Source organism: Heloderma suspectum, chromosome 2, assembly GCF_057233095.1.
Source record: "Heloderma suspectum isolate Gila_16-S chromosome 2, 16-S_ref, whole genome shotgun sequence".
Lineage (NCBI taxonomy): Eukaryota > Metazoa > Chordata > Lepidosauria > Squamata > Helodermatidae > Heloderma > Heloderma suspectum.
Genome location: NC_139459.1, coordinates 8,857,785 through 9,146,142, shown reverse-complemented (window position 1 = coordinate 9,146,142; position 288,358 = coordinate 8,857,785). Strand labels below are relative to the sequence as shown.

The following is a 288,358-nucleotide window of genomic DNA, read 5'->3' as shown; positions in this document are numbered from 1 at the left end:
ATTATCTAAATAACATGTCTGTTGAGGGTGTGACCCTTAATGGCTGTAATTAGGATGTATGAAAATTATGTTCTCATTTGCAAATCATGTGAACCTGTTGCATTTGCAACCTTGAACATGAGCAGGATGACAATTCTAGGATTTTTTTTTTTTTTTTTGCAATTTCCCAAACTTGTGTTCGTATTTGAAAGTGCAACTTTGTGCAAGTGCTTACTTCCAAAAATGCATTTGCACAAGTGCACATCCCCCCCTTCCAAATCTGTTTTTTTATGATTTAGCCTATGGGAAAGTATACATTTTGGGTGCACACTTTTAAAATGCACCTTTTTCCCAAATAGGGGTGGGGGGGGGAAAGACACTTGTGTTCAGGAATGCAAATGAGGTGAAAAGAGCTTTGAGGAGCAGCACCACATATCTGGCCATCTCTAGCGTTGATTTCCTGGCCTTTTGGGATTTGAGTAAGAAAGGAAAGCCCTTAATACAGCGTGTTTTGCCGAAAGGGTTTTTTGTTGCTGTAGTTTATTAAATATCCTCTATCTTCAACTTGGTTCTGGCCTGTGGTTAAAGCAAATAAAAACTAACTGAACAGAATTAGTTAATTAATTAATTAATCAATCAATCAATTAAATTCTCAAGCCCGGAAAATTAAATTTAAATAATAATAATAATAATAATAGCAGCCATATTCAGCTGTGCTTCTCTGTAGCTTTTGTCTTGAATGTGGCTGACTCTCTTATCTTCCAATATGTTAGGCTGGTTCTGGGTCTCTTTCCCCTTCCGAATGAGTGGTGCAATAGTCTGACACTTGTATCTTTCATTCCAGATTCCTTGGTTTTGTTGCTGTCTGGATTGAGCTGTTCACTTTGGAATTGATATATTATTTGTTCTTTTCTGAAAGAAAAGAAAAGAAATTGGAACAGGGTGTAAATAAAGCACACATTTGTACACATAAATGTGCAATCTCTCTCTCTCTCTCTCTCTCTCTCTCTGTCTCTCTCTCTCTCATACTTGCAAATGCACACCTAGAAATCATTATACAAAATGGCCAAGGCAAATAGAGGAAAATAATTATTGCAGTTGATGGAGCAGAAACCCCATTACAGCTAAATTCTACTTCACAATACACAGTCCTGCCAGTTCAGAAGTAAATGCATTTTTCAGCATCTGTAACACACTTTATTAAATTAAGTTTTAAAATAATTCATTCCCCCTCCCCTTTCTATCTCTTCTTGAGTTTTGTGGTCATTATTTCTATTTTTTTTAATGCTTTCTCATGACTTTGTGTTGCAGTTAATTTTGAATGGGGAAAAGAAAAGAAAAAATAGCCATGTTTGGCTGCAGCCTAACAATTCCTTAATCTGAAGTAGTGTGGTATGTTTCCCCAGGAAGGCAAAGTTTCAGTTCTAAGAATGTGCAAAACCTCTTCCTTTCCCCCCACATTTTTTTATCTCATGCTCTTTGGATACCAACAGAAACTCTGCACGGTGTCTCAAATACCCTTGCTTTTAGCAGAAGCCACTGTGGTGTAATAGTTAGAGGGCTGGAATCTGACTGGGGAGACACAGAGGTACAAACCCCCACTTAGTCATGAAGCTCACTAGGTGACCTTGGACCAGTTACTATTTCTCCACATAATCTGCCACACAGGGTTGTTGTTACATGTGGTTAGAACCATATGGGAGAAACATATTTCCTCCCATGACTCCTTTGGGGGAAAGGTATGAGATAAAACTAACCAATACATAAAAATAGGGAGGGGCACCATAACCCCCCCCCCACTGGAATGGTGCAATATCTGGGGAACTGTGGGGAAATAAAATGGTGGCTGCCAAGAAACAAGAGATGACCACTGAAATCAGCTCTGCTTTTGCTGTCACCACCAACTTGCTAAAAGCAAGTAAAAGAAAGGTCTGAAAAACAATGATAATTTGAGTAAGGAAACACATGCAATCCCAAAACTGAATAGTAAAATTAATGTAATTTTGCTAAGTGATTAACAACATCTATGTTAAAAAAAAAAATACAATGAAAATATGGGTGGGTTGAAATTGTTTGGTATTAACCATTTCATCCCTGAAACAATGCATTTTTGGTGGCCAAAATAGAGCTGTGTTTGCAGGAGGGATCAAGAAATACCCTGAAACATTGGAGTAGATAGCTTAATTTTCCTTGTTGCTTGTCATGCCTTCTAACATTCAAGATTTAAAAGTACTCTTTCGGGGGGGTGTCCTTTTAAAGCTTGGGTTTTTAATTTTATTTTAAAGACCCAGCAGGCAGTAAAACAAGGTAAGACCCTTCAAAAGATCTCAGTGAATTTATCTGACCCCCAGATAAATAGTCAAAAGTGCCACCTGTTTGCTCTACCCCTAAGTAAGGCAACAGAACAGGGAGGACATTTCCAGATGATCTCTACCTTATGATAACAAATGGAATAATAAAATGATGCATTTTTCTCTTACACATCTACAACATTTTGTTTCAAATAGGGATGGGCAAATCTGTTGGATTTGCTTTCTCCTGCATTCAGTTAAAAAAACACACACAACACAAATACCAAAATTTTCGTAAATTCTTATCAAAACCCACACTGAAACAAAATCCTCACCCATCTGTCCTGGCCAAATTCAATAGGGGCAACTTCTCTCAGAATGGAGAGGATCAGCTTGCAGTTAAGAGGAGTTTGTCAGAAAAAAGAGGTGGCAACACTAATTCAGCATTAATACGGTCAAACACAAAGGTAATTTGCAACTTATTACCATCCCCATAGACATAGCTTCAAGAAGAGTCCAAAAGTGCAGGCAGCCATGTCAGTCCTAGGGATGTGCAAATCAGAAATAATTGAGCTCACCAACGTTCTCCAAATTCCATCTTGAAACTAATTCCAGCTTGACTTGAGTCCATATCAGATTACAAGATATTTTTCCTCTGCACAAAAATCTGTGCATATTTTCATGTGTATTTTTTCCCAATGTACCCATCAATTGTGCAGATGTCTGAAGTGTGCACAATCTTCTCCCATTGATTAAAGCGTATTTGTGTGCATTTTTCAAATGCATGCATACTGTCAAATGCATTTCTTTTGCAAGCTCAGAACTAGGGATGTGCAAACTCAACCCCGTCTGGGTTCTCTGGATGCCCACGCAGCCCCTGCCCCCACTTGCCAGTCCCCGGACCACACTCCAGCCCCTCCCATGCTTGGTGAGCAGCCTGCACTCACCTCAGCAACGTCAAGCTCTGCAGTCACCTTTTTTTAAAAAAATGGCCATCGCAAAAATGCACATGCTTTTGTATACTCGAAAATGTGGATGTTAGCTGATAAAGTTTGGCATGAGATACTTCCTATTCCATCAGATTATTTACTTGATATTGAGCAAGCATTTCGTGTGCCAAATGCTAAAGGGACTGATTACACGATCATAGCTCAATTTGCAAAAGTCTCCACAAAGAACTATATCCTGCATTTGGCAAGGGAGGCTGGAAGCTTTTCCTGGAAACAAGATAAAGTTATGTTATTTCCAGGCTACATCAAAGAGGTGATGAATAAAAGATAGGGGTGCATGAAAGTCACTTACCTGGTCTCGCAGCTTGCTTCGCGGTGGGGGGAGGCGCTTCGCTGCTCCCCCCGAAGTTCAGGCCGGGGGGGGAGGCTTCCCACCTCCCCGGCCGAAATTCAGGCCAGGGAGAAGCGCCCCGTCTCCCCGGCCACGAACTTCAAAAGAAAAAAAAAGAAAAAAACGCCCCTGTGATAGGCTACGTAACGATTAACGTAGCCTATCACGGCTAGATCTGCAAAGTCAGCCGCGATAGGCTACGTTAATCGTCACGTAGCCTCTCACGGGTGACTTTGAAAAAAAAAAAAAAAGCACGTACGCAAATGGCGGCCCCCATGGGGAGCTGCCATTCGCGTTCCTTATTTGGTCCCTGTAGTCTACGTAAAGATTTACGTAGACTACGGCAAAAATAAGGGCAACACTATTTGTGTTGTCCTTATTTTCGCCATAGTCTACATAAATCTTTACATAGACTACAGGGACCAAATAAGGAACGTGAATGGCGGCTCCCTATGGGGGCCACCATTTGCGTACGTGCTTTTTTTTTTTTTTTTCAAAGTCACCCGTGAGAGGCTACGTGACGATTAACGTAGCCTATCACGGCTGACTTTGCAAATCTAGCTGTGATAGGCTACGTTAATCATTACGTAGCCTATCACAGGGGCGTGTTTGTTTGTTTTTTTACTTTGTTTGTAATGGCGGCGGCAGCAGCCGGTCGAAAGACCGGCTGCCGCCCCCGCCCCTGACGAAGACCTGCCGAACCGCCACTGGGACCCGCCGCTGGGAGGGACATTTGTGACAGGTAAGTCCCATCCCGGGGGGGGCGGGGGGCAGGGGGGCGGAGAAGTTCTCCCCGAACAACCTTCGGAGGACCGAATGCGTTGGCGCTCGGCCCCCCGAAGTTTCGGGGAGAAATTCTCCTCCATCCCTAAAAAAGGCAATTTATCAAAGCAAAGAATATGGCAAAACAAATGAACTTACAATATTACTTAAAATATCCTGCTACACTTTGTATTGTGTCTGAAGGTCAGATGAAGAAGTTTCTAAATCATGAAATGGTGGAGGCTTGGCTTAATGTAAAAATGCATGAGAATTCTGTTACAACCCCATGAACTGGAATCTTTAAACAAGCTTTGTTAACTGTTTGTGTTTAATCTACATGATCCAGGCTAATTCAGAAGATAAGTGATTATATTTATATTGGTTTACTCTCTTTCATCTTTTATTTTTTCTTGCTTTTCTGTATATATATTTTATTTTAAAATAGATAATATATCTACTATAAAATATATTACTGACTGTTGAAGGTATATATTAAGTTTTATTATTATATAATACTATATTATTATTATTATTATTATTATTATTATTACTAATAATACAGGCTTTGGGGAATGAATTGTAGATCTGTTTGATATTAGGGATGTACGAAAGTCACCTTTTCACGGAATTGATTCGTGGTGGGGTAGAGGCGCTCCGTCCCTCCCCCCGGAGTCCTCAACAGGGGGGGAGGTGATCCAGTCCTCCCCCCTGGAATCCTGTCTGGCCGGCTCCGCTCCATGGCAGCTCCGTGGAGCTGCAGGCCAGGCCCGTCTGCAGCCAGAGTTCCGGCCACGGACGGGCTGCTGCAGACACAAATGGCGGCCGCCATAGCGGCCGCCATTAGCATCCAGCCAGGCTGCCATGATAGGCTACGTAAGTATTTACGTAGCCTATCACAGCTGGGCAAAAAGAACAAAAACAAAACACCAGCGTACGCAAATGGCAGCGGCTATGGCGGCCACCATTTTCATTCCCTATTTTTTGCTGTTTTAGCTTACGTAAATATTTACGTAGGCTAAAGTGGCAGGGGAAAAAAGGAACGCAAATAGCATGCGCTACGCTATTTGCTTTCCCCATTTTTTCACTGTAATAGCCTACGTAAATATTTACGTAGACTAAAATGGCGAAAAATAGGGAACACAAATGGCGGCCGCCGTAGCCGCCGCCATTTGCGTACGCCATTTTTTTTTGGCTTGGCTTGCTGTGATAGGCTACGTAAATACTTACGTAGCCTATCACGGCAAAGACCAGGATGCAAATGGCAGCCATGGCAGCCAGTCAAAAGACCAGCCACTTCTGCTGCCGCCGCCGAAGCCACCGCCGTCCAGAAAATCCAGTCCAGGTAAGCCTCGTCCTGGGGGGAATCCGCGGGGGAGGTGGGGGGGCAGGCCATTCCATCACAGACCTTGGGGGGCCGAATTCCAGTGCATTCGGCCTCACTGAAATCCGTGGTGGAATTCTCCGCCATCCCTATTTGATATAAGATTGATGATAGGATATAGAAATGTAAGGTTGTATGTTTATTAAACTGTAAGATTGTTAAGGTTATAACTTATAGGTATAGTTTTTAAAATAGAATGGCATCGGAGGCCGGGGGTGTTGGGGTTTAAACTCAATTCTTTAAGGGGGGCGGGAGAGGGAGAGGAGGAGGAAAGGGGAGGGAATTTCCTTTTTTCTTCACTTCCTTTCCTCCTCCCTTTTCCTTCCCCCCTTTTTTTCCTCTTTTTTTCTTCTCTCTTTGTTACTGTGGTGTCCTCATCAGAACATTGTACTGTTGGGAAATTGAAGTATTGATTAGGTTGTTGGTAATGTTTGTTTATTTCATTATAAAAATAAAGTAAATAAAAATATATTCAAAAAAAGAAAAGAAACTATGGATGTTGGTGAACGTGCATATTCTTTTGTGTGAAATGCACATTTTTGCAAAGGCGCACATTAGTGTGTCTGTGTGAAAATGTGCTTTTTCAGAAAATGCGCATTTTCCCGCATACACAAGATGCGCATTTGCAAAATGTACACTTTTGCAATCGCTATTTTATTTCTCAAAAAATGGTGACCATGAAGCTCGATGAGGCTGCCAGGGTGAGTGCAGGCCATTCACCGAGCATGGACAAGGTGGGGGGAGCGTGGACGGGGCGGGGGGCAGGGGCTCGGTGAGTGGGGCTTTTGGTGCAGGAAGGAGTGGGACCACTGGATTCCTGGATTGAATCAGGCACCTGTGCCATCCCTACTCAGAACTGTACGGACTTTTACTGCAGAGTCTATCTGAATCTGTGTTCAGTCCAGATCAAAAGCAAACCAAAACAATTTTTTTCATACATCCCCACACACAGGGATACACATCCAGACATTTAAGAGCTAAACACTGAGGACCTGCTCCTGGATTTGGTCCGATCCACATGAAATTTAAAAATAAATAAATAAATCTCAAGTTCTTTCCATCCCAAATAGGAAGAAATTTGCTAATGTGGGTAAATCTTTATAAAAAACAAATTGAAATAAAGTTCTCACCCATCCCTAGTTTCAAACAGCTGTCAGTCAGATGCTTGTGGGTGATTGTAAGGAGACATGATTTCCTGTTGTTCACTCTCAGTTTCTAGTACTTAAAGGTATACTGCTTTTGAAGATGGAAGTTCTATTTCATTCACGTATTTTCACCATTAAATATATACCACTTTGGCAACTGATATGAGAAGGAAATTTGGGAAATATATTACACATTTTCATCAAGGGCACATATATTTCCTTTTTTGTAAAAGTCACCATCCCTTACTTAAATAATTATTTAGAGAGAAAATCAAAGGGGAAAGTGGCAGGATCTTTCTTCTTCTTTTTTGCCTTGATTAGAAGGGATCTATTTATACAGATCCCTTTCTAAATTATGAATTCAATCATGAACCCCGAGACAAAGTTTGAGTTATAAAAGCCCATGTTGATTTAATATCTGAGGATGAGACTTTGAGTCAAAAGGCTGAATTACATTAGAAATGCTGGGCTTGAAACCGGAAGGCTTTGAAACTAAATAGTACAGCAAATAAATCTGATAATGCATTTTAAAACTGAGATGGGAAAGAAGGGAAAAGGAGGAGGTGGAGAGGGAGGGATGATAGATAAACACTATCTATCCATGAAAGCATTATCATCCCAGTATTTTCGATCAAAACTGCTGCTTCTTTCAAAGGAATTGCATCAAGGAACTTTACTCTTTCAGGGTTAAATGAATAATTTTGATCTCCTTCAGTATGATAAATGAGCTGTGCCCATCCTTTCCTTTTTAACTCTCGGAATTGGTCCTGCCGTTAATGTTAGGCAAACTTCTCCTAGTCTGGCTCAGGACAACAACTGAACTGCTTTTGCCACATTTGAAAAATGGCTCATTTCTTTGGAACTCGGATTCAAGCCTATATTGGACCCTGTGACACTGCTGATGATATCAGTGGGAACATTTGAAAGCCGGTGTGGTGTAGTGGATAGAGTGTTGGACTGGTATCCAGGAGATCTGGGTTCTAGTCCCCGCTTGGCCATGAAGCTCACAGGGTGATTTTGGGCCAGTCACTAACTCTCAGCCTAACCTACCTCATGGGGTTGTTGTGAGGATAACTTGAGGAGGAGGAGGATCATGTATGCTGCCTCAGGTTCCTTTGAGGAAAAGGCAGGATATAAATTTAATACATACACACATAATACATAAATGCCAGTGTTTGATTGCATGTTCATCCCTCACCCAATCCTCCTACCTGCCTCCTACCTGCCTGTCTGCCTCCCAGCCATCCACCCACTTTTCCCCTTCATTTACAACAGGGGTGGGCAACACGCCTTAACTATTGCGGCAAGCTGTTTTCAAGCTAAATGAGTCCATTCTAAGCCTCTGTAGTACCTATGGAGGCTTCGAAGGGCCAAATTTAGCTTGCTTGCTCCCCTTTTTTTGGAATCAGTGCGTGTGGGGGTTGGGGTCAGTGGGTCTGGCGGGGATTGGTTCCTGGACAGCCTGAAGTTGCCCACCCCTGATTTTCATGTTCTACTGCTCCAGTGGTGGCAGCAAGATTTCTTGTCCCCCTCGCCTCTCTGATACCCAAAATACTGCTGGGGCTGCATGCCAGACACAAGGTGTGCTGGGAAATTTGGGTAAGAATTTTCATTTCAACTTGTTTTTGGTGAGAATGTACTTTCTTTTCCTTTCTTTTGTTTAAGAAGATGATGTTTCAAAGAATGTGGGATAAAACAAAACTGACAAGTTCATCTACCCCTAATTAACCTCTACATCTACGGGTGGGTGAAGCTCTGAAGTTCAGTCTTGTCGAAGTTCAACCCGACCATATATTCCACCATCCCTAACTACATCTATGATTTAGGGAACTGTTTGGGGGTGGGGGTGGATAACCCCCCACCAACCCTCCATGGCTGAATGATGCCAGTGGGTGGAGCTGTGCCCCTGATATCCAGGGCAAGGCCACCTCCACCGCCCGGAGCTTTTCATTGGGGAGGACACAGGGTGGTGAAGCACTTAGCACATGGCTCACCCTTCCAACTCGGAGGGCAACTGGTGTGCAAAGGGGTTCCCAGAATCCTCACTCCTATCTCAAATCAGCAATTAGAGAGAACAGCAGGGGTTCCCCCCAGAATGCTGCTTCCCCTCTCAGTAGGAGAGCTTGTGCTGGCACTGAAGTAATATATCACAGTACTGAAGTACTCTGGGAAAGCACAAGTGCCACCGTTGGTCACCACTGCCACCCTCCTCCCTCATATCTATCTCCCTTCCACCCATCCCTCATCCCCTTGTCCTCCACGTCTGTCTCCCCCTGCCCTGGTCCACCATGTATATCTCCTTCCCACCTGCCACATCTGTTTTCCTCCTGCCAACCGTATTTGTCTCCCTTCTCACCCCCCTGCCTGCCCACCAGAAACATCTGCATCCTTCTTGCTCCCTGCCAGGCAGATTTGTCTCCTCCCCACCAAACAACCCAGTCTGTCTCCCTACACCCCTTGCCCACTCTGTCAATCTCCCTACAACCCCCCCCCTCCTGCCCAGTCTGTATCCCTCCACCCCTGCCCACTCACCTGCCCACCCAGTCTGTCTGGCTACTCTCTCCCTCCCACCCCCTCTCGTCTCTCTCCCTATTCCCCTTCTGTCTGCCCATCCACAACATCTGTCTACCTCCCTCCATCTCTACTGCCCTACCTACTACCACACTACCTACCTACCAACCACACAGCCATTACCGCCACCTGCCTGTACCACAGACAATCTCCAGGGACTCACCCTCCTCCACAATACCTGGCTCTAAGGAAGCACCCCTTAAAGCCAGGCATTTGGGTGTGGCTGCCCCTTGGAAGAGCACCCATTCTTAGACTCAGTCTAAGAAGTTCTGGAGTGGGCAGTGGCAATGGGATGGGTACGCAGATAGTGGGGTGGGAAACATGGCAGTAGCGGCAGTGATGATGGCAAAGGGAGCAGGTCCTCCTGGCTGGGGTGTGTGTATGTGTGCAATTCACTGCTTCTCCCACTCCACCACCTGAGGCAGGGGACTCACCCTGCCTCATGAAAGGGCCAACCCTGTCAATGGCCTTCTCCCAAAGCATTTTGGGAATCAAAGAGCCCTGGTAAAAACATTGGAAGCTACGGTTGCCAGTGACCAAGTTACGCCCCCTCCTCTCTCCCCTCCCTCTACCCACCACAGTGGAGTTTTCTGTGTATTGAAAGCTTGGGGAGAAAGGTATCACGTTTTGGAGCTATGTTCTTTCTCTCTCTCTCTCTCCCCCTGAATGCCAAATTCTCAAAAGTGCTCAGGTTCAGATTCGGTCCACATTGGTGTAGCCTTGCTTTGATTTGAACATCTCCTGAATCTCCCTGAATCAGCCTGCTTCAGTCAGTTCTGGATTTGGCATTCAGACAAACCCAATGCACAACCCTATTTTCATAGAATCATAGAATAGTAGGGTTGGAAGGGGCCTACAAGGCCATCGAGTCCAACCCCCTGCTCAGTACAGGCCAAGTCAGAGCATCCCTGCCCTGACAGATGGCTGTCCAGCCTCGTCTTGAATGCCTCCAGTGTGGGAGAGCCCACCAGCTCCCTAGGTCATTGGCTCCATTGTCGTATTGCTCTAACAGTCATAGGGGTGCACGAAAGTCACTTACCTGGTCTCGCAGCTTTTCGTGGTGGGGGGGAGGCGCTTCGCTGCTCTCCCCGCAAAGTTCAGGCGAGGGGGGGAGGCTTCCCACCTCGCCCGGCTGAAATTCAGGCCAGGGAGGAGGCGCCTCGCCTCGCCAGGCCGCAAAATTAAAAGTTAAACAAAAAACAAAAAAAACGCCCCCATGATAGGCTACGTGACGATTAACGTAGCCTATCACGGCTAGATCTGCAAAGTCAGCCGTGATAGGCTACGTAAATCGTCACGTAGCCTATCACGGGTGACTTTAAAAAAAAAGTGCGTACACAAATGGCGGCCCCCATAGGGAGCCGCCATTCGCGTTCCTTATTTGGTCGCTGTAGTCTACGTAAATCTTTACGTAGACTACGGCGAAAATAAGGGCAACGCAAATAGCGTTGCCCTTATTTTCGCCGTAGTCTACGTAAAGATTTACGTAGACTACAGTGACCAAATAAGAAACGTGAATGGCGGCTCCCTATGGGGGCCGCCATTATCCGTACGCGCTTTTTTTTTTTTTTAAGTCACCCGTGATAGGCTACGTTAATCGTCACGTAGCCTTAGGTTTGGTGGAGAATTTCTCCCCGAAACTTCGGGGGGCCAAGTGCCAATGTGTTTGGCCCCCCGAATAAGTTTCGGGGAGAAATTCTCTGCACCCCCCCGCCCCCCGCACCCCCCTGGGACGGGACTTACCTTTGGCGAATGTCCAAAGCCTCCCCCCCCAGCCTGTTTAGAAGCCTCCCCCCCCAGCCTGAACTTCGCGGGGGGAGCAGCGAAGCGCCTCCCCCCACCGCGAAAAGCTTCGAGGACAGGTAAGTCACTTTCGTCCATCCCTACGCAGCCTATCACGAGGGCATTTTTTTTTTCTTTTATTGGAATGGTGGCAGCGGCAGCCAGTCGAAAGACCGGCTGCCGCTCCCGCCCCGGACGAAGACCCGACGAACCGCCGGCCGGACCCGCCGCCGGGAGGGACATTCGCCAAAGGTAAGTCCCGTCCCGGGAGGGGTGCGGGGGGCGGGGGTGTGTGGAGAATTTCTCCTCAAAACTTGTTCGGGGGGCCGAACACGTTGGCACTCGGCCCCCCGAAGTTTCAGGGAGAAATTCTCCGCCATCCCTAAACAGTCAGGAAGTTTTTCCTGATGTTCAGCCGAAACCTGGCTTCCTGTCCAGTGTGGGAGAACCCATTATTCCATGTCCTGTAGTCTGGGATGATGGAGAAGAGATCCTGGCCTTCCTCTCTGTGTAGGGATTTCAGAGAATTCCGCCACGGAGAATCCCGCCTGCCACCCCTCGTCCCCCACGTATCCCCCCCTGGACGAGACTTACCTGGGGTGGATGTTCCAGACAGCAGCAGCTCCAGTGGCAGCTGCGGCAGCGGCAGTGGCAGCAGCGGCTGATCTTCTGACCGGCTGCTGTCGCCACCGCCACCATTTGCTGTCTCCCCCCCCCCATTCGTGATAGGCTACGTAAAGACTTACATAGCCTATCACGTCTGGGTTAAAAAAAAAACACACACATACGCAAATGGCGGCAGCTATGGTTTTGTTTTTGTACACATTTGACCCTAAATACACATTTTTATATGCACTTTATCCTAAAATACACACAATTTTTTATACATTTTGGGGTGTTGTTTGAGCTAAGAATTCCTGCAAAATTCAGAGAAATTGGTAATCTAAAGCATAGCTGTCTTCTTATCTGTGTATTGTTCTGGGAAGTGTGAATTGGCTTGGTTCACCTCCCTATTCTCACCCCAAATCTTCTCTTGAGGAACCTTGGTGTTGTGTTTATGATTCTGCAAACTGACTTGACAGGGACTCTGTTTCTTCTATAGTTAATACTCTGCTGAAGCTTGATAAATGTCAAATCGTGGCAGATCAAGGAAGGAAAGTAATTATGAACAAAAAACATGAGATGGAGGTCTGATCCTCAATGAACAGACACATTCTCCTCATTGCTGACTGCCAGATCTGAGGAAATATCCTGCCTTTGGTGTTTTAGTCAGTGCTTTGGGTAAGTCCATATAAAATGGATACTAAGTAAAACCCTCGCATTTGCTTTTCAAGGAACATTAGATATTGTGCACGAAAGGGCCTATTAGTTCTGCTTTTCCAATTTTCAACAGGGTGACATTATGAACAACGGTAGGTTTTACAGACTTACTAAAACATCTTATTGTCCTCTTTGACAGGCCCTGCCATACTGCCGCACATGGTCTCCCTGTAAGCAGTGCTGGCATCGAGCAAGAAGGAGAGCTTGCATGAGATGCAGCACAAGGAAGAGGAGATTAGCACTTGCCCACCTTAGCGGGTTAAAGATTCAGTGTTGTGCATCAGCTCACAAGGGTGTTGTGCCTAGATTTGGAGCATCCATCAATCACAAGCGTCTCCATTCTTGTTAGCAACAAGTCTGTTTGCCACCTGCTCCGGCCTCTGTAGTAGCAAGGCATTCACCAGCCTATAAATGAATCCACTTTCCAGGCCCCAGCACTGAGCTGGATGGGATTAAATGACCTTGGACATGACAGTATTTTGATGCCAAGAAGTAAGCCCCTGTTCTTTATTGAACAGAATCCATGCTCTCAACTTGACTGACAAAACCCAAAGCCATTCAAAAGGAGAAGGGGGGGGGGATGACTTTATTCTAATATTTCCTTTCCAACTCTCAAAGCTCCCCCCCCACACACCTCTTTTCTTCTTTTGCTTCCCTGGTAAATTGCATGACACAAATATTTATGAATGTCAGATGGTAGAATCCTATAGCATTTGCTTAGTGGATGTGCTTCTTAATGAATTCTGCTATGCACAAAGGACTGGGGCTTTAATGAATAGGTCACTGTGAATTCTCGAGATGGCTGTCACTTTGAGATATGAGAATCATTTTTCTTCAGCAAAGAAGAGCTTGGATATGTGAATATTTAGGGAGCTCCATTTCCCAGTAGTTTAGAGCTTGCTGGAATGATTTGGCAAGCATAGGCAAAAGTCAAGTGATTCCAGGTCACACTTCCAAAATCTTGAAAGAACAAGCTAGCTTTTGAGGAGCACTTTGTTTGGCATCATGAGTTTCTGCTGCAAGGGAACTGACTTGGGGCAAGCAGCGATGGCATGATTTCAGGGGGTGCGGGTGAAAGAGAAATGTCCAGGGCTGGTGTAGCGTTGTTGCTGTTGTTAAAAAGAAAAGAAAATCTAAGATGCTGTCAGAGTCCTCCACCACCACAACTACGGGCACTTAGTCAGAGAGTCATCTATTTTGGAAATCCAAGGTGGTGCCCAGACATGGACTGGGTACAGTTCCTGGAGCAATTGCTCTTAGACACAATCACTGCATATGGAATGCATATAGATGCTGCTATGCTGAATAACAGTTAATAACATGGGGCTTCACAGAGGTGGTACAGCTGGGGGGATCAGAATGCTGGGCTAGATGGACCTTCACTCTGATTTCAGCAGGACTCTTCTAATATTCTTATGATTTTTCACTACCACTACTGCCATGAAAGACTGAAACTGGTGAAGGCAGAAAAGAAGAAACTGGTTCCTGAAACTGATCCTTAAAGAATAAGGTACCCATTTATGAACTGATTTTGAACACCCACTCTGGCGTTCCTGCTTTAAACACCCATCCTCTTCTGGGGGCCAATGTCCATATGGCCACAGCATTCTTTTTGGGCAGGTCTTCCATAACCTTATCTCATACCTTTGATTTGCAAGGTAAGTGAGATATGAAAATATCACACCTCCTAAGAAGTGATGCCCTCCAACAGGGACGGGCAAAATCCACAGGGAAATTTTGCTAACTGCACTGAATTCTATTTTGCTTTCCATGGAAGTTCTTCAGAGTTCCTTCCTGAACAAGGCCCTCAAAATTTGCCATGAATTTATTTTGCTTTTGGTAAAATGATGGGAAATTTTGCCCACTAATTTCAAAGGCCTTACAGATAGTCGGGATTAGGGTTGGCATGGGCATCCGGTTGAGGCGCAAAGCTGAGTGATTTCTCACTGGCTCGGCCCCCCCAGATGCCAGTCCACAGATCCCCATGCTTGCCTGACTCAGTACATGGTGAATTGGGCTAGCATGAGGCTGCCTGCTCCCTCGCTGAGCCACCATTTTCCGTAAAAATGGTGGCTCGGCCTTTTCCATCAATAAACATTTACAAAAATGGTGGCCATAAAGGGGGGAATTATGCAACGTTACAGGGGTACTGTTGCGTAAATGGCCATTTACAGCTGCCATTTGTGTAAATGGCAGGCCTGCTCAGCAGCTTGCTGCACATGGCAAGTGGGGTCGTGCAGTTGCTGGGGTCTCGCAAGCAATGTGTGGCACAGGATGGGGTGAGTTCACCCATCCCTAGTGAGGACAGGTGATTCCAAAGTGAAGGAAATATGTGTGTGCATGTGTGTATACATATACAAATGTATTTTCATTTTTGTTAAGACCTCACTTGGATGAAGAACAAAAACAGATTCCAGGGATAAGCTGAGCTGATGTATGTCTCACTAAATTAGACCTCATTTTAGGTCTGCTCACAGGTTTCTGTAGGCCCCAGGCAAAGAGGAAGCAGATTGGGTGCCTCTCCACCCTCCAATGGACTGCTGGGAACCGTAACAGGACTGCACTAGAGCATCCAATGCTGCTGTGATTAGGGATGTATGAACTCCCAATGTCTTGTCTGGGGGTGGGGGTGGGGATCCACTGTGGGGCAATTCAGGCCACTTGGGGACCTGTGGATTCCTCCAGAGTCCTGCCACATCTGCTGGAGTGGCTCTCCAGCTTTATGAAAAAATTGAATATGGTAACGGTAGCTGATATTAGCTTATCGCAGGAAAATTACAGCAGCAAATGGCATACGTTGTGCCATTTGCGGACATAAAGCACTTACTTTCACCAAAACTGTAGCTGTTTATGGCTGTATTTAGGTAAAAGTAAGTGCTTTATGGCTGCAAATGGCATACAATTAGGGATGGCGGAGAATTTCTCCCTGAAACTTTGGGGGGCTGAGCGCCAACGTGTTTGGCCCCCCGAACAAGTTTCGGGGAGAAATTCTCCGCACCCCCCGCACCCCGCACCCCCCCGGGACGGGACTTACCTTTGGCGAATGTCCCTCCCGGCGGCAGGTCTGGCCGGCGGTTCAGCGGGTGTTCGTCCGGGGCAGGAGCGGCAGCCGGTCTTTTGACCGGCTGCAGCCGCTGCCATTCCAATCAAAGAAAAAAAAACAAAAACGCCCCCATGATAGGCTACGTGATGATTAACGTAGCCTATCACGGCTAGAATTGCAAAGTCAGCCATGATAGGCTACATAAATCGTCACATAGCCTATCACGCGTGACTTTAAAAAAAAAAAAAGCGCGTACGGATAATGGCGGACCCCATAGGGAGCCGCCATTCCCGTTCCTTATTTGGTCGCTGTAGTCTACGTAAATCTTTACGTAGACTACAGCGACCAAATAAGGAATGTGAATGGCGGCTCCCTATGGGGGCCGCCATTTGCGTACGCGCTTTTTTTTTTTTTAAAGTCACCCGTGATAGGCTACGTGACGATTATCGTAGCCTATCACGGCTGACTTTGCAGATCTAGCCGTGATAGGCTACGTTAATCGTCACGTAGCCTATCACAGGGGCGTTTTTTTTTTTAAAAAAAACTTTTGAGTTCGCGGCCGGGCGAGGCGAGGCACCTCCTCCCCGGCCTGAATTTCGGCCGGGCGAGGCGGGAAGCCTCCCCCCCGGCCCGATGTTCAGCCGGGCGAGGCGGGAAGCCTCCCCCCCTGGCCTGAACTTCGTGGGGGGAGCAGCGAAGTGCCTCCCCCCCACCACGAACAAGCTTCGAGGACAGGTAAGTGACTTTCGTCCACCCCTACATACAATATGCCATTGACGGCTGTAATTTTCCTGCGATAAGCTAATATCAGCCACCATTTAGCGCAGCACATTTTTTAGGAAGCTGGAGAGCCTCCCCATGGGAACTATTCTGGATGTGGAGGTGAGTGCTGCCAGTCCACTGTGGACTGTGGAGGTTGGATTCTTTGGAATCCAGCCTCATTTGAGTCCATGGCAGATTTCTCTAGCATGCCTAGCTGTGACCCTCTTCATCACTGACTTCCCCTTCCTTCTCACTGGCAATTGTTCCAGAGTATTCTACTCCTTCACCTTCTTCTCCTTCCCCAGCTCTTCCCAACTCCACTGAGTGCTAAGCATGTAAATCCCATCCACCAAAGCATACCCACCAGTTAGTGTCTGAGCTAGGGATGTACGGATTCCCCACCGTCCATTCTGGTGGGGAATCCACTCAGGGGGGAGGCAATCCATTCCTCCTCCCACAAGAATCCTCCGGAGTGGCTCCGCCCATGAGGATTCTGTGGAGCTGCCCGGCTTGAGGGCCGCCTACCTCGATGGCCGGAGCTGTTCTCCTCTGCACCAATCACCTTTAAAAAAAAAATGGTGATTGGCAGGATGTGCCCATAGACTTATACACAAAATAGAGCTGTGAATCTTGCATATAAGTCTATGTGTCCATAGAGGAGGAGAATGGCTCTGATGGAACAAGCAGCCGAGTGCCGTCCCAAGCGGAATCCTCCTGGAGCAGAGGTGAGTGGGGTCGATCTGGAGGCCAGTTCCCAAAGAATCTGGCCTCATTTGAATCCGCGGCAGATTTCTCTAACATCCCTAGTCTGAGCTGATCAGAGCAGGGTGATACCATATGGCAAGCAACAGCTAATGCCCTGAAGGGTAAGCTCCTAGGAGCAGGAGCAACTCAGATGCTCAAGATCTATTGTGGGTGGGCAAGGAAAGGGAAAGGAAGGGAGGGAGGGAAGAGGAGATGAGTGGTTGGCAGTGGGATCCTTACTGGGGCATAGGTAGGGATGTATGGTTTGGGTGAAATCCATTCCAGCTGCATTTCATGGATTGTAAGGTGCCTTACGTTCTGTCTTCCGCTCTGCGATGGAATCAGATATTTTTTAGTTTCCAAATTTCCACAAATTCGCATGTGCAAAAATTCCTGCTTGTACAAATTTGTACTTGCGAAAATGAGCAACACCCCCCCCCCGGGCATTTTCACACTTTAGCCTACTGAGGAAATGCACAGTTTCAACCATTTTTTAAAAAGTGTGTATTTTCTATTTTTAAATTTGCACAAAATCCTGCAGAATTAGAAGAACCATCCACAAGTCCGTAGAATCCACCTGACTGGGGAAAAGCTGGTCTGCTGAGGAATCCACAGCCTGGATTCATAAAAATCCAAACTCATTTGATTCCATTGCAGATTTCTCTGACATCCCCAGGCATAGGCCTTGGCACATAGCTGGCAATGAAAACTCTGAGCCTAACTCATTTTCTTTGGATTTGCTCTAGGATGGACTGCTGTTTAGCCCTGTCTCAGACTGCAACTTTTATTTTATTTCATTTCATTTCATTTTAAAGGATCTTTTTTTGATTCAAAAGAGAGGGGCAGGGGAGGACGCTTTCTAAAAATAACCATGACATTCTGTCCTTTAATCCACTCCCATGACTGTGGCAATAAAATGAGAAATGAAATCAGGGAAGGTTACAAAGTAACATGTGCATATCTCATCTAGATACATGCACACACTTATGTGGAAGAAATCTATTCCTTCGGAGTGCAGGTCTTGAAAGCAGCACGACTACAACAAAGCAATTTCCTTGTTTCAAGAACAGCAAAGTAGGAACTCAGTAAACATGACAAGAGGAGACAGTACAAGATTCTTAGCTAATGCAGAAATCTACAGAAGTAGAAGCCCATGTTGTTGCCTCACTTCACAAAAAGGAGGGGTGTTGTGAGCGATCTAATAGGGGTGCTCCCAGAAGTGAGCATCCCTGTTTGCCTGTTCAGACAGAGGTCCGACTGACGCAAGGAGGGCCCTGCTCATATTCTGCTGTGACCAGGGGAGATACGGCTGAGGGGAGATATGATAGTGCTCTTCAAGTACTTGAAAGGCTGTCACAGAGAGGAAGGCCAGGATCTCTTCTAGGGATGTACGAAATTGACTCACTGTTTCATCCAGGGTCATTCACGGTGGGGGGGGAGGCGCTTTGTTCCTCCCCCCAAAATTCTCCCCAGCTGGGGAGACGCAGCCACCATTCGAGGAGCACCGGAACGACTGACAAAGGTAGGCTCCGTTCCGGGCCATTTCGCGGGGTGTTGGGTGGGTGGCTTTGTTCCGCCATGGATTCCGGGGGGGGGGGGTGAATGTGCTGGCATTAGGCCTCCCTGGAATCCATGGCGAAATTCTCCAACATCCCTAATTTCTTCTCGATCATCCCAGAATGAAGGACATGGAATAATGGCCCCCTTCCAACCCTAGTATTCTATGATTCTATGCTCTGACTTAGATTCCTGCATTGAGCAGGGGGTTGGACTCAATGGTCTTGTAGGCCCTTTCCAACCCTACTATTCTATGATTCTATGAAGCTGCAAGCCTGCACTGCTCAATTTGAAGCTTGAGATCCAGCCTCTGCTGCCCAGAGATGGTTGAGAATTATGTTTGGTTTGTTCTTTCATAAGAACTTACCAAAATGTAGGAATGGCATGGGTATACAGTTGGGGATGAAGCCAAGCGGTTTTTAATTGGCTCAGCTCCCCAGACTGAGGAGCTACAGCAGTGGTGACAGGGACAGGCGGTTCATTTTGGGGCAGGTGGTAGCGGTGACGGGGACAGGCCCTGGTCATTTTAGGTGTCTGCCACTTACATAACATGGCTGGCTTGTCCCCATTGCTACCACCACCATCACGGTGCTTCCCTTCTCCTCCTCCCATCCCCACTACCATAGTGGGGGCAGCAGTGGGGACAGGCCTCAGATGTTTTTCATATGTGTCTCCTTCAGACACTTATGTAAAATGACTGGGGCCTGTCCCCACTGCTGTGGTAGCAGGGATGGGAGGAGGAGAGGGGAGCAGCCCTCCCTTTCCCCCCATTTGTCCCCACTGCTACAGCCAATTGAATACTGGTCATTTGGCACAAGTGTTTCCTTTTCCTTGATGGGGCCCCTTCAGGGAGAAGGAAACATTGCACTAAATGGCCAGCACTCAGTTGGCCATCCCCAGTTGTTTTGCAGAATTGTTTCCTTCTCCCTGAAGGACCCCTTTCAGGAAGAAGGAAACATTTCCGCAAAACAGCTGGAGCTGGGAAATCACAAGGGTTGGGCCAGTGGCAGGAGCTTGGTGAGTGGCAGCCAAACAGTGTGGGGGGGGAGGGTTGCACATCCCTACCAAAATTCACTTTTTTCTCATGCACATGTTGAAAATAACAAGATTTTTATGTATTTTTTAAAGAATAATTAAATATCGGAGAGACTGAAACTGGCAGGTTTGGCCATCCAGGTCCAGGGCTTTGAATGCTTAGCTCTTTTGAGTTTGGGTTTGGCTATCTGTGTATTTTAATTATTGTGAACTGCCCAGAGAGCTTCGGTTATCGGGTGGTATAGAAATGCAATAAATAAATAAATAAATAAATACTCAGCTGTGTTTGTCATGCTGGATTAAGGTTGTCACCTCTTTCTTCTGACAGGCTTGTCATCTTTAACTGCTATATGGCAGGAAGGTACAACATGTTATTCTCCGTGCCGAGAATAGCTGTAACTATTGAATCTGGCCAGTGTAGATGGGTGAAAAAATCAGTTTAGTTCATTTTCAATAAGAACTTACCAAAATTTGCAAAGTTCTTCATAAGCAGGACGGAACGAACTTGACTTTTATTTGTTTGTTTGTTTTAAATGAATGTGGGAAGGAACAAAAGAATGTGGATAGGGAGACATTTTCCTGCCTTTCTCAACATACTAGAACCCGGGGTCATCCAATGAAGCTGATTGGTGGGAGATTCATGACAGATAAAGGAAGGACTTCTTCATACAGTGCATAGTTAAACTATGGAACTCGCTACCACAGGATGTAGTAATGGCCACCAATTTGGATGGCTTTAAAAGGGAGTTGGTTGGACAAATTCCTGGAGGAAAAGGCTATCAATGGCTACTGGTCTTCTTCATGGCTCTGTGCTACCTCCAGTACCAGAAGCAGTAAGCCTATGTACATGAGTTGCCGAGGAACATGGGTGGGAGGGTGCTGTTACACTCATGCCCTGCTTGTGGGTTGCTGGTCAATTGCTGGTTGGCCACTGTGTGAACAGAATGCTGTACTAGATGGACCCTTGGTCTGATCCAGCATGGCTCTTCTTATGTTCTCATGCTCCCGTCATACCAATACTGCTCAATACTATCCTGTTGCCTCAATTACATACAATGTTGGAGGAGGCAAAAGAGGTAGTGTTGGGCCCTCGAGTTCCCAGGTGGAGCACCCATTTCTGTTGGGGAGGGGACTGGAACTATAAGTCCCTACATCCCAGCAGGAAGATTATGCTATCCACATCTATTCACATCCAATTCAGCTGAGGTGGGGGAGCAAAGTGATGGAGGTGGTGTGGGTGAGGGACACAGTGAGGTTTTTGCAAAAGGTTTGAGCTTTTGTTAGTATCCGATTGAGGCATTTGCAAAAGCGAAAGCCTTTTTGGAAGACAGGAACATGGGAAGCTGCAGGTGCAGCAAAGCAACACAGGAAGCTGTCTTATACTGAGTCAGACAACTGTGAACATGGTTCATTTCTCTGGGAGGACTTGCTGATTCCATAAGAAAGACCTATGTGATCAGACCCACCCACATGGTAGGATCATTTGAATTTCACCCCAGCCTTGCAGACACTGCTCATGATCAGCAACTCTAACGCAGCTGAAAATACAATGTCTTCCAGAACACCATAGAACCAGTTATCAAGTTTGACTTAAACAGTAATATTCTTACAGCAGTGGCCATATGCAGATATAATGGTCAGCCATTGTTTTTCCTTACCACTTGTTACATTTGAGTACATGAACATTGGTTAAGGATTGGCTGCAAATCAGAAGGTGAAGCCATGATTTGAAGAGGGTTTGCAGACCATGCTTTGTGTTAACCATGGTGTTACAGCTACACTGAGCAAATCATTGATAAGGCTTATGCTTTGCCTCTTCACAAGGTGACAAGCTGCTTGCACACTGGAATGGGGAGGGGGGACACATAGTTCATCAAGCTGTACCATAGGTTCATTCTGCGTTTCCTGTCTTAACCAGGATTAAGGGACCAAACCATGGTGGTCATTTTATTTTATAATGTATGTATCCCATCCTGGCTGAGTGGGAATTTAAAGCTGGGTCTCCGCAGCTTAAGAATGGGCAGTCAATGTCATACAAAGCCAAGGGAACAGAAAAGTGAACAATACTGATTATCATTTTAATAATCACAGTCCTTCATATTTAAACCCATATGCATTAGAAATCCATGACATTATTCCATCATGGAGATGTGCAAAACATCACTGAGGAATTATGCTTATCATTTCAGAAATATTTTGGTTTCATGCAAAATTCCTCAGACATATTGCTTGAGAGGAACCTCCAAATGTGCAACAAATTTTGCCCTGAGTGAAATGTGGTGGTGACCTAGGGGTTTGAGAGAATCCCCCACACACAATTATTGTGCTTTTCATAAGCTACCAACACATTTGCTGGCTGTTCCAACATCTGAGATATTCCCACAGAGTCACACATACCACTTTTTTCTTGTCCTTTGATTTAACTGGTACTTGAAATCTGGTTGTTCATCACACACTGTAAAAAACAAATGCCAGGCGGAGGGGATTAAGATTATGCCTATTTTTCCTGCTCCTGACCTCAAGATATTCAAGGTCCATTGCTGTGCATCCTCCTTCGTTCATACAGGGATGAAACTTGTGTGTATACGCATGTAATGACCAACAGAAGTCTAAGGAGACCTAGGAATGTATGAGCATTTCATTTCAGGTTGCAATTCAATTCATTCAAAAATGCCCCATTTGTAATCCTGAACATGAAAATGAGCAGGACAGCACATTCTCCTAAAATGTTGGCACATTCCCGAACTTACATTCACATTAGCAAAATGTGTACTTGAAAAATGCACAACTTTAAAAGAAAAACACAACTTTTGACAATGTGCAAATTTTGAAAAATGAATAATTTCCTCAAGATGCACAACTTTCCAAAAATACACAGCTTTTCCCCATTTGAACAAACCAAAAAATACATTGCAAATGAGAATGGGAGCAAGCTGAACTGAGCTTTGAAGTACAGTTTGGAGTATTTCAGTGAGCTTGACCATCCTTGGTTCTCCCATGCCTAAGTGGACCATTAACCTGAGTTCTGGTGCCCACACAGTGCCCACACATTTTCACAAATGGTGAAATTACCTCGAACACTTACTCAAAGCCTCAAAACATGAACTTTATTTTTTACAGATTTTTGTTCTCAGAAACACAGATATGTGCATTCCTTACTGAGGAGAAAACTGGCTTGATCAGTATACTGTGGGATAGACCAGGCAAGGCATGTTCCCTTATCTGAAATCTTACATGTCTCCATGGAAATCTAAGCAGATTCCAAACTTCTTGATCCTTACCAAAAATGGGAGATAGGGTTTCTTCTACATCAAGGGTGGGAAACTTGTGGCCCTCTAGCTGCTTTGGCCTTTAACTCCCATCATGGCCTTTAACTCCCATGCCTTATCATTGGCTAAGCTAGCTAGGGCTGATGGGAGCTGTAGGCCAAAACATCCGGAGGGCCACATGTTGCCCATCCCTATTGTACATAGATAGATATCTGAACTGTCACTGTTTCACCCTGACTGATCAAGGAAAGGAGAGACTATGAGGGAATCAGTTTCCATGAAGTGGAGACTCTTAAATCTACATTACAATGACCTGATGCGAGAAATTAAACAGACGCTGATAACAAGATAAAAGGGGAAAGGGGATTATTGATCTCTATTTTTCAGGGAGGAAACTCCAGCTGCCTGTACCAGATAGGACACCTCATAATGGCAGCTGTGCTGTGGCCACGAAAATAGAAATTTGCACAAATCACAGCCACAATTTCTGTAAATTTGCACAAATTTTGGCTCTGCTTTGCTTAATTGGTACAAGTGCAGCTGCAATTTGCACACATTACACAAATTACAGACACAAGCTGCACAACATAAGCAAATTACAGCCAGAATTTGCACAAGTTACTTAAATTGCACCTGCAATTCATGCACATTTCTACTAGGGATGGTGGAGAAATCCACCACAGACTCCAATGAGGCCAGATTCTGGCCCCCCAGAGTCCGTACAGAATGGACTGCTCCCCCCCATCCCACAAAGTCCAGTGGGGATGGACCCTACCTGGTGCGGCCAGTCTGGGTCTGTTGTCTTCGGTCCGCAGCCATCTGCTGCCGGGCTGTGGATGCAAATGGCGTCCGGCGTAGCGGACACCATTTGCATCCCTGCTCTTTGCCATCATAGGCTATATAAATATTTACGTAGCCTACCATGGCCAAGCGCAGGGATGCAAATGGCGTCCACTACACCGGACGCCATTTGCGTGGCAGCGGACAGAAGTCCAGCTGTGGACGTGCTCTGCTGGCGGCTCCGCAAACTCGCCGCGAAGTGGAGCCGGCTGGGAAGGATTCCAGGGAGAGGGACGGATCATCTCCCCCCCCCGCAGACCCCTTCAGCGGACTGGTAAGTGGGTTTTGTACACCCCTAATTTCTATTTACCAAATAAATGAATGAATGAATGTTCCTGGAATTGGGGAAAATCCACAGCTCGGCTCATGAATGCAAGCCAACTGGGCCAGCAGTGGGAATCCATCAGGCCCAAAAAAGGGCTGGATTTGCAAACAACAGACATCCTTAACTTCATCGCAATTTTCTTTTCCCCAGAACACTCATTCTCAGAAATGTCTTTACTTGCAAACAAACAAAGAAAATGTGCATGAGTTACCAGAATACCATGGCTTTGGGCCATGAGGTTGCAAGTCAAGTAACTAGTACTATGGTTCTAAAATCATATCTATCCATCTTTTGTTGCATATGTGATGTGCAAGAAGCCCTCCCCCCTCCCCCCAAAAAAACTTGTGTGGCAATGTGCACTACTCATAGAGCTGAAGACACAGGTGGCCACAAATTGTTCACAATGTGTTGCTGACACCTTTAATCTACCCCTCCGCCTCTTCCCCTCCTCCTATTTTGACCTGTAACTCTACTTTTAATTGTTCTCTCTCCAAACAAAAGCTTTCTGCAATTCTGACTTTTCCCCAGACCGCACACACCTAGGGGATGCTGAGGTTCATGAGTCATTTTTTAAAGCATTGATCATTCAGTTCACTTTGAACTTTCAGGCTTCTTCTCCTTCTTTTTCTTTTCTTTAAGAGTTAAGATAACACGATCTACAGCGTGAGATCAAGCTTAGGAATCACAGCTTGAAATGCCCATCCAGGTGAAGTCATGCAGAAAATGAAACGTATCTGGCAGAACAAGACTGTGGCCAGAGTGACAAGGCGATGTCAAGGAAAAGGGCAAAGAGGGATGTCCACAAGACAGGAAAGGGCTCCCTGAGGTGCCAGGGAGGGAAAGGGCAGGCAGGAGTGAAGAGAAGGAAGAGTTAAAAGTTCATCCACTGAGCTGGAAACAGCAGCAGATGTACAATCTCCAGGACAAGTCCGTAGCCTAATAGGGATATTTCTCTGCCTCTGTATATTCACTTTGTTTGTAACAGGAGCAGTTTTACTTAATGGAAAATGCATTCTTCTTCAAGCCCATTCACACAATGGCTCAGAAGGTAGGATGACCAACCAGTGGGATGCAGGAACAAGTGTGGAGCTTTTTTCCTCTTCATCCCACTGTGAGTAGAACTGCCGGGAACCTGGTTCAGCCCAAGGGCTGAATTCCAATCCTGAAAGGGCCTTGGGGGCTGCATTCCATCTGTGGGTGGGGCCAGAGGCAAACTGAGTGTGGGCACTAGATTCTAGCCCATTGTTAGCTGACTGAAAACAGATTTCCAGGGTCTCCAGTGAAGTCACCCTGCGTGCACCAACCGCCAGCTCCTTTTAGGTGGAGATGCCAGTGATCAAGCCTGCATGCAAAGCATGTGTTCTACTGATGGGCTATGGCCTTTCCGAAGAACTAGGAGGCTGGTCTTTTCACCTTTCCTGGTTGTCAGAGCTAGGGATTCCAGAAAATTCTGCCACAGACTCAAATGACGCTGGATTCCGAAGAATCTGACCTCCAGAGTCCATGGTGGAGGAGCTGTGCTTACCTCCGGGTAGGGATGTCAGAGAATTCCTTTGCCACAGAGCAGAGCCATCCGAAGAGGATTCCGGGGAGAGGGACAGATTGCCTCCCCCCAAGGGTGGATTTCCCCAGCAGAGCAGCAGGTAGGGAATCTGCCCATCCCTACCTCCGGGTCTGGAGGAGTTCCTGCAGAGCAGCTCTCTGGCTCCCTATATGACACAATGTACTAATGGTGGCTGCCAGCCATTAGCCTATCGCAGGAAAAAAAATATAGCCATAAATGGCTCATTGTACGCCATTTGCAGCCATAAAGCACTGACTTTGACCTAAATTTGACTGTTTACAGCTGTATTTAGCTCAAAGTTAGTGCTTTACAGCCACAGATGGTGTACAATATGTCATTTACAGCTGTATTTTTTCCCCTGTGATTGGCTAACGGCAGCCGCCATTAGCATACTGTGTCATATAGGGAGCCAGAGAACTGCTCCAGCAACTCCAGTTGACATGGCTAGGCTCTGCAGGGCCCAGAGTGGCCTGAATTGCCACTCCATGGACCCCCCCCCGACCAGACAGGTGGTGGGGGGTTGTACATCCCTAGTCAGAGCAGATCATCCAGCCTGGTGCACTTAAGGACATAGGAATCAACTTTATACTGACTCTTGGTCCACCTAGCCCAGAATTGTCAGCACTGACTGGCACCAGCTCTCCAGCAGGGTTTCAGGCTGGTGTCTTTCCCAGTCCTACCTGGAGATGCTGGGGACTTAACTTGAGGCCTTCTGCATGCAGAGCGTGTGCTCTGCCACTGAGCTGTGGCCCCTCCTCATCTCCACCTTGGTTCCATTTCCAATTTGGCTTCAAGTCCTGTTCCAGAAAGAGAGTGCAGAAACCCCTGGGTTGGAAAACACCCATCTGAATTCAGCAGGGCTGGCGTCCAAGGCTGGCATAGCTGGGCCTACAGCCCAGCAGGGGCCCACTGACAAGAGCCGCCTGGACTTGCTGCTCCCCTTCACCATTGCTACCTGCTTGTTCACATCTTCCTCTGGCCCAGGCAACAGTGGTGGTGAGAAGGAGGTGCAGTAGATGCCCCTCCATCTCCCTGGCTCTCTGCCTGTCAAGTATGCAAGGGGCATTTCTCATCAATGATGAGAAAGAGGATGAGGCGCATTGGCAGCTGTTTACAATGCTGGTGAGCATGCAGAGTCATTGAGGGAGGGGGGCCACTGAGGGTGTCTTCAGGGCCTTCAAAACTCTGCAGCAGGCACTGCTTCTGACTACCTTCCCCCTGATAGTAGCGTGACAAGTCAAACCCAAGGTCTTCCAATACAAGGAGCTACTGTAAGGGTCAAAATAATGAGAACAAAGTGGCATTGTTGTTGTTTTTCTTAAACCGAACTTCAAAATAGCATGTTCTTTGCAGGTTTGATTAATATATGTTGCTGTCTTTCCTTGCATTGCCATTTATAAATAAGAAGAGAGGAACTGGGGGTGGGCATCTTCTACTGAAGATACCTCTTAAGAAAAGGAGTGGGAGACCGATCTAGGACATCATGCTTATTTGGGCTCAATTTTTTTCATTAAAAAACCCAACAACATAATTTAAAATGACATTGTCCTCTCTTCTTTTTCTGTGCAGCATCTGCCATTGTCAAGCTGTTAAGGTTTTTTTGGTATGTGATGCTAGGAAACGGTGTTTTCGTCTTCTTTTCTTTCTTTTCTTTTTTTAATGACAGCTTGCTTTTATTTGGAAACAGATCTTAATGGACAAATTACACTCTTAAGCTCTCCTTTTTTTCTCCCCCCACCCCACCCCAGAAAAACACATGGCCTTTGCAAATATGCTTACAAAAGATCAGCTTCCTACAGACATCCACTGTTCTCTTGCCAAATGGCAGGTTGTTTGGTCTGCATGTAAACAGAATGACTTGCTAACAAGTTAAACTATGGAATTCAACTAATTTTAACAGTGTTTATTTAATATAGAGCCCTTTCCAGTAAATACTATCAGTTATAGGGATGTACGAAAATCACTTACCTTTCGGGGATTATGCTGATGGTGGGGGGGAGGCGCTCCGTCCCACCCCCCGGAATCCTGGACAGGGGGGGAGGTGCTCCATTCCTCCCCCCCCCGGAATCCTGGCCAGATGGCTGTGCTCCGCAGCGATTCTGCGGAGCCGCTGGCCAGCTCCACCAGCAGCCAGACATCCAGCCGCTGGCTAGCAGGGACGCAAATGCGGCAGCCATAGCCGCCGCCGTTTGCGTCCCTGCAGTCAGCCGTGATAGGCTACGTAAATGTTTACGTAGCCTATCATGGCTGACTTACAACAAAAAACAAAAAACGTGCATACGCAAATGGCGGCGGCCATGGCCGCCGCCATTTCCGTTCCTTATTTTGGCACGTCTTAGTGTACGTAAACATTTACGTAGGCTAAGACGGCGAAAATAAGGGGAACACAAATAGCGTAGCGTCTACACTATTTGCATTCCCCTTATTTTCGCCGTCTTAGTCTATGTAAATGTTTACATAGACTAAGACGTGCCAAAATAAGGAACGCAAATGGCGGCGGCCATGGCCGCCGCCATTTGCGTATGCGCGTTTTGTTTTTAAGTCAGCCGTGATAGGCTACATAAACATTTACGTAGCCTATCACGGTGTTTTTTTAAAACCTAGCCGTGATAGGCTACGTAAATCTTTACGTAGCCTATCACTTTTTTTCTTTTTAACTGGAAATGGCGGCAGCAGCAGCCGGTTGGACGACCGGCTGCCGCCACCGCCGCCGCCGAACCACCGCTGGAGCCGCTGCCGCCCAGAAGATCCGCTCCAGGTAAGTCTCGTCCTGGGGGGGGGGTGGCGGGCCGTTCTGCCACCGATTTCGGGGGACCAAATGCGCTGGCATTCGGCCTCCCCGAGATCTGTGGCAGAACTTTCGTAGTTAACAGTTAACAGTGGAATTCACTAGCACATGATGTTGTGATAGCCACCAACTTGGATGGCTTTAAAAGACACATTTATAGAAGATAACTCTATCAGTGGCTACTAGTCATGATGGCTGTCTTAACTCCAGTACTGAAGGCAGTTGCTGGGGATAATAGTATTGGAATAATAATACTAGTTGGCAAGCAAGAACAGGAAGGTGCTATTGAGCTCATGTCCTGCTTGTAGTTCTAGGACTTTGGTCTGATGCAGCATTGCTTTTCATACATACATACATACACATATACATATACATATGTATGAGGAGAGAAAATAGAAGATTGCATCCATCTAAACTAGGATAGCCATGAGGGACAGCAGGCATGGCTGAAGTGACAACTGGATGAAGCCAGAAACTGCTGAAGACCATGGCATCTATGCTTTTCCAAGGGACTTTCTTGAAGGGGCATGATTTATGGTGGTCTTAAGAGAGTAAGTTGAGGAGGTTCATGAGGAAGTTTAATGTTCTCCCCACCAGCCCCCACAAGTGTGATGAGCAAAATTGAAGAATTCTAAGACAACCCGACAAGCAGTCCCAACTAGGTCTGCCAGCAAATCCCTCCTGGACCAGGTTTTGAAAAAGAATGGTGTAAAAACGTGATTCATAGGAGTGAGTTAAAAGCCTGCAGATTTTTCTCTCACTTGGCAGGGGCTGAGCAAAGGCTCTGACAGCCAGGACAAAGTCTTGGCCAGACTGAGCCTCTTAGACCTAGCTGTCTGGGTCACTCCATTAAAGATCATAGGACTAATTTCACGGGGTGGGGCTGGAGTGCTCTGTCTCCTCGCGTATTTGCTCTGTGTGGGGCTGCAGGAAGGGACAAAGCAGAAGTGAGGAAAAGCCGCATGGAGAATCTATGGGGTTTATCTTCCCCGCACCTTTAGATTTGGCTCCCAAAGCAACTAATGGAACCATTTGGTACTTCCTATAATGTGGAGAAAAGTGTCCCAAGATGGGACTAATTTTTCTGAGCCCTGTGACTGGAAGGCTCTCCCATTTCTATTCCAAGAATTTAATCTATCAACCCAGTCCCCAAAGTCTAATACCTCAGTCTATCAGCTCATTTTGTGTATTGTATAAATTCTCTCTCAGCATGCAGCCAATGGTTAACTAGGATACTGAAGTGGCACACAATAAATTTTGTTACCCCCCCCTTTCCCCTGCATTTTGAAAAGAAAAGATACAGTATAATGAGATGTAACTAACCCAAATTAAATAGAAACACTGAAGTAGATAATGGTGCGGTATATCAAGCAAAAGCCACCTATTTTTTGTAGTCAAAGCCTGCCCTTATGGAAGCAAAAGGTGCTGAAAGCCACTCTGGCTGTAAGTAGTATGTTTACATATTATTCACAGTGGCAAATAACCACAGAATGCCAGCATTTCAATTTCCCCTGAAGGATCCCCTTCAGTTACAAATCTCATTACCTGTTATGAAGGAGAGGGGACGACGTTGCACCTCCATGTGAGAGTACAGAAACACAGAGCATGTTGTAGTGTAGTACTAAACTAACAAAGCCAAAGTACCATCATGCACTGCTGTGTCAACACACATTGGGCACTGGTCCAAAATTCAGAGAGACACACACACACACACACACACACACACACAGAGGCAAAATGTTCCCAGTGCATAGTTAAACTATGGAATTTGCTACCACAGGATGTAGTGAATTAGGGATGTACGAAAGTGACTTACCTTTCACGGATTATGTTGATGGTGGTGGGGGAGGCGTTCCGTCCCTTCCCCCGGAATCCTCAACGGGGGGGAAGGCGATCCGTTCCTCCCCCTTGGAATCCCCGATGGCCAGCTGTGCTCCGCGGCAGCTCCGCGGAGCAGCCGGCCAGGCCCAGCCCAGCCCAGAGCCATCCGCAGCCGGATTTCCGGCCGCGGAGGGCTCTGGGAAAACAACAACAACAACCGCGTATGCAAATGGCGGCGGCTATGGCCGCCGCCATTTGTGTTCCTTCTTTTTCACCATCTTAATCTACGTAAATATTTACGTAGACTATGACGGAGAAAATCAAGGGGAACGCAAATAGCGTAGTGGGCGCTATTTGCATCCCTTTTTGATTCACCATTTTAGCCTACGTAAAACTTTACATAGGCTAAAACGGCGAATCAAAAAGGGACGCAAATAGCGCCCGCTACGCTATTCGTGTTCCCCTTGATTTTCGCCATCATAGTCTACGTAAATATTTAGGTAGACTAAGATAGCCAAAAATAAGGAAAGCAAATGGCGGCGGCCGTAGCTGCCGCCATTTATGTACATGGTTTTTGTTTTTTGTTTTTAAACCCACCCAGCCATGATAGGCTACGTAAAGATTCACGTAGCCTATCACATCTTTTTTTTTTTAAACAAGACTGGAAATGGCGGTGGTGACAGCCGGTCGGAAGACCAGCCGCCGGAGCCGCTGCTGCCGCCGCCAGAGCCGCCTCCACCCGGAAGATCCGCCCCAGGTAAGTCCCATCCTGGGGGTGATCTGCGGGGGGGCAGGGGGGCAGGCCGTTCCGCCATGGAGTTCGGGGGCTGAATGCACTGGCATTCGGCCTCACCGAGATCTGTGGTGGAATTCTCTGCCATCCCTAGTAGTGATGGTCACTAATTTGGATGACTTTAAAAGGGGGTTGGGCAAATTCCTGGAGGAAAAGGCTATCAGTGGCTACTGGTCTTGATTCTTGATGGCTATGTGCTACCCCCAGTACCAGGGGCAGTGAGCCTATCTACACCCATTGCTGGGGAACATGGGCAGGAGGGTGCTGTTGCACTCATGTTGTGCTTGTGGGTTCCCAGTCGACAGCTGGTTGGCCACTGTGTGAACGGAATGCAGGACTCGATGGACCCTTGGTCTGATCCAGCATGGCTCTTCTTATGTTCTCATGCTCCCGTCATACTAGTACTGCTCAATACTATCCTGTTGCCTCACTTACATACAATGTTGGAGGAGGCAAAAGAGGTAGTGTTGGGCCCTCGAGTACCCAGGTGGAGCACCCATTTCTGTTGGGGAGGGGACTGGAACTATAAGTCCCTACATCCCAGCAGGAAGATTATGCTATCCACCTCTATTCACATCCAATCCAGCTGAGGCAGGGAGAGCGAAGTGATGGAGGTGGTGTGGGTGAGATACACAGGTGTTCTACAAATGTCCTCAAGCTTTTTGGATGTTTTTGCAAAGGGTCTGAACTTCTGTTAGCATCCAATTGAGACCTTTGCACAAATTAATGGCATTCAGGCCACTGTGTGAACGGAATGCTGGACTAGATGGGCCCATCATGACTCTTCTTATGTTCATATTTTCTTAGCTGAATAAACACCAGTCATTTGCATAAATTATCCTGCAGGGCCTGGAAAGCAAGGTTTCAAGAGAAGAGATTCAGATGGACTGCAAACATTGGTTGCTCCACTAGTGTGATAGGGCAATACTGTTTTCAAGGTTACTGATTGTTGAAATTGTGATAATAAGCAAACATAGGTGAGCATGTTCCCTAATAATAAGCAAACTTGGGTGAGAATTTTCTTGGGGTGGACTCAGCTGGCTCTGGCAGAGGTCATGAACCACCTGCATCACCCATCTGTGAAGGGCAATTAGAGTGGAATTTCTCAGGGGAGGGGCTCCTTGGAGGCCAAGCCCACCTCCTAGAGGAATACAAGGGAGTTCCACAGGATGTATGGGGATCTGGGGAACCTCTGTAGGCTGGATTATGCCTGCGGGCTGGAGGTACCCCATCCCTGATAGATGTTACTTCAATACATTTTAAATTAGCCCTGTAACAGAGTGCGGGTAGGATTATCTCCATATTTCAGGTGGTGGCAGGGGAAGTTGAGGGTCAGTTAAAAGTCTGCTTAAGGTCAGCTATGTACTTTTTGGTTGGTGCAAAATTTGAACTGGGATCTTCCAAACGTGTAGTCTCCACCACTGTGCTACACCAGAAACAACAAATAGTCTTGTGGAGCCTTATGCAAACCGGGTCCCTAATACAAGAAGGTCTCTCTGCAGAACAAATTGGGATTCATCTTCTCAGGTTTGTTTAGCACCGTCAGTTCTATGCAATTGTGTCTAATGAGTTAACTTCAATATATGTTAAGGAGTTGTGCCTTGGGTCATTTATGTTAACAATGTTAATGTGTTCCCTTTATCATAATTACCTTAATTAGTGTTCAAGCCATTACTAAATGCCCAATTCACATATAGGAATCTCTTCAAGCTCACTTGGCTCTTAAATAAATGCAAAAGATAGGGGACCCAATCCACCAGGATGTAGTGTTGTGTCAAAAAAAATTATCTCACATTCTCCCTCCCATCCCCCTGCCTGGCCATTCTCATTCAATTTGATAGAAAAGACATTGCTTTTGAAAATGATGTCGACGGAGAAGCCAATTTCAGGGAAATTCTCAGGGGTTGGGTTTGGGGTTCATCTGCTTCCCTTACTTATGAGGTGGCTGAGGAGGAGTGTGCACAAGTGTCCTGTCTTTCGTTGTGCAATCATTTCTCTGGCAGCCTGTAGCCTCATTTGCTTCCCACAATTCTATTCAAGCCCAAGGGAAGAAATTGTGAGGTAACAACTCCCACAGGGCTTTTTCAGATCAGGAACTGCAAGCCATGCCCCCTTCCCCTGGTCCCACCCTCTTTCCCCCACCCACCAGTCATTGCTGGTTTGCTTTATGCATGTATGTATGTACTGCATTTATATCCCACCCTTTTTCCTCCATAAGAAACCCAAGGCGGCACACATAATCCTCCTCCTCTCCGTTTTATCCTCACGACAACAACCCTGTGAGGTAGGTTGGGCTCAGAGTCTGTGATGGGCCCAAAGTCACCCACTGAGCTTCCATGGCTGAGTGGGGACTAGAACCCAGATCTCCCGGCTCCCGGTCCATCACTCTCACCACTACAACACACTGGCTTGCTTTTGACCATTTGTCCCCATTCTAAAGAGCTGAAATGCCTCTCCTAAGGCTTAGTTACTAATAGTAAGAGCTGTACAATACAATAGGTTGGGGGGGATTATGGGGTTGGCCCCCACTCCTTTTACATTTGGCCCTGTCCCCTTTACCTTTGGCCTCACTCAGCCCTGGAATTCACCCTCCCCCGAGCTTCTCCTGAACCTGAATTCAGGCTGAAAGAGGTTCCCCACACTGATTTATATGTTATTTATTAAAACATTTTGATCGTGCCATTCAGTCCAAGGACCAACAAGGCAGCTAACAGCGTCCAGGTAAAATCAGTCATAGCATAAAGATGAAAATGTAATCAGCTACAGGTTAAGATATGATTAACTTAAGTCCTGTCTATTTTAATGGGTCTGTTCTAAGTAGGATTATCATTGAATAAAACACATAGACAGGACACCTGATGCTATTCTATGATTCTATATGACAGTGGAATCAATGACCTAGGGAGGTAGTGGGCTCTCTCACATTGGAGGCATTCAAGATGAGGCTGGACAGCCATCTGTCAGGGATGTTCTGACTTGGATTCCTGCATTGAGCAGGGGGTTGGACTCGAGGGTCTTGTAGGTGCCTTCCAACCCTACTATTCTATGAGTCTATGGGTCTATGGGTCTATGGTTCCAGGGCATAGTCTGAAGGTACATGAGGCAGCCACCTTGCTGAAGCTAAGCAGGTTTGGGTCTCATCAGTGCTTGGAGGAAAGACCACCTTGGAATAGGGATGACAGAGAAATCCTCCACGGACTCCAATAAGGCCAGATTCCAAAGAATCCAGCCTCTGGAATCTGCAGTGGAGTGGCTCCACTGCAGCGGAGTGGCTCCCAGAGTGGGCTGGTCCATGAAGTCACGAAGAGTCGGAAGCAACTGAACGAATAAACAACAACAAAGCAATCTGTGTCTTCTTTTGCACTCATTTTTGACAATGCCTTTTCCTCTCTTTTTTTGGCAACTCATGAGTGGCCACAACCTATCAAGCTCCCCTATTTTGCAGGTTGATATGAAAAGGGGCAGTCATTAAGATGACTTGCTTCGAGACCACTTCAGCCCTTAAAGGTTAAGGCTAGCCCATTAAATGTGGCTCAGAAATGAATCTGTAGCCAGTGAAGTTGACATAGTGAGGGAGTAATGACTAGTGTTGTGTCAAATCCTGCCCCCTCCAGGATTTCTTTCTGAATGCCTTTTGGTGAGGGTGAGGTCAAGTAGTCTCCTGGGAGTTCAGAAAGAACTGCCAGGGTGGAAAAGAGTCCTGGGCTCTTGCATGTGCGGGGGACTTTTTTTTAATAAAAAAGTAGAAAATGGAAAGAAGAGCTCTCAAGAATCACCTACACTTAAAAAGGTATATGGAAACCCTGTCCCCCTCCCCAAAGAGAAAATTATCCAAAATCCCCCCCACAAAAAAGGCAGAAAAACAACAACAACAACAACAACAACAACGCCTCTTTCTCAGGGAGAGAAGAAGTTCCCGAAAATAGGGGGCGGGATTTAGCACATCACTAGTAATAGTAGTAGCAGCCTAATTCAGTTCAAGATTTGGCTGTACTTCACATGCCTGAAAACCCATCCTCATTGGGTGGCTCAGGTGGTATTCCTCTATCTAACACAGTGCCATCCCTGCATACTTTTTTCTTTCCCCCCCACCCAGCCTGTTCTCAAACAAGGTGGTGTTGAGAATGGGTATCCCTTCTATGGCTACTGTGGCAAGCTCTTTTCCTTTTCTTTTGCTTAGCCGGAAAAGTTGCTGTTTCTAGACATATTTATGAGTTTTAAAGCTTGAGAATTTGATGTGGCTTGAAAATGGAGGAAGTCTTGAAGATGGTGGTACATACCATGAGCACATTGAGTATTCCTTTGGCTGTAGAGTGATAACAAAATGAGGATGATCGCCTACACTTAAAAAGGTATGTGGAAATCCTGTCCCCATCTCTAAGGAGAAAATTCTCCAAAATGCTCACCTCTCCCAGTCTCTTCTGCCAGAGTCCCCCTGCTGCCCATGCCAAAAATGGAAGGATCCAAATTTTCAGGCCACCACTAGTAATAAGCTCCTATAATCTCTCATCAGACTAACTGAAGTTTTTGACACTTTATTACATAAGCCTCATATAAGCTAAGACACAGACCTGACTGAGCCATGTATATAGCCTTGAAAATCCAGAACATAGGAACCTTTGGGCTGCCTGGTGAGTGGAGCTATGCAGAAACCCAGGAGGACAGGACAAGCCTTTTGGTGTTGTCATTGCACCCCAGAGTGGCTCACTACTAAGCTCCTGTGTCTGGGCTGGGTTATTAATAGAGTGGCGCTCCCCCCCTCTGAAGTACACATGACTTTGGAGGCCCACAGAGCTGGACCGCAGCCAAAGAACTCTTGTGATTTCTAAGAGAGCAGCTCAAAGTCAAGGCAAAGAAAAGGTATGAGCCTCCTGAAGAGCAATTAAAACAAAACAAAGACATGATTGCCATGTTTATTAAAATGCAAATTCAATTTTCAAAAGGTGGGGGTGAACTGAAGATTATTCACTTCTGATGCTTAACCACATTAGAGCATCTCTAGGCAAATATGATGAGTGCATGTTTGCCCTTCCTGGACTCCCTATACTTTAGGGAAAGGTGGGGTTTGGGGGATGATGATGATGTAACCATAGGTAGAATTCCTATTGCGAGTGTAAAGGTGGAAATGAAGAGATGAGACACAAGTAGGGATGTCAGAGAATTCTGCCACGGATCTCGAGGAGGCCGAATGCCAGCGCATTCAGCCCCCCGAAATCGGTGGTGGAATGGTCTGCCCCCCCGCCCCCCACAGGATGAGATTTACCTGGGGCGGATCTTCCTGGTGGCGGTGGCTGCGGTGGTGGTGGCGGTTTGGTGGCTGCGGCTGCGGGGGCCGGTCTTCCAACTGGCTGCCACCGTCACCATTTCCAGTTAAAAAAAAAAAAAGTGATAGGCTACGTAAAGATTTACGTGGCCTATCACGGCTAAGTTAAAAAAAAACCGTGGTAGGCTATGTAAATGTTTACGTAGCCTATCACGGCTGACTTAAAACAAAAACAAAAATGCGCGTACGCAAATGGCTACGCTATTTGCATTCCCCTTATTTTCACCATCTTAGTCCACGTAAATCTTGATGTAGACTAAGACGTGCCAAAATAAGGAAAGCAAATGGCGTACGTGTGGTTTTTCTTTTTTTTTAAGTCAGCCGTGATAGGCTACATAAACATTTACGTAGCCTATCACGGCTGACTGCAGGGACGCAAACGGCGGCGGTTACGTTCGCCGCCATTTGCATCCCTGCTAGCCAGTGGCCGGATGTCTGGCTGCTGGCGGAGCCGGCCGGTGGCTCCACAGAATCCGTGCGGAGCAGAGCCGGCCGGCCAGGATTCCGGGGGGAGGGACGGAGCACCTCCCCCCCACCATCAACATAATCCACGAAAGGTAAGTGCATTTCGTACATCCCTAGACACAAGTGATTGGTATCAAATTGGGCCACACTTTACTGATCGACCTGCAAAGGGGGAGACCTGGATGGGCAACTAATCTAACCAGCTAGGCACCAGATTGGGTGAAACATTCAAAACCTGCTGTGCGGCGTCAAAGAGATCACCACCCCCAGTTCTACCCCTTTGGGGGGAGGTAGGCCTTCCCTGTTGTGCCCTCCTAGGCCACAAAACACTAGGTGGGCAAGGTGAGTTGGCCTCACAGGCCTTACCCCACTGATGGGCCACAAAACCCAGAGTAGGAGGCCTCAGGCATCAACTGTCACAATAACAGTGCCCCTGAATGCTCACTATCCCTGTTCTCCTCCCATTGCCCATCCCTGACAGACACAGATGGTTGACAAGCCTAAAGATTAGCCGATCCTGCCAGCTGAATTAATTCCCGCAGCCCCCCTTGCTGTTCGAACAAGAACAGGTCAGTACCCATATTGGACAGGTGAACTCCATCCTGTCTGTAAAGCGCCCCCCTTGTCTGTAAATCTCAGGATGAGGGATACACACAACCCCATGCAGATATAGCCCCATGGCTATTTCCTTGTTGGCCTTCCTGCAGGGCCCGCTCCAAGGCCCGCTGGCCCCAGCTGTTCTTCCATTCCAGCCTGGGCAGCAAACTGGGCCAAAGATTCTTCCACCACATGCCGCATCTGCCCAACACTTGACTGTTGGCACACCAGCAAATTCAAAGCTGTCTCCACAGCTTGACCTGGAAGCCCTCTGTCCGGCCTTACTGTGTGTTTGCCCAGCAACTGAATGTTGGCACTATCTGTGTCCTCAATGGCTCCTCAGCTTAACCTGGGAGCCCTCTGTCTGGCCAATTCTGATTCTGCCTAGGGATGGCGGAGAATTCTGCCATGGACTCCAGTGAGGTCGGATTCTTTAGAATCTGCCCCCCCGAGTCCATGGCGGAATGGCCTCCCCCCCCCGCCACCCCGCAGAATCCCCCCAGAATGGACCTACCTGGTGGCAGATGCGGCGGTGGCAGATCTGGAGGCTGCTCTGGTGGTGAATGAAGCGGCGGCAGCAGCTCCGGCAGCTGCCGGGCTTCTGCGGCCACACATGGCAGCTGTCGTACCAGTCGCCATTTGCATTCCCACTTTAGCCATGATAGGCTATATATATATTTACATAGCCTATCATGGCTAAAGCAGGGATGCAAATGGCGTAGGGGACGCCATTTACATCCCTGCTTTAGCCATGATAGGCTACGTAAATATTTATGTAGCCTATCATGGGCTAGCGTAGGGACGCAAATGGTGTCCCTTATGCAGGACGCCATTTGCGTCCGCAGCAGCCCGGCAGCAGGTGGAGACCCCACTGCTGGTTGGCCTGGCCGGTGGCTCTGCAGACTGGCCATGGAGCAGAGCTGGCCGGGCAGGATTCCAGGGGGGGGGAGGAACGGATCGCCTCCCCTCCGTCGAGGATTCTGGGGGGAGGAACGGATCGCCTCCCCCCACCTGTGGACCACAATGGAGCCAGGTAAGTGGGGTTTTGTACACCCCTACTTCTGCTTAACAATGAAACGTTGGCACACCGGCTGAGTCAAAGCTGGCTCCACAGTAGGGATGTACGAAAGGGACTTACCTTGTCCCGCAGCTTTTTTTGCGGTGGGGGGGAGGCGCTTCGCTTCTCCCCCTGAAGTTCATGCGAGTGGGGGGTGTCTTCCCGCCTTGCCCGGCTGAAATTCAGGCCGGGGGGGAGGCTTCCCGCCTCCCCCCCGGCCGAAATTCAGGCCGGGGAGAAGCGCCCCGTCTCCCCAGCCGCGAACTTCAACAGAAAAGTAAAAAAAAAAAAAGAAAAAGGCCCCGTGATAGGCTACGTGATGATTTACGTAGCCTGTCACGGCTGACATTGCAAATCTAGCCATGATAGGCTACGTTAATTGTCACGTAGCCTATCAGGGGGCGTTTTTTTTTTTTTACTTTTCTTGGAATGGAGGTGGCGGCAGCCGGTCAAAAGACCGGCTTCCGCCCCCACCCCTGTCGAAGCCCTGCCGAACCGCCGCTGCGACCTGCCACCGGGAGCGACATTCGGGAAAGGTAAGTCCCATCCCGGGGGGGGGGGGCGGGGGGGGAGAATTTCTCCCCGAAACTACTTTGGGGGGCCGAATACGTTGGCACTCGGCCCCCCGAAGTTTCGGCGAGAAATTCTCTGACACCCCTGCTCCACAGCTTGACCTGGAAACCCCCTGTCTGGAGATGGCCGAGGAAGCGGTCCAGGTATGGAAAGAATGCCAGTGCTCCAAGGCGTCCCACCTCCCAGACCACCATCTTCATCACTGAAATGAATACTTCAGTTAAGGGCGGAACTGTGATGAGGAGAAAAAGGGGGGGTGGTCCCCACCCCATACACAAACAAAAGCCACCACAGCCTCCACTGAGCACAATTCTATGACCTGGATGGGAAATAAAGACAGTCTTACACCTGTACCCCACAGGTTGGTCCTTGGCTGACAGAGCCAGATATATATGACCTGTTGAGAGAACTGAATATTCTAGGGATGTCGGAGAATTTCTCCACGAATCTTGGGGAGGCCGAATGCCCATGCATTCGGCCCCCTGAAATTGGTGGTGAAATTCTCCGTTCCCCCGCCCCCCCTTGGATGGGACTTACCTCCCTCGAATGTCCCTCTCGGCGGCGGGTTCCGGTGGCATTTGGGCGGCGTTTCGGCGGGGGCAGGGGCGGCGGCCGGTCTTCCGACCAGCTGCCGCCGCCATTACAAAGTAAATGTAAAAAAAACAACAACACACACATGTGATAGGCTGCGGGACCAGGTAAGGGACTTTTGTCCATCCTTAGAACATTCCAACCAAAAAGCCCATTCGGACACATTGTCCATAGCTGCCCCTGCTAATTAGGAAAGATAGACCATCCCAAAGAAAACTGTCAATTCCGTAGCAGGGAATAAAATCACTTCAAAAGGGGGTTGCGCTGAGGGCTGCTGACCCCACAGACATGGTAATTACTGTGGGTGTGGGTGGGACCATGTGTATCTTGAATAACATCTGGGGGCCACACACCAGCCAAAACTCTGCACCGGTGCACCGGATCCTAAACTCTGTGGTGTATGTCAAGCTGCCCTCAGACTCGACCAGAAGACAAATGCAGCCAGCTCACCACCAACAGTCCCAGCCAGGGGTCCTACACTCTCGCAATGCACAAGGGATTATAATGGTAAACTACCAACCACTGCAGATGAATGTCAGAGCTAAAAGCCAAGGGGTCCGTATCTACCCAGGTATAGGAGGCCTTTGGACTGTGAGTAGGGATTGACGGAAGTCCCTTACCTGTTCTCGAAGCTTGCTTCGCGGTGGGGGGGAGGCGCTTCGGTTCTCCCCCCGAAGTTCAGGCAAGGGGGGGGAGGCGCCCCATCCCTCGCTGGCGAAATTCAGGCTGGGTAGGAGCGCCCCATCTACCCGGCCGTGAAAAAAAAAGTAAAACACACACACACACACACACACCCGTGATAGGCTACGTAATGATTTACATAGCCTATCACGGCTAGATTTCCAAAGTCAGCCATGATAGGCTACGTAAATCATCACGTAGTCTATCACGAGTGACTTTGGGAAAAAAAAAAGCGCGTACGCAAATGGCCGCTCCCATGGGGATGGCCATTTGCATTCCTTATTTTGACATGTCTAGTCTACGTAAAGATTGACGTAGACTACGGAGAAAATAAGGGCAACGCAAATAGTGTTCCCTTATTTTTGCCGCAGTCTATGTAAATCTTTACGTAGAATAGACGTGCCAAAATAAGGAACGCAAATGGCGGCGCCCATGGGCCACCGCCATTTGCGTACATGCTTTTTTTTTTTCAAAGTCACCCATGATAGGCTACGTGACGATTTACGTAGCCTATCACGGCTGACTTTGGAAATCTAGCCGTGATAGGCTACATAAATCATTACGTAGCCTATCACGGGTGTGGTTTTTTTTTTTTTACTTTACTTTTTTTTTTGCAGTGGCGGTGGTGGCAGCCGGTCAGGAGACCGGCCACCGCCCCCACCCCCGACGAAACGCCACCGAAACGCCACTGGGACCCACCGCCGAGAGGGACATTCGGCCACGGTAAGTCCCATCCTGGGGGGGGGGCAGAGGGCCGGCGGAGAATTTCCCCACCAATTTCAGGGGGCCGAATGCGTTGGCATTTGGCCTCCTGAAGATTCATGGAGAAATTCTCCTCCATCCCTAACTGTGAGCTATGGGGTGCACCATGGCTTGCCCAGCTTGAATTCACCACTCTCCACGAGAACCTCTGGCATGGCCTCTGGAAGTGCCAGCACACAGGGAACCCCCTTTGCCATAACATTAGCATCTGGCCATGCAACCAAACACCAGCACCAGCATTGTCCCGATCAGTTATATGCTTCATGAGAAACCAGCTATTGTGCAGGAGTCAGTGCAAACTAAATGCTACAACCAGAGCCATAACTTTTGGATTGAGGGAGAACTGTGTTATAAAGACAAGAATGGAGGCCTTCTCTTCACACGCAAAAGATTGTAAGGATTAGGCATTAGGCATTGAATCGGCCGGTACAAGTGCTGCCATGTATAGGAGAAGTTCCAGTAAATGGGATCCAGAAAGATAAGAGGGCCAACCCTTTGGCCTGCTACTCCGCACACAACGATCCTGCTAATTGACCCTCAGGCTCAGCCCACTAGTGGCATCAGAGTACATCTGCAACTCCATGTCGATGAGGAACTCCTGTTTCCAGAAAGGAAACACTGGCAAGCTCTGGAAAAATTGAGGCCCAAACAGAAATCATCTCCCAGAGTGGGGAAGAAAGCCCTAACTCAATGGTGCAGGAGCCAAAGGCCTTGTGTGGCACAGCACAGCCTCCATCGAGAGGCCGGCATGGGACAACAGCCCTGCCGGCAAAATAAGGAGTCCACCACTTCCTAAAGGGCATGAAGTGAGACATTGTGAGAGTGCCTGATCACCAAGATCTCTCTCAATGCCAGGACCTCATCCCTTTGGATTTTATGGCACTGATTAATGGAGTCCACAATTAACAATCATCCTGGGACATTAAGATGGTTGGTGAGCCTTTGGTCATCTGATCAGGAAGGGTATTCCAGTTCCTTGCTCACCATTCTGAACATTTAGACTAAATGAGAGGACTGGGCAGCAACCCCCAGGGCCTGTAACAGAAAACTCACCTGGATTATGGACCATACTCTGGAAGCCCATCCTGTCTCTCCCTGCCATTCAAAAAGGTGCCCACTGCTGAATAGGGTTGGCAGAGAATTTCTCCCCGAAACTTCGGGGGGCCGAGCGCCAACATGTTCGGCCCCCCGAACAAGTTTTGGGGAGAAATCCTCCGAACCCCCCTGCCCCCCGCACCCCCCCCGGGATGGGACTTACCTTCACCGAATGTCCTTCCCGGTGGCTGGTCCAGCCAGCGGTTCGGCGGGTGTTCGAGCGAGGCGGGAGCGGCAGCCGGTCTTTTGACCGGCTGCCGCCGCCGCCATTGCAATGAAAGAAAAAAAAAACACGCCCCCTGATAGGCTACGTAATGATTAACGTAGCCTATCACGGCTAGATTTGCAAAGTCAGCCGTGATAGGCTACGTGAATCGTCACATAGCCTATCACGGGTGACTTAAAAAAAAAAAAAGTGTGTACGGATAATGGCGGCCCCCATAGGGAGCCGCCATTCCCGTTCCTTATTTGGTCGCTGTAGTCTATGTAAAGATTTACGTAGACTACGGCGAAAATAAGGGCAACGCTATTTGCGTTGCCCTTATTTTCGCCGTAGTCTACGTAAACATTTACGTAGACTACAGTGACTAAATAAGGAACGCGAATGGCGGATCCCTATGGGGGCCGCCATTCGCGTACGCACTTTTTTTTTTTAAAGTCACCCGTGATAGGCTATGTGACGATTCACGTAGCCTATCATGGCTGACTTTGCTAATCTAGCCATGATAGGCTACGTGAATCGTCACGTAGCCTATCAGGGGGCGTTTTTTTTTTTCCCCTTAACTTTCGCGTTCGCGGCCGGGCCGAGGCAGGAAGCCTCCCCCCCAGCCTGAATTTCGGCCGGGCCGAGGCGGGAAGCCTCCCCCCCCGGACGGAACTTCACGGGGGGACCAGCGAAGCGCCTCCCCCCAACCTGAACGTCCTTCGAGGAAAGGTAAGTGACTTTCGTCCACCCCTACTGCTGAATCAAAAGGATCATAGGTCAATCTGCATCCCCATGGGCGCCCTTCAGGCACTATCGTGTAGGAAGATACTCTGGGATCCAGAACCGCCAAGGCTGCAAACAAGCCTAGAATCCTGCATGCTGCACCTCCTTATCAAAATCAATTTAACCAAATGCACCTGCTGTGGGTAAATTTCTGATTCGGAAAAAAGTGGGCCTTGAAATGAATCTCAGAACCCTACTAAAATGCCCGTTTCAAGCACACTGCATCCTTATTTATTTATTTATTTATTTATTATTAACTTTATTAATCGCCCATCTGGCTGGTCACCCAGCCACTCTGGGCGATGTACAACATACAATAAAAACAGTTTAAAACAATAAAATTCTACAATAAAAACATTTTCTAAAATACCCTAACCCACCCCAAATGCCTGCCTGAACAACCACGTTTTTAATGCATTACGGAAGCTCATTAAAGAGGGGGCATGACGAAGTTCCCTAGGGAGGGAGTTCCACAGAGTGGGGGCCACCACAGAAAAGGCCCTCTCCCTCGTCCCCACCAGTCTAGCTGTCCTGGCTGATGGGACAGAGAGAAGGCCATCCGAGGCTGATCTTGTTAAGCGGCCTGTCTGGTGCTGCTGGAGGCACTCCTTAAGATAGGCTGGGTTTTAAAGGTCAAAACCAACACCTTGAATTTGGCCCAGAAAACAACTGGTAACCAGTGCAACTCCTTCAGCACTGGAGTGATGAGATCTTGCCAGCGGCTGCCTTTAATCAGGCAAGCCGCCGCATTCTGTACCAGCTGCAGCTTCCGAACCGTCTTCAAGGGTAACCCCACGTAGAGCACATTACAGTAGTCTAAACGAGAGGAGATCAGGGCATGTACTACCGATGGGAGCAGATGGTCGGGAAGGAAGGGGCGCAGCCGCCGTATCAGATGGAGTTGATACAGCGCTGTCCGGCTCACAGCTGACACCTGAGACTCCATGGACAGCTGGGAGTCCAAAATGACCCCCAGGCTGCAGAACTGGTCTTTCAAGGGTAGCCGTACCCCATTCAACACCAGGTCAACATCCCCCAGCCTCCTCTTGTCTCCCACCAAAAGTACCTCGGTCTTGTCAGGGTTCAGCTTCAGCTTATTCCTCCCCATCCATCCACTCACCGTCTCCAGACATTTGGACAGGGATTCTACGGCCAACCTTGGTGAAGATTTAAACGAGAGGTAGAGCTGCGTGTCATCCGCATATTGATGACACTGCACCCGAAACCTCCTGATGATAGCCCCCAGCGGCTTCACATAGATGTTAAATAGCATCGGGGGAGAGGATGGAACCCTGTGTCACCCCACAAGTATGTAGCCACGGGTCCAAAACCTCCTCTCCCAGTGCTACCCTCTGATACCTGCCGGAGAGGAAGGACCAGAACCACCACAATACGGTGTCCCCAATGCCCAACCCCTCCAGGCGGTTCAGGAGGATACCGTGGTCAACGGTATCGAAAGCCGCTGAGAGGTCGAGGAGAACAAGGAAGGAGCATTCACCCCTATCCAGAGCCCTCCTCATATCATCTACCAAGGCGACCAAGGCCGTTTCTGTCCCATGCCCAGGCCTGAAGCCCGACTGAAATGGGTCTAGATAATCAGTTTCTTCCAAGTGTGCCTTCAACTGCACCGCCACCACCCGCTCAATCACCTTGCCCAAAAATGGCAGATTTGAGACTGGGCGAAAGTTGTTCAAAACTTGAGGATCCAAGGAGGGCTTCTTTAAGAGCGTTCTTATCACTGCCTCCTTGAGGGCTGATGGCATCACTCCCTCCTCAAGGGAGGCATTCACCACCACCTTGATCCCCTCACCCAGTCTTTCTCTGCAGCTCATAATGAGCCAAGATGGGCAAGGATCAAGTATGCAGGTGGTCGGCCGTACCGATGAAAGCACCTTGTCCACTTCATCAGGAGGAAGAAGCTGGAGCCGATCCCACAAAACTGGTTTGCCACAGGCCGCCTCTTGCTCACTAACTGCAGTCCAACGTCACCAGATAGTGATCTGACCATGACAAGGGGGTGGTGGATATACCCCCGACTTCCAGATCACTCCCCACTTCTCCAGAAACAAACACAAGGTCTAGTCCATGACCGGCTACATGGGTGGGCCCAGTTAGAATATGGTGCTAGTAAGCGCTATAGTAAGTTAGGGGACTGTACACGCACATCAGAGACCACCTCAAGCACCTCGGCCAGGGACTCAGTCGTGCAGCGGTGTGGACGGTACACGAGCAGAATCCCCAGACTGCCCTTCGGGCCCAACCTCCAGTACATGCACTCAGCAACCTTGGTCTCCCAGAAAGGGGGTCTGGTGAAGACCAAGGACTCTCGGTAGATAACAGCCACTCCCCCTCCCCGATCCCCAGCCCTCGGCTGCTGTGCATACAAAAATCCAGCTGGACACATGGCTGCAAGGGTTGGAGCAGCAGCCTCGGCCAGCCAGGTCTCCGTAATACATTCCAGGTCTGCACCCTCATCCAGGATCATGTCATGGATGAGGGAGGTTTTCTGGGTAACAGACCTGGCATTGCAGAGCAGCAAACAAAGGCCAGAAGATGGGTCATGCCTCCCCCAGCCATCCTTTGGCTCTGGACAGTCCCGGAGCAGGGGACAGATACTACACATCTCTCCCTTGTTCCCCTACCTGGCATGGCCTGCCCCTAGTGCTCCGCCAGCACCTGCCGCCCAGCCTCGGTATCTTCTGGCCCCCAACACTCCCCCCACTGCCTCCATCAGGTGGACACATGCCCCCTTGCTCCCGCCTATCAGGAAGGCTACCCACCCCTAAAACCACAACAAAATCCCCCAGGAAAAACACACACACACACACACAAAACAATTAAAAATCCCCTTAAAAGTAATGCCAGGCCGGAGTCCACAGGGAAGGCCAGGTGGTGGTGGTGGTGGCGGTGGCGGTGGCAGCAGCAGCAGCAGCAGCAGCAGGCCCAGCAGCAGCAGGCCCGCCTCTTCTCTGGTGGTGGTGGTGGTGGTGGTGGTGGTGGTGGCATCTCCTGCAGGCCCTGGCTCTCCCAGGCCACCTCAGCCAGCCAGCTTATGTAGCCCCTCCAGGGAGGGCAGGTGGAGCAGCATAGCTGGCTCGGTACCTGGGGGCCTGGTCCTGCAGGGACTGGCAGTCTGCCAGGCAGAAGTCTCCAGGGAAGGCCTGGTGGTGGTGGTGGTGGTGGCGGCGGCGGCGGCGGCGGCGGCAGGCCCAGCAGCAGGCCTGCCTCTTCCCCGGTGGTGGCCTCTCCTGCAGGCCCTGGCTCTCCCAGGCCACCTCAGCCAGCCAGCTTATGTAGCCCCTCCAGGGAGGGCAGGTGGAGCAGCATAGCTGGCTCAGTACCTGGGGGCCTGGTCCTGCAGGGACTGGCAGTCTGCCAGGAAGAAGTCTCCAGGGAAGGGCTGGTGGTGGTGGCAGCGGCAGTGGCGGCGGCAGCAGCAGCAGCAGGCCCAGCAACAGAAGGCCCAGCAGCAGCAGGCCCGCCTCTTCCCCGGTGGTGGTGGTGGCCTCTCCTGCAGGCCCTGTCTCTCCTCCTGCCACAGGACCACCACAACAGTCGGGGGGGGGCTTGGTTCAAACTGGGGAGGAATTGGAGAATACCAAATAGCCCGTGTGACACCATCTTGTGACTCCCCCTGTCCTGTCCACCATCCTCTGGCCTGTGTTATCTTTCAATTACGGGTGTACAAACCCCAGTCACCAGTCTGCCTGGGTGTCTGCGGGGGGGGGGAGGCAATCCGTTCCTCCCCCCAGAATCCTCCCTGGCCAGCTCCACTCTGTGGCGAGTCCGTGGAGCCACTGGCCGGGTCTGCCCACAGCTGGACTTCCACACACTGCCGGTCTGTGGACGCAAATGGCATCCGGCGTAGTGGACGCCATTCGCGTCCCCGCTTTTTTTGTGATAGGCTAGTAAATCTTTATGTAATCTATCATGGCAAACAGCAGGGATGCAAATGGCATAGCAGATACTATTTGCATCCCTGCTGTTTGCCATGATGGGCTATGTAAAGATTTACATAGCCTATCATGAAAAGAGCAGGGACGCAAATGACGTCTGCTAAGCCGGACACCATTTGCATCCACAGACCGACAGTGGATGGCTGCAGACTCAGCGGATGGACCTGGACCCGGCCAGGGTCAGGTAGGGTCTGTCCGGGTGAACTTCGTGGGGTGGCAGATGGGGGTTGGTCAGTTCCACCAAGGACTCCGTGTGGGGAGGTGGATTCTAAAGAATCCTGCCTCATTGGAGTCTGTGATGGAATTCTCCGTCATCCCTACTTTCAATATCTCTTCACAGAAAGGGGGAGAGGTACATGTACCAACTCACCCCTCCATAACTTCTCTGGTAGCTGGCAGTAGATAGCATCACATAGGTGGTAGTCCCTACAGTTAGAATTGCATTTGTGTCAACCTTAACATACAAGATGTCCCTCCCGCCTAAGGTTGAGTCGGAGTGTGCCACTGGGCCAGGGCACTCCCGCCCCTGCTATACTGCCCCATGATATGTGCCCTGCTGGAGCACAGGCTGCATCAGTCTCAGGGCATGTAAGAACGTGACCATTCTCACCTCAATCCCGAATTACTGTGGCAATGGCATAAATAGCCTGGCATGGGTCTGCCACTGCAGACACCTGGGAGATGGCTGGTGTAGTGGGGGGAGAGTTGATCCTGCAGGTACTAACACTGAAGTTGACAATACTAGGTGAGTATATAAGTATTTTAAAAAAATTAATAGCACCACGGTGTGCTGAGTGTGTAATTACTGACATAGAGGGCTACAAAACTGGTGCAGGTATCTCTGACCCAGATATTATACCTAATGACACAGGATGGCTTGATCCTTCAAGAGCTGCAGAAGGAACTGGGCCCAAGACTAGTGGTGTACGAAACTCCCTTACTTTGGATCCACTGGGTTTTTTTTGGGGGGGAGGTGATCCGGTCTTCCCCCCCGGAATCCTCTCCGGCCAGCTCCGCTCTGCCGTGAGTCCACGGAGCTGCTGGCTGGGGCTAAGAATTCTAAGAATCTGCCCCCTCGGAGTCCGTGGTGGAATGGACCACCCCACCCTGCCACCCTGCCAAGTCTGACCCGGCCGGATCCTACCTGGCAGGCTGGCACCACTGGCTCCGGATCCGGCCAGGTCCATCCGCAGCCGGTCTTCAGACGCGAATGGCATCCGGACTAACAGACGCCATTTGCATCCCTTCCCCTTCCATGATAGGCTACATGGAAAAAGCTTAGTAAAGCTTAGAATCCCCCCCCCCCAGAATCTGTGGCGGAATTCTCTGCCATCCCTACCCAAGACTAGGGATGTACGTAAGTCACTTACCTGTTCACGGATTATGTTAAGGCACTCCATTCCTCCCCCCCGGAATCCTCCAATGTGCTCCACGGCAGCTCCGCGGAGCAGCCAGCCAGGCCCGGCCAGGCCAGAGCCGTCTGCAGCTGGATTTCCGGCTGAGGAGGGCTCTGGGTAAAACAAAACAAAACAAAACTGCGTACGCAAATGGCGGCGGCTATGGCCGCCACCATTTGCGTTCCTTATTTTTGCCCTCTTAATCTAGGTAAATATTTACATAGACTATCATGGCAAAAATCAAGGGCAATGCAATAGCGTAGTGGGTGCTATTTGCGTCCCTTTTTGATTCCCCGTTTTAGCCTACATGAATATTTACGTAGGCTAAAACAGGGAATCAAAAAGGGACGCAAATAGCACCCGCTACGCTATTTATGTTGCCCTTGATTTTCGCTGTCATAGTCTACGTAAATATTTACCTAGATTAAGAGGGCAAAAATAAGGAACACAAATGGCGGTGGCCATAGCCGCCGCCATTTGCGTCCACGGTTTGTTTGTTTTTTTAACCCACCCAGCCATGATAGGCTACGTAAACATTTACTTAGCCTATCACGTCGTGTGTGTGTGTTTTAAACCTAGTCATGATAGGCTACGTAAATCTTTACGTAGCCTATCACATCTTTCTTTTTCTTCTTTCTTTTTTTTTTACCAGAGTGGAAATGGCGGCAGCGGCAGTCGGTCAAAAGACCGGCCGCTGCTGCTGCCGAAGCCGCTGCCGGAGCCGCCGCCCAGAAGATCCACCCCAGGTGAGTCTCATCCCAGGGGGGATCCGCAGGGGGTGGGGGGGTGGCAGACCGTTCCGCCACGGAGTTCGGGGGGCCGAATGCACTGGCATTCAGCCTCACCATGATCCGTGGCGGAATTCTCTGCCATCCCTACCCAAGACCCAAGGCAGAGCCGTGCTGGAAGAAGCTTCAAACACGTTCCGTGCACTGTCTGTGATTGCAAACATAGAGGACTCTGAAGCGGGTGCAGATGTTGCTGACCCAGACACTTGATGTGATGACACAGAATGGCTTGATCCTTCAACAACAGCAGAAGGAACTGGGCCCATCATCTATGGCGGAGCTGTGCTGGAGGAAGCTTTGATCATGTCCCAGCATGCTGCCTGCAACAGAAAGTAATAAACTACACGGGGTCTGTCTCCATGTTTGTTTGGGCCAGGAGCCCCCCACTGCATTCAAAATGGACAGAGGGGTGGCACAATCCCTTTATCTTTCTCTACCACCTCCAATCTAGCCAAGATTAATGATAAATCTGGCTGGGCCTCATCTTCAGAGGAAGAATGATGCCTCCTCCAAGGCCGTTTGGCCAGTGGGCAGGATGCTTTGCCCTTCCCCTTCTTGGCCCCTTGCCCTTTCTTGGAAGGGCATCCTGTACAAACGATTGGTGACTTAGCCCTATAGGACAGCCACCCACCACAAAGGTAATGGAATACACAAACAAAAAGGAGGAGGGGGTCTCAATTCAGGCCTTGCTGCCTGATACCCCCACAAATCAAAACAGAAAATGGAAATTCATATGTATCTATATGGAATTCTCAGGAGGTCACCCCTCCAAACCCTGACTAGACCCGTCCCTGCTTAGCTTCGGCAAAGTAGAAGCCTCACATTCCCTCAGACCATGCACTTGGAGCAAATGTTAAAGCCTCTGCCCAGCGAAATGAATAGAGGGACTGCCCAGGAGGTGTGCCACCAAAAGACCCCCCCACAAACATACACACGCAGGGCTACCAGGGTTTCAAGCAGGATTCTTTCTTCGCCCTACCTGGGGAAGCTGGGGATTGAACCCGGGACCTTCTGCATGCAAAGCAGGTGCACCATCACACCAAGCTACGGCCCTTCCTCAAAGGCGCCAGGACCCAGTTTCCAAACCTTAGGCCACCAGTCCCCAGCAAAACTCGGCTCAGGCTTAGACTCGTCTTCTCAGGGGGCAACCAAGAATGCTAAAGAAGCCGAGGTGAGAAGTAGCCACCCAGCTGGGAGGCGCTCGCCAGCAGAAACACCGCCTCCGCCGCTCAAGCAGCCATTGCGCAGGCCGACGCCTACTGCTTGTCAGGCCACAGGAGCTGCTGAAGCCACTCCTTCCCACCAACAGGCCGCCTACTCCTCTCTGTCAGCTGCGGGAGCGCATGCCAACCTCTTCTGCAGGAGCGCATGCCACCACGCTGCAAACAGGCATTCAGGAGGGGCTCCAGAGAGCTAAGAGTGCCTCACGGCCCCCTCCCACACCTGGTGGTGCCACTAGAGTCTGCCAAAGGCAGCCACCCACGTCCCCTCACCCCACCATCACCCACAACGCCTGCCCCCCATGGCCAGGCAAGCCGGCCATAGGGGAGGGCATTTGCAGAAGGGTTTTAATTATAGCAACCCCTCCTTCTGCATTGCACTTCCCACCCCCCTATGCCTAGCAAATGCAATGCTGCTGTTGCATAGCTGCAAACCTTTTGCAAATCCAAATTCAGGCTCTTCTAACCTCAAGTGCTGGTAAAAGGGGGCAGAGGGTTGTGTATGTGTGAACTGACAGGGAGTGTTTTTATGGAGATGTTGAACAGAGATGCTGCAAATATGTATAGGTTTGCCTTTGTTGTTGTTGTTTTTTGCTCCAAAACACCAATATCTTTCTGTGGATAAGGGTCCCTATCAGGAAGCAGGACTGAGAATGTATAATCTGAATCATACAGATACCTGGCATAAGGATGGCATGGGCACCCGATTCAGTCTGGGAATCCAGCGGACCTGCCCCTGTTTGCCCCGTGGCCGTGCTTGGCAAATGGCCTTCACTCACCCCGGCAGCCTTGTAGAGCTTCATGGTCACCATTTTCTGAGAAATAAAATAGTGATTGCAAAAATGCACAAATTTGCACACAAGCGAAAATGCGCATTTTTACGAGTGCACATATTTGTGTATGCACGAAAATACTATTTTATGAAAAATGCACATTTTCACACACACAGAAATGTGTCCCTTTGCAAAAATGCACATCTTTGCGCATACAAAAGCATGGCCATTTTTGCAATCGCCATTCTATTTTTTTTTAGAAATAGCAACCGTGGAGCATTACGAGGCCGCTGGGATGAGTGCAGGTTGCTCGCCGAGAGTGGGAGGGTCTTGAGCATAGTCTGGGGACAGGCAAGTGGGAGCAGGGGCTGGGCAGGAGTCCAGAGAACCCGGATGGGGGTGAGCTTGCACATCCCTAACCTGGCAGCATAATTGCTCAACCTGCTATGCAGCTTATCCAGCTGCTCATGTGTTTCAGCCAGCTGCCCAAGCAATTTCAATGGGGTGACAGAAATAGGATTTTGCAAGTTGTGTTTTCACCAGCAACATACAGGAAACCATTTATCAGGTAGTAACTTGCCATGGTAGTCATGTAAGCTGGTCGTCTGCATGGTTTTGCCAGGTCAAAAGTAAATCTCACTGCTTCCTTGCTGCCATGGCTTTCTGTTAAGGTATATTTGTGTGGTAAGATTATTTTCCTCACTATGTGGAGGACCCCCACTTGGTTGGCTTATTACGTAGATTACGTAGACTACGGCGAAAATAAGGGCAATGCTATTTGCGTTGCCCTTATTTTCGCCGTAGTCTACGTAAAGATTTACGTAGACTACAGCAACCAAATAAGGAACGCGAATGGTGGCTCCCTATGGGGGCCGCCATTTGCATACGCGCTTTTTTTTTTTTAAAGTCACCTGTGATAGGCTACGTGACGATTTACGTAGCCTATCACGGCTGACTTTGCAGATCTAGCCGTGATAGGCAACGTTAATCATCACGTAGCCTATCACGGGGGCGGTTTTTTTTTTAACTTTTTATTTCGCGGCCGGGCGAGGCGAGGCACCTCCTCCCCGGCCTGAATTTCGGCCGGGCGAGGCAGGAAGCCTCCCCCCCAGCCTGAATTTCGGCCGGGCGAGGTGGGAAGCCTCCCCCCCGGCCTGAACTTCGGGGGGAGAGCAGCGAAGCGCCTCCCCCCCACCGCGAAAAGCTGCGAGACCAGGTAAGTGGGTTTCGTGCACCCCTAGAAAACAACAGAATGACATGGAATAGGGATCAATGCCAAGTTCTGCACCTAGGAAAAAGAAACCAAATGCACAGTTACAAGATGGGGGATATGTGGCTCAACAACACTACAAGTGAGAAGGATCTCGGAATTCTTGTCGATCACAAGCTGAATATGAGCAACAATGTGACGTGGCTGCAAAAAAGGCAAATGCTCTTTTGGGCTGCATTCATAGAAGCATAGCTTCCAAATCCTGGGAAGTACTAGTTCCCCTCTACTCAGCACCAGTTAGGCCTCATCTGGAGTACTGTGTTCAGTTCTGGGCACCACATTTTAAGAACGATGCCGACAAGCTGGAGAGAGTTCAGAGGAGGGCAACGAAGGTGATCAGGGGACTGGAAACAAAACCCTATGAAGAGAGACTAAAGGAACTGGACATGTTTAGCCTTGAGAAGAGAAGACTGAGGGGAGATAGGATAGTGCTCTTCAAGTACTTGAAAGGCTGTCACAGAGAGGAAGGCCAGGATCTCTTCTCGATCATCCCAGAGTGCAAGACACAGAAGAATGGGCTCAAGTTACAGGAAGCCAGATTCTGGCTGAACATCAGGAAAAACTTCCTGACTGTCAGAGCAAGATGACAATGGAACCAATTACCTAGGGAGGTGGTGGGCTCTCCCACACTGGGGGCATTCAAGATGAGGCTGGACAGCCATCTGTCAGGGATGCGCTGACTTGGATTCCTGCATTGAGCAGGGGGTTGGACTCGATGGCCTTGTAGGCCCCTTCCAATCCTACTATTCCATGATTCTATGATTCTATGTTATTGTATCACTACAGATTGGATCCAGATGTAGTCCTGATTAGAGCAGACCCACTGAAATCAACAGGACAAGTTAGTTATGACTAAATTGAGTTTTATTGTTTTCAGTGGCTCTGCTCTAAGCATGGCTAAGTCAGGACCTAAACCTATATAATCCAGTTATGTTGCATTGACAAGAAGGACAAATCATTGAAGATTTATTAGACATCTTTCTCACCTTGTGGTGATACTTTCACTGTAAGAAAGAAAGAAAGAAAGAAAGAAAGAAAGAAAGAAAGAAAGAAAGAGAGAAAGAATTGTGAAAGATACTTCCTAGCAGTACTAAGAGCTGTAAAGGTCCCACCGAACTGTAGCAAAGTTACTCTTCCACTCACTTATGTCCTCCACAGCTTTACTATGAAGATGCAGAGCCAAATTGACTGCTAAGGTTTAAGTGCCCCTCCTTTCTGTGCTTCAGATTGGCTCTGATGCATGGCAATAAATCTAAAATTATGCATGTCCCCTTCAAGAAAGGGAGATGTTTATCTCCTGTTGCCCATAAATCAGAGCTGAACCAAGCATACACTGAAGAATTAAGCACTCTTCAAGTACTTGAAAGGTTGTCACAGAGAGGAAGGCCAGGATCTCTTCTCGATCATCCCAGAGTGCAGGACACGGAATAATGGGCTCACGTTACAGGAAGCCAGATTCCAGCTGAACATCAGGAAAAATGTCCTGACTGTTAGAGCAAGACGGCAATGGAACCAACTACCTAGGGAGGTGGTGGGCTCTCCCACACTGGAGGCATTCAAGATGAGGCTGGACAGCCATCTGTCATGGATGCTCTGACCTGGATTCCTGCATTGAGCAGAGGGTTGGACTCGATGACCTTGTAGGCTCCTTCCAACCCTACTATTGATTCTATGATCTGAGGAATTTTTAAGTGAAGCAAAAAAGAAATGCTCCATGTTCCTTGTTCTAGCAGCTGGAAAGGCAAAGAAGGGAAAGTTATGAACCAGCAATATTCATTTTGTCACTGCATTCTGTTCTTTGAGCAAGCCCAGGGGGCCTTTATAACTTTATGAACATTGAATTTCCAAATTAGCTTGATATGCCAATCAAAATTGGACAGTTTCTCAAACTGGACAGAGAGGACTGGTGGAATAATATCACCAGGGCCTCTGCATTCCAGTTCTGCAGTCACATACTCAGGATACCACACACCTCCCACCGCCCGCCCTTCAAAGTCCCGCACAGCTTTCGGCTTGTAATTTATCGCTGGGTATATTAGGTACACAAAGTCCTTCTGATTCAAAGCCTTCTAATCGGCTATTTAGAGTTTACACCAAGCAGAAAATCAATGTATTCAAAATGTAGTAGCTCTCTTGTTAACTCCAGTCATTTGCTTAAACAGTAATGTAGAGAAGATAATTGAAATATGGTCTAAACCATGCATTTTAATTTGCAATAAAAATGCTTGAAATATGAGTAATTTGATTTTTTTTCTCCAAAGACCATGTTTATTGCACTCCCTTCTTTGGGATCTTAATTCCATGGTTGAATGAGATTGTAGAATAATAGTCTCTTGTATCTCCCTGAAGGAATACCAATGCAATACAGAATGGCCACAATCTGGCATGCTTTTCTAAGAGCCTAAGTCCATTGGTTTCGAGCTGACTTAAGTGTGTGTAGCTAAGTGATGGATTGCTCCCAAAATCTGTAAATGTACAAGGTTCTCTGCAATGAGGGTCTTGGAATGGTGACCCTAACTGCTGTGGGACAGGATACTAGCGACAATGCAGGGCCCGCAAATATTTTAGGTGAAATTGAATGAAATGGTCTTGAAGTACCTCCAAAGGCCATCTTATACAGCCAAGAACATAAGAATAGCCAGCCTTCCATAGTTCAAGCTAAACAGAACACAAACTGCTGTGGGGATTGTCTAAGGGGGCTAATTCTACAGTGGGATTGCTGGGCCTTCTCAGTGTCCTTACTAGAGATGTCAGAGAATTCCGCTACGGATCTCAGTGAAGCCAAATGCCTGTGCATTCGGCCCCCAAACTCCGTGGTGGAACGGCCTGCCCCCTGCCCCCCCGTGGATCCCCCTCGGGATGAGAATTAACTGGGGCGGATGTTCCGGGCGGTGACGGCTCTGGCGGCGGCTGCGGTGGCTGGTCTTCCGACCAGCTGCCACCACTGCCATTTGCAGCCTTGTCTTTTTTTTTTTTACAGAGACATGATAGGCTACGTAAGTTTTTACATAGCCTATCACGTCTCTGTAAAAAAAAAAAAAAGATGAAGAAAAATAAGGAACGCAAATGGTGGCAGCCGTAGCCACCACCATTTGCGTACGCATTTTTTTTTCCCCCAGACGTGATAGGCTACATAAGTTTTTACGTAGCCTAAAACGTCTGGGTAAAAAAAAAAAAAAAGCGTACGCAAATAGTGGCGGCCACAGCCGCCGCCATTTGCATTCCTTATTTTTCTTCGTCTTAGTCTACATAAATATTTACATAGACTAAGATGAAGAAAAATAAGGAACGGAAATGGTGGTGGCTGTAGCCGCCACCATTTGCCTACACTTCCTCCCCCCCTTACCCAGAGCCCTCCGTGGCCGGAAACCCGGCTGCGGACGGCCCTGGCCTGGGCCTGGCTGGCTGCTCCGCGGAGCTGCTGCGGAGCACAGCTGGCTTTCAAGGATTCCAGGGGGGAGGACCAGATCACCTCCCCCCCCAGCGAGGATTCCGGGGGGAGGGATGGAGCACCTCTCCCCCCAGCGGAACCCAGCAGAGCCAGGTAAGTGGGGTTTCCTACACCCCTAGTTATACTGATATTATATAATGGCTTCTCCACTGAAGTGAGAGTGAATCTACTGTGTCCTGTTATGATTCAATGGTCTTCTTCTGCCCTGTGGTCCGCTCCACCTTTCTTTGAATTTAACACAGAGAACATCTAACATGTATTTGAGAACTGGCACATCCATAGTTTACCACAGCTTTTTGTTCCTTCTGCTTATTTGCATCTCCCTTTGTCTAGCTGTCTCTCTCTCTCTCTCTCTCTCTCTCTCTCTCTCTCTCTCCATTTCCCCCCCCCTCTCTCTCTCTTCCCCCCCTCTCTCTTTCTCTTTCATAGTGCAAAAAGGAATGTGTTATTCAGGAATCTGGACCATGGGGGGCGGGAGGTGTATGTGCAGATATGGATCTGTGAGCCTATACAAAGTTAAGAGAACTGGAAGAATACTGGAATGCTAACATATTAGTTCTCCGCTGAAACAAGACCAGATAATATGGAGGCACAAAATTTGGGAATAAATTTGGATAGCAGGAAGATGGTTAGCACCCCTAATTGAAGCCTGTCTTGTTCTACCAGGCCTCCAAGACCAAGGCCTGAGGGCATTATTAGGCCTAGAGATGGACAGAGCCCTCTAGTCTTATCAAAACTCTTGATGCATCCCTCAAAATTCCTCTGATGTTTCTCTTGAGCTGACACCTCTGGATTTGCCTTGATATTTTGCTTGAGGCAAAATTCAGTGGTGACTCTAATTAGGCCTTGGGCTTAGTCAGGCTTCAGGGAACAATTATTATGGATTCGATGCGTATGCTGTTTTGATTCTGCTTTGTATCTAATTCTTATTTGTTTTAATTTTAGTGTTGGTGGTCTTGCAATGGTTTTGTTTTACTGTATTATTTTATTGCTATTTTATTTATGTATTTATTTATTTTCTCTTCTATACCACCCAATAGCTGAAGCTATTTGGGTGATTCACAATTAAAACTAAACTAAAATAAAATCTGCCCCTCTTTTCCTTGAAAGTTCAAGGTGGCTAACAACAAAATCATGAATAATATCACAACTTAAAAAGTTAGTATCAGAATAGAACCTCATCCATAGATGACAGAAGCAGAGTGGCATAAAACTAAACATACAAAAAGACAGAAAGCCCATGGCATTTGTAATAATGTACAATTAGTAAAACAGTAAGAGAAAATTATTGATTCATTGGTAAAATGATTTTTTTTAAAGGGCTGGTGAGTATTTTATTCCAAAGCCTTTCTTAAAAAAAGGGGGGGGGCAATAGTCTTCTCACCACATGGGCAAGATGAAGGGAGTTCCAGAACCTAGCTATGAGTATTTATTATGACTATTAAGAAAGGTCCCCTCCATAGTTCCAATAAGGCAGTGTTACGATGACAATGCTTCAATTTATATACTGCTTACCATGTCTTATTCAGCAAAAAAAAAACCTTTTGTTTCAGGTCTATTGGACATCACAACATCTCTTTAATAAAGATTTGTCTAACTCAGCTAATCGTTGGAGGTGTAGTACAGTTAATGCTTCTTCTATTCATATGTTTTGAAAATGCCCAATAGTTGCCTGCTTATTGGGGAGGAAGTTATCATATGGCTAAACTTTGTACTGGAAATCTCTTTAATATTTATTGATGTACATGTTCTCTTAAATTATTTACCCGTTTCTTGGAATGTAACACATGGTCGGTGTAAATGGATTTCCACACCCTCTTGACTGCTAAAAGATTGATTCTACAATACTGGACGGATAAAAGCTCACCACATGTAATGCAACGGATTGAAGACCTAACAACACTTGCAACATTTGAAAGAGTGGTATATAGGCACCACTCGCAAATTGACTTGGATATCTGGTGCACTTTTACTGAAGTTTATGAGTAATCTATTCCTTTTTTCTGCAAAAAAATAAAAGAAAAAGGACGTTGTAATATTTGAAACTGAGGTCTTTACAGCATTAAAGGGAGGGGCCATATCTCAGTGTGATAGAACACATACTTTGCCTGCAAAAGGTCCCAGGTTCGATTTCCTGCTTCTCCAGGTAGGGTGAGGAAAGTCTCCTGCCTGAAACGCTGGAGAGCCACTGCCAGTCAGTGTAGACAACACTGGGCTAGATGGACCAAGGGTATGACTCAGTATAATGCAGCTACCTATGTTCCTATGCTCCTATGTTCCATGTAGTTACACTTGCAAATTTTAAAGTTTTTTTTTCATCATTTTGTTTTGTTTTGTTGAAACTTACAATAAAAGATTGATTAAAAAAAATACCGCTTACCATGTCTACAGATATCTCCAAGCAGTTTACAGAATCAGATAGTAACATACATAATAATAAAGACAAAAATTCATCAGTCAAAGTGCTTACAATATTTTAAAAAATAAAAGCTAAAAGCATAATATGAATTATTAATTGAGGAGGTCAATAATTCTACACCAGGGGAGGTGGTGGGCTCTCCCACACTGGAGGCATTCAGGATGAGGCTGGCCAGCCATCTGTCAGTGATGCTCTGACTTGGATTCCTGCATTGAGCAGGGGGTTGGACTCGATGGTCTTATAGGCCCCTTCCAACCCTACTATTCTATGATTCTAGGAAGACCTTTGATTATTTGTTTTGTACTCACATTTGGGCATTTTGGGAGAGCTGATTCAGACATGGCATGCGTGCATGCATGCACAAAGAGAATGTTTCAAATCCAAGCAAGTGCTGGGAAGGAAGTGGCAGGTCAGTTTGGCCGGGCGGGTGAAGGAAGGTTGGAACCTCACGTGGTGTTTATAGAAAGTGGTTGCAGGGGGGTGGGGTGAGAAGGCTTTGGCAGCTTAGATAGCTGGGGATTCTTCATGGGAGCTGAAGATCAGAAATGGAAAACCTTCACATAGCTACATATAGGAGTTCTATGTTCTATGGAAGTGTGGAGGGAGAGGCTGTAGCTCAAGTGGTAGAGCCCCTGCTTTGCATGCAGAAGGCCCCAGATTCAATCCTGGTATCTCCAGGTAGGGCTAGGAAAGAACTGTGCATGAAATCTTGGAGAGCCGTTGCTGCCAATCAGTATTGACAATACGCATAAGGCGTATAAGTTCCCCCTGCTGTTGTTAGGGGGTGGGGGATGCACAGAAAGGCAGTAGGCAAAATGTTCAGTATTGATTCAGAATAAGAACATGGTTCCCTGAAAATATATTGCAGGCATGGATATGTGTATATAGGACACTTTTCATTGTTATTATTTTATATAGACCCCAGTAACTGATTTTCTGTGGTAAACAAATGAAAGCTGGACAGATTCAGACTGTACATGAAGACAATTGAACCACAAATAAAAACACACCAGCAGCCAAAAATCAAGGAACAATGATCTAACAGAGTTTAGAACAGCTTTATTTGGCAATAGATTTCTATAAATGCACATTCTAAAGTTTTAAGCAAGCAAGCAAGCAAGCAAGCAAGCAAGCAAGCATCTGGTTTCCCAGACTGAAAGGCCATTCCCCCTTTGGCAGCAATCTCTGCAGATACGGTCTCCTTTACAAAATCAGCATCTTCTGTAGCCTTCCCTTCTCACTGCCTTCTGAATGATGGTCTTTTTTTTTCTTTTCTTTTTTGGCTGCCTATTCTCTTTGAGAGGCCAGGAGTCCTGAAATGGAGTGTTCCCTTTTTGCTAATAGGGTCCTAGCACTCAATCTGCATAAGTCTTATCAGTAGTACACCGGAGAAGGGTGTATGCAGAAGAAATAGAAAGACAATTTGTTATGGTTCAAAGTCAGGGTTCTTTTATGTTTCCCCCCCCTCCCCCCCAAAAAGCTAAATAGTTGGCAAAAGGACAAGCAGTTTTGATTAGCATTTAAAATGTTGTCAATTTTTAATGAAAGCATAACCTCCAACCATCAACTTCACACAAACGTGCGGCAAGGTTGCCGGGTGCATGCTAATGCACTTGGCACATTTTCTCAGGACTGCCCTTTTGTGAACTTTCTCATTGTTAATTTGGGATACTGGCCCACATTAGGAGGTTTCAGAAGCCTAAACTAGCATCAACCATGACGATCTAGGCTAGCATAAGAGTTTTAAGGTGTGGGTGGGTGTGTTTTTAAATCCTCTAATTTTGGTTTCCCCTTAATCAGGGCCTGCAGGAGAGGCCACCACCACCACCACCACCACCACCGGGGAAGAGGCGGGCCTGCTGCTGCTGGGCCTGCTGCTGCCACCACCACCACCACCACCAGGCCTTCCCTGGAGACTTCTGCCTGGCAGACTGCCAGTCCCTGCAGAACCAGGCCCCCAGGTACCGAGCCAGCTGTGCTGCTCCACCTGCCCTCCCTGGAGGGGATACATAAGCTGGCTGGCTGAGGTGGCCTGGGAGAGCCAGGGCCTGCAGGAGAGGCTACCACCACAACCGGGGAAGAGGCGGGCCTGCTGCTGCTGCTGCTGCTGCTGCTGCTGCTGCCGCTGATGCCACTGCTGCCACCACCACCACCACCACCACCACCTGGCCTTCCCTGTGGACTCCGGCCTGGCATTATTTTTAAGGGGATTTTTAATTGTTGTGTGTGTGTGTGTGTGTTTTTCCTGGGGGATTTGGTTGTGGTTTTAGGAGTGGATAGCCTGCCTGATAGGTGGGAGCGAGGGGGCATGTGTCCACCTGATGGAGGCACTGGGGAGAGTGTTGGGGGCCAGAAGATACCAAGGCTGGGCGGCAGGCGCTGGTGGAGCGCTAGGGGCAGGCCATGCCAGGTAAGGGGAACAAGGGAGAGATGTGTACTATCTGTCCCCTGCTCCGGGCCTGTCCAGAGCCAAATGATGGCTAGGGGAGGCGTGACCCCATCTTCTGGCCTTCGTTTGCTGCTCTACAATGCCAGGTCTGTTACCCAGAAAACCTCCCTCATCCATGACATGATCCTGGATGAGGTGCAGACCTGGCATGTAGGGGTGCACGAAAGCCACTTACCTGGTCTCGCAGCTTTTCGCGGTGGGGGGGAGGCGCTTCGCTGCTCTCCCCACGAAGTTCAGGCCGGGGGGGAGGCTTCCCGCCTCGCCCGGCCAAAATTCAGGCCGGGGGGGAGGCTTCCCGCCTCGCCCGGCTGAAATTCAGGCCGGGGAGGAGGCGCCTCGCCCAGCCACGAAATAAAAAGTTTTTTTAAAAAAACAATGCCCCCGTGATAGGCTACGTGACGATTAACATAGCCTATCACGGCTAGATTTGCAGTCAGCCGTGATAGGCTACGTAAATCGTCACGTAGCCTATCACGGGGGCGTGTTTTTTTTTTAGTTTTATTGGAATGGCGGTGGCGGCAGCCGGTCGAAAGATCGGCTGCTGCCCCCGCCCCTGACGAAGACCCGACGAACCGCCGCCGGGACCAGCCGCCAGGAGGGACATTTGGGAAAGGTAAGTCCCGTCCCGGGGTGGGTGCGGGGGGCGGGGGGTGTGGAGAATTTCTCCCTGAAACTTCTTCGGGGGGCCGAACACATTGGCGCTCGGCCCCCTGAAGTTTCGTGGAGAAATTCTCCGCCAACCCTACTGGCATGTATTACGGAGACCTGGCTGGCCGAGGCTGCTGCTCCAACCCTTGCAGCCATGTGTCCAGCTGGATTTTCATATGCGCAGCAGCCGAGGGCTGGGGATCGGGGAGGGGGAGCGGCTGTTATCTACCGAGAGTCCTTGGTCTTCACCAGACCCCTTTCCGGGAGACCAAGGTTGCTGAGTGCATGTACTGGAGGTTGGGCCCGAAGGGCAGTCTGGGGATTCTGCTCATGTACCGTCCACCCCGTTGCATGACTGAGTCCCTGGCCGAGGTGCTTGAGGTGGTCTCTGATGTGCGTGTACAGTCCCCTAACTTACTGGTGTTGGGGGACTTCAACGTACATTCGGAGGCCATCCTCACAGGAGCACCTCGGGACTTCATGGAGACCATGGCCTCCTGGGAGCTGCACCATATTCTAACTGGGCCCACCCATGTAGCCGGTCATGCACTAGTCCTTGTGTTTGTTTCTGGAGAAGTGGGGAGTGATCCGGAAGTCGGGGGTATATCCACCCCCCCCTTGTCATGGTCAGATCACTATCTGGTGACGTTGGACTTCTCGGTTCCACAACCCCTCTGCAGGGGTGGAGGACCCATTAAAATGGTCTGCCCCAGGCGTCTTATGGATCCAAATGGATTCCTGAACGCGCTTGGGGATTCTCTGGGGCATGCCAACGGCCACTCGGTCGAGAGAGAGTGGTGGGTGGCTGGAATGCCGCAATCACTGGGGCATTAGATCGGGTGGCTCCGAAACGCCCTCTCCCCCTGACCAGGGCTCGGACTGCACCATGGTTCAATCCGTGGTTACGAGCTCTGAAACAGGAGGTGAGACGGCTAGAGCGCCGGTGGCAGAAGTCTCGCTCCAAAGACGATCAGACACGGGCTAGGGCTGTATCTTCAGCCTATCACGTGGCAGTGAAGGCAGCAAAAAAGGAATATTATGCTGCCTCCATCACGTCTGCAGAGTGGTGTCCCAGGAGGCTGTTCCAAGTGGTCCGGAGCCTGGTCGGTCCTGTGGCTCCGGAACCACTGGAGCATTCTAAGGCCTCCTGTGAGGCTTTGGCAAGGCACTTTGCAGATAAAATTGATCAGATTAGGTGTGTTACTCTGCACGGTGTGGATACAGTTAGTGAGCAAGAGGCGGCCTGTGGCAAACCGGTTTTGTGGGATCGGTTCCAGCTTCTTCCTCCTGATGAAGTGGACAAGGTGCTGTCATTGGTATGGCCGACCACCTGCTTACATGATCCTTGCCCATCTTGGCTCATTATGAGCTGCAGAGAGAGACTGGGTGAGGGGATCAAGGTGGTGGTGAACGCCTCCCTTGAGGAGGGAGTGATGCCATCAGCCCTCAAGGAGGCAGTGATAAGAACGCTCTTAAAGAAGCCCTCCTTGGATCCTCAAGTTTTGAACAACTTTCGCCCAGTCTCAAATCTGCCATTTTTGGGCAAGGTGATTGAGCGGGTGGTGGCGGTGCAGTTGAAGGCACACTTGGAAGAAACTGATTATCTAGACCCATTTCAGTCGGGCTTCAGGCCTGGGCTTGGGACAGAAACGGCCTTGGTCACCTTGGTAGATGATATGAGGAGGGCTCTGGATAGGGGTGAATGCTCCTTCCTTGTTCTCCTCGACCTCTCAGCGGCTTTCGATACCGTTGACCACGGTATCCTCCTGGACCGCCTGGAAGGGTTGGGCACTGGGGACACTGTATTGCGGTGGTTCCGGTCCTTCCTCTCCGGCAGGTACCAGAGGGTAGCCCTGGGAGAGGAGGTTTCGGACCCGTGGCTACTTACTTGTGGGGTGCCACAGGGTTCCATCCTCTCCCCGATGCTATTTAACATCTATGTGAAGCCGCTGGGGGCTATCATCAGGAGGTTTGGGGTGCAGTGTCATCAATATGCGGATGACACGCAGCTCTACCTCTCGTTTAAATCTTCACCAAGGTTGGCCGTAGAATCCCTGTCCAAATGTCTGGAGACGGTGAGTGGCTGGATGGGGAGGAATAGGCTGAAGCTGAACCCTGACAAGACCGAGGTACTTTTGGTGGGAGACAAGAGGAGGCTGGGGGATGTTGACCTGGTGTTGAATGGGGTACGGCTACCCTTGAAAGACCAGTTCTGCAGCCTGGGGGTCATTTTGGACTCCCAGCTGTCCATGGAGGCTCAGGTGTCAGCTGTGAGCCGGACAGCGCTGTATCAACTCCATCTGATACAGTGGCTGCGCCCCTTCCTTCCTGACCATCTGCTCCCATCTGTAGTACATGCCCTGGTCTCCTCTTGTTTAGACTACTGTAATGCGCTCTACATGGGGTTACCCTTGAAGACGGTTCGGAAACTGCAGCTGGTACAGAACGCAGCAGCTCGCCTGATTAAAGGCAGCCTCCAGCGAGATCACATTACTCCAGTGCTGAAGGAGTTGCACTGGTTACCAGTTGTTTTCCCGGGCCAGATTCAAGGTGTTGGTTTTGACCTTTAAAACCCTATATGGTTCCGGCCCAGCCTATCTTAAGGAGCGCCTCCAGCAGCACCAGACAGGCCGCTCAACAAGATCAGCCTCAGATGGCCTTCTCTCTGTCCCATCAGCCAGGACAGCTAGACTGGTGGGGATGAGGGAGAGGGCCTTTTCTGTGGTGGCCCCCACTCTGTGGAACTCCCTCCCTAGGGAACTTCGTCATGCCCCCTCTTTAATGAGCTTCCGTCATGCATTAAAAATGTTGTTGTTCAGGCAGGCATTTGGGGTGGGTTAGGGTATTTTAGAAAATGTTTTTATTGTAGAATTTTATTGTTTTAAACTGTTTTTATTGTATGTTGTACATCGCCCAGAGTGGCTGGGTGACCAGCCAGATGGGCGATTAATAAAGTTAATAATAAATAAATAAAAAATAAAATCACCTGGGCATAGGGGCCAATGTACTTTTCCAATGTATACTTTTCCTGAATTGTGAGGTCCTGCCACTTTCATAGCAGGAAGTACAACCCTACTACTAGGGTTGTATGAGAATTTCACTTCTGCTTGAAAATCATGCGTACATTTCCCATTCACAATTGTGAATACCAGCAGGAGCCATATATATATATATATATATATATATATATATAAGCTATTTCACATTTTATTCAATGGAGGTGGGGAAGTACAAACTTTTGAAAAATACACACAGAAATGTGCACTTCTCCCATTTGAATGAGCCAAAAAACTGGTCAAAGGCGAAACTAGATGCATGCAAGCCAAAATGAGCTTCAGTATGATTTTTGAATAACTGAGATGAGTTCAGAAATGGCCTGCTCTCCTATCCGTAGGTACTAATAGTGAAGGACAGACGCTCCTATCTTAAATTAGAAAGGGTCACATCTTTCTGAACTTTCTCAGAGAACACCCACAGTAAGCTTGAGCGTTTTCAGAGAATTCTCTGAATACTCATAAAAACTGGCCCTCTCACCAGCTCCCTTGCAAGTGGTCTTCCTTTGCAAACAGGCCTTCCAATGATGAAGGGAGAAACCACTGGCAGAAAAGGGTGGGAAAGCCAGACTAGGGATGTGCAAACACACCCCTGCTCAGATTCTCAGGGTGCCCACTGATGTGCTGCCCCTGCTCACCCCCCCAAGCCCCGTACTCAAGCCCCATGAACTCAGCGAGTCGCATGCACTCACCTCGGGCCTGTCTGGTGAGCGCCTGCCATTTTGCCATTTATTCATTTTTAACAGAAAAAAGGTAGTTTATAAAAATGTGCATATTTAAATATGCACAGTTTGGGGGCAGGAGGGCTTAATATGCACAATATTAGAGACATTATAGCATATCTATTATGCCATACCCATTAGGCCTCTAATATTGCACATATTAAGCTTTCCCAGCCCCAAACTGCACATATTTGATATTTCAATATGCACATTCTTTTAAACTCCCTTTTTTCTGATGGTGCTGTTTTAAAGGCAGCAAACTAGCAGGCGCTTGTGAGACGGGTCATAGTGAGTCCGGGAGGGTGCGAGCGGTGTGAGCAAGGGCAGGGGCTCAGTGCACATGGTCCAGGGGGTGCAGGCAGTGGGATGACAGGCTTCCAGACCCAGCTGGGCATCTGTGACATCCTCATGCCACCTTTAAGATCCCGATGCTCCTGGTGACACAGTGGCAGGGCTCGCAGGGAGACAGTGCAGACACTTTTTGATTAGTGGAGACAATGTGTTCATTTCCCATCCTGAAGTCTTTCCTATTCTCTCTGAGATTAGCTGCAATTCTCACAGCAGCTGCGGGGGACGGGGACGGGGGGGATGAAATTTCCCAGCAACAAAATATTGTTCCCTCTTGTAATTTAACGGTGGTCTTGAATGTGAAATGAAGACCTGTTAGATTTACAAATTACTTGCTCTTGGAGATGAAAACATGCAAGAACTGGTTTGTTGATAGGGTTCAACAGCTCTGCCTGAATTTTTGAGCTGTCTTTGGGGGTGTGGCTACGGGGACTACTTTGTCACTACATCATTGCATAATTGAGGCTTCTGAGAATACTTGGGAGACTTTATCATTACCTAGAATCTTGGGATCTTTGGAATGAGTATTGAAGTAAAAGGAACAGAATACAATACATACATACATACATACATACATAAACCAGGATTCCTATTGACAATGTTGAGCTATGCTCAGAATCTTCTATTACGTCAGCAGGAATTTGCGGATAGACTTTCCAATTCTCCTTATCCCGCCTTACAAAAATAAGTTTGCGCAAATGAGAAGGGGGTGGGGGAACCAATGTCATGGAGCCAATAATAGTTTGCAGGAGAGGGTTGTGCAATTTTATAATTGGTGCACGTTTTATGAACTGGGGCAGTTAATTTCTGACCATCACCTTTAATTCTTTATAAAAATCCACCAAGTCAGGCATGTGTCACGGGCTTGGAATGTAATCACACAATGTGTCATAAAACGGGTGCATTAGACTCTCTATTAGAATTATGCTGTAGAGCTAAATTCTCCCATGAATATATTTGGTTTTCCTCTCCAGGTGCAAAATACACACACACACTTACAACACAGTTAGGTGATCTGTGGGCAGAAGATTTGGGAACATGGAATTCAGAACTGAAAGTGGTGATTGAGTGTGCTGCGCAAGCTCTTGTGTAAATTTATTATTTATTTACAATGTTTATATACACATCAAAGATTCCACAACAAATAAGCCCAGTGTGCATGCAATTTGCGGTGATGTTTCAGATTCCCTCAGAAAAATGTCTGTAGTAGTGCCAAATGCTGACCCCTATTTTCGAGAATGTTGTGTTTCCTGCCTCTTTTGCAGGGAGGGCGAGGATTTCAAATAATCTCCTCCTTGGGAAAGGGGACAGGATTTCCACATAAATTATTAAATCTGGGAGGTGGCTGAAGGATTGTCTTTCTATTGGGGGGGGGTACTTGAAAAATGCTCCCAGCACAAGACTCTTTACAGAGAGAGTTCTGCAGCCCAGCAGCACTTCTTGAACTCCCATGAGTTCACATGACCTTGCCCTCTCCTATAGGCATGCAGGAAGAATGCCCAGGCTGCAGAAATGTCATTGCAAAGAGTCCCAGGATCTTGCAGACAAGACCAAATGGGATTTTTTGGAGCTTTAGAAATGCTTGCTTTGTGTTGTTGCAAGGAAGAACAGAGTTATTCTAAAGCTCTAAAAGCCCCATTAGTTCTTGTTTGCAGCAGCTTTGCAAAGAAGCTTCTCAAGCCCAGGAGAGCTTCTTAAATGCCTTTAAGAGAGAGAGAGAGAGAGAGAGAGAGAGAGGTCATGTGGTCTCGTGGTCTCATGGGAATTCAGAAAGAGCTGCTGGGCTGGAGAGGCTTCTCTATAAATACTCCTGGACTGCTCAGAGTGCAGGGGGCACTTTTAAAGAATAAATAAATAAATTAATTAATAAAATAGAAGTCTCCTCAGCTACCACCTACACTTAAAAAGGTAAGCAGAAATCCTGTCCCCAGCCTCCCTCAAGGAGAAAGTTATTCAGAATGCTTACCTCCTCTGCCTCTTTCGCCAGAGTTTTCGTTTTACACCCACCCCCTCACGAAGTGCCGAAAATGGAAGAATAAAAGTATTTGGCATTAGTCTGTGGTTTTGAATGGGGAACATGATGTGCAATTAAGCTCACTGCGGATAGCAGTATGTATCCAATGTTAATTTGGAGGTGCAAAGTGGGAAATCAAATCACACCTCTGCTTTTTCTGATAAATGCTCCAAAAATTCACTGTCAGAGGATGAGAAGGCAGACATACATATCCACAGCAATTAAGGGGGAAAGTTCACAATTCCTCCTGGCGGACTGCCACAGGGCTTAATGGAACCCCCCCATGCCACCCCCAGTGTATGTGTGCGCTACACTGAACCAGGCCTCGCCTGGAAGAGGAGGCTGGCATGCTTCTTATTTCCACTGAGACCTGTGCTGGTCTCCCTATATGTGCATGCAGCTGTGCACGTGCCAAAACACATTGTGTGATCCATGAAAATGCAGTGAACTGGATGGGAATTTTAAAATATCAGACAGACAGCGGTTTTTTAAACACTGATCTGTTTTAACAGAACTGCAAGTTTTGAGTCAGTGGCAACTGTAACTGAGTCATGAGACATTCCACATCATCTTTTTCTCCCCCCTCCCCCTTTTAAAAGTAACAATTACCTAACTTCTAGTAAAGAAGGGCGGGGAGTGTTCTCCTGCTATTCACCTCCAGAGTTGATTTCGTCGTTTTAATTTTGCTATGAAATGCAGCATTATTCCCCTTCCAAATCCTGGATCAACATATTGAGAGTCACCCAGGCTAGACTCAAATTAGGTCTTCTTTTAACCACGGGAAATCTGCCGACGCAGACTTCAAAGCACCACAGGCTTTATGAAGTAGGTCATAACCAACAACGTCAATTCCACTTGGCTTGGCAGTTTATCACTGGGCTATAACTGTGGGATGTACAGGCACATAGGTAGATGTATATACACTCATAGAATGAATTGCCACTCTGCATAATTTTCCAGGCAGGGTTGGTGGCAATTCAGCAACTGCTTAGCAGAGCATATCAGCATGTTGGGGGGCGGGGAGAATAAGTCTGCATCTATCTGAAATGTAAGAACCCGGCTCTGCACTAGAATATCCGTGTTTGTACACAAATACATACACACAATATTAGACATCACTCAGTTTTCATGCCCCTTGGTAGGCTTTTTGGAAAGGTGTTAAAACACACTTCTTTAATTGGGCCTTTTAAACTGGGAATAGTGGTTTCCATGTTGTAATTTATGAATATGGTGTCACTGCATTATTATTTTTATTTGAGTTGTTGTGCCCCACCTTGGTGACATTTATGGAAATATGATGAATTATGAATATTATTAATTAATTAATCCATTAATCCATTAATCAATCAATGAGGGGTGGAAAGGTCCCAGAGAATGTGAAGATTAGGTCTCTGAAATATGTCAGACAAAAAACCTTAAGGATATTTGTGTGGAAACAAGTCTCACTTTACAATGGAATTTGCCTTCCGGGAGAGCAAATAGGAATGGGTGAAAATGTCATTTCAGTTTTGTTTGTTTTTATACAAATTCACCAAAATTTGCAAATGTCTTCGTAGCCCAGATGGAAAGAACTTGATTTAAAAAAAAAGAAGAAGAATGTGGGAAAACCTGAAACACACAGCTTCATCCACCCAGGCCTAGGGCTTTCAGTGCTTAGTGTCTAAAAACCTGGCTTTCAATCTCTGTACAGGCAGTCATGTTTCTAGTGCTAAATTGGGGTTGCTGCATCTTCTTTTTCTGACAGGCTCCTCATCTTTAATGGCTATATGGCAGGCAGGTACAATGTGTAGTGCTCCATGCTGGTGATAGCTGTATCTATTGAAACTGACCACTGCAGATGGGTGTGAATTTAATTTCACTTTGGTTTTGATATGACTTTACCTGAGCATTTGAAACTGTCTTCATATCTGAGATGGAAAGAACTTGAGATTTAAAAAAAAAATGAATGTGGGAGAAAGCAAAATTGACAGATCCATCAATTCCTATGAATAACAGATAATCAGTAATGAATAATCAATTCCCTCATGAATAGGGATGTTAGAGAATTCCACCACGGATCCCAGGGGGCCTGGATTCCAGTGAATTTGGCCCCCCAGAATCCGGGGCGAAACGGAGCAACCCGCCCCACCACCCCGTAAAAGCCCTGCGAAACAGAGCCTACCTGGCTGCGGCTCTGGCTGCGGCTTCGGTGGCGGCGGCAGCTCTGGCTGCTGACGGGCTGCTGTGGATGCAAATGGCATCCTGTGTAGGGGACGCCATTTTTGTCCCTATGGTAGCCCGTGATAGGCTACGTAAATATCTACGTAGCCTATGACAGCTAAAACAGGAACACAAATGGTGTCCCCTACGCCATTTGCATTCCCACTTTAGCCGACATAGGCTACGTAAATATTTACATAGCTGATCACGGATGAAACGCCATTCGCGTTCCCTTTTTCACCATGATAGGCTACGTAAATATTTACATAGCCTATCACAGCTAAAAAAGGGAACACAAATGTCGGCCGCCGTAGCCACCACCATTTGTGTTCCTTTTTTTTTTTTGCCGTGATAGGCTACATAAATATTTACATAGCCTATCACGGCTAAACTAAAGTGGGAATGCAAATGACGTAGGGGATGCCATTTGCGTCCCTGCTTTAGCTGTGATAGGCTACGTAAATATTTACATAGCCTATCATGGGCCGGCGTAGGGATACAAATGGCGTCCCCTGCACAGGATGCCATTTGTGTCCACACCAGCCCAGCAGCGGATGGAGGCCCCACTGTGGGTTGTTCCGGCCGGCAGCTCCATGGCCTAGCTGTGGAGTGGAGCCGGCTGTGCAGGATTCCAGGGGGGAGGAATGGATTGCCTCCCCCCCGTCGAGGATTCTGGAGGGAGGAACAGATCGCCTTTCCCCACTGCAGAACCCAAGTAAGCGGGGTTCCGTACACCCCTAATGTGGCCATAAACCTAGTAAACCTAGGAGCTGATACGAATGTTCCTCCATACAGAAATGCTCATCGCTCTGAACCTGATGTGGAGTTCCTGCCATGTGTAGCCCAAAACAGCTGATCAAGGTAAGTGATTAATCAACTAAACATTCTTTAATTTGCCGAGAGCCTGGATATACATTCAAGGACAACATTTGTGTGTTAGCACATCATCCCCGCACAGCCACAGCTACATTTTTTTTTAATAATAAAGAAAAAGAAAGGAAAGGGAGGATGTAACATAAAGGTCATGAAATTTGATCATCTCCATATTTAAGGTTACTCTAAGCATTTGGCAAATAACAAGACTGCCTTTAATTCTCCGCTTGCACTTTAGTCTCATTTAATATAAAACCTATGAAACCTATGAAAGATTATTCCTGAAGTCATTATCTTTAACCATTGAGAGCATAGATCATGCCTAAGTGACTGCGGTTCTGTGTGAACTCTCAGCAGGATAACTGCCGAAGATCTGATATATGTCTCTCCATCTCCATCAGAGTCAAATGACATGCAGAAGAAAAGAAGGAGGAAGGAGTAGCACTAACTTTTGGGAAAGGAATTGCAGAATGAATTCAATAGCATTATCAGTCCTTGGGCAGGCATTGAAACCATGAATAATGGGAATGGTGGGAGGGAAACCATAGATGTTTACAAAAGTGTATTAAGGAAGCAATCCTAAGCTCCTGTCTGGGAAGGGCGATTGTGGATGCTGTGCACCTCCCTCACTGCCATTCAACTTTCCTCTCTGCAGGTGGATAAGGAGGTGGCAGAAAGCTCCGCAGGTATGTATGGCTAGGGAAATAACGGACTGTGTAAAATCTGTTCTGTCTGTGTTTCATGGATTGTCAGGTGGCTTTCGTTCCATCGTCCACCCATCAAGAGAATCAGATTTTTTTTTTTTAGCTTCTGAATTTGCACAAGTTCACCTCCGCACAAACTGAACATGCAGAAATGCGCAAATTCCCCCAGGATGTGCAAATTCCCCCCAACTGTGCACATTTACACTTTAGCCTTAGGGGGAAATGCACATTTTTGGCTTCTTCTTTTTTGAAATTGAGTATTTTTCCACATTGACATTTGTACAAAATTTGGAAAACTTAGAAAAACAGTCCACAAGTCCTCAGAATCCACCCAATTTGCGGGGAGGGGGTCCGCGGTAGAATCCACGGGTTAGATTCATAAAAATCCAAACTCATTTGGTTCTGTTGTAGATTTCTCCAACATCCATATGTGTGGCTGCTCTGACATTCCTGTGACAGCAGTAGGGGTTGGTCAGGGGCACATCGAGGGAAGTCTTGGCTCTGTTTGAAGCAACTTTATCCCTCCCATACCCCTAACAAGTGTAAAAATATGTACACCAGCCCAGAAACGCTATTTGCGTTGCCCTTATTTTCGCTGTAGTCTACGTAAATATTTACGAAGACTACCCGGGCCAAAATAAGGAACGCAAATGGCGGCGCCCATGGGCGCCGCCATTTGTGTACGCACTTTTTTTTTTTCAAAGTCAGCCGTGATAGGCTACGTAAAGATTTACGTAGCCTATCACGGCTGACTGCAAGCCAGGGACACAAACGGCGGCGGCTATGGCCGCCGCCATTTGCGTCCCGGCAGGAGAAGAACTTTTGCGGCCGGAGAGGTGGGGCGCTCCCCCCCGGCCAGAATTTCGGCGGGGAGGGATGGGGCGCCTCCCCTCCGGCCAGAATGTCAGCGGAAGCGCCCCATCTCCCCAGCCGTGAAATACAAAAGTAAAAAACAACAACCCCGTTATAGTCTACGTAATGATGTATGCAGCCCATCACGGCTAGATTTCCAAAGTCAGCCGTGATAGGCTACGTAAATCGTTACGTAGCCTATCACGGGTGACTTTGAAAAGAAAAAAAAAAGTGCGTACGCAAATGGCGGCGCCCATGGGGACCGCCATTTGCGTTCCTTAGTTTGGCACGTCTAGTCTACGTAAAGATTTACGTAGACTACGGCAAAAATAAGGGCAACGCAAATAGTGTTGCCCTTATTTTCGCCGTAGTCTACGTAAAACTTTACTTAGACTACCAGGACCAAATAAGTAACGCAAATGGGCGCCGCCATTTGCGTACGCGCTTTTTTTCTTTTCAAAGTCACCCATGATAGGCTACGTAACGATTTACATAGCCTATCACGGCTGACTTTGGAAATCTAGCCGTGATAGGCTACGTTAATGATTACATAGCCTATGATGGGTTGTTTTTTTTTACTTTACTTTGTAATGGCGGCGGCAGCAGCCGGTCCAAAGACCGGCTGCTGCCCCCGCCCCCGACGAACCGCCGCCGAATCGCCGCTGGGACCCGCCGCCGGGAGGGACATTCGCCAAAGTTAAGTCCCATCCCGGGGGGGCGGGCGGAGAATTTCACCACCGATTTCGGGGGGCCGAATGCGTTGGCACTCGGCCCCCCGAAGATTCGGGGAGAAATTCTCCGCCATCCCTAATTTTGTCAGGGATGCTCTGACTTGGATTCCTGCATTGAGCAGAGGGTTGGACTTGATGGCCTTATAGACCCATTCCAACCCTACTATTCTATGATTCTATGATTCTAAACAAGCCCATCTCTCCTCTGGGTATTGATTAGAGCAGGCATAGATTTATTTTATTTATTATTGCATTTATATCCCACCTTTTTTCCTCTTGCAAGGAACCCAAGGCTGCTTACATTATCCTCCCCTCTCCATTTTATCCTCACAACAACAACCCTGTGAGGTAGGTTGGGCTGAGAGTGTGTGACTGGCCCAAAGTCACTCAGTGAGCTTCCATGGCCGAGTGGGGACTAGAACCCAGATCTCCCAGCTCCCAGTCCAACACTCTTGCCACTACACCACACTGGCTCTCATTGCCCCAAGAAAAATCCCATTACTCAGATTTGCTTGCAGAAGATCTGATTTATATTTTAATAGCTTTATTTATCCCCCCCCCCAACATTCACTGTTAGGGTGCAATCAGCATGGCTGGCCAGAGGAATGGTGGAAGTTGTAGGACTTTTTTCTGTCTAAATTTGCATAGGATTGTGCCCTGAGCTGCCTGAAATTTAGGTGTCTTCTGCAGACATTTGTTTAGTGTATAGATGACTGCATGTGGAGGGGGTGACTATGCCTATTGTTCCAGTTTCCAATCCTCATGCCTTCAAGAACCTGACTATGCAAGGGTTCAACACAAAAAGGCTCTGAATTACCAAGTGGTTTCAAAATATGGCCTTGACTTTTCAATATCTGGGAATTAAATCACCTGCAAGAAATGTGTGGCTTGTAGGAAAATCATGTGGATTAAAAGAGTAATATCAATTATGAAGATGCACCTCATCCTGAAATTTTAACTTAAAAAACACACACATCTTAGTTTATATGTCATGACCCCACTGGAAGACTCCTCCTCAGAGGAACAGCTGGAGGACTAGGAACCACCTGCTACCAGCAATGCCCAGGATCTGCAGGTAAACCATGAAGAGCCCAGGCCCTCAGCTGAGGGTATCAGCTGTGGAAGACAAGGACTCAGAGGTGGAGGCAGAGAAACCCCCAAGCCCTTGGGAGAGATGCTTCCTGAAAAGACAGGAACTCAGAAGGTGTGCTAGATTGAGCCACAGGCTTCCTTGTGAGAAAAAAAGAAAAGAAGGTCTACTTGCATGTTGGAGGCTTGCTCACAAGGAGGATTGCTTAGCTGCAGTCGCTAACAGCTCAAGCTGAAGCTTGGGTATGCCTCACTTTGACAGCCGCTGCATAAAACCAACACCATAAGGCCAAGAGAGTTGCTGGAAATAACATTGACCAGACCTTCCTGAATTCAGCACCCCTTGCCTGATTCCTGATGTGAATACTTCTGGACTGAACCCTCACTATGCTTCTGCCTGCTCCTTGTCTGCTGTGTTGCCTTGGAACCTCGCTGCCTGTAGGGATCATAGAATAGTAGGGTTGGAAGGGGCCTACAAGGCCATCGAGTCCAACCCCCTTACCTGGGGTCCATGGTAGGGGTGCAGGTGGGGGGAGGCAATCCGGCCCTCCCCCCGGAATCCTCCCTGGCTGGCTCTGCTCCGCGGGGAGCCCGTGGAGCCGCCGGCCGGCTCTAGCTGCTGCTAGGACTTCTGGCCGCAGCCGGTTTGTGGACACAAATGGCATCCGGTGTAGGGGACGCCATTTGCATCCCTGCCCTTGGCCATGATTGGCTATGTAAATATTTATGTAACCCATCACGGTCAACAGCAGGTCATCACGGTCAACAGCATGGTGTAGCGGATGCCATTTGCATCCCTGCCGTTGGCCGTGATTGACTACGTAAATATTTACATAGCCAATCACAGCCAATGGCAGGGACGCAAATGGCATCCACTACGCCAGACACCATTTTGTTCTGCAGCCTGGCAGTGGATGACTATGGAACGAAGACAGTGACCCGGACCAGCTGCCGCCAGGTTCTGTCCCTGGGGGATTTCAGGGTGGTGGTGGGGGGTAGTCCATTCCACCATGGACTCCAGGGGGCCGGATTCCAAAGAATCCGGCCTCATTGGAGTTTGTGGCAGATTTCTCCACCATCCCTAGCTGCCTGCAACCTGGACTGTTGAGATCTTGTCTTTTGCCTGTTTGTGCTGACCAATTTGGAACTCTTGTACCCTTGAACCTGTAGCTGCTAGACTCAGACTCTGGAAATGTGACATTATAGGAGGCTGGTCGGAAGACCAGCCGCCGGAGCCTCCGCCGCCGGAGCCGCTGCCGCCGGAGCCGCCGCCGCCTGGAAGATCCGCCCCAGGTAAGTCTCGTCCCAGGGGGGCGGGGGGCAGGCCGTTCCACCACCAATTTCGGGGGCCATTCCCACAACATTAGAGACCTCTAATGCAAGGCAGACTCAGGCCTCTGTGTTGTGTGGCAGGGTCTGGAACATAAGTAGAACTCTGTGTGATCAGAGACCTTGATCCAACAGATTCCAAATCGCACTGAGAGCTCCCTTGCAGACCTGGCTGCTCAAAATAGCGATGTTGGAGATCCAAAGGGACAGGATGCCTGGGGACGTTGAGAATGTGACCACCTTGCAGCCCCAGCCCCAGTTTTAGTCCTCACAGGTTTTTTGGGGGGGAAGCATTAATAGGAATAATGTGTTGTCTGTATGTGGGATTTTTGCCCATGCCTAGATTAGACACATTTATGGAGGACAAGTTTATCAAAGGGTATCAATAGCTAAATACAGCCAAGGTTCAGAAGCAGTGTCCTTCTTAATACCAGTTGCTGGGGGGGGGGAGGGATATATGTAAAGGGATGGTCTAGGCTTCCCAGAAGTATCTGCTTCCAGAACTGGAAGCAGGATGATAGACATGATAGACTCTTTGTCTCTCTCACTTCCACCTGGTCAGATCTTCAAAATGTATCCTTTCCTTTGAATGTACTCTATGTTTTTTAGGTGCTCTGCTCTCTGTCTCTGTCTTTCCCCCCCTCTCACAGAGAGAGAGAGACAGAGACAGAGAATGACAGAGAGTGAGAGTCTGGGGGGGAAAAATCGAGCAGAGGGCCAACTAGATGCTCTTTCAGGCCCCTATGCAAGCCAAGTTGCAGAAACATTTCTCTCTCTCTATGCAAAAGAGCCACATCTACAAAGTATGACCTCCCCCACCCCTCCCACCACCACATACATCAGGTTTTAGCTGCTGAGTATTTTTTCCCAAACAAGCTGTCAGCCTTTTTCCTATCAGCAGTGATTAAACATAAGCAAGAGTTGTGATTCATCAAGAGGCAGATAGAATCATCACAGATGTAAAGCATTCTGCGTTCCAAGGTCAGATCTGGTATGAAGCGAGGACAACTTTATGCACCTATCTATGCAGCTGTCTCAGGACTTATTTACGGTAATTCATTTGCCATTGCATTATTACAGAAGAAGAATAAAATATGTCAGAGAATTGTGTAATTATTTTCAAAAATCTACAAAGACATCTCTGCACGTGTGTGTGTGTGTGTGTGTGTAGATGTAAGAAACCACACTGAAATTACTAATAATAACATTAAATGTAAATAACAATTAAAGATACTGTTTTACAGTCCATTTCGTGTATTTCAAATGGTGAACCCATCTCACTAATCCTTACAACAGCCCTGTGAGGATAGTCCTGGAGTAATGCCGGAAGGAATGGCTTTGGAGGTTGACAAAACCAGGGTTTGCCCAAAGTCTCCAAGTGAGGTGCTACTGCAGTTTGATCTAAATAGAAATTTAAAGTGATTTTGATTGATGTGGGGGATTCCTCCTCAGACAATTATCTGAGAAATTTCACACAAAGCAATACATAAATAAATAAAATACTTCTTATAAGATTAAGGTTCTGTAGGGTGTTGTACATTCCTAGCAAAATACATTTTGCTAGAAATGAAATTTGAAGCAAATCTAGAGGTTTTTGCTTAGGTTAATTAGAGGCATTTTGAGGAAAGCCAAAATAAATTCAACAAAACTTGTAGTCAGCCGGAATTTTAGAGTCAGTCTCTCTCTCTCTCTCTCTCTCTCTCTGGTGTAAAGGAATGTGTCTGGGGGAGGGAAGCAGGGGTGTGATTCAGATTTGGTTCAATCCAGAACTTTTAATCACAGTCAGTGGCTTGATCAATGTTCTCCAACCCCAGCGCTTTGGAGGAGGGAACCTGAAGGAATATATCACAGAAGTGATCCAGTATGCAGGTCTCTGTGAGAGTTCTCTTTTCCAGGAGCAAGGATGTTAAAAAGAGGTTTGGTGGAGTCTGTGGACCTGGGAGGGTGTCGGATTGGGTGCTTGCTTGGAACCTCCTAAATGTTCAAGCCCTTCTGTCACTGCCACTCTGCGCTCCACGTCCATTGTCCACCCCTGTCCTATTGCTCTTCTGTGACTCTGGTGCCAACTGAGCAGAAAATAAACACAAGCCTGAAACTGCCCGCCCCACACACACACACACACACACACGATTAATCATAACTCCCAAGCCCCTGCACCCACCCATCCTTGTGAAAATTAAATTTGCAGGCTTCTTTCCTAGGGTCATCTCTATGACATATGCCATTTCATACAAATTACCACCAGCATCCCACAGGGAGGGTCACCTGATGCCCACTCTGATGTATTTTAAGCCCCAGGTGAACGGCTTTTTCTTTCCTCTTCTTTTATTTTATTTTATTATTTTTTGGAGGATCAATGCATTAATGCTTTTTTTTTTTTTTTTACCTCCTGTGTAACCATTTGTGTGGTTGTATTGATCTTGTTCTTATATCTTACTGTTTGTTTTGTAATTGTTATTTTGGAAATCACTCTGGAAGTATTTATATGCAAGGGTTTATGCAAATTCCTAAAAGAAACAAGCAAATAAATGTGTGATCATCATCCTATGAAGTGCAATCTAAACATCTACCATTCTTCAGATTTCCTTATAACCAGGAAATCCCTAAACTGTTGACACCTTACAGAAAGAGGGATGGGATCCCTGCTTGAGTAAGCAAAATAAAGATGAACCTGAATTTCTCCAGGAACCGGCCCTGAGGTCGGTTCCCAGAAAACCAGATATCCTATGGACTAGGGGCTATAGGATTGCTCCCTTATTATATTGATTGGTAGTGCCTTTTCTTTCCTTTTTCTTTTCCTTGTTGGTTCCAGGCCAGGGGGGTGGGGAGGGTGTTTCTTTTAATGGTACATTCAAACAGTTACTATATTGGCTGCTGGAGTGGGGGATGTGTGTATTTTTGGTTAAAATATGGATTATATTTTATTAGTCCTTTTATTCAAGAAAATCATGAATTTTGTATTTAACTAATTTGATGGTTAATTTCTGAGTTGAGAGTTTGTTTATTGTGGCATTTGTATTGGAAAGTTTGTATATGGTTACCTTTTGATAAATTTGATACTATTTAGGCTTCCTTTTGGAGGGAAAAGTGGGACATAAATATAATAATAATAATAATAATAATAATAATAGGTTTGTGCAAAATGTGAACATTTGTATTAATGACTTGGAGGAGGAGGTGCAGGGAATGCTGATCAAATTTGCAGATGACATAAAATTGGGCGGGATAGGTAATACCCTGGAAGACAGAAACAAAATTCAAAGTGATCTTGATAGGCTGGAGCGCTGGGCAGAAAAAAACCAGAGTGAAATTTAATAGGGATGAATGCCAAGTTCTGCACCTCGGAAAAAGAAACCAAATGCACAGTTACAAGGTGGGCAATACTACAAGTGAGAAGGATCTTGGAATTGTGGTAGATCACAAGGTGAATATGAGCCAACAATGTGATGTGGCTGGAAAAAGGCAAATGCCATTTTGGGCTGCATTAATAGAAGTATAGCTTCTAAATCCCGGGAAGTAGTAGTTCGCCTCTACTCAGCACTGGTTAGGCCTCATCCTGAGTACTGTGTCCAGTTCTGGGCACCACACTTTAAGAAGGATGCAGACAAACTGGAGAGGGATCAGAGGAGGGCAACAAAGATGATCAGGAGACTGGAAACAAAGCCCGATGAAGAGAGACTGAAGAACTGAGCATGTTTAGCCTTGAGAAAAGGAGACTGAGGAGTGATAGGATTGTGCTCTTCAAGTACTTGAAAGGTTGTCAGAGAGAGGAAGGCCAGGATCTCTTCTCAATCATCCCAGAGTGCAGGAGACGGAATAATGGGATCAAGTGACAGGAAGCCAGATTCCAGCTGAACACCTGGAAATACTTCCTGGCTGTTTAGAGCAATATGACAATGGAACCAATGACCTAGGGAGGTGGTGGGCTCTCCCACACTGGAGGCATTCAAGATGAGTCTGGACAGCCATCTGTCAGGAATGCTTTGACTTGGATTCCTGAACTGAGCAGGGGGTTGGACTCGATGGTCTTATAGGCCCCTTTCAACCCTATTATTCTATGATTCTATGAAAATACACTGAAACATTGTTGTGGGAGAGATTCAGCTATTGGGTGTTATTTGTTGTTGTTCAGTCGTTCAGTCGTGTCCGACTCTTCGTGACCCCATGGACCATAGCATGCCAGGCCTTCCTGTCCTGCGCTCTCTCCCGGAGTGTGCTCAAGTCCATATTCATTGCATCGATGATGCTATCTAGCCATCTCATCCTCTGTCGTCCCCTTCTCCTTTAGCCTTCAGTCTTTCCCAGCATCAGTGTCTTTTCCAGAGAGTTTTCTCTTTGCATTAGGTGGCCAAAATATTGGAGCTTCAGCTTCAGTATCTGTCCTTCCAATGAGCACTCAGGGTTGATTTCCTTTAGGATGGACTGAAAAAGAAACACACTCAGCATAATGTCTTTCTAAAAGTAAGTCCAGAATCAAAATGGCATTATTAAAGTCTTGCACAAAGAGAAGAGAAAGAAAAGTCAGAAACAAAGCAATATCAGACCTTATGTTGGGCGATTCCACTTTACTGCCTTTCACTCTGTATTTCTCCTCATTTCACCCAAAAATGTTCCCTGGAAAGAATTATTCTTATTAATGTTCTCTTCATTTTCTGCAGGGGGCATAAAAATAACTGATGAGTGGGAGAACATAAACCTTATGGTTAGTGAGGCAGAGGTGGTAATTAGAACATGCTGTACCACGCAGTAAACAAAGCTATTATGAACGATAGAGTTCTTTATAGAGTATTTAAAAAGGGAGGGAAATAATAAACTTTCCCCTGGCTGACTTAAAAGCACGATCTGTAACCCCCATGGGAAAGACGAATTAAAAGGAGTGCCTCAGATCTAAAGAAATAGGGAGATGGTTATGAGTAACTCCCTTGACCAAACCTATCACTGGGTTGTTTATTTGTTTCATTTATTTTAGTTGTTACATTTATATCCTGTCTTTTTCATCAAGGAGACATACATGGCCCTGCTCCACTCCATTTTATCTTCACGACAACCCTATGAGGTAGGTGAGACTGAGAATCAGTGACTGGCCCAAAGTCTCCCCATGAGGTTCATGTCTGAGTGGAAACGTGAACCTGAGTCTCCCCAGTCTCCCCAGCAAACTAATCACCACACCACATTGTATCTCTATGGTAGGGATGTCAGAGAATTCCACCCGAATGTTAAATGGGATCAAATTCTGACAAATCTGGTCCACAAAATTCTCTTCGGAACGGGGCAGCCCGGTCAACCCAGACCAGCACTCACACGCCCCCCTTTTATTTGTCTACCAAATGGCAGATTTTATGAAAATAACCACAAAAAGAAATCGGTAAATCGGAAATGGAGGAAGAAGAACGCGAATGGCCTTACCCTTTTTACAAGGCATTTTCTCTGTGACTCGAGGCTTTCTTTCACTGAGGCTGAGTCTTAAACTCCATGGAAATCCTCCATCTTTTCTGTTTATTGTCTGTGGAGGTGAGGTCAGGTGAGGTGAGGTCAGGTGACACGAGGTCAGGACAGCTCCGGTGAGGTCAGGTCCAGTGAGGTCAGGTGAGGTCAGGTGATCGGAAGTTACATGGGCAATCCCTGTGAAGGGCTTTACCCTTACAGAGACAGATGGCAGGCACGCAAAAAGGATTTTTTGGTGGTACTTACGGAATTATTTACGTAAATTCGGGGAGCCAAAAAACTCCCGGGGGAATCCGAGGCATGTGGATGGAGGAACGGGTTGGCCTTCAGCTCTGCGGAATCCTCATGGAGTGGTCCCACTCTGCAAGGATTCCAGGTGGGAGGAATGGATTGTCTCCCCCCCCCCCCGTGGATTCCCCACCAGAACAGACGGTGCAGAATCCATACATCCCTACTCTGTGGTCATATACATGTCTACTCAGAAGTGAGCTCCATTGACTTACCTGCAGTAAGCCTTGTGAGCCTTATGATATCTCGTATGGAGGCCTGATCAGGATTGGGGTCATGACATCTGGGGAGGGGGGTTTAATCCTTTCCTCCAATGCTGCATTCTTGAAGAGAACCTTTCCCCAAACTGCTGTTTAGCACAAGAGGGCAAGTGGGCAACTAACTTTCCCACCAATGGAAGTTGCCCCATTGATACCAAATAGCAGCTATGGGGGGGGGGGTACTGCTGGGACCTCAGTGTGGGAGGAAAGGGCTAACTTCCCCTCACCATGTGCCATAGTTTCCATCCTGATTAGTGTTCTGCAGCTTCTTATTGATATTTTAATAAGAACATATTGTTCTGATTTAAAAAATACTATTGTTCTATAATAATATAGAAGAATAGTAACAATACCAATAGTGATAATAAGTCAAATATGAAGTTTGGCCCTCAGCCATCCACTTGTATGTTGGTGAGGAAGTAAAGGGTTATACTCAGTGATATGATGGTTGTGGAAGAAAAATCCCAACTTCTGGAGACCCTAATCACTAAAAGTCAATCCCCTTATATTTGCATAGCCACACTCTTTCATCTGCATAGCCTCATAAGAACATAAGAAGAGACATGCTGGGTCAGACCAAGGGCCCATCCAGTCCAGCATTCTGTTCAAACACTGGCCAACCAGCTGCCCACAGGAAACCCACAAGCAGAACATGAGTGCAACAGCACTCTCCCACCCATGTTCCCCAGCAACTGCTGTACATAGGCATGCTGCCTCTGATACTGGAGGTAACATATAGCCACCAGGCCTAGTAGCCATTGATAGCCTTCTCCTCCAGGAATTTGTCTAACCCCCTTTTAAAGTCATTCAAGTTGGTGGCCATCACTACATTATAGCTTCATCCCAGGTTATATTTCTTGGTCATGTTAGAGCAGGGATGGACAACGTCTGAGATCCAGGGGCCAGTTCCTCCCCATGCTCTGGAATTCACCAGGGGCCACACCCTTTCACCCACTGTCAAATTTGCTGCCAAAATTTAGAGATGCCACATCAAAAGTGTGCTACAGTGTGACAGAATGTTCAGAATTGGCATTGGATCCAGGGTCTGCCTTTCTTGAGATGAAGAGTGGTAGTTGTGGAAGGTCTTTTTGCCTGAGTTTTGGGGATCCCCCTTCCCCAATACACCATAGCTCACCCCCACGCAACAGTTAACCCCATTCAGCATGGTCTCCTGACTCTCTGTTCAGCATCTTCAGTGGGATGAAGAGGCTGCTGTGGAAAGAGAGGGCAGTGAAGTTCACTTCTGCCAGCAGAGTTTATCCAACTTTAATCTGGATCCAAACCCTGGTGTGGGTGGGTGTACACTCATGCACGTACATGCATGAACAATCTGGAATAAGGCCGTGCAACACATGGAAAGGTGTTCAGCTTTTTGTATCAATCCTGACAGTCAATTGCATCTAAGAGGTTGGCCAGGCATTGTACTATTTGTCAGAGATATCAAATGGTTCTCCTTACCAAATATTAACATCACGGAAGGTCAGGAGGGAGACGGATGGTGATAAATGAGAAAGCAAAATTGTTCTAACAAAGCATCTGTGAGCAAATGTTTGATTGCAATGACAGACATCGATCAGAATAATAACTTCAAATATGAGAGTTTTCAATTAGTAAGAGAACATAAATAAATGTGTCTGGGGAAAAAAATAAGCATAAGGGATTTGGGAAGGAGACAGCACATACATAACAAAAGAGTGTGAGACAGAAGGAAGAAAGATGGACTGAGAAACAAAGAGGCAAACAATGAGGAAGAGTTGCAAACTGTTCTGCTGGGAGAGAGTCAGATAAACTGACATATTAAATATATTCTCTCTCTCTCTCTCTCTCTCTCTCTCTCATGCATGCACAAATGATTTTGCAGGGTTGCATTTGCAGTGGCAAATTATATAAAAACCCTAATAATCCCCCCTTCTAAATAGCTAGGTTTTGAACTCTGATTTCATGCAGGCCTGCTGCACACAAGCATGATCTTGCACAAGGCCAGGGATGTTGCACCTAGGGATGGCGGAGAATGTCTCCCCGAATCTTCAGGGGGCCGAGCACCAATGCATTCGGCCCCCCAAAATTGGCGGTGAAATTCTCTGCCCCCCCGGGATGGGACTTACCTTTGGCGAATGTCCCTCCCCGTTAGGGGTGGACGAAAGTCACTTACCTCTCGTCGAAGCTTGTTCGCGGTGGGGGGAGGTGCTTCGCTGCTCCCCCCGCGAAGTTCAGGCCGGGGGGGTGGCTCCCCGCCTCGCCCGGCCGAAATTCAGGCTGGGGGGGAGACTTCCTGCCTCGCCCGGCCGCGAACTCCAAAGTTAAAAAAAAAAAAAAACGCCCCTGTGATAGGCTATGTGACGATTAACATAGCCTATCATGACTAGATCTGCAAAGTCAGCTGTGATAGGCTACGTTAATCATCACGTAGCCTATCACGGGTGACTTAAAAAAAATAAAATAAAGCGCGTACGCTAATGGCGGCCCCCATAGGGAGCCGCCATTCGCGTTCCTTATTTGGTCGCTGTAGTCTACGTAAATCTTTACGTAGACTACGGCGAAAATAAGGGCAATGCAAATAGCATTGCCCTTATTTTCGCCGTAGTGTACGTAAATCTTTACGTAGACTACAGCAACCAAATAAGGAATGGGAATGGCGGCTCCCTATGGGGGCCGCCCTTATCCGTAAGCGCTTTTTTTTTTTTTATGTCACCCGTGATAGGCTACGTGACAATTTACGTAGCCTATCACGGCTGACTTTGCAAATCTAGCCGTGATAGGCTATGTTAATCGTCACGTAGCCTATCACGGGGGCTTTTTTTTCTTCTTTTATTGGAATGGCGGCGGCGGCAGCTGGTCGAAAGACCGGCTGCTGCTCCCGCCCCGCACGAACACCTGCCAAACCGCCGGCTGGACCCGCCGCCAGGAGGGACATTCAGCAAAGGTAAGTCCCATCCTGGGGGGGGCGCGGGGGGCAGGGGGGGTGCGGAAAATTTCTCCCCAAAACTTGTTCGGGGGGCCGAACACGTTGGCGCTCGGCCCCCCGAAGTTTCAGGGAGAAATTCTCCGCCATCCTTACTCCCGGCGGCGGGTCCCGGCGGCGGTTTGGTGGCATTTTGTCGCGGTCAGGGGCAGTGGCCGGTCTCCCGACCGGCTGCTGCCGCCGCCATTGCAAACAAAAAAATAATAAAGTAAAAAAAACACAAAAACCCATGATAGGCTACGTAACGATTTACATAGCCTATCATGGCTAGATTTCCAAAGTCAGCCATGATAGGCTACGTAAATCATCACGTAGCCTATCACGGGTGACTTTGAAAAAAAATAATAAAAGCGCGTACGCAAATGGTGGCGGCCCATGGGCGCCGCCATTTGCGTTCCTTATTTTGGCACGTCTAGTCTAAGTAAAGATTTACGTAGACTATGGCGAAAATAAGGGCACGCTATTTGCGTTGCCCTTATTTTCGCCGCAGTCTATGTAAATCTTTACGTAGAATAGACGTGCCAAAATAAGGAATGCAAATGGCAGCGCCCATGGGCCGCCGCCATTTGCATACACGCTGTTATTTTTTATTTTTTCAAAGTCACCCGTGATAGGCTACGTGACGATTTACATAGCCTATCACGGCCGACTTTGGAAATCTAGCCATGATAGGTTACGTAAATCATCACGTAGCCAATCAAGGGGTCTTTTCTTTTTTTTTACCTTTTGTTTCACAGCCAAGGAGATGGGGTGCTTCTCCCCAGCCTGAATTTCGGCCGGGAGAGGCAGGAAGCCTCCCCCACTTCGCCTGAACTTCGGGGGGAAAAGCGAAGCACCTCCCCCCCACCGCGAAGCCAAGCTGCAGAAAGGTAAGTGACTTTCATACATCCCTAGTTGCACCTAGGGATGCTGGAGAAGTCCACAACATATTTAAATGAGCTTGAATATCTATGAATCTGACTTGCAGATTCAATAAAAGACGAGCTTATTCTGATTCACACTAGGGATATACGAATCACTTACCTGTTCCCGTCAGGGCATCCGCTGAGGGGGGAGGCACTCCGTCCCTCCCCCTGGAATCCTCTACTGGGGAGGAGGCGATCCGGTCCTCCCCCCCCCCAGAATCCTGCCCGGCCGGCTCTGCTCTGCGGTGGCTCTGTGGAGCAGCCGGCCAGGTCTGTCCACAGCTGGATTTCTGGCCGCAGACAGGCTGCTGCGGACGCAAATGGTGGCCGCCGTAGTGGCCGCCATTTGCGTCCTTCCAGGCTGCCGTGATAGGCTACATAAGAATTTAGGTAGCGTATCACAGCTACCCCCCCAAAAAATGGCTTACACAAATGGTGGCGGCTATGGCGGCCGCCATTTGCATTCCCTATTTTTCACCGTTCTAGCCCACATAAATATTTGCATAGGCAATTATGGCAAAAAAAGGGAACCGCAAATAGCGTAGTGGGCGCTATTTGCGGTTCCTTTTTTTTTGCTGTAATTGCCTACGTAAATATTTATGTAGGCTAGAACGGAGAAAAATAGGGAACGGAAATGGCGGCCGCCATAGCCGTCACCATTTGCGTACGCCATTTTTTTTTTGGGGGGTAGCCGTGATAGGCTATGTAAATTCTTAAGTAGCCTATCTCGGCAGCCCGGAGGGACAGCAATGGCAGCCGTAGCAGCCTGGCTGTGGCTGGCCAGCCGCTGCCACCGCCGAATCCACTGCCGGAACTGCCAGCACTGCATCCGCCGCATCCACCGCATCCGCCGCATCCACTGCATCGGCCGCATCGGCCACATCTGCCGCATCCGCCGCAGGTAAGTGCCGTCCCGGGGGATTCTGCGGGGGGCAGGGGTGCAGGAGGCTGTTCTGCCATGGATTTCGGGGGCCGGATTCTACAGAATCCAGCCTCACTAGAATCCGTGGCAGAATTCTCCGCCATCCCTAATTCACACAGATTCTGTGGACTTACAGACCGGGTTTTTTTTGGCGGCGGCAGGAGGGGGGGATTGCACTAATTCATATTAACTAATGCTCATTATTGCCAGTGCACACATGCACACTTGTGCAAATGCACTTATGCAGATCAACTAATGTGAATTAGCACATTTGTACAAGTACACATTTGCACAAATAAGAATTCACACAAGTGGAATGAAATTCCAGTTAAAAAAAAAATCTGAGGTCTAGTATTTTATTGAAATTGTTTTTAGTTGTTTAAATTGTTGTAAATTTTGTCAATTAAATCTGATGCTCTATTTTATTTACCGTATATTACTTCACAGTATTGAAATGAAATAACTAATAATAATTGCCCCTGGATAGCCTCACCAATTTTGAAGCAAACGTGCAGGTTCCTCATTAAGCGAAATATCTGAGGAATTTTGAGTGAAACTTCTAGGGCTTAGAGAAGGTTTCTAGCAAGGTTTCTCAGTGGAGCTTTCACACATCCCTAGATTATCACCAAATGTGACTTGAAAGCAAATTTCTAGGTGTGTCTTCAGGAGGGGGAAAAAAATCAGAAATAAATCAAGGAAAGCCAAAGTAATAACTACTAAACATTCTCAGGAATGGCTTGGCACATCCATACAATTGTATGGTCCAATTTCTGGCTGATGGGATGTGTTCAGCTTGGTAGATCATGAACATCTATTATAATGGGACATATTTAGTTGACCTCCAAATAGGGATGTCTGGATTTTCTGAAGTCCCTCACATGTATGTTCCATGGATGGTGCAGTGTCATTGGTTCCAGCATCTGTTCACAGACAGATTCAAATTTTTCCCTGGTATGCGGAAAAATATGCAAATCATTCTATAAGAGAGTTTGCAACCATTTAGGTAATTTTTGTTAGTATATAACATTTAATGTATTGTCCCCCATTCCATTCAACTTTTCCCCATGTATATGTTCCAGCATGGCATATGTCTCAGCAGAAACATGTGTATTTTCCTACAAATAAATTTGTGTACATTCCAGGAAAGTAAACAAAAATATAGGGATGTACGAAAGTGACTTACCTTTCGCGGATTATGTTGATGGGGGGGGGCATTCCGTCCCTCCCCCAGGAATCCTCGACGGGGGGGGGGAGGTGATCCATTCCTCCCCCTCGGAATCTTCGAACGGCCGGCTGTGCTCTGCAGCACCTCCGCGGAGCAGCCGGCCAGGCCCAGCCAGGCCACAGCCGTCCGCAGCCAGATTTCCGGCCGCGGAGGGGTCTGGGGAAAAAAAAAAAACGTAAATCTTTACGTAGGCTAAAACGGCAAATCAAAAGGGGACGCAAATAGTGCCCACTATGCTATTTGCGTTCCCCATTATTTTCACCGTCATAGTCTATGTAAATATTTACGTAGATTAAGATGGCAAAAATAAGGAACGCAAATGGTGGCGGCCGTAGCCGCCACCATTTGCGTACGTGGGTTTTGTTTTGTTTTAAACCCACCCAGCCATGATAGGCTACGCAAAGATTTACGTAGCCTATCACATCGTGTTTTTTTTTAAACCCAGCCATGATAGGCTACATAAATCTTTATGTAGCCTATTACGCCTTTTTTTTTTTACCAAGACTGGAAATGGCGGCAGTGGCAGCCGGTCAGAAGACCAGCCGCCGCCACCGCTGAGCCGCCGCCGCCCCGAAGATCCACCCCAGCTAATTCTCATCCCAGGGGGGATCCACAGGGGGGGATCCGCGGGGGGTGGCAGGCCATTCCACCACACAGTTCGGGGAAATTCCGTGGCGGAATTCTCTGACATTCCTTCAAAAATATTCCGAAGGTCCATGGACTCCATGCAGCTAGGGATGAATGAAAGTCACTTACCTGTTTGCGGATTATGCTGATGCTGGCAGGGAGGCGCTCTGTCCCTCCCCCTGAAATTCTGGCCGGGGGGGAGGCGCTCTGTCCCTCCCCCCCGAATCCTGGCTGGCCGGCTCCGCTCCGCAGGGATTCTGCGGAGCTGCCAGCCGGCTCCGCCAGCGGCCGGACATCTGCCCACTGGCTAGCAGGGACACAAATGGCGGCGGCCGTAGCCACCACCATTTGCGTCCCTGGAGTCAACCGTGATAGGCTACATAAATGTTTATGTAGCCTATCACGGCTGATTAAAAAACCAAACAAACGCGCGTACGCAAATGGCGGCGCCCACGGGCCCAGAGCTGCCGCCGCCTGGAAGATCCACCCCAGGTAAGTCTCATCCCGAGGGGGATCCACGGGGGGGGGCAGGCCGTTCCGCCACAGATTTCGGGAGCATTCTCTGCCATCCCTACCCGCAAGCAGGGCACAAGCACAACAGCACCCTCCTTTAACTGAAGTGAAGGAAGATGAGGAGGCCACGGGCTGCTGGAGAGATACAATGAAAAACAAGGCATTTGCACACAGTCCTAAGCCATCTCCTATGTAAGGTAAGTCCAAGAATCCCAACACATGAGAATTTCTCAAAAATGTCTTCAATACTGAATTTCTTTTCAAAAGCAATTTCTTTTCTAGCAAATAAAAAATAAGAACGGTTGGGGAAAATGTGAGAGAATTGTTCAGCACAGCACTAAAAAAAGTTTACTAAAAATGCTTCTCAGATACTCACATGGGCATGTTTGCTTGGTTTTTTAAAAAAATCACATCACTCAGCATGAGGTGAAACCTTGCTGCCTTCAATGACTTAGTTGACTAGAGCCACAGAAGCATGATATATATTTATGGTGGCAAGGTAAATGTTTTACATGATTTTGCAAGGATGGCATTAAATTTCATTGAAAGGGAAAATGTCAACTGAGACCGAGGCAGCTTTTTGGTTGATGGGATGGGTCCCTGATGGACTCTGTGAGAAGTTGGATATGTACAAATCATAATTGCCAGTTGCATCACTCTCAGACTTTCAGATTCAATGGTTTTTTAAAACTATTTTTAAGGAAATATAACAGGGGACATACCTTCATTCTCATATCAATTCTGTGAAATATCTATGCATTTGTTCTTTAAAAAAAGAGAAAAAAGAGGGTGGGGTGGAGACAGATACACATTATATACGGAAACTACATATATGATCTTAGTAATCTTTTGTAAGTAGGGACGATGGAGAAATCTGAGTTGAACTAAAATGAGTTTAGATTTCTAAGACTCTGACCTGTGGAATCTGCTGTGGACTGGCCTTCTTGGGCTGCATGTAGGGAAGTACGAAAGTTCCGCCACAGATCTCGGGGAGGCTGAATGCCAGCACATTTGGCCCCCTGAAGTCAGTGGCGGAATGGCCCCCTGCCCCCCCCGGGATGGGACTTACCTTGGGCGGATCTTCCTAGCGGCGGCAGCTCCGGCGGCTGGTCTTCCGACTGGCTGCCACCTCCGCCATTTGCAGTTGTTGTTTTTTTTTTACAGAGACCTGATAGGCTACATAAGTTTTTACGTAGCCTAAAATGACTGGGTAAAAAAAAAGGCATACACTATGGCTGCCACCATTTGCGTTCCTTATTTTGGGCCATCTTAGTCTACGTAAATAATTACGTAGACTAAGACAGTGAAAATAAGGGGAACGCAAATAGCATCCACTACGCTATTTGGGTTCCCCTTATTTTCGCCGTCTTAGTCTACGTAAATTTTTATGTAGATTAAGACGTCAAAAATAAGGAACGCAAATGGCGGCAGCCGTAGCCGCCGCCATTTGCATACGCAGTTGTTGTTGTTTTGTTTTCCCCAGAGCCCTCCGTGGCCGGAAATCCGGCTGCGGATGGCTCTGGACTGGCTGGGCCCGGCTGGCTGCTCCGCGGAGCTGCCGCGGAGCACAGCCGGCCGTGGAGGATTCCAGGGGGGAGGAACGGAGCACCTCCCCCCCGTCCAAGATTCCGGGGGGAAGGACGGAACACCTCCCCCCCACCACCATCAACATAATCTGCGAAAGGTAAGTCACTTTCGTACATCCCTACTTGTGGGTTCCTGGTCAACAGCTGGTTGGCCACGGTGTGAACAGAATGCTGGACTAGATGGACCCCTGGTTTGATCCAGCATGGCTCTTCTTAAAGCCCTGTGGAAAGCATCATGAGGGAATTATTCCCTTTTCAGATCAGGAAGTGCAGGAAGCCTGGGAGTGTAGGAGTGATCAGGTGTGCTCAAAAATGCCACAGAAAAGAATGATAAAATATCCTGAGAATGAGGCAGAACAATGGAAACCTCTTTCATGGGGAAAGAAAACTTCCAGGAAACTGAAGGACAGATTTTGACTCAGCATTAACTTTGCTTCTTCCCTTCAGCTAGACACAACACTGCCTCCCACTCACACCTGCATTGTGGAGCATGCAAAGTGGGGCCAGTCTGCCAACATGGTCGATGCTGTTGTAGTACGAAAAACCCAACCCCCTTCTGAAAAAAGGAAAGATGCTGTGCTACAAGCCCTGCCAATGGGGAGCCCTACCTGTGAGAAACGGTTGAGAATTTATCCTGCCCCTGGAGAAATTTGATGAAATTGTCTCCCAAATTTCTCTGCCCACAAATAAGGTGGAGAACTTTGCAATACCATTTACGCACAGCTCCATGTTTTAATTTTTATTATTTCTGAACAAATGGAGAAATTAATGTAAGGACATAAATACAGCCCTACTGGATCAGATTAAAGGCCTGTCTCGTTGAGCATGCTTTCCTCCAAATGGCCAGCCTGTCTTTCTTTCTTTCTTTCTTTCTTTCTTTCTTTCTTTCTTTCCAAAATTGATAAATCACTTTAGATCTAAAAGATTACATATGTAGAGGACTCTGATCCTGGAGGAAGCATATAGCCATCAGGACTAGCAGACCTTAATAGCCTCCATGAATTTGTCTAATCAACTTTAAAGCGATCTAGCTGTTGGTTTTGAAATGGGATGGCTCTCACTTACCAGATAAGTTCTGCATGGACTACTCTGTGCTTTTGCTTGGACTCCGATACTGAGGAAACAAATTCAATCACCGAAGCATGTGCTGTGGAAAAGGACTCCATTTTGTCTGTCCTGAATCTCCCACCATTCCTCTTCTTTGGATGAGCCTGGGTCATGACAGAGGGAGAAAAATATATCACTACCCACTTTCTCTACATATGTATAACATTCTACAACACTTGTCATGCCCCCCACACTTACTTACTTTTCTCTCTCAAGTCTTACTTACTTCTTTCTCAAAACCAAATAGCCCCAAGGACACAATCTTATTGAGACAGAGGATCGCCTCTGACTTCCTCTGAAGTGGGAGGTGACAGCCTATCCAATATAGGGTGGCTGACGTAAGAGGAGTTGATTCCTTCTGTACTCTGACTGCCTTGCAGTTTGCCTTAGAAACCCAATTTCAGGTGTCTGAGCATGGCTTTGACAAGGAGGCAGGATCAGGGCTGGAGACCATATAGGAGACTCTCTAAAACAGCTTCCGTGGTCTCCTCCCCTCCTTGCACGCGGGAACGCCTCCTTTTCAACCTGTCCATGCTCCATGACATGGAGCATGGACAGGCATGGAGGGGCAGCTGCACCAGCTATGAGGGGGAGGGGGCGGGGAGCATGCTATGAGCATGCTATTCCCAGCTATGAGCTCTTAGTGCTGTCTATAAGTTTGCAGCTGGAAAACTGAAAAATCGTATCTCTCCCAGATGCTGCCTAGGGGACATAGGATTGCTGTCCAAACAGTGTAACATTTTTAAGTAGGGGAGTTGCTCCAGTACACTTGATCATTGTGGTCACCCCTTTCAGCTTCTTTTCCACATCTACAATACCTCTACAAATGGTTTTATTTCATTTCTGAGGAGAGAAAACAGATACATTTCCTCCTATTTTCCAAAATGATTCCAAAAAAATGTCCATTTCAACATCCGTAATCTTCACTCAGTGTATTAAAGGTCATGATGGCATTTGCTCATGAAAAGCAAAGTCTGTGCTTGACATGGGTGGGCAAACGATGAAAACCACCACCACTGTTTGCAATCTACTTGGTAGCAGAGCCAGTACTGCCAGCTCCCGAGGTATTTGGCAAACTTCTGGTTGTGTCACTTGAAGAACCCCAGACAGAGACAGGCAAGGCAAGGCAGGTTACATTTAGCAAAAATACTCAGATCAAACTGCATGTAATCAAGAGCCCCCAGGTTGGGTGAATGATAACTGGATGTCCAAAAATGCAAGGTCTTCACCTGGTACTGGAAAGAATACAATGCAGATGCCAGGCGATCCTCGCTAGGGAGCTCATTCCACAGCCGGGGTGCCACAGCAGAAAAAGCCCTGCTCCTAGTAGCCACCTGCCTCTCTTTCTTTGGCAGGGGCTCACGGAGAAGGGACACTGAGGATGATATTAAAGTCTGGACGGCACATATGGGAGGAGGGCTTTGAATGTTAATACCAGCACTTTGAATAGGGCCCAGAAATGGACTGGCAGCCAGTGCAGCTGAAAAAGTACTGGCATAATATGAGCTCACAGGCCAGTCCCTGTTAACAATCTTGCTGCCCTATTTTGGACCAGCTGAAGTTTCCTGACCATTTTCAAAGGCAGCCCCACGTATAACTAGGGATGTCAGAGAATTTTGCCACGAATCTCGGGGAGGCCGAATGCCAGCGCATTCGGCCCCCTGAAATCGGTGGCGAAACGGTCTGCCCCCCCACCCCCCGGGACGGGACATACCTTTGGCGAATGTCCCTGGCGGCGGCGGCTCCGGCGGCGGTTCAGCGGCGGTTCGGCGGTGGTTCGGGGGCGGCGGCTGTGGCAGCCGGTCTTCCCACCGGCTGCCACCACTGCCATTTCCAGGTTAAAAAAAAAAAAAGGGGGAGAGGCTATGTAAAGATTTATGTAGCCTATCACGGCTAGATTTTCAAAAAACACCGTGATAGGCTACGTAAATGTTTACGTAGCCTATCATGGCTGAGTGAAAAAAAACACAAAACCGCGGGTATGCAAATGGTGGCGCCCATAGGCGACGCCATTTGCATCCTTATTTTGGCACGTGTAGTCTACGCAAACATTTACATAGACTACGGCGAAAATAAAGGGAACGCAAATAGTGTATGCACAGTTACAAGATGGGGAATAAGTGGCTAAACAACACTACAAGCAAGAAGGATCTTGGAACTGTTGTAAATCACAAGCTGAATATGAGCCAACAATGTGATGTGGCTGCAAAAAAGGCAAATGCTACTTTGGGCTGCATTAATAGAAGTATAGCTTCCAAATCCGGGGAAGTGTACTAGTTCCCCTCTACTCAGCACTGGTTAGGCCTCATGTTGAGTACTGTGCCCAGTTCTGGGCACCATACTTGAAGAAGGATACAGACAAACTGGAGAGGGTTCAGAGGAGGGCAACAAAGATGATCGGGGACTGGAAACAAAGCCCTATGAAGAGAGACTGAAAGAACTGGGCATGTTTAGCCTTGCGAAGAGAAGATTGAGGGGAGATATGATAGCGCTCTTCAAGGACTTGAAAGGCTGTCACAGAGAGGAAGGCCAGGATCTCTTCTCGATCATCCCAGAGTGCAGGACACGGAATAATGGGCTCAAGTGACAGGAAGCCACTTCTGGTTTCTGGCTGAACATCAGGAAAACCTTCCTGACTGTAAGAGCAATACGACAATGGAACCAATTCCCTGGGGAGGTGGTGGGCTCTCCCACACTGGAGGCGTTCAAGACGAGGCTGGACAGCCATCTGTCAGGGCTGTTCTGACTTGGATTCCTGCACTGAGTAGGGGGTTGGACTCAATGGTCTTATAGGCCCCTTCCAACCCTATTATTCTATGATTGTATGATTCCTTACCAACCTACCTGGTCACTGAGGTCATTGGAGGGCTTGCTCCTGGTGGGTCCACATGGACCTATGGCCCGGTTGGAGTCCACCAGGAGAAGAGCCTTCAGTTTGGTCGCCCTCTTCCTGTGGAATTCCCTGCCTTTGGAGGTCAGGCAGGCAGCAACATTGTGTTCCTTTTGTCGCCTTCTGAAGACATTGATATTTCAAGAGGGATTCTTTGAGTGACCAGCCACAGGTTACTACATTTGGCCCTATTGGAATTTGTTTTGTTTGTTTGTTTGTTTGTTTAATGTTCTAACTGTTTTAACCTGGGGTTCCATTCTTTTATCTTTCTGTTCACTGCTCCAAGATCTTTTGATGGGGAGCTGTATATAAATATCAACTAACTAAATAAATAAATAAACAAACAAACAAACAAACTTTCAAGCTAGCACCTATTGCATTTTTGAAGCATTTTTTTTTTTACCCCAGAAGAGGCCAGGTCTTCAAACCCTCAGTGTTCCTGTGGATCCAGCCAGTACCAAACTCTGAATCACTTACTGATGTTCTTTGCTGCCCAGTGGAAAAATTCCATGCAGCTGAAAATGGGATGTTGGAGAAATTCAAGATGGACTAGGGATGTCAGAGAATTTTGCCACAAATCTCAGGGAGGCTGAATGCCAGCACATTCGGCCCCCCAAAATCGGTGTCTAAACGGTCCGCCCCCCCCCCCGGGATCGGGCCTTACCTTTGGCGAATGTCCCTGGCAGTGGCAGTTCGGCGGCGGTTCAGCAGCGGCGGCGGCGGTGGCTGGTCTTTTCCAGGGTTAAAAAAAACAAAACAAAACATGATAGGCTACTAGGGATGGACAAAAGTCCCTTACCTGATCCCGAAGCTTGCTTCATGGTGGGGGGGAGGTGCTCCGTCCCTCCCCCCGAAATTCTGGCTGGGGTGGGAGGCGCCCCGTCCCTCCCCACCGAAATTCTGGCTGGGGGGGGAGGCGCCCCGTCCCTCCCCGCTGAAATTCTGGCTGGGGAGGAGGCGCCCCGTCCCTCTGGCCACGAAACCTCGTCTCCTGCTGGGACGCAAATGGTGGTGGCTGTAGCCACCGCCATTTGTGTCACTGCAATCAGCCGGGATAGGCTACGTAAATGTTTACGTAGCCTATCACGGCTGACTTTGAAAAAAAAAAAGCGCGTACTGAAATGGCGGCGCCCATGGGCGCCGCCATTTGCGTTCCTTATTTTGGGATATGTAGTCTACGTAAACATTTACGTAGACTATGGCCAAAATAAGGGCAATGCTATTTGCGTTCCCCTTATTTTTGCTGTAGTCTACGTAAATGTTTACGTAGACTACACGTGCCAAAATAAGGAACGCAAATGGTGTTGCCCTTATTTATAAATAGCGTTGCCCTTATTTTCGCTGTAGTCTACGTAATCTTTACGTAGACTACAGCGACCAAATAAGGAACGCGAATGGCGGCTCCCTATGGGGGCCGCCATTAGCCGTACGCGCTTTTTTTTTTTTTTAAGTCACCCAGGATAGGCTATGTGACGATTTACGTAGCCTATCACGGCTGACTGCAAATCTAGCCGTGATAGGCTACGTTAATCGTCACGTAGCCTATCACGGGGGCGTTTTGTTTTTTTTTACTTTTCTTGGAATGGCGGCAGCGGCAGCCAGTCAAAAGACCGGCTGCCGCCCCCGCCCCTGTCGAAGACCTGCCGAACCGCCGCTGCGACCCGCCACCGGGAGCAACATTCGGGAAAGGTAAGTCCCATCCTGGGGGGGGGCGGGCGACGGGGGGGTGGAGAATTTCTCCCTGAAACTACTTCGGGGGGCCGAATACGTTGGCACTCGGCCCCCCGAAGTTTCAGCGAGAAATTCTCCCCATCCCTACTTTTTTTTTAAAAAAACTTGGAAATGGTGGCTGTGGCAGCCAGTCAGAAGACCGGCCGCCACCGCAGCCACCACCAAACCGCCGCCGAACCGCCGCCGGAGCCGCCGCCAGGGACATTTGCACAAGGTAAGTCCCATCCCAGGGGGGCGGGGGGGCAGACCATTTCGCCATCATTTTCGGGGGGCCGAATGCGCTGGCATTCAGCCTCCTTGAGATTCATGGCAAAATTCTCTGACATCCCTACCCACAGCTTGGAGCAGCTACCGAGAAAGCCCTCTTTCACATAGCCACCAAACACACCTCTGAAGTCTGTGGTCTCAAACATAGGGCCTCTCCATAAGATCTTACGAACTGGGCAAGCTTATCTGGGAGAAAGCAGTTTTTAAGATAGCCTGGTCACAAGCCACATAGGGCTTTATAGGTCATAAGTAGCATTTTGAATGCTGCTGTGAAACAGTCCTGTAGCCAGTGAAGCTGTTGTAACAACGGAGTTGTGTGCTCCCTGTAACCAGCCCCAGTCAACACTTTTGCTGCAGTATTCTGGATCAGCTGAAGTTTCTGAACAGTTTTCAAAGGCAGCCCATGTAGAGCATGTCCAAATGGGATGTAACTAAGGCATGCATGTCCATAGCCAGATCAGATATCTCTAGGAATGGGCACAATTGGTACACTAGCCTCAGTTGTGCAAACACACTCCTAGGCACCACCAAGACCTGGGCTGATCCTGAGTCTTCAGGGGGAGTGTAACCCCATCCAGCACAGTTTGGAACCCTTTCCCCTGATCTGCCTTTTGACTAACCAGGAGTACCTCTATTTTGTCTGGATTAAGCTTCAATTTGTTTGTCCTCATCCAGTCCATTACTGACATCAGACACTGATTTAGAACCAGAACAGCTTCCTCGGTTTAGATGGAAAGAAGAAATAGAGTTGGGTGTCACCAACATAGTGGTGTCAATGAAGCCCCAAACACTGGATAATATCTCCCAGTGGTTTCATTTATATATTAAATAGCATGGGGAATAAGATAGAACCCTGAGGGACACCACAGGCCAATGTCCACAGTGTCAAACACAAATTCTCTAGCACCACCTTCTGAGATCACCCCTCCAAGAAGGTTCTGAGTCATCATATAACAGTGCCTCCCAGTCCCACCTCAGACAGACACCTCAGAAGGATATCCTGGTTGATGGTATTGAAAGCCACTGAGAGGTCCAGCAAAACCAACAGGGACACATGCCTCCTGTCCAGTTCCTGGTGTAGATTGTCCACCAAGAAGACCAACACAGTGTCTGTCTCATAATCAGGCCTGAACTAGAGTGAAATGGATCTAGATAATCCACATCATCCAGAAATCCCTGGAGCTGAGGGTGCATCTTCTCATAAAAGGAAACTTATGGCAGAGGACCCATGTAATGTAATGACCCATGAATTTTGTCTATGTTCCTACAATCCTGTAGTTCCAAATCAGCCTGCAAAAGCAACAACCTCCCATCTTCTCTGCAGAGAAGGTAACATCAGATGCATACTCGCCACTTCCATTGACACAATGGAATAGTTGTGTGCTTGGTAAGGACCACTTTATGTCCTTCATGTGAACCGAAGGGTAAAATTTGGTCGATAGCTTTGACTAATGCTGGCCCAATGCTATTTGCACTTGTGAATTTTACTTTCCATCCAGTGGGGCAGTTGCCCTGTTTTATGCTAATTGTCTGTCAAAGTGTCTCACAGCTCTAGAATTTGGTTTCCCCTTGAGCAGCTCCCAAGTTTATTAGTTTGACCTTATCAAGCTTCTTTTAAGGCAGCTCTTAACGTCAGTCCAAAGTTACAACCGCCCTTCAGCCTGATTTCCACAATTACATCTCTTCTGAATTCCTCAGCATGAACCCCGTAGCTTTGGTCTGTCTTTCTCTTTCTCTCTGTCTCTAAATTCTCGATGTCTGTGGTGACAGAAGGGGGGAGGGGGGCTGAAGGAATGTCAACACGTCACTTTGGCAAGCTTTGCCGAAGGCATGTCTTGGTTGCGTTCATTTGACAGTGACCCAGACTGCAGGTGCGTGAGCAGCTTTTTTCTTCCAAAGTATGAGAATATGCTTGTCTCTGGGGAAGACCCATTTCCAGCATATCAACAACTATCCTCATCTCCCTTTGTCTCTTGTTTGAATCCATCTCTCAAAAAAATCAACAAGTTTGCCTCACAGTTGTGCAACAGAAACCCTTCTAGAAATATTCAGTACAAGGTGTCCAACTGGAGGCAGACTCATGGCTGAGCACAGTGGGGAGAAAGCCAAATCTAGACCATGGTTTTCAGGGGGACAGACTAGTTCATGGGGCATCAGGACCATGGTCAGTTCACTATGGAACTGAGCACAGTTATGCTGGTTACGCGAGGCAACCCAGAGCAAGTGTTTACTATGAGCTTTGTCACAGAATTGAGATCTGAGCCCTGTTTCCTTTCATAGAATCATAGAATAGTAGGGTTGGAAGGGGCCTACAAGACCATCGAGTCCAACCCCTGCTCAATGCAGGAACCCAAGTCAGAGCATCCCTGACAGATGGCTGTCCATCACGAATGCCTCCAATGTGGGAGAACCCACCACCTCCCTAGGTCATTGGTTCCATTCTCATATTGCTCTAAAAGTCAGGACATTTTTCCTGATGTTCAGCTGGAATCTGGCTTCCTGTCACTTCAGCCTATTCTTCCATGTCCTGTATTCTTGGATGATCGAGAAGACATCCTGGCCTTCCTCTCTGTGATAACCTTTCAAGTACTTGAAGAGCGCTATCCTGCCTCCCCTCAGTCTTATCTTCTTGAGGTTAAACATGCCCCGTTCTTTCAGTCTCTCCTCATAGGGTTTTGTTTCCAGTCCCCTGATCACCTTTCTTGCCCTCCTCTGGACCCTCTCCAGCTTGTCTGCATCCTTATTAAAGTGTGGTACCCAGAACTGGCCACAGTACTCCAGATGAGGCCTAACCAGTGCTGAGTAGAGGGGAACTAGTACTTCCCGGGATTTGGAAGCTATGCTTCTATTGATGGAGCCCAAAATAGCATTTGCCTTTTTTGCAGCCATGTCACATTTCCTGCTTTTCCACTACGTAACCTCTAGGCCACTTTTTCAAATTACACTGTATTTTCCCTGCATACACACACACACACACACACACACAAACACACACACACACACACACACACACATTGAAAGTACTGTTTAAAAACAGAAATGAAAGTGAAGGGTGACAACTTCATCTAAGGAACCCATAAACAAGCATGAGCAGGGAATGATGAGCACAAAATAAATACCTCATGAAGAAAAGCTCTGTTTTGTTCCAGCAACTTTGGAACCAACTTTGAGGTTTAGTGATCTAGCAGTCAGGTTGGGGTGTCAGGCTCTGCCCCCTCTGAGCAAAATTGTTTGGATCATCTCTAAGGAAGGGGAAGAAATATATACAGTTTGCATTTGAATGCGGACTTACTTAATTTAACACTTGTGAACCACTGTGTTGACCAGTGTCTCTGGGGAAGGCCAATTGCCAGTATATAAGGATCTAACCTCACTTCCCTTTGTCTCTTCTTTAACACCATGTCTTAAAAAAAAATCAACAGGTTTGCTTCAGTTCATATTTTAATGCAAGCTTGCCTAATTTTGCAGTTTTGAACCATGAGGCAAACTGAAGCTCAGTTACCCTTTCAGATTCTCACTTCTCTGAATTTTGCAATGGAGTTCTGCAGTCAACAAATGTCTACAATGCACGTGTATATGAGCGAGACTAGCATTCACAAAGGGGCCATGGTGGCTTAGTGGTTAAGACGCTGAACTGCAGACTGGAAGGTCGGCAGGACAGCAGTTCGAGCCCCGAGTGCTGCGTGACGGAGTGAGCTCCCGTCTTCAGTCCCAGCTTCTGCCAACCTAGCAGTTCGAAAGCAAGAAATTCATAGAATCATAGAATCATAGAATAGTAGGGTTGGAAGGGGCCTACAAGGCCATCGAGTCCAACCCCCTGCTCAATGCAGGAATCCAAGTCAGAGCATCCCTGACAAATGGCTGTCCAGCCTCGTCTTGAAGGCCTCCAGTGTGGGAGAGCCCACCACCTCCCCAGGTAATTGGTTCCATTGCCGTATTGCTCTGACACTCAGGAAGTTTTTCCTGATGTTCAGTCGGAATCTGGCTTCCTGTAACTTGAGCCCATTATTCCGTGTCCTGCACTCTGGGATGATCAAGAAGAGATCCTGGCCTTCTTCTCTGTGACAACCTTTCAAGTACTTGAAGAGCGCTATCATATCTCCCCTCAGTCTTCTCTTCTCAAGGCTAAACATGCCCAGTTCTTTCAGTCTCTCTTCATAGGGCTTTGTTTCCAGTCCCCTGATCATCTTTGTTGCCCTCCTTTGAACCCTCTCCAGCTTGTCTGCATCCTTCTTAAAGTGTGGTGCCCAGAACTGGACACAGTACTCCAGATGAGGCCTAACCAGTGCTGAGTAGAGGGGAACTAGTACTTCCCGGGATTTGGAAGCGATGCTTCTATGAATGCAGCCCAAAATAGCATTTGCCTTTTTTGCAGCCACATCACATTGTTGGCTCATATTCAGCTTGTGATCGACGACAATTCCAAGATCCTTCTCGCTCGTAGTGTGGTTGAGCCACGTATCCCCCATCTTGTAACTGTGCATTTGGTTTCTTTTTCCTAGGTGCAGAACTTGGCATTTGTCCCTATTAAATGCCATTCTGTTGTTTTCTGCCCAGCACTCCAGTCTATCCAGATCACTTTGAATTTTGTTTCTGTCTTCCAAAGTATTAGCTATCCCTCCCAATTTTGTGTCATCTGCAAATTTGATCAGCATTCCCTGCACCTCCTCCTCCAAGTCATTAATAAAAATATTGAAGAGCACTGGGCCCAGGACTGAGCCCTGCGGTACCCCACTCGTTACCTCTGCCCAGCTTGAGAAGGTCCCATTGATAAGCACTCTTTGAGTCCGATTCTGTAGCCAACTGTGGATCCACTGGATCGTTGTTTCATCTAGCCCACTTCGAGCTAGTTTGCTCATCAGGATATCATGGGGCACTTTGTCGAAAGCTTTGCTGAAGTCGAGGTATATGATGTCTACAGCATTCCCACGGTCTACAAGGGAGGTGACTTGATCAAAAAATGAGATCAGATTTGTCTGGCAGGACTTGTTTTTGACAAATCCATGTTGGCTTCGAGTAATCACTGCATTGTTGTCAAGGTGCTTCCAGATGGATTGCTTTATGATCTGCTCCAGAATTTTCCCAGGGATTGATGTCAGACTGACTGGTCTGTAGTTCCCAGGTTCCTCCTTTTTACCCTTTTTGAAGATAGGGACAACGTTAGCCCTCCTCCAGTCATCTGGCACTTCCCCGGTCCTCCATGATTTCTCAAAGAGAATAGACAGCGGTTCTGAGAGCTCTTCTGCCAGTTCCTTTATGACTCTAGGATGCAGTTCATCTGGCCCTGGAGATTTGAACTCATTCAAAGTAATGAGGTGTTCCTTGACCATATGCCTGTCGATCTCAAGCTGCAATCCTGCCCCTTCAGCCTGTACTTCGCCTTTGCCAGGGGGGTCATAGACCCTCTTTTGGGAGAAGACTGAGCCAAAGTAGGAATTGAGCACCTCTGCCTTTTCTTTGTCCTCTGTTATCATTTTGCCATCCTTATTTAATAGCTGAACAACCATTTCTTTCCTCTGCCTTTTACTATGCACGTAGCTGAAGAAAGCCTTTTTGTTGTTTTTAGCATCCCTCGCTAGCCTCACCTCGTTCTCCGCTTTAGCCTTCCTGACGCCATCCCTGCAATTCTGTGCTACCTGCCTGTACTCTTCCTTTGTTACTTGGCCTTCTTTCCACTTCCTATATGTGTCCTTTTTTGTTTTCAGGTCATCCCTAAGCTTTTTGTGAAGCCACATTGGCTTCTTCTGTTGTCTTCCACCTTTTCTTCTTGTTGGAATTGTTTGTGATTGTGCCTTGAGAATTTCCTTTTTTAAAAGTTCCCACCCATCTTGGACTCCTTTTCTCGCTAGCATTGCTTGCCATGGGACCTTACTGATCATTGTTCTGAGTTTATTAAAATCAGCTTTCCTAAAATCCAGGGTACGCGTTTGAGTACACTCGGCTTTTGCTTCCCTTAGAACCAAGAACTCAAGTACAACATGGTCGCTTTCCCCCAGAGTTCCTGTAACTGCTACTTTATCCACTAAGTCATCTCTGTTGGTTAGGATCAAGTCAAGGATAGCCGATCCTCTAGTTCCTTCCTCTACTTTCTGTAGGAGGAAGTTATCCGCCACACAAGTCAGGAATTTCCTGGAGGGGCCATGTTTTGCAGAATTTGTCTCCCAACAAATATCGGGGAAATTGAAGTCCCCCATTACTACTACATCATGCTTCCTTAAAACATTGGCTATTTGCTTTTCAAAGGTTTCATCCTTGGCTTCTCCTTGATTGGGTGGCCGGTAGTAGACTCCGACCACCAGGTTCCTTTTATTCTTTGCTCCATTTATTTCAACCCAGATGCTCTCGATGGGGCTACCAAGCTCCTCCTCCTGTATTTCTGTGCAGAGATATGTATTTTTCACATACAGTGCAACCCCGCCTCCCTTTCTGTTCCTCCTGTTCTTTTTGAACAAGTTATATCCTTCAACTGCTGTATTCCAGTCATGAGAGTCATCCCACCAAGTCTCACTTATACCTATCAAGTCATAATTTCCCTCCTGTATTAAGAGTTCAAGTTCGTTCTGTTTGTTTCCCATACTCTGGGCATTAGTATATAGACATCGAAGACCATGTGCTTCATAGTCTGGCTTTCTTCCTACATGTGTCTGAAGACTATTATTGGGCGCTATCAGCGCTGTTCTCTCCATTGCAGTGCATGCGCCTACGTCCATTGTTACCCCCAACATTACATCTCCCTTCCCCGTAGGATTCAGTTTAAAGCCCTCCTGATGAAGTTCTTCATGCTGTGGCCAAACACGTTCTTCCCAGCCTTTGTGAGGTGCAACCCATCCCTAGCCAACAGCCCATCTTCCAGGAAGTATAGCCCGTGGTCCCAGAATCCAAATCTCTCTCGTCGGCACCACCTTCGTAGCCAGTCATTCACCCGGAGTATTTTTCGTTCCCTTTCTATCCCTCTTCTAACTACTGGAAGGATGGATGAGAAAACTATCTGGGCCCCAAAGTTCTTGAGTTTCCTTCCCAAAGCTTCAAAGTCTGACGTGATCTCTTCGTAGCTCCGCTTGGCGGTATCATTTGTTCCCACATGGATGAGAAGAAAGGGATACCTGTCAGTGGGCTTTATGAGTGCAGGCAACCTTTCAGTCACGTCTCTAATCTGTCCTCCCGGGAGACAACATACCTGGCGAGTCCACGGGTCTTCGCGACATACTTGGGTCTCGATCCCACGCAGCAAGGAGTCTCCCACTACTACCACTCTTCTCTTCTTCTTCTTGTAGGCCTGGGTTTCATCGCCTCTGTTTGACTGACCTTTAGCCTCTTGCTCACTCTCATGCAGGTTCCCCTGTGATTCTTCCTCTGCAGGCTGTCCTCCAGTCTCATCTGCAAGTACCTGGAATCGGTTCCACAGCTCCACCGCTTCCACTGGTGCAGAGTGGCGTCTAGTTCTTCTTCTCCTAACTGTCACCGTTTTCCAAGGAGTATCCTCTACTCCATTTTTCTTCACCTCAGCATTTCCCACTGCCTCATCTTGCTGTTGCTCTTCAAGCTTCTGGTCTGCCCTTTGCTGCTGTAGTTCCCCCATTCTGTTCAAGAACTCTTCGTGTTCTCTTATTCCCCGGAGGGTTGACAGTCGCCGCTCCAGTCCACTTACTTTTTCCTCCAGCAGCGTGATCAACTTGCACTTGTTGCAGGTGTAGGCCATGTTGTTCTCAGGCAAGAAAACAAACATTGCACACACCTTGCAGGTCACCACCACTGGAGAGTCTTGTCCTTCCATTGCCTCTTTTCCCTTTTTGTGTCTAGCTTTGTGATTGTTCTAGACTAGCCTGTGCCTGCTCCTCTACTCAGTAGAGGTTAAAAGCAGAGTCCCACTGGTGTGGAAGTGTGTGTTACAAGACAAATAAATGGGAAAAAGTTAGTTAAAAAAAAAATAAAAAAAAAATGTTAGGGGCCTCCCCCTTGACCTCCCCTGCCGAACTCCCCTGGCCAACTCCTGTTTGCTCCCCCTGTTCGCTCGCTCTGTTCTCTCGCTCTCTGGGAGCTTGCCTGCTTCTGTAGTCCCTGGACCAGCTGGAGCAGCTTGCTCTGCTCTGCTCTGCTCAGCTGGGAGGCGGGAAACAGACTGAAGCTTCCCGCCCAGTCAGCTGCTGGGAGTACTCAGGCCACACCCCTCCAATTCAGTTGGAGCTCTCAGAAGCTCCTGGTGAGCTCACAGCCAGTCAGAAGGATAAAGGGCAGCGCCCTGGGCTTCCTGCAACCCACTTACCTCTTAGCCTCTGTCTCCTTTGTCTCCTTTGTCTCTTCAACCACTGCAACTCCCCTGGCCAACTCCTGTTTGCTCCCCCTGTTCGCTCGCTCTGTTCGCTCGCTCTCTGGGTGCTTGCCTGCTTCTGTAGTCCCTGGACCAGCTGGAGCAGCTTGCTCTGCTCTGCTCTGCTCAGCTGGGAGGCGGGAAACAGACTGAAGCTTCCCGCCCAGTCAGCTGCTGGGAGTACTCAGGCCACACCCCTCCAATTCAGTTGGAGCTCTCAGAAGCTCCTGGTGAGCTCACAGCCAGTCAGAAGGATAAAGGGCAGCGCCCTGGGCTTCCTGCAACCCACTTACCTCTTAGCCTCTGTCTCCTTTGTCTCCTTTGTCTCTTCAACCACTGCAACTCCCCTGGCCAACTCCTGTTTGCTCCCCCTGTTCGCTCGCTCTGTTCGCTCGCTCTCTGGGAGCTTGCCTGCTTCTGTAGTCCCTGGACCAGCTGGAGCAGCTTGCTCTGCTCTGCTCTGCTCAGCTGGGAGGCGGGAAACAGACTGAAGCTTCCCGCCCAGTCAGCTGCTGGGAGTACTCAGGCCACACCCCTCCAATTCAGTTGGAGCTCTCAGAAGCTCCTGGTGAGCTCACAGCCAGTCAGAAGGATAAAGGGCAGCGCCCTGGGCTTCCTGCAACCCACTTACCTCTTAGCCTCTGTCTCCTTTGTCTCCTTTGTCTCTTCAACCACTGCAACTCCCCTGGCCAACTCCTGTTTGCTCCCCCTGTTCGCTCGCTCTGTTCGCTCGCTCTCTGGGAGCTTGCCTGCTTCTGTAGTCCCTGGACCAGCTGGAGCAGCTTGCTCTGCTCTGCTCTGCTCAGCTGGGAGGCGGGAAACAATTGCAAGTAGATAAATAGGCACCGCTTCAGCAGGAAAGGTAACAGCGTTCCATGCACCTGGGTGTTCAGTCATGCCGGCCACATGACCATGGAAGCGTCTTCTGACAGCGTTGGCTCTTCGGCTTAGAAATTGAGATGAGCACCACACCCTAGAGTCGGACATGACTGGTTGGGGACACCTTTACCTTTACCTTTTTAGCATTCACAAATGCATTGTATTAGGAAAATTGCTTGCAAAATATGTGTATATTAGGCAACAGCACATACCAAAATGAATGTATTAGGAGAAATGTGCACAAAAAAATGCTTAGGAATTTTCATGCAGCCTTTTAAAAAAATAATTTCATTGAGGATAAAATGAATTTAAGCTTGGAACAACGAGAAAGTGAGAGAAACCAGAGCTGACAGATTAATCCATCTCTAAACATGACCCACTCATCAGCTGATGGTCATCTTCCTGCTGCCCCTGCAGGGAACAGTTCTAAAAAGAAGTTGTAGAAGTGAGGCAGGGCAAGCTCCTCAGGAAAAGCTGGTGAACACAGCAGTGGATCATGAGACAGAGCTTGATCTCAGGGTTCCCCTTCCATGGGAGTCCCTGGTGATGCTCTCTCTGGGTTCTCTATTGCTGTCTTCTCCATACTCAATGCCATCAGAGACTTCTTAAAGAAGGGGCATGATAGGTCAGGGGCATGATAGGTCATGACATATTTTGCCATGTTGTTGTCTTTGGCCAGGCCAAAGACAGCAACGTGACAAAATATCCCATTCAGAAGTGCAGGGCATGTTTAAAAAAAGTTTGATTCCTTTGGGTAATTTATGAGCAATAGCAACCACACCCACACCCACAACTACACTTATTCTGATGTCACTTAGCATTGCACTGAGAGAAGTTGGGTGGTGATGAGGAAACATATATCACAGCAGTTGGAAACTGGACAGGACTTGGTGGATGACTGCCTTCAGTGGTGCAGCCCTGTAGGATTCTGGTTGGCCTTATGTCAAATGCTCCAGTCCTTCTGAACGTGGACAAAAAACTGCCCTGTCTGTGCAGGATGAGCTGGGGAGTGACATAAGAACATAACAACCATCCTGGATCAAACCAAGGGTCTATCTAGTCCAGCATTCTGTTCACACAGTGGCCAACCAGCTGCTTGTGGGAAACTGACAAGTAGGACATAACTGCAATAGCAGCCTCCCGGTCATGTTCCCCAGAAACTGGTGTACATAGGCATACCACCTCTGATAGTTGAGGTAGCATATAGCCATCAGGCCTAGTAACCATTTGATAGACTTTTCCTCCATGAATTTGCCCAATCCCCTTTTAAAGCTATCCAAATTAGTGGCCGTCTCATCTTGTGGTAGTGGATTCCATAGTTTGATTCTGTGCTGTGTGAAGAAGTACTTCCTTTGATCTGTCCTGAATCTTTGATCTGTCCCAAATCTCCCACCAATCAGCTTTGTGACATGACCACAGATCTGTGCTAACTGCTCAAAATCTGTTATCTAAGACATTCATATATAAGACATTCATTCAGAGCTGCCGATATTCAATATCACTTTGGGAACAAACAAAACAAAACAAAGCACACACACACACACACACACACACACAGAGAGAGATAGAGATTTGTTACATTCTGAAAACAGAAGCGGGGAAATGGAGCACCTCAGCATACAACCGAGCAAAGCAATTGACCCCATTCAATTTTGTTGTTGTTGTTGTTGTTGTTTTGTTTTGTTTTTGTATGCTTTAAATCTCTCCAGGTTAGTTGTGATTATATATGTTGCTCAAATGGTCTGGCTCCTTTTGGCCTCATCTGTCTTGATTAGTTTTCAAAACTGTGGGGGGGCACTATTCATTTCCCCTTTTTAAATATAAGCAGATGAATGACCATCATTTGAATTCATTTTATGAAAACATTGTATGCCATGATGTCTCTTATTAGTGATCTTCAGCCAAGTAATGCATTCCAGCTCCCCTCCTTTACTCCTTTTCATCTTCCCTCATGATTCACTCCTTCAAATAAGCATGCTGGTTCGTGTTTTTCTCAATATGTTCCCTCGTCTGATAGGATCTTGCTGCACATTGCATGCAAAGACATGTGACGGAGCCCTGGTGGCATCAGAAGAGGACCAGTTTACTTATACCCCGCTGGCCATTTCTCAGCTCCAAATCACTCCCCAATGGTCCATCTCTCCAGCGGGTTATCATAGAATCATAGAATAGTAGGGTTGGAAGGGGCCTACAAGGCCATCGAGTCCAACTCCCTGCTCAATGCAGGAATCCAAGTCAGAGCATCCCTGACAGGTGGCTGTCCAGCCTCGTCTTGAATGCCTCCAGTGTGGGAGAGCCCACCACCTCCCTAGGTCATTGGTTCCATTGTCGTGTTGCTCTAACAGTCAGGATGTTTTTCCTGATGTTCAGCCGGAATCTGACTTCCTGTAACTTGAGCCCATTATTCTGTGTCCTGTACTCTGGGATGATCAAGAAGAGATCCAGTTCTCTGGCAACTGACTATTCTCTGAACTTCTGTTGTCCTATATTGACTTTCCTTATATGGTTGCTGTAATCACTCCATGCAGACTTACTTGAAAATTCTGAATGCATATTTATTTGGAAGTAAATAAACACACTAAACACAGTGAGGCATACCAAACTCTTCAGATACCTCAGATGTTGACCCTAACCCCTGCTCACTTCAAATGTTGCTTTGGGTTTTCTAAATTGCATTAGAAATTTGAGTGGAAAACCCAACAAAATGATGCTTTGAATACAGGCTGTAACCCCATTATGAAAAATTAAAAGATTTCCATGAAGCAAGTAGCCATCTGGTCAGAATATCCTTGCCTCCATGAGCCAATCAAGCAGGGACAGAATGATAGACAGCTTGATGCTACAGACAAAGATTTCTGGTTTAACCAGTTGAGTTATTTGCAGCATAATGGTGTCACACTGGTCAGGATCAGCCCATGTCTGGAGTCAGAATCAGATGAACCATCCTCAGCAGAGGAGGATCCCACCACAGGTCTGAGCACTTAATAGGACTACAGGGAATCAGGGCACTCTGAGGGAAACCCAGAGACCACCTTTCAGAAAATAGATTCTCAGCTCTGGACCCTCAAGGATCACCCAAAGGACATTGAGAGCAGAAACAATACTGAGTCCGAGCCACAGCTCAGAGTTATCTGATAGTGAGAGCCATCCCATTTCAGAACCTTATGTGGAAGGATTATATATATATATATATATATATATATATATATATATATATATATATATATACAAAATAAAGGTCCCCTAAGTAAGGCAGCCAGGCTAACTACAACTCCACCACCATCACTCCAGTCACTGCCTGAAAGCTGCTGGGGCAACAACTATATAGGCCAGCTCCCAGTTCTAGAAATCTTCTGGACACAGTTCCCCTGATGTTTAGTACATGGGCCTCTGACTTCTAATAAGATTTCCTTGCTGGAATTGCTGCTGCACAGCTCACCTGCTGGTCAGTACTTTGGCTCCTAGGCCTCTGACTCAGTGTGGCTCAGCCAGACTGCTCCCCTGCCTAGTCCAGAAGACCATGAACAGTACCTTGTATTGGATACTGCAAGGAAATGAGAGCAAAGAGATGCAGAGCAGCAGTAGCTCTATGCCTCTTATAATGTCATTTCATCCTGATTGTTCAAGGTTATAAAGCAATTCCTTCCTGCTTAATACTCATACCTGTCCCGCTTCTTAGCCCTGTGCTCTGAGCGTGCAATTTCCTTCCCGATTTAGCATCCTTATATTTTCTACTGCTCATGGGGGACAATGCAAAGGAAGCCTTTGCTACTGACATTCATGAGAAATAGGTGCACACATCAAGTACTTAGAATCTTGTCTGACTTTGGTAATGTTTTCCTGCTGCTTAAAAACCAGCAATGACTCTTGATCTTCTTATACTCTCAGTCATCTCCACGAAAAAGGGCCAAAACTACAGCCAACGATGCCGACTTGAAACGAAATGTTAACAATTCATTAGAAATTTTGATTCCACATATTCCCAGTTGATTGACTGGAGAGTCACAGGGTGGGAGGAATAAGAAAAAGAAGGGTGCTTTTGAACGTGACCGTCCAATCCATTGACACTCATATTTAGTCAGTAAAGTCATTTCAGGAGGGGGGGGGGAAAGGAGTAGAATTTGTTCTGTAATACGTCGAGACAATCCTATATCTTCGACTGGGTTTCATGACAGATCTTATAAGAGATCGTAAATTACTATCTGCTGAAATATATGAATTTAATGGATTCCATTAATACACACACCTGCACAGAAGAGATTCGGCAAGCCAGAAGATATGATCAGTGAAACAGCTTTAATAGTTATTAATTACAGCAGCTTGCTATCTGTGCCTCACCAACATCAAACATTAAAGGAGATATATATATATATATATATATACACACACACACACACACATAGTTGTTCAGTCGTTCAGTCATGTCCGACTCTTCGTGACCCCAAATGGACCATAGCACGCCAGGCCTTACTGTCCTGCACTCCCTCCTGGAGTGTGCTCAAGTCCATATTCATTGCATCAGTGATGCTATCTAGCCATCTCATCCTCTGCCGTCCCCTTCTCCTTTTGCCTTCATTCTTTCCCAGCATCAGGGGCTTTTCCAGAGAGTTTTCTCTTCGCAATAGGTGGCCAAAATATTTGAGCTTCAGCTTCAGTATCTGTCCGTCCAATGAGCAATCAGGGTTGATTTCCATTAGGATTGACTGATTTGACCTCCTTGCAGTCCAGGGGACTCATAAGAGTCTTCTCCAGCACTATAATTCGACAGCATCAATTCTTTGGTGCTCCGCCTTCCTTAAAGTCCAGCTCTCACAGCTATACGTTGCTACTGGGAAAACCATAGCTTTGATTATATGAACCTTTGTTGGCAAGGTGATGTCTCTGCTTCTTACTATGCTGTCTAGGTTTGCCATAGCTTTCCTCTCAAAGAGCAAGCATCTTTTAATTTCATTGCTACAGTCACCATCTGCGGTGATCTTGGAGCCCAAGAAAATATAATCTGTCACTGCAATTGTGCTCACCACCTTCTTTGTGGATGTTCTTTTTCAATTGAAATCCTCCATCTCCAATTTTGTTGTTGTTTATTTGGTCAGTCACTTCCGATTCTTCGTGACTTCATGGACCAGCCCACGCCAGAGCTTCCTGTCGGCCATCGCCAACCCCAGCTCCCCCAAGGTCGAATCCGTCACCTCCAGAATATCATCCATCCATCTTCCCCTTGGTCGGCCCCTCTTCCTTTTGCCTTCCACTTTCCCTACCATTAGCATCTTCTCCAGGATATCCTGTCTTCTCATTATGTGGCCAAAGTACATCAGTTTTGCCATTCATATCCTTCCCTCAAGTGAGCAGTCTGGCTTTCTTTCCTGGAGTATGGACTGGTTTGATCTTCCTGCAGTCCAAGGCACTCTCAGAATTTTCCACCAGCACCACAGTTCAAAAGCATCTATCTTCCTTTGCTCAGCCTTCCTTATGGTCCAGCTGTCACAGCCATAGGTTACTATGGGGAATACCACTGCTTTAACTATGTGGACCTTTGTTGTCAGTGTGATGTCTCTGCTCTTCACTATTTTATCAAGATTTGTCATTGCTCTCCTCCCAAGAAGTAAACGTCTTCTGATTTCCTGGCTGCAGTCAGCATCTGCAGTAATCTTTGCGCCTAGGAAGACAAAGTCTGTCACTGCCTCCACGTTTTCTCCCTCTATTTGCCAGTTCTCAATCAAGCTGGTTGCCATAATCTTGGTTTTCTGCAGGTTGAACTGCAACCTAGCTTTTGCACTTTCTTCTTTCACATTCGTCATGAGGTTCCTCAGCTCCTCCTCGCTTTCAGCCATCAAAGTGGTATCATCTGCATATCGGAGTTTGTTAATCTTTCTTCCAGCGATTTTAACTCCAGCCTTGCCTTCATCAAGCCCAGCATGTTGCATGATGTGTTCTGCGTACAGGTTGAATAGTTAGGGTGAGACTATACAGCTCTGCTGTACTCCTTTCTAGGGATGGACGAAAGTCCCTTACCTGGTCCCGCAGCTTGCTTCATGGTGGGGGGGAGGTGCTCCATTCCTCCCCACTGAAATTCTGGCCAGGGGGGAGGCACCCTGTCCCTCTGGCCGAAATTCTGGATGGGGGGGAGGTGCCCCGTCCCTCCAGCCGCGAATCCTCCTGGCCATCCAGGACGCAAATGGCGGCGGCCGTAGCCGCTGTTTGCGTCCCTGCAGTCAGCCGTGATAGGCTACGTAATTCCTTACGTAGCCTATCACGGCTGACTTTGGAAAAAAAAAAAGCGCGTACACAAATGGCAGTGCCCATGGGTGCTGCCATTTGCATTCCTTATTTGGGCACGTGTAGTCTACGTAAACATTTACGTAGACTACGGCGAAAATAAGGGCAATGCTATTTCTTGCTCTCTTCTGCTTCTGTTAGGTCCTTGCCATCTTTGTTTTTGATCATACTCATTTTTGGCTGGAATTTACCTCCGATGTTTCTAATTTTCTGGAAGAGGTCTCTTGTCCTTCCTATTCTAGTATTTTCTTCTGCTTCCATGCATTGCTTGTTTAAAAATAATTCCTTATCTCTTCTGGCTAACCTCTGGAATTTTGCATTTAATTGGGCATTTCTCCCCCTATCACTGTTGCCTTTTGCTTTCCTTCTTTCTTGGGCTGCTTCCAGTGTCTCAGCAGACAGCCATCTTGCCTTCTTGGTTTTCTTTTTCTTTGGGATGTTTTTTGTTGCTGCCTCCTGAACAATGTTGCGAACTTTTGTCCATAGTTCTTCTGGGACCCTATCTACTAAATCTAGTCCCTTAAATCTATACTTCACCTCCACTGCATATTCATTAGGAATATTCGTGAGCTCATATCTAACTGATCTGTGGGTCTTCCCTATTCTCTTTAGTCTGATTCTAAATTGTGCAATAAGACGTTCATGATCTGAACTACAATCAGCTCCAGGTGTTGTTTTTCCAACTGCATAGATGTCTGCCACCTTTGGCTACAAAGGATGTAGTCAATCTGAATTTGGTGTCGACCGTCTGGTGAAGTCCATGTATAAAGTCGTCTCTTAGGTTGTTGGAAGAGAGTGTTTGTTATGCACAGTGAGTTGTCTTGGCAAAATTCTATCAGCCTATGTCCTGCTTCATTTTGTTCTCCCAGACCATGCTTGCCGAAAATTCCAGGTGTCGTTTGACTACCTACCTTAGCATTCCAGTCCCCTGTAATGAAAATAACATCTCTTTTTGGCGTATTATCCAGTAGGTGCTGCAGATCCTCATACAACTGATCTACTTCTGCTTCTTCAGCATCTGTGGTTGGGGCGTATATTTGGATCACTGTGATGTTAAATTATGAAGGCTACTCCATTTCTTCTGTTGACCTCTTATCCACAGTAGTAGATCTAGGGATGTCAGAGAATTCCGCCACGGATTTCGGGGAGGCTGAATGCCAGCTCATTCGGCCCCCTGAAATCAGTGGCAGAACGGTCTGCCCCCCCGCCCCCCCGGGACGAGACTTACCTGGGGAGGAAATTCCTGGCGGTGGCGGTGGCTCCAGCGGAAGCTCTGGCGGTGGTGCGGCGGCGGCAGCTGCGGCGGCCAGTCTTCTGACCGGCTGACGCCGCCGCCATTTCCAGTTAAAAAAAAAGTGATAGGCTACGTAAACATTTATGGCTAACTTAAAAAAGTTAAAACTTAAAACTTAAAAAATCACAGCTAACTTTAAAAAAATGCACATACGCAAATGCCGGCGTTTCGTCAGCGTTTCGTCGGCGTTTCGTCGGGGGCGAACGGCGGCGTTTCGTCTCCCGACCGGCCGCTGCCGCCGCCATTGCAAAAAAAAAAAGTGCGGTAAAACACACACACACATGATAGGCTACGTAACGATTAACGTAGCCTATCACGGCTAGATTTCCATAGTCAGCCGTGATAGGCTACGTAAATCATGACGTAGCCTATCACGGCTGACTTTGGGTGAAAAACAAAAGCGCGTATGCAAATGGCAGCGGCTCATGGGCGCTGCCATTGGCGTTCCTTATTTTGGCACCTCTAGTCTACGTAAACATTTATGTAGACTTAGGGATGGCGGAGAATTTCTCCCCGAAACTTCGGGGGGGCCGAGCGCCAATGCATTCGGCCCCCCGAAATTGGCGGTGAAATTCTCCGCCCCCCCTGCCCCCCCTGGGATGGGACTTACCTTTGGCGAATGTCCCTCCCGGCGGCGGGTCCCAGCGGCGGTTCGTCGGCCTTTCGTCGGGGGCGGGGGCGGCAGCCGGTCTTCCGACCGGCTGCTGCCGCCGCCATTACAAAGTGTAAACCCCCCCCCCCAAAAAAGTGATAGGCTACATGATGATTAACGTAGCCTATCACAGCTAGATTTCCAAAGTCAGCCGTGATAGGCTACGTAAATCGTTACGTAGCCTATCACGGGTGACTTTGAAAAAAAAAAAGCGTGTACGCAAATGGCTGCGCCCTATCGGCGCCGCCATTTGCATTCCTTATTTGGTCCTGGTAGTCTACGTAAAGATTTACGTAGACTGCACTGTAGTCTACGTAAATCTTTACGTAGACTACCGGGACCAAATAAGGAACGCAAATGGCGGTGCCCATAGAGCGCCACCATTTGTGTACGCGCTTTTTTTTTTTCAAAGTCACCCGTGATAGGCTACGTAATGATTTACGTAGCCTATCATGGCTGACTTTGGAAATCTAGCCGTGATAGACTATGTTAATCGTTACGTAGCCTATCATGGGTTTTCTTTCTTTTTTTTAACACTTTGTTTCGCGGCCAGGAAGACGGGGCGCTTCTCCCCGGCCTGATTTTCGGCTGGGCGAGGCGGGAAGCCTCCCTCGCTGGCCTGAATTTCAGCCGGGCGAGGCGGGGTGCCTCCCCCCCCTCGCCTGAACTTCGGGGAGAGAACTGAAGCGCCTCCCCCCCACCTCGATGCACCCCTGCGAAAAGGTAAGTGACTTTCGTACATCCCTACGTAGACTACGGCAAAAATAAGGGAACGCTATTTGCGTTGCCCTTATTTTTGCCGTAGTCTATGTAAATCTTTATGTAGACTAGACGTGCGAAAATAAGGAATGCAAATGGCGGTCCCCATGGGAGCTGCCATTTGCGTACGCATTTTTTTTTCAAAGTCACCCGTGATAGGCTACATGATGATTTACAGAGCCTATCACGGCTGACTTTAGAAATCTCGCCGTGATAGGCTATGTAAATCATTACGTAGCCTATCACGTGTGTGTGTGTTTTTTGTTTACTTTTTTTTTCGTGGCCGGGTAGATGGGGCGCTTCTACCCGGCCTGAATTTCGCGGGCGAGGGATGGGGTGCCTCCCCCCCTGCCTGAATTTCAGCCGGGCGAGGCGGGGTGCCTCCCCCCCCTCGCCTGAACTTCGGGGGGAGAACCGAAGCACCTCCCCCCCACCGCGAAGCAAGCTTCGAGAACAGGTAAGGGACTTTCGCCCATCCCTAGTCCCTGCTAGCCAGCTGCCGGATGTCCGGCTTCTGGCGGAGCCGGCCAGCGGCTCCGCAGAATCCCTGCGGAGCACAGCCGGCCGGCCAGGATTCCGGGGGGGGGAGGAACGGAGCGCCTCCCCCCCATCCAGGATTCCGGGGGGAGGGACGGAGCACCTCCCCCCCACCATCAACATAATCTGCGAAAGATAAGTGCCTTTCGTACATCCCTAAATAGATCTGGTGGTCATTTGATGTGAAGTGGCCCATTCCAGTCCATTTCAGTTCACTGATACCCAAAATGTCTATATTTAATCTGGACATCTCCCCAATAACCACATCCAATTTGCCCTGGCTCATAGATCTTACATTCCAGGTTCCTATGGTGTGTTTATCTTTAGAACATCGGATTCGTCATTCACCATCAGCACCATCAGCTGCTAGCCATCCTTTTGGCTTTGAGCTAGTCATCACATCTAGGGCTAGTTGAACTTATCCTCTGTTCCTCCCCAGTAGCATTGTGACCATCTTCTGACCTGGGAGTCCCATCTTCCGATGGTATACTGACATATCTCTGGTTGTACTGATCTATTTAGTTTTTATGGCAAGAATACTGGGGTGGGTTGCCGTTTCCTTCCCCAGAGATCATATTTACTCTGACCTCTCTGCCATGACCTTCCCGTCTTGGGTGTCCCTTCTCAGTTTAGCTCATGACGTCACTGAGGTGCTCAAGCTCCAGCACCACTACAAGGTAACAATCTCCTTTGCTGGAGCTGTCTCCGTTTACTTTCAGCCCAAAGACTTCCTCCTCCTCGGGGCTTCCCAAAACAAGGCTGCTCTAGGTGTGCCTGAGCGATGCCTCCCCCCCACCCAGAATTTCGGGGGGAGAAATGGAGCACCTCCCCTCCACCTCTAAGCAAGCTTCGGGATCAGGTAAGTGACTTTCGTCCATCCCTAACTGGAGTGGGTTACCATTTCCTTCTCCAGTGGACCACATTTTGTCAGAACTCTCCACCATGACCTGTCCGTCTTGGGTGGCCCTGCACGGCATAGCTTATGGCTTCACTGAGTTATGCAAGCCGCTTCGCCACAACAAGGCATTGATCCATGAAGGATAGATATATATACATACACACACACACACACACTGCATGAATTTAAACACGGGAAAAGTCCTCTATTCCATCCATGCAATTAATCAGCAAGTTAGTAAAGGCTTTAAAATCTTTTGCACTTTGTGAGTTCTCAGGCAAAAACCTTCTCTCCACTGATAGCAACATCACAGAAAATGCACATACAAAATAGGGGTGCTTGAGGAATTCCATGTTCATGAACTTCCATATGAACCGACATGTTCTGCACCTCTTAGAATCAGAAAGCATCTATGCATCAGATTTAGCAGTTCTCCAAATGTTAATGTAGCAATTTGGCTCTCTCGCTTTAAAAAGTATCAAAATGAGATGAGAAATGCAATAATATGTAAATTGGAAATTCATTCAAATTAGTTTTCGATGGACCAGGTTAGGCAGGATATGGCTTCATCATCATTGTTTGTTTGTTTGTTTGTTTGTTTGTGATAAGCGCATTGTTACCTGCCTCAGTCTAGGGCAGTATGAGAAATTCATTTCAATTTGATTTTTGATCAACATTTACCCACTTTGCACATTCCAGACCAAACACAATCCACAGTACATTTTCGAGGTTGCAATGTGATCTGCAGATCAAAAAGAAAAAGAAAAAAAGAGGCATCCTACAGCTAGGGATGGTGGAGAATTTCTCCCCAAATCTTCGGGGGGCCGAACGCCAATACATTCGGCCCCCTGAAATCGGCAGTGAAATTCTCCGCCCCCCACCCCCCCCGGGATGGGACTTACCTTTGGCGAATGTCCCTCCCGGCGGCGGGTCCCGGCGGCGGTTCGTCGGCCTTTCGTCGGGGGCGGGGGCGGCAGCCAGTCTTCCGACCGGCTGCTGCCACCGCCATTACAAAGTGTAAAAAAAACCCCAAACCCCATGATAGGCTATGTAACGATTAACGTAGCCTATCACGGCTAGATTTGCAAAGTCAGCCATGATAGGCTACGTAAATCGTTACGTAGCCTATCACGGGTGACTTTGGAAAAAAAAAAGCGCGTATGCAAATGGGCGCCACCATTTGCGTTCCTTATTTGGTCCCGGTAGTCTACATAAAGATCTTTACGTAAATCTTTACGTAGACTACCGGGACCAAATAAGGAACGCAAATGGCGGTGCCCATAGGGCGCCGCCATTTGCGTACGTGCTTTTTCCCCCCCTCAAATTCACCCGTGATAGGCTACGTAACGATTTACGTAGCCTATCACGGCTGACTTTGGAAATCTAGCCGTGATAGGCTACGTTAATTGTTACGTAGCCTATCACGGGGTTTTTTGTTTGTTTGTTTTTTACACTTTGTTTCGCGACCGGGGAGACGGGGCGCTTCTCCCCGGGCTGAATTTCGGCCGGGCGAGGTGGGGCGCCTCCCCCCCCGGCCTGAATTTCGGCTGGGTGAGGCGGGATGCTTCCCCCCCCTTGCCTGAACTTCGGGGGGAGAAGCGAAGCGCCTCCCCCCACCGCGAAGCACCCCTGCAAAATGGTAAGTGACTTTCGTACATCCCTACATACAGCATGCATACTTTTGAAAAAAAGCCCATGAAAACATGCATAGTTTTGAAAACTGCACATAGCCACACTGGATTTGTCAGAATTTGATCCCATTTAAAATTCATGCAGAATTATCTGACAACCCTAGGTTAGGTAAGAAGAGAACTTTAAACTGACTGGAATGCTATCATCTGCATTATGTTATTTCTATACACAACTAGAAGGTTATATATGGATTCAGAATGCTAGTATCGCACTGCTATCATGCAGTCATGGGGTGCTAAAATTTCACTGTTGCTGACTGCAGGAAATTCTATATGTTCTAGAAAATAAATTCTGTTGAACAGCATGAGTTGTACTAAAAGGAATGTGGAGCACATTCAGAAATTGCACCTAGAGCAGGGGTGCACAACTTTTTAGACTCCCAGGGGCAACATCCAGCGCTCACTGGGAGAATGGGGGTAGGGATGATCTCAGTCTCACTGAGATCATAGAGGTTTTTGGGAGGTCAGGCTCATTCCATCCCGATTCCTCATGAATGACTTCTGAAAATGTGTACACATAGCCACAAATCCACAATACACATTGTGAAAAATACACATAGCCACAAATCCACAATGCACATAGAGATTTACATAGCTTATCACGGCCAAAGGCAGGGACCGAAATGGCGTCCGCTATGCCAGACACCATTAGCATCCGCAGATCTGGAAGTCCGGCAGCAGCTGGAGCTGGCCGGCAGCTCTGCAGACTCCCCACAGAGAGCATCCAGCTGGGGAGGATTCCGGGGGGAGGACCAGATCACCTCCCCCCACCTGCGGACCCCCCCCACAGACCCCAGGTAAGGGGATCTGTACATCCCTACTGTAGTTCCACTGTTCTGTCCAAAAATTCTTCATCTTCTCTAGTGGTGTACGGATTCCCCACCGTCCATTCCAGTGGGGAATCCACGGGGGGGAGGCGATCTGTTCATCCCCCCTGGAATCCTCGCAGAGTGGCTCTGCTCTGTGAGGAATGCTGCAGAGCCGAGGGTCGCCCCGTTCCGCCATCCACCTGCCCCGGATTCCCCCCCCCTTTTTTTCCAGCTCCGGAACTTACGTAAATACTTTCGTAATTCCTGCCAAGAAATCCTTTCCGCGCACCCTCAGACTCCATAAAAGTAAAGCCCTTCACGGGGATTCCCTGCGTAACTTCTGGTCACCTGACCTAACCTCACCTGACCTCACCTGACCTCACCTGAGCTGTCCTAACCTGACCTGACCTCACCAGACCTGACCTGATGTTACCTGACCTGACCTCCCCTAACATCCACAGACAATAAACAGAAAAGATGGAGAATTTGTGTGGACGACTCAGCACCAGCAAAAGAAAACCTCTGGAAAATCCCTTGTAAAAAGGGTAAAGCCGCTCGCAGTCTTTCTTCCTCCATTTCCCATTTATGTTTTTATTTCCGTAATTATTTTTGAAAAATCTGCCATTTGGCGGAGAAAAAAAAATTGGGTCTGAGTAAGCTCCAGACGGGTTGACCTGGCTGCCTCATTCTGAGAATGTTTCCACAGACAAGATTTGTCAGAATTCGAGCCCATTTAAAATCTGGGCTGAATTCTCTGACATCCCTAATCTTCTCTTATTCCCTGGATGGTCAACACTCGCTGCTCCAGTCCTCTTACCTTTTCTTCCGACGGTGTAATCAACTTGCACTTGTTGCAGGTGTAGGCCATGTTGATCTCAGAAAGAAAAAATACAAACAAACAAAACAAATATTGCACACACTTTGAAGGTCGCCACTACTGGAGAGTCTTTTCCTTCCATAGTCTCTATTCCCTTTATGTTTCTAGCTTTCTGATTGTACTGGAATAGCCTGTGCCTTGTCCTGTACTCACTGAAGGTTAACAGTAGAGTCCCACTGGTATGGAAGTGTGTGTTACAAGAAAAAGTTTTTTTTTTTTAAGATGTTATGGACCTCCCCCTTGACTTCCCTCTGTTGCACTCCCCTGCCAAACACCTGTTTGCTCTTCTGATTGCTTGCTCTTCTGATTGCTCGTTCTCTGGGAGCTTGCTTGCTTGTATAGCCCCTAGACCAGCTAGAGCAGCTTCCTCTGCTCTGCTCATGTAGGGGACAGGAAACAGACTGAAACTCCCTGCCACACAGGTGCTGGGAATAGGGATGGACGAAAGGGACTTACCTTGTCCCGCAGCTTGCTTCGCGGTTGGGGGAAGGCGCTTTGGTTCTCCCCCCGAAGTTCAGGCGAGGGGGGGGAGGCGCCCCGCCTCACCTGGCCAAAATTCAGGCCGGGGAGGAGCGCCCTGTCTACCCGGCTGCGAAAAAAAAGGAAAGTAAAAAACAAACAAACACACACCGGTGATAGGCTACGTAATGATTTAAATCGTCACGTAGCCTATCACGGGTGACTTTGGGGGGAAAAAAAAAGCGCGTACGCAAATGGCTATTTGCGTTCCCTGATTTTCGCTGTAGTCTATGTAAATCTTTATGTAGACTAGACATGCCAAACTAAGGAATGCAAATGGCGGCGCCCCATGGGCGCCGCCATTTGCATATGCATTTTTTTTTTCAAAGTCACCCGTGATAGGCTATATAAATCTAGCCGTGATAGGCTACGTAAATCGTTACGTAGCCTATCACGGGTGTGTGTGTGTTTTTTTTACTTTCCTTTTTTATTTTGCAATGGCGGCGGTGGCGGCCGGTCAGAAGACCGGCCGCCGCCGCCACCCCCACCGAAACGCCACCGAACTGCCGCCAGGACCCGCCACCAAGAGGTACATTCTCACGAGGTAAGTCCCATCCCGGGGGGGCGGGGGGGCCGGCGGAAAATTTCACCACCAATTTTGGGGGGCTGAATGCGTTGGCATTCAGCCTCCCGGAGATTCGTGGAGAAATTCTCTGTCATCCCTAGCTGGGAATACTCAGGACAGCAAAGTAATTTGATCCCAAATCCCTGAAGGCTTAAAAGGAAACAAACAAACAAACAAACAAACATACAAACAGCACTTTAAACTGGACTCAGAAACACACCAGTAATCAATGCAGCTGGCAAAGTCTAGGTATTATATGATCTCATTGCCTCATCGCACCAACACTTGGGTAGCTGCATTGTGCACCAGCTGAAGTTTCTGAACCCTCTTCTAATAGGGATGGCACTAGGGATGGCACAGGTGGCCAATTCAGTCCGGGAATCCGATGGACCTGCTCCTGCCTGCACCGCTGAGCCCCGCTCGCTGAGGCCCTGCCTCTGCTCACCCCCTGCCCACGCTAGGTGAATGGCCTGTAGTCACCCCAGCAGCCTTGTCGAGCTTCTCAGTCGTGAAATTTTGAGAAATAAAATGCCGATTGCAAAAATGTGCATATTCGTAAATGCACATATTTGCGTATGTGCGAAAAATGTACATTTTCCAAAAATGCACATTTTCTCACACATACTGTGTGCCTTTGCAAAAATGCACATTTTGCACATGAGAATATGCACATTTGCAAAAATGTGCATTTCGTACATACAAAAACGTGAATTTTTGCAATCGCTTTTTTTTTTAAGGTGAGTGTAAAGCTTGATAAGGCGGCTGGGTGAATGTGCACTGCTCACAAGCATGGGAGGGGCTCGATCACAGTCTGAGGACTGGCAAGTGGAGGCAGGGTTTGGGCGGGCATCTGGAGAACCCAGACGGGGGTGAGTTCACACATCCCTATCTTCAAAGGCAGCCCCACATACAGCATGTTACAGCGGTCAATAGGGATGGCAGAGAATTTCTCCACGAATCTCGGGGAGGCCGAATGCCAACGCATTCGGCTCCCCAAAATTGGCGGTGAAATTCTCCGCCCCCCCGGGATGGGACTTACCTCCCTCGAATGTCCCTCTCGGTGGCAGGTCCCGGTGGCGGTTCGGCGGCGTTTTGGCGGGGGCGGCGGCCGGTCTTCCGACCGGCTGCCCCCGTTGCCATTTCCAAGTAAATGTAAAAAAAAACAACACACACACGTGATAGGCTACGTAACGATTTACGTAGCCTATCATGGCTAGATTTCCAAAGTCAGCCGTGATAGGCTATGTAAATCGTTACGTAGCCTATCACGGGTGAGTTTAAAAAAAAAAAGCGCGTACGCAAATGGCGGCGCCCATGGGCGCCGACATTTGCATTCCTTATTTGGGCCCGGGTAGTCTACGTAAAGATTTACGTAGACTATGGCGAAAATAAGGGCAACGCAAATAACGTGGGCGTCGCTATTAATAACGTGGGCGCCCATGGGTGCCACCATTTGTGTATGCGCTTTTTTCCCCCCCAAAGTCACCCATGATAGGCTACGTAATGATTTACGTAGCCTATCATGGCTGACTTTGGAAATTTAGCCGTGATAGGCTACGTAAATCGTTACGTAGCCTATCACGTGTGTGTGGTTTTTTTTAACATTCACTTTTGTATTTCACGGCCGGGGAGATGGGGTGCTTCTCCCTGGCCTGAATTTCGGCCGGGCGAGGCGGGGTGCCTCCCCCCCGGCCTGAATTTCGGCCGGGTGAGGCGGGGCGCCTCCCCCCCCAGCCTGAACTTCGGGGGGAGAATGGAAGTGCCTCCCCCCCACCGCGAAGCAAGCTGCGGGACCAGGTAAGTGACTTTCGTACATCCCTAGCAGTCAACCTTGGATGTCACTAGTGTATGGATACTTCTCTCCCCCCTGCAGTGTGACAGGTGCCCTCCTTGATTATATTCTTTCACCAGTTGAAAACAGATCTGTTTTCCAATATCTTTGCCAATGCCTAGCGTAATAGATTTTTCTGTTTGCTTTTATCCTTTTTTTTGTAATTGTTATTTTAATGAATTTTGTGCACCACCCAATGATGTGATAATGAAGGTCAGCATATAAATATTTTGAAATAATAAATAAATAAATACATCTGTGTAAGAGAGAGAACATAGCAACTACTATCTGATCCCCACAGTGTTCTCTGCATTAGGCGCAAGCAGAATTGCGGCCCAAATCTATTTAGTTGAGACTTTTAACAAGTAGACCCATCTCTTCCACTTGTGCATGAAAAAAGCCCACCCCAAACTTCCATTTCTATTGTTTCCCATCACTTCACCCATCTCATTCTCAGTGGAATAGACTGCATGACAGGGCAACCGAGGAATTTTCCCGATCCATTTTCAGCAGAGACATTTCAATTTGGCCTAGATAATAATCATAAGGATGGAACAATTTCTTCTAGTTCAAGATGGGGAAAACAGAGCAAGAAACTAAGACAGGTTTAGTTACAAAGTCCTGGCAGGTTTTTGATTTTACCCAAAATTTAAGAGATTTGGAAGCTATAAGTGCATGCTACTTTAAGGCTGCACCGAACAATCTCTCCAGTTTTGATCTTAGGGTCAAAAATAGGTATTTTGCTGAGACAGTGCCTTATTTTCCCTGTCTCTTTCCTGAAAATACTAGGGATGTATGAAACACCTACCTGGCTCCGCGCCGGGCAATCTGCGGTGGGGGGGAGGTGCGCCGTCCCTCCCCCATGAATCCTCGATGGGGGGGAGGCGATCCGGTCCTCCCCCCCCAGAACCCTGCCTGGCCGGATCTGCTCCGTGTCCAAGCCGCGGAGCCACTGGCCGGCTCCAGCCGCCCACAGCCGGACATCTGGCTGCTGGGCAGCCCTGCAGGGACACAAATGGCGGCTGTTGTAGCCGCCACCATTTGCGTCCCTGTATTGAGCCGTGATAGGCTACGTAAATACTTACGTAGCCTGTCATGGCAGGGGGGGGGGGAAACAGTGTACGCAAATGGCGGTAGCTTTTTCCTCGCCCCTGCCATGATAGGCTACGTAAATACTTACGTAGCCTATCACGGCCTCCGCGGGGACGCAAATGGCGTCCCTGCATTAGTATTTATGTAGCCTATCATGGCTATGAAAAGGAGGAAGCAAATATGAAGAGGAGGAATATGCTATTCCTCCTCTTCACGGCTAATTCACGGCTATGAAGAGGAGGAAGTATTTACGTAGCCTATCATGGCTATGAAGAGGAGGAAGCGAATGGGGGCCGCAGGACGGCTGCCATTTGCAAAGCAGTGCAGACGGGAGCAGGCAAGTGCTCCATTTTGCGTTCCTTTTGTGGGTTGGGGGCGGTGGGGACTTCGTCCCGTGCGCCTGTCATGGGTTGGGGGGGCAGGGGCTTCATTCCGCGATGGATTTCGGGAGGCCAAATGCACTGGCATTCAGCCTCACCAAGATCTGTCACAGAATTCTCTGACATCCCTAGAAAATACTCTGAAAATATGTATCTTCATTTAATTGTGTTTGGTGCTGTTGTTTCCCCAGCTGCTACTGACTTGGCATTAAGGAAGCTGGAGAAATTTGAGACAGACTAAAATGAGCTCAGATTTCTAAGAATTCGACCTGCAGAATCTGCTGCAGAGTGACCCCCTCAGGCCACATGGAGCCTGTGGACTTTTGGATGATTTTTTTTACTTTCCTGAAACTTACGCATATAAATGCATAAGAAAATACATATGTTTCTGCTGAGGAAACTTTGAATGGAATGGGGGACAATACACTGAATGTTATTTACTAAGGTTAATTATGTGAATACTTACGTAAATGCTTACATAATTATTTATGCATTCTTCTGCATGACGGAAAAAGAAAATATTCACATCCATCTGTGTGCGGATGGCGGAACAAAATGCACCCAACAATCCACAAAACATAGAGTGGATTTTACACAGTCCGTACAGCGCTACTTGGAACTTGAATCCACCACTTCCTTTTAAATACCACAGAAATTCATTTCTAGGGATGTATGAGAAATGCATTTCAGTTCATTTTTGATCAGGCTTTACCCAGTTTGCACCTTCTGGACTGAACATGGACTCGGATGCGATCCGCAGTCAAAGCCTGTATGTTTCTGAGCTTACACTGTAATTTGTAGACCCCACAGAAACGTGTTCAACAGCATGAGTATATTTGAAAACCACACATGAAACAATAAGGACTTTTGAAAGTGGTGCTTCAATATGCTTAATCAATGGGAGAAGAATGTATCAGTTTCAGAGATGCACATAACTGATGCACACATTTGGGGAAAAAATATGCACAAAAATACACACATTTCCACGTGAAAAAAGAAGAAAGAAAGACCGTGTCCTGCTACAGGCATGAGTCAGAATGAGCTTCAAGGTGGAATTCAGAGAACTTCGACAAACTCAAGTTTTGCTTGTACACACATCCTTGCTCATTTCCCAGCCAGGCTGAGAGTGCAGTTCACCAGCATCACAACTTTCAATTCAATTACAAGAAAGCCCACTATATTTGAACCATTCGAGCAGAGTGGGAGGGGTGCAGGGAACAAGACTGAAAAAGAAATAAAAAAAGTTAGTTCGAGTGAGAGAATCTTTTCCTGGGGTGTTGGGGAAGGATGCTATGTTTGCATTTTTATAGCCCCTCTTGCCTCCTGGAAAACTATTTGCATTGACTCCATGTGTCTCCTAACCCAAAAGACTCCTCTCAGCTGCGAGATCCTTTTACAATGGGATAAACTTTTACTATGCTCTGTATAGGCTGCCTGGCTTAATGAGGCCTTGCTCACAGTAGGAGTTTGTAAGCACCACTCCAGGATAGTATAAATAATAGTAAAAATCAGCTCTTCTCTTCTAAATTTCTAGCCATAATCTACAAGCTCAAGAGAGTCAATTAAACTTATTTTGTGAGTGTGTGTGGTCGGGGGGTGGGGGGGGAGAAGGAAACTTTTGGGTGTATAATATTCCAGCTTCCATTGAACTTGGAGTCATGCAAACATTTGTTTTTTTATTGCATCCATCAGTGAGACCGGAATGGAAAATGTGGTGTTTTTTTTAATAACAGAATGCCATCTCCCATTGCCTTGTAAGGCACTAAGGATATCAGATTGGTTCTATTTCTTCACCTCCTTTACCAGGTAGGTGGCACCATGGGTCAGCATCATGGGGCACCTACCAAGGCTCATAGCTTGGCAGGGTCTTCTCTGGTCCTGCTCTTCTGCCCTGCTGTTTGTGTGTACTCAGAATTTCAAATACCCTTTCTGAGGGTATAAGCCGTGACAATAGCAAGAACAGCAGCCTCTACATGCCTGAGTCCAGAGGGAGAGGGCAAGCAAGTGAGCAGTGATGGAGGGAGAGGACAAGCAAGTGAGTAGTATTTATAGTGTCACATTGGCCACATCGTGAGCCTCGCCAGCTGCTTCAGAACCAGCGAGGCTCTCCAGGCCTGCTATTCAGCTGGAACAACTCATCTCCTAATGAGAAGAAGACCCTGCCAGACTGGGCTTCCATGCTCTGCTCCACTTCAGGAATCTAACCAGTTCCCTGCCTGGATTGTGCTGGTTGCCACCGGACATCATTCCTGCTAGCAGTTAGTGATGGGCAAACTCCCTTCAGTTCAGTGTAGAATTGGCGCATTTATTTGATGAGCTTTGATGGTGATCATGTTGAAGAAGTGCATCTCTTTCCTGAGAGTTCTCCCCCACCTCATAATAACCTTGGTGCACATGTCCTGATGGTTCTATACTCATGTGCATTACTGGTATACCAAACTAGGTAATGACCAATTTCAGCAAAATCACTACTTCAGGAACCTGAACTGCCTTAAACCATGCGTATGCCTCTGTTCTGTGGCTAATAGCTGATCCCTCCTGAATGTGGGGCCCTGATCCTGTTTTCACTTGGGATGCCAATTCCCATAAAGTCCTGACATTTCTTCACCAACACCCCCCCCCAAAAAAAAACCCCTCCCTGGAGGCCAGGCATTAGCTCAGAGTTCAAACGTTGTTAACCAGACAGTGATGGCACTGGGGAAAACAGGTGCTTGTATGCCTGGGGACAAAGTAGGTATAAAAGATCAAGAGCCTCAGGCCATGTTTTGTTGACCATGCAAGGAGTGACAGAACTCTTAGGACTATATTAGGTTTCAAAGGAGGAGATAGTTGAAGGAAAAGATTGAAAAGGCCAAAATAAATCTCTCAAGAGTGTGAGTCACCAACCAGAGACAAATGGGATTATCACTTTAAAATTATCATCTCACTCTCAACATTCTTAGTTCGTTTTCTTTCTTTCTTTCTTTCTTTCTTTCTTTCTTTCTTTCTTTCTTCTTAATTTCAGCACTCTCATACAGGGTGGAGACATTTATCAGGATTATCTTTTCTTTTCTCTTCTTTTCTTTAACATATTATATCCTACCCATCTAAACTCAAAATGATGTTGCTAATAATCATAATAAAACCAACAATGATAAATCAATATAAAACCAATAAGACAATAAATACAGATACCATAATCAACAACCAACCAACCAAACAATAGAATGAAAGTAATTTTTAAAAAATGGCTACAGGTGCAAACCCATGCATATTTAGACAGACAGACAGACAGACAGACAGAAAACAACAGCAACAACCAAACAACTCTCATACAACTTCCAGCATTCCCCAACCAGCATGGATGCTTATACTCTAAGGGTACAATCCTATGCCCATTTACCTGTGAGAAGGTCCAATAAAAATTAATGGGGATTGCTTCTCTGAGTAGATATGTGTTGGATCACACTGGTATCAAATTCCATAGTCTAACTACACACTGTGTGAAGAAGTGCTTCACTTTATCTATCCTGAATCTCCCACCATTCAAAATAATAACGTAATTCAAAAGCCTTCCACATGTTCAACTCCACTTCTCCAGCAGTGTTATTCTAATCCTAACATAGGGCTTGGTCTGTAAAACTGGGAAGCCAAACCTTGAAACTTTCGCTTCCAGTTCATTGGCACCTGAAGTAGGGTTGGCGGAGAATTTCTCCCCGAAACTTCGGGGGGCCGAGCGCCAACGTGTTCGGCCCCCCGAACAAGTTTCGGGGAGAAATCCTCCGAACCCCCCCCGCCCCCCTCACCCCCCCCAGGACGGGACTTACCTTCACCGAATGTCCCTCCCGGTGGCTGGTCCGGCTGGCGGTTCGGTGGGTGTTTGAGCGAGGCGGGAGCGGCAGCCGGTCTTTTGACCGGCTGCCGCCGCCGCCATTGCAATGAAAGAAAAAAAAAAACGCCCCCTGATAGGCTACGTGATGATTCACGTAGCCTATCACGGCTAGATTTGCAAAGTCAGCCGTGATAGGCTACGTGAATCGTCACGTAGCCTATCACGGGTGACTTAAAAAAAAAAAAAGCATGTACGGATAATGGCGGCCCCCATAGGGAGCCGCCATTCCCCTTCCTTATTTGGTCGCTGTAGTCTACGTAAAGATTTATGTAGACTACGGCGTAAATAAGGGCAACGCTATTTGCGTTGCCCTTATTTTCGCCGTAGACTACGTAAACATTTACGTAGACTACAGCGACTAAATAAGGAACGCGAATGGCAGCTCCCTATGGGGGCCGCCATTAGCGTACGCGGTTTTTTTTTTTTTTTAAGTCACCCGTGATAGGCTACATGACGATTCACGTAGCCTATCACGGCTGACTTTGCAGATCTAGCCGTGATAGGCTATGTGAATCGTCACGTAGCCTATCAGGGGGCATTTTTGTTTTGTTTTTTAATTTTCGCGTTCGCGGCCGGGCGAGGCGGGAAGCCTCCCCCCCAGCCTGAATTTTGGCCGGGCCGAGGCGGGAAGCCTCCCCCCCAGCCTGAACTTCGCGGGGGGACCAGCGAAGTGCCTCCCCCCCACCGCAAACGTCCTTCGAGGACAGGTAAGTGACTTTCGTCCACCCCTAACCTGAAGCGATGGTGAACAAGAGCAGGAAGTGTTTCGATTGTTAGATTTTGAGAGAGAGAGAGAGAGAGAGAGATGTCACCAAAACAGTCTCTAGTAGAGGTTTGCACTGGGAAGAAGATTCAACTCAGGCCCCAATTCAGCACTTTGGAAAATGGTAGGGATGTTAAAGAATTCCGCCATGGATCCCAGGGGGGCCGAATTCCAGTGAATCTGGAATCCATAGCAGAATGGAGCCCCCCACCCCTCCACACCACAAAAGCCCCACGAAATGGAGGCTACCTGGCTGCGGCTCTGGCTGCGGCTTCAGCTCCGGTGGTGGCAGCGGCGGCTCCGGCTGCTGCCGGGCTGCCGGGCTGCATAGGGGATGCCATTTGCGTCCCTGCTTTAGCCGTGATAGGCTATGGAAATATTTACGTAGCCTATCATGGGCTACCATAGGGACGCAAATGGCATCCCCTACTCAGGACGCCATTTGCATCCACACCAGCCCGGCAGTGGCTGGAGGCCCCTCTGCGGGTTGGCCCAGCTGGCAGCTCCGCGGTCTGGCCGGGCAGGATTCCGGGGGGGAGGAACGGATCACCTCCCCCCCATTGAGGATTCTGGGGGAAGGAACAGATTGCCTCCCCCCACCTGTGGAACCCGGCGGAGCCAGGTAAGCGGGGTTTCATACACCCCTAGAAAATGGCCTGCTTATGCTCAGACCTTGGATAATATCTTGTTCAAATAATCTAAGGCTTTGTGCCTCCCATTGACTATGTGATTTTTTAATGGATTTTTCTTTTCTGTTTCTCAAAGTTCGGAGACACCTGCAGGCATATTAGTCCTCTAGGAAGGGACTGAGCCTGCCAAATGTCAGGGGAAAAAAAATGGGTGCAGTGGTTTTTGTGCTACACACTTCAATTTTTTCCCCCTTAGTTTCTTTTTTTTTTAAGTGAACTGCCAATAACTATAACTATAACTATATACAGTCAGGGCAGGAAATATTGGAACCAGGATAACTGTTTTGGCAGTTGGCCTCTGTACACCACCACATTGAACTTGAAAGGGAACACACCCAGATGGGAGCAAAGTCAGGACTTCCAGCTGTAATTCAAGGAGTTTGACAAAATAGGGATGACAGAGAATTCTGCCATGGATCTCGGTGGGGCCGAATGCCAGTGCATTTGGCCCCCTGAAATCCGTGGCAGAACGAAGCCCCCCCCGCCCCCCACCCCACGAAAGGCACATGAAACGGGACACCTACCTGCTGCCGTTCGCGCTGATTTGCAAATGGTGGCTGCTTCCGCAGCTGCCATTTGCTTCATCACTATAGCCATGATAGGCTACATAAACACTTAAGTAGCCAATCATGGCTAATGCAGGGACGCCATTTGCGTCCCTGCAGAAGCCATGATAGGCTGTGTAAGTATTTACGTAGCCTATCACGGCAAAAAAAAGGGAATGCAAATGGCGGCGGCTACAGCGGCGGCCTTTTGTGTTCCCTTTTTTTTTTGGCCATGATAGCCTACATAAATATTTTCGTAGGCTACTATGGCAAAAGAGAGAGGTGCAAATGGCGTAGAGGTTACCATTTGCATCCTTTTATTTTTTTTTTGCCGTAATAGGCTGCGTAAATATTTACGTAACCTATCACGGCAAAAAAAAAAAAGGAATGCAAATAGCAGCTGCTGTAGCTGCCGCCATTTGCATTCATTTTTTTTTTCCTGTGATAGGCTATGTAAACATTTACGTAGCCTATCATGGCAAAATAAAGGGATGCAAATGGTGGCAGCTATGGCAGCCGCCATCTGCATACCTGCAGGCTGCCTAGTGGCCAGATGTTCAGCTGTGGGCGGCCCCGGCTGGTGGCTCCATGGAATATCTGCAGAAAGGAGCTGGCCGGAGACAATTTCAGGGGGAGGGACGGAGCGCCTCCCCCCCCCACGAATGTCACCCTTCTAAAAGGTAAGTGACTTTCGTACATCCCTAGACAAAAGTGGGGCACTAACCATTCAGGAAGGACAGCCAGTGGCATACACACACACCCATTGTTGGTGGCTCATAAGTAGGGATGGCAGAGAATTCCGCCACGGATTCCAGTGAAGGAATCCATTTTGGGGGGGTTAGTCATGATAGGCTATGTAAATACTTACATAGCCTATCACAGCTGCAAGGACGCCAATGGCGTCCAATTCTTTAGAATTCGGCCCCTTGGAATCCGTGGCGGAATGGCCTCCTGCCCCCCCGCGGAATACCCCCGGGACAGAACTTACCTGGGGTGGATGCGGCGGTGGCGGCTCCGGTGGTTGGTCTCCTGGCCGGCTGCAGCCGGCTGCTGAGGCCGCCATTGGCAACCTTGCAGCTGTGATAGGCTACATAAGCATTTACATAGCCTATCATGGCTAACCCCCCCAAAAAAAAACCAGCGTATGCAAATGGCCGCAGGTACATCGGCAGCCATTTGCATTCCCTATTTTTCGCTGTTTTAGTCTACGTAAATATTTACGTAGGCTATTATAGCAAAAAAAAAAAAAGGGGAACACAAATAGTGTAGTGGGCGCTATTTGCGTTCCTTTTTTTCCACCGTTTTATCCTACATAAATATTTACATAAGCTATTACGGTGAAAAAAAAAAGGACCGCAAATAGCGCCCACTACTCTATTTGCGTTCCCCTTTATTTTCACCGAAGTAGCCTAAGTAAATATTTACGTAGGCTTGAATGGCAAAAAATAGGGAACGCAAATGGCGGCCGCTGTAGCTGCCATTTGCGTACGCTGGGTTTTTTTTGGGGGGGGTTAGCCGTGATAGGCTACATAAATACTTACAAAGCCTATCACAGCAGCCTGGCTGGATGCAAATGGTGGCTGCTACGGTGGCCACCATTTGCATCCGCACCAGCCCATCCGCGGTCGGAAGTCCGGCTGCAGATGGCCCTGGCCGGCTGCTCCATGGAGTTGCTGCAGAGTGGAGTTGGCTGGGCAGGATTCCAGGGGGAAGGAATGGATCGCCTCCCCCACGTCGAGGATTCCGGGGGGTGGGACAGAGCTCCTCCCCCTCATGAATCAATTCCGCAAAAAGGTAAGTGACTTTTGTACATCCCTACTCATAAGTAATGGAACAAATGGCTGACAAGCAGCTGCATGGCCAGGTGTGGCCTGTTTCCTAGGTACCCTGTGACCAATCAAGCAGATAAAAGGCCTGGAGGTGGTTCTGAGTGTTACATTTGCATTTGGTAGCTGTTCACTGGAACTCCCAACATGAGATCCAAAGAGGTGTCCATGCAAGTGAAGGAGGCCATCAGTAGGCTGAGGAAACAAAATAAACCCATCAGAGATAGCAAAAGCAGTGGGAGTGGCCAACACAACAGTCTGGAACATCCTGAAAAAGAAGGACTTAACTGGCAAGCTCAGCAAACGGCCTGGAAGACCACAGAAGACAACTAAAGGGGATGACCGCAGAATGCTGCTCATGGTGAAGAGGAACCCTTTCACAACATCTAGCCAGGTCAAGAATGCTCTTGTGGAGGTAGGCATGTCATTGTCAACATCTACAGTCAAGAGACGGCTTTATGAATGTAAATACAGAGGCTTCACAACAAGGTGCAAACTACTGGTAACGCTCAAGAACAGACAAGCCAGATTAGCCTTTGCCAGCAAACACCTACAAAAGCCTGCCCAGTTCTGGAATAAGATTCTCTGGACTGATGAAACCAAGATTAACTTGTACCAGAATGATGGGAAGAGAAAAGTATGGAGAAGGAAAGGAACAGCTCATGATCTAAAGCATACCACATCATCTGTCAAACATGGTGGAGGCAGTGTTATTGCATGGGCATGTATGGCTGTCGATGGAACCAGGTCACTGGTGTTTATTGATGACCTGACTGCTGATTAAAGCAGCAGGACAAATTCTGAAGTGTATAGGGCTATACTTTCTGCTCAGATTCAGCCGAATGCTGCCAAACTGATAGGACGTCACTTCATATTGTAGATGGATAATGACCCCAAACATACAGCCAAAGCTACCCAAGAGTTTCCCAAGGCAAAGAAGTGGGATGTTCTTCAATGGCCAAGTCAGTCACCTGATCTCAACCCAATAGAGTATGCTTTTCACTTACTGAAGACAAGACTGAAGGCAGAAAGACCCACAAACAAGCAGCAGCTGAAGGCAGCTGCAGTAAAGGCCTGGCAAAGCATCTTGAGGGAGGAAACTCAGCATTTGGTCATGTCCATGGGTTCCAGACTTCAGGCAGTCATTGACTGCAAAGGATTTTCATCCAGGTATTAAAGGCGATCCTTGAGTTTGAAATGATGTTGGTTTGTTCCATTACTTCTGAGCCACCAACAATGGGTGTGTGTGTATGCCACTGGCTGTCCTTCCTGAATGCTTAGTGCCCCACTTTTGTCAACCCCCTGGAATTACAGCTGAAAGTCCTGACTTCACTCCCATCTGGGTATGTTTCCTTTCAACTTCAATGTGGCGGTGTACAGAGGCCAACTGCCAAAACAGTTATCCTGGTTGCAATATTTCTGGCCCTGACTGTATAGGCAGAATTGGATGTAATTTGCAGAAATAGTTGCTCCTTCTGAAGGGATTGATCATGTCAAGGTAGAGATAAATAGGTGCAAACATTTGTGTGCAAAAGCAGCCTTCATATTTTGAGGGTATCCAAATATCAAAACACTTATTCCCCTATATTCCTTGTGGACCATTCTTCGGGAAATGACAGATAGCATAGAGATGTCCCTAGGGATGTACAGATTTTGTTTAGTCCATTCTTTCTGTGTTCTGCAGATTTTCAGGTGTCTTTCATTCTGTTGTCTGCTCACTGACAGAATTGGACTTTTTCCCCCTCCAGAAAAATCCACAAAACATCCACCACAATTTATGTAACTTTTTCCTTACTTAAATTGTGTGCATTTTCATCAGTCAGCAGAACAGACAAAAAAAAAAAAGAGTGCTACTCAGTGGATGCTGAAGACAGATAATAGATAAGCATGTATTTAAACGGTGTACTTCATATTTTATACAACAAAATTTGTGTACAATTCTGGAAATAAATAAATGCTCTGCAAGTCCATGGATCTGCATAACTCATAAGATTTTGGTCTGCTGTGGAATTCATGTGTCAAATTCAGAGAAATCTGAAGTAATGTGAATCAGTTTTGTGTTTCTCTGATGCACCTAGGTGTTCCAAAGTAAGAAAACAACAAAGTTTCAGAAGGATAGGTTCAGTGCTTTATGAGTTAAGGGAGTTCTCAAATGGGGGACATTCTGTGGATTTTGGGGCAATATATATATATGAAAATGGCACATCTCATAGAGGTATCTCCAGGGAGTAAATCTACAAAGTTTCAGAAGAATAGCTGCAGGAGCTAGGGAATTATGCTGACTGAAATCTAGGGATGTCAGAGAATTTCTTCATGAATCTCGGGGAGGCTGAATGCCAGTGCATTCAGCCCCCCAAAATTGGTGGAGAAACGGTCTGCCCCCCCGCCCCCCCGGGATGGGACTTACCTTGCGCGAATGTCCCTGGTGGCAGCGGTTCGGCGGCGGTTCGGCGGTGGTTCGGTGGCGGCGGCTGCAGTGGCTGAGGCAGCCAGTCTTCCGACCGGCTGCCACCGCCGCCATTTCCAAGTTAAAAAACAACAACAACAAACGTGATAGGCTACGTAAAAATTTACGTAGCCTATCACGGCTAGATTTTTTAAAAACACCATGATAGGCTACGTAAATGTTTACGTAGCCTATCACGGTTGAGTGAAAAAAAAAACAACCCGCGCGTACGCAAATGGTGGCGCCCATGGGCGCCACCATTTGCGTTCCTTATTTTGGCAAGTGTAGTCTATGTAAACATTTACGTAGACTACGGCGAAAATAAGGGGAACGCTATTTGCGTTCCTTATTTTGGCAAGTGTAGTCTATGTAAACATTTACGTAGACTACGGCGAAAATAAGGGGAACGCTATTTGCGTTCCTTATTTTGGCAAGTGTAGTCTACGTAAATGTTTATGTAGACTACACTTGCCAAAATAAGGAATGCAAATTTGCGTACGTGCAGTTTTTTTTTCCCCCACTCAGCCGTGATAGGCTACGTTAACATTTACGGCTGACTGCAGGGACACAAACGGCAGCGGCTATGGCCGCCGCCATTTGTGTCCTGGCAGGACAGAAGGATTCGCGACTAGAGGGACAGGGCACCTCCCCCCCGGCCAGAATTTCGGCAGGGAGGGATGGGGCACCTCCCCCCAGCCAGAATTTCAGCGGGGAGGGACGGGGCACCTCCCCCCCAGCCAGAATTTGGGGGGGAAGGACGGAGCGCCTCCCCCCCCCACGAATCAAGCTTCGGGATCAGGTAAGGGACTTTCGTACATCCCTACTGAAATCATAGTTAAATCTGGTAGCATTGGAAGAATGGCCATTTCACAGTCCCATCCTTTCCCTCTGCCAAAGCACAGTGGTTGAAGAATGCCATGTCATTAGAAGGTGGATCTAGCAGTCACTCCACTCCACTCCTTGCCACCCCCACCCCATCTGTATTTAGAGAAACAAAACCAACATACACTATTTTTGGAGACTAAAGGAGTAATCCTATGGCTGCTAGACAGTGGCTAGATGGCCGTAGGATATGCTGTTTTCTAGGGGTGTATGAAACCCCGCTTACCTGGCTCCGCCGGGTTCCGCAGGTGGGGGGAGGCAATCCATTCCTCCCCCTGGAATCCTCAATGGGGGGGAGGGGATCCGTTCCTCCCCCCTGGAATCCTGCTCAGCCAGCTCCACTCCACAGCCAGGCCACAGAGCTGCCGGCCGGGCCAACCCACAGCGGGGCCTCCAGCCATTGCTCGGCTGGTGTGGACACAAATGGCATCCTGAGTAGGGGATGCCATTTGCATCCCTATAGTAGCCCGTGATAGGTTACATAAATATTTACATAGTCTATCACATCTAAAGTATGGATGCAAATGGCGTCCCTTCGCCATTTGTATTCCTGTTTTATCCATGATAGGCTACGTAAATATTTACATAGCCTATCATGGCTAAAACAGGAATGCAAATGGTGTCCCCTTTGCCATTTGCATTCCTGCCTTAGCCATGATAGGCTGAGTAAATATTTATGTAGCTTATCATGGGCTAACATAGGGACTTAAATGGCATCCCCTACTCAGGACACCATTTGCGTCCACACCAGCCTGGCAGCAGCCGGAGCCGCCACCGCCGCCACCACCACTGGAGCCAAAGCCGCAGCCGGAGCCGCAGCCATGTAGGCTCCGTTTTGTGGGGCTTTCGCGGGGTAGAGGGGTGGGGGGCTCCATTCCGCCATGGATTCCGGGGGGCTGAATTCACTGGAATTCGGCCCCCCTGGGATCCATGGCAGAATTCTCTAACATCCCTTCTGTTTTCTGGGAACTGACCTTGGAGCCCGCACTCTGAGGTCGGTTCCCAGAAAACTGACCTCCCCCTATTTCCACGCTGCCTCGGAGGCAGCGTGAAGCCCCATCCTCCACGCTCAGAAGGGGAGTGCAGAGCAGCTGAAAAGAGGTGTGGCTGGGGGTGTTCCGGGGCAGGGAGAGTGGAACTGCCTGTGCAACACATCCGATGTGTCATACAGCAGCATCCTCTCCAATTCCACCCCACACAGCTAGACAGTCACAATCGGGTATCTAGCAGAAAAATCAGGGCAGGAGTGGTGTGAAGGGAACACACATACACACACACACACACACACACACGTGCTTCTCCTGCCTTGGATAGGTGGTTGCCTCTGAGTTCGGAGGCGGCCGCCTATCTAGATAGGATTGTGCCAGACTATCTGCCTTTGCAGCACCAAATTCCAAAAGAGAATGTGCGCAGCAGGGTCAAACTCTGTTTCTGTTCCTTTTGGAGGAAAGCTCACTCTGCCTTGGGAAGGGCCACCAGAGAGAGTCTGAAGGCTTTGGCCTTCAGGTAAATCTGATGCTCATCTCTAGTTGGGGTGGGGGCTGGGGCTTTCAAAAGACATACTTATTACTGAGCAAGGCCTTGGATGAGTGAAGCAGCCCATAATCTACCCATCCTATTTTCATGCCACTAGCAGTTGAACTTGGAGCTTCTTTGTGCAAAACATATGTTCTACCACAAAGCTACAGTGAGACCCAAGACCAGATCCAAAGTAGTTCAGCTTTCATTCCTCCTATTTCATCAAAAGACTCATGTAAAGGCCATTGCAGGAGATCATGAGAAGGATTACTAAGCGTGCAATCCTTTGGAGATAGACATCACTCGGAGGCTGATGCCTATCCAATGCAGGAAGGATGGAGAATGGAGGAGATCCTCTCTCCTGTGCTCCAGCCACCCTGCATTTGTGCTTAGATCTGCATTTCCGTGTGTCTAGCTGCAACTTCAGGGATTGGGAGGGAAGGGGCCCGGAGACCTGATAGGAAACTGTCTAAAGCAGCTTCTGCAGTCTCCTGCCCTCCCTGCCCCTGGGACCACCACCTTTTCACCTTCTCCACACTCCATTTATGATCATGGAGACAGTGGTGGTATGGAAAGAACTATGCTGGCTATGAGGGGGGCAGAGGGCAGGGAGTGTGGTTTCTGGAAACCAAGGTTGGACGACCTTGGTTCCCAGAAACCAAAAAATCCCATGGCCTTCTAAACAGTGTCTAGTGGCCATAGGATTACTCTCCTCATTACTAAACACAATTGCATTTGTGTTAGGTCCATGGGAGCAGGAATTTTGGTGAATTAGCACAGCAACAAAAACAAATAAGAGAAAATAATGATTTACTTTATGAAGTAAAATGAGAGAGGTAACAAAACATTTGTCATTGCTTCTGTAAAATGTTAAGTCCCTGTGGAAACAAATTTGGATAGGGTCCTTTGTGGGGGGGGGAGCACAGCACCCCAGAATTACCTAAACAGTCTCTCAAGTGGTCTGGAAAGCTAACACTCCAAATGGTGAACTTTCAGTGACTCCCCAACTCCCACCAGCCCTCCAGAAAGGAGGAAAAAGTGTCATTAATTCCTCCTATAAACAGTCAACACATAAACACAATACATTCTGATAATGTGGTGAAATTAAAACAGAAACCTGGCTTATCCTTCTTCCTGGTTTTAATTTGGGTTTAAATTGCCTCCTTCACAGGGTATCTTGGTAATGCATATACCTATTATATACAGATGGTCAGATGTAGTAGCGGTGTAACCATTCAACAGCATCTTTAATTAAAATGGCACATACCTGCCATATGAGTCAGAGTGGGAGGAGGAGGAAGTGGGAGGAAAGGAAGGAGAAGATGAGGGGAGAATCCATCTCCTGTTCATAAAGCAAGCTGCATCTTCTAGTTATGTATGTGCAAATCTTGCCTGAGCATTTGCATTAGCTTTGTCAAAACTCTTTACCCTTCCCTCCAAATTCCTCAGACTTTGGGCGCAGGGAGAAACATCCAGGTTTAGCTCCAAAAAAAATAATGGAAACTCTACTCTATATTTGACTTCAATGGTACAGGCTGAGAAAGTCTATCCTTTGCTTGTAGTGGCAAGCTGACCACTGGGAAAGTCAGCAATTCATTAAAGATAAATACTCACTATGTGGGAACTAGCCAAAGGGCCCATTATCTGAGTAGTCTATCTCGAACATTAACCAGCCAGATACACTTCAGAAGCACATAAACAGTGTGATGGTCATGATAAGTTATTTCTTCACTGCATCTGGTATTCTGGGGTACAATTCTTCAGAATATGGAGGCTTTATTTCTAGATATCAGGGCTAACACCCTTTGGTAGACCTAGTCTCCATTAATTGGTTTAATTCTGCTTTAAGGTCTTCCAACATAGATTCCATCATTTGGGGGCAATTGTTCGTATAAGCTATATCATATAAAGGCTTCCATTGATCAGGAATCTAACTTTCGGTGTTCTTTATAACTTATTTATCCATTCTCCTAAGTTCCAGAAACAGACTAAATTGCAACGTTATTTTATTTATTTAGTAGACAGAATTTGAATTGTGTTGGCACAGAATTGGACTGTTCAGTGCAGACCGTACAGTCAAGCACATACCTTAACTGTGTTTATTATTATTATTATTATTATTATTATTATTATTATTATTATTATCCAAATCACTTTGAACCTGGTAGCAGACAAAGGGGGAGGAAAAGGGGGAGAAACATGGATAACAATTTATTTCTTAATTTATATACTGCCTTTCCACAAATGCCAATTAGGCACTGTACGGCAATTAAAAACAACAACCCAATAATACATTAAAACATTTAAAATCTGATAATAAAACATTTAAACAACGTGAAAACCACTATTCAAACTATAAAAGGCCAAATTAAAGATGTGTTTTAACTTCTTCCTGAAATGCTGCCATCTTAGCTCTGAAGGGAGAGCATTCCACAATTTGGGAACAATGCAGGAGAAAGCTCTTTCAGTCTGCAAGCAGGAGTGTTCTCAAAAGGACGTCTCCTTCAGGTTTTAATAACTGGACAGATTTGTAATGAAACAGGCAATCTTGAGAACCCTAAGAAGTTTAAAGCTTTAAAGGTTAAGACCAACTCCTTGAATGGAGCCCAGAAAACCATTGTCAATCCGATCTTTCAATTTAGGGGTGTAATGATCACAATACCATGCAATGTGAATTTGCACAGATTTGAAAACGAAAAATCCGATTCCATCAATGTGCGGATGATGGAACAAATGATGCCTAACAATCTGCAAAACACAGATGGAATAGATTTTATACAATCCATATATCCCTACCTACATGTAGTAATACAGGGATGGGGTATCATGGGAACAAGGTCAGAGAGATAATGGGAGGCAACTCCATGGAGAACTTCATTGGTACTGAAGAGGACTTTGTGCTGGATGAGGACAAGGATAGGAAAGTGTGGGGCTTTGAGAACAAGATCCTCGTGTACAAGTGAGGAGACTGACTATGGCAGCAGACTTTTGAACAGCGGTGACAGGACTGAGATGTGACTAGGGTTGTTGTGAGCACCCAGTTGCGTCTGGAAGGCCGGTGGACTCCCCCACACCTGCCCCCCCTTGGCCCCCATTAACCAAGCAGCAGGACATTGATGGACCTGGTCACCAAATGCCCTGGGGCTCGGCAAGCAGCCACAAGCAGCCCAGACGTGCTTGTGCACCACCTGCTCTTGCCATCTCCTTCTTGCAAGGAGGAGATGGCAAGAGCAGATGGCACATGCCACAGTGAGGACAACTCCAGCTGTCAAGCCCTTGTGCACACAAATCCCTTGTCAGCTTTATGCGCACAAAGACTTGACTGCCGGAGTCCTCATTGCATGGAGGAGGGCAATGGCGGGTGTGCAACAGCAAGGCTCCTTTCTTCACCTCCCATCCTGGCTACCGTGGTGGCAGAACCTTGACTGAAGGAGGGCAAGAGGGAAGCCCATCTTGTCTTCTTTATGTCAAGGCGCTGCCTTCATGGTAGCCAGGGTGGGAGGGGGAGAAAGGAGCATCCACCCTGCCCACAGAACTGCCACCACAGAACGCCCACAGCCCCCCCTCCTCTGTGCAAGTCACAATTATATGTGGAAATGGCCACGTGCTATACTTTGCAAATTTTGCGTATAATTGCAATTCGCAGAGATGATGGGCGGCTCGAGTAGGCAGGGGTGGGGGGTGCATGGAGGCTCGATGAGCAGGTCCAGGCTGCGCAAGTGGGGGCGGTGGCTCGTTGATCCCCCAGCAGACCCAGACAGATGTGAGTCCATCCATCTCTAGATGTGACAAAGGAAAACCCAAGAGAATAAGGCTGTAGTACTCAAGGAGGGATATGAACAGAGCATGAAAAAGTGTTTTAGCTAAAGCGATGGAGATGAATGGGTGGGTTGTAGCAATGTGGCGCAGGGAGAAGTGTACAAAACTGAGTTTTCATCCCATTAAATGTATGCTTTTGCATACACAATCAAGAGGAATTCTATTAATGCCACTGGCTTTCTAGACCTAAAGCTATGCACCAGCATTCATCTAGAAATGCACAGACTGAAATGATACTAGTGTATCCTCATTACCTCCTTTCTTCCTTTGTAAATAAGACTTAATGGGGGACACACATACACACACACACATATCTTCAGGAGGACTTCTGTCCCTGTTGTGATTGATTGCTAGCAAACTGCCAGTGACAATTCCTGTTGGCGGGTGAGAGACATCGACTCGTTTATCTTTATATCATATCTGCTGAAAATTAAATGGAAAACGTAGAGTTTGCGCACACTAAAATGGTTACACTGCCGAGCGATGTGCCTATAAAACAGCATGCTAACAAGCATGGCATGATGAATGGAGTGTAATAAGCCACCATAATTTCAAGTTCTCCCACAAGGAAAATGCTGAGGTTGTCACCTGTTGAGCTATATTTGGGCATAATGCAGTGGCATCTCTGAAAAGCAGTTAAGCCACCTGGACAAGGGATGTCAATTAACTTATTTTTCATTGGAGGGTTAGATAGGAAACTTCCTTAGAGACAGCCAGACCATTGGTTTGTCTAGTACAGTGTTGTTGACACTGCTCAGTAGCAATTCTCTAGGGGAACCTTCCCAAATGTGGTGACCTGCAGATGATTTGGACTTTGACTCCTATCAGCCCCAGCCAACATGGCCAATGGTCAGGAATCCTGGGACTTGCCATTCAAAACTTCTGGAGGGCACCACATTCAGGAAGGGTACACTGTGCCTGATGCAGGAGTCTTTTCCAGGGACTGAACACTGAACTTGTGTGAGCTTTTTCATGGGCTCTACCACTAAATTATGGCCTTTTCCTGAAGAGGGGAGATTCTCTTCCTGCACTGTTTGTTAGAGCAACACAGGATGATCCATGGGGAGCATATGTAGGATCATCACCCATGAGGATTAATGTAAAAAAAAAATAAAATCCCAGAAAGACTCTGATGTCTTGCATAATTAGGTATGCAACTAACAAAGGTTGATCCATGTTTCTCATTTTAGCCTTCTCCTAGAACTAAAGTGAGAGTACCATCCTACACTTTGAGAAGACTCCTGGTTCAATCATAACAGCCCTTCTGCTTCAGTCAGGCATCTAGAAGATGGGAATGAAAGTTCCATTGTCAAGGATGGAGTACGTTTTACATGAGCCTGCCTTCGAAGAGAGTTTTGGTTGCGAATGATCAGGAATAGGGATGCTGGAGAAATCCACCACAGACTCAAATGAGGCCAGATTCCAAAGGCCAGCTGCACGTTACCTCCGGGTCTGGAAGAGTTCCCACGGGGTGGCTCTCCAACTTCCTAAAAAATGTTATGTGCTAATGGCAGCTGCCATTGGCTTATTGCAGGAAAGTTACAGCCATAAGTGGAGTATTGTACACGATTTGCAGCTGTAAAGCACTTACTTTTACCTAAATTAGGGGTGTACAGATTTCCCACCATCTGTTCCGGTGGGGAATCTGTGTTGGGGGGAGGTGATCCATTCCTCCCCCCCCCAGAATCCCCCAAAGCGGTTCCGCTCCGCTCAGATTCCGGGGGGGGGGGAACTGGCTTGGGGGTGCTTACCTTCCCTCCTGCCAGCCAGAGCTGTTAGTCTCTCTCCCTGTCCCTGCCGATTGCCTTTAAAAAAAGTCTTAAAAAAAAAAGACGATTGGAGGGGGGATGTGCCCATAGACTTATATGCAAATACAGTCATGAATCTTGCGTATAAGTCTATGTGACCATAGGCTTATACGCAACATTCACCGCTCTATTTTGTGTATACGTCCATGGGCACATCCTGCTGATCACATGTGCTCATAGACTTACAGCCAGAACTCCAGCTGCGGACGGCCCTTGCCGGCGGCTCCGCAAAGCTGCCGCAGAGTGAAGCCGGCCAGGGAGGATTCTGGGGAGAGAGACAGAGCTCCCCCCCCTCATGGATGCCCCTGCACAGAGCCAGGTAACGGATTGGTACATCCCTAATGTTAGAGCAATATGACAATGAAACCCATTACCTAGGGAGGTGGTGGACTCTCCCACACTGGAGTCATTCAAGACAAGGCTGGACATAAGGATGGACGAAAGTCACTTACCTTTTCGCAGGGGTGCTTCGCGGTGGGGGGGAAGCGCTTCGCTTCTCCCCCCAAAGTTCAGGCGAGGGGGGGGAGGCGTCCCGCCTCGCCCAGCTGAAATTCAGGCCGGGGGGGAGGCGCCCCGCCTCGCCGAAATTCAGGCCGGGGAGAAGCGCCCCGTCTCCCCGGCCGTGAAACAAAAAGTGTAAAAACAAAACAAAACAAAACCCCGTGATAGGCTACGTAACGATTAATGTAGCCTATCACGGCTAGATTTCCAAAGTCTACTTGCTTTTGTCTTTCTTTCCTTGTCATCCATTGGGAACCACACTTAGTATTATTTGGAGTTGCAACTAACACTAATCTGCAAATATCACATATATTTTATGATATCTAAGAAATCATAAAATATACACAACAAACTTTTTCTGCAATTTAACACAATGAATGGAAAACACTTCTTGCATGGTAAGGCATGATGGAGCAGATCCAGCACTCATACTGGTCTTCTGGTTGAAAGCTCAGGGCTCATTAAAATCAAGGGACGGGCATACCCACACACGCAGAGTTCTAGGTCACCATTTTTGCATCGGCAACTCTATGCTGCATGAGTTCTGGCAGAAGGAAATCTAAAAGTTATAGATCAAACTCAGCCTGCTGTACACTGAGCTGACTACAAACATAGACACACGGTCCACAGCGATGAAAGTTCAAGTTTATCAAAAGCTTCATAGCACTGTCCATGGCAAGTCTTTGACAATTTAAAATTTTAGTTCATGTGCAGAGTGTCTCTAAAAAGCCCAGATGATGATGGAGGCAAACAGAGAAGGCTCTGGGCAATGAAGATGCGATGTTTCCAGCAAAGGCTCTCTACTTTTGCATGAGTTTAAAAAGGGAAAGTGTGGCCCTACACCCCTTCTGACAGACAAGGGCCTTTAACTTTTTAGCAAGGCCTCTGTCTAAACAGAGCGGCACAGCTCAGCTCTCTAGCCATGATGCTTTAACTTGGGCAACTCCTCTGTAAATTTTATTTTACTTCTGTCAGGTTCTCTCACAGACATTTTAAAAATTTACTCTTTTTTTTTTCTTTTCTAACCTGGTACACGAAAGCACTGAAACACTGAGTGCCGAAACTCAGGACGCTGGGGGGTGATGGGCATCGCCTTATACTTGCATTTTTCAGGCAGCCATTAATCTTCGTGGAGGCGGTGGGGTGATTTGCAGGACTTCAAAGGCAAGCTTCTCAGTTTGTTTGTATTTGTAAATCCCAAGCTTAAAACAGGACAGGATGAGGTACAGGGCAGCCAAATCTTTGCTTTGGCACGGGCAACAAATAACTCGGGTCAGCTTTCTTCGCTGGGGTCTCAAACAGGAAAACAGTCTTAATTTAAAGTTGTAACATCACTGACAGCGTCAGCCAGCCAGCTACACAGATCTTATTGTTTTTCAAGACAGTTGCTCCAATATCTTCTTCTCAATCAGGTTGGGTCTTTCAGCTTACACAGTTTATTGCAGCTTTCAGGAGCATGGCAGTAGCATGATTTTGGCTTGGCCAGGAACATGCTGTCTGGTTTCTCGGTCTCTTTAGCACACACACTTAGGCAGTGTAACACTGGATACTCAAATCAGTGAGATTTCTTCATTGCAGGGAATCCCACGGCAAAAGCTTAATGGTTACGCTCTTCAGAAATCATATAGCTGATGGTCAGTAGCTACAGGCTTTATGCAATTCTAACACAGTTCAAAGCTAAACACGGTTACCTTGACAGAGATCTTCAACATGGTCTTTCCGCTTCATTCTGCTTTGGGACAGTCTTATGGCACACTTTTCACTCGAAGAGGGGTCTAGCCTGTGCTCTGGGGGCTGATTCTTCACCTTTATTTTCTATTTTGCCTTCATCTTCTGAGTCTTCATTTTCAGTTTCCATTTCTTAGGGATTTCATCTCAATTAGGCGAGGTGATGATGTTGCACAACTCAGAACGTTGTGGGCAATTTTCCTGCCCCCCCTCTCTCGGCGCGCTAGGCTAACAGCTACTTCTTCGGCCTTACACTCTCACGCTCCCACGCTTTGTTAAAAGCCAGACTGTCCTGCAACATTTTTCTAATTAACAGCCTCAGATCTTGTTTTTTTTCCTCTCAGCTCGACCTTGAGCTTTTTGCTGTTTTCTCTTTCTATTCTGAATCTTTTTTAAAAAAAACCTTTTTCCTTCTTTGTTTGACATACATCTCAAGGGGGTGCAAGGTTTGCTTCCCCCACCACCCATAGCCTCCCTCCTAAATTGAAGACAGACACAATTAGGGAATGGGAATTGGTCAGTGAGTAAGGGGTCTCACTGGCCGACACAAGAGGATTTTTCACACCACGCACTTTGCTACTGGCCTGGGCACCCGGACGGTCAACGGTATGCGTCAGAAACCGCAGTAGCCACTCACACAATCATCAATCTCTCCACTACATCCATATGTCCCTGCCACCCACTTTTCCCACTTTTTACCAGAGCGGAAAACGGCTTCCCCAGCTTCCTCAGCTTCCTACTGAGTACTGGCGTGCTAGGTACTGGCGCCCACTCGGGGGTGTGATCAGGCCCCCCTTCTACCCGCAAGGAGTAGGTTCTTTTGTATACGTATACCACCAACACTGACCTTCTTCATAAGGCGGGGCCCTCTTTTTTTCTGCCCAGTGGCCTTTCTCCCTAAAGGCGGGGCCCTCTTTTTCCCATATACTTGCCTTTCTCCTGAAGGCTTCCAATGTGGGTTTCAACTCAATTGCAGCTGCGATACAGGCAGGGCTCAAGTTCCTTCCTCCGCTTCCCAAGGTTCTCTTGCTGCTCGCTGCCGTTTGGGCGATCCCGGTGCAGGCTTTCTCCCATTCACTCGACAAAAAGGTCGGTGGCGCCAAGAAAGGGAGGCATGCGCCGAGCTCGTCTTCCCGGTGCGGCGATCAAGAGCAGGCAACTGCCACCTGTCTGGCTCAGAGCCTGCCACATCCGAGTCACGGCACCATTTATGTTGCAGAACCCAGAGTCAGAGAGACCACGGAGTGAAGGAAAAAGAGATTCTTTATTTAACGCGCGGGCTTAAGGCTGGAATCGTTTCCAAAGAGCCAGAAGCCCCGATTTACATTAGCACATTGGTTTTATAGACATTGTGACATATATGAAATGGCTCCTCCTCTCCCTCCCGCATGGGGTTGCAATCCTCAACATTTTTCCTCCTAGCACCATTGTTTATAATACAAGAACTGGGTTATAGGGTAGCCATGATAAGGAGAGAACAGAAGAGAACAGCAGAGAACAAGATATACAATTGTATGACCTTTGACAAGATAAGGAATTCCTGTGTCTCGTCAGCTTACAGCAATATATTCAAGGGAGAAAGAGCTCAGCAAGAACATGAAGCATGAGACTGCATGAGGCTACTTAGTCTGACCCCCGATATGGCTGCTACAACATCACACCGTTCTTGAGGTTCCTCTTAGCAGTTTTTAACAGCCATACTGTGCATGGGTCTCCAGCAAACTGTCAACATCATCTTCAGGCTTCAGAAACTGAATTTCTGGCGAGTCCCTTCTTTTGACACTGCCACCTTCATTTGTTGGTGACCCAAGAGAGGGCCTTTTCAGTGGCTGCTCCCAGACTGTGGAACTCCCTCCCAAAGGAGGCTAGGTTAGCTCCCTTTCTCTCAGGGGTGCCTCTGAGCATAGGCAGTGGCAGAGTAGCTCAGATTCCAAAGATGAACTGCAAAACATGGGGGAGGAACTTTCCCAGACTCTTCCAGACAGGGAGAGACAGACTCTTCAGGTTTCAATAGTCCAGCTGGATGGAGAGGGTTTCTCTTCACACACCCCTGTGAGAGATAGCAAACAGGGAGAGGTGGGGCTTGGAGAGCCTGAATTCTTAGATGCCAGGCACAGACACAGAGCCAAGAGAGAGATGGCAGGGGCGGAGCTTAGGCGATCTGCCCGATTGGCCCAGCAGGAACAGCTACATGTAGAGACCTCACAAGATAAAGAGAGATCCCCTCCTTAAGTTAGGAAAGCATGCCCACCTTTTCTCAAATGGCGGGCAACTTTCAACCTTTGTAGCTTCCCTCTGAACCCCCTGAAGGCATTTCCTCTATAGATGGTGAGTTACTGACAATTTGCATCTGTATGACCCATTGAAGTAAAAGGATTAAAGAGCCATGGATAGAAGCCTCTTGTCTGTGTTTTGATTTGGCTTTTGAAGTTCAGAAGGGACAAAAGGGAATCCTGACACTTTCTGCTGTTCTTCCCCTGGAAGGCAAAGGACACTTTATTAAAGAAGGCCTTTAGCTTGTAAGTGGGACTGTTGGGTTGGGTGCAGTTTTTATTTATTTTTTCCATACTTGTTATGTTTGTTATGGTATTTTAATTGTTTTAATCCATTGATTTGTTTCTGTAAACCACCCTGAGTTCTGTTATTTGGTAGAAAGGCGGGGTACAAATAAAATAATAAATAAATAAATAACCCCTGAAAGCATGGGGGTCATGTTATCAATCAGAATCATCCCCCCTCCCTCCGACGTGGAAGTCAGAACTAGGGATGGGGGAGAATTTCGCCGCCATTCCAAGAAAAGTAAAACAAAAAACAAAAAACGCCCCCGTGATAGGCTACGTGACGATTAACATAGCCTATCACGGCTAGATTTGCAAAGTCAGCCGTGATAGGCTACGTAAATCTAGGGTTGGTGGAGAATTTCTCCCCGAAACTTCGGGGGGTCGAGCGCCAATGTGTTTGGCCCCCTGAACAAGTTTTGGGGAGAAATTCTCCGCCCCCCCACCCCCTGCACCCCCCCGGGACGGGACTTACCTTTGGCGAATGTCCCTCCCGGCGGTGGGTCCGGCCGGCGGTTCGGCGGGTGTTCGCCCAGGGCAGGAGCAGCAGCCGGTCTTTCGACCGGCTGCCACCGCCGCCATTCCAATCAAAGAAAAAAAACAAAAACGCCCCTGTGATAGGCTACGTGACGATTAACGTAGCCTATCACGGCTAGATCTGCAAAGTCAGCCTTGATAGGCTACGTAAATCATCACTTAGCCTATCACGGGTGACTTAAAAAAAAAAAAAGTGCATACGGATAATGGCAGCCCCCATAGGGAGCCGCCATTCATGTTCCTTATTTGGTCGCTACGGCGAAAATAAGGGCAACGCTATTTGAGAGGTGCCTCCTCCCCGGCCTGAATTTCGGCCGGGCGAGGAGGGAAACCTCCCCCCCGGCCTGAATTTCGGCCAGGCGAGGAGGGAAGCCTCCCTCCCCGGCCTGAACTTTGGGGGGAGCAGCGAAGCACCTCCCCCCCACTGCGAAGCATGCTGCGAGACCAGGTAAGTGACTTTCGTGCACCCCTAGTCAGAACAGATTGTATGCCAAGTGACATGCAAAGTACTGATGACTCAGTACCTTTTTGTGAACCACCCAGAGAGCTTTGGCTATTAGGCGGTATAGAAATGAAATGAAATAATGAATGAATGAATGAATGAATGAATGAATGAATAAAATGACTCACACATTGCATCTTGATGGGTAGAATGGCCACTCAGAACAAATTCCATGGACAGTATTGCACAGATGCGATGGTGGCTCCAGGTTGTTGAGGGCCCTTGGGCAAGACACCCTCAATGCCCCCCTCCCTCATTGAGTCTGCTTTCTCACCGCCATTGTCACCAGCCACTATCACTCCTCCTCCTCTTCCTCATCATTGCTATCACTTGCTTACCTGACAGGCAGAGAGCCGGGGAGCACGTAGGTGGCACTCCTCCTTCTCAGCACCATTATTGTCTGGGGCCGGGAGAGAGGTAGGGATGGCACAAGCACCCAATTCTGTTTGGGAATTCAGTAGAAGCTTCCCCTGCCCGAACCCCTGAGCCTCGCTCACCAGGTCTTTGCCCCCACTTGCCCCTTGCCTGTGCTCAGCGAGCGGCCCAGATGTACCCCGGCAGCCTTGTTGAGCTCTGCAGTCTTCTTAAAAAAAAATAAAAAAATAAAATGGTGATTTCAAAAATGCACATATTTGCATATGCCTATGCATTTCATGCACAGGCCCATACGCGCATTAGCAAAAAACATGGTTTTTCGCACATATGCAAATATGTGCATTTTTGCGATTGCCATTTTTAAAAAAATGGTGACCGCAGGGCTTGACAAGGCTGCCGAGGTGAGTGTGAGCTGCTTGCCCAGTGCAGGAGGGGCTTGAGCGCTGCCTATCTGGGGACCAACCAAGGAATGGGGGCAGGGCTGGGCAGGTACCCGGATAATCCAGACGGGGGTGGGTTCGCACATCCCTAGTGGGAGGCAGGTGAAAAAGCAGGTTGCAGTGGTGAGATGGAGCAGCAGCAGCTGCAGGAGGTCTTCTCAGTGGGGCCTTGCTGGGCTGTTGGGCCTAGACAGGTATGTAACCATGCCTGTCCTTGTCAGGATTGGGATGCGGGCAACAGACTGAGGTGAGGCAGGAGCTGCAATTCAGGAACCATGGGAGAAGCCAGGAGTCAGTGCTGAAGGGCAAGTCAGGATGGAAGTTAGCCCAGAAGGTTCCTCACTAAGGTGCTTCTGCCTGCAATTCAGTGGTTCACCACCATAGGGAGCTGCACACAGGACCTGTATCTCCTGGCAAGTAGAGTCCTTGGTGGTTTTGGATGCCCCTGTTGATGCAACGACATGCAACCATGACTTGGCATTTCAAAAGAAGTGCCAGAGTGTCTAACTGTCGAAACACTGTGTGGATGGGGACCATCTCAAATTATTTCTCTGTGATGAGGAAGAAATCATGAGAGCCATATCATCAATGTAGGTCCTTCCATTTCTAGTTGCTCATGTAACTCTTTGGGGGAATTTGTGATGCCAAAACAGCACACCGGATCATGTTGCCAACTTGAGCTGAGAAGGAAACCTAGACAAACAAAAACACAAAACACATAGGGTTCATTCAGAGTTAGGCCATGTGCCATTACAAAGCTCTTACCTCCCCCTCTCCCTCCCTTCTTGCTCAATTAGTTCATCGTAACTTTTAAGCCAGTTTAGAATGTCTCTTGATAAAGTCAATGACAAAGCATGCTGTTGAAACAACTGACAGGCCAACAATTACGGCCCTGACGCCTTTGTTTAAGCTACAGTTTACTTATGAGCAATTGAGTCTCATTATTTCTGCCAAATTATATTCTACTGCAGCCGTCAAGCAAAGAAACAAACAAACCTTTTTGTTGCCTTTCTTCGTGCATACCCACGTCACCTACCAAGGCACACAGAGGAGCTTGAGAGTCAGCCAAGAATCTTTGAGTGTCTTCTGAATTTGACTGTAGGGGGTAGTATTTTCCAGGAAATCATCACTAGCATTTCTCTCGGGCAGAGAGACCTGGCCAAATAGCAAGATATACAAGGGACAGATAAAGGACTAACTGTGGCATGTTTATGTCTCTCTAAATCAGGAGTGCACAATTTTTTTCCAGCCCCGAGGGTTGTGTGTGATGCTTGCTAGGAGGCCAGGGGTTATACATGCATGCACACACATAGCAATGGTCCTGATACAGATTGCCCTTTCCTTACTGCTAAGAGCAGCAGGGAAACAGTTATCTGTATGAGGATCTCTGGGAGACAGAGGGAGGAATTTGGTGGTAGTGGTGGGGTCAGAGCACCAATGGGGATTGTATTAAAGGCCTTGGGGGAGAGCATGAGGTCCCTGGGCCACAGGGTGTGCACCCCTGTGGTAAATGTGGTTTGTCCACTCTGATTGGCAGCAGCTTTCTAAGGTCTCTGGTGATTTGCGTGTGTTGAGCACTTCAAATAACATCTTAAGTAGGGATGTAAGTATCAGCAAAACTTGAGCTCACTAAAGTTCTGTGAATTCCATCTTGAAGCTCATTCTGATTAGGGATAGCGTGGGTGCCCATCTCAGTCCTGGATTACAGTGGACCGCCCTCCCCGAGCTGCTTCCTCGCTCAACCCCTTCCCATGGTCACTGAGCCACCCATAATTTACCCAGGCCTCATCTGCCTCTGCTGTGATTGCCATGTTTTGAAATAAACATGGTGATCTCAGTACTAGACACATGGACTTATACGCAAAACAGCTCCACGAATCACCCATATATTCAAGATTCATGGTGCCATTTTGCATATAAGTCTATGTGCACAGTATTGCAATCAGCATGTTTTTACCATACATAGTGACCATGGCAGAGATGGACGGGGCCCAGGTAAGTGCAGGGGGCTCAGCAAATGGGTGGGGGTCTCAAGCGCAGGTTCAGGGATGCGTGAGCAGGGGTAGGGGCTGGACAGGCTCCCAGAGAATAAATTGACTTCGATCACAGATTGTGTCCTAGTTTGTGTTTGATCCGGAAGGTGCGAACAGAGTAAATCCAAATCAAAAATTAACAGAAACAAATTTCTCATGCATCCCTAATCTCAAGGGCCCAATTCCTCCACTGTCTGCTATTTTGTCCCCATCTCCAAATAAACAACAACAGCAACAACAATAAAACAGATATACCAAAAAAAAGCAAAAACCACACACCTTGATCAGGATGGAGCAGCAAGCGGTAGAGGTGGTTCTCATGAAGATTCAAGTCTTCAAGGGAGCTTTCTGAGTCCTGCTACCACATACTGGCCATCAGAGTGAGTTTTATGGAGGTCTGTAAGGAATTTTAGGGAAACTGAAAGAAATTCAATATGATTTATAATACTTTGGGGCTCTGTACTAGGGATGTCACAGGCACCTGACTGGGTCCAGGAGTCCGTCGGACCCCTCCCACTCATGACCCCTGGACTGTGCCTACTGAGATGCTGTTCTTTCTTGCCCCCCACTCATACCCACTTGCGTTCTGCTTGTGTCCTCCAGGCCTCACTGCAATCCCATTCGGTGAGGGCCCACCATTTTCCCGCCTTTGTTGTGTGTGCAAAAAGGAAGTTAAAAATGTACATATTTAAATATGCACAGTTTGGGGGTCAGGAAAGCTTAATATATGTAATATTAGAGGCATTATATGGGTGCTCACCAGGAGTATGGTGAGTCCGGGCAACTCACCGAGCTCATGGGCGGCTCGAGCTCAGGTCGGAGCGGGGGGCAGGGCCGCACTTCTGTGGGCACCCAGAGAACCCGAGCTGGGATGGGTTCACACATCCCTACTCTGTACATACTCAACAGAGTAAGTTCAGTGGCCATCATGTGCTAAACTCTGCTCATATGAGTAGTATAAAGTTGGGGCTGCATGAAATTGCAGCTCCTTTTCCATGAAAAAAAAAATAAAAATAAATGTATTTGTCTTTAGACAGAAGGGCTCTAGGTTTCACTGTTCATGAGAGTAGACTGGTTTTGTAGGGTTTAAAAACACACATGCACACGCACAACAAAAGTCGTATGTGGACAGGGCTGGCTCAACCATTAGGTAGAGTGAGGTGGCTGTTTCAGGTGGCAGGTATTAGAGGTCAGAGAGCAACGGCAAGGTGTTATAGGATGGAACTGCATGTGCCATACAATAGGAAAATTGCACATTTCTGTAGGGATGTCAGAGAATTCTGCCACAGATCTCGGGGAAATCGGTGGCAGAACCCCGAAACCCGAAACCCGAAATCGGTGGCAGAATGGTCTACCACCTCCCCACCCCCCCGGGATGGGACTTACCTTGGGCGGATCTTCCTGGCAGCGGTGGCTCTGGCGGCGGTTCGGCGGCGGCGGCAGCTGCGGTGGCCGTTCTTCTGACCGGCTGCCACTGCCACCATTTCCAGTTAAAACAACAATAACAACAAAAAACATGATAAGCTATGGAAAAAGATTTACGTAGCCTATCATGGCTAGATTTTTTAATAAACACCATGATAGGCTACGTAAATGTTTACGTAGCCTATCACGGCTGACTTAAAAGAGAAAAAAAAAACGCGCGTATGCAAATGGCGGCGCCCATGGGCGCCGCCATTTGCGTTCCTTATTTTGGCATGTCTTAGTCTACATAAACATTTACATAGACTAAGATGGCAAAAATAAGGGGAACGCAAATAGCGCAAATACCGCCGCCATTTGCGTACGAACGTTTGTTTGTTTTTTAAGTCAGCCGTGATAGGCTACGTAAACATTTACATAGCCTATCACGGCTGACTGCAGGGATGCAAACGGCGGCGGCTATGGCCACCGCCATTTGCGTCCCTGCTAGCTAGCGGCCAGACATCCGGTCGCTGGCGGAGCTGTCCAGTGGCTCCCCAAATCCCTGTGGAGCGGAGCCGGCCGGCCAGAATTTCGGGGGGAGGGACGGAGCGCCTCCCCCCCCACGAATGTCACCCTTCGACAAGGTAAGTGACTTTCGTACATCCCTACATTTCTGTGCACATTTTTCAAAACTGGGTAAAGTGTCAAAGTGCACATTTTTCAAAACAAACACATGTTTTTCTAAGATGGTCATGTTCACATTCAGGGTTGTGAATGGGGCAGGTTTGGATGACTTGTAAACTGATTTTTTTTCCTTTCTCATACATCCCTAATGCAACCCTAGTCATGAAGACTAATGCAGCACTTTTACCAGAGTACAAAATCTGGGTTACATATGGTAGTGGTGTTTGTTTATCTCTCCCTTCATACAAACTAGTAGAAGTTACCCATGCCCAGATGTCAATATGTTTTATGTGTTCCCCCCACACACACACACATATAGATATACATATTTCTGGCTGTTGGTGAGACAGGGCAGATAAATGTGAAATGTTGTGAGATCGGGACACATGCCATTTCCATAGATGGTGTATCTTCATATTTACATAGCCTCTTGTTTGCCCCTCTGTACCCATAGGCCCAGGTGTCTGGGATGTAGCATCTTTGTGGGTAGCTCCAAGAGGGAACTACAACAACTTTCTCTATTACAGGATGAAATTGTCGGTCCTGAGCCTCCGTTCTGCTCTTTAAAAGTGTAATATTTAACATCTGCCTAGACAGCCAGAAGAGATTTCAGTGCAATGCCCTGTCTGCCAAAATACGTAATGTCACCACAGTACATTGCTCTATCTACATTTTAATGGGGAAACAGAGAATCATGTTTGATGTTTCCATTAGCTTTAGAAACTGGTGGTGACTTCTCGTAAACAAGGCAAATGCCGGCATGTGCATAGCATTCCTCTCCTCCTCTGTCTTCCAAACAGGTAATTCATTGATACAACTAGGGTTGGGTAAAATGCAGTTTGGATAAAATAAGAACTGACCTAGATCTATACTATAAATACAAACCAAACCTAGACTTTTTTTTTCAAAGGCAGGCTTAAAAAACATACATTTTGTACAGAGAGGAAGGAAGGAAGGAAGGAAGGAAGGAAGGAAGGACGCAAGGAAGGAAGGAAGGAAGGAAGGAAGGAAGGAAGGAAGGAAGGCAGGCAGCTCAGGTAAGCCCACATGCATATTTACTTAGAAGTAAGTCCCACTATGGACAATGAGGTTTACTCACACAGCTAAGTGTCTATAGCTTCATGCTACTAAGAATGTATGAAAAAAAAAATGTTTCAATTCATTTGTGAGCAGAATCTACCCAGTTTGCACCTCCTGAAACAAGATGTGGACCTGAATGCAATCTGCAATCCATCTGTACAGTTCCCAAGTTTCTGATATGATTTGTGGAACAACAAACAAACAAAGAAATGCATCTGGAAAATTTGCACATTTGGAACATGCACATTGAAATGCATGCAAACATGCAATGCATGGAAATGTCTGCACAAGGGTTTGATTCAGGAGTGCTCAATGTGGCACTCATAGGCACCACAGTGCCAGTGGGGACCTCCAACAGTGCCCATAGAGCTCTCCACTCCCTGCCCCCTTCAAAATTTTATTTTTAATTAAAAAAAACCTTGAAAAATGTTAGGGTGCCAGATTGTCCTTGGTGTTCCTGAAGTTGCTAGTGATCAGCTGTACAGCAGGCTGGAAGAGAAGGAAAGAGTTGCTTCCTTCCCCACCCAGTCTTCTTCCCTGCACACAGACCTTCCCCCCTGCTCCTGTTCTCTCTAGCTCTCCACTCCTAGCTAGGGATGTAGGGATGGTGTAAAATCTGCTCCGTCTGTGTTTTGTGGATTGTCAGGCACCTTTTGCTTTGCCGTCCACTCACAGACAGATGTGACTATTTATTTATTTTTTGTTATGAGGAAAAATACAGAAATCATTGCTTAAGAGGTTTTGTAACAATTTACATAATTTATCTCAGTACATAATGTTTAATGCATCATCCCCCATTCCATTCAACTTTTCCTCAGCAGAGACTTGCATATTTTCCTATGAATAAATATGCGTAAATTTCAGGAGAGTTAAAAAAAAAAATCATCCAAAAGTCCATGGACTTCACATGGCCTGAAGGGCATGCTCTGCAGCAGATTCCACTTGTTGGATACTTACTAGGGATGTACGAAACCTACTTACCTTTTCGCAGAATCTTTCGCAGTGGGGGGGATGGGGGGGAGGCGATCCGGTCCTCCCCCCAGGAATCCTCGACGGCTGGCTCTGCCGGATTTCTGGCCACGGACAGGCTGCTGCAGACGCAAACGGCGGCCGCCGTAGCGGCCACCATTTGCATCCAGCCAGGCAGCCGTGATGGGCTACGTAAGAATTTACGTAGCCTATCATGGCTAACCCCCCCTCCAAAAACCCAGCGTCTGCATAAACGCTAGCTTATGCAAATGGTGGCGGCTCCGGTGGCCGCCATTTGCGTTCCCTATTTTTCACCTATTTATCTTACATAAATATTTACATAAAATGGCGAAAAAAAGGGGAATGCAAATAGTGTAGTGGGCACCATTTGCGTTCCCCTTTTTTTCGCCATTTTATCTTATGTAAATATTTACGTAAGATAAATCGGCGAAAAATAGGGAACGCAAATGGCGGCCGCCGTAGCCGCTGCCATTTGCATAAGCTAGCGTTTTTGGGGGGATGGGGTTAGCCGTGATAGGCTACATAAATTCTTACGTAGCCTATCACGGCTGCAAGGATGGCAATGGCGGCGGCAGCAGCCTGGCTGCGGCCGGCCAGGAGACCAGCCGCTGCTGCTGAATCTGCCGCCGCCGCCCCAGGTAAGTGCTGTCCCGGGGGGATTCCGTGGGGGGGTCAGGAGGCTGTTCCGCCATGGATTTCAGGGGGCCGAATACACTGGCATTCAGCCTCACTGAAATCCGTGGCGGAATTCTCCACCATCCCTAAATTACTTAGCTCATTTTAGTCCATCTCGAATCTCTCCAGCATCCCTACTCCTAGCCTTGCTATTTCTCTCCACCCAACCTTTTCCCTTGCTATTTCTCTCCCTTCCCTATCCCTAGCCTTCTTCCTTCTCTCCCTTCCAAGCCATGCTCTTTCTCTTCCACTTGCCCCTTTATCTTGTTTTTCTCTCTCCACTCTCAGCCTCTAGTTTTATTATTTATCTCCCCACCTCTTTATCTTTGCTTAGCTATGCCTCTTCCCTCCCAGCTTCTAGCTTCACTATTTCTCTCCTTGCACGCACAGACACACGCACGCATGCGTGCGCGTGCACACACACACACACTTCTTTTGACTAGCCAGGCCCCCACAAAAGCCACTGTGTGACTAGCCACATGGGAGCCATTTTGTAGTTGTGCTCACACCAGTTTCTCACATTCCCAAATGTGCCCATGGGTCCAAAAAGCTTGGGGGCCCCTGTGTCAACCAACTGGAGAAAATGCCCAGATTTCAAAAATGTGCACAGTTGATGCCTACATGTGGAAAACAGCACACATTTTCATGTTAAAGGAAAACAAACAAGGAAATACATCTGATGTGGGCATGAGCTGGAACACTTTGGAGAATATTGAAGGACAGCTTTTGCTGATTCACACATCTCTACACACCAGCCGTGTGCATACAGCAGGTGAGTTGGAACCTGACATTTCCCAAGTCATGGCTCACACTCTCAGATCTGAACTGCACATGCTGTTGAAATAAGTAGTAGAGTTCTGAGTAACAAGACTGACTTCTGCTCCTCAGTCTGCAGCTGAAGGGGGAGGGTCTGAAGGCTCCCCTAGATGAACCCCTACTTCCAAATAGAAAGCTAGCACAGGAGGTCATCTGTGGGACTAGAACCTTTCTCCTGGATGTTCTAATTTTATCTTAAAGGGAGGTGGTGAGGGCTGTTGCTACAGCTGGGGCAGCTAATGCTCAATTACCAGGAGGAAACATCCAAATGTGCTATCTACCATGTACTCTAAAATGCTACTGTCTGTAAGGATTGTCTTGTTGGGCCTTGCAATTTACTGAGGGCCTTGCAAGCTGAGGTGGTTTAAAGTAAGTGTGCCTAGGTATCCAGTACCAGGGACCCTGAAATTTTACCCTCCAGTTTTTCCCGTACAGATCAATGTTCCTTCTGCAGTGAATAATCCCCCCCCACTGCTTATGTGTAAAAATTGTATTTTGAAAGAGCAAACCAACCTATTACTCAGTTCCTTTATCAAGGGTGGAAAGTTATCAAGACATCTCTGATCAGTTCCTCTATGGCATCTAGCAAACTTCTACTACAGTAAATTTTGCTTCCCTACTTGCCCCATTACCCCATTAGCATTAACACCCTCCATAACCACTAGCTCTTACCCCTTAAACTCTAAACTCCCCATACCCCATATTGTACCCAAATGTAAATTGCAAGGCCCAATAAAATCCTTACAAGTCCATTTTACTACCTACCACCTCATTCCCAATGCATTGTGCCTCATTTATAGACTCACCCTTAGCCAATGCATCAAGTCAACCAAGTTTGAAATGTGTGTTACACACTTGCTGAATTAAGAGCCCTATTTAAACTTACTTTATTTTAAAGCACATCCAGCTGTACATGATAAACTTCAGCCTAGAGATATACCACCATCTGTCATTTTACTTCATTTCTAATTTGATGATTCATGTCTAAACATCTACAGCTGAAGAAGAGTGCTGTGTCTTCCTTGAAATCGCATGGCACCCTGGGGGATAATAGCTCAGTGGCAGAAGACCTCAGCTTCAATCCCTGGCATCTCCAGAGAAACAAGGATCAGGGAGCAAGCAGTGGGAAAGACCTCTATTCAAGTCTCCAGAGAACCACCAGTCAGAGTAGATAGAACTTGGCTACATGGCTGGTCCCAGGTCAGGTGGAGCCCTTCTGACATAGTGGCTTTCTGCTGCAATGTTATGGTGGGACCACAGAGGCATTGGATGTGTGTGTGTGTGTATAAAATAGTGGGTGACAGCCTCAAATATTCATCCACAATTACACCTGACAGCAAACTGAGCAGGCATACAGGTTACCCCAGTCAAGTCTTCTCTAATTTGGTGAGATCATTGTATTTATGTTTAAATTGTAGTCATCATTTCTAAATTTGCATTTATACATAAAATCAGAATATGCTAGGGATGTCAGAGAAATCCTCCACGGACCCCAATGAGGCCAGATTCTATTGAATCCAGCCCCCCAAAGTCCGTGGAGGATTGGATCTCTTACCCCCCCACCACAAAGTCCTTGCCTGCTAGGGATGGTGGAGAATTCCACCACAGATCCCAGTGAGGCTGAATGCCAGCGCATTCAGGCCCCCAGAATCCATGGTGCATACGCAAATGCGTTCCTTATCTTGGCACATCTTAGTCTACGTAAACATTTACGTAGACTAAGAGGGCGAAAATAAGGGGAACGCAAATAGCATAGACGCCTGGTGCCTACATTGTACTCTTTTCGGCGCCAGGTGAAGACCTTTTTATTTTCCCAGGCATTTTAGCTTTCTAAATTTTTATCTTTGCTGTTTTAAATCTGTATTTTAAATACCTGTACTGCTGCTAGGTTTTATTGTGGTTGTATTGTTATATTGTGGTTTTAATGTTCTATATATTTTAAATTGTTTTATTGTGTGTTGTTTGGTTTTAGTTTTTGTGAACCGCCCAGATAGCTTCGGCTATTGGGTGGTATAGAAATGAAATAAATAAATAAATAAATAAATAAATAGACACTATGCTATTTGACTTCCCCTTATTTTCACTGTTTTAGTCTACGTAAACGTTTACGTAGACTAAGACGGCGAAAGTAAGGGGAACGCAAATAGCGTAGCATCTACGCTATTTGCGTTCCCCTTATTTTTGCCGTCTTAGTCTACGTAAATGTTTACGTAGACTAAGATGTGCCAAAATAAGGAACGCAAGTGGCGGTGCCCATGGGCGCCGCCTTTTGCGTATGCACGGTTTTTTTATTTTAAATCAGCCATGATAGGCTACGTAAACATTTACATAGCCTATCACGGCTGACTGCAGGGACACAAACGGCGGCGGCTACCCCTACCACCATTTGCGTCCCCGCTAGCCAGCCGGTGGCTCTGCAGAATCCCTACAGAGCGGAGCCGGCCGGCCAGAATTGCGCATTCGGCCAGCACATTCGGCCCCCCGAAATCGGTGGCAGAACGGTCGGCCCCCCCCACCCCCCGCGGGATGGGACTTACATTGGGTGGATATTCCTGGCGGCGGCGGCTCCAGTGGCGGTGCGGCAGCAGTGCGGCGGCGGCGGCGCTCGGTCTTCCGACCGACTGCCGCAGCCACCATTTCCAGTTAAAAAAAAAAAAGTGATAGAGATTTACGTTTTCTGGCCTTTTCTGTGGTGGCCCCCACTCTGTGGAACTCCCTCCCTAGGGAACTCCGTCATGCCCCCTCTTTAATGAGCTTCCATCGTGCATTAAAAACATTGTTGTTCAGGCAGGCATTTGGGGTGGGTTAGGATATTTTAGAAAATGTTTTCATTGTAGAATTTTATTGTTTTAAACTGTTTTTATTGTATGTTGTACATCGCCCAGAGTGGCTGGGTGACCAGCCAGATGGGCGATTAATAAATTTAATAATAAATAAATAATAAATACGTAGTCTATCACGACTAGATTTTTAAAAAACACCATGATAGGCTAAGTAAATGTTTATGTAGCCTATCATGGCTGATTTAAAAGAAAAAAACAATGCGCGTACGCAAATGGTGGCGCCCATGGGCACCGCCATTTGCGTTCCTTATTTTGGCATGTCTTAGTCTACATAAACATTTACGTAGACTAAGATGGCGAAAATAAGGGGAACGCAAATAGCATAGACGCTACGCTATTTGAGTTCCCCTTATTTTCGCCATCTTAGTCTACGTAAACGTTTACGTAGACTAAGACGTGCCAAAATAAGGAACTCAAATGGCGGCACCCATGGGTGCCGCCATTTGCGTACGCGCATTTTTTTTCTTTAAATCAGCCGTGATAGGCTACGTAAACATTTACGTAACCTATCACGTTGTTTTTTAAAAATCTAGCTGTGATAGGCTACGTAAACATTTACGTAGCCTATCACTTTTTTTTTTTTAATGTGAATGGCAGTGGCGGTAGCCGGTCGGAAGACCAGCCGCCGCCGCACCACCGCCGGAGCCGCCGCCGCCAGGAAGATCCGCCCAAGGGGGGGCGGGAGGGCAGACCGTTCTGCCACCGATTTCGGGGGGGCCAGTGCTTTGGCATTCAGCATCCCCGAGATTCATGGTGAAATTCTCTGACATCCCTACCCTCCACTCTGTGAAACGCATGCAAAACAGAGCCTACCTGGCTGCGGCTCCGGTCAGGGTGGCAGTGGCAGCTGCCATTTGTGTCCCTATGCTGGCCTGTGATAGCCTACGTATATATTTACGTAGCCTATCATGGCTAAAGCAGGGACGCAAAAGGTGTCACCTATGCCATTTGCGTATAGGGATGTCAGAGAATTCCACCACAGATCTCGGTGAGGCCGAATGCACTGGCATTCCTCCCCAAACTCCATGGCGTAATGGCCTTCCACCCCTCCAGCCTCCCACGGATAGGGATGTACGAAAGTCACTTACCTGGTCTCACTTACCATTACAAGAAAAGTAAAAAAACAACAAAAAAAAACGCCCCTGTGATAGGCTACGTAATGATTAACGTAGCCTATCATGGCTAGATTTGCAAAGTCAGCCGTGATAGGCTACGTTAATCGTCATGTAGCCTATCACGGGTGACATTAAAAAAAAAAAAGCGCGTACGGCTAATAGGGATGCACGAAAGTCACTTACCTGGTCTCGCAGCTTGCTTCGCGGTGGGGGGGAGGTGCTTCGCTGCTCCCCCCAAAGTTCAGGCCGGGGGGGAGGCTTCCCGCCTCGCCCGGCCAAAATTCAGGCCGGGGGGGAGGCTTCCCGCCTCGCCCGGCCGAAATTCAGGCCGGGGAGAAGTGCCCTGTCTCCCCGGCCGCGAACTTCAAAAGAAACAAAAAACAAAAAACGCCCCTGTGATAGGCTACGTAACGATTAACGTAGCCTATCACGGCTAGATCTGCAAAGTCAGCCATGATAGGCTACGTTAATCATCACGTAGCCTATCACAGATGACTTTGAAAAAAAAAAAAGCGCATACGCAAATGGCGGCCCCCATAGGGAGCCACCATTCGCGTTCCTTATTTGGTCGCTGTAGTCTACATAAAGATTTACGTAGACTACGGTGAAAATAAGGGCAACACAAATAGCGTTGCCCTTATTTTCGCCGTAGTCTACGTAATCTTTACGTAGACTACAGCGACCAAATAAGGAACGCGAATGGCGGCTCCCTATGGGGGCCGCCATTACCGTACGCGCTTTTTTTTTTTTTTAAGTCACCCGTGATAGGCTACGTGACGATTAACGTAGCCTATCACGGCTGACTTTGCAAATCTAGCCATGGTAGGCTATGTTAATTGTTACGTAGCCTATCACAGGGGCGTTTTATTTTTTTTACTTTTCTTGTAATGGCAGCAGCCGGTCGAAAGACCGGCTGCTGCCCCCACCCCTGACAAAGACCTTACGAACCGCCGCTGGGACCCGCTGCCGGGAGGGACATTCGTGAAAGGTAAGTCCCATCCCGGGGGAGGGGCGGGGGGGTGGAGAATTTCTCCCTGAACAACCTTTGGAGGACTGAATGTGTTGGCACTCGGCCCCCCAAAGTTTCGGGGAGAAATTCTCCCCCAGCCCTAGTCTTTACGTAGCCTATCACGGCTGAATACAGGGACGCAAATGGCCGCGGCTATGGCCAGCACCATTTGCATCCCTGCTAGCCAGCAGCCAGATGTCCAGCTGTTGGCGGAGCCAGCCGGTGGGTCCGTGGAATCCCCGCGGAGCGGAGGTGGCTGGCCAGGATTCCAGGGGAAGGATTCCGAGTGGAAGGACGGAGCGCCTCCCCCCACAGCGGAACCCGGCAGAGCCAAGTAATCTGGGTTTCGTACACCCCTATTTGCGTCCCTTCTTTAGCCATTATAGGCTACATAAATATTTATGTAGCCTATCATGGGCTTGTGTAGGGACTCCCAGCAGATTGCCTCCGCCCCCCCATCGAGGATTCCAGGGGGAGGAACAGATTGCCTCCCCCCACCTGTGGAACCTGGCGGAGCCAGGTAAACGCGGTTTCATACACCCCTATCGCTGGCCGTATCCTGCCTGGCGCTTGCTCGGAAGCTCCACCGATACGGCCGCCATCGCCATATCGCTGGCTGAATTGATGGACTGGGGATGCAAATGGCATCCACTATGCCTTTTGCGTCCCTGCTCTTTGATGTGATAGCTACGCAAATCTTTACATAGCCTATTGCATGGAGAAACAGGGATGCAAATGGCATATTTGCATCCCTGTTCCTTCGTGCGATTTTCGTCCACAGTATGTCAGTCCAGCCAGCGATACAGCAATGGCGACCATATCACTGGGGCTTTGGAGCTGGCCAGCAGCTCCGCGGAATCACCGCGGAGAGGAGCTGGATGGTGAGGATTCCAGGGGGAGGGAGGGATTGCCCCCCCACAGACCCCCCCTGCTGGAATGGCAGGTGACTAGTTCATACATCCCCAGCATATGCATTTTTTAAACAGACCAGTGTCCCATGTTGTCCTGTTATGATGATGCATTTTCTCTCTTGTTTGGCAATTCCTAAGTGGCCACTCTTGTCAGCCCTGGACACCCTGGAGAACTTGGGCTGTTAACAAGTGCCCAATGGTATTGCCTCCTGATGCTGGACCTGCTGGGCTAGATGTAGAAATATTCTGACCTGATACGGGCAGCTTCCTGTGTAGGTACAAAAACTGAACCTGGACCTCTTTGAATGCAAAATGTATTTACATTTCAAATAACTCCCGAAGTATCATGGAAGTATCATCTTAGAGTGTCTAGGGAGTGCATGGAAATTATCCTCAGTTAAAAAAAGAAAGACAGACAGACAGAGAAAGAGGAGGAGAGAAGGGGAAATGGGACAACAAGTTCTTCCTCCAGTTCATTCATTGACTTCACTGAATAAATCTAAGTCTCTCTTAGTACTCAAGGAAATCCCCCCCCCAGGTTTATCCAACAGAAAATGTTAAAATAAATCATAAAAAACCACAGCCCATTTCTTGCCTTCCTTTCAAGAGACAACTATCAAATTAAAGAAACCTGGGTGTTTGCATCCAGCTCTATGATAGAAACAGGCAAAATTGAGGATGCCTTATAACCTCCCAAAGAAAATAATTGATAAAATGTAGGGGGGATTTTTTTTTTTCATTATTTATTTTCAACATTTTTCTTCTTCTCCCAAGCTTTTATCTAAAGTTCTTTGATCAAGTGTTAGCTGCAGGGAATTTTGCTGAGCTCTTTTTCCGACTCCCCATCCTCCTTTGCGAATCAAAGCGAAAGGGTTATCGTGTTGTCAAGCGCTAATGTCTGACAAATTCAAGCACAATATTGACAAGAGTTTTGCTGACCCCAGTTGCCTTTAAAGTTGCATGAAACAATCTCTCATGCTGTTTGAGGGTCTTTTCAATCCATATTTGAACTCTGACCTGGCTTGAAATTTGAGGAGGAGAATGTTAATGAAGTCTCCCCACAAAAACTTCACTTTCCAAATGATTCTCTGACAACCTTCCTAAGCTAAGACAGACAAAAGGAAGTATTTCTTCACACAAAGCACCATCAATTAATGCCAACTTATTTTATACAACACATTGGAAACCTAAATGTATCTACCATGAATGTACCCAAGTTCTTTGCAAAAAAAACCCCATTGTAGCTTGTGATCATCACCATATTGCATATGCACAAAACTTAAACTACATGCTACTTTAAGGATGTAGATAACAGCACATCTAAAAGATCATTTTGGAGTAATGCGACTTGCAGGTGTGAAGGCCCAATCCATATCAGGACAGCATTGGGGATGGGGTGAAGACTCCTTATCCCCACACTAGTGGCTTGATCCAGATCAAGTCCCTTACCCTCATGTTTGAGTAAGGAAGAAGACGTAAATAATAGCTACATCTTTTAAGTAACATGCAGTTTGACTAGCAGTGAGCAAAGTTGTTGGTTTCACTTTCAGCCACATTCGAATTCTTAAAATCTCACATTTTCTTTCCATGCCATTTATGGAGAAATTTGCAAATGTTGTGAAGTTCCTACAAAAACCCAAGCAAAATTTTTGCATTTCTGCACCAGCCAAATTCAAGAGGTACAGCTATTCCCAGCAGAGAGAACCATGATGTACCTGCCTGCCACATAGTGGTTAAAAAATGAAGAGTCTGTCAGAAAGAAGAAAAGAGTTGAGAACTCTGATTCAGCACTGCAATATTGGCTATATAAACAGGGATCCAAGCTCACATTTTAAGAGCTAAGCACGCAAAGTTCTGGGCCTGGGTGATGGAATGTCAGTTTTGGTTTCTCCAGTATTCATTTCACACACACTCACATGCACACACACACACAAATACACACACACAATCTCAAGTAGTGATTGGTGAACTTACCCCAACTGAAACTGTAATGTGCTCATTTAGTGACTGGTGAATGTATCCCAAAAGAAATTATAATTTGCTCATTAAGTCACAAATCCCTCCATCCAAAGTTGGAAAAAAGTTCTCCATTATTATTATACCTCACTGTGTATCTATGAATTGTTGTGCATGCCTGCCTTTATTTATGTATTTATGTATTTATTTATGTTTTTATTTATTTATTATATTTATATACCACCCAATTGCTGAACCTCTACTGTTTACCCAACAGTCAGTATGGCGGTGCTAGAACTGGTGCATTTGACTATTGTGAGAGCAGCTGCAAGGGGCATGAGGAGGAGGTGTGGAAGAGGAGCCTCTGTCTGCTCAAGCCCAGCTCTTCTCCTTGCCTGCCAGCCTCGGTCGCACTGTTGCAATGTCCTCCCCCTCCTTGGACTCTTATGGTGGCGGTGGTGGTGGTGGGGATTCCACCATCATCAAAATTTCAAAGAAGGGTCATCATGCTGGATCAAACCAAGGGTCCAACTTGTCTATTATTCTGTTCATAGAATCATAGAATAGTAGGCTTTGAAGGGATCTCCAAGACCATCAAGGCCAACCCCCTGCTCAATGCAGGAATCCAAGTCAGAGCATCCCTGACAGATGGCTGGCCAGCCTCAACTTGAATGCCTCCAGTGTGGGAGTGCCCACCACCTCCATAGGGAATGGGTTCCATTGTCTTATTGCTCTAACAGTCAGGAAGTTTTTCCTGATGTTCAGCCAGAATCTGGCTTCCTGTAACTTGAGTCCATTCTTCCGTGTCCTGCACTCTGGCATGATCAAGAAGAGATCCTGGCCTTCCTCTCTGTGACAGCCTTTCAAATACTTGAAGAGCTCTATCCTATCTCCCCTCAGTCTTCTCTTCTCAAGGCTAAACATGCCCAGTTCTTTCAGTCTCTCATGTCATGTAGGACATGAATGGAATACCACAGTCCCACCCATGTTCCCCAGCAACTGCTGTACATAGGCATATTGCTTCTGATACTGGAAGTAGCAGGTAGCCATCAGGACTAGTAGACATTGATTGCCTTATCCTCCAGGAATTTGTCTAACCCCTTTTTAAAGCCATCCAAATTGGTGGCCATCACTGTATCTTGTGATAGTGAATTCCATAAGAACATAAGAAAAGCCATGCTGGATCAAACTAAGGGTCCATCTAGTCTAGCATTCTGTTCACACAGTGGCACTTTGACGATGTGCTGGGTGAAGAAGTACTTCCTTTTATCTGTCCTGGATTTCCCACCAATCAGCTTCATAGGGTGACCCTAGATTCTAGTATTATGAGAGAGGGAGAAAAAAAAAGTCTCCCTATCCACATCCCCCATACCATGCATAATTTTGTACATTTCTATCATGTCTCCCTGACTTATCTCTTTTTTCTGAGCTAAACAGTAAGAATGTATGAGCAATTCATCCCAGCTTGGTTTTGTTTGGGATTTATCCAGTTCACGCCTTCTGGACCAAACATGGACTCAATCTGAGCATACATTGTGATTCACAGGCCCTCCCCCCAAAAAAAATAATGTGTTTGAAAGCACACGTACTTTTGAAAAATACCCATGAAGAAATGTGTGTTTTGAAAAATGTGCACAAATATGCTTAAATCAATAGGAGAAGAATGTATATATTTCTAATACATGCACAGCTAATGTGTACGTTTGGAAAATAATACGTAGGGAAATATGCATGGATTTCCATGTGAAAAGGAAAAAACAAACAAACTCAAAGCTTGTAATCTGATATGGACTCAAGTTGGAACAAGTTTTGAGCAGGAATTTGGAGAACTTCAACAAGCCTGAGCTTTGCCTCTTTATACATCCCTACTTCTTCACCAAAGTAGACCATGCTAGGCTTGATGGGCCAGTGCCCTGCACTCACCGGGCAGTATTTAATGGTGTCATTCATTAGTGGAAATGACATTGCATTAGCAGAAACTAGGTTCCAAACTATGCACAAGAGCAGGATCCAACTAAAGTGACTGGTTGCAAATTTCAATGGCTGTCTGTGAGCTACCGAGCCATGTACAAGGTTATGATATTGTCATACAAAGCCCTAAACTTGGAGCAAGGATACCTAGCAGACCATCTTCCCTTGTACATACCAAGGTGACCTTTAAGATCAGCAGAGGAGGCCTTGCTGGTCATTCCAAAATGAACAGAATGTCACCATGAAATACCCAGATAGCATTTTTTTTCTCTGTAGAGAGTGCCCTGGTGGAAAACCCTCCCTTGTGTAGTTCAGGAGAAAGAAGAGGTGGCATCTTTCAAATGCCTCCTGAAAACACACCTGTCAACCCAGGCTTTCCCTGGGCTGTAAGTAAATTAATTATGTTGCTCCATTTTACTCTTCCAGTGTTGTTGTTGTTGTTGTACTGTAGTTGGAAGTGTTTTTAATGGTGTGTTTTTAATATTGTGTTTTAATGTTGTGAACCACGGAGAGATTTTATTATATTCAGTGGTATAGAAATGCCACAAATAAATAAATAAACCTGTTGTGCAAAGTCACATGTTTGGCTTGTGCAACTCTTGTGCAAAATAGTTATGCAACTGCTTGCTGCACAATCCATTGTGCAAATGGTGGAGCAAGTGGAATGGGCAACCACTTGCACACTGGAAAGATTCAGAGGAACTCCACTAGGGGTATTTGAATTTGTGGCATGACACCATTGGATAGCTATCTTTCTATGACTGCCATCTAGGAAGCAGACACCGTGAAAGTCATAGCAATAAGTAAGTAAATAAATAAATATGTTCCTCATAGGCTTGTAGCTCTCTGTCGTCTTTATCACATCCCTTGATCTAGTGAGGCCTGGTGGTTGGATGGTCCTACAATTTGGGCTTCTTGACTGTTCCTTGCCTTTGAACTTTATGTTCCATCTACAGGGCTCTGTGATCTTCCAACGAGACATGGCAGCAAAGGAAAGGAAAGGAAGGTACAGCAGTCACACCAGTGTCAAAATAAGATGGAGGGGAGATAAGAGGGATGTGGATTCAGCTTCCAAGCACATTCTTCTTAAAAATTTATATTCCTTTCTTCAGAAGTTATCAGTTTCACGGAGACAGAGGAAACAGTGGGCTGAGTGTAGTTGTGCCGAGAAGAAGATATATTCAGGAGGACCATCTTTGCCAATTGAAGTTTTCTTTTCTTTTCTTTGTCTTTAAGCAATTGAAGTTTTTTCCATGTTATATTCTTCAAGAGACTTAAAAATGGAGAGTAAGTCTGTATACATTTTCTTTGCTACCTCTCAAGGCAGCTCTGGGTAGAAGGTAGGGACTTTAATGCTTAGGCTTTCATTAGTTGCTTTGAAATTCCCATCTTTGTTCTTCAGTCCTGTCTATTTGCAATTCTCCTCTTTAAGTCAACAGGGAACAGGGTCTGATGAGACCCATTCTTGGCTACAGCCTTGGGGCACTGATACTTTTTTCTTTTCTTTTTTTATAACGTCTTATGGCCTTAATACTTCTTTCCCTGGCATGGGCCTCAAATACATTGATTTGCATGAGGTTCTGCTCTTTCACAGAATTATTTTGTTCCACCTCACCCCTTTCATTGCCCCCCCAACTTTGAAGGATTCATCTATCCATCTAAAGATAAGAACCTCTTTCATAACTTGTATTTGTTTCTGCATCTTTGATTTGTGTTTTCTTGTAATAGTAGTTGTGAGGAGTGGAGCATCACCGTTCTCCTCTGTCTCTGTCTCTGTCTCTGTCTCTCTCTCTGTGTTTGTATGTGTGTGTGTGTGTGTGTGACCCCACCACCAGATATTGTCATGCAGATCACACTTTTCCCACTGCTTCTAGCAGGAAGGGAAAAAAGTAAATTGTATCAGGATTCCTGGGGGATGGGTGGGGAGAGGGCTCTCTACTCCTCCCTCAGAGATCCTCATATAGATTGCTGGTGTGTGTGTGTGTGTGTTTACACATGTAAATTTATCCATGAGTACTGTATAGCCTCCGATCTCCAAGTCGACTATACACATGCAGCTCCAATCTTGTGTTCTTTTGAACCAGGAGGACCAGAAGTATTTGAAATCCGCCATCCCTAGAATTAACACAGAAAATCATCTTTCTGGTGAGGAGACTGAGTTGCCGAACAGGAAGAAGTGAGAGGGAGAGTAGAGGGAGCCCAGAACCAGCAGTCACCTAGTGATGGATGTAGCTCACTGCACCATGCTTTGGCACCCACGTGTCAATGCTTATATATATCTCCTCTAGGGATGTCCGGATTTTATGGAATTTTTCTGTGTGTGTTTCACAGGTAGTCAGGCGTCATTTGTCCCACCATCCATTCCCAGGTGGAATCCATTTTATCCCCCTAGGATGCAGAACAATACTTTAAAAATTGTTATATGTTTTGCTGCAATTTATATGTTTCTCATCAGTACATAGTATTTAGCGTATTTTCCTCCATTCCATTCAGTTCCCATGAGCAGAATGCATGAAAGAAGAATGCTACATGGAGGCTCAAGAGAGATAGGAGATGTACATGTGTATTTTCAAAAATAGTAATCTTCTATATATATAAAAGTCAAAAATTGTGTGTGGGTTTGTGTGTTTGTGGCTGGCTGCAGGGCCGTCTGTAACAGAGGGAATAAGGGGGAGCTGCCCTGGGTGTAATCACACTATAGGGTCCCACTGAGCCTGTCATTTGGCCCCTACAGTTGCTGCCCCTTTTACTTCACATTCTCACTTGTCAGAGTATATGACAGGAGTCACTGGGTTACATTATTACTTTGTTTATACTTTCCCTTACTAACAAGTACACCCTCTCAATAGGGATGTATGGAATTGGCCTTACCTGGCTCTGCCGGGTTCCGCTGGGGGGGAGGTGCTCCCCCCCCGGAATCCTGGCTGGTCAGCTCTGCTCCGCAGGGATTCCGCAGAGCCGCCGGCTGGCTCCGCCAGCAGCCGGACATCTGGCCGCTGACTAGCAGGGATGCAAATGGCGGCGGCCATAGCCGCCACTGTTTGTGTCCCTGTAGTCAGCTGTGATAGGCTACGTAAATCTTTACGGAGCCTATCACATCTGTCTTAAAAAAAAAACCAAAAACGCGCATACGCAAATGGAGGCAGCTACAGCTGCCGCCATTTGCGTTCCTTATTTTGGCCCGTTTTAGTTTACGTAAATATTTATGTAGATTAAGATGGCGAAAATAAGGGGAATGCAAATAGCATAGTGGACACTATTTGCATTCCTTACTTTGGCCCGTCTTAGTCTACGTAAATATTTACGTAGACTAAAATGGGCCAAAAAAAGGAATGCAAATGGCGGCAGCTGTAGCTGCCGCCATTTGCGTACGCGCTTTTTTTTTTAAGTCAGATGTGATAGGCTACGTAAAGATTTACGTAGCCTATCATGTCGTTGTTGTTGTTTTTTAACCTAGCCATAATAGGCTACGTAAATCTTTACTGAAATCTTTACGTAGCCTATCACGTCTTTTTTTTTAAAAAAAAAACACTGGAAATGGCAGCGGCGGCAGCCGGTCAGAAGATCCACCCCAGGTAAGTCTCGTCCTGGGGGGGATCCGTGGGGGGGGCAGGGGGGCGGCAGGCCGTTCCGCCACGGAGTTCAGGGGGCCAAATGCACTGGCATTCGGCCTCACCGAGATCTGTGGCAGAATTCTCTGCTATCCCTACCTCTCAATCATGGTGCAGGCCAGGTTTCTGATTTCAGCTACCAGTCATCCTATGGGCCATCTTTCATTCTATTGGTCTCTCTCCCATTCACTCTGACTTCCTTCACCTTGGATTGGCTGGCTGCCGTTTGTTCCCTCCCCTTTACTCATGGTTTCTTTTCTGACTGTGGAGAGCATTTAGTTTCTCTCCCCTGTTCCTGCAATATCCAGCAAGGAAGCCTCTGTTGCACATTTTAATAGTGGTATGAGATTCAGTGTGGATTATATTGTAGTAGTGCTTACAGATTCGGTCTCTTGCATTTTTAGTAATGTTTTTTATTCAATCTGCTCATTATAATTGTTGTGCTTTTTTAATCAAGTCCGGTGGATTCAACTTTTCACCTTTCTTATGGGGCCTTTCCGAGAAGTGTAAACCTACCTTAATGTGTTTCTAACAAATAGTGCCTATGACAAAATTACATCCCGGGCAACATCGGGTATATCAGCTAGTGGTGTATATGTTTCTGCATCAGTGTGAACTTTCATGATTTCCAACTGATACATTTGCATACATTTGGGGAATGTAGAAATTGGTCCAGATGTCCATGGACTCTGCAAGACCCGAGGAGGCTGGGCTGCTGCAGAATCTGCAAATCGACTTCATAGAACTCTGAACTCATTTTAAGCCATCTCAGATTTCTACAGCATCCCGAACTTCCTCCAGATCAGCTATAAGCTGATCTAAGCTGATCAGTTGGTTGTAGCAAGCATGGTGGAGGCTGGTGTGGAAGCACGTTGGAGAGCTCCTTTAGAGTTCCAGCTGGTTCTGACTGAAACCCAGAGTGAATTCACCGGCCCACTGACATCAGAGCCACCAGCCTGCACAGAGCAAGGAGTCCTGGCTCTTTGTCTGTTTTGGCTGGACAGCAGCTCCTCAGACCCCAGACTTGCACCCTAAAGTCCTAAGGGCACTACTGAAAGCCAACACAGCATGAAACAGGGAGACATCATTTTGTGTTTGTTCAGCATTTCCTATCAGGTTCCTTAGTTGAATAAGATATGAAGGGCATGGTTATATATACACCGCGTGCACATGTATGTGCGCGCGCGCGCACACACACACACACAGCAGTAAGGCCCAATATGGCGACCAATATGCTGAGTAATTCTTAAAATAAACATCTGGTACGTGCATCCCTGCTGACACATGTTTTTAATAAGAAATTGTAAATTTTCAGTTTCTTTTTGCAAACTATATTACTTCCTATGCTGCAAGCTGCAAAATTGGACCCAGCTCTGTTTTCCAGATAGGGATGGTGGAGAAATCCGCCATGGACTCCAATGAGGCCAGATTCTTTAGAATCCACCCCCTACCCAGAGTCCATGGCAGAATGGACTACCCCCCCTGTCACCCCCCCAAATCCCCCTGGGAAAGAACCTGCCTGCCACTGTCCAGTCCGGTCCATCTGCTGCCATCTGCTGCTCCAGTCTGCGGCCATTTGCGTCCCTGCTTTAGCCGCGATAGGCTACAAAAATATTTACATAGCCTATCATGGCTAAAGTAGGGAGCAAATGGCATCCCCTATGCCCGACGCCATTTGCCACCACAGCCCGGCAGTGGATGGAAGTCCAGCTGCGGACAGGCCTGGTCAGCAGCTCCGCAGACTCGCTGTGGAGTGTAGCCAGTTGGGGAGGATTCCAGGGGGAGGGACGGATTGCCTCCCCCCCCCACAGACACCCCCTGGAGCCTGGAGGTAAGTATTTCATACATCCCTATTTCCAGAGCTGGGATACTGCCAGCTTCTCTCCTCCCACCCCAAGAAACCTACATTATGTGCCATTCACCACTGGTCAAGGGCCTACCCAAGAAATGGAAGCGAATGAAACCCCTGTTCCAACCGTACAAGTTCATTAAGTAAAATATTTAGTAGAAATGTTTTGTGCAGGAATCTGCACCACAAACTCTTTTCTACAGTTGTAGAAGTGTCGTAGTGCAGTGGTGGATCACATGTTTTTCATGCAAATGGCCCCAGGTTCAATCTTTGGCATCTCCAGATAGTGCTAGGGAAAGATTCCTGTCTGATGAAGAGCCATTGCCAGTGAGTGCAGGAAATAAGGGGCTAGGTGGGCCAATGGTCTCACTCAGTATAAGGCAGTTTCTATGCCCCAATGAATCATTAACACTTTATATTTCCCCACCACCACCTCTCAAAAACCCAAGAAATAATGTACATGCAGTTAGGCCTTCCGTAAGAGGCACAATGGTTCAGATGCACCTCTAAGAATGGAGTTCATTAGAAACCCAGATTAATTCAGTTAAATGGCCCAGCTGAGGGAACATCCAACCTTTAAATAAATACACAATAAAAATAGCACACTGTTACTATAGGGTTACTGGACTGTGGCAGTAAATGACCTGAATAAAATTTTATGGCTTCTTAACATGCTGAGGTTTTGCAGTGTCGTCCATCTTGTAACCTAACAACATTTCCCAGCCTGCTATCAGTGAAACTAATAGCGTGGATGAAATTTTTATGAAAAATGGGAAAACTACGTTAGTTTTATATTATGTCAGTGGAATGAATAAAGATCATATTTTGGCATTAACCACTAATGGCGGGAAGGGGAAGGCGGGGTGGGCTGCAGGGAGGAGAATTCTCTCCATTTTCAGCCACAAAATTTATGTTTTTTTAAAGAGTCGGCTGTAATTATGATATTTGAATGTCATTATCATTAAGCTGATGAATTATGTAGCAAGAAGGTGAACACGGCTTGGAGGTGCTTGGTGTATTCAGGCATATTTTGTGATATTCCATACGTCTGAGACGACTCACTGGCTGTACTATTAATCACACAGATTCCATAGATTTGCTCTGTTATTATCTTTCAATGCAAGGTCGAAGTTGTTGGAGTAACACAGCATGTGGGTGTGGGTTTGGGTGGGAGGGGGGAGTGCATTTGTGGGCGAGTGCAAAGTGACAAAAAGAATTAATCACCGTGCAAAACAGTGATAACCAAAAGTTTCTTGCTCAGTTAAAATGGATTACTTAATATCTCCCAAGCAGATACGTTATTGTGCCCACCCTGTCAAATTTATCCTAACCACCGCTGCATCTTAAGGAACACATGTGTGTTACGAAGAGCAATTCCAAAATGACAGGTGGAAACCAAGCATTGGATATAAAACAGGATTTGAGGGAAAGGTGAAAGTGTCACAAAGTAACAGCTGGTCAAATCATATCCATTTCCAGGGCTGGCCGATGACATTCACTGTCTGTGGCAAAGTTCAGGATGGTGTCACCCTCCCTATTCCACCCACCGACTAGACCAGCAATTGATGGGATGACATCCTCCACACACCAGAGGAAGCAAGCTAGTTTGTGGGGCTCAGGACAGGCCAACAGAGGTGAATACCTGGGGTATTCAGGAAGAATAGCCCAGAGGGGTACAGCCCCACAGCATCTGCTGCCTGAAGCAGTTGCCTCACTCTGCCTAATGGCAGGGCCTGCGCTGTCCATTTCCTCTCATCCTTGCCTCACCCTCATCTACCATTGTCTTATGTTTGACCATACTGTCTTTGGTGGCAGGATCTATATTTTGCTCGTGTTCCCCTGTAAAGTAGGGATGTACGAAAGGGACTTACCTTGTCCCGCAGCTTGCTTTGCGGTGGGGGGGAGGCGCTTCAGTTCTCCCCCCGAAGTTCAGGCGAGGAGGGGGAGGCACCCCGCCTCGCCCGGCCGAAATTCAGGCCGGGAAGGAGCGCCCCGTCTACCTGGCCGCGAAAAAAAAAGTAAAGTAAAAAAACAACAACACACACCCGTGATAGGCTACGTAACGATTTATGTAGCCTATCATGGCTAGATTTCCAAAGTCAGCCATGATAGGCTACGTAAATCGTCACGTAGCCTATCACGCGTGACTTTGAAAAAAAAACGTGCACGCAAATGGCGGCGCCCATGGGGCGCCGCCATTTGCATTCCTTTGTTTGGACGCTATTTGCGTTGCCCTTATTTTTGCCGTAGTCTACATAAATCTTTACGTAGACTGGACGTGTCAAACTAAGGAACGCAAATGGCGGCACCCCATGGTGTTTTCTTTTTTTTTTTACTTTCCTTTTTTATTTTGCAATGGCAATGTCAGAAGACCGGCCGCTGCCGCCGCCCCTGCTGAACCGCCGCCAAACCGCCGCCGGGACCTGCTGCCGAGAGGGACATTCGCACAAGGTAAGTCCCATCCTGGGGGGGCCGGGGGCCGGCGGATAATTTCACCACCAATTTCGGGGGGCCGAATGCATTGGCATTCGGCCTCCCAGAGATTCGTGGAGAAATTCTCCTCCATCCCTACTGTAAAGTGGAATGTATTTTGATCTCTCTCTCTCTCTCAACAGCAAGGAAGAGGTCTGGGGGGTCCATAAAGTCCATCATTAAGATTTTAGGAAGTCTCTGAAGGCTCTTTGGGGTTCTTTGGCCTTCCCTGATTATGTTTAATTGGACTCTCCTGGTTTATAGCTGCAGTTGTATTGTAGATTTTGGTATTGTCTAGAACAGATATAGTCTTCTTCTTTTTCTTCTTCTTCTTCTTCTTCTTCTTCTTCTTCTTCTTCTTCTTCTTCTTCGTGTTGTTATTGCTGTTGATAATAATGATTTTATTGTTTTTTTGCTGTTTCATCACAGCATGGTGTTGTTGTTTTTTACTACATGGGCTTTTACTGTTGTAAACCACCTTGGAAGGCCCCCTGCCTTGAAAGGTGGTCTAGACAGAGACCAAATAGATGATAGATTTGGATAGATGATAGATAGATGATAGATAGATAGATAGATAGATAGATAGATAGATAGATAGAATAGGGCAGTGAAAACTGGTGTCAACCACCTTGAGCTGTGCAGCACTGTCCTGAGAAATGTTACTTGTTAAATCTTTTCACTCCCCATGCAATTTATCACATGGCTTACCTGAAGAGGAGTTCTCAGATATCACGTTTGGTGAATTGGGACAGCATTGACAACTCTACATGCACGTCTGCAACCATAGAGCATGGGGAAATAAGAAGCTGCCTCATTCTGAGTTAGATCAGTGGTCCATCTAATTTAGTATTGCCCACAGTGTCTGGTGTCTCTCTCCAGAGTTTTAGACAGGGTTCTTTTCCAACTCTATCTGGAGATGCTGAGGATTGAACCTGAGACCTTTTGCATGCATAGTATGCACTCTATCACTGAACTATGCCCTCCACCAATCACCTTATGTGATCCATTATATATAGATCATCACTGTGCATTCCACTGTGCATCATTGTTGTTGTTTATTTGTTCAGTCACTTCTGACTCTTGGTGACTTCATAGACCAGCCCATGCCAGAGATTCCTGTAGGCCGTCGCCACCCCCAGCTCCCCCAAGGTTGAGTCCCTCACATCCAGAATATTGTCCATCCATCTTGCCCTTGGTCGGCCCCTCTTCCTTTTGCCTTCCACTTTCCCTAGCCTCAGCATCTTCTCCAGGGTATCCTTTCTTCTCATTATGTGGCCAAAGTACTTCAGTGTTGCCTTTAATATCATTCATTCCCTCAAGTGAGCAGTCTGGCTTTATTTCCTGGAGGATGGACTGGTTTGATCTTCTTGCAGTCCAAGGCACTCTCAGAATTTTCCTCCATCACCCCACAGTTCAAAAGCATCTATCTTCCTTCGCTCAGCCTTCCTTATGTTCCAGCTCTTGCAGCCATAGGTCCAAATCATGGGCTTTGGTTTGCAAGGACAATATTTGCATGAAAGATCAAGGAACCAGTTAACGTCAGGTCTTTTCTCTTGCTATTGACTCACCTACTATGACTGTGGCCAAATAATCATTACCTTTCCCCACAAGTGAAAAATGATAGCATGATTTGTACTCACTGCTGAGACAAACAATAGCCATGCACTAGAAAATGAAAATATCTCTATCACAGTGTGAAGAAAGAAAGAAAGAAAGAAAGAAAGGGGAAAAGGGCAGGGGATAGAGAGAAGTGGGATGAATTTGTAAGGAAGCTGAGCCATCATGTCATGCCACCAGCTGCAACTGGAATTAATTTGCCTTTCAAATGCATCCCCAGGGGAACTCCCAAGTATGGAGTACAGAAGAGATGGTTGTAAATGTCCCAAGGACCTGAGACAATTTGAGGTCTTGTTCGATAACATAAACACCAAATAAAACCTCAGAACTCCAGGGAGAAGAGTACAGAAAGAGGGAGAGACGAGAGAGAAAGAAATCTGGCCCTGGAAGGTCTGGAGATTTTGGTCACATTGTCAAAAAAGAAAAAGTACAGAGAGCTCTCTTTTTGCAATTGTGTTTGTCATCTTTGTTGTGTATGGGTAAACAAGCCAATCTGGTTAGAGATAGGGATGAACAAATGTCAGTTTTGGTTTCTCCTGCATTCATTAAAAAAACAACAACCCCTCATTCTTTTCCTTTCTGAACATTAAGAATGTCGTGCATATTGGTCAAGTCTTATCAAAACTAAACTGATATTAAATTATCACCCATTTCCAGTGGCCAAATTCAATAGATTCTGCTATTCTAGGGATGGCGGAGAATTTCTCCCCAAAACTTCGGGGGGCCGAGCGCCAACGTGTTCGGCCCCCCGACAAGTTTCGGGGAGAAATCCTCCACACCCCCCCGCACCCCGCACCCCCCCCAGGACGGGACTTACCTTTGGTGAATGTCCCTCCCGGTGGCTGGTCCGGCCAGCGGTTCGTCGGGTGTTCGAGCGAGGCGGGAGTGGCAGCCGGTCTTTCGACCGGCTGCCACCGCCGCCATTGCAATGAAAGAAAAAAAAAACGCCCCCTGATAGGCTACGTGACGATTCACGTAGCCTATCACGGCTAGATTTGCAAAGTCAGCCATGATAGGCTACGTCAATCGTCACGTAGCCTATCATGGGTGACTTTGAAAAAAAAAAAAAAGAGTGTACGGATAATGGCGGCCCCCATAGGGAGCCGCCATTCCCGTTCCTTATTTGGTCGCTGTAGTCTACGTAAATGTTTACGTAGACTACGCCAAAAATAAGGGCAACACTATTTGCATTGCCCTTATTTTCGCCGTAGTCTACGTAAACATTTACGTAGACTACAGCGACTAAATAAGGAACGCGAATGGCGGCTCCCTATGGGGGCCGCCATTCGTGTACGCGCTTTTTTTTTTTTTTAAAGTCACCCGTGATAGGCTACGTGACGATTCACGTAGCTTATCATGGCTGACTTTGCAGATCTAGCCGTGATAGGCTACGTGAATCGTCACGTAGCCTATCAGGGGCGTTTTTTGGGGGGGGGGGTTACTTTCGCGTTCGCGGCCCGGCGAGGCGAGGCGCCTCCTCCCCGGCCTGAATTTCGGCTGGGCGACGTGGAAGGCCTCCCCCCCCGGCCTGAACTTCGCGGGGGGAGCAGCGAAGCACCTACCCCCCACCGTGAACGGCCTTCGACGACAGGTAAATGACTTTCGTCCACCCCTAGCTATTCCCAGCATGAGGAGGACCATGACGTGTATAGCTACTGAAGGTGAGGAGCCTGTCAGAAAAAGAAAATGTGGCAACCCTAATTCCACACCACAAACATGGCTGTTGTTGTCGTCATCATCGCTGTTGTTGTTGCTGCTGTTGTTGTTATTGTTGTTGTTGTTGTTGCTATTATTATTATATCCCACGTTTTTCCCCAATACTGGGACTCAAAGCAGCTTTACAACATTAAAACCTGTATGATTAAAACCTATAAATAGAAGTATACAAAAGTTAAAAGTTAAGGATATAATTAAATCATCAATAATATTAAAATTGTATAAAATATCAAAACGTTAAAAGACAACAAGAAATATAACCATAGTATCCATCTGTCCTATTCTCACAGGTCCAGACTAGGTATCCCTAAATGCCTGCTGGAACAAAAAAGTTTTTACATGGCTGCAAAAGTATATGAAGGAGGGTGCCACTCTAGTCTTTCCTGCCTAGGAAGGGAGTTCCAGAGCCTTGGGGCAGCCAGTGAGAAGGCCCTCTCCCACATTCCCACTAGACATACCTGGTGGCAGGACTGCGAGAAGGGCCTCCCCTGAAGATCTCAGGGCTAGGGATGTCAGAGAATTCCACCATGGATCTCGGTGAGGCCGAATGCCAGTGCATTCGGCCCCCTGAACTCCGTGGCAGAATGGCCTGCCACCCCCTGCCACCCCCTGGATCCCCCCCGGGACAAGACTCACCTGAGGCGGATCTTCAGGGCGGTGGCGGCTCTGGCGGCGGCTCCGGCGGCGGCGGCGGCCGGTCTTCCGACTGGCTGCCGCTGCCGCCATTTCCAGTCCAGGCTTGTGTAAAAAAAAAAAAAGGCGTGATAGGCTACGTAAATCTTTAAATCGTGGTTGGGTGAGTTTAAAAAAAAACCAACACGTACACATATGGCGGCGCTTACAGCCGCCACCATTTGCTTTCCTTCTTTTTACCATCTTAATCTACATAAATATTTACGTAGACTATGATGGCGAAAATAAAGGGGAATGCAAATAGCATAGTGGAGGCTATTTGCATCCCCTTTTGATTCGCCATTTTAGCCTATGTAAAGAATTACGTAGGCTAAAACAGTGAATGAAAAAGGGATGCAAATAGCGCCCGCTATGCTATTTGCGTTCCCCTTTATTTTTGCCGTCATAGTCTATGTAAATATTTACATAGATTAAGATGGCCAAAAAGAAGGACCGCAAATGGTGGCGGCTGTAGGCGCTGCCATTTGCGTACGCGTTTCCCCCCCCCGAGCCCTCCACGGCCAGAAACCTGGCTGCGGACGGCTCTGGCCTGGCCGGGCCAGGCCTGGCCAGCTGCTCTGCGGAGCTGCCGCGGAGCACAGCTGGCCGTTGGAGGATTCCAGGGGGAGGAATGGAGCGCCTCCCCCACCCGGCCAGTATTCCGGGGGGAGGGACAGAATGCCTCCCCCCCAACCATCAGCATAATCTGCGAAAGTTAAGTCACTTTCGTACATCCCTACTCAGGGCATGAGCAGGCTCATAGGGGAGAATACGTTCTTTCCCTTTATTTTGACATGATAGGCTATGCAAATATTTGCATAGCCTACCGTGTGAACAGGGATGCATGCAAATGGCGTAGTGGATACCATTTGCAGCTGTAAAGCTAGTAGATTAACCTAAATGCAGGCATAAATGGCTGCATTTAGGCTAATCTACCACCTCTATGGCTGCTAATGTAGGGGTGTACAGATTCCCCGCTCTCTGTTCTGGTGGGGAATCCGTGTGGGAGGGAGGTGATCTGTTCCACCCCGCGGAATCCTCCAGAGCAGTTCTGTTCCGCTCGGATTCTGGGGAGGGGGACTGGCTTGGGGGCTCTTACCTTCCCTCCTGCCAGCCAGACCTGTTCGCCTCCTCCCTGCCCCTGACGATTGCCGTGTCTTAAAAAAAAAAAAAAGGAGATCGGGAGGATGTGCCCATAGACTTATATGAAAATATTGTCAAGAACCTTGCGTATAGGTCTATGTGTCCATAGGCTTATATGCAAGGTTAGGGATGTACGAAAGTCACTTACCTGGTCTCGCAGCTTGCTTCGCGGTGGGGGGGAGGCGCTTCGCTTCTCCCCCCGAAGTTCAGGCCGGGGAGAAGCGCCCTGTCTCCCCAGCCACGAACTTCAAAAGAAAAGTAAAAAAAAAAAAAGCCCCGTGATAGGCTACGTAACGATTTACGTAGCCCATCACGGCTAGATCTGCAGTCAGCTGTGATAGGCTACTCTATTGCCTTGCCCTTATTTTCGCCGTAGTCTACGTAAATCTTTACATAGACTACAGGGACCAAATAAGGAACGCGAATGGTGGCTCCCTATGGGGGCCGCCATTAGCCATTAGGGATGGGGGAGAATTTCTCCCCGAAACTTCGGGGGGCCGAGTGCCAACACATTTGGTCCTCCGAAGGTTGTTCGGGGAGAAATTCTCCGCCCCCCCCGGATGGGACTTACATTTCACGAATATCCCTCCCGGCGGCGGGTCCCGGCAGCTGTTCGGCAGGTCTTCGTCAGGCGCGGGGGCGGCAGCTGGTCTTTTGACCGGCTGCCACCGCCGCCATTACAAGAAAAGTAAAAAAAAAAACCAACGCCCCTGTGATAGGCTACGTAACAATTAACGTAGCCTATCACGGCTAGATTTGCAAAGTCAGCCGTGATAGGCTATGTTAAACGTCACGTAGCCTATCACAGGTGACATTAAAAAAAAAAAAGCACGTACGGCTAATGGCGGCCCCCATAGGGAGCCGCCATTCGTGTTCCTTATTTGGTCGCTGTAGTCTACGTAAAGATTACGTAGACTACGGCAAAAATAAGGGCAACGCTATTTGTGTTGCCCTTATTTTTGCCCTAGTCTACGTAAATCTTTACGTAGACTACAGGGACCAAATAAGGAACGGGAATGGCGGCTCCCTATGGGGGCCGCCATTTGCGTATGCGCTTTTTTTTTTTTCAAAGTCATCTGTGATAGGCTACGTGATGATTAACGTAGCCTATCATGGCTGACTTTGCAGATCTAGCCGTGATAGGCTACGTTAATCGTTACGTAGCCTATCACAGGGGCGTTTTTTGTTTTTTGTTTCTTTTGAAGTTCGCGGCCGGGGAGACGGGGCACTTCTCCCCGGCCTGAATTTCGGCCGGGCGAGGCGGGAAGCCTCCCCCCCGGCCTGAACTTCGGGGGGAGCTGCGAAGCGCCTCCCCCCACTGCGAAGCAAGCTGTGAGACCAGGTAAGTGACTTTCGTGCATCCCTATTAGCCGTACGCGCTTTTTTTTTTTTTTAATGTCACCCGTGATAGGCTACATGACGATTAACGTAGCTGACTTTGCAAATCTAGCCATGATAGGCTACGTTAATCATTACGTAGCCTATCACAGGGGCGTTTTTTTTGTGTGTTTTTTTACTTTTCTTGTAATGGCCGCGGCGGCAGCCGGTCGAAAGACCGGCTGCCGCCCCCGCCCCTGACGAAGACCTGCCGAACCGCCACCGGGACCCGCCACTGGGAGGGACATTCGTGAAAGGTAAGTCCCATCCCGGGGGGGGCAGGGGGGGAGAATTTCTCCCCGAACAACCTTTGGAGGGCCGAATGCGTTGGCGCTCGGCCCCCCGAAGTTTCAGGGAGAAATTATCCCCCATCCCTATGCAAGGTTCAGTGATCTATTTTGCGTATAAGTCTATGGGCACATCCTGCTGATCGCATGTGCCCATAGACTTATATGCAAAATAGAACGGTGAATATTATGTATAAGCTTATGGACACATAGACTTATATGCAAGATTCATGAATCTATTTGCGTATAAGTCTATGGGTACATCCCCCCTCCAATTGCCTTTTTTTTTCTGTTAAGACTTGGCAATCGGCAGGGACAGGGAGGAGGCGAACAGCTCTGGCTGGAAGAAGCAGCCGAGTGCTGTTCTGCCTCCATTCCTCCTGGAGCAGAGGTAAGTGGTCCCAATCCACTGCGGATTCCTGAGGCCGGATTCCAAAGAATCCTCATTTGAATCCGCATCGGATTTCTCTGACATCCCTATGCAAATGGTGCCCACTATGCCATTTGCGTCCAGAGACTTACTTAGCACAGCAGTACGGCACGGCAATGGCTGCCAGCCATATCGACATTCGCCAGTGATGCGGACCTGGCGCCTGGCTCCGCAGGATCGACACGGAGCACAGCTGGCCTAGTTGGATCCTGGGGGGAAGAACGGATCGCCTCCCCCCGTGGGCGGATTCCCCTGAGGAACGACTAGTAGGGAATCCGCCCATCCCTAGTTGTCATGGCAGACATGAAGTCCTGAGCCGCTGCTGACAGCACAGCCTCAGCATGGATGTCGAAATCCCCGAGCACAACAAGCTGAGGGGTCTCCAACACCAGCCCTGAGAATAGTCAGTCCTGGCTAGCTCAGGAAGGGAGACTGTTGAGCAGCAGGCTGGACAGTACACCAAGGGGATCCCCATTCTGTCCTGGGCAACTGTCTTCAAATACACACGCTGAAACGCAGCAGACTGTGGGATAGGGCACCTGGTCAGGGGGATCGAAGCATGATAGACCACTGCCACTCCACCTCCCCACCCCCCAGGCCTTGCCTGCTGCTGGAGAGAGAACCCGGGAGGGCAGGGCTGAGAGAGATTACTCCCCCTGCCCACTTCATCCAACCTGGTCTCTGTAATACAGGCCAAGCCAGTGTGCTCACCCAGGATCAAGTCCTGGATCGCAGTTGTTTTACAATTCCCTGACCTGGCATTCAACAGCAGCAGTTTCAACCCAAGGGGTTTGTTGCCAGGGCCCTCCAGGTTATTTGAGTTGGAGGACAATTAAGGGACAGTCAACATCCTATTATTACACACTCTGCCTTTAGAGTGTGACGCACCCCTCAGTATCTCCCTCTGCCCTGTAGAACCGTAATGGCCATTCCCTGGCTCCCAACACCTCCCCCTTCCTTTAAAAAAAAACTCCACATGTCTAGTGCAGGCAGTCCTGCAGGCCACAGTGAGGCACAGTCCCCTTCCCTTCTTTTGAGCAGGGGGACAGGCCCTTTCCCTCGTGTTCCCCCAAAGAGGCTCCCCCAAAGGGGCGACACCCACCAGCAGTGGTCCTGCCCCACCAGGGCCTGGGTTTTATGCCTCAGCACCCACAGGTGTGGCAGCTGGGAGTGGGGTGGAACTTGGCTGGACCTGGGTCTGCCATGAGGAAGAGTAGAAGTCCCAGGTGGAGGTAGAGCTTCAGCAGGCAGCAGCAAGAGGACTGGATCCCACCTGCCTTGCAACACTGATGGAAAGACAGATGATTGAAAACTCATGGATTCAAACCCAGACTTTTAAAAGCAAAGCACTGGAAGCCCGGAACATGGACAGATGGACCTGTGTGTTTTGGTTTCGCCCTCATTTCTTTCTTCTTCTTCTTTCTTCCTCAAGTTCATTTTGTCCCCTAATATTGAAAACTATGCACATTTTGATAAATTCTTCTCACAAATAAACTGCAACAAAATGCTTACCCATCCCTATTTAAAGAAAGTCTGCAGAAATCAACTGGAATGTTTCAATTTATTCTTATGGGTTTGAAATGAGGATTGAAATGAGGTTGTCTTCAACAGGTGAGCTCTTAAAAAGAGAGTGGTCAAAATCATGGAGTGTGTAGTCTCTTGACAGCTAAGCTGCAGTGGTGTTGTTGTTGATTGCATTATTGTAGTACACTTTCTGTGGGGCTACTTTGGAGTTGATCCAGAAGCTGTGGCTAGGGATGTACGAAAGTGACTTACCTTTTGCGGATTATGGTGATAGTGGGGGGGGCGTTCCGTCCCTCCCCCTGGAATCCTGGCTGGGGGGGGAGGCGCTCCGTTCCTCCCCCCGGAATCCTCGAACGGCCGGCTGTGCTCCGCGGCAGCTCCACGGAGCAGCCGGCCAGGCCAGGCCTGGCCCGGCCAGGCCAGAGCCGTCTGCAGCCAGATTTCCGGCCACGGAGGGCTCTGGGTAAAAACAACAACAACAACAACAACAACCAACCGCATACACAAATGGTGGCAGCTACAGCCGTCGCCATTTGCGTTCCTTCTTTTTACTGTTTTAATCTACGGAAATATGTACGTAGACTATGATGGCGAAAAGAACGGGGAACGCAAATAGCATAGCGGGCACTATTTGCGTCCCTTTTTCATTCACCGCTTTAGCCTACGTAAATCTGTAGCGGCCGCCATTTGTGTACACGGTTGTTGTTGTTTTTAAACCCACCCAACCATGATAGGCTACGTAAAGATTTACGTAGCCTATCACATCTTTTTTTTCTTTTTTTTAAACCTAGCCATGATAGGCTACGTAAATCTTTACATAGCCTATCACGTCTTTTTTTTCTTTTTTTTAAACCTAGCCATGATAGGCTACGTAAATCTTTACATAGCCTATCACGGCTTCTTTTTTTTTTTTTTAAACCTAGCCATGATAGGCTACGTAAATCTTTACATAGCCTATCACGTCTTTTTTTTCTTTTTTTTAAACCTAGCCATGATAGGCTACGTAAATCTTTACATAGCCTATCACGGCTTTTTTTTTTTTTTTAACACATAAGCCTGGAAATGGCGGTGGTGGCAGCCGGTTGGAAGACCGGCCGCCGCTGGAGCCACCACTGGAGCCACTGCCGCCCGGAAGATCTGCCCCAGGTAAGTCTCATCCTGGGGGGGATCCGCGGGGGTGTGGGGGGGGCAGGTCATTCCACCACGGAGATCTGTGGCAGAATTCTCTGACATCCCTAGCTGTGGCTGGTGCAGAATACAGCAGTGAGGCTGCGAACTGGTGCCTTTTCCAACAGCAATCTACACCTTCGCTAGAAGAACTGTGCCAGATCCAATAAGTTACTGGAAAAAAGTACAAGGTATTGTTAACATATAAAGCCCTGAACAGTTGATTACCTTAGGGACCAGAGGTACCTATTTTGACACAAAATTGGGTGGGATAGCTATAGGGATGGCGGAGAATTTCTCCCCGAAACTTCGGGGGGCCGAGCGCCAACATGTTCAGCCCCCCGAACAAGTTTCGGGGAGAAATCCTCCGCACCCCCCGCACCCCGCCCCCCCCGGGATGGGACTTACCTTCCCTGAATGTCCCTCCCGGCGGTGGGTCCGGCTGGCGGTTCGTCGGGTGTTCGAGCGGGGCGGGAGCGGCAGCCGGTCTTTCGACCGGCTGCCGCCCCCGCCATTGCAATCAAAGAAAAAAAAAAAAGTCCCCTGATAGGCTACGTGACGATTCACGTAGCCTATCACGGCTAGATTTGCAAAGTCAGCCATGATAGGCTACGTCAATCGTCACGTAGCCTATCACGGGTGACTTAAAAAAAAAAAAAAAAAGTTTGTACAGATAATGGCGGCCCCCATAGGGAGCCGCCATTCCCGTTCCTTATTTGGTGGCTGTAGTCTACGTAAATGTTTACGTAGACTACGGCGAAAATAAGGGCAATGCTATTTGCGTTGCCCTTATTTTCGCCGTAGTCTACGTAAACATTTACGTAGACTACAGCAACTAAATAAGGAATGCGAATGGCGGCTCCCTATGGTGGCCGCCATTCACGTACGCGCTTTTTTTTTTTTTTTAAGTCACCCATGATAGGCTACGTGACGATTCACGTAGCCTATCACGGCTGACTTTGCAGATCTAGCCATGATAGGCTACGTGAATCGTCATGTAGCCTATCAGGGGGCGTTTTTTTTTTTTTTTTACTTCCGCGTTCGCGGCCGGGCGAGGCGAGGCGCCTCCTCCCCGGCCTGAATTTTGGCCGGGTGAGGCGGGAAGCCTCCTCCCCGGCCTGAATTTCGGCCGGGCGAGGCGGGAAGCCTCCCCCCCGGCCTGAACTTCACGGGGGGAGCAGCGAAGCGCTCCCCCCCACCGCGAACAAGCTGCGAGAAAAGGTAAGTGACTTTCGTCCACCCCTAGATAGCTAATACCTTGGAAGACAGAAACAAAATTAAAAGTGATCTTGATAGACAGGAGTGCTAGGCAGATAAAAACTTGGGATGGTGGAGAATTCCACCACGGACTCCAATGAGGCCGACTTCCAGGGTTCCCACTCACCTCTGCCTCCTGCTGGATCACCACGGAGCCGAATCCTCCTCGCCGGCAGCTCCATTCCGCAAGCGATACGGCTGCCATTGCCGTGCCATATCACTGCGGATGAGAAACAGGAAGTGATCTGGATGCAAATGGCATCCGCCACACCATTTGCATCCCTGTTTCTTCTTGCGATAGGCTACATGTCTGTATTTACATAGCTATTTACATAGCCTATCGTGTGAAAAAACAGGGACATTTTTTCATGTGATAGGCTACGTAAAAAGCTACATAAATACAGATGTGTAGCCTATCGCAAGAAGAAACAGGGATGCAAATGGCATCGTGGATGTCATTTGTGTCCGGATCACTTTCTGTTTCTCATCTGCAGCAATACGGCATGGCAGTGGCGGCCATATCACTTGTGGAACGGAGCCAGCCGGCAGCTCCATGGACTCACCACGGAGCCGGCCTGAAGAACGGAGCCAGCCAGCGAGGATTCGGGGGGGGGATTCAGGGGGGAGGGACAGATTGCCTCTCCCCCCACGGACCCCCCTGCGGAGCCCAGGTAAGGGGATTTGTACATCCCAAATAAAAACAGAGTGACATTTAATAGGAATAAAAGTTCTGCACCTAGGAAAAAGACACCAAATGCACAGTTACAAGATGGGGGACACTTGGCTCAACAACACTACAAATGAGAAGGATCTTGGAATTGTTGTCGATCACAAGCTGAATATGAGCCAACAATGTGATGTGGCTGCAAAAAAGGCAAATGCTCTTTTGGGCTGCATTAATAGAAGCATAGCTTCCAAACGTACCTTTGACTAAGAACCATTGATTCAACTCACTGGAACTTTTCTGAATAGATGTGTTTGTACTGCAAAATAAATTATACTGGGTCCACCAGTTTGGGTTTTTGGGGCCGTAGTGGCTTAGTGGTTAAGACACTGAACTGCAGACCAGAAGGTCAGCAGGACAGCAGTTCGAAACCCGAGTGCTGTGTGACAGAGTGAGCTCCCGTCTTCAGTCCCAGCTTCTGCCAACCTAGCAGTTCAAAAGCAAGAAATTGCAAGTAGATAAATAGGTACCGCTTCAGCAGGAAAGGTAACAGCGTTCCGTGCACCTCGGTGTTCAGTCATGCCAGCCACATGACCACGGAAGCATCTTCGGACAGCGCTGGCTCTTCGGCTTAGAAATGGAGATAAGCACCACACCCTAGAGTCGGACACGATTGGTTGGGGACACCTTTACCTTTTACCACCAGTATTTATTCTGTCACTGGCTCTGGAGTCTCAGGCAGAGTTCTTTCCATCCATCAATTCCAAGATCTTCCTTTTAACTGGAAATGGAGGGCATTGTACCTGGTATGCCATGCCTACAAGACATGATCTATGGACACTCCTTGTGTTGGGTAACCAATGCATGCCATAAATCTTTCATCATCTGCGACAGAATCGTTTGCTGTTGCTGTTGAAATGAAGCCATCATTTGAACTGATCAAAATGCAACATTTAGCAGCCCAACAGATGTTTTGTGTAGCATGGTGGTTAAGTACGGCAGCTGTGAGCAAAGACATCCACAGATCGGACTGTGAACTCACTTGTCCACCCTCTGACTCTCATATGCAGATGCTGATGCTAAGCTACTTTGCAGGGCTGCTGTACAAGTTCCTCCAGGGTGGGCAACGTTGTGGTCCTCCATATGTTTTGGCCTACAACTCAGCTTGGGACCAGCTTGGGATCAGCTTGGGACTTGGCTACCTGTAAGACTGCCTTCTCTCAAACAGGACTGCCTGGTTCCTAAGACATTCTGGAGAGGCCTTTCTTTTGAGAATGCCATCTTCAGAGGCACACTTGGTGGTGACCCAAGAGAGGGACCTTTTGGTGGCCGCTCCCTGGCTGTGGAACTTCCTGCTGAGGGAGGCTAGGATTGCTCCCTCTCTGCTGGTCTTCCACTGGCCAGCAAAGACTGCTTCATGTAAGAAGGCCTTTAATCAGTAAGTGGGTCTGGAGGGTTGGGTGCTGTTCTTTTTTTCTTTCTGTAATTGTTATATTTTTATTGCATTTTAATGTATTGTTTGAATTGATTTTAATTGGTGCTTGAGTGCCATTTGGGGGTAGAAAGGTGGGATACATTCGGGGCCAGGGAGAGAGACGGTGGAACCCCCAGTAGCACGCTGTGACATGTTTGCAGGGCACTTTGAGGATAAAGACGCTCAGATTCGTCATGAATTGGACACCACCATTAATGCAGTTCCATTGATAGAGGCGTTCAGAGCACCGTCTGGTCCAGTTTTATTGGATGAGTTTCAGTTACTGAGGCCTGAGGGTGCGGACAAGGTGCTTGGCCAAGTCCGATCGACCACTTGTGTGCTTGACCCTTGCCCTTCATGGCTTATTAAATCAAACAAGGAGGGGTTGTCCGGCTGGGTCCAGGAGGTTGTAAATTCCTCCTTGAGAGAGGGAGTGGTGCCTGCTGCTTTAAAAGAGGCAGTAATTAGACCACTCCTGAAAAAGCCTAACCTGGACCCAGAGGATGTTAACAATCATAGGCCAGTGGCCAACATCCCCTTCCTGGGCAAGGTGCTTGAGCGGGTGGTTGTAGGACAGCTCCAGGCACTGTTGAATGAAACGGATTATCTAGATCCATTTCAATCGAGCTTCAGGCCTGGTTTTGGAACGGAAACTGCCTTGATCGCCCTGTGGGATGACCTCTGCCGGGAGAGTGACAGGGGGAGTGCGGCCCTGTTGATTCTCCTGGACCTCTCAGCGGCTTTCGATACCATCGACCATGGTATCCTTCTGGATAGGTTGTCTGGGTTGGGAGTTGGAGGCACTGCACTACAGTGGTTCCGCTCCTACTTGGATGGCCGATTCCAGATGGTGGTGCTGGGGGATTATTGCTCTGTGCCATGGCAATTGTGCCATGGGGATCCACAGGGCTCTCTTTTATCCCCCATGCTGTTTAACATCTACATGAAACCGCTGGGGGAGGTTATCTGGAGGTGTGGGCTGAGGTGCCATCAATATGCAGTTGACACCCAGCTCTACCTCTCTTTCTCATCAAACCCAGGTGAGGCAGTGGCTGTTCTGAATCAGTGCCTGGGCATGGTAATGGACTGGATGAGGGCTAATAAACTGAAACTCAATCCAGACAAGATGGAGGTACTGTTAGTGGGTGGTTCGTCTGCCCGGCTAGGTGATATTCAACCTGTTCTGGAGGGGGTTGCACTCCCTCTAAAGGATCAGGTTCATAGTTTGGGGGTGCTCTTGGATCCAGAACTGTCACTTGAGGCACAGGTGAACTCAGTGGCACGGAGCACTTTTTATCAGCTTAGGCTGGTATACCAACTATGCCCTTATCTGGACAGAGATAGCCTTGCTACACTTATCCATGCTGTGATAACTTCTCGTCTGGATTACTGCAATGCGTTATACATCGGGCTGCCTTTGAAAACGGTCCAGAAACTTCAGCTGGTCCAAAATAGGGCAGCAAGATTGTTAACAGGGACTGGCCTGCGAGCTCATATTACGCCAGTACTTTTCCAGCTGCGCTGGCTGCCAGTCCATTTCCGGGCCCGATTCAAAGTGCTGGTGTTAACCTTCAAAGCCCTTAACGGCTTGGGGCCAGGTTACCTGAAGGATCGCCTCCTCCCATATGTGCCTGCCCGGACCTTAAGATCATCATCAGCGGCCCTTCTCCGTGAGCCCCTGCCAAAGGAAGTGAGGCGGGTGGCTACTACGAGGAGGGCTTTTTCTGCTGTGGCACCCCGGCTCTGGAATGAGCTCCCTAGTGAGGTTCGCCTGGTGCCTACATTGTATTCCTTTCGGCGCCAGGTGAAGACCTTTTTATTTTCCCAGGCATTTTAGCATTTTAGCTTTCTAAATTTTTATCTTTGCTGTTTTAAATCTGTATTTTAAACTCCTGCACTGCTGCTAGGTTTTATTGTGGTTGTATTGTTATATTGTGGTTTTAATGTTCTATATATTTTAAATTGTTTTATTGTGTGTTGTTTGGTTTTAATTTTTGTGAACCGCCCAGAGAGCTTCGGCTATTGGGCATTAGAGAAATAAATAAATAAATACAAATAAAATTAATTAATTAATTAATTAAAGAAACAAATAAACATCCCTAGCCAGCATAGCCAATGGTGATGGATGATGAGAGCTGTAGGACAAAATGTCCACCCCTGACTTACTGTGATAACTAGGGATGGCGGAGAATTTCTCCCCGAAACTTCGGGGGGCCGAGCGCCAACGTGTTCGGTCCCCCGAACAAGTTTCAGGGAGAAATTCTCCTCCCCCCCACCCCTGCACCCCCCCCGGGACGGGACTTACCTTTGCTGAATGTCCCTCCCGGCGGCGGGTCCGGCTGGCAGTTCGGTGGGTGTTCGTCCGGGGCAGGAGCGACAGCTGGTCTTTTGACCGGCTGCCGCCGCCGCCATTCCAATCAAACAAAAAAAAACAAAAACGCCCCAATGATAGGCTACGTGACAATTAACGTAGCCTATCACGGCTAGATTTGCAAAGTCAGCCGTGATAGGCTACGTTAATCGTCACGTAGCCTATCACGGGTGACTTAAAAAAAAAAAAAAAGTGTGTACGGATAATGGCGGCCCCCATAGGGAGCCGCCATTCCCGTTCCTTATTTGGTCGCTATAGTCTATGTAAAGATTTACGTAGACTACAGCGACCAAATAAGGAACGCGAATGGCAGCTCCCTATGGGGGCCGCCATTTGCATACGCGCTTTTTTTTTTTTTAAGTCACCCGTGATAGGCTACGTGACGATTAACGTAGCCTATCACGGCTGACTTTGCAAATCTAGCCATGATAGGCTACGTTAATCGTCACGTAGCCTATCACGGGGGCGTTTAAAAAAAAAAAAAACTTTTGATTTCGCGGCCGGGCGAGGCGAGGCGCCTCCTCCCCGGCCTGAATTTCGGCCAGGCAAGGCGGGAAGCCTCCCCCCCCGGCCTGAATTTCGGCCGGGCGAGGCGGGAAGCCTCCCCCCCGGCCTGAACTTTACGGGGGGAGCAGCGAAGCGCCTCCCCCCCACCGCGAAAAACTTCGAGGACAGGTAAGTGAGTTTTGTCCACCCCTAGTGATAACTTGTGTGAATTTTGTGAAGCGCTTTGAAATGCTGTGTGTGTGCTTGTGTGTGTGTGTGTGTGCGTGTGTGCACACACACACACACATGTTGTCATTGTTTCTGTTATAAAACTCCAGGTTGGGAAAATTAATTTGAAACATGATCCAATCAGAATGCAAGACCACAATCAAGGTTGGGTCTATTGCCTTAAATATCTTGATTTTAAAAAGCACCTAGCTCAGCATGACAATTCTCCGCAGTTTATAAAGAAAACATGAAGCATGCTGATGCATAAAAGATCGGGACCAATGTTACAGAATGTGCAAAATTCTATGCAAATTTCAGATGCTGAAGAGGACACAAATTCTCTCTCCCTCTCCCTCCCTCTCTCTCTCTCTCTTAATGTATATATATTGTATCTATTGGTATTTGGTAGGGTGAGATCTTAACAAGAGGTCAACACAAAAACAGATTTTTAAGCCACCAGCACTTCCTATAAAGACGTTGGACCTGTGAATATTTATCGTTTCCCCAGCCATGTTGACAAATCCATTTACAGCAAAGGCAAGGAATTAATTAAACCATCTGTTAGCCACCATAATGAGTTCTTTGATACACACTGCCCACTCTCTCCTCTCATGGTCTGTGTGGTGGCAGTGGCAGAAATGTGTATTTTGCCATGCTAACACAAGAGGACCCGTGTGGATCTTGCTAGTGATCTGTCTAGTCCAGCATCCCTTTTCTAACTGAGCCAGCTAGATGCTTCTGGAATCCCTACTCCTGTCCTCTAGCAATGGCAATTCAGTGATGCACTGCCTCTGAACACAGGAGGTCCCATTTAGCTATCATGGGGTGATAGCCATTGCTAGACCTAAGCTACAGAAATTTGTCTGATTCACAGAGGAACAAAAGGAAAGGTGTATGTGTGTGGGGGGTGGTCGAAAATGGGCAGAAAGGGGTGATCTATAGGGACAGCAGCTGCAGAAGGCATAAGATCACATAGTGATTATATAAAATAGCAGGTGGAATCATTCTGACTGCCTGACTTTGGTGCTTCATTCTGATAGATACGAACACCCATCCCAGCCCTAAGAAGTACATTTTGCAGTGGACCTCTTTGTTGATTCTATCTAGGGATGTCAGAAAAATCCAGAATGGATTCAAATGACTTTGGATTTCAATGAACTCGGCCCCCAGGTTCCCAAGCAGATCGGCATCTCCTGAGTGATGTGAATTCTGCAGACTTGTGGGCTGTTCTTTGTTTGTTTGTTGTTGTTGTTTTGGTTTAGATTTTTTTTAAAAAAAACTTTCTGGAATTGTATGCAAATTTAGTTGCACAAAAGGTTGGAAGTTATTGAAAACTACACTAGTATATACACCTTTAAAAATGTTTATTTATTTATTTATTTTATTTCATTTCTATACCGCCCAATAGCCGAAGCTCTCTGGGTGGTTCACAAAAATTAAAACCAAACAACACACAATAAAACAATTTAAAACCTATAGAACATTAAAACCAAATATAACAATACAACCACAATAAAACCTAGCAGCAGTACAGGAATTTAAAATACAGATTTAAAACAGCAAAGATAAAAATTTAGAAAGCTAAAATGCTAAAATGCCTGGGAAAATAAAAAGGTCTTCACCTGGCACCGAAAGGAGTACAACGTAGGCGCCAGGCGAACCTCACTAGGGAGCTCATTCCAGAGCTGGGGTGCCACAACAGAAAAAGCCCTCCTCCTAGTAGCCACCAGCCTCACTTCCTTTGGCAGAGGCTCACGGAGAAGGGCCGCTGATGATGATCTTAAGGTCCGGGCAGGCACATATGGGAGGAGGCGATCCTTCAGGTAACCTGGCCCCAAGCCGTTAAGGACTTTGAATGTTAACACCAGCACTTTGAATCGGGCCCGGAAATGGACTGGCAGCCAGTGCAGCTGGAAAGTACTGGCGTAATATGAGCTCGCAGGCCAGTCCCTGATAACAATCTTGCTGCCCTATTTTGGACCAGCTGAAGTTTCCGGACCATTTTCAAAGGCAGCCCCACATATAACGCATTGCAGTAATCCAGACGAGAAGTTATCAGAGCATGGATAACTGTAGCTAGGCTATCTCTTTCCAGATAAGGGCGTAGTTGGTATACCAGCCTAAGCTGATAAAAAGTGCTCCGTGCCACTGAGTTCACCTGTGCCTCAAGTGACAGTTCTGGATCCAAGAGCACCCCCAAACTACGAACCTGATCCTTTAGGGGGAGTGCAACCCCCTCCATAACAGGTTGAATATCACCTAGCCGGGCAGACAAACCACCCACTAACAGTACCTCCGTCTTGTCTGGATTGAGTTTCAGTTTATTAGCCCTCATCCAGTCCATTACCGTGCCCAGGCACTGGTTCAGAACAGCCACTGCCTCACCTGGGTTTGATGAGAAAGAGAGGTAGAGCTGGGTGTCATCTGCATATTGATGGCACCTCAGCCCACACCTCCGGATAACCTCCCCCAGCGGTTTCATGTAGATGTTAAACAGCATGGGGGATAAAAGAGAGCCCTGTGGAACCCCATGGCACAATTGCCATGGCACAGAGCAATAATCCCCCAGCACCACCTTCTGGAATCGGCCATCCAAGTAGGAGCGGAACCACTGTAGTGCAGTGCCTCCAACTCCCAACCCAGACAACCTATCCAGAAGGATACCATGGTCGATGGTATCGAAAGCCGCTGAGAGGTCCAGGAGAATCAACAGGGTCGCACTCCCCCTGTCACTCTCCCGGCAGAGGTCATCCCACAGGGCGATCAAGGCAGTTTCCGTTCCAAAACCAGGCCTGAAGCCCGATTGAAATGGATCTAGATAATCCGTTTCATTCAACAGTGCCTGGAGCTGTCCTACAACCACCCGCTCAAGCACCTTGCCCAGAAAGGGGATGTTGGCCACTGGCCTATAATTGTTAACATCCTCTGGGTCCAGGTTAGGCTTTTTCAGGAGTGGTCTAATTACTGCCTCTTTTAAAGCAGCAGGCACCACTCCCTCTCTCAAGGAGGAATTTACAACCTCCTGGACCCAGCCGGACAACCCCTCCTTGTTTGATTTAATAAGCCATGAAGGGCAAGGGTCAAGCACACAAGTGGTCGATCGGACTTGGCCAAGCACCTTGTCCACATCCTCAGGCCTCAGTAACTGAAACTCATCGAATAAAACTGGACCAGACGGTGCTCTGAACGCCTCTACCAATGGAACTGCATTAATGGTGGTGTCCAATTCATGACGAATCTGAGCGACTTTATCCTCAAAGTGCCGCGCAAACTTGTCACAGCGTGCTACCGAGGGTTCCACCGTCTCTCTCCCTGGCCCAGAATGTAACAGGCCACGAACCACTCGGAAAAGCTCCGCCGGACGACACTGAGAAGATGCAATGCTGGTGGAAAAGAACTGCCTCTTTGCCACCCTCACCGCCACAGAGTAGGCTCGATAGTGGGCTCTTACCTGTGTTCGGTCAGACTCAGCACAAGTTTTCCTCCACCTGCGTTCTAGCCGTCTCCCCTCTTGCTTCATTGCCCTCAGCTCAGGTGTATACCAAGGAGCTGGCCGGGCTCTGCTCAGAGGGAGAGGGCTCTTGGGCGCAATCGTGTCAACCGCCTGAGTCATCTTTGCATTCCACAGAGCGACCTGGGCTTCGACAGGAGCACCAGCCATACCAGCAGGAAAGTCCCCCAGAGCCCTCTGGAATCCATCGGAATCCATTAATCTCCGGGGGCAGACCATTTTAATAGGTCCCCCACCCTTGCAGAGGGGAAAGGCCACCAGAAGTCTAAACCTCAACAGGAAGTGATCTGACCATGACAAAGGGACAGATGTTAATTCCTCCACTTTCAGATCACCATCCACCTGCCCAGTCGAGAAAACCAGATCAAGCGTGTGTCCTTTTATATGCGTTGGGCCGATGACATGTTGGGACAGCCCCATGGTTGTCATGGCGGCCATGAAGTCCTGAGCCGCCCTGGATACAGCGGCCTCGGCATGGAAGTTGAGATCCCCCAGGACCATCATCCTGGGGGTCCTCAACACCAAGTCCGAGACCACCTCCGTCAGCTCAGGCAGGGAGTCTGATGGGCAGCGGGGTGGGCGGTACACCAACAGAATCCCTAATCTGTCCCGGGTACCCAACACAAGGTACAAACACTCAAGATCTGCACTCGAATGAGCAGGAAGCCTGGAGAGGGAGACTGAATTCCTATAGATGTTTATACAACTCCAATCTCTGCTTCCCACTGCATATTACTCTTTTTGTGTGTGGTAACAGCATTCCGTGCACCTTGGTGTTCAGTCATGACAGCCACATGACCACAGAAGCGCCTTCGGACAGCGCTGGCTCTTCGGCTTAGAAACGGGGATGAGCACCGCACCCTAGAGTCGGACACAACTGGTTGGGGACACCTTTACCTTTACCTTTATTGATTGCATGCCGAACTAAGAAAAATAAGCAAAATATTGTGTACCAGCAAAAGTTACATACGTTGTGGCAGACATTTTTGCATACTTTTCCTTAAAAAAAAAATACAAAACTCAGATTCCATCAGTGAATGGATGGTGGAATGAATGAAGTCAGACAACCCGCAAAATGTAGATGGAACAGATTAAGCAAATTCCATACTTCCTTAATGCTATCATATCTTGATTATATCCATTAAGTTATTCAGTGAGCTGGATGGAAACAAGTCCTTTGGATGGTATTACTGTTTTGTTTTCATAGTGCCATCAGTGGTGCACTTTGCACAAAAATACAGGTCCCTGTCCCAAGGAGCGTCCATCTAAAATTTGACACAGGGAAGGCATTAAATGGAAGAGAATGGAGGTGAGGCTCAATATGGGTTTTGTTCAATGGCACATATTTCGGCTTGGTTTCAGGAGATGGTGAGGGATAAGCTAACCTTCCCCAAGTTAGAGGCCCCCAAATATCTTGGACTACAATTCCTACCATCTCCAGCTGGCATCATCAATGCTCATAGATGATATGAGTTTTAGTCCAAAACATCTGAAGGGCACCAGGTTGGGGACCACTGGGCTAAGCCAGGGATTTCACAGAAAACACGGGGTTTGAAGAGGGAGGTCGCTAGGGATATAGGACATTGTGGCCATCCAGCAGCCACCTGGGTGCTTATCAGGGAAAAAACAGATTTCCCAAGACTGTTTAAAGTCTGATTTTTTTCCTTAAGTTGGATTCTCCCTGGTATAGTTGCTGTGTGCCCCATCCCTCACATTGACCTCGGGTATGCTAGCCCTGCCCAGGGGTGTGCCTTTCACCATGACTCCAGTCAAGGAGTGTTTCCTGTGTGTTTCCCGTCCCTGCACAAACCAATTAGTGTCTACTCAGAAATAACTCCCATTGTGGTCAATGAGGCTTGTCCCCACATCAGAATTTACAGAGATCTCCTTCAATTGAAATGGCACAGTTTAAAGCACACATTCCCTAGATGCTGTAAAGCGTGATCTCGAGGCTCCAATTCTCAGTTGTTTGGTTTATTGCCTTAGGAAGTAACTACTTCATACCTTCCTTATAGAGATCCTGCACAGCATCAGATTAGAAAGGGGGCTGGTTTCCCATCCCTGTGTCCCCCCCCTTTTCCCAGCACAAGCATATGTGTGTCAACTTGGAAGTAACCCCCATTGTGGTCAATGAGGCTTGCTCCTGAAATGCAGGTGCATCTGGACCTTCAGGGGAAAGGAGAAAGGGGGGGGGTCTCTTACTGGTTGAGCAACCCCTGCCACTCAGATGACATTTACTCCAACCCCCACCCAGAAGTCTGTTCTGTGAAGTTTTTTTTTACTGGTGCAGAGCACTTGCTCACGGAGCCCTGCATGGACCAAAGCACAGCAAAGCTGATTCCTTTTTTTAAAAAAAACTGGTACTCCTCCATTCGCTTCTCGTTCCACAGCATGGAAGCACCCCCATTGACTAAAGTGTAAAAAAATGTGTGTGTGCACACATGTGCATGTGTATGTGTGTGTGCATGTGTGTGTTCATGTGTGTGTGTGTGTGTGTATACACACAGAAACACACACATTTCAAAGTGCACATTTGTACTTTTTTTTTAATGCATTTTTCTAACGTGATCACCAATTGGGGAATTTCTGAACATTTCTCCAAACGAAAGTGCTCTTGCTCACATTCATACTCTGGATTGCCAGCAGGATATGCTCGCATGATTTCCAAGCAGAAACAAAATTCTCATACATCCCTAGTTGTGGGGATGTGATTGCCATCTGTAGCTACAGTTCAAAAGTCTGCAGGTAGATGCATTTTGACTTGCTAGCAATGGAAATGGAAAATTCTGAAGCATATGGGCCTTTTCCCCTTTCTCCTCTCAGTAAATCTGAAGGTTTCAGATGCTTAAAAGGATCCTCCCCACTGGATTGTAGAAAGTGTATCTGAAACTTCTGTGGGAGCTTACCTAGTCATCAATCATGTTCAGTGAATGTATGGACGGAGCAGACAAGATTTCAGTCTTGCTATTTCTAGTTGAAACTTTCATGTGTACATCCAATGGTGTGAGCAATCAGAAATATGGCAAAAGGCAGGGTGCCCAGATCTACATACAGATCCTAGGTACATACAGCTGTATGTGTCCTAGTTCTATTTAGACCTTCTGGTGAATGTATGGTAGGGTTGGCGGAGAATTTCTCCCCGAAACTTCGGGGGGCTGAGCGCCAACGTGTTCGGCCCCCCGAAGAAGTTTCGGGGAGAAATTCTCCGCACCCCCCTGCCCCCTGCACCCCCCCCTGGGACGGGACTTACCTTTCCTGAATGTCCCTCCCGGTGGCGGGTCCCGGTGGCGGTTCGTTGGGTCTTCGTCAGGGGCGGGGGTGGAAGCCGATCTTTCGACCGGCTGCCACCGCCGCCATTCCAATAAAACTAAAAAAAAAAAAAAATGCCCCCATGATAGGCTACATGACAATTAACGTAGCCTATCACGGCTAGATTTGCAAAGTCAGCCATGATAGGCTACGTAAATCGTCACGTAGCCTATCACGGGTGACTTTAAAAAAAAAAAAAGCGCGTGCGGCTAATGGCGGTCCCCATAGGGAGCCGCCATTCCTGTTCCTTATTTGGTCACTGTAGTCTACGTAAAGATTACGTAGACTACGGCAAAAATAAGGGTAACGCTATTTGCGTTGCCCTTATTTTCGCCGTAGTCTACGTAAAGATTTACGTAGACTACAGCGACCAAATAAGGAACGTGAATGGCGGCTCCCTATGGGGGCCGCCATTTGCATACGCGCTTTTTTTTTTTTTTTAAGTCAGCCGTGATAGGCTACGTGACGATTTACGTAGCCTATCATGGCTGACTTTGCAGATCTAGCCGTGATAGGCTACGTTAATCGTCACGTAGCCTATCACGGGGGCGTGGTTTTTTTTTTAACTTTTAATTTCGCGGCGAGGCGAGGCGCCTCCTCCCCAGCCTGAATTTCGGCCGGGCGAGGTGGGAAGCCTCCTCCCCCCCGGCCTGAACTTCAGGGGGAGAGCAGCGAAGTGCCTCCCCCCCCACCGCGAAAAGCTGCGAGACCAGGTAAGTGGCTTTCGTGCACCCCTAATGTATGGAGGTCAGGACCTGGGACCGAAGGCATGATAAGGGAGAATGTTCAAGCAAGTGTACCTAACTGCATGCTTTCAAACAAATGCACAAACTAGAACTCACTTATCCTTTGCAATTCACACTTTTACAAATTTTGCAGTGGAGTTCTCCACTCAAAATATGTATAGAAAAATGTGTATATTAGGGGAAAATCCAAACAAAATATTCATATATTAGTGAAAATAACATTAAAATGCATTTGGATAATTGCTTGCAATATGTTTGTGCATGGATTTTCATGCAAACTTTAATGGAAAAAAAACCCTTCACAGTTTGGGATGACTTAAAAAATGAGAAATTGAGAGAAACCAAAACTGACAGATTCACTCAGTGATTTTAAACCACCACCGTACTGGTTCAGTTTCATACCATCTCTGCTCTAGATCTTTTTGCCTGCAACATTTTTGACATTGACAGAAGGTCTTAACATTCTGTTTAAACAAACAATCAGATAATACCTCAGCATAATTCCTGAGAATACCTGATGTTTTATACTTGCTATTTATTTATTTATTTATTTATCCCCCCCCCCCTCTTAAACATGTGAAATAAAGTCCAGCAACTTTTTAGAAGCACAGGTTGCAGGCTGTGATGAGCATTTCCAGGAATTTTTGGTGGAAAGGGGAGGAGGCACAATTGACTGATATAGACCAAGGCTTTGACTGTGGAAAATGGTCTGCTTTAAGAATGGATGCCTCAGTACTTTCTTGGATTGCATTGTAGAGGTCGTATTGGCTGCCAATATAGATAAGGGGTTTGAGATAACTATGCTTGGATGGTTTCCATGAGGTCCTTTTAAAACCTGATGACAACACTTTTCTGGGTCAGTGATTCTTATAAAAAATCCAAGAAGGCATCACTTTTCCAAGTAGAAAATAGGCTCCTGTTGAAATATCTCTCTCTCTCTCTCTCAAATTGGTATTTGTTGATCTATTTATTTAATTTAAAGTTTTAAAATCCTTAGTAGCATGCACAGCCCCTTCATGGATCACTGCCTTGTTGTGGCGAAGGGGCTTGCGTAACTCAGTGAAGCCATAAGCTATGCCGTGCAGGGCCACCCAAGACAGACAGGTCATGGCAGAGAGTTCTGACAAAATGTGGTCCACTGGAGAAGGAAATGGCAAACCACTCCAGTATTCTTGCCAAGAAAACCCCATGCAACGTATCACAAGGCTAAAAGATATGACGCCGGAAGATGAGCCGCTCAGGTCGGAAGGTGTCCAATATGCTACTGGGGAAGAGCAGAGGGTATTTCCAAGTAGCGCCAGAAAGAGTGAAGCGGCTGGGCCAAAGCCGAAAGGACACTCAGCTGTGGATGTGTCTGGTGGTGAAAAGAAAATCCGATGCTGTAAAGAACAATATTGTTTAGGAACCTGGAATGTCAGATCAATGAATCAAGGTAAGCTGGAGGTGGTCAAACATGAGATGGCAAGATTGAACATCGACATCTTGGGAATCAGCGAATTAAAATGGACAGGCATGGGCGACTTTAATTCAGGTGACCATCATATCTACTATTGTGGGCAAGAATCCCTTAGAAGAAATGGAGTAGCACTCATAGTCAACAAAAGGGTGGGAAAAGCAGTACTGGGGTACAATCTTAAAAATGATAGAATGATCTCAGTACGAATCCAAGGCAAACCATTCAACATCACAGTAATTCAAGTCTATGCCCCAACCACTGAGGCCGAAGAAGCTGAGGTTGATAGGTTCTATGAAGACCTACAACACCTTCTAGAACTAACACCAAAAAAAGATGTCCTCTTCATCATAGGGGATTGGAATGCTAAAGTAGGAAGTCAAGAAATCACCGGGATAACAGGCAGGCATGGCCTTGGTGTACAAAATGAAGCAGGACAAAGGCTAATAGAGTTTTGCCAAGAGAACATGCTGATCATAGCAAACACTCTTTTCCAACAGCACAAGAGGCGACTCTACACATGGACGTCACCAGATGGTCAATATCGAAATCAGATTGATTATGTCCTTTGCAGCCAAAGATGGAGAAGCTCCATACAGTCAGTAAAAACAAGACCTGGAGCTGACTGTGGCTCAGATCATGAGCTGCTTCTTGCAAAATTTCGGCTTAAATTGAAGAACGTCGGGAAAACCACTAAACCGTTCAGGTATGACCTAAATCATATCCCTGATGAATATACAGTGGAGGTGAGGAATAGATTTCAGGGATTAGACCTGATAGACAGAGTGCCTGAGGAACTATGGACGGAGGTCCGTAACATTGTTCAGGAGGCAGCAACGAAATCCATCCCAAAGAAAAAGAAATGCAAGAAAGCAAAGTGGCTGTCTGATGAGGCTTTACAAGTAGCTCATGAAAGAAGGGAAGCGAAAAGCAAGGGAGAAAGGGGAAGATATACCCAACTGAATGCAGAGTTCCAGAGAATAGCAAGGAGAGACAAGAAGGCCTTCTTAAATGAACAATGCAAAGAAATCGAGGAAAACAAGAGAATGGGAAAGACTAGAGATCTCTTCATGAAAATTGGAGATCTCAAGGGAACGTTTTGTGCAAAGATGGGCATGATAAAGGGCAAAGAAGGCAGGGACCTAACAGAAGCAGATGAGATTAAGAAGAGGTGGCAAGAATACACAGAAGAACTATACAGGAAAGATCTGAATGTCCCTGATAGCCATGAAAGTGCGGTCACTGAACTTGAGCCGGACATCCTCGAGAGTGAAGTCAAGTGGGCCTTAGGAAGCATTAGTAACAACAAAGCTAGCGGAGATGACAGTATTCCAGCCGAGCTATTTAAAATCCTAAAAGATGATGCTGTTAAAGTGCTGCATTCAATATGCCAACAAATCTGGAACACTCAACAGCGGCCACAAGACTGGAAAAGGTCAGTTTACATTCCAATTCCAAAGAAGGGCAACGCCAAAGAGTGTTCAAACTACCGCACAATTGCGCTCATTTCACATGCCAGCAAGGTGATGCTCAAAATCCTACAAGCTAGGCTTCAGCAGTATGCGAACCGAGAACTACCAGAAGTACAAGCTGGGTTTCGAAGAGGCAGAGGAACTAGAGATCAAATCGCCAACATTCGCTGCATCATGGAGAAAGCAAGAGAATTCCAGAAAAACGTCTATTTCTGCTTCATTGACTACGCTAAGGCCTTTGATTGTGTGGATCACAACAAACTGTGGCAAATTCTGAAAGTGATGGGAGTACCAGACCACCTTACAAGTCTCCTGAGAAACCTGTACGAGGGTCAAGAAGCAACAGTAAGAACCAGACATGGAACAACCGATTGGTTCAAAATTGGGAAAGGAGTACGAGAAGGCTGCATATTGTTACCCTGCTTATTTAACTTATATGCAGAGTACATCATGAGAAATGCCGGGTTGGATGAATCAGAGGTCGGAATTAAGATTGCTGGGAGAATTATCAACAACCTCCGATATGCAGACGATACCACCCTAATGGCAGAAAGCGAAGAGGATCTCAAGAGCCTTTTGTTGAGGGTGAAAGAGGAGAGTGCAAAAGCTGGTTTGAAACTCAACATTAAAAAAACGAAGATCTTGGCATCTGGCCCCATCACTTCCTGGCATATAGAAGGGGAAGAAATGGAAGCAGTGACAGATTTTACTTTCTTGGGCTCCAAGATCACCGCAGACGGTGACTGTAGCCATGAAATTAAAAGACGCTTGCTCCTGGGGAGGAAAGCTATGGCCAACCTAGACAGCATAGTAAGAAGCAGAGACATCACCTTGCCGACAAAGGTCCGTCTAATCAAAGCTATGGTTTTCCCAGTAGTAATGTATGGCTGTGAGAGCTGGACTATAAGGAAGGCTGAGCGCCGAAGAATTGATGCTTTCGAACTGTGGTGCTGGAGAAGACTCTTACGAGTCCCTTGGACTGCAAGGAGGTCAAATCAGTCCATCCTAAAGGAAATCAACCCTGAGTGCTCATTGGAAGGACAGATAATGAAGCTGAAGCTCCAATATTTTGGCCACCTAATGCGAAGAGAAAACTCCCTAGAAAAGACCCTGATGCTGGGAAAGACTGAAGGCAAAAGGAGAAGGGGACGGCAGAGGATGAGATGGCTAGATAGCATCACGGATGCAATGAATATGAACTTGAGCACGCTCCGGGAGAGAGCGCAGGACAGGAAGGCCTGGCGTGCTATGGTCCATGGGGTCACGAAGAGTCGGACACGACTGAACGACTGAACAACAACAACAACAAGCATGCACATCCTTGTTTAGATGAGAAGATCTGGTTGATGGTCCTACAGAAATTGTTTGATTCGGGACTGGTCCCCCCACCCCCTAATTTCAGGTGAGTGGATTTTTATTTTATTTTATGTTGTATTCAAGCTTGAAACCTCTTAAGAATCTATTGTGTGTCCCTCTGAGAGTGATGAAGAAAAGTCAATCCATGTTAGACACTTCTCTGCTGAAGAATAATGTCTTCTGTGTCATCTCGGGTAGCCAGCTCAGGTCGACTCAGCCCTCCATCCTTCCGAGGTCGGTAAAATGAGCACCCAGCTTGCTGGGGGAAAGGTAGTCATGACTGGGGAAGGCAAGGCACTGGCAAACCACCTCACTATAGTCTGCCATGAAAACGCCAGCACAAGCGGTGTCCCTCTAGGGGTCAGCAATGACTCAGTGCTTGCACAGGAGGAACCTTCCCTTTCCTCATTTATAACCCCATCACCTGAATTGGTCACTGTTTTAGAAACCCAGCATGGCAGAAAGAGTGAAATGCCTTGGTTGCTTCTAGAATCAGAGCAAGAGGCCAACGTTGAGTAATTATTGTGAATTCTCAGTCCCAAGGAACTGTTTATAATTTCCATCCTCAATTTATCCACAAAGAATAGATTGGAGTCACTTGCTTATTTCTTTTAGAATGAAATTTCTTCTTGAATGGAGAGCCATCTAACCTTGAAAAATGAATGGTTAAAAGTTTAGAAATGAGAGAAAGCTGCCCTTTTGAGCAGGTCCTTCTATGCCTTCAGGGGCATTCTTGGCTGATCTTCCTGATAGTGATGGAACACAAATAGATGCATTCTTCTAGATATGGGGTTGTATCCAATGGTGTTCTTTCACCAGCAGAAGAGACAGTGCTGGGCTGGCATAAGATTTCCCCTCCCTCTTAAAAACCCCTTTGTTGTTGTTGTTCAATTGTTCAGTTGTGTCCAACTCTTCGTGACCCCATGGACCATAGCACACCAGGCCTTCCTGTCCTCTGCTCTCTCCCGGAGTGTGCTCAGGTTCATATTAATTGCATCGGTGATACTATCTAGCCATCTCATCCTCTGCCGTCCCCTTCCCCTTTTGCCTTTAATCTTTCCTAGCATCAGGGTCTTTTCCAGGGAGTTTTCTCTTTGCATTAGATGGCCAAAATATTTGAGCTTCAGCTTCAGTATCTGTCCTTCTAATAAGCAGTCGGGGTTGATTTTCTTTAGGATGGACTGATTCGACCTCCTTGCAGTCCAGGGGGCTCGTAAGAGTCTTCTTCAGCTAGGGATAGGGATGTCAGAGAATTTCTCCATGAATCTCCAGGAGGCCGAATGCCAATGCATTCGGCCTCCCAAAATTGGGGGAGAAATTCTCCGACACCCCCCTGCCCCCCCCGGAATGGGACTTACCTTTGGCGAACGTCCCTGGCGGTGGTGGCTCCCGGTGGCGGTTCGGCGGCAGCGGCGGTAGCAGCCGGTCTTCTGACCAGCTGCCACCACCGCCATTTCCAAGTAAAAAAAAACAACAACAACAAACGTGATAGGCTACGTAAAGATTTATGTAGCCTATCACGGTTAGATTTTCAAAAAACACCGTGATAGGCTACGTAAATCCTTATGTAGCCTATCACGGCTGACTTTGTGGGGGGGGAAGCGCTTTGCCCTTATTTTCGCCGTAGTCTACGTAAATGTTTACGTAGACTACATGTGCCCAAATAAGGACCGCAAATGGTGGCGCCCGTGGGCGCCACCATTTGCGTACATGCTTTCCCCCCCCCTCAAAGTCAGCCGTGATAGGCTATGTAAAGATTTACGTAGCCTATCATGGCTAATCGCAGGGACGCAAACGGCGGTGGCGGCTATGACCGGTGCCATTTGCGTCCCGGCAGGAGAAGAGATTCGCAGCCAGAGGGATGGGGCGCCTCCCCCCCGGCCAGAGTTTCGGCCGGAGGGATGGGGCGCCCCCCCTGGCCAGAATTTCAGCCAGAGGGACAGGGCGCCTCCCCCCCAGCCAGAATTTCAGCGGGGAGGAACGGAGCACCTCCCCCCCACTGCGAAGCAAGCTGCGGGACCAGGTAAGGGACTTTCATCCATCCCTAGCTAGGGATGTCAGAGAATTCCACCACAGATCTCAGTGAGGCCGAATACCAGTGCTTCGGCCCCCCCAAACTCCGTGGCGGAAAGGCCTGCCACCCCCCCATCCCCCCGCGAATCCCCCCCGGGACGAGACTCACCTGGGGTTGAGTGGCAGCGGCTCCGGCGGCAGCTCCGGTGGCGGCCGGTCGTCCAACTGGCTGCCGCCACTGCCATTTCCAGGCTTATGTAAAAAAAAAAAAAAAGACGTGATAGGCCACGTAAATCTTTACGTAGCCTATCATGGCTAGGTTTTTTTTAAAAAAAGACGTGATAGGCTATGTAAATCTTTATGTAGCCTATCATGGTTGGGTGGGTTTAAAAAAACAACAACCCGCATACGCAAATGGCGGCGGCTACGGCTGCCGCCATTTGCGTTCCTTCTTTTTACAGTCTTAATCTACGTAAATATTTATGTAGACTATGATGGCAAAAATAAAGGGGAACGCAAATAGTGTAGCGGGCGCTATTTGTGTCCCTTTTTGATTCCCCATTTTAGCCTACATAAATCAACATAAGCTAAAACGGAGAATCAAAAGGGGATGAAAATAGTGCCCGCTACGCTATTTGCATTCCCCTTTATTTTCACCATCGTAGTCTACATAAATATTTACGTAGATTAAGACAGCCAAAAAGAAGGAACACAGTTTTTTTACACGGTTGTTTGTTTGTTTGTTTGTTTTTTTACCCAGAGCCCTCCGCAGCAGGAAATCCGGCTGCGGACGGCTCTGGCCTGGCCGGGCTGGGCCTGGCCGGCTGCTCCGCGGAGCTGCCGCGGACCACAGCTGGCCATTCGAGGATTCCGGCGGGAGGAACGGAGTGCCTCCCCCCCCGGCCAGGATTCCGGGGGGAGGGACAGAACACCTCCTCCCCCACCATCAACATAATCCATGAAAGGTAAGTCACTTTCGTACATCCTTATCTCCAGCACCACAGTTTGAAAGCATCAATTCTTCGGCGCTCAGCCTTCCTTATAGTCCAGCTCTCACAGCCATAACATTACTACTGGGAAAACCATAGTTTTGATTATGTGGACCTTTGTTGGCAAGGTGATGTATCTGCTTCTTCCTATGCTGTCTAGGTTTGCCATAGCTTTCCTCCCAAGGAGCAAGCGTCTTTTAATTTCATGGCTACAGTCACCGTCTGTGGTGATCTTGGAGCCCAAGAAAATAAACTCTGTCACTGCTTCCATTTCTTCCCCTTCTATATGCCAGGAAGTGATGGGGCCAGATGCCATGATCTTCGTTTTTTTAATGTTGTTTCAAACCAGCTTTTGCACTCTCCACTTTCACCCTCAACAAGAGGCTCTTTAGATCCTCTTCGCTTTCTGCCATTAGGGTGGTATCGTCTGCGTATCTGAGGTTGTTGATAAGTCTCCCAGCAATCTTAATTCTGACCTGTGATTCATCCAACCCAGTGTTTCTCGTGATGTACTCTGCATATAAGTTAAATAAGCAGGGCGACAATATGCAGCCTTGTCATACTCCTTTTCCACTTTTGAACCAATCGGTCCATGTCTGGTTCTTACTGTTGCTTCTTGGCCCTCGTACAGGTTTCTCAGGAGACAGGTAAGGTGGTCTGGTACTCCCATCACTTTAAGAATTTGCCACAGCTTGTTGTGATCCACACAATCAAAGGCTTTAGCGTAGTTAATGAAGCAGAAATAGACATTTTTCTGGAATTCTCTTGCTTCCTCCATGATCCAGCCAATGTTGGCGATTTGATCTCTAGTTCCTCTGCCTCTTTGAAACCCAGCTTGTACTTCCGGTAGTTCTCGGTTCACATACTGCTGAAGCCTAGCTTGTAGGATTTTGAGCATCACCTTGCTGGCATGTGAAATGAGCACAGTTGTATGGTAGTTTGAACACTCTTTGGCGTTGCCCTTCTTTGAAATTGGAATGTAAACTCACCTTTTCCAGTCTTGTGGCCACTGTTGAGTGTTCCAAATTTGTTGGGATACTGAGTGCAGCACTTTAACAGCATCAGCTTTTATGATTTTAAATAGCTCAGCTGGAATCCTGTCATCTCTGCTAGCTTTGTTGTTAGTAATGCTTCCTAAGGCCCACTTGACTTCACTCTCTAGGATATCCGGCTCAAGTTCAGTGACTGCACTATCATGGCTATCAGGGACTTTAAGTGTATTCTTTCCACCTCTTCTTAATCTCATCTGCTTCTGTTAGCTCCCTGCCTTTTTTGTCCTTTATCATGCCCGTCTTTGCACAAAACGTTCCCTTGATATCTCCAATTTTCTTGAAGAGATCTCTAGTCTTTCCCATTCTATTGTTTTCCAGGAGTTCTTTGCATTTTTTTCATTTAAGAAGGCCTTCTTGTCTCTCCTTGCTATTCTCTGGAACTCTGCATTCAGTTGGATATATCTTCCCCTTTCTCCCTTGCTTTTTGCTTCCCTTCTTTCATGAGCTACTTGTAAAGCCTCATCAGACAGCCACTTTGCTTTCTTGCATTCCTTTTCTTTGGGATGGATTGAGTTGCTGAACAATGTTACAGACCTCCGTCCATAGTTCCTCAGGCACTCTGTCTATCAGGTCTAATCCCTTAAATCTATTCCTCACCTCCACTGTATATTCATAAGGGATATTATTTAGGTCATACCTGAATGGTTTAGTGGTTTTCCCTACGTTCTTCAATTTAAGTCAAAATTTTGCAAGAAGCAGCTCATGATCTGAGCCACAGTCAGCTCCAGGTCTTGTTTTTAGTGACTGTATAGAGCTTCTCCATCTTTGGCTGCAAAGTACATAATCAATTTGATTTTGATATTGACCATCTGGTGATGTCCATGTGTAGAGTCGCCTCTTGTGCTGTTGGAAAAGAGTGTTTGCTATGAGCAGTGTGTTCTCTTGGCAAAACTCTATTAGCTTTTGTCCTGCTTCATTTTGTACACCAAGGCCATGCTTGCCTGTTATCCCGGTGATTTCCTGACTTCCTACTTTAGCATTCCAATCCCCTATGATGAAGTGGACATCTTTTTTGGTCTTAGTTCTAGAAGGTGTCGTAGGTCTTCATAGAACCGATCAACCTCAGCTTCTTCGGCCTCACTGGTTGGGGCACAGACTTGAATTACTGTGATGTTGAAGGGTTTGCCTTATATTTGTACTGAGATCATTCTATCGTTTTTGAGATTGTACCCCAGTACTGGTTTTCCCACCCTTCTATTGACTATGAGTGCTACTCCATTTCTTCTAAGGGATTCTTGCCCACAGTAGTAGATACAGTGGTCACCTGAATTAAATTCCCCCATGCCTGTCCATTTTAGTTCACTGATTCCCAAGATGTTGATGTTCAATCTTGCCATCTCATGTTTGACCACCTCCAGCTTACCTTGATTCATTGACCTTACATTCCAGGTTCCTAAACAATATTGTTCTTTACAGCATCAGATTTTCTTTTCACCACCAGAAGCATCCACAGCTGAGTGTCCTTTCGGCTTTGGCCCAGCCGCTTCACTCTTTCTGGCACTACTTGGAAATTCCCTCTGCTCTTCCCCAGTAGTATATTGGACACCCTCCGACCTGAGGGTCTCATCTTTCAGCATCATATCTTTTAGCCTTGTGATACGTTGCATGGGGTTTTCTTGGCAAGAATACTGGAGCGGGTTGCCATTTCCTTCTCCAGTGGACCACATTTTGTCAGAACTCTCCACCATGACCTGTCTTTCTTGGGTGGCCCTGCACAGCATAGCTTATGGCTTCACTGAGTTACGCAAGCCCCTTTGCCACAACAAGGCAGTGATCCATGAAGGGGAGGCAGTGGTCCATGAAGGGGTGAAAACCCCTGCAAGGCCCCAAATCTGCTACAGAGAGTTGTGGGGCCCCTTGGAACAGATTCAGGAACCCCAAAATGGGAGGACAGTAGAGATATACAGACTGTGTAAAATCTGCTCTGTGTTACGTGGATTGTCAGGTGCCTTTTGTTCTGTCATCTGCCCACAAATGGATGCATTTCTTTTTGTCATGCAGAAAAATGCGCAAATAATTACCTAAGTATTTACATAAGTATTTACATAATTTACCTTAGTACGTAACATTTAGTGTATTGTCCCCCATTCCATTCAACATTTCCTCAGCAGAAACTTATTTATTTTCCTACAAATTTATATGTGTAAATTTCAGGAATGTAAAAAAAATCATCTGGAAGTCCACAGACTCTGCACGGCTTGAAGGGGTCACTCTGCAGCAGATTCGACAGGTTGGATTCTCAGGAATCTCTGAGCTCATTTTAGTCCATCTCAATTTTTTCCAGAATCCCTAGAGGACAGTATGGGGACATTCCATGCAAATGGACTTCTGCTGATGTGATGTTGAGTCCATGTCAAATACACACATTTTTGTGCACATTTTGAAATGAAAACTGTGTGTGTTTGTGTGTGTGTGTGCGTGCGCATGCACAGATTTCCCCCCCAAAATATGCATTTTGAACCTCTTCTTTTTTTGCTTCAGACTGCATCACTGACTTTGGAGAAGTTTGGATTTTGACATCTAACTGTGTTCCAGTTTGTGTTCAGGTTTAAGAAATACAAATGACAGTGACCTAGTAAAAATGCTGGCATGGACTTGTGAGTAAGCACATTGGAGGCAAGCAACTTCCTTTCTTATGCATATTTGGTACACATTTCTGTGCTGCTTTTTTTTTTAAAGCTGCTTTTCAGGGAGAGAGTTCCTATGGAAGTGATAAAGACTAGCACAATATGTGCAGGTAATGTAAATATGCTTAGGATTCACACTTGGAACAGCATCTCACAGTTATTTCTTTATGTCTGTAGCTGCAGTTTAATGCTCTATCCACAAAAAGCCCAAGGGAATGAATTAAGAAATTTGGACCTGGAAGAATGTTTTCCTTTAATAATACCGATAATAAAACGTTCTGAAATATTGTGGCAGGTGACTTTATATCATGTCATGTTAGTTTAACACGCTTGGCAAAACAACCATTGTGTGCTGTATCTTCCGTAAATGGAAAGAGAAAGAGAGAGAGAGAGAGAGAGAGAGAGAGAGGACTTCCCCTCTTCAATCACATCTCCATGCTATCAGCTATGACGTAAAGCAGTCAATCCAAATTTAGCAGTCACATGGAAACCATGCCAATGAGTAAGTGGATCGTCTTTATCTGTGAAGCAACTTTCTCACCATGGTTCACCAACCATCTGAGTTATGGTTTAAACAGGTTAGTATATCTTATAATTTACAAAGAGGAAATGTATCTAGAAAGAGGAACGAACATGAGCATCTGGCTCCTGCGGCTGACTGACACAACACAACACTGCTTGAAAGAGCTCAGTTGGAAGAATGCGATCTTATTCTGGCAGGCCAAAAGAATACAATGTTGAACATTTCATTATCATCATGAAGTGCAGGAGCTGATTTCCTATGCTTGGTTCTGCCATTGTCCCATGCTCCTCTTGATTTCCAATTTAACCTGGGGAATTTTAAGAATTGGCACATGCACAGTTTACCACAATTTTGAGTCTGTTTAATTGGTTTGTTTGTTACAAGTAGGGATGGGAGAATTGGCAAGGCTTGAGCTTGTTGAGGTTCTCTGAGTTCCACCTCAAAGCTCAGTCTGTCTCATTCCCATTACTGACTGTGGGCTTGCTGTTGTTTGAATGGGAAAAGTAGGTGCACATTTTTACCATGCACACCAAAATGCATACTTTCCCCCATTAGCTAAAGTGTGTCCCCCCCCAAATGTGCATTTTTTAAATGCATATTTCCCCCTCTAACAAACACATTTGACGAATGCAAACTGTGTATGTGCATTTCAAAAATGTGTAAAGAAAAATCTGTGCACTTCAAAAAATGTGCAAAAACACACTAAGTGAATGCATCAAAAACACATTCAATGAGCAAATGCATCAAAAATGTGCACTTATGAAAAAATCTGAACATTTGAAACACTTGTGCAAAAAATACATATGAATTTTAGTGTGTGGAAGAAAAAATCCTGCACAGAAAGTGGTGCAGGACAAGCGGGGTGGGAGTGGGGGTGGGGGAGGATAATAACCTCTGTTAGATTGAGCTTGGCAGATTTGCCCATTACTGCCTCAAGCATAGGGCAATCAAATTATTTCAATGCATGTCCGAATTTGTCCCAGGTATTCTGATGCAGGACCACTATTCAGCATGGACATCACAGCACAACAGACAGTGATATATCTTACTCACTCACTCCTTCTCTTCCTCCACTCCTTTTCTTCTAATAAATGGTTTTCCCCCTTTCTTTCTGCACTTGGCTGCAGTAGCGTAGTGGCAAATTCAGAAGTGCAGGGTCCCTTTGTGACAGTCACAGCCACGCCTCCTCCCAGCCACACCCCGTTCTAAGATTATACAACCTTGTAAGATATACAGCCTTCGGCTGGGATCCAAAAACAGTGCAGCTGAGAGTAAGGCAGGGGTATTTCCATTGGATGTCTGAGAAAAAATGCAGGGGTGTAAAAATCTTTTTCACTCGCTCACTCACTCACTCACTCACTCAGCCAAGCACAAACATTTTAGGTTTTCAAAATATGATACTCTATGGAAGCTTCACCCTCTCAACTCAGACCACATGGACAGATCCCTTCTCATTTAAACAGCCCCCTTGCACATTCCCGTAGTGCCCCAACATCACCCATTAGCCTTCCCTAAGCTCCTTCACTATATCTCCCCACTCCCATTCCAACAGAAACATCCACATACCCAGCTGGATTGAACCACACACACACACACACACACACACACACACACACACAGTGGTGTACAGGTAAATTTGGAAATGCAGGAGCTCATGGTGACAGTCTCCAAGGGCAGTCCAAAAATTTCAGGTTGCTGTGTCGATCCATATCAACAAACCAATTCTAGGAGTTTTCATCTCCACCAAGAACATGTGTTTGGGAAAGTGAATAAGTCTTAATTGCCCATTCCAGACCAAGTCATCTCAAATACTTTGCATTCCAACATGGAACAATATATTGTTGCTTGGAAAAATCATTCCCGCCACAGCTACAGTGAGGATTGCAGCTAAGCTCAGAGGGACAGGGAATTCTGAGGTGGGTGGCAGATGACATCAGAGTCCCTGCTAATGAAAAAGTGCTGGGGCTGTGTCCCTGTGAGCCCGGCCTCCCCTACACCACTACTTGGCTGCCAAGGAAGTGACCATAAACATTCATTTGTTTAAACAAACAGAGTGTTGGTCATTTGGTCCCCTAGGGGAGGCCAAAATCCAAATAGGCCTAACATGATATGTAGGAATGCAATCAGTTCATTATCTTTTTCATAAAGTTGGCCTGCTTGCATGTTAATTGTGCTGAAGTGAAACAGGGCAAAAAGTTCTTGCCTAAGCAACTTCTACCCTGTAGTGTCTCTTCATCACTTAACTGCCTTACACAGTCCTAGTTTTACTGTACGCTTGCTTGACTGTTGGTTTATGAGTGCTTATGCATTTGCGAGCGGAGATGGGTTAAAGAAGACGCAGACAACAAGCTTGGGTTGAAAATTGGGCCACATTTATTGAAATAGCTGCAAAGGGGTAACTAGGACGGGAATCTAACTGTGTCAGTGGCTAGCTGGCACTTCTTGGGCGAAAACATACCCAGCCTGAGGGGTGGCGGTAATCTCGCCATCCCTCCGGACTGCCCCTTCTGGGGGAGGTAGACCTTCCGGTGTCACCCCCAACCCGGTGCTGCGAAACACCTGGGTGAGTGAGTAGGGTTGGTCTCCCAGGCAACCCTTATCCCCCCGCTGAGCCGCACAACCCGTTCGGGGGGCCCTCAGGCATCACCTGTCACCATAAGGTGCCTCTGCATGCACACCATCCCTACTTTCCTGTTTTGCCCGTCCTAGCCGCCACAGGAGTCACAAGCCTAGAGCTTGTGAAATTCCCCCCACCTGCGCAGAAGAACTTCCCGCAGGCCCCTTTGCAGATCAGACAGACATATGTTATTCACTAAATGAGACAGGCGGACACCGTCCTACCTGTAACGCTCCCTCCATGTCCACAGAATTCCCTGGCGGGTGGTGCATCCATCACCTCATTCACCCAGCAATAAGCCATTTCTCTGTGCACTTTCAAACGTGCCCTGCCACTGGCAACATCATTCCATTCCTTCCCATTGATCCATGGGAGCAGTGAGGGCTGCAATAGGCTACTTCCAGCCAGGTATGCCGGACCACCTGCATCTCAACCAAGGCCTGTTCCATCAGGTCCTCGCCTGGCTTACAGCCGAAGTAATTCCCTCCAATGTGCAGCACCTGGACCTGCGGAGGAAGACTGACAAACTTGGTGGGACAGAGTGAGGAGGGGACTCCCACCGTATGCCACGTCTGTGGAGCCACTGGATCTTAATATGACAGGGTGACAGAAGCTGAATTCTGAAGAAGACATACAAGCTCTTCATGAAGCTCCAGACCTCAAAACGTGCCCATGTAAGAGCACCCGTACCGGTGTACAATGGGTCTGCTGGTCTAAGGAAGAAGCACATTAAGGGAAACTACACAATTGCCCTTAAGTCAACAGCAAACCGTTGAAGAGATAAGAAAAAGGAGGCCCCCCTCAGACCCGTGGCATGCCATAAAAACCCATAAGGTGCCGCCAGAGCATAATCCGTTGACTTGCGTTTGGCCGTGGGCCACTGCCGTGCCCTTGCCGTGCCGATCAATTTGATCACCAAATATGTAAATGGATTACCTTGGGCCAGACCTGTACCTTGCAGCAAATCAAGGCCCTCTGGAACAAGTCGGCCTTGTGAGCCCAGACCAACCCTGCATTCCGTTAGGGCTGCTACGTGGAACAGGGAAACGTCTTATTGGAAAGCTCCAATGGAGGGCCATGACCCCCGGAGCCCGAAAGGGGTATCCAGAGAGAGAGGGTGGTTAATTTACTAATGCAGGCAAACATCTGTGCCCAACACTATCTTGCACGCCGAAACCTAAATTCTGACTTGGAGTCAGTGAAACCCACCTTTGTGGGCTGGAAGGCTAAATGGCCAGCTTGCGACTTATGGTCCCAATAGTCTGTTGTTCCTTAAGGAGGCGTGAAATTGTGGCCAATGATCTATAGATAAAGGCCATGAATCCTATCGCTGAGGTTTTGCATAATGCGCGGCACACACACCCTGTTCTGTCGCAGCCGCAGGCGGCTCCTGTACGGAGAAGCCATGGAATGCAGGCTGGCATGCCTGGCTTCAGTATCCCGATCTCCCATAGTACTGCAAGGATGGGATCTGGGAATGGAGCACCCACGGGGCTAAGGCTCGGAAGATGTTGACCTAATTTCATGACAAGGCATTGACAATTGGGTTTGCCTAACCCGGCACATGGTGGACCCAGAACCAGATGTTGTAATACTGACTCTGGAGCGCGAACACACTGACACATGACATGACCCTCCAATTTTGGGAGGACGGAGAATGCATAACGTGGTCATGTTGTCATAGCGAAGGGAGGGGTTTACTGACTTGGCTATAAGGTTATCCCTCAATGTGCTTGGCAGGGGCGGCAGCCTCCACTCTACAGGCCTTTGCCCACTACACGATTGGACCTGCCCTAAGAATCTGAAACCCCTTGGGGTAGGGGCAGAACCATGTGAGTCTGCAGTCCGGCTTTGAGGAGAGGCTCACGCTTCCGGAAGGAGGTGCCATTAAAGCCTTACTAAGTTGAAGCCATGCCTGATGTATAACTACTTGGAGCTGTGCCTAACGGACCTGAAAATTGTCCTGAGGGAGGTGAGAATAACACTTAAGGGTATCGGATTGGCTTCACCGAATGTTGCTGTGGGAGAAAGGCCCTCAGCCTTTGTGAGCTAAGGGGCACCGAAGTAACAGAAAGGGGAAGCAATACTTGCATTAGGTCAGAACATTGACCACCATCTTTGAACTCCATGTAGGACAAGCCCATCAGGGACCCATGGCCGGGATCCCAGACAAAGACAGCTGCCTCATCGAAGAGGTGTGACACACTGAGCAGAGATGATCAGGGATCTCGTGATAATTGACTGGCCCTCAGGAAAGAGAGGTTATGAATCAGGATAAACTCCCTAGAGGATTTCCTGGGCACCATTTCGAGAAGGGAGATCCCTAGAATAGCTAACGGGGTGTGGAAAAAAGGGGGGGCTAAAACCCTTCTGCCAGTACTGCATTGTTAACCTCTTCTGAACCTGTCGACGCCTAGCGAGGAGAAATGTTGCTTACGAGGTAGGGATGGTCTATGTTGACCTAAAGAAAAAATGCTAGGGGGCCCTAGAACCCAGCATAAACCGTGTTCCAAGTTAAGACGCATTCCCCCAGTTGGGTAGTGTCTTAAAGCCGGAGTATCGGCGCCAACCTTACTAGGCATTGGCCATCCAGAGCTTCCTACTGCCTCGGCTTTTCCAAGGGGACCCTCCCCTCCCTGAGCATTGGACTCGAGGTGCATGAGTGCTGACTGCTACAAGGGAGCATTCACGATGAAAACTGCACGTGTCCTGGGAGCATGTGCCCATTGGGGCTTTACTCCCAGCACAGATAGCAGTGCTGAAGCAGCAGACCTGCCATAGGCCGAGGGCCAGTGTGGGAGACCACCTGGTAAATGTGGCCACTGCCAGATCTGTTGCCGACCCCAGCTGGGAAGGAGTCAAAATTGGAGTGAAAGGTCCTGGTCAAACAGGTCCTTACACAGCGAAGGGCAATGGCGGCCCTCCCGCAAGAGGCCTCAACAAGCCATTCGCACACCTCCTTGGGCGAAATACATTACGAGAAGGAGTAGCCCTGGTGACAATACAACTCGCCAGATTAGCGTAGGGATCTGATATGCCCCTTACGTGGATGTCCAAAACGGGCGGGGGCAGGCGAGGGATCCTAATTAATCCAGGAAAAAACCCTGTAAGATGATACATTAAGCAGCTGGGGTTACTGGGGTGTGACTGACGGAGCTGCAGGTGGCCCGGGCGTCATATAGGGAGATGACATTGGGAGGGACAGCTGCCCCCAGGTAGGGAAGCTAAGGAACCAACCCTACAGCTCTAAGGGTCACCCGTCTGTACAACTGGGGTGAGGTGCAGTCATCTCACCCATATCCAGGGCAGCCCCTTCCCTTTCTTACCACCCTGGCCCTTCTTAGGAGGCATGATGCAGGAGGTGAATTAAGCAAGCTATCTGTCAGGGTGGACACTGAGCCCATAGAATCCCAGAGTAGTTCTAATGCTGAGGAAGAGCAGTCGCTCCTGGAAGGGGAGAGCGCTCCTCTTTCCCAGGACCAACAGCTGACGGAGTTTCCTCCCCCCCACATGACATTCCTAGTTTTAGTTAGCAGTCCAGGGAGTGACCGAGCACAGATAGCAGACTTAGTGAAGGCGCGCACTCAACGGCTGCGCCCCGAGGATCCAAGGGAAAAGGGTAGGGATTCTCCCTAGTCCTTATATTCAGAGGTCTGCCAGTAGCTGCTTTTCAAACGGGGACCAACTGTTCCAACTTAGGGGATAGGGATGCTGCTGCTCAGATCTAGTTGATACCTGTAGAGTTGTTAAGTTGCAAAGGAAGAATAAAGCTTTGAAAAGAATCCCTTTGTCTGTGTCTGGACTTGGCTACTGGATTAGACTGAGAGAGCCCTCTAAGGAGCCCTTGACACTATCAAAGAGTTAATAAAGCCACTGGGCATCCCAGACAATAGGCAGCCACCCCACAGTCTTAAGATCTGTGGGTATATGAGTTCCAGACCGAGGCAGAGAGGCCTGGGGATGAAGATGGGAGCGCTGCACTACCGTTTAGGTAGAAAATCAGATTTTCAAGAGGTGCAGCCAGGGGCCAAAGGTGATGGAGCTGCGTTTGAGCGCGGGCGCCCACAGCCGAGGGCACCCTCTCACGGGAGGCACCAAACAGACAGTCGCCGCTGTTACGCAATTTTATTAATTAAATATTTAATAATCGTAATTTAATTAATTATTATTATTATTAATATTATTATTTATTTAATTAAAGCTTTCTTTTCATACAAAAATAGGAAGCTGCCTTTTACTGAGTCAGACCCTGGGTCCATCCAGCACAGAATTGTTGACACTGACTGGCAGCAGCAGATCTCCAAAGTTTCAGGCAAGATTCTTTCGTAGCCCTACCTGGAGATGCTGGGGATTAAACCTGGGGCCTTCCGCATGCCAAGCATGTGCTCTACTACTGAGCCGCAGCTCTTCCTATTTTATTTATTTATTTATTTATTTATTCATTCATTCATTCTTTTTTTGTGTGTGTGGGGAGACGTCCCAAGCCCATGGGAGGCGACCAATCTGGCTGTGATATACACGCCCCGACTCGGCTCAGCAGGCAGGCGCCCCTCCCAACAGGCAGGCTCAGCTGACCAGTGGCGGGGGCAGTCAGACCGCCGCTTGCAGCGCTGCTGCCGGCAAACACCGGCGCCACGCTCACCCGCCCGCCGACGCCTCCCGCCGGGAGCAACACCTCAGGGAGGCCGGCAAGGCCAGCGGCTGGGTAGACAGGCCGGCCGGCAGGCGGGCTGTGAGCCGGCCTGGCGGCTGGCGGGCCGGTCAGGCAAGCGGGCGGGCGTGCGGGCAGGGCGAGTGAGCGGGCGGGCGGGCGGGCTGGCGGGCGGGTTGAGCGAGCGCGCGGGCGGGCGGGCGAGCGGGCAGGAGAACGAGTACACGAGGAGACCGAATGGACAGGCAGGCGAGAGGAAAGGAGCCGGCGAAGGAGGGAGGGAGGCGAACAGAATCACCAAGCGAAGATTTTGGCGTGCAGAAGCACGCTGGGTCCAGGCGGCTGGAACGAGGACGAAGCCGTTCTCCAGCAGGCCAAAGTCCCTTGTCGTGACCCAGGAGAAAGGAGGGGCGGGCGCACTGCAGCCTCAAGAGCCGGGGCCCTCAGCGTGCGCGACGACACCGGTCTCCAGCAGGCCGGTGTCCTTCGTCGTTTCTGGCGGAGCTGTAGTTCTCTCTAGCTGCGTTGAGCCAGAGAGCTGAGTTTGAGAAGGGGGCTGAGTTTAAGGCAACTCAGCCTGCCCCTCCTTGCATGGTGGTGCCACTGGGGTGCACCAATCAAAGGCCCCTGCGTCATGTCACCCCACCCACCCACAATGCCCCCCCTTTCAGCCAGACAAGCTGGCACCGGGTGAGGGCATCTTTCGTATGCAAAACTTAAGTCACCTCTGACAAACCTTCAGATCCTGTGCAGCTGCAAGAGTCTGTTCCAGACGTTTTCACTGGTACAATCTGTCAAAAACTGGACTGATTTCTCTGGCTCTGGAACTGAGGCTTGTATTTGATATATTTCTTGTCTAGAAGGAATCTGATCTTTCTGAATCCTGATCTGTCCCTCCTGGACTAATGTGTGGGTCAGAACTTTGCTATCTAATGGCTTTTACACTTCCCAAATGTTCTGATGAGGTTCTCAGTCACTTACGTTTTCGAAGGTAGCCGCTTGCGTCCCTGTATTTTGCTGTGATAGGCGTCGTAAATATTTACATAGCCTATCACGGCAAGCCAAAAAAACAAACAAACAGCGGACGCAAACGGCGGCAGCTACGGCGGCCGCCATTTGCATTCCCTTTTTTTCACCGTTTTAGCCTACGTAAATATTTACGTAGGCTATTACAGCGGGGGGGAAAAGGAACGCAAATAGCGCCCACTACGCCAGTTGTGTTCCCCTTTTTTTTGCCGTAATAACCTACGTAAATATGTACGTAGGCTAAAACGGCGAAAAAAAGGGAACGCAAATGGCGGCCGCTGTAGCCACCGCCATTTACGTCCACTGTTGTGGATTTTTTTGCTTGCCGTGATAGGCTACGTAAATACTTATGTAGCCTATCACAGCCTCTGCAGGGATGTAAATGGCGTTCCTGCATTAGCCGTGATAGGTTACGTAATTATTTACGTAACCTTTCACGGCTATGATGAGGAAGTGAATGGCAGACGTGGCCGCCATTCACAAGTCAGCACAGACGGCAGCAGGTAAGTGCTCCATTTCACATGCCTTTTGGTGTGGGGGGGCAGGGGCTTGGTTCCACCATGGATTTCGGGGGCTGAATGCACTGGCATTCGGCCTCACCGAGATCCGTGGCGGAATTCTGTGACATCCCTAAAATAAATTGATGTGCCCAATGCTATCATTGGCAAAAGCTGGATGAGGGCAGTGGCCAAAGGCTCCCATTAGAGGCTTTGGGCTAGATGTGGCACAGAATCATGCTTGCTCTCCAGTTTGCCTTTTCCCCTCTCTTCTGGCTAGGGATGTACAAAAGTCACTTACCGTTTCGCGGATCTGCTTTGTGTTGGTGGGCAGGCGCTCCATCCTTCCCCCTGGAGTCCTGCCCGGCCGGCTCTGCTGTGCAGGGATTCCGCAGAGCCACAGGCCAGCTCCACCTGCAGCCGGACATCCGGCCACTGGGGAGCAGGGATGCAAATGGCGGCAGCTGTAGCCACCACCGTTTGCATCCCTGTACTTAACCGTGATAGGCTACATAAATATTTGCGTACCCTATCATGGCAAAGTAAAAAAAAAACGCGTACGCAAATGGCGGCGGCTACAGCGGCCACCATTTGCGTTATCTATTTTTCACCATTCTAGCCTATGTAAATATTTACGTAGGCTCGAACAGCGAAAAATAGCAAACGCAAATGGCGGCTGCCGTAGCTGCTGCCATTTCATTACACTGCGCCTGGCCATGGCTGGCCAGGAGACCAGCCGCCGCTGCCCCTGCCGCCGCTGTCGAATCTGCACCCGCTGCCGCACCCAGCGCCGCTGCTGCTGAATCTGCCACATCCTCCCCAGGTAAGTGCCGTCCCGGGGGATTCTGCACGGGGGGCAGGGGGGCAGGAGGCCGTTCTGCCACAGAATCCGGGAATTCTCCGCCATCCCTACTTCTGGCTCACTAGAGCAAAGGTGAAACTGCCTCAAGGCTGAGGATGTATGAGGATTTCATTTTTGCTCACAAAACATGTAGGATGCCCCATTCAATGCCCTGAACGTGAGCACGAGTGTGAGCATGAGTCCACTAAAAATATTCACCAATTGTCAAAAACGTGCTCACATTCGCCTTGTTTCCAATTCCCAATTCAATATGCACACATTTCCTAATTTGCACAGATTTCCTCAGGAGACCAAATCATCCCCACTTTAACTATGAAGGAGATTTGGGAAAATTGGGAAATTCGTACAAATTTGGGGAGATTTGCACAGATTTGGGGAGATTTGTGCAAATCTCCTATTCAGTCGCTGCTGAAGATGTGCACGTTTCCCCTTTGCACAGACCGAACAGCCATTGCAAAAGAGGACAGGAATCGGGCACGACACGAGTGGTGAGAAAAGGTAGGGATGGGGGAGAATGTCTCCCCGAAACTTTGGGGGGCCGAGTGCCAACGAATTCGGCCCCCTGAAGTAGTTTCGGGGAGAAATTCTCCGCCCCCCCTGCCCCCCACCCCCCCGGGATGGGACTTACCTTTCCCGAATGTTGCTCCCGTTGGCGGGTCGCTGTGGCAGTTCGGCAGGGCTTTCGACCGGCTGCCGCCGCCGCCATTCCAAGAAAAGTAAAAAAACAAAAAAAAAACGCCCCCGTGATAGGCTATGTGACGATTAATGTAGCCTATCACGGCTAGATTTGCAAAGTCAGCTGTGATAGGCTACGTAAATCATCACGTAGCCTATCACGGGTGACTTAAAAAAAAAAAAAAAGCGCGTACGCTAATGGCGGCCCCCATAGGGAGCCGCCATTCGCGTTCCTTATTTGGTCACTGTAGTCTATGCTGTAGCTCCAAAACCACTTTGGAGAACTAAAAGAGACAAACTTACCTTGCAAACAACCTCAAGTTGTCCCCTTCAGTGCTACTGAGTGTATTGCGTTCTTCTTTGCCAACATCATTAAGCTGCCAGTGTTTAAGGCAAAAATGCATATTTCCCCCTTCCAGTATGACTAGGGGGGGTGAGTCCAAGGGGTAAAACTGCCCCCTGAACCTTTGCACACCCCTGCTTTAAGGCCTCAAGAGATTTGGGTCCAGATCAAGACTGAGCTGAATATTTTATGTGGAGACCACTTGGCTCAAATATGCTGGTGAGAGCCTGAGATGTTTAAGGGTGAGGAGAAGTTTTGATGGGTAAAACTCAGTGCTGCTGCTGGAATTTCTCACAGCGGCTATTTTCACTTTCTCTCATATTATTATTATTATTATTATTATTATTATTATTATTATTATTCAATCTCAATTTCTTTCAGTATCCTTGTCCCTAGGTTGTCCCTGCATCTTCAGGTAGCAGGAATGATTGATGAGTGCATTTCCATGACTGCACTTGCTGTGCCAACTGCGACCCTATCCATGCCTTGGTTACATCACACTTATACTACTACAATGTGCTCTGTGAGCCTACCCTTGAAGAGCATCTGGGAGCTACAATTGGAGGAAAATGTGTCACCTAGGCTTTTTAGCAAATACAGAGGCGTGCATATATATATATATATATATATATATATATATATATATATATGCACATACATTTAAAAAGCATAAAAAATGTCATTTATAAATAAATTTGCAAATTTTGATAAGTTCTTGTCAGTCAACAAACTGAACAAAATCCTCACCCATCTGCACTGACCATTTTAATAGGCACAGCTATTAACGGCATAGAGAGTAGGGGTGCACGAAAGTCACTTACCTGGTCTCGCAGCTTTTTGCAGTGGGGGGGAGGTGCTTCACTGCTCTCCCCCCGAAGCTCAGGCTGGGGGGGAGGCTTCCTGCCTCGCCCAGCCGAAATTCAGGCCGGAGAGGAGGCACCTCGCCTCGCCCGGCCACGAAATTAAAAGTAAAAAAAAAACACGCCCCCGTGATAGGCTACGTGACGATTAACGTAGCCTATCACGGCTAGATCTGCAAAGTCAGCTGTGATTGGCTACGTTAATTGTCACATAGCCTATCACGGGTGACTTAAAAAAAAAAAGCGCGTATGCAAATAGCGGCCCCCATAGGGAGCCGCCATTTGCGTTCCTTATTTGGTCGCTGTAGTCTACGTAAATCTTTACGTAGACTATGGAGAAAATTAGGGCAACGCAAATAGCGTTGCCCTTATTTTCGCCGTAGTCTACATAATCTTTACGTAGACTACAGCGACCAAATAAGGAACGCGAATGGCGGCTCCCTGTGGGGGCTGCCATTATCCGTACGTGCTTTTTTTTTTTTTTTTTTAAGTCACCCGTGATAGGCTACGTGATGATTTACGTAGCCTATCACGGCTGACTTTGCAAATCTAGCCGTGATAGGCTACGTTAATTGTCACGTAGCCTATCACGGGGGCGTGGGTTTTTTTTACTTTTAATTTCGTGGCCGGGCGAGGCGAGGTGCCTCCTCTCCGGCCTGAATTTCGGACGAAGACCTGACGAACCGCTGGCCGGACCCGCCGCCGGGAGGGACATTCGGGAAAGGTAAGTCCCGTCCCGGGGGTTGCGGGGGGCGGGGTGTGTGGAGAATTTCTCCCCGAAACTTGTTCGGGGGGCTGAACACGTTGGCGCTGGGCCCCCCAAAGTTTTGGGGAGAAATTCTCCACCATCCCTAGGAGAGGACCACAATGTAACTGCCTGCCATGTAGCTGTGTTGTTGAGGATGTAGAGCCTATCCATAAAAAAGAGTTGGTAACTCTAAGCAAGGATCTCAAACATGGTTAAATACACAGGGATTCAAGGCTGTTTCTTTGTTTGTTTGTGTTTAAGGTAAGTGCTCCAAGCCCTGGGCCTGGAAGGTGGAATCTGTCTGTCTTGCTTTCTGTCACATCAAATAAATAAATTCATAAATAAATAACTCTCAAGTTCTTTCCAGGCTGTTTATGAAGAAATGTGTGGATTTTAGAAAAATCTTACCAAAAAAACAAGCCAAGTGAAATCCTCATCCATCTCAAGAAAGCAGCATAACCCTTCCCTACTGATTGTCATCCATCAGCTGCTATTCAGATAATGGTACCACTCAACTATCACAACTAAACATCATGTTTTTAAGCCCAATAATGAATTCATATATATTGGAACAGAGAAAGAAAATGGGCAAACCTGCTTGTTTCTTGACGGCATGCCAACCTCATTATAATTTTTGCCCATCTTTGAAAGTTTCCTTGAGATATAAAAGTATAACTTTCCAAATGCATTTCTCCTGTATTTTTTTTTTTTTTTTAGTGCACAGCAGTTCCTCATGTGTTCAAATTGTTTCTCCCCTACAGCTATAACCTAATTGGCATGCAGAGTTCTGATTATGAATACAAGTGATTTGGAGAAAATTCTAATGTAATTTACATTAGTAACTCTGGTTACTGGTTAAAAGATTCTAAGAGGGTTATTATCGGTTTCCTTCTCACTGTTTGTGCAGCTGTACAATTGTGATAGATTTAAATCCTGCCTAAGGAACATAAACCAGAAATTACAGGCAATTTTGTGTACAAATGTAATATTCTGAAAGCCCAAAGGAAGGAGAAAGGAGTAGGGGGAACTTGTCTGAATTGCTGGAGACACTAAGTTTTCAAGAGCTACAGATTCTAGTTGGGACATATCATTCATTTATGAGGTGGTTGTATGGTACTGGATAGTTGGTTCAGTTATTTTAAACTTTGTATGTTTTAATTGGGTTGTAAGTGGCCTTGGTTTTTTTTTCCCCCCCGGTGGGAGGGGAGAAAGTTGTCTAAGAAACAGTCTTTTCTGAGAAAGGCATCTAAGAAAATAATAATAATAATAATAATAATTCACAAATAAAGGATGCTTCCAAATTACATCCAAAATTTTAGATTTCATGATACTTTTTAACCTTGAATGAACTAGTTCATGTACTGCTCATGTTACTAGGATAGCTCATATGGGTAGGTACTGCCCACATAGGGATGGAAGGTTTCACCTCCATCCATGCCACCACCCATCCACTGAGCCCTCGCCAGCCAGTTGGCACTGCTTGCCATGTGACCAGCTGCACGGTCTGCAGGCGCCCAGCACTTTAGCCTTTGGGGGGAAATGTGCATTTTTGATTGGGACAAATGCATACTTTTAAAAATGCACATGATTCCTGATTGAAAAATGTACATTTTTTTTTCTGATTGGGGGGTAGGGGCATTCATAGTCTGGAATGTGAATGAGGCAAACTGAACTTTGAAGAGGAATTTTGAGAATCTCAGTTAGCTTGAACGTTGCATGTTCACCCATCCCTTAACATGACCTTGAATTGAGTATGGAAACAATTTATCAACCGGTTCCAATAAGTCAATATTGGTGTAAAACAGATGATCTTCTTTGGGAGAGGGACAGGAAAAGTGTGACACTGTTGCTGCTTCTTGATCTTTCAGTGGCTTTTGATACCATTGACCAAGATATCCTCTGGGACTGTCTCCATGAGTTGGGAGTTGGGAGGCACAGTCTTACAGTGGTTCAGCTCTTACTTATTGGGTTGGTTCTAGAGAATAACATTGGGTAACTGTGCCTCAGCACCTTGGCAGTTGAACTGTGGGGTGCCACAGGGCACTATCTTGTCTCCAGTGTTATTTAATATCTATATGAACCTGTTAGGAGCAGTCATCAGGAGATTTGAGGCAAGGTGCCACCAATATGCTGATGACACCCAGCTCTATTTCTCCATTATATATGAATTGGGAGAGGCAGTGCCTGTTCTGAAGTGCCTGGATGTAGTTATGGCTTGGATGAGGCCAAATAAACTGAATCTGAATACCAATAAGACAGAGACCCTATGGGTTGGCAGTTTCCAGCTCCAGGAACTGAATTGTTTGCCTCTTCTGGATGGGGTTGCACTCCCTCTGACAGAGCAGATCAATAGTTTGTGGTGCTTCAGAATCCATCTTTGTTATTGGAGGCCTAGAGAACCTCAGTGGCCCAGAGCACCCATTACCTGCTTTGGGTGGTATGCCAATTACACCTGTTCCTGGATAAGGATAGCCTAGCCAGAGTGATCCATGCTCTGTAACGCACTCTGTGAGGTTGCTCCTGAAGATGATCAAGGGACTGGAAACAAAGCCCTACGAGGCAAGACTGAAAGAACTGGGCATGTTTAGCCTTGAGAAGAGAAGACTGAGGGGAGATAGGATAGTGCTCTTCAGGTACTTGAAAGGCTGTCACAGAGAGGAAGGCCAGGATCTCTTCTCGATCATCCCAGAGTGCAGGACACGGAAGAATGGGCTCAAGTGACAGGAAGCCAGATTCCAGCTGAACATCAGGAAAAACTTCCTGCCTGTTAGAGCAATACAGCAGTGGAACCCATTACCTAGGGAGGTGGTGGGCTCTCCCACACTGGAGGCATTCAAGACGAGGCTGGACAGCCATCTGTCAGGGATGCTTTGATTTGGATTCCTGCATTGAGCAGGGGGTTGTACTCGATGTTCTTATAGGCTCCCTCCAACCCTACTATTCTATGATTTTATGATTCTATGTGCCTTGGTCAGAAGCTGCAGCTATTGCAGAATGCAGCAGTTAGGTTGCTCACTGGGACACTCAGCTATGCTCACATAAGATCTGCGTTAAAAGAACTGCACTGGCTGGCTATTAGCTACTGAGCCATACTTATATTAGTAAGTTATATTATTGTCATACAAAAAGCCCTACACAACTTGGGACCAGGATACTTAGAAGACCACCTTCCCTTATATACCCCGCTGACCTTGAAGACCATCACGGGAAGCTTTGCTGGTCATTCTGAAATTAACCGAATTTCCTCCTCCCATATGTGCCTGCCTGGACCTTAAGATCAGCAGCAGCAGCCCTTCTCCGTGAGCCCCTGCCAAAGGAAGTGAGGCGGGTGGCTACTAGGAGGAGGGCTTTTTCTGCTGTGGCACCCCGGCTCTGGAATGAGCTCCCTAGTGAGGTTCGCCTGGCGCCTACATTGTACTCCTTTCGGCGCCAGGTTAAGACCTTTTTATTTTCCCAGGCATTTTAGCATTTTAGCTTTCTAAATTTTTATCTTTGCTGTTTTAAATCTGTATTTTAAACTCCTGCACTGCTGCTAGGTTTTATTGTGGTTGTATTGTTATATTGTGGTTTTAGTGTTCTATATATTTTAAATTGTTTTATTGTGTATTGTTTGGTTTTAGTTTTTGTGAACCGCCCAGAGAGCTTCGGCTATTGGGCGGTATAGGAATGAAATAAATAAATAAATAAATAAATAAATAAAACCGAATGTCACCATGCAATACCTCAATGGTGGCCCCTCTCAGTAGCAGTGCCGACCCTTTGGAAAACCCTTCCCTGTGCAGCTTGGGAGGCAGAAAATGTCGCATCTTTCCATGCCTCCTGAAAACACACTTGGTCACCGAGACCTTTCCTGGGCTGCAATTAAATTAATCACGCTGCTCCATTTTAAGGCATGTTTTATTGTTCTTATTGCTGCAATTGGGATTGCTTTTATACTGTATTTTAAATGTGAATTTAATATTTATATGTGAATCGCTTAGGGATTTTATTATATTTAGCAGTATACAAATGCATACGTAACGTGAGATTTTCACTCAAGGCATCAAGTGGGTGGCTGAACATTACACTGTCTGAAGCTTTTGAACAGTCTCCAAGAGCAGCTCCTTACAAATGATATTACAGCAGAAGATGAAAAGAACCAATGCATGGGTGACACATTATTACCGCTGACCATATATTAGGATAGAGTCATGCACTGCAAAGAACACGGGGACACCCCTGAAAACAACAGCTGTAACTGATCTCCCCTTCCCTCCTCCATAAAATGTAGCTTTCAGAAATCTTCTGGAGCTCCTTGTTCATGCTTTTGGATCCCACTGATGAAGGTTGGAGAAACAGACATTGTGATGACAACAAATAAGTTGAACAAGACATATGGAGGGTGAGGTGGGAACTCAACATGGGGTTCCTATTTTCAGCAGGAACAGCATGTTGTTTACGGCATGTCATTCTGCCCTTATTCTCCTGGGTTGACTTTAATTCCTAGACATTGTTTTGCTGGATGAGCATTATTCCATGGATCACTGATGGCAACTTGCGGCATCTCTCCTTTTCCCTGCCTTGATGTCTTCCCTTCAGTAATTTTCCTTCTGAGCTTCTGCTGCAGTGGCATCTATTCTTTGTTTCAAATAAGACTGATTAAAATGAAATTACTCAGTCTCCTGACCCATGGAAAATTTCATGAGCTGCAATTTGTCTGGCAGTTCAGCCGCAAGTACAATCTGATTGGCTATCATTTAGGTTTATAGTTCCTATTCCTTCCTCCCCCCAGCAACACAGTAGACTCCAGTGATCCTGAAATAAAGAATGTGTGTGTGGATGTGTGTGAAGGATCTGTGTGCTGAATGCAGAGGCTGACTGAGAGATTCCAGAATCCAAAGAGAAGTTGGCTTGATTTAAGCTTTTAAAAGTTATCCACAATTTTAAGTCCTCAATTTATTTATTTATTAAATTTATTAATCGCCCATCTGACTGGTCACCCAGCCACTCTGGGCGATGTACAACCCCCATAAAACAATTTTAAACAATAAAATTTTACCATTTTTTTTAAAATACCCTAACCCACCCCAAATGCCTGCCTGAACAACCATGTTTTTAATGCATGACGGAAGCTCATTAAAGAGGGGGCATGACGGAGTTCCCTAGGGAGGGAGTTGCACAGAGTGGGGGCCACCACAGAGAAGGCCCTCTCCCTCGTCCCCACCAGTCTAGCTGTCCTGGCTGATGGGACAGAGAGAAGGCCATCTGAGGCTGATCTTGTTAAGCGGCCTGTCTGGTGTTGCTGGAGGCGCTCCTTAAGATAGGCTGGGCTGGAACCATATAGGGTTTTAAAGGTCAAAACCAACACCTTGAATTTGGCCTGGAAAACAACTGGTAACCAGTGCAAATCCTTCAGCACTGGAGTGATGTGATCTCGCTGGCGGCTGCCTTTAATCAGGCGAGCCGCCGCGTTCTGTACCAGCTGCAGCTTCCGAACCGTCTTCAAGGGTAACCCCACGTAGAGCGCATTACAGTAGTCTAAACGAGAGGAGACCAGGGCATGTACTACTGATGGGAGCAGATGGTTGGGAAGGAAGGGGCGCAGCCGCCGTATCAGATGGAGTTGATACAGCGCTGTCCAGCTCACAGCTGACACCTGAGCCTCCATGGACAGCTGGGAGTCCAAAATGACCCCCAGGCTGAGGACCTGGTCTTTCAAGGGTAGCCGTACCGCATTCAACACCAGGTCAACATCCCCCAGCCTCCTCTTGTCTCCCACCAAAAGTACCTCGGTCTTGTCAGGGTTGAGCTTCAGGTATTATTCAAGGTATCATTTAAACTTTACAACCACACTGTTTGAGACACTTTTTCATTTGTGCATCCTATGGAGTGACTGTACAGCCCGCAAAGATCAGGGAGGGTCTGTGACGATTTGAGACGAAGCCTCTGGCACAGAACTGCACAACTGACTAGGGATGGCGGAGAATTTCTCCCCGAAACTTCGGGGGGCTGAGCGCCAACGTGTTCGGCCCCCCGAACACGTTTCGGGGAGAAATTCTCTGCACCCCCCTCCCCCCGCACCCCCCCGGGACGGGACTTACCTTTCCCGAATGTCCCTCCTGGCGGCGGGTCTGGCCGGCGGTTTGGCGGGTCTTCGTCCGGGGCGGGAGCGGCAGCCGGTCTTTTGACTGGCTGCTGCCGCCGCCATTCCAATAAAAGAAAAAAAACGCCCCCGTGATAGGCTACGTGATGATTAACGTAGCCTATCACGGCTAGATTTGCAAAGTCAGCCGTGATAGGCTATGTAAATCGTCACGTAGCCTATCACGGGTGACTTTAAAAAAAAAAAAAAGCCCGTACGGATAATGGCGGCCCCCATAGGGAGCCGCCATTCACGTTCCTTATTTGGTTGCTGTAGTCTACGTAAAGATTACATAGACTACGGCGAAAATAAGGGCAACGCTATTTGCGTTGCCCTTATTTTCGCCGTAGTCTACGTAAAGATTTATGTAGACTACAGTGACCAAATAAGGAAGGCGAATGGTGGCTCCCTATGGGGGCCGCCATTTGCGTACGCGCTTTTTTTTTTTAAAGTCACCCGTGATAGGCAACGTGACGATTTACGTAGCCTATCATGGCTGACTTTGCAGATCTAGCCGTGATAGGCTACGTTAATCGTCACCTAGCCTATCACGGGGGCGGTTTTTTTTTTTTTAACTTTTAACTTTTAATTTCGCGGCCGGGCGAGGCAAGGCGCCTCCTCCGCAGCCTGAATTTCATCCGGGCTAGGCGGGAAGCCTCCCCCCCCGGCCTGAATTTCGGCCGGGCAAGGCGGGAAGCCTCCCCCCCTGGCCTGAACTTCGCGGGGAGAGCAGCGAAGCGCCTCCCCCCCACCGCGAAAAGCTGCGAGACCAGGTAAGTGACTTTCGTGCACCCCTACAACTGACCCACTTTTAAGGATATTCTTCACACCTAGGACATTATGCGGTCTCAACTGGCTTTATCTGATGAATAAAGGATTATCAGAAGAACAACAGCGACAACCACACAAACAGTCACAAAGCCAGGTTACTGATCTCTGCTAGCTGTACCCACGCCTCATATTCTCTGGACCCAGGAAACTGGGAGCTGTCACCTAAAGATACAGCAGGTATTACTACCACACAGGGTTCTGTTAACTCTGTTGGCTATTAGCCCTGGTTCAAGCACTGGAAGTTTAAGTACAGTGCTTTAACTTTGAGCATTGGCAGTTTAAGCACCTACTGAATGGGGTGGGGAAAAGGGAATTTTATTTATTTATTTTTATTTAAAATATTCCTTGGCCACCTTTCAGGGCAGAAGCCCTCCAAAGGTGGCTTACAGCAATAACATACATAAAACAGTTAAAATATTAAAAGTGACAAAAAACATAAAAACAATAAAAGCAACAATAAAAGCCAACAATAAAACCAGCAACAGTGTTAACAGCAGTAACAGCAACAATAGCAGTCATATCAAGAGAAGGCCAAGGTAGAATGATACATTTTCAAGGCCTTCTTAAAAGTCTGGAATGACTGAGCAAGGTGGACCTCCGATGGCAGCTTGTTCCAAAGGGGTGGGGCCACTGCAGAGAAGGCCCTCTCACATGTGAGAACCCACCTGACTGCTCTTGCAGGTGGGCAAATGAGAAAGGCATCTCTTTCTGATCTTAATGTGCAGACAGGCTGATATGGCTGAAGGAGATCCTTCAAGTAACTTGGTCCCAAACCGTGTAAGGCTTTAATGGATGAGGAAGAGTCTGATGAATCTGTAGGAGGAAGGCTTTGCACTAGACTCCCTCTCCAAAAAGAACTATCTATGCACTGGAGGTTACTACAACTCATTTTCTCTGGACCCAGAAAAGAGGGAGTTTGAATGGGAGGAAAAAGTGGAAAGCAACATTGATATGGTTCTGTGTGTGTGTGTGTGTGGGGGGGCTTTTGCACAGGATCCCCACTCCAAAAAATAACTAACTATACATTACCACATATACGGGAGGTTACTATAGCTCTCAAGTGTAGGGGTGTATGAGAAATTTGTGTCAGTTTTTCAGATTTTCATGTGTGTGTGTGGGGGGGGGATGACCCCAACACTCACAACTGATACAGACTCGAGTCTCAATGAGCTTTGAGATGGAATTAGGAGAACTTCAGAAAACTCAGGTTTTGCTGATTTGCACATCCCTACTTGAAGGTACCTTTCATAGATAAGGATGGTTTATATAGAATGAGGGAGGGGGGCAGTTCCAGGTTTCCCATCTGCACCCAAAAACAGTTCCAGTGTTTTTGGATACCAAAGACACTTTGGCTTTTTTTCTAGATTTTCATACTGTGAAGTCTGTTGCCAAGAGATATCTGTTGAATTTCACAGAAAGGCCTGTTGTAGGGTTAATTCTTGTGCATTTGTTTTTATCCCCATTTTCTTCAGAGAGTCCTTGAATATTTGTATCAACACCAGCGGAACAGTCACATTTTGTTCTTAATTAAGCTGATGTTGAATTGTGCCAAAGCACAATCAAAGGCAATCCATAATGATAACTCTAGTTCAGCTTCCTTTTCTAAGGAGTGGATGAAAAGTTATCACACCAAAATGCGGTTGTTGTAATCATTGCATCATTCAGCTTGTTAGCAAGATAATGGCATGGGGAAGCAAAACTGATTGCTGGCATGTGATTGACTTGTTGAGGTCTGGATGATAAACCCCCAAAGCTACATGCTGACTGGTATTGGGGCACTTGGTATATCATTTTCTCTTCTTTGAGGAACTCAGAGCATTTTTCCCCCACACTCGAGCTACATCTTCAGTGGGACTTTCTTTGAATACAGTATGGAAGATGCAATGCCGAAAATATATTGCTCCATTGCCTGGGGTAGATGGACTTCCAGGAGCAAATAATACAGAGGCTTAGGAGTCCTGGTTTCTGCCACGCCTTCTAGCTGTATTCAAGGCTGGCTTGACCTAGGGATGTACGAAAGGTACTTACCTTTCGCAAATTATGTTTATGGTTGGGGGGGAGTCATTCTGTCCCTCCCCCTGTTATCCTTGCCGGGGGGGAGGCGCTCCGTTCCTCCCCCCCCCCAGAATCCTGGCCAGCCAGCTGTGCTCTGCAGCGATTCGGCGGAGCTGCCGGCCGGCTCCACCAGCAGCCGGACATGCGGCTGCTGGCTAGCAGGGACGCAAATGGCGGCGGCCGTGGCCGCCGCGGTTTGCGTCCCTGCAGTCAGCCGTGATAGGCTATGTAAATGTTTACGTAGCCTATCACGGCTGACTTTAAAAAAACAAACAAACGTGCGTACGCAAATGGCGGCAGCCACGGCCGCTGCCATTTGCGTTCCCTATTTTGGCACGTCTTAGTCTACGTAAACATTTACGTAGACTAAGACGGCGAAAATAAGGGGAACGCAAATAGCATAGACGCTACGCTATTTGTGTTCCACTTATTTTCGCTGTCTTAGTCTATGTAAATGTTTACGTAGACTAAGACGTGCCAAAATAAGGAACGCAAATGGCGGCGGCTATGGCCGCCGCCATTTGCGTATGCGTGGTTTTGTTTTTGTTTTTAAGTCAACCGTGATAGTCTACGTAAACATTTACGTAGCCTATCACAGTTTTTTTTAAAACCTAGCCGTGATAGGCTACATTAATCTTTACGTAGCCTATCACGTTTTGTTTTGTTTTTTAAAACTGGAAATGGTGGAGGCGGCAGCCGGTTCGAAGACCGCCCGCCACAGCCGCCGCACCGCCGCCACAGTCGCCGCCACAGCCGCCGCCGCCAGGAAGATCCGCCCAAGGTAAGTCTCATCCTGGGGGGGGGGCGGGGGGGCAGGCCATTCCACCACCGATTTCGGGGGGCCGAATGCGCTGGAATTTGGCCTCCCCGAGATCTGTGGCGGAACTTTCGTACATCCCTAGCTTGATCTAGAAACCTTAAGTGGTTGGAGGCACAACCCTCTGGGAAGTTCTCTAGCAGTGTTCTTGTACAAGTTCAGTTCAGTTCAATGGTGGGTTGCACATTTAGTCCACATTCTTTCAGCAGTGCAAAAGAGATGCCTTGTACCAGTCTCCACAAGAGTCCTGACTGATGTCTCTTATACACCCACCTGTTATAATGACTAGCATTTGGGAAATGAACCTTTAAACAGGGTATATAAATACATTTGACTGAAATGGATCAAGCTTTATTGCATGAAAAAGGTCTGATAAAGAATTCATTCAGGCTGCTCTGGGTATAGGGTACCCTTGCCTTATGGAACAGAGTGTTGGGTTTCATAGAATCATAGAATAGTAGGGCTGGGAGGGGCCTATATAACCATCGAGTCCAACCTATTGCTCAATGCAGGAATCCAGGTTAAAGCATCCCTGACAGATGTATGTCCAGCTTCATCTTGAATGCCTCCGGTGTGGGAGAGCCCACTAGCTCCCTAGGTTATTGGTTCCATTGTCATCTTGCTCTAAAAGTCAGAAAGCTTTTCCTGATGTTCAGTCGGAATCTGGCTTCCTGTCACTTGAGCCCATGATTCCGTGTCCTGCACTCTGGGATGATTGAGAAGTGATCCTGGCCTTCCTCTCTGTGACAACCTTTCAAGTACTTGAAGAACGCTACCCTATCTCCCCTCAGTCTTCTCTTCTCAAGGCTAAACATGCCCATTTCTTTCAGTCTCTCCTCATTGTTTCCAGTCCCCTGATCATCTTTGTTACCCTCCTCTGAACCTTTTCCAGTTTGTCTGCATCCTCCTTAAAGTGTAGTGCCCAGAACAGGACACAGTACTCAAGATGAGGCCTAACCAGTTCCGAGTAGAGGGGCACTAGTCCTTCCCAGGATTTGGAAGCTATGCTTCTATTAATGCAGCCCAAAATAGCATTTGACTTTTTTGCAGCCACATCACATTGTTGGCTCATATTCAGCTTGTGATCTACAACAATTCCAAGTGTTTGGGGAGAATATGCAAGCATACTGACATTCCTTTGATCAGTAATGGTGGGCAAGGTCAGATTACCCACTGCTAAGAATCTTCCTTTGCCATATGTAGGACAAGCTTTGTCTGTGTTATGTGGCATGCTGTCTAGGGAAATGGTATGTCCCATCAGATAAGGAGGGTAAGGGGAGACATGATAGAGGTCTACAAAATTATGCATGGTGTGGAGAATGTGGATGGGGTGACACTTTTCTCCCTCTCTCAAAATAATAGGACCCAGGATCATCCTATGAAGTTGGTTGGTGGGAGATTCAGGACAGAGAAAAGGAAGTACTTCTTCACACGCAGCACATAGTTGAACTATGGAATTCACTACCACAGGATGTAGTGATGCCCACCAATTTGGATGGCTTTAAAAGGGAGTTAGACGAATTCCTGGAGGAAAAGGCTATCAATGGCTACTAGTCTTGATGGCTACGTAATACCTCCAGTACCAGAGGCAGTGAGCCAATGCACACCTGTTGCTGGGGAACATGGGTGGGAGGGTGCTGTTGTGCTCATGCCCTGCTTGTGGGTTCCTGGTCAGCAGCTGGTTGGCCACTGTGTGAACAGAATGCTGGACTAGATGGACCCTTGGTCTGATCCCACATGGCTCTTCTTATTCTTACATTCTTATATGACCAGCACCCCTCATACACAGAGTGTGAAACCTAGAACATGCCTCAGAATTCTCCACAATGCTCAGGGGTTCCAAGGTAGATGCTCAGAAGTTCTTTAGCAGACAATTTGAAGGGGAAAGCATTCGCTGAAAGCAGAAAGTTGGAAAACCACTGGGGCAGGAGATTGGACAAGGCCTCCAGGACCCCTTCCTACTCATCCGATTTCCTGATGTTTCTCCTCACCATTCTCTTAAATCTGCAGAAGACAATTTAAAACAAGGCTGCCTGCTATCACAAGTGAACTTCCCCATTGTCCTTATGAGATTGACGTGGTGACCCAGACAAGTTCCTGGAACAGACAGAAGACAATTTCAAAGAAGCGGGAGAAAAGAACTGCAGAATTATTGATGTCTCTGATCCACACAAACATCAACTTCCTGATGCAGTCAGAGGTCAGCAAGAAGTCTCGGAGACCTCATAAAAGAAGTTCTACAGGCTAATTTACCCCCTTCCCAAGTACGTGAGTCTCTCCTCTCTCCAGGCCTGTGTAGCAGCAGGGAAGAGACACAGTTTTGAAGTTGAAAGCTTTTGTGCTCTGAGTGAAGAGAAATGATGAGGGGAAGTCTTGTGAAAAGCAATGCTTATCAGGTATATATATTCTGGTAAAGAAAAAGGGGGAAAAAGGACTCAACAAGCTCTGATTTTTAAGTCAAACCATGTGTAAAGGTGGCTTCGAAAACACAGAGGACAATTTACATTTCGGCCTTTAACATTTTCATATCAAAATTGCAAGTGGAGGAAGGATACTTTTAATCGATTTCTGCATGTTTGCAACAAATAGTAATTTCTTTTTATTAGTCCATTTTTCAAATTCCAACCAAGCACCGTGCTTTAGTGGAAGATAAAAGATGAACAGCCACCATTTTTTCAGGAATTAATTTTGTCAATACCGTCTGTTCTTTTACTATGCAATATAAGAACAATTACAACACTGTATTTTATTTTTTTATTTTTTTAAGGAACTTAGAAGATTATAATTTTTCAGTTATTGCTTTTTTGCCTTAAAAAAAAGCTCAGGAAGGAAATACATTTTTATTACATTTGTTATTGATGCTATAAAACTATATATTTTAATGGCTGGGAAGTACAATGTAATTGATCATATGTTGAAAATGCATTAATTTGAGTTACAGTATTTTTCATATGTAATTTGAAATTATGTAAGAATATAAAAACATCACACTGGGTGATGTAAATCTATGACTTATTCTTTCATTATATTACATTATGGCACAAGGAGAGTCACCGGGGATGAATCAAGTTCTTTGACCCCCAACATGTGGAAAAAAAGTGATGTCTGTGATTTTGCTCTGAGCCTGCTATCATTGAAGAGGCGCCATTATATGACGCCATTGTCTCAGATGCTTTTCTGCAATACAACTGCTGACCCTGTTGCCCCCAGACTCATTTGTGACACTTAAACAAACTGCAGAGAGCAGAATATGCTGTCTATAAAAATGGTCATTTTGTAGTAAAAATAAAGGACTTTCCTGAGGACAAAAGGATGATATAACCATCCTTTCAGTCTGTATACATTTAGCAGGGGAAGATGTGGCTGCCTTGTGTTTTGTGTTTTTACCCCATTCAAATAAGATAGTGATCTTATTGTATGTTTGCCTCCAACACTTGGGTGGGGGGGAACAGTAGGACCAAAGTACATGTTACATTTTGGCCACCTAAAGTGAAGAGAAAACTCTCTGGAAAAGACCCTGATGCTGGGAAAGACTGAAGGCAAAAGGAGAAGGGGACGGCAGAGGATGAGATGGCTAGATAGCATCACCGATGCAATGAATATGGACTTGAGCACACTCCAGGGGAGAGTGCAGGACAGGAAGGTCTGGAGTGCGATGGTCCATGGGGTCACGAAGAGCCGGACACGACTGAACAACAACAACATGTTACATTGCACCCATGAGCAATATTAGCCAAATGGCCATTTGCGAGCAGAGATGGGTCAAAGAAGGCTCAGACAACAAAGTTTGGGTTGAAATTTGGGGCACATTTATTGAAAACATCTGCAAAGTGGTACCTAGGATGGGCACCTGACTGTGTCAGAGACTAGCTTGCACTGCTTGGGCAAAAACACACCCCAGCCGGAGGGGTGGTGTTGATCTTGCCATCCCTCTGGACTGCCCCTCCTGGGGGAGGTAGACCTTCCCCTGTCACCCCCTCCCGGTGCCACCAAAAAACTAGGTGAGTTAGGAGGGTTGGTCTCCCGGGCAACCCTTATCCCCCTGCCGAGCTGCACAACCCGTTTGGGGGGCCTCAGGTGTCACCTGTCACCATAAGGTGCCTCTGCCTGCACACCATCCCTAATCTCTTTCTGCTTTTGCCCATCCTAGCCGCCAACTAAGACGTGACCTATGAGAGATTGGGCCTAATTCGCCTACAGGACACACTCTACCTCAATAACAGTGTGAAGCAGGCAACAAGACTGACAGTAGAAGCCAGGCCAATTGAACTGTGAGCCACAAGTTCCTACATGGCTCCCAAAAGGGCAACCAGTAATAGACCCACACTGCTTTAGGGAGGGTGGAAGGGAGCTGCGTGAGTGAGAGAGATTTGGTTGGGAGGGGGGCAGAGCTTAAGGCAACTCTGCCTGCCCCTCCCTGCTTGGTGGTGCCACTGGGGGTGCCCAATGGCATGCAGCCATGTCCTCTCTCCCTGCCCTCCCGCAATGCCCCCCCCCAACTGCCAGACAAGCTGGCACCCAGGTTAGGGCACTTCTCTCTTCCAAAGTATCATCAAGATGGAGTATTTGAAGCAGAGAAGCAGCTTGGCATGGGGTGTGTTCAACCCATGCCCTCCCTACCACTGTCCTCCTGAAATTCCATGTTCGGGTCTGAGCAGAATTCCATGGGGCTCAGCGTAAGGCAGGAAGATAGAACCCAGGAGACATCCCAGGGAGCAACTTGCTCTAAATAGGGATGGGCGAACCAGGGATACTCAAACATGCTGAGATTCTCCAAACTTCTCTTCTCAACACTCAGTTTGCCTGACTCCTGTTTTCATTTACAGCCTATTTTCTTTTTGGTCAAATGGGAAAAGTGTGCATTTTCATGTGCCTTTTTCAGCAGTGTGCATTTTCTCCCCACTGACTTAAAAAAAAAAAAAAGCGCGTACGCAAATGGCAGCCCCCATAGGGAGCCGCCATTCACATTCCTTATTTGATTGCTGTAGTCTACGTAAATCTTTACGTGGAATACTGCGAAAATAAGGGCAACACAAATAGTGCTGCCCTTATTTTCGCCGTAGTCTACGTAATCTTTACGTAGACTACAGCGACCAAATAAGGAACGTGAATGGCGGCTCCATATGGGGGCCGCCATTTGCGTACATGCTTTTTTTTTTTTTAAGTCACCCGTGATAGGCTACGTGACGATTTACGTAGCTTATCACGGCTGACTTTGCAGATCTAGCCATGATAGGCTACGTTAATCGTCACATAGCCTATCACGGGGGCGTTTTTTTTTTTTTTAGTTTTATTGGAATGGTGGCGGCGGCAGCCGGTTGAAAGATCGGCTGCCGCCCCAACCCCTGACAAAGACCCGACGAACCGCTGCCGGGACCTGCCGCCGGGAGGGACATTTGGGAAAGGTAAGTCCCGTCCCGGGGGGGGGGGTGCGGGGGGGCATGGGGTGCGGAGAATTTCTCCCCAAAACTTGTTTGGGGGGCCAAACACGTTGGCGCTCAGGCCCCCCGAAGTTTCGGGGAGAAATTCTCCGCCAACCCTAACAATAATAGCACTCTAATAGGGATGTATGAAAATTTCATTTCTGTTCGCAAATCATGCAAACATGTCCCATTCATGTGCCGGAGCGTAATTTTGGGAAAATGTTCACAATTCCTTTAACTTGCGTTCATGTTCAAAAGTGTGCAACGCTTTAGCCCAGTGGGGGTAATGCACATTTGGGGTGCATACTTGGAAAAGTGTACATTTCTTTTCATATTTGAAAATGCACAATTTTGCTGTGGTGGTTTTTTAAAAGCTGCTCACTTTCAGTAGTGACAATGAGGTGAGACAAGCATCAAGGTGGAAAACAGAGAAGGAGCTCCACCATTGCTTCTTCTCCTCCTTAATTTGTTCTTTTTTTTCATAATTAGAGTAAGTATCAAACCACTGATTATATCCTTTATTGTTCTCCTAACATTAACCCTCTAAAAGCATTACAGCCCAATTCAAAGTGCTTGTTTTAACCTTTAAAGTCTTAAACGGTTTGGGATCAAGTTACTTGAAATACTGCCTTCACCCGTATCAGCCTGCCCACACTTTAAGATCAGAAAGAGAGGCCCTTCTCATTTGCCCACCCGTGAGAGCAGTCAGGTCTCTTCTCTGCAGTGGCCCCCACCTTTGGAACAAGCTCCCGTCGGAGGTCTGCCATTCTCCGTCTTTTCAGACTTTTAAGAAGGCCTTGAAAACATATTATTTTACCTTTGTCTTCTCCTGATATGACTGTTATTGTTGCTGTTACTGCTGTTAACATGATTGTTGCTGGTTTTATTGGTGGCTTTTGTTGCTTTTATTGTTTTTATGTTTTTCACTTTTAATATTTTAACTGTTTTATGTATTTTATTGCTGTAAGCCACCTTTGGAGGGCTTCTGCCCTGAAAGGGAGCCAAGAAGTATTTTAAATAATAAACAAACAAACAAACAAACACAAGTACTTGAGCATTATTTCACAATATTGGGCCATTTTCTACCAATATTTGACTTCTGAAGTGACCATTCAAATGTGTGACTGTATACCTGCCTGGCCCAGTCTATACAGTTCCCATCTCTAGCTCCTGTCCGTAAAGGTGACTCTTTCCCACCCTTGTGCAATGTAGGGTTGTGTAGGTCCATTTAAGGGAAAACCTCTCCCTTACATTAACTAGTAAACCAGAGCCTGTGTTAGATTCCTGCAATCGAAGGATCAATACCTTGTCCCTTGCAGTCCCTCTTTAATGGAAGCAATGTAGCTTCCCATGAAGGTTCATAACCTTGGAGGTTATCTTTCATCCTGAACTCTCTTTGATTGTAATTTTACATCCCACAAATCTCATTCTATCATCTCCAAAACACACCAAGGCTGTGACCAAAGCTGTCTCAGGATGATGCTGTGTCAATAATTCATACCTTTATTACATCTCAGCTGGATGGCTGTAATTCATCCCACTCGCTGTAGCTGTGCTAACACCTGTAGGTGTGTATGCCTGCAGCCTTAGTCTGGACACTGGCTGTTCTAGGCCTCCCATCTAGCTGGAGTATCTCTCAATGCTTTGGTTCACAAAGTATGAGAGAGTGTGTGAGTGTGTCCAAGTGGAGGTGTAGGCACTTTGCTTGGGGAGGAACGATAAAGGCCCCCCCCCAAAAAAAAACAAAGCAGGAAAGGAGAGATTGGAAGGAAGAAATACAGATCAGAAAGAAAATGACATTGACATCAAACAACATTCAAAGTCTCTGCAGCACGTGTCATATAGTGATCATATTATCAAATCTATTAACCTCTGAAACTGGGTGGATGAGCTGGCCTTGTAGCATGGAATCTTCATAAATATTCCAACTTTGCAAGGAAGAAAACAAAGCTGTCAGAATGTCCAGGCCAACTTCTGTGAGGGAAGGGAAAACATTCAGTTATGCTGGGGTTAATACCTCACCTCATATAAATTGTTGGGATAGGACAGGAGTCAATTTATGAAACAGACTCAGAACTTGAAAGAGGTCCCAAGAGGGAAGAAAGCTAAGAGGCAGGGAGACTGGAGGCCGGGTTATGGTCAAGAGATGATGGCTAAAGGAAGTGTGGGCCCAAGTATGAGTTCAGACACAAAGCTCATTGGATGACCTTGGGCTAATGACTACGGTGCTTCCAGATTAGGTTTTTATTAGGTCGTCAGCCTGACTCATTCACTCACATTCACAGGGGGTCCAGACAATGATGTCTTCAGTTTGTAGCCCTCCAGTGTTTCCCTACCTCTTTTTTTTTTCTTACCAGAAAAAGAAAAAATCTACCAAGAAAGAAAATTGGGGTGGGTTAGGGTAATTTTAGAAATGTGATGTTTTTAATGTTGAATTTTATTGTTTTGAACTGCTTTTTATTGTTGTACATCGCCCAGAGTGGCTGGGTGACCAGCCAGATGGGCGATTAATAAATTTAATAAATGAATGAATGAATGAACGAATGACTTGCATAATGCCTTCGACTGTTAGTAGTGATGGATGGATCCACCCCTATCTGGTTTCAGTCAGCACCAACTGAAAGGCTGCCCCCATTCGAGCACCCTCCCAGACCCGCACTCTAGCCCCCATGAGCTTGCCGAGCTGCCCACACTTACCCTGGATCCTGTTCACAAGTGCCTGCCATTTTCCCAAGCTTGTTTTTACAAAAAGAAAAGAAGAGAGGGAGGTCTTTAAAATGCACATATATGTGCAACTTCAGGCTGGGAATATTGATATATGCGATATTAGAGGAGTAAATGGGACATGTATGCCTCTAAGATTGTGTAGAGCAGCCTTTCCCAGCCTGAATTTGCACAAATTTAAATATGCACATTTTTAAAGACCCCCTTTTTCATAAATACAAGCTCGGTAACATGCTGGGTGCTCGCAGACAGGTGCAGGTAGGGATGGCGGAGAATTCTGCCACGGACCTCAATGAGGCCAGATTCCAAAGAATCCGGCCTCTGGAGTCCATGGCAGAAGAGAGCACTTACCTCCACCTCCCTCTGGCTTCCGGTGTGAGCCGGGTCCTCCACGTCGCAATCCCATGGAGCCAGCCGCTAGCTCCGCATCGCTGGTGATGCAGCCAGCCACCATTGCCATGGCGTATCACTGGCTGAGTGAGAGCTAACTCTGGACGCAAATGGCGTAGTGGATGCCATTCGGGGCCACAAAGCTGTGGGATTAACCTAAATGCAGCTGTAAATGGCTGCATTTACCATGGGAAATCACCATGGAGCGAATCCGTCTCCCAAGGATTCTGGAGGGATGGATGGATCCCCTTCCCCCCATGGGCAGATTCCCACCCGGACCAGCAGGTAGGAAATCCGTCCATCCCTAAGTGCGGGTGAATGTATCTTCCACCTATTTTCATTGATTTTTTTTAAAACTCCCATACCGGGGTGGTGCTGGGGAGGGAGAGAATTTCAACGTAAACCCTCCTCTCACAAACCACCATGGTCCTGATCTGAATTGGGGCCAAGCACACTTGCCGAAGAGTAGGGAAAACAATCGCACATAGCTCCACTATGCTTGATTAGGACTAGGAGAATGTTTAGTTTGGCCTCAGCCTAACCTCCTTCATAGGACTGCTGTGAGAATAGAAATAGTGTTGATGGGGGGACCATCATCCCAAGCTCCTTGAAGGAAAGTTGGGATCAAAATACAATGTGTAAGTATTGAATAAATATTGTGCACTTCGTCAAATGGCACACCCCCATGACTGCAAATGTAGTCTGCTTTTATGGACTTAATTTGTTATTATTACTGTTATTCTGTTTTCTTGTATGCAATCTTATCTTATGCACTGCCTTGAAATCCCAGCTGGATGAAGGGCTGTCTATAGAAGTTTAAATAAATTACCTACTCCTGTATAGGAATTCGCATATTGAGTTAGGAAGTGTGCAAAATGAACCTATGGTTTCTCCCTGACAATTTCTGAAATAGCCCAGAAGACATCAAAAGTTAAGCCAAACTCCCATTGAGCTAATATCAGTACGAGCTCTAGGGTGTATGGTCCGTTGGGCAAGATGCAGTCATTATGATGTATCCCTGATAGGGATGGCGGAGAATTTCTCCCTGAATCTTTGGGGGGCCAAGCGCCAACACATTCGTCCCCCTGAAATCGGCGGTGAAATTCTCCGCCCCCCCGCCCCCCCCCGGGATGGGACTTACCTTTGGCGAATGTCCCTCCCGGCGGCGGGTCCCGGCGGCAGTTCGGCAGCATCTCGTCACGGGCGGGGGCGGCGGCCGGTCTCCCGACCGGCTGCCACCGCCGCCATTGCAAAAAAAAAAAAAAGAAAAGTAAAAAAACCCACACACCCGTGCATAGGCTACGTAACGATTTATGTAGCCTATCACGGCTAGATTTCCAAAGTCAGCCATGATAGACTACGTAAATCATCACGTAGCCTATCATGGGGCCTTTTTTTTTTTTTTTACTTTTTGTTTTGCGGCCGGAGAGACGGGGCGCTTCTCCCCGGCCTGAATTTCGGCCGGGCGAGGCGGGAAGCCTCCCCTCCGGCCTGAATTTCGGCCAGGCGAGGCGGGAAGCCTCCCCCCCTTCGCCTGAACTTCAGGGGGAAAAGCGAAGCGCCTCCAGCCCACCACGAAGCCAAGCTGCGAAAAGGTAAGTGACTTTCATACATCCCTAATCCCTGACCCTGACTGGGCCCTCCTCACTGCTACCCATTCATATGTAGGGATGGATGAACCCACCCCCATCCGGTATTGGTGGGTACCTGCTGCCTGAAGCACTGCTTCTACTCAAGCCCTCCCCCCCCCCGCTTGAACATGAACAAGCTCTCTGAGCCACCTGGACTCACCCTGGATCCCATCCTTGAGTGCCCACCATTTTGCCAACCTTATTTTTATGGGAAAATGAGATCATTAAACATCTGCATATTTGTTGTTGTTGTCCAGTCGTTCAGTCGTGTCCGACCCTTCGTGACCCCATGGACCATAGCACGCCAGGCCTTCCTGTCATGCGCTGTCTCCTGGAGCGTGCTCAAGTCCATATCCATTGCATTGGTGATGCTATCTAGCCATCTCATCCTCTGCCGTCCCCTTCTCCTTTTGCCTTCAGTCTTTCCCAGCATCAGGGTCTTTTCCAGAGAGTATTCTGTTCGCATTACGTAGGGATGGGGGAGAATTTCTCCCCGAAACTTCGGGGGGCTGAGTGCCAACGCGTTCGGTCCTCTGAAGGTTCGGGGAGAAATTCTCCGCCACCCCCCCCCCCCGGGATGGGACTTACCTTTTACGAATGTCGCTCCCGACGGCGGTTCGGCAGGTCTTCATCAGGGGCAGGGGCGGCAGCCGGTCTTTCGACCGGCTGTCGCCGCCATTACAAGAAAAGTAAAAAAAAAAAACAACGCCCCATGTGATAGGCTACGTAACGATTAACGTAGCCTATCATGGCTAGATTTGCAAAGTCAGCCGCGATAGGCTACGTTAATCGTCACGTAGCCTATCATGGGTGACTTACCAAAAAAAGCGCGTATGCTAATGGCGGCCCCCATAGGGAGCCGCCATTCGCGTTCCTAATTTGGTTCCTGTAGTCTACGTGAAGATTTAAAAGATATACAAGATAGTGTTGCCCTTATTTTTGCCGTAGTCTATGTAAATCTTTACATAGACTACAGGGACCAAATAAGGAACGCGAATGGCGGCTCCCTATGGGGGCCGCCATTTGCGTATGCACTTTTTAAAAAAAAAAGTCACCCGTGATAGGCTACGTGATGATTAACGTAGCCTATCGCGGCTGACTTTGCAGATCTAGCCGTGATAGGCTACGTAACGATTTACGGCTTTTTTTTTTCTTTTGAAGTTCACGGCCGGGAAGACGGGGCGCTTCTCCCCGGCCTGAATTTCGGCCAGGCGAGGCGGGAAGCCTCCCCCCTGGCCTGAATTTCGGGGGGAGAAGCCAAGCACCTCCCCCCCACTGCGAAGCAAGCTGCGTGACCAGGTAAGTGACTTTCGTACATCCCTACGCATTAGGTGGCCAAAATATTTGAGCTTCAGCTTCTGTATCTGTCCTTCCAAGGAGCATTCAGGGTTGATTTCCTTTAGGATTGACTGATTTGACCTCCTTGCAGTCCAGGGGACTCGTAAGAGTCTTCTCCAGCACCACAGTTCGAAAGCATCAATTCTTCAGCGCTCAGCCTTCCTTATAGTCCAGCTCTCACAGCCATACATTCCTACTGGGAAAACCATAGCTTTGATTAGACGGACCTTTGTCGGCAAGGTGATGTCTCTGCTTCTTACTATGCTATCTAGGTTTGCCATAGCTTTCCTCCCAAGGAGCAAGCATCTTTTAATTTCATGGCTACAGTCACCATCTGCGGTGATCTTGGAGCCCAAGAAAGTAAAATCTGTCACTGCTTCCATTTCTTCCCCTTCTATATGCCAGGAAGTGATGGGGCCAGATGCCATGATCTTAGTATTTTAATGTTGAGTTTCAAACCAGCTTTTGCACTCTCCTCTTTCACCCTCAACAAGAGGCTCTTTAGATCCTCTTCTCTTTCTGCCATTAGGGTGGTATCGTCTGCATATCGGAGGTTGTTGATAATTATCCCAGCAATCTTAATTCCGACCTCTGATTCATCCAACCCAGTGTTTCTCATGATGTACTCTGCATATAATTTAAATAAGCAGGGTGACAATATGCAGCCTTGTCGTACTCCTTTCCCAATTTTGAACCACCCGGTTGTTCCATGTCTGGTTCTTATTGTTGTTTCTTGACCCTCATACAGGTTTCTCAGGAGACAGGTAAGGTGGTCTGGTACTCCCATCACTTTCAGCATTTGCCACAGTTTGTTGTGATCCACACAATCAAAGGCTTTAGCATAGTCAATGAAGCAGAAATAGACGTTTTTGAGTGTTCCAAATTTTGAGTGTTCCATTGTTGAGTGTTCCAAATTTGTTGTCATATTGAGTGCAGCACTTTAACAGCATCATCTTTTAGGATTTTAAATAGCTCAGCTGGAATACTGTCATCTCTGCTAGCTTTGTTGTTACTAATGCTTCCTAAGGCCCACTTGACTTCACTCTCGAGGATGTCCGGCTCAAGTTCAGTGACCGCACTATCATGGCTATCAGGGACATTCAGATCTTTCCTGTATAGTTCTTCTGTGTATTCTTGCCACCTCTTCTTAATCTCATCTGCTTCTGTTAGATCCCTGCCTTCTTTGTCCTTTATCATGCCCGTCTTTGCACAAAACCTTGAGATCTCCAATTTTCTTGAAGAGATCTCTAGTCTTTCCCATTCTGTTGTTTTCCTCGATTTCTTTGCATTGTTCATTTAAGAAGGCCTTCTTGTCTCTCCTTGCTATTCTCTGGAACTCTGCATTCAGTTGGATATATCTTCCCCTTTCTCTCTTGCTTTTTTCTTCCCTTCTTTCTTCAGCTACTTGTAAAGCCTCATCAGACAGCCACTTGGCTTTCTTGCATTTCTTTTTCTTTGGGATGGATTGAGTTGCTGCCTCCTGAACAATGTTACGGACCTCCGTCCATAGTTCCTCAGGCACTCTGCCTATCAGGTCTAATCCCTGAAATCTATTCCTCACCTCCACTGTATATTCATAAGGGATATGATTTAGGTCATACCTGAATGGTTTAGTGGTTTTCCCTACATTCTTCAATTTAAGCCAAAATTTTGCAAGAAGCAGCTCATGATCTGAGCCACAGTCAGCTCCAGGTCTTGTTTTTAGTGACTGTATAGAGCTTCTCCATCTTTGGCTGCAAAGGACATAATCAATCTGATTTCGATATTGACCATCTGGTGATGTCCATGTGTAGAGTCGTCTCTTGTGCTGTTGGAAAAGAGTCTTTGCTATGATCAGCGTGTTCTCTTGGCAAAACTCTATTAGCTTTTGTCCTGCTTCATTTTGTACACCAAGGCCATGCCTGCCTGTTATCCCGGTGATTTCTTGACTTCCTACTTCAGCATTCCAATCCCCTATGATGAAGAGGACATCTTTTTGGGGTGTTAGTTCTAGAAGGTGTTGTAGGTCTTCATAGAACCGATCAACCTCAGCTTCTTCGGCCTCAGTGGTTGGGGCATAGACTTGAATTACTGTGATGTTGAATGGTTTGCCTTGGAGTCGTACTGAGATCATTCTATCGTTTTTAAGATTGTACCCCAGTACTGCTTTTCCCACCCTTTTGTTGACTATGAGTGCTACTCCATTTCTTCTAAGGGATTCTTGCCTGCAGTAGTAGATATGATGGTCACCTGAATTAAATTCAACCATGCCTGTCAATTTCCCACAGTGGAGGCCTTCAAGACGAGGCTGGACAGCCATTTGTTAGGGATGCTCTGACTTGGATTCCTGCATTGAGCAGGGGGTTGGACCCGATGGCCTTGTAGGCCCCTTCCAACCCTACTATTCTATGAATCTGTGAATTCTATGAATCTATGTCGATGTTCAATCTTGCCTTCTCATGTTTGACCACCTCCAGCTTACCTTGATTCATTGATCTGACATTCCAGGTTCCTAAACAATATTGTTCTTTACAGCATCGGATTTTCTTTTCACCACATTTAAACATGTGCAAATTTGGGCTGGATAAGCTTGATATACGCAATATTAGAGGTGGGAATGGACCATTTGTCCATGTAAAAATATTCTTGGCAAAATGGGTCTGGGTGAGTGCAGGGAATGTCCAGGAGGGTGCGACCTGGGGCGAGCAAGCAGGGGCGAGCATGCAGGGGCGAGCGAGGCCAGAGTCTCGGTGGGCACGGTCTGGGGGCGAGGGTGAGGCAGAGCCCCACAGACTCCCAGACTCAGCCAGGTGCCCACACCATCCCTATTCATATGATTTCTCCTTTTGGATGGACCCAATCCACAGTGCTACCCAGAAGGAAAAGGCAAGGCAAATTGAGGCTTCTGTCACTATTCACTTGCTCAGAGGTGACACGTAATCAGGAAGCGGAAGCTGGGGTGTTGAAAATCAGTACTAAGGGGATCCAGGGGCTGGCCACAGCCCCCATGCTGACATGGGGGCCTTGGCAAGTGCCCAACCATACCAGCCCTTGACACCAGCACTGACTGAGGTCAATGGGATTTAAATGTGTATTAAACATTGCCTGTATTGCACACTGTCCCACAGTCTCTGTCAACCTCAACGGAAAATTGATAGAATGTGCCTTTGAGACATTTCATCTGATTTTCCTCCAAAGGGACTGCACACACCCTCAGTGCGTGTCTATTAGGTCCCAGAAATTCTGCAGCTTGCCAGCTTTTCTCCCCATCACACCAACCACTTGGGGTTTTGATTCAGCATAGTTGTGTGTGTCTACCTGCCTTTGGAGAGACAGGCTTAATATGCAGTCACTCATTAGGCAAACTCAGACATAAGGTTTTCTGAAATCTGTCAAAGAGATGTTAGTTAGAACCTCCCAACTAGAATGGCTTAAAAACAAACAAGCCCCTTCCTATTCCATCCTTCTCTTTTCTCCCCCCAGCCCGTCCCCCACACCACTTGAGACTGAGAGACAAAACCTTTTACATTATTCAGGTCTGCACGACATGGCCTGACCTTTTAATATATATTTTTTCCACATGCATGTGTGACTTTGAAGATCTGTAGCCCTTTTCAACGTTCAAGGTCTCTCTGCACCCCTTACCTATATGTGATGTGATGCCACCTGAATTAGTATTACCTTTCAAAATCCAATCTGTCTCAGAGATAGCAGTCACTGTGTCATCAGCTTTGTTCCCATTGTTTTATGTCTTTGGAAACAAAAATGAAATGGATTTTGAATGAAAAAATGGTGTGTGTGTGTGTGTGTGTGTGTGTTTGTTTGTGTTGGAGGAGAAGCCAGCATAGCATCAGACTAAGTTAGCTCATTGAGCTGAAGAACAACAAAATTAAAGATGAGACACTTATGAAGATGCAGGTACTTACTCAGAGTCAGACGCTTGGTCCTTTTGGCACAGTACTGTCTCCTCTGACTGTCAGAGGCTTCCAAGGTCTCCGGTAATAGCCTTTTGCTTGTGACTCCTCATGGTCCAATGAGATGCTGTGGAAGATCTGCCTGTGTCACACATACCAGTTTATTAGCATTGGGTGGGTCCTCAGAGGGGTGTACGAAACCCCGCTTACCTGGCTCCGCTGGGGTCTGCGGGTGGGGGGAGGCAATCTGTTCCTCCCCCCAGAATCCTCGATGGGGGGGAGGCGATCCGGTCCTCCCCCCCAGAATCCTGCCCGGCCGGCTCTGCTCCGCTGCCAGTCCACAGAACCACTGGCCGAGCCAATCCGCAGTGGGGCCTCCATTCGCTGCTGGGCTGGTGTGGACACAAATGGCGTCCTGCATAGGGGATGCCATTTGCATCCCTACGCTAGGCTGTGTTAGGCTACATATATATTTACGTAGCCTATCACGGCTAAAGCAGGGACGCAAATGGCGGTCGCTACCATGGCCGCCATTTGTGGCCGCAGCAGCCTGGAAGATGACCCGGAGCTGCGCTGCCGCTGCCAGAGCCGCCACCAGGTAGGTCTGTTCTGGGGATTTCAGGGGGGGGGATTCTGTTCCGCCACAGACTCAGGGGGGCTGGATTCTAAAGAATCCAGCCTCACTGGAGTCCATGGATGGAATTCTCCAACATCCCTAGTCCTCGAGGGGAGCTCCCCTCAAGTCTATGACCTTTGAGGAGCAGGTCTGAGGAACCCCCCTTCACCCTGTAGTGATGTGTAGGGGTGCTCACCAAACTTCCTTCCTCTTCTTCCTGTCATCAGCACTGCACCTGCAATGTAACCAGTTGGATGCAAGACCAATTCCACCATGATGTTCCACAAAGAAGAAGCAAGGAGCTGGGATGCACCTTCTCTGCTGCGGCACCCCAGTTGTGGAATGCCCTCCCCTTGAAGGCCCAATTGGCGCAGACATTTATCTCATTTTGGCGCCAAGCAAAAACATGGCTTTTTACCAAAGCTGTTGAAGGCTAAATGCATTCCCTAGCACATTGTCTTAACTGTTTTATTGTTTTAGATTTTAACTGGTATTAGTTTATTTAATAGTTTAATATGTTTTAGGTGTTTAAATTAGTTGTTTTATACTGCTTAAATTGATTTCATCTGTACACTGCCATGAGATCTTAATGATATAGGGTGAGATGGAAATGTTTTACATAAATAAGTAAATAAATAAATAAATGCTGGAGAAATAAATTTGAGATGGACTAATATGAGCTTGGATGATTTCTAAGAATCCTATCAGCAGATTCCACTGCGGACCAACCTCCTCAGGCTGCACAGAGTCCATAGACTTCTGGATCTTTTGTTTTCTCCCCCCCCCCCCAAAATTGACAAATAATTATTCCTAGGAAGATATGCAAGTTTCCGCAGAAACTGGTAAACACATGCAAGGAAACGTTGAATGGAATGGGGGGAAATACGCTAAATGTTACATACTAAGGTAAATTATGTATATGGTTGTGAATAGGGATGGCGGAGAATTATGTATCCCCCCAGAATACGTGGCAGAACGGTCTCCCACCCCCTGCCCCACTGCAGAATCCCCCTGGGACGGCACCTACCTGGGGCAGATGCGGCGGCTCTGGCGGCGGCGGCAGCTCCGGCGGCTGGTCTCCTGGCTGGCCGTGGCAGGGCTGCTGCCAGCCTGCCACCACCATTGCCGTCCTTGGACCGTGATAGGCTATGTAAGAATTTACATAGCCTATCACGGCTAACCTAAAAAAACAAACAAACAACCACGCAGCATACGCAAATGGCGGCGGCTACGGCCACCGCCATTTGCGTTCCTTATTTTTCGCTGTCTTAGTCTACGTAAATATTTACGTAGACTAAGACGAAGACAAGAAAGGCAAAAAATAAGGAACGCAAATGGTAGCGGCCGTAGCTGCCGCCATTTGCGTATGCGTTTTTTTTTTTTTTTACCCAGACATGATAGGCTACGTAAGTCTTTACGTAGCCTATGACGTCTATGGGGGGGGGAGAAAAAAAACACAGACTGTTTGTTGCTGCCACTGCCACTGCTGAAGCTGCCGCTGCAGCCACTACCGTCTGAAAATCTGCCCCAGGTAAGTCTCATCCCGGGGGGGATCCGCGGGGGGTTTGGGGGTGGCAGGCCGTTTCGTGATGGATTTCGGGGGCCGAATGCACTGGCATTTGGCGTCACCGAGATCTGTCACGGAATTATCTGACATCCCTACTCCCGCCCAGTATCCTGTCCGGCCAGCTCCGCTCCATGGCCAGGCTGTGGAGCCACTGACCAGACCAACCCGCAGCCGGTCCTCCAGCCGCTGCCGGGCAGCTGCAGACGCAAATGGCGTCCTGAGTAAGGGACGCCATTTGCGTTCCTATGGTAGCCTGTGATAGGCTACGTAAATATTTACGTAGCCTATGACGGCTAAAACAGGAATGCAAATTGTGTAGGGGACGCCATTTGCGTCCCCGCTTTAGCCGTGATAGGCTACGTAAATATTTACCTAGCCTATCACGGGCTACCACAGGGACACAAATGGCGCCCCCTACTCAGGACGCCATTTGTGTCTGCAGCAGCCCGGCAGCAGCTGGAAACGCAGCCGCCGCCGCTGCCACTGGAGCCACCGCTGGAGCCGAAGCCACAGCCGGAGCCGCCGCCAGATAGGCTCCATTCCAGGGGGCTTTCGTGGGGTGGTAGGGCGGGTTGCTCCTTTCTGCCATGGATTCCAGGGGGCCGAATTCACTGGAATTCGCCCCCCCTGGGATCCATGGCAGAATTCTCTAACATCCCTACTATCACGGCTGTCTGGCTGGATGCAAATGGTGGCTGCTACGGTGGCCGCCATTTGCGTCCGCACCAGGCCGTCCGCGGCCGGAAATCCGGCTGCAGATGGCCCTGGCTGGCTGCTCCGTGGCCTGGCCGTGGAGCGGAGCCTGCCATGGAGGATTCTGGAGGGGAGGAGCAGATCGCCTCCCCCCCTCGGTGAGTATTCCGGGGGGAGGGATGGAGAGCCTCCCCCCCCCCAGCAGATGCCCCGACTGGAACCAGGTGATTCGTACATCCCTAGTTGTGAATTGCTTTAGGAATTATTTGCTTATCTTTCCGCAAAATGAAAACAAACTAACAACAACCCCTGAATCCATCTGTGAATGGATGATGGAACAAAAGGTACTTGATAATCTGCGAAACACAGACAGAGAGGATTTCATGTAATCTGTACATCCCTAGTGAGGAGTAAGCAAAACAAATGCACCAAACAAAACAAAATGGGTTTATGTGGCCAATCTGGGTCCATAAAGGAATATATATATGATTAGTAGTGTTGTGGCAAATTCAGAAGTGCCGGCTCCCTTCGTGACAGTCATAGCCACGCCCCCTCACAACCAGGCCCCTTCTGAGATGGTATAACCTTGTAAGATGTACAGCCTTCAGCTGGGATCCAAAAACAGTGCAGCTGAGAGTAAGGCAGGGGTGTTTCAATTGGATGTCTGAGGAAAAAATGCAGGGGTGTTAATCTTTTTCACCCACTCGCTCACTCACACACAAACGTTTTAAGTTTTCAAAATATGACACTCTATGGAAGCTTCACCCTTCAACTCAGGCGTCATGGACAGATCCCTTCTCATTTAAACAGCCCTCTTGCACACTCCCTTAGCGCCCCAACATTACCCATTAGCCTTTCCTAGGCTCCTTCATTATATCTCTCCCCTCCCGCAGCAGAAACATCCACACACCCAGCTGGATTGAACCACACACACACACACACTTTCTTTCTTTCCTCCCGCAACTGATTCTTTTCTGTCCCCCCCGCCCTCCACCAGGGTTCGTTTGCCCAGGTACATGCCACCTTCTTACCGAAAAGTGTAGCTGACAGAGCAGGTTGCATTTGGCAGTTCTGCTTACTGTAGAAATTAATGTTCAAGAATTAACATTGGAATCCAATGGGTCTTCATTTGGAATTAAATTTACAGAGATCTTGGGAAGGCAGCTAAGGCTGCGGTCCTATGCACACTTACCTGGGAAAAAGCCCAATTGGCCACTGAACATAGTGGGACTGACGTCCGAGTAAACATGCATAGGATTGTGTGATAAATCCTAAAAACTGGCACAAACCAGCCACCTGCCCTGCCCCATAAGTAAATCATGGTGGCAGCGCCCGCCCCCCTTCCTGCTGCTGCCATGGCCAGCAGCAGCAGCAGCCCTGAACGGGTGGCCGGTGTTGCAGGAGATGAGGGCAGTGCAGGGGCACAGGCACGGTACAGGGATGGGAAAGGATGGGCGGAGAAGCCAATAGCTGAGGGTGGGGGGAGAGGAGGCTGCAGAGCTCCCTCAGGCTCCCTCTCTCACTCGCTCGCTCCCTTTGGCCAGCAGCCAAGAGGCAGCCGCCCACACTCCCTCTGCTCCCTCCTCCTTCCCGAGCAGACTGTGATCCGGCTGGGGGCTGGCTTCAAAAACAGTGCCGGAATGGTGCCCCGGCATGGCCCTCCACCACTACACTGCTGTATATGATCCACCCATTGAGGTTTAAAATGGCACAAAATTCAAACCAATCCAACACAAATTGCCAGCAAGTTAAAAAGTGTTGAAAACTGACATATTTGTACTTTTTACTCCAGGCTGTAGCATATCTTTCTTTTAGCATATATTCCTTTCCTTTCCTTCTTTCTTTTTCAAATTTTGGTCAAAACTATCAATGCACCTTATTTGAGCTTATGGAGGAGATGTGCCTTGTATGGTGAAGTTTTGAGCAGCAGTTTGAAAGTTATTAAGGTACTTTCTGTCCCATGAAAGCCTGTGGCAGCAACAGCTGGCGAAGTCATTTCAGGCATGCTCAGTTCCGCTCTGAAGCTAGAATGTCACCAGTGGTCCCAAGATTTGCAGAGGAATTATAGTACGGAGGGGCCCTAGGTACAATGCCTGTTCCTGTAGTTATGGAATGTGACATCACAAGGTGAGATTACATTTTGCAACATGGATTGGAACCTTAGCATGGGGAGGTGGGGAGACTCTAGTCCTTTGCCTCCCCTTGCTGTGGTCCAATCTGGATTCCCTCCCCCCCCCGCCGCCATTTGCCTCCAATTAGCATGGACAAAAAGGCATCCAGTTGTAATGTATATTGCAGACATGGGGGGGGAAGGTTGAAGCCCCCTACCCACACTCTTGGGTCCTATGAGCTTACTTTTGAGTAAATAAATAATCTGAGCTACATCTCTAAAGTACCATGCAGTTTGACTCTCAGAGCATTTGGGAGGGATGAAGATGGAATGCACAGATGGGGTGCAGAAGGATCAGGTCCTCACTCCATCTATCTGAAAGCAGGAATGTCGCAAAAGGGCCCCAACTCTTGTTCTTAATTTCTATGTGGTGGAAAAATGACATGCAAAGATTTGTCTTACACTAGGTGTGCGTATATTCAAATGTTCCACTGAACATGTGTTCACACTCTATGTACACTTATTAAGATGACTGTGAGAATTTAGCCATATTAAGTCAGCATCATTGTGTGTAACCTTTGCAAGAGGAAGGGAAGTGGGGATTACAGATGTCACAGGCATCTGGCTGGGGCTTGAGACCTGCCAATAAATTGCCAGTTCAGGCCCTCAGCATCCAGTCTGGGATCCCTGTGCTTGCCCAACTCAATGTGCACAGAGTTGGGCAGCTGCGGGGATCCCTGATTCCTCGCCAAGCTTAAAATGGCAGCTCAGTCTTTTTCGTAAAAGCCAGTGTTATACCAGTATGGTCATAAAGTGACTATTTATGCAAGATTACAGGCTTTATGGCTGGCATTTGAATAAAATAGGCCTGCATGAAAATGGCTGAGCCACCATTTTTATGCAAATGGTGGCTCGGTGAGGGATCAGACAGCCATGCACCACTCCCCAGGCACTCATGGACTGCCTGGCAACTCATCATGCACAGCGAGCAGGGGCAGGTTCCTCCTGGTGCGGCTCTGGTGAGCGTTACGCAACCTGGACCATGGTGAGTTCTCCCATCCCTAGCGGGGATTAGCTTGCTTCCTCGCCATTCTCATCTCTTTCTACATGTGGAGGGAGACTGTCTGCAGGAGACAGCCTCCTCTACCTGTGGAACTTCTGCCCGAGATGTTAGAATCCTGATCCTTGACAGAAAGCACGATTATCATTAGCTAAGTATGTTGAGTATAATCCCATTTATCTTATCGGTAAACTTGCAAGAAGATTTAAATAGATTGGGGAGTGGGTAGCCAGGTGTGAGAGAGTATCCACTTTGCATCCGACATCCTGAGTTCATCCAGTGGACTCCCCATCCCCTTCTTGTGCCTCCAGGCCACACTTGCCAAGCCACTGCCCCTGCTTGCACTCTTCCCCCTCATGCTCACCAAGCTGCCTACACCTACCCTGAGCCGTCCGCTAGTGCCCATCGTTCCCATAGTCACCACTTTGCAAAAGAAAAAAAAGGTGACTTGGGAACTTCTGTAAATGTAACATGCTGGAGAAATTCTAAACAGACTAAAATGAACTGAATCCGACCTGCGAATCCGCTGCAGAGCAATCCCCTCAGGCCACGCGGAGTCCATGGACTTCTGGATGATTTTTTTACTTCCCTGAAATTTACGCATATAAATCCGTACACAAATACAAAAGCTTCTGCTGAGGAATCATTGAATGGAATGGGGGACAATACAGTAAATATTACGTGCTAAGGTAAATTATGTAAATACTTACATAATACTTATGTAAATACTTAAGTAATTATTTGTGTATTTTTCCACGCAACCAAATATATATATTTGGTCCATTTATGGGTGGACAATGGAACAAAAGGCACCTGATAATCTGCGAAACACAGATGGAGAGGATTTTACACAGTCTGTACATCCCTATAAAGCGGCCATAAAGACCACATCTGCACAATATTACAGACATACGTACATTGGCTATTTATACCTGTAATACTGTGTAGAAAAGGTCTTTATGGCTGCTATGCGCACATTACATTTATGGAAGTTCCCGAGTCGACTTCTTTCTTTCTTTCTTTCTTTCTTCCTTTCTTTCTTTCTTTCTTTCTGCAAAATGGTAACTGCAGGAATCATGGGTATTCTCAGATAGCTCAGGGTAGGTGTGTATTGGGGGGGGGTACAAGCAGGTCTGGGAGCATGCGAGCGGGGGCATAGGCTTGGTGGGCATCCAGAGGACCTGGACTGGGGAGCCATCAATGCCTAATTGTAAGTATAATTTTCCTTTTTAAAAACCAGGGAAATGTAATGATTTAAAAAACCCTGCTGGTGTAAGACCAGCATTGGCTCAAACTCCACAAAGCCAGGGAAGAAGAAGCTGAGGGTGATGCCTGAACTGACATTGTGCTGTGATTGGTGATGTTGTTATGCAATGTTACAAAGTTACCCTCCATGGGCCACACTTTTCTTTGGTGAGCAAAGATGTCCCATGTTGTCTTGGTCTTGTATTGCTTTATGAAGCATCTAGCCTTACTGCTAGAAGAGAGCTCCCCCTCACTGTTTGATCCATGCTGCCAGCTACTGATGAAAACAACAAAGTGGCATGACCCCACTTGTAGGAGGATTCCTCTAGCAAAACAGTAAGGTTCAAATGTTTCATAAAGCAATACAGGACCTGGACAACGTGAGGAATTTTTGCTAGTCCCAGGCATTCCTTCCTCCCCATCTGGATTTGGGCCTGATAGACCAAGGAAAACACAGCCAACACCTTGTTCCATGACTGGAAGGGTGAACACACAAAATAGTGTACCTCCACTTCCCTTTGCCCTTTAGTTCCTGAGGTCTTCTATGTTCTTCCTCTGACCTTCAGTTGAACCCAGCGATGTTGCAAGAGTCCACAGGGTGGTGGTGGTGTCTGATGGACCACCCCACGCTTGTCCTCCTGGATCCCATTTGCCAAACCATAGGGTGCTCGCGGACCCAGGTGCAGCTCAGCGAGCACCCGGCAGCTAACTATTTCCCCTCGCAAGCTGCCATTGTGTACAACAGTGGCAGCTTGAGAGCTTTCTGATAGGTGATATTGCATATTTGGTGGCTGTGAAGGCCCCATTATGCAAAATTACAGGTGTGACTGGAGCATGAATCCTGGTAAGTAAAAAAAAAAAAAAAGCAATGTCACCTCCATTACCCTTCTGCTTGACAACTAGCTTTTTGTGAATGAGGAGCTGGGTTTCAAACAGAAGGGTAATCCTAGGGATGTCAGAGAATTCCACACAGATTTTAAATGGGATCGAATTCTGACAAATCTGGTCTGTGGAATCCTCCTTAGAATGGGGCGGCCCAGTCGACCTGGACTGGAGCTCATGCAGACCCATTTTTGTTTTGTCCGCCAAACAGCTGATTTTAAAAAAATAATCACGAAAAGAAATCCGTAAATCAGAAATGGAAGAAGAACGCGAATGGCTTTACCATTTTTACGATAATAAATAGGCATCTTCCCTGTGACCTGAGGCTTTCTTTCACTGGCACTGAGTTGAGAAGTCCACAGAAATCCTCCATCTTTTCTGTTTATTGTCTGCGGAGGTGAGGTCAGGTCAGGTCTGGTGAGGTCAGGTAAGGTGAGGTCAGGACAGGTCCGGTGAGCTCAGGTGACCGGAAGTTACATGGGGAATCCCTGAGAAGGGCTTTACCCTGTTTATGAAAATAAATAGGCATTTTCCCCATGACCCAAGGCTTACGGAGACCGACGGCAGGTGTGCAAAAAGGATTTTTCAGCGGTACTTACGGAATTATTTACGTAAGTTTGGGGAGCCGAAAAAAAACCTGGGGGAATCCAGGGCATGCAGACGGTGGAACGGGGCAACCCTCATCTCTGCAGAATCCTCTCAGAGCAGAGCCGCTCTGCGAGGATTCCAGGGGGAGGAACAGATCACCTCCCCCCCGCATGGATTCCCCACTGGAATGGACGGTGGAGACTCCATGCATCCCTAACTAATCCTAGAGTTTTCTCTGACAGTTTTCTACTTTAGAACTGTGGAGGGGTTTTTGTTTGTTTGCTTTGTTTAAGGCACATTCAGTTATGAAATTCTCCCCCCCTCTACACACGCACACACACACACACACACACATCTGAAGCATCACAGTTCTAGAATATCTTTACTGTGTAGTCTTTTCTTTGTGCAGTTCCCATGTGGCAGCAATCAAGAGGAAGCTGGCTGTATGAAGAACTTTGGATACATTGCAAAAAATTACTTGTGGGCTATTCATGCCATATTTGGGCAACTTTGTTATACTTGATTCCCTCCTACCACAGGACAACCACAAAAGTAAACAAAAGGGGGGGCAGGGGAACCTGGTTGTCCGAATCTACCCAAATAAGTGGGGAGTGAGTGATTGTCTGAACCCACTCCCCCCCCCACACAGTACACTCTCCCTCCCTCTGTTCCTCATAAAAAAACTGAAATACAAAAAGGACTTTGCCATTCACAGGTAAAATAAATTGTCGGTATGTGTGCTTAGTAACAGTTCATAGCCTTTTATTCCCCCCGACCTGCATACAAAAATTAATGGGATGAACCACCATGGCAGTGTGTCCTTGACAAGTAATTTGTTATAAATAATAATACAAATGATTACAGGGAACGCTACAACTGCTGGGAGCACATCAGTTTCTGGTGGGGGGGATAAACAAGACAGCTCTCTCAGTGGGGGGCGGTGGCGGGGGGAGACTTTGCCATCGCATTCTGTACCACGTCAACTCAGCAGGCCGAACGGTGTGAGGTCTGTCATGGCCAGTCTCAGAGTTTCTTCAAAGCAAAGCTGGAGGGCTTCAGCCCTTTTCAATGAGGAATGACTAACAGGAGTTAAAAATAAAATTGGATCTCTGGTGGGGCTCGGTGCCGGAGATATTTAATTGCCCACAAGACGCATCTCCTCACGGCCTTCTCCTCCCTTGTGTTATTGAACAAGCCTGCTGCCTTTCAACAGTTAGTCAGGTTTTATCTTCTACACAGACAGGCCGTAATGTCTTTTATAGTGGGGTGGGGGGAAGAGCTCATAATAGAGCAGCAGGCAATTACAGAAGAACCAGCCAGAGCCAGGTGTGGGAAAAGATGATTTTCTGAAAAACCAGGGACTGTTATCTGGACCACCATTTTATGAACTTCAGGTCACTCATGCTGGATGTCTACAAAAGATTGAAGACAAATCCTGATAAATCCATTTATCCATTCCTGATAAATAAGGAAAAATCCTTATTTTTCCAAAAGGTGTACAGTTGTTTCAGAGAGAGACAGAGACAGAAGCAGAGACAGAGAGAGAGAGAGAGAGAGAGAGAGAGAGAGAGAGCTTTATTTGTTTCATTGTATATGTATTAGCTTATACATTTCAAACAATCTTGCCAGTGGCTATAGTCAGAATTTTCTGCTTGGCCAGATAGGGTAAAAATGGCGAGAAAAGCACCTACTTATTTTGCACAATTATTCACATTATAGGTATAGATTCTCAAACAAAGCCACCTGGATGATCAAAAATTTCCCTGGAGCTTGTGGATGAAATGCGTATCAGAGACTAGGCATGGAGGCCTCTCATTGTAGAATCATAGAGTGGGAAGGGGCCTACGAGGTCACCTAGTCCAACCCCCTGCTCAATGCGGGTGCTGCACTGCACAGTGCAGCTCCTGCATCCCTGACAGGTGACCATCGAGACTCTGCTGAAGCACCTTTTGTGAAGGAGAATCCACCACTTCCTGAGGCCACCTGTTCCGTTGCTGAACAGCTGTCACTGTTAAGACATTGCACCTAATGTTTAGCTGAAATCTGCACCCCTGCAATTTCCACCCATTGGTTCTAGTCTTGCCCTTGGGAGCAACAAAAAACAAATCTGCCCCATCCCCCAAGTGTTCCGAAAATCATGTTGGTGAATTCCTGTCAAAAATGGTCCAAGGAAACAATGTTTCTATGGCACATTAACATGAATGCAATGTCAGCATAAAATGACAATGTAGGGATGGGTGGACGCACATGTGCCCAACTCGTGGGGGTGCTTGCTGAGTCGCTGCTGCTGCCTGACCCATGAGCCAGGCTGCGTGAGCCCTGGGGGCTTGACAAACAATCCAGAAGAGCCCTGCAACAGCAGCAGTGGCAACAGGCTGGTAGTTTTATGAAAGTGTAAGAGACTTACATAAAATGACTGGCCTGTCCCCAGTGCTGCTCCTGCTATAGTTGTAGCAGAGGTTGGAGGTGGGGAGGAGATGAGGAGCTCCTTTCTGTCTCTCTCATCCCTACTAGAGCAGCAGTGATGAGGACAGGCTGGTTCATAGAATCATAGAATCATAGAATCATAGAATAGAAGGGTTGGAAGGGGCCTACAAGGCCATCGAGTCCAACCCCCTGCTCAATGCAGGAATCCAGGTCAGAGCATCCCTGACAGGTGGCTGTCCAGACTCCAGCCTCATCTTGAATGCCTCCAGTGTGGGAGAGCCCACCACCTCCCTAGGGAATTGGTTCCATTGTCATATTGCTCTAACAGTCAGGACATTTTTCCTGATGTTCAGCCAGAATCTGGCTTCCTCTCACTTGAGCCCATTCTTCCGTGTTCTGCACTCTGGTATGAACGAGAAGAGATCCTGGCCTTCCTCTCTGTGACAACCTACATTGTATTCCTTTTGGCACCAGGTGAAGACCATTTTATTTTCCCAGACATTTTAGCATTTTAGCTATCTAGACTTTTAGCTTTGCTGTTGTAAATCTGTATTTTAAACTCCTGCACTGCTGCTAGGTTGTATTGTGGTTGTATTGTTATATTGTGGTTTTAATGTTCTATATATTCATTACTAACAACAAAGCTGGTGGAGATGACAGTATTCCAGCTGAGCTATTTAAAATCCTAAAAGATGCTGCTGCTAAAGTGCTGCACTCAATATGCCAACAAATTTGGAACACTCAACAGTGGCCACAAGACTGGAAAAGGTCAGTTTACATTCCAATTCCAAAGAAGGGCAATGCCAAAGAGTGTTCAAACTACTGCACAATTGCACTCATTTCACATGCCAGCAAGGTGATGCTCAAAATCCTACAAGCTAGGCTTCAGCAGTATGTGAACCAAGAACTACCAGAAGTACAAGCTGGGCTTCGAAGAGGCAGAGGAACTAGAGATCAAATCGTCAACATTCGCTGGTTCATGGAGAAAGCAAGAGAATTCCACAAAAGCGTCTATTTCTGCTTCATTGACTATGCTAAAGCCTTTGATTGTGTGGATCACAACAAACTGTGGCAAATTCTTCAAGAGATGGGAGTACCAGACCACCTTACCCGTCTCCTGAGAAACCTGTACAAGGGTCAAGAAGCAACAGTAAGAACCCGACATGGAACAACCCATTAGTTCAAAATTGGGAAAGGAGTATGATAAGGCTGTATATTGTAGCCCTGCTTATTTAACTTATATGCAGAGTACATCATGAGAAACACCGGGTTGGATGAATCACAGGTCAGAATTAAGATTGCCGGGAGAATTATCAACAACCTCAGATACGCAGACGATCCCACCCTAATGGCAGAAAGTGAAGAGGATCTCAAGAGCCTCTTGTTGAGGGTGAATGAGGAGAGTGCAAAAGCTGGTTTGAAACTCAACATTAAAAAAACTAAGATCATGGCATCTGGCCCCATCCCTTCCTGGCATATAGAAGGGGAAGAAATGGAAGCAGTGACAGATTGTATTTTCTTGGGCTCCAAGATCACCGCAGACAGTGACTGTAGCCATGAAATTAAAAGACGCTTGCTCCTTGGGAGGAAAGCTATGGCACACCTAGATAGCATAGTAAGAAGCAGAGACATCACCTTGCCGACAAAGGTCCATATAATCAAAGCTATGGTTTTCCCAGTAGTAATGTATGGCTGTGAGAGCTGGACTATAAGGAAGGCTGAGCGCCGAAGAATTGATGCTTTTGAACTGTGGTTCTGGAGAAGACTCTTACGAGTCCCCTGGACTGCAAGGAGGTCAAATCAGTCCATCCTAAAGGAAATCAACCCTGACTGCTCATTGAAAGGACAGATACTGAAAGTGAAGATCAAATATTTTGGCCACCTAATGCGAAGAGAAAATTCACTGGAAAAGTCCCTGATGCTGGCAAAGATGGAAGGCAAAAGGAGAAGGCGATGGCAGAGGATGAGATGGCTAGATAGCATCACTGATGTGATGCAATGAATATGGACTTGAGCATGCTCCGGGAGAGAGCGCAGGACAGGAAGGCCTGGCGTGCTATGGTCCATGGGGTCACGAAGAGTCGGACATGACTGACCGACTGAACAACAACAGCAACAACAACATCTTAAATTGTTTTATTGTGTGCTGTTTGTGGATTTTTGTGAACCGCCCAGAGAGCTTCGGCTGTTGGGCGGTATAGAAATGAAACAAATAAATTAACCTTTCAAGTACTTGAAGAGCACTGTCCTATCTCCCCTCAGTCTTCTCAAGGCTAAACATGCCCAGTTCTTTCATGTCTGGTTGTTTTATGAAAGTCTCTTACACTTACTAAAGTGACCATCACCATTCCTGCCGCTGCCACTGTAGGGGGGTGAGAGGAGGAGATGAGAGAAGCTTCCTTTTGTCCCTCTTGTCCCTGGTACAGTGGGTCTCTGACGGGGCAGGCGCCTGAATGCTTGCCCAACTCAGCATGCGCTATGTCAGGGAATGCCGGGTGCTTCAGATTGAAATTGATGTCCTGGGAGCCAAGCTGGTGGTTTTTCACCAGGCTTCGAGCCCCAACCAGATGCCCGTGCCATCCCTATGAGCATATTTACTCTATAGTGAGATGGAAGACAATTCGATTTCTGAATGTCAGTGTTGAAGTGTTCCCTTTGAAACAGACATATGGGTTCCATAAGCACTAACAGCTTGTACCAATCAGCTTTTCTTTCTCAGATTTTTTTTCTGCTGTGTGGGTCAGCCAGCCCTCTTTCACACACAATGAAAGCCCTGTTCAGGCATTATGCCAAAACCAGGGTATAAAACCATGTGTCAGGGGCACGGGACTGTGCATGTTGCACCTGCCCCCAATGCCCCCCACTTGTGCTGGCCACATTGAGCAGGGAGGCCTCAAGAGGGATCCTATGTGTGTGCATTCACTGAAACACAAATAAACAATCCCCTTCACATGATCCAAATTCCTGATAATGCAGGGTCGCAATCCACTTGCATCCAAGTGAAGGTGAGCAGAACCCGCTTCAGAAGTTCCCACTTAACCCAGCAAGTATGGCAATAGGGGCAGTGGGGCTAGGGATGCATAGCACAGTGCCTCTTACATGTGTTTGCACATCCTGTCTAGCCATAACACCTGATTAGGGCTTAAGTCAGGAATGAATGCACAATTAAGCCATCTCCCTGCACTTCTGAAGGAAGAATCATGTGCAACCAAACCATTCAAGCAAGCCTCTAAGCCTTCAGATATGGATCATAATATGTAAGTATCCTAGAATCCAGAAATAATGCACACAATTTTGTAAATGTCTCCCTACATTTACAAAATTTGCATAACTGCTTTGTAGATGTCTGTGTCCCAAACATCTGATACCCCTTTTGCTGAGGCAGACATAACTGGGAAGTTCACCTTCCAGAATTACTAACAACTCAGGTACTCACCAGAAACCCAGTTGTGCATTTGGCTCATGATGTTCCTCCTCATGTCCTCCTAAATGGCTGAGTTTTCATGTGCTCTAGAGCACATGTGTGTTTGTCAATTCATACCCACAATAATGGGCATCAGTGTGTTTCCATATACTGTGAACCAATTTGCATATTATTTTGAAGATCTTTTTTTCTTTACTCATGGGAGTTATCAACTTGTGCAGAATACTAAAACTGACCCCCTTTGGCCCCCAAAGACCCCCCACAGTGACATGCAATACACTGTATTTTAGGGATTACTTTTTATGAATCACCTGGAGAGCTTTGGCCATAGAAATGAAATGAATGAATGAATAACTAATACAAATTAAAACATATAAAACAATGTTTTAGCTAAATGAACTAAAACAAATCTCTGTCTCCACAATCTCCCAAAGGTGCGTGTAAAACATACTCCTGCTGTACACCTACTTCAGTGAGGAGCACTCAAGATGCTCTTGAGAAAGCCATCTGTAATGTGTATATTCAAGATGGCACCACTGATATAGGGGGACCTTCTCGGAAGCAACTGGGATGCTCCTGAAAACCTACTTTTTTCTTATTATTATCATTGCCACTGCTGCATATCTAAAAGCTTTCCTATTACAGAAGAAGAGTGCTGATAATGAAGCACAGAAGGACTGGTCAATTTGGAGCATGTGCATTGATTCTTAGAAGCCCCGCATGCATGGGATTCTATAGAGAAGGTCTTCTAGCAAGCAACTTTAATTGAATGTATCCATTGCTGTTCACTGGGAAATGCTTGCAGAACAGATTTACCCTCCCTCCTGCAGCCCTCTGGAGGGTTGGGGAACCTTCTGGAACAGATCTGGGCCGCATGCAAAGGGCTTCCAATAGAGATAAGAGCAAGGGAGAGTCCTGTAGTGCAAGCAGAATTTGTGTGATGTTGGTTAGAGCCCAGTGGTCCCACCTGTAAGATGGCATGGTCTCTGTGGCTTCCCAATTAGAGGAATGTCTGGGCTGAACCTAAGGAGGAATTTCTGTGGGAGTCTGGGAGATTCTTCACATCCCTACTTCAGTCTTCCTTTCTTTCAAACCTTTGGGGATCATTGCTTAGCTCCATGACACTTATTGCCAAGTATATGCCAGAGCTTCTAATGGGCTTGCTTTGAACTTTCAGTGCCTCCTTTCCCATGGAAAGTTCATTTGCCTCCTTGAAAGAAGAATAGAGCTGTTTTAGATTGTCTTGATTCTCGGATACTTTGTATTCCCTCAAGTCCATCCAATGATACTGTTTTCTACACAAGTCCCCATTGGGTTGACTGACATGATAGCTGATGAGGAGAAGGAAGAATGGTTATATTTACCATCCCCTTGTCTTGGCCTTAGAAAGTGGGATAAGTGTAATTTGCAGTAGCTTTCCACTCTGTCTAGTTATCCATCTCCTTTATTAAAACTGCTTGGGCTAATAGCTTCTACTGCAGCCCTCGGGAGTGTCTTATTACTGGTATTAATACTAATGTTAATTACTACTAGAACGGGTGCATGAAATTTGGGAGTTTCCAATGGTACTGTGTTGCAGAGAATCTGTCTGTCTATCTATATCTGTCTGTCTGTCTGTCTGTCTGTCTGTCTGTCTATCTATCTATCTATCTATCTATCTATCATCTCTACCCATCCTTGGCTTGTTTTGCATAGACATTGAAGAGCTGGATCTGATGGAAATGCTTTCATTTAATTTAGAAATCAGGTCCTCAAAACATGTTGAGTTCCTTTTGTCTAAAACCCAGTGGATGCATTCAAATCTCCTGATGATCTGAATGCTAGTGAATCACTATTTTTCATGGCACATCACTTCAGGATCAGATGCCATGACCCATTCTTCAGACAGTGACCCTGAGAGGGAGTGTGTGTATATAAATATGAATCAAGAGGAACCTGCTTTAGAGGTTCTGCATACCCAAAGAGAGAAGCATGGCAGCAAATTGTTCACTGGTGGCTCCCCTCCTGCATTCATGCCCCCTGGCGGTGGGGGAGCAATGGTGCTGTGGTCTGTGTTGGAGAGCTGTGGTGAGCAGCTTACCACTGTTATTTCCAACATTGCCCAAGGCTGATATGTCAGGGGTGTTGTGGATAATTAGAATGGTGAGTGGCTCATAGACTTTGTCACCTGGTACAGCCTGCCAAAGCAAGCATCAGCAGTGGGCACCTTGTTTGGAACCTGGGATCCCAGCAACTGCCAAGCATAAAATCTTAACAACATAAGAATGTATCGGCCCCAGGCCTGTAACCACGTCACCTGTAGTTTTAGAGGGGCCTAGGGATCCATAATGCTTGGCTTAGGTTCATTATAAGTGCAATTTCCTTGCTAGTGGGCCTCTGAGCATGTGAGATGAGTCAAAGGTCGATAGTGCGGCCTCAGCACATTCCATACTAACGAAGGCTAGTATCTTATCAGTGCCTAGGATGTGCCTGAGAAGTGAGGATCTGCTTATGCTGAGTTACAGGTGGCTGTGCTGGGAAAGTTCTGATTGCTTTCCATCTGAACACTCACTGTTAGCCTATGCTGGGAAAGTTGCAGATGAACGCTAATTAATGCTTGCTGCTGTCATGCTGCATCACTGCTGGCATGTATGGTATAAAACCAATTTTACCCCATGGCTCTGTGTTCAGATAAGCATACTTCTGAGCTTTTTTTTTTTTTTGGCTTGCTGTGATAGGCTATGAAAATACTTACGTAGCCTATCACGGCCTCCAGGGACGCAAAAGGCATCCCTGCTTTAGCCGTGATAGGCTACGTAAGTATTTACGTAGCCTATCCCGGCTATGATGAAGAAGCAAATGGCGGCTGCAGGGCAGCCGCCATTCGCAACTCAGCGCGGATGGCAGCAGGTAAGTGCTCCATTTCGCATGCCTTTCGTGGGGGGTGGGGGCTTCGTTCTGCCATGGATTTCGGGGGGCCGAATGCACTGACATTCGGCCTCACCGAGATCCATGGCGGAATTCTCTGACATCCCTAACTGGAAGTCTCCAAAGCACCAACTAAAGAGCAGCAGACTGATAAAATCTGGGAGACTATGAGTATGTACAAACTTACCCAACAAGTTCAGCGAGCAAGGAAAACTAATGTGAAGAATAGTATTATGGCATGGTTTCCATTCATTTCCTATGTTGAGGCACTTCAAACTTTTGATAAAGTTCTAAATGAAGTACAGTTCCCTATTGTTTTTCTCTGATTAATATACACAAACACACAAAATGACATACACTTCGATGCTGTCAGGATTGATTCTGAGTGCAGGGAGACAGTTAGCAGCTCAGATTCAGAAGAGGAATAGCCAGAACCGGAGGATGCATTTTCCCAAGCCAGTTCAGATATGGGTAGGCGTGCTTCTCAGGTTACTAACTGTCAGATGGCTGGGCCTGAAGTCCCCCCTTGCCCCCCCTCTGTGAGAAACTGGGAGGAGGAGGAGGAGGAGGAGGGGGAGGAGGAGGAGGAGGGGGAGGAGAGTGGGGGCTGTGACCTAACGGATGCTAGACTGCGGCACAGAGCTAAGAGGGAAATGTCAGGAGTGGAGCTCAGAATGTCGACCTTGTTAGCGATGCATGAGAGGCGACGTAGGGAAGCAACCCTGGAAGAGCGGGACATCCCTCCCTAAGTTAGTCTAGCCAGCAAGCCTCACTTCAAACTGCAGGCAACGTCGGGTGTTCCCATTTGAATCCCCTGGAGGTACTCTTTGTAGCCTGAGGGTCTTCGAGGATTTGCATCTGTAATGAACCTGTTGATAATGAATTAAAGGCCTGAGACTGAAGTCTCTCTCTGTGTGTGAAAGCGCATCAGAAAAGGGCGGGGGGAAGGGAAAAGTGAGACATGCATTCCTTTCTATATGTTGCAGAACTACTTAGGCCATTTTACTGTAGATGTTCCATAAGCATATCAGTTATAGACTAAGATTTATAATTAGTAAATTCCTTTCTTTCTTTGGTGATTTTAATTTATTATTATGTGCCTTCTTTTTGTTGCCTTTATTTTTTTTAAGCTTATTTTGAAATAAAATAAAATAAAATCACGATTAAAACAACAACAAGGGTCCACCTAGTCCAGTCCAGCATTCTGTTCACACAGTGGCCAACCAGCTGCCCACGGGAAAACCACAAGTGGGACATGAGTGCAACAGCACCCTCCCGCCCATGTTCCCCAGCAACCGGTGTACATAGGCATGCTGAGTGCTGATGCTGGGCAGTATCCAACATTGCCCAAACACCAGTAGGACCCACAGTGTGCATAAAGGGGAGTTAGTGCTTTGGACAGGAACCAGAAATGAGCAGAAACTTTGATTTTCAGACAAGGCAGGTCAGCAGAGGTCACATAATGGATCTCCGCCAACTTCAATCCAGAAACAAGCATTTTCACTTGTTTTGAGGCTTGCTTTCTGAAGCACTAAATCCCAGTTGCCCACGCAACCGTGGAAACCCCTCTGCCCACACCCCTGAGCCCTGCTCCCCGAGCCCCTGCTCCCGCTTGCCCCCTGCCTGCGCTCACTCACCCTGGTGGCCTCGTCGAGCTCCATGGCCCCCATTTTTAAAATGATAAAATGGTGATCACAAAAATGTGCATATATGCGTATGCGCAAAAATGTGCATTTTTTGCATAGGCAAATATGCACATTTTTGAGACTGCCATTTTATTTATTTAAAAAATGGCAACTGCGGGACTTGACTAGGCCACCAGGGTGAGTGAGGGCCACTCATCGAGCATAGGAGGGGCTCAAGTGCAGTCCGGGGACCGGCGAGTGGGGGCAGGGGCTGGGCGGGCACTCGGAGAACCCGGACAGGCATGGGTTCACACACCCCTAGTGTTGAACCTCTTTCAGCAACCTACATTTCATTTGGGATAAGCTCTCAGGGGCCACATTCCAATGGTGATTGGGGCTGAAGGCAAAAGGAGCAGGGCCAAATGCCAGCATATTTTAGCTTAAAGCTCTTACTTCCAAGAATGGAGAAAAACTGTATAAAAGCTGGGAGATCACCAAACCTCTTGTGGTCAGGGGAAAGTGGTTGGGTGAGGGGTCAGGAGAAGGGGGCGTGGCCCTCTGGGGACCCCCAGAAGGCTGGATTTGGCCCCTGTGCTTGAGGTTCTGCCTTTGCACTCAGCTCCATTCCCAGAACCCACCCAGAACCACACAGTTTTGCCCTGGACCTGCCAAGCCCCCGGACTGACCCAAAATGTCCTTCCTAATGCCATGGTTTTATTCCTAAGCAGTGAAGCTGTGAGCTTTTGGGTGATTTTCAGGGATGCATGATGGCCTGGCCAAATTTACAGGTGGCACTCCTCCCAGGGGCTTGTCATCACCATATGTTTTGTCGCTGTCGCTGTTGTTGTTGCTTGTTTGCTTGTTTGTTTTAAACCCCGAAGTCCCTTAGAGTGAGCTCAGGATGTGGGGGCCTTGCTCTGGTCTGCTTCAGAACAACTCTCTAGCTTCCATTTGAAGATACATGACCTTCAAGAAGTTCATACAAGAGTTTCCCATCCCCTCCTTTCCCCAGCAGACCCCCATGTCCCATCCCACTATGTTCAGAGGACCCCTAACCATCCAGAGACACTTTTCAGGGGTCACAGATGACTGGGGAGGAAGGGATGAGAAACTTTTCTTCTGTGAATTTATTTAACGTACATTAAGATCCAGTCCTATGTCTTCATATGTAGCATCACCTGAAGCCAGTCAGAGTGGGGGTGGTGTTTCCTGCCAGCAAGGCCAGTGTCAAGGTTAGTTATGGTTGGGTACCTGTCAAGGGACCACACCCTAGCTGAGGCCCATTGACAAGAGCTCCTGGACTTCTTCCTCCTCTTCACCATTGCAATCTGCTTGTTCAGCTTCCTCTTACTAAGGATACCACATACCTCTTACTTAAACTGATTTCAAAATGGCTGCTGGCCTAGGTTTAAGTCCTTTGTTGATGTGTCCCAGAACTAAGAACATAAGAAGAGCTGTGGTGCCAAGGGTCCATCTAACCCAGCATTCCATTCACACAGTGGCCATCCAGCTGCCCACAGGAAACCTACAAGTAGGACATGAGTTCAACAGCACCCTCCTGCCCATGTTCCCCAGCCCAAGTATCTACTCATGGAACACTTTGGTTCCTGCTATCAAAATATCCCCAATATAGGTCATGCTTTATTCTGAGGCATCAGACACAGCCTGACTGTTTGCTTATGTACCTGTCCTCTAACCCCACCGGGCACAACTCGTGTTCACGCCTCCTATTCTAGGCTCCACTTTCTGTTACGTTGAGCACAGATTCCTTTCCCCGCATCTCCCCCACCCCCTGTATCTCATACTCTGAGCCTAAGGAGGTCTGAGAATCTTATGTTTACCTCAGCTTGAGAGACACTTCCACTGAAAGGGAAAGCAGATATGCTCCGCTGTTGTTGACCTGCAGTGAGAGCAGCATTGGTCATGTGGTGCATGTGCTTATCTCATGCTTTTTAATACGTTAAATGTGTTCTGATAACCTTATCATACGTCTGGAAGGAAAATTGGTTCCAGAAAAGAGAAAATCTTACTCATGTAGAAGGAAAAGTGAGGAGGAAAAACTAAGAACACTTTCTCTTACTTTGTTGGAGAAATGTCTAGGATCTGTCTCCTTCCCCTGATTCCCTGCAGCCTGCTCTTTGAAACTGTATTGCATTGTACTGTAGTTGTATTGCATTTTGAAACGGCCTGATTGTACCACCTGGCTGCTCACTCAGAGCAGCTCCATGGGATATAGCCAATCTGTTAGAAAAAGGAGCGAGAGGAAAGACATTGTTAGTGTACCCATGGACTGTACTGTACCATAAGGAGGAAGGGAAGTCTGGCAGAGATCAAGGGGCTATTACTACTGTAGAAACTATTGCAAAAGGCCAGCCTTGTTCTCACAAACAATATATGAGGTTGCAAATCTATGTTTGGCTGGTACCTCTTCAGACTCTAGAATGGCAGACTCTAGGTGGAAGCTTATGCTATCAAATGTGCTTCCATACTGGGGGGTGGGAGAGAGAGAGAGAGAGAGAGAGAGAGAGAGAAAGAGAGAGAGAGACCCCAACCCACCAAACAAAACAAAAATTTAGATCCCATGTCCTTGACATATTAGTTTTCTATATACTGTGAATTCTGTTCTTACAGAAAAGCATGTAAGATCCCTCTGTCAGTTTGCATTGGGAATGTTGCAACCAAACTACCTACTGGGAGGGGGCAGTGTTGCACTTAGTTACTCCATGGAAATTTTGACCACAGCTAGCCTCAAGATCTCTATAGCCTACAATGCGGTTTCCTGTAATTTCTTCCTTTTGCTCCTCCCTTTCCTCCCCACCCCACTCTCTCTGACTTCCACCATTGATGGGAGCACTTGTGTGTGCTCTCTCACTCCTGCCTGTATACGGGAACACAAAGCAGACTCAACAAACATATTTTTGAAACTCAACACTGTACCTGCATTTTTATGCAAAAATGTTTGTGCATAAAGCTGGTTAATTCCCTTCACTGAAGAAGGGTGTGGTCTCCTTCTATTAAGATAGTTTTGTGTGCATGCAGGACTGGTAAACACTCATTCTGTTCTGCTTTGTTTGTTTGTTTTCTCTGCTAATCACCTTTCTAAGAGCATTTCTACACCAGCCTAATATCCTGCATTTAAAACTTTCTGCTTCCATTTTAAATGCAGGATCACCACTGACTCCCTTTACATGTGCTTCCTTCCTTCCTTCCCTCCCACCACCCCTTCTTCCTGTATCTGAGTCTTCCATTATCTTTCATTGATCTCGCTTCTTTTCTTGCCACTTTAACTCTTTTCACAGAGAAAACTGAAGCAGAATACAACGGGATAATTTGATAGCTCAGTATCTGCAATCTATTTAAAAACGGAACAAAGGGCATTTAGTGCAGGAAGGTCACAGCAGGGTCAGGGCATCATGTAAACTGCTTGCGAACATCCGTGAAGGAGCAATCTCAATCACAGGATAAAAGCTCTGTATGATGAAGCCGTAACAGGAAGCTTCATTACAAAATAATTTCATCAGTTTGAAGCAGCATAGCCTAGAAATCTAATCTACCGAGCCATGAAAGAGATGGACAGGTAGGTAGCCAGAGTGTAGTGTTTAGGCATATTTTCAACTCCTGCTTCCTGGACAACGTATGGCCCTTATGCTACAGACTGGTGACTGATGGATGGTTTGATGCACAATGACAAAAGGGGGGGGGGATGATTGTCAGTGGTCATGGATTTGCTTCGTAATACATAGGCAAGATTCCCTTGGGGGAAATGGTCTTCTGGAAATGTCTCAACTTTCTGCATTTCAGTGGCGATCCTTCAAACCATGTCTTTGTGCTCTGGTGCTGAACAATGATGATCCCTTCTCTTTCTGACCACTGTATGTTACATCACCGTCGAAGTACTTAGGTGTACCATCCAAGTACTTAGCGGTTGTTAGCGCTGCCCAACGGATCTGGCGGGTGTGAAATCTAACCTGGATTGTAGTATTGACAGACAGACTCTCCAAAAGGGCTCCCTCACTGTCTATAAACTTCTATAGACATGGGAACTCCCAGTGCTTTCTCTATAGGGAGCCCTACAAAGAACCTTACACAGAGATTGGGCTGTATTTCACTATTATAACTCCATCATGGTCAATTAGCCAGACATGTTCCTGGCTTTTATCTTCAAAAATGATGCACCTTGATTATTTATGTTTCTGAAGGCTATTATTGAGTAATTCCGTGTAGTGAAGAACTTCAATATGCCCCATCCTTCTGACTGTAAATCCAGGTGTTAATACTCCCGGGTGTCCTATCCTCTCACCGCGGATATCTAATAAAGTTGCCATTAGCTGAAGCAAACTACAACGACAGCTCATCTTCCCATTACAGCAAGGGCTACTGGCGAGTGCAGAGAGATTATCTAAGTAGGGAGCTGTCCTAGTTATTAAAGACAGAGAGAGTTAAGGAAACAAAAGCATTTCTGTGTTACTGCAGGAGAAGTTTATGGCCGGGAGTAATTTGGGAGGGTGAGCTAAAGGACTGGTAAAAGTAATAGCTCATAAAATTAGAATAGCAAGGAGAAACCCAAAGCAGTACTACATTTCTTAAGCAGCAACAGAGTGCTAGACACTGTACAGAACACCACTACTGTAGGCTACTAGTTGATGTATCACTTTTCTTTCTCTTGTTACAAGCGTTTCATGGTCTTTATTGTATTTTCCCTCCTAAGTAAGTGACACATTTGGTCCCATCACCCCCCCCCCCCAACTGCATCCCTTTTCATTCCTGAGAAGTGTACACGGCCAATTCACTTCCCTAGGAATAAGAAACATCTATTTTGGATATGGAAGGAGATCTGAAACCATTGGGTTGTATCCAATGGAACAGCATTGTGCAAGCAAAAGTCTGTCCATGAAAGGGAATCCCCACCACTGCCACCCATTTCTCACTTGGCTGCAGCCACACTGTAGCTCAGGGAATCCTCAGGGAAGGCCTGGGATATGTCATAAGGAGGACAGTTGCATGGCAGGAGAATTTACTTGAGCACAGAGCCTGCACCTCATTTTTGGTGATTTCTTCCTTCTGAAGCAGTCACAACACCACGTGCTATGTAGGGCTTCCTGAGGCTTGCCCCTCCTTAAGGAGAGGCTTTTTTGAGGTGTGTGCAAGTGACTGCAGTAGAGATGGTGGAGAATTCCGCCACAGACTCCAGTGAGGCTGGATTCTAAAGAATCCGGCCCCTTGGAGTCTGTGGCAGAAAGAACCACCCATCTCCGCCACCCCACGCAGTTTCCACCAGCCGGGTCCGATCTGTCCACTGCTGGTCTGTGGAAGCAAACGGCATCCAGCATAGCAGATGCCATTTACATCCCTTCTCTTTGCCATGATAGGCTATGTAAATCTTTACGTAGCCTATCATGGCAAAGAGCAGGGATGCAAATGGTGTCCGCTACACTGGATGCCATTTGTGTCCACAGACTGGTAGTAGACAGAAGTCTGGCTGTGGATGGACCCGGCCGGCGGCTCCACAGACTCGCCATGGAGTGGGGCCAGCCAGGGAGGATTCCAGGGGGAGGGAAGGATCACCTCCCCCCCTGTGGACCCCCCCAGCGGACTAGTGACCCCTAGACTGCAGTGGTATGGAGTGGCAGGAAAGCCTCAATGAGCAATTTCTGTTCACGCAGCCTTGGATGAAAGCCATTACTCCAGGGGTGAGCAAATTGTGGCCCTCCAAATGTTTTGGTCTACAACTCCCATTCACCATTTGCTATTCTGGCTAGGGCTGATGGGAGTTGTAGGCCAAAACATCCAGAGGCCCACAAGTTGCCCAACTCTATATTACTCCTTGGATATCCATGGATATTTGTGTCCATTCTACAGGAGGATGAAAATCAAGAGACAGGATTCCAGAATCCCTGTTTCATTTGGGTACAGTGTTTGCCACTTAACAATTGTACCATTAGCCATGTATAGAGGAGCCATGGCTGTGATTTGTCCTACATTTCAAAACCACAACAGTTTACTCCAACTTTAATTTTAGTGGTCCACTTCTGTACTGAGTATTACTTCAGTGGGGGTTAACCTAACATTGTTTCTCTTTTCTTTGTCCCAGTGTTGACTAGACAAGTCTAACTCATGCTCACTTCTCTTAATGAAGAAATATGAAGCATGCACTAGGGCTTCACCACTTTGTGCAGAAAATTTGTATTTTGGCTATGTTATATGACTTCCCAAAGCAATTTCAGAGTAAGGGCAGTATTTTCTGTCTCCATTCTAAATAATGAGCATAGAATCATAGAATAGTAGGGTTGGAAGGGGCCTATAAGACCATCGAGTCCAACCTCCTGCTCAATGCAAGAATTCAAGTCAAAGCATTCCTGACAGATGGCTGTCCAGCCTCATCTTGAATGCCTGTGGTTTGGGAGAGCCCACCACCTCCCTAGGGAATTGGTTCCATTGTCATATTGCTCTAACAGCCAGGAAGTTTTTCCTGACATTCAGCCAGAATCTGGCTTCCTGTAACTTGGCCCATTATTCCATGTCCTGCACTCTGGGATGATCAAGAAGTGGTCCTGGCCCTTCCTCTCTGTGACAACCTTTCAAGTACTTCAAGAGTGCTATCCTATCTCCCCTCAGTCTTCTCTTCTCAAGGCTAAACATGTCCAGTTCTTTCAGTCTCTCCTCTCCTAATAAGGCTTTGTTTCCAATCCCTTGATCATCTTCGTTGCCCTCCTCTGAACCCTCTCCAGTTTGTCTGCATCCTTTTTAAAGTGTGGTGAGACATTTTTGCCTCTTTTTTACACCCCCCACCACATCAAAACAAAGCAAAACAAAAAGTGCTGGAGCCAGGTGGACTACTTTTCATAGGAGGTGAAACTTTTTGCGACACCACCCCCCTGCTTTGGCTCAACCTTTCTTTTGAAAAGGATGCTTGAAAAGGAAAATGTCTTTTGAAAAGGAAACTCTGTCCAACTACTTATGTCCAGCAGGGTAGGATAGAAATAGTTGAACTTTATTCCAGGAATGTCCATACTAGGGATGCTAGAGGCATCCAATCTTCTGCATTCTGATATAACTCAACTGACCTGAACCCAATTCTGAGATGAATATGAGGAGAATCAGAATTTATCTACCAGATTTTGCACTCCTCTGCATATTGAGATGCAGCTTTTGGCAGCTGAAACGTATCAAAATGGGTTAAAATATATATTTTGAGAGAATGCAATTTGCAAATACAGTTTTCTAAATATATTCAGAGAAGTACATTTGTAGAGGTAACATGTTTTGAAATGCATGTTTTGAACATGTGTTTGAATGCACATTTCTGTGCTTGTTTTATTTTAAAACAAAAATTATCTCTGGTTGGTGTCACTTTTGCATGCATTCACCGATAAGCCAGTTCAGAATGGGCTTATGGGTAAATATGTGCAAAAGTGACAGAGCTAGACATATTTGCTAACCAGTAGTCTACACGTACATCTTCCAGATATCTCATGGGTAAACTTCAGTGAACTACTGCTGGATCTTTGAACAGTATTTTTAGCCTCAATTGCTGCTTTTCAGATGACAACTTTACAGCATTGGGAACACTGCATTGTAGACAACAGGCCACTTGCTGGGCAACAAGACATGTTAGCTTACAGCCTTATGGTTCTATGTTTGCAGGCCCATAGCTCAGTATGAGAGTATTTATTTATTTAATGCATTTCTATACTGTCTCCTTCCAAGGTAGCCAAGGTAGTTTACAAGTTTTAAATACTGAAACAAACGTTACAAACAAACAAATGTTACTAAATCCCCCTCTCAGTCCATCAGAATGTAGTTCTCCCAGACTGTTGATGGTCCTTGCAGAAGCTGATGGCCTAAGCTCCCCAGCCTGGGCTTCTCCTCTTCTTACTTCTCTCAAGGAACACAGGTCTTAAATAAGTACCTAGTTTGATCCATAGCATCTCAGCTCAAGCAGCTAGGCTGGAAAAGACCCTGGGCAAGTAACTGTCAGTTGGAGAAAACTATAGGGGGCTAGTTGAACTGACCCATGTCAAGGCAGTTCCATACTGCACATCCCATAACTTGTTCAATGATAAAAGTAATAGCAGTATGCTCAATATGAGCACATTCTCTGCTTGTTTGTTTGTTTCAAATAACCAGAACAGATGTTGTGTAGGAGAGAAGAGATTATGACAAATACTGGAGATGTATCATGACACAAGATAATCGTGTCCATCTGTTTTCAAATTGCCCAGTCATTGAATCTGTTTTGGAATGATGTCACTGGCAGAATCAGTTTCACCTTTAATCTTCTAAACTTATTCTGCCACCACCTCCAGCACAATGTGAGTGCTTCTGCTTCCAAAGGTTATAGCATGGATTACAATATCATGAGTAGCAATGCGAATTATTTTACAATTATAGACGTCACAGACTTGACCTATAACTGAGAGCTAGATTGAAGACTTTCTAGATAAAAACAAAAACCAGAAAAATAACTGGGAGAAATTCAACTCAACTTGGAAACCATTTCTAGAAGTGTTCTCTAGCTGAGTGTAAGTCTTGAGCGTGTTTTTGACTCAAACAAAATAAGCTCCTTCTCTGCCACTTTGTTCTTATTCATCTAATGTTTATTTGGTTGTATTTCCTTATTGGGGGAAACATTTTGCCACCACACATTCCTGAGAGCTTCTCCAAAATGGAATTTGGTTCTTGGGCTGAGAGAGATTCTGGACCCCTGGAGTAGTGGAAAAGGTGTGGGAGCGTCCCACTACATTTTTTCTGATTGCACTATAACATTGGTAGTTAATCTCCTAACAATATGCAGTCACATGTCAATAACCACAAACATTTCTTCATGTTTGTTGAGTTATACATAGAGCTGTGCACAAATGGCTTCTCAAAATTCATAGAATCATAGAATCATAGAACACTAGGGTTGGAAGGGTCCTGTAAGACCATGGAGTCTAACCCTCTGCTCAATGCAGGAATCCAAGTCAAAGCATCCCTGACTGTCTGGCTGTCCAGCTTCATCTTGAATGCCTCCAGTGTGGGAGAGCCCACTACCTCTCTAGGGAATTGGTTCCATTGTCGTACTGCTCCAACAGTCCGGAAGATTTTCCTGATGTTCAGAACTGGAGGGATAATTTCACCAAATTTCTCCTAGAGGAAGAGAAATTCTCCCACAGTTTCTCACAGATAGTGCTCACTATTGGCAGGGGCTGTAGCACATGTTCTTTCTTTTTTCCTAAGGGTTTTTGGTTTATTGAACTTCTTCTGTAGGTGGCAACAGTCAGCATCAACTGTGCTGAGGCTTCCATATTTCTGAAGCAGAATGTTGAATTTCGTTTGGGTTTTGAGCTTGCCTAATCAGTGCGAGGTGGCCGAGGGTGCTGTGTGTGTTTTCTCTCTGTTACACATCTTTGCACTGCTGTGCAGCCTCCCAGGCCACCTGCCATTCCTGAGCTGAAAAAAAGCCCCATGGGAGGGATTGCTTCATGGTGTCTTCCTTGTGATAGTTTTACTTGAGGTGTGGGAAGATGAGGAGGCTATAGGTTCCCACAGAGATTATTGTACAGTGAAAGACAGGACAGTCATGCACACTCCATGGCCACCTAATAAGTACAGTAAGGACAAGAAACCCAAACCCAACCTATGATAATTTCTCTGAAATGTCTCCTCCTTCGAATTGCTTTTCAAAAGCAATTTCTTTTCTAACAAACTGAATGGGAATGTTGGAAAAAAATGTGGAAGAAATTTTCAGCACAGCACTAATTATACCCAATATGCACAGTGTACAGTGACACCATCCTGGTAAACAAATAAGAAAAGAAAATTCCTGCTAATAGAATTTTCAACAGGCCATGCAAAGAAAAGAAAAGAAAAGAAAAGAAAAGAAAAAGAGAAGCATGCATGGTTAATAGTCCCTTTATTAAAAATTGAACATGCTCTCAAAACTGTAGGACCCATTTTGGCTCAGCTCTAATTCTAATCTATGTTCTATTGCTGAGCCAAAACTACTCTCACAAACTTTTTCCATGACAATTTTCTGCAATGCCAAAAATGCTTTCACATTTGGATGGGGCGGGGTTGTTTTGTTTTTCATAATTTCTTGGTGAAGGAAGGAAGGAAGGAAGGAAGGAAGAAAGAAAGAAAGAAAGAAAGAAAGTTCACTTATTAATTTATATTTCCCAGCTAATCCACTAGTTATATTGTCATGGAAATCCACTGGATTTCATTTCCAACATGGAAACGGTTGTTAGGCTGGGGTGGACAATTATCCTGAACCTTATTTATCTTAAATCATATCTGATTTACTTTCTGTTGTGAAAATAATAATAATCAGTGGCTGGATCTTCAAACACTTGTGCAAGTTAGGGAAGGAGCAGCTGAAAGCACATGAGAGCACATGTCTATCAATGCAGCATTTCTCGCAATGAGATATGCATATTAATGCACCTTTGAATGTGCATTCCCCTCTACAAATAGTGCAACTAGTTAACAGGCATTTTCCTCCAGCCTGCCTCTGTAATAAACACCAGTGTGTGCAATTTCTTTTTGAGAAACAGTGAGAAAGTGAGTGAGACATTTAAAATATGATCCCAGAGACATTATGGGGGAAAGGTTGACTGTGCCCTCATTTCCCCACTGGACACCTGTTTGCGAAGGGGGTGTGTGTGTCTGTCAAGGCTGGCACACACCTGACATTGTAGGGACAAAATTGTAGGGATGTCAGAGAATTCCGTTCCATGGGGTTTTCTTGGCAAGAATACTGGAGTGGGTTGCCATTTCCTTCTCCAGTGGACCACATTTTGTCAGAACTCTCTGCCATGACCTGTCCGTCTTGGGTGGCCCTGCACAGCATAGCTTATGGCTTCACTGAGTTACACAAGCCCCTTCGCCACAACAAGGCAGGTGCTGGAGAAGACTCTTACGAGTTCCCTGGACTGCAAGGAGGTCAAATCAGTCCATCCTAAAGGAAATCAACCCTGAGTGCTCATTGAAAGGACAGATAATGAAGCTGAAGCTCCAATATTTTGGCCACCTAATGCGAAGAGAAAACTCCCTGGAAAAGACCCTGATGCTGGGAAAGACTGAAGGCAAAAGGAGAAGGGGACGGCAGAGGATGAGATGGCTAGATAGCACCACGGATGCAATGAATATGAACTTGAGCACGCTCCGGGAGAGAGTGCAGGACAGGAAGGCCTGGCATGCTATGGTCCATGGGGTCACGAAGAGTTGGACACGACTGAACGACTGAACAACAACAACAGAGAATTCTGCCATGGATCTCAGTGAAGCTGAATGCCATTCGAAGCCCCCTGCCCCACCACCTCACGAAAGGTGTGCAAAAGGGAGCACTTACTTGGTGCCGTTTGCGCTGCTTTGCGAATGGCGGCCGCATCTGTGGCCTCCATTTGCTTCCCCATTTAGGCCGTGATAGGCTACGTAAATACTTACATAGCCTATCATGGCTAACGCAGGGATGCCATTTGTGTCCCTGCAGAGGCTGCGATAGGCTACGTAAGTATTACATACGTAAGTATTTACGCAGCCTATCATGGCAAAAAAGGGAATGCAAATGGCGGCCACCATAGCCGCCGCCATTTGCGTTCCTGGTTTTTTGCCATGATAGGCTACATAATTATTTATTTATTATAAATAAATGAATTTATTTATTTTACATAATTATTTATTTACGTAGCCTATCATAGTAAAAAAACAGGGGCGCTAATGGTGTAGCGGCCACTATTTTCGCCCCTGTCTTCTGCCGTGATAGGCTACATAAATATTTAGGTAGCCTATCATGGCCAAAAACAGGAACGCAAATGGTGGCTGCCACAGCCACTGCCATTTTCGTCCGCAGACTCCAGACATCTGTGAATGCACCTGGCTGGTGGCTCCGCGGAGCTGCTGCGGAGCAGAACTGGCCAGGTTAGGATTTCTGGGGGAGGTGCGGAGTGCATCCCCCCCACCGTGAAACACCCCTGCGAAAATGTAAGTGACTTTCGTACATCCCTACAAAATTGTGAAAAAGAAGAGAACATCCCCAAACTCTCAAAGATCATTCTGATTAGTGCTGTGCTGAAAATGTCTCCCATGTTTTTTGACCATTCTCATTCCATTTTATAGAAAGGAAATTGTTTTTCAGAAAGAAATTCGATGGTGAAGAAATTTTAGAGAAATGATCATGGGTTGGGTTTGAAGTTCTTGTGCCTGCTTACTTAGGAGGTGGCTGAGTAATCTCTCTGGTAGCCTGTAGCCTCCTCAGCTTCCTAAGCTTCAATTAAAGCCCAGGGGAAGGGGTCATGAAGTAATTCCTCCCATAGGGTAAGTTCAGCTTTGGAAGTTCAGGCAGCATGGGAGGTTAGCAATGATTACATAAGCTCAAAAACACCACAGAAATAAATCATAAAATGCCCTGGGGATGAGATATAACAATGCAAGCCTCTTTCATGGGGGAAGAAAACTTTAAGGAGTTAGACACAACACTGCCGCCCTCACAACTACATTGTGAAGGATGCAAAATGGGGACCAGCCTATCAACACATCTGATGTAGTTTCAGCACCACCACCACCACCCCAACATAAAAACCAAAACAAAAAAGAACAACCAAACAAAAGCTTATGGGACAAGGAAGTGTGCAACAACCCCTGCCAATGGTGAGCCCTACTTGTGAGGAACTGTGGGACATTTCTCGTCCCCCTGGAGAAATTCGGTGTAATAGTTCCCCAGTTTCTCTGCTCACAAGCAGGGTGGAAAATTTTGAGAGGTCACTTGTGCACAGCTCTACTTCTGATCTTTGTGGCTGCTGTTCTGTGTTATGACCTGCATTTTAGTTCTGCTTATTTTATTTTTGAGCCGCTTCATTATTGTTCTGCTATGTGCTGTCTTTAGTTATTGGGGTGGGGATTGTGCCTCTGACACAAATAACTGTGCTTTGATTGGATTTTTATTGCATCCCTTATCAAACTGGTCACATTAAATGGTAGGAGGGGAAGAAAGAAATGGAATATGGTTTGGCTACAGCCAGTTAGGGCAAAAGTTGAAATGCAGCTGTCTCTGAGACCAGAGCCCTCTGCTGTCCCTCACCTGTTGCAGGAATGGAGCTGACTCCAAAAACCTTCTACAGCTAAACGTAGTGACCTGATCTAATGAGGACCACAGCTTCCAAAAATCTTTCGCTCAGCTGAAGGCAGAAACATTTGAAAACTCTGAGCAGCTAACCCAGTGGGATTTGCTTTCTCAAAACATCCAGCGGGTGCAGGGGGGGGGGATTCTAGTTGAAATGGATTGCAAGTGAAGAAGCAATCTAGGCAGAAGTTTCTCCTGTATTAAAAACGCAGGGCTTCCAAACTAGCTAATTCCAGATTCACAGCTGGTAGCCTATGCAACAACAACTGTAATTCTGTAATATCTTCCCATGTAGGCTGTTGCTACTTGTCTGCTCTTCCTCCCCTGTTGTGTCTTAGCCTCTTTTTACTGTTTCACTGTTTATCCTAAGGAAAAGTAAACAAGTAAAAAACAAATACTGCCCCACACCCTGGTATTTCTGCAAGTTGTTGCAACCAATCTTCAACAGCGTGCAGCAACTCAGCCAGGAAGTGTTTGAGCTTCGCACATACAAAAGTTTTATTGCACATTACATCCTGGGTTTGTTATGGGACTACCATAAAAGACTGAATTCTTATATAAATACCGGCTTGCATGTTATTATTCCTGCGCACCGGTCGACTGTGGAGTCAAAGCTTATGGAATGTGGCAGACCGTTAGCATACGTTTGGTGCCTCTGCTCAGTTCTTTGGCTATAAGTTGGCCTGATCTACACAAACCGTTCATGGTAAAACTGTTCCTCAGCTGTAGTATTTTAGACTGGAGGTGACAGAGCCACATGATTAAATGCCGATAGATAGGTAGATAGATAGGTGCACATAGGAAACTAAGCCTAGCTGCATATAGGAAAGTAAATGTCAGGATTCCAGCTTAGCTGTCTCCTTGGCATATTAGTTCATAGGTATAGTTAGTTACTGCACACACACACACACACACACACACACATGGGAGAGCACTCCAACATGGATTATCATCCCTTCAATCGGAAGAAAATTGTTTTAGGGGTGGGGTGGGGGTTACGCAAGATTAAGAGAAGACATGGTAGACCAGGGTTCCTGAAACTTTTTGGGTTGGTAGGTGCATCCAGTAGTCTAGTGGCAAATTCAGAAGTGCAGGGTCCCTTTGTGACAGTCACAGCCATGCCCTCTCAAGGCCACACCCCCTTCTAAGATTATACAACTTTGTAAGATATGCAGCCTTCAACTGGGATCCAAAAACAATGCAGCTGAGAATGAGGCAGGGGTATTTCAATTGGACGTCTGAGAAAAAATGCAGGGGTGTTAAAATCTTTTTCACTCACTCACTCACTCACTCACTCACTCAAACACAAACATTTTAGGGTTTCAAAATATGATACTCTATGGAAGCTTCACCCTCTCAACTCAGACCACATGGACAGATCCCTTCTCATTTAAACAGCCCCCTTGCACATTCCCGTAGTGCCCCAACATTGCCCATTAGCCTTCCTTAAGCTCTTTCATTATATCTCCCCCTCCAATAGAAACATCCACACACCAAGCTGGATTGAACTACACACGCACACACATAATAGCGTTGCCCTTATTTTCGCTGTAGTCTACATAAATCTTTACGTAGACTACAGGGACCAAATAAGGAATGCAAATGGCAGCTCCCTATGGGGGCCGCCATTTGCGTGCGTGCTTTTTTTTCCCCCAAAGTCACCCGTGATAGACTACGTAACGATTTATGTAGCCTATCACGGATGACTTTGGAAATCTAGCTGTGATAGGCTACGTAAATCGTTACGTAGCCTATCATGGGTGTGTGTGTTGTTGTTTTTTCACTTTTGTATTTCGCGGCCGGGGAGACGGGGCGCTTCTCCCCGGCCTGAATTTCGGCCGGGCGAGGCGGGGCACCTCCCCCCCGGCCTGAATTTTGGCCAGGCAAGGCGGGGCGCCTCCCCCCCTGGCCTGAACTTCGGGGGGAGAACCGACGCACCTCCCCCCCACCACGAAGCAAGCTGTGGTACCAGGTAAGTGACTTTCGTACATCCCTAGAGGATTGCAGCTAAACTCAGAGGGAACAGGGAATTCTGAGGGGGGTAGCAGATGACATCAGAGTCCCTGCTAATGAAAAAGTGCTGGGGCTGTGTCTCTACGAGCCCGGCTTCCACTACACCACTGGGTAGATCTGGAATTTTGAGAGAATCATGGGCAGTCTCACAAAATGGCTGCCATTGCAGGGGTTGCCCATACATAAAATGGCAGCCATAACAGCACGGGCAGTCATAAAACAATGATTTCTCAGAAGGCAAACTGGAGAGACTAAAAGAAAAGTAACTTGCCTAAGAACTTAAGTTAAAAAAAAGCAAAAGCAGAGGGACTGAGCTCCCCCCCCAGAAAAAGAACTACTCTGTTGAACTCAAATAAATATAGAGATAGAGGACAGTTCTTAACTTTGCAGCAGGCCAAAAAAAAGTTAGTTAAAAAAAAGGAATAAAAACATCTTAAGAAATAAAATAAAAATCAGGATAGGTAGGAAACCTGCTGGACACCACGATAGGTGACTGTAGACATGTCCAGAGAGTTTTGGCTATTGGGCAGTATAGAAATGAAATAAATAAATTCATACCCATGGGCACTATTGAGAACCCCAGTGGTAGAGCTTTCTACAATATTGTAGGGGTGGATGAAAATCACTTACCTGTCGTCGAAGCTTGTTCGCGGTGGGGGGGAGGCGCTTCGCTGCTCCCCCCATGAAGTTCAGGCCGGGGGGGAGGCTTCCCGCCTCGCCCGGCCGCGAACTCCATTGTTTTTTTTAAAAAAACAAAAACGCCCCCGTGATAGGCTACGTGACGATTAACGTAGCCTATCATGGCTAGATCTGCAAAGTCAGCCATGATAGGCTACGTTAATCGTCACGTAGCCTATCACGGGTGACTTTAAAAAAAAAAAAAAAGCGCATACGCTAATGGCGGCCCCCATAGGGAGCCGCCATTCGCATTCCTTATTTGGTTGCTGTAGTCTACGTAAATCTTTATGTAGACTACGGCAAAAATAAGGGCAACGCAAATAGCGTTGCCCTTATTTTCGCCATAGTCTACGTAAATCTTTACATAGACTACAGTGACCAAATAAGGAACGGGAATGGCGACTCCCTATGGGGGCCGCCAGTATCCGTACGCGCTTTTTTTTTTTGTAAGTCAGCTGTGATAGGCTACGTGATGATTTACGCAGCCTATAATGGCTGACTTTGCAAATCTAGCCGTGATAGGCTACGTTAATCATCACGTAGCCTATCACGGGGGCGTTTTTGTTTTTTTTTCTTTCATTGGAATGGCGGCGGCAGCAGCCGGTCGAAAGACTGGCTGCCGCTCCCGCCCCGCACGAACACCCGCCGAACCACCGGCCGGATCCGCCGCCGGGAGGGACATTCGGGAGAGGTAAGTCCCGTCCCGGGGGGGGTGCGGGGTGCGGGGGGGGGTGCGGAGAATTTCTCCCCGAAACTTGTTTGGGGGGCCGAACACGTTGGCGCTCGGCCCCCCGAAGTTTCGGGGAGAAATTCTCTGCCATCCCTACAATATTGAAAGGCATGCCAATAATTAATAGAAAAGTAATTGTTCTCCATCTTTCCTAATACTAGAATTCGGGATCAGCCCAATGCAATGTGATTGGCCGTAAGTTGAGGATAGAAAATAATATTCTTGCAACACAACTAATTTCTGGATGTTGTTCCTGAAGAGGTAAGGGTGGTTGGGGATGTGCACTGTCGATAAGTTTCAATGCAGATCTTGATTCAGTGATTCCGAAGACAGCCCATTTTCTCTCAAACTGATTTGGAGGCCACCTGATTTAACTCGGGGGCCAAATCTAAATCTCAGTTCAGAAATCTGAAGCTTCATGCCTCCCATCGACTGTCACTGGAAACAAACAACTGACTAACTTTTCAGTTGTTTGACAGAATTGCCCCAAATGTGCAGGTATAGAAGCCCCTAAGATTATTGTTGTTCAGTCGTTCAGTCGTGTCCGACTCTTCGTGACCCCATGGACCATAGCACGCCAGGCCTTCCTGTCCTGCGCTCTCTCCCGGAGCATGCTCAAGTTCATATTCATTGCATCGGTGATGCTATCTAGCCATCTCATCCTCTGCCGTCCACTTCTCCTTTTGCCTTCAGTCTTTCCCAGCATCAGGGTCTTTTCCAGAGAGTTTTCTCTTCGCATTAGGTGGCCAAAATATTGGAGCTTCAGCTTCAGTATCTGCCCTTCCAATGAGCAGTCAGGGACAGGGTTGATTTCCTTTAGGATTGACTGATTTGACCTCCTTGCAGTCCAGGGAACTCGTAAGAGTCTTCTCCAGCACCACAGTTCGAAAGCATCAATTCTTCGGCGCTCAGCAGGTATAGAAGGCCCTAGGATGGAACCTGCCAAATTTCAGACACACAAGTGTAGGGGATTTTGTTCTAGAGTCCTTAAAATATTATGGGTTGAAATTGGCAGACATAACTATCCTTTCTGAGGAAAGCAAGCCTCCCAAGTTTCAGATTAATAGGTGCAAGTGTTTTGTACAAGAGCCGCCTTTACTCTTTGGGAGTTTCCAAAAAAGGAACCCCTTATGTTATTTGTTAGAAAACAGTAATACTGCACAGAATGGCCCTAGCTAAGAAACCTGTAACATTTTTGGTTTTATTCTGGTTGTATTGTTATGAGTCAGGAGTGCCCTAGCTGCCTCTTACAGTCCCCTCCAACAGCCAACTTAGGACACAGACAAGGATTCTTTCCAAGGCTTTATTCCTTTATTACTCTTACAAATACTAATCACCAGCGACTAAGCAAGGAACAGCATTGGGGAAAGATAGCAGAGTAGCCTAAGCTCCAGGTAAGGCAGTTGGTCCCCGTTTGAAGGGGAACCACGGGAAGACTCTGAACTTATGGGCTAGGGAGAGATCCTCCCTCTTTCCCTTGGGTCCTCGGGACGTGACCATTGTTTCAGTGCCAAATGAGCAGAGCGCCTCCTTTTGGTGCCTTCCATCTGTCGCCGCACCCTGCATCTGTGCTGAGTGTCCAGCAAGCCCCCCTCCAGTGCTCTCTCACTGCCAGGGTCACTCTCTCTCCCAGGAATGCTGGCAGGAGGAATCTCTGCCAGCTGCTGTGCTTGTGAAAGATGAGCGAGCTCCTCTTCCACGGATTGCTGTTCCTCCTCAGAATCAGAACTGCTTTGGGGCTCTATGGGCTCATTTTCCACCTTGACATCAAGTTGTGATTTTAATGTTTTAATGTTTTATATTGTTTTATTGTGTGCTTTTTGGTTTTAATTTTTGTGAACCGCTAAGAGAGCTTCAGCTATTGGGCAGTATAGAAAATAAACAAACAAACAAATAAACAAACCAATAAATAAAATTTTGGGAAGAAAAGTGCAGTGGTGTTTGCGGAAGGGAAGTCTTCATTTGTCGGGCGTGTGCGTTTTCTTTCCCTTTCTAACCCTCCATGGGACAGGGGCATTTTGTTTGAAATTGGCATAAATCATAGGGATTTCCCTAGGCAAGACACATGCACGTTTTCAGACTAGGTGCAGGGCTAGGGAGTTATAATGAATTAAAAACAGTTTAAGGGTGATTGTGATGGTTTTCTGCTCAGTTAGCCCCACCAAAATCACAGGAAGTGCAATAGGACAGGGGTGGATGCTAGAGAGAGATTCAGCTATTGGGTGGTATAGAAATGCAATGAATAAATAAACATGGAGCATACAGTGGCAGCGGAGGAAGGACTTGAGGGGGTTGCCGTGGTCTATAGGAATTCAATCTCCCTCTCCAGGCTTCCTGCTTATTCGAGTGCAGATCTTGAGTGTCTGTACCTTCTGTTGGGTACCCGGGACAGATTAGGGATTCTGTTGGTGTACCGCCCACCCCGCTGCCCATCGGACTCCCTGCCTGAGCTGACGGAGGTGGTCTCGGACTTGGTGTTGAGGACCCCCAGGATGATGGTCCTGGGGAATCTCAACTTCCATGCCAAGGCTGCTGTATCCGGGGCGGCTCAGGAATTCATGGCCGCCATGACAACCATGGGGCTGTCCCAACATGTCATCGGCCCAACGCATATAAAAGGACACATGCTTGATCTGGTTTTCTCGACTGGGCAGGAGGATGGTGATCTGAAAGTAGAGGGATTAACATCTGTCCCTTTGTCATGGTCAGATCACTTCCTGCTGAGGTTTAGACTTCTGGCGGCCTTTCCCCTCTGCAAGGGTGGGGGACCTATTAAAATGGTCCGCCCCCGGAGATTAATGGATTCCGATGGATTCCAGAGGGCTCTGGGGGATTTTCCTGCTGGTATGGCTGGTGCTCCTGTCGAAGCCCAGGTCGCTCTGTGGAATGCAGAGATGACTCGGGCAGTTGACACGATCGCGCCCAAGCGCCCTCTCCCTCTGAGCAGAGCCCGGCCAGCTCCTTGGTATACACCTGAGCTGAGGGCAATGAAGCAAGAGGGGAGACGGCTAGAAGGCAGGTGGAGGAAAACCCGTGCTGAGTCTGACCGAACACAGGTAAGAGCCCACTATCGAGCCTACTCTGTGGCGGTGAGGGTGGCAAAGAGGCAGTTCTTTTCCACCAGCATTGCATCTTCTCAGTGTCATCCGGCGGAGCTTTTCCGAGTGGTTCGCGGCCTGTTACATTCTGGGCCAGGGAGAGAGATGGTGGAACCCTCGGTAGCACGCTGTGACAAGTTTGCGTGGCACTTTGAGGATAAAGTCGCTCAGATTCGTCATGAATTGGACACCACCATTAATGCAGTTCCATTGGTAGAGGCGTTCAAAGCACCGTCTGGTCCAGTTTTATTGGATGAGTTTCAGTTACTGAGGCCTGAGGATGCGGACAAGGTGCTTGGCCAAGTCCGATTGACCACTTGTGTGCTTGACCCTTGCCCTTCATGGCTTATTAAATCAAACAAGGAGGGGTTGTCCGGCTGGGTCCAGGAGGTTGTAAATTCCTCCTTGAGAGAGGGAGTGGTGCCTGCTGCTTTAAAAGAGGCAGTAATTAGACCACTCCTGAAAAAGCCTAACCTGGACCCAGAGGATGTTAACAATTATAGGCCAGTGGCCAACATCCCCTTTCTGGGCAAGGTGCTTGAGCAGGTGGTTGTAGGACAGCTCCAGGCACTCTTGAATGAAACGGATTATCTAGATCCATTTCAATCGGGCTTCAGGACTGGTTTTGGCACAGAAACTGCCTTGGTCGCCCTGTGGGATGACCTCTGCCGGGAGAGAGACAGGGGGAGTGCGACCCTGTTGATTCTCCTGGACCTCTCAGCGGCTTTCGATACTATCGACCATGGTATCCTTCTGGATAGGTTGTCTGGGTTGGGAGTTGGAGGCACTGCACTACAGTGGTTCTGCTCCTACTTGGATGGCCGATTCCAGAAGGTGGTGCTGGGGGATTATTGCTCTGTGCCATGGCAATTGTGCCATAGGGTTCCACAGGGCTCTATTCTATCCCCCATGCTGTTTAACATCTACATGAAACCGCTGGGGGAGGTTATCCAGAGGTGTGGGCTGAGGTGCCATCAATATGCGGATGACACCCAGCTCTACCTCTCTTTCTCATCAAAACCAGGTGAGGCAGTGGCTGTTCTGAACCAGTGCCTGGGCACGGTAATGGACTGGATGAGGGCTAATAAACTGAAACTCAATCCAGACAAGATGGAGGTACTGTTAGTGGGTGGTTCGTCTGCCCAGCTAGGTGATATTCAACCTGTTCTGGAGGGGGTTGCACTCCCCCTAAAGGATCAGGTTCATAGTTTGGGGGTGCTCTTGGATCCAGAACTGTCACTTGAGGCACAGGTGAACTCAGTGGCACGGAGCACTTTTTATCAGCTTAGGCTGGTATACCAACTACGCCCTTATCTGGACAGAGATAGCCTAGCTACAGTTATCCATGCTCTGATAACTTCTCATCTGGATTACTGCAATGCGTTATACGTGGGGCTGCCTTTGAAAACGGTCCGGAAACTGCAGCTGGTCCAAAATAGGGCAGCAAGATTGTTAACAGGGACTGGCCTGCGAGCTCATATTACGCCAGTACTTTTCCAGCTGCACTGGCTGCCAGTCCATTTCCGGGCCCAATTCAAAGTGCTGGTGTTAACCTTCAAAGCCCTTAACGGCTTGGGGCCAGGTTACCTGAAGGATCGCCTCCTCCCATACGTGCCTGCCCGGACCTTAAGATCATCATCAGTGGCCCTTCTCCGTGAGCCCCTGCCAAAGGAAGTGAGGCGGGTGGCTACTAGGAGGAGGGCTTTTTCTGTTGTGGCACCCCGGCTCTGGAATGAGCTCCCTAGTGAGGTTCGCCTGGCGCCTACATTGTACTCCTTTTGGTTGTATTGTTGTATTGTGGTTGTATTGTTATATTGTGGTTTTAATGTTCTATATATTTTAAATTGTTTTATTGTGTGTTGTTTGGTTTTAGTTTTTGTGAACCTCCCAGAGAGCTTCGGCTATTGGGCGGTATAGAAATGAAATAAATAAAATAAAATAAATTGAATATCCAGCATTTTCCCAGCAAGCACCTCCAATGCCACATCCTCCCAGGCCCCACAGGCTCCACTAAAACTCTTTTAATGCCCCTGCTGCTGGGAGAGAGAACTAGCAAAGACTACTGAACTTCAGTGCTGCAGTATATTGCTGCAATATATCCCTGACCCAAAGCACTGGGATTGGAGAGCCCTGGTAAAACTTTGATTAGGAGCTAGAGCTGTCAGTCACAAAATTACATCTCATCCTCTCACTTCCCCACTGGCATTTTCCATATATGGACAGCTTGTATCTTTGCAAATGCACAGTCTGGGTCTCTTGTCCCATTGAATCCAAATCATTAAATGGAGTTTCAGAAGGGTTCAGTTTTAGCTGCCGCCTGCATTGGAAGAGCCCTGTTTTGATGTCGATACCTCCCACATCTTTCTGAATCAGCCCAGTTTGGCTGAATCCAAAGTCAGCCTTGGTAAGAATCAGAGTTCTTCTAAATAGGAGTTCTGGAGGAATCCAATTATGTGGCGGGGGGGGGGCTTGATGAGCTTTTGTCATCTTGTCCCTCCAGACTCTGGTCTGACATCCACCAGTTGGCCTGGTTTAGTTCTCAGTGAGTCAGGCCAGCTGGCAGATTTTCTTTGCATGACAGCAGTGGTGGTGACACTGGGGGCAACAGGGAGGGAGGGTGGCACTGTAGTGCTGCCCTCCCTCCCTGCAGTCACCACCATCACCGCCACCACACAACCCTTCCTTTCTCCCTGCCAGTGCCAACATGGGCAGGGGGGGGTGTTGCACTGTGGTGGCAATGGCGGCAGCAGCAGGGCGAGAATGTCCTTTTTCATA

At 47.3% G+C, this 288,358-nt stretch overlaps 1 long non-coding RNA gene across 1 annotated transcript; it reads right to left on the bottom strand.

Moving 5' to 3' along the window:
* Positions 1–625: 625 nt before the first annotated feature.
* LOC146351912 (uncharacterized) lies at positions 626–3,923 on the bottom strand. Its single transcript, XR_014787334.1, has 4 exons — positions 3,573–3,923; positions 3,218–3,487; positions 2,775–2,813; positions 626–891 (listed from the first exon to the last, which is right to left on the bottom strand). It is a non-coding gene; the product is annotated as an uncharacterized LOC146351912 (long non-coding RNA).
* Positions 3,924–288,358: the final 284,435 nt, after the last annotated feature.